The 288,358-nt window shown below is 35.0% G+C and overlaps 5 protein-coding genes and 1 long non-coding RNA gene across 14 annotated transcripts in view; 4 read left to right on the top strand and 2 right to left on the bottom strand.

The window, feature by feature from the left end:
* LOC111047102 (rap1 GTPase-activating protein 1) overlaps positions 1-84,081 on the top strand; it is a 314,361-nt gene extending 230,280 nt beyond the window's left edge. Inside the window, exons 4-10 of the mRNA XM_039433585.1 lie at positions 44,079-44,312; positions 76,747-76,920; positions 78,628-78,866; positions 79,761-79,912; positions 81,422-81,548; positions 81,931-82,096; positions 83,722-84,081. Of these exons, the coding sequence (XP_039289519.1) occupies positions 44,079-44,312; positions 76,747-76,920; positions 78,628-78,866; positions 79,761-79,912; positions 81,422-81,548; positions 81,931-82,096; positions 83,722-84,066 (1,437 nt within the window). The 3' untranslated portion in view covers positions 84,067-84,081. The remainder of the gene's footprint in view (positions 1-44,078; positions 44,313-76,746; positions 76,921-78,627; positions 78,867-79,760; positions 79,913-81,421; positions 81,549-81,930; positions 82,097-83,721) is intronic.
* Positions 84,082-86,121: 2,040 nt separating this feature from the next.
* Positions 86,122-90,841, top strand: LOC120353644. Its single transcript, XM_039438205.1, has 2 exons — positions 86,122-86,445; positions 87,619-90,841. Exons 1-2 carry the CDS (start codon positions 86,272-86,274, stop codon positions 87,760-87,762), a joined length of 318 nt encoding a protein of 105 aa, XP_039294139.1. The 5' UTR covers positions 86,122-86,271; the 3' UTR covers positions 87,763-90,841.
* Positions 90,842-92,194: 1,353 nt separating this feature from the next.
* On the top strand, positions 92,195-104,866 carry LOC111047104. Its single transcript, XM_022332772.2, has 9 exons — positions 92,195-92,331; positions 94,986-95,563; positions 97,943-98,095; positions 98,888-99,048; positions 99,583-99,691; positions 100,588-100,811; positions 102,553-102,667; positions 103,288-103,440; positions 104,519-104,866. The coding sequence occupies exons 2-9, from the start codon at positions 94,999-95,001 to the stop codon at positions 104,611-104,613; spliced, it is 1,575 nt and encodes a 524-aa protein (XP_022188464.2). The 5' UTR covers positions 92,195-92,331; positions 94,986-94,998; the 3' UTR covers positions 104,614-104,866.
* A 6,107-nt stretch (positions 104,867-110,973) lies between these two features.
* Positions 110,974-113,330, bottom strand: LOC120353639. The gene is made up of 2 exons (XR_005572506.1): positions 113,010-113,330; positions 110,974-112,213 (listed from the first exon to the last, which is right to left on the bottom strand). It is a non-coding gene; the product is annotated as an uncharacterized LOC120353639 (long non-coding RNA).
* On the top strand, positions 112,081-263,668 carry LOC111052521 (protein split ends). Of its 9 annotated transcripts, none has more exons than XM_039438144.1 (24): positions 112,081-112,437; positions 174,769-175,023; positions 216,681-216,881; positions 221,457-221,621; positions 223,941-223,964; positions 225,870-226,025; positions 227,292-227,434; positions 229,006-229,355; positions 230,201-230,381; positions 231,191-231,297; positions 234,226-234,368; positions 235,014-235,358; positions 235,712-244,143; positions 245,132-245,532; positions 245,763-246,316; positions 247,292-247,793; positions 248,234-248,419; positions 249,556-249,705; positions 250,861-251,085; positions 255,348-255,440; positions 256,621-256,750; positions 258,192-258,670; positions 260,835-260,993; positions 262,210-263,668. In XM_039438144.1, exons 1-24 carry the CDS (start codon positions 112,355-112,357, stop codon positions 262,336-262,338), a joined length of 13,593 nt encoding a protein of 4,530 aa, XP_039294078.1. In that variant the 5' UTR covers positions 112,081-112,354; the 3' UTR covers positions 262,339-263,668. The 9 variants fall into 9 exon arrangements, with proteins under 9 accessions (XP_039294078.1, XP_039294073.1, XP_039294071.1 ...); XM_039438139.1 differs by having other exon boundaries at positions 112,082-112,437; positions 228,988-229,355; XM_039438137.1 differs by having other exon boundaries at positions 112,082-112,437; positions 228,979-229,355; positions 247,295-247,793.
* An 18,846-nt stretch (positions 263,669-282,514) lies between these two features.
* LOC111052301 (glucose 1,6-bisphosphate synthase) lies at positions 282,515-287,134 on the bottom strand. Its single transcript, XM_022338938.2, has one exon. It carries the CDS (start codon positions 286,807-286,809, stop codon positions 284,989-284,991), a length of 1,821 nt encoding a protein of 606 aa, XP_022194630.2. The 5' UTR covers positions 286,810-287,134; the 3' UTR covers positions 282,515-284,988.
* Between the last annotated feature and the right edge of the window lie 1,224 nt (positions 287,135-288,358).

Here is a 288,358-nt window from a genome sequence, read left to right as displayed (position 1 = left end):
CATTTTCGCCGTTTTATACGCCATCTTGAATTGCATTGGATCGAAATTGTTCGTGTCGGTTCCTGATATTGTAAGGACCTTAATTGTAAGGACCTTATATTCTAAGGACCTTATATTGTAAGTTCCAAATTTCAAGTCATTCCATTAATTGGGAGATGAGATATCGTGTGCACAGACACACATACACTCATATATATACACACACACACACACACACACACACACACACACACACACACACACACACACACACACACACACACACACACACAATACAGACCAATACCCAAAAAACACTTTTTTGGACTCAGGGGACCTTGAAACGTATAGAAATTTAGAAATTAGGCTACCTTAAATTTTTCGTGAAGCAATACTTTCCTTACCTATGTAATAGGGCAAGGAAAGTAAAAATATTCACCTAGAGAATAGAAGAAGAATGATCGGAAGCGGATGGCAAAAGAGTCATGAATCCAAATTAAATTTCATAAGGAGCTTAAACATTCACAATAATTCAGTGCGAAGTTAAAATTGAATTTAGAAGCGAAAAGATGGATTATTTCGACGTTTGAGCAGTTCCCTCATCAACAACTATTATTAATTATCCAATTAATTGTGAAGAGCATGTACTTCTGTTAAGTGTTTTGGTCTCCTTCTAATTTGTTTCTGTTGATTGATGAGATAACCTGGTGAATGACAGAGAAGGATTTCTATAACGGTCATGTCAATGAGGAATACGATTTCTATAAGACAAACTCCTCACCTATTTCACTAGGAAGTCGACTTCCTTTTGGTATGCTTGTTTGATGGAGCCTATCATGATAATCCATTTCATATCAAACGATTTTTATGACATCCTTTATTCTTCTTGTGAGAATCGAGCATTGATTCCCTTTCTAGCATAAGCGGTAACGCTTTGTTGAATGGAGGAAATCTGTTTCTTTTGATGACACATCTGTGGGAATATTCATCTTCCAGCTAACGTGGGTAAATTCAATATGATTAAGCGGATAGCTCTGGATAGAGCGTGAAATGACCGTTTTTCAATTTCCGTGTAACAAAAAGTTTCTATACTTCCAATTAGCTGGAGGAAGTCAGTCGTATTATTTCCTGTCCATCTTCGTTTCTATAAGTTTGTTCACATTCATTTGTTTGATTCACAAAACTTGCATCTCCAAACTCGAGTTGACTTCTATCATGTTTCAAAATAGCATAAAAGTTCAGAATATTTCTTCATTTTCAAATGTCTCTATAAATTCACCTTTACCACAAGATTAAATTTTAAAGTGGATAGTAGTGATTGATATGCAAAATTATAATAATATATTATTGTTACTGATTTTATTATCACCATTATCGCATGATAATAATTGACAAACAGTTTATAATAGTTTTCACTTACAGGAAGAGTTAGTTAATCCATCGGTTCTTGAGAAATGTTCAAGGTAGATTACCAAATTTGTGTGAATGAGATATGTAGGAGTATTAATGAGCATGGAGTCTGCAAATGATATTGAACATCAAAGCATTATTCTTCATATATCCTCCAATATAATGATAATAATTAAATCAGTGAACCGAAGTAGATCTGAGTCAGTGAACCGAAATCTGTATTTGGATTCTGGATAGATCAGATAGAGTTATAGAAGTCATTTTGAAAAGGTCAAGGAATTTTCCTCAATTAATTGATTGGTTTGTTCACGAAACCACGTAGCCTTTATATGTGTTTAATAAATACTTCAACTTTAGCAAAGAATATATATTCCTGATTGAATACAATGAATGTGGTAATAAATATAATTATATCCACTAGACCATTATTTCAACTTTTGTATAAAAAAGTTAGATCGATTAGCCTTATGGAACAAAACTCTATTCAATTTAATGTTTCACTCTGATATAGTATTCACTTGATGAGAAATTCAAATAAATTCATGAAGTTGCTGAATTTCTGACAGTAGAAGTATGGAAACTATAAATTTGGAGCTGGAACACAAGCTTGATTCTCTACAAGTCTGTTAAAATCGATCTTTCACCTCTCTCTACCTTCTCGTGCTGACCTAGTAGTCAATCATTCTCAAAATGAGAAATTCTGTGGGGTGCATGGATTGCCACTTTATATGAAATTTGTGGCTACTGGTGACTGTTACACTTAACACTGTAATGGAATCAATGATGTTATTAATAAGGGATGCTGACTGTATGACGTGAATCTCTGGTATTGTCAACAGACAACAGCGAATGCTTGATGGACGGAAAATGTAATATTGTAACATTGTATGGGCAAGTCGGAGACAGCTCTGTGATATTAAAACGTTCTCCAATGTCCAACCATAGTGCTTGGTCGCTGTGGTCCCTTCCCCATCTCTTCAAATTCCTACTGAGAATGAAAGGGCCCAAGAATAGTATGTAGTTTTATCACAATTCGCACAAAGCTTTGAACTGAAACTGGCTTTCAATTCAATTGAAGCAATGTAGTTTTTGATCAATTATAACAGCTTATATGAGCAGAAGAAGATTGAAGTTTTCTAAATTCTGAAATGAACGTTTTATTCAAAATCTGAAATGAAAATTGCAAATTTGTGAATCATTCTCCATTAATGTATGCTTCCATTATATTTTACATCAATCCAGTTGGGTTTTCCAAGAATTTTCACTTCCTTTAAGGTAAAAACTCCCTTTAAGGTACCGTAACAATCCCTCCGAATTCAGAACGCTTCAAATTTCTGTAAACAATAGTGGATATGACTATTTTTCATCGCGTTTTATTGCTAGTAGCCTATCACTATATATTCCCAGATGGCATTGTGTTGCTAACGTTCAATGTTTGTCCCACTTAAATTTTCATAGCACAACATAGTCTCCATATATATCAACTGTCAGAGAACAGTATAAAATTGTCCTTGAAAATGCATTGGACAACAGCACTCAACAAAGAAAAGCAAACAGAAATCTTTTTGGAAGTACAACTATCCATTCAAAGTGACCATTATTTTCCGTTGTAGCTCAATTTATTATTGGTTTCACCATTCACATTAGTTTCCAAACACTTTCTGAGACTCATTTTGACAACTGAATTTCACAAAAATTGACACAATCTGTATAGTGTGTGATGTATCCAATATTCAAGTGCTAGAGAAATGTGAACTCATTACTCATGGAGTGATATTGAAGGATTTTTTGGCAAATTGTATACATTTCTCACCTGCAGATATTATTATGTATTCGTGACTTCACAGTTAGTTTCGTTTTTCTATTGAATAAAAGAGAAAATTTAACAAGATCCGTTTTCTCATTTTCTGGTCAATTTATTTTACAGTGAGAGTGTGTCAACAAGCAATATGATCAAAATTGTTGCGATGAAATTTCAGATGCAAGAGTGAAAGTAGAAACAATGACTCAATCTCAGATCTAAATAAACAATAACCGGGTCGATAAGTCTGTATCGGTTTTATGATCAGTTGAGGTCGCATTCAAAGAGCAAATTTTGTCCAATTATTCTGTGCATTATAATCGGAACAACCCAATTTCGTTGGCTGGCTGTTTTCGTAACGAAGAGCCATATTACGGCTATCATTTGCTGGTAACGTTCGTCCAAACAAGAGCACGCTTATGAAACAGAATACATGGAATAATAGAATGTTGGTTTTCGACGATGGTATCTAGTGGCGTTTTATCCGCATTGGAAACTGAAACTGAGGCAAACGAGAGCTAGATTGTCGATAAGTAATTTTCCCGACCACAGCCCTAGAACCGAACATCAGCTGGGCTCGCTGCTATATTAGGCACTATTAGATTTGAACCAACGATGAAATGCCCACTGATAATCCACATCCTCCGTTCTCCATCTCCTTCACTCCATGCTTTGTTACGTTGGCAATCTCACGAGATAATTTACTGTCGAACTGAGGGAACGGTAAATCATTATTTGAGCCTTGGTCACAGGGTCATCTTATTGCGTCACTGAAGCCTTGTTAGGTTTCCCATGGGACTTGTTGCCAGCGGTTTGTTATTAGGACGAAAGTAAGAGATGTGGCTACTTTGGTACTATTCAGGACAAGACTACATCGGCTATTTTCTGTTTAAATCGAAATTTTCTCCGTTGAAGGACTATGAAGAATGGTAGAGAATGTTCCAGTATGTATTCATTCAAGAAAATCAGAGTTTATAAAGAATTACTGGTAGTGCAAAATGAAAAATGGAATATTATGTCAATTGATGTTGTTCATATTGTTTGTCTGTAAGATATCACCATAGAAATCGCTGTCTATACTCTTTTAGTCGATATCGCCAAAAAAAGAATTGATATTTAATTAAAATGACAACTATTGTCGCATTCGTCTGAACTCTTCTACAAAGTTGCACATTCTACAAATTGTCCTACAAAATTCTTTAACAACTCTGCATTACAGAATCGAGTGATAATCAAGTTCATGATTTATCAATGAGATTTATATTGTATGTTGTATCCAAAGAATTCAATACAATTAATTATTCAAATAGAGATAAATGATTTTATCCAACAATCGAGTCACTTAATTCTATCTGATTCGTGTATTGTTCTTACTCAAAGTTCCTCTTCACTATCTCATCACAGTTCCATTCCCCATTATTCGTTTTAACAACGATAGAAAATAAAATACAGCTTATTTTTTAATATAAAAGACTACACTCGAACAGCTAACAATTTGAAAATTTGATTTTTATTCAAGAGTTTTATTGGTCACAGAAACTTTCACCTGTTGATATTTGAGATTTAGCTACTGGATTGAGACATGAAAAACAAGCTTTTTAAAATATGTAGAAAACGGTTTGATCAGAATCAGTTTGTTCCACTTGATTTGCATTCGAAATGGGTTTTCATGCTTGAAATTTCCATGTTTTTCGCATTATTTAACGCCTTGTTTCATCGATCTGTCATTTCGAGCTTGGTTTATTAACAATGAAGTTGAAAATTTATTGATTCTTCATAATGGTTGGAGAGATATTGGAAATGTACTGCTCATAAACTTTTGTTGTCAACTGATAATAAGAAATCCTCCTTACAAAATATGAAACTTCCTACAATAGATATCATTGTACTGAGGAATAATACCGAAATATGTTACACCGATTCACAACGTAATAATGTAATGGAGTGTAGGCAAATGGGTGAGATACACCAAACAATCCTTGTTTTCCCACTAATTCTCATGAATGTTACGAAAGAGGCACGAGAAATTAGACATTTCGAAATTACTCTCTAAGCACAATATTATGAACACTGACACAATGGGAAACACCAATAGCATTCCCATCCATGAAATCTATGTTTGCTGTGAAACATGGAGAAATGTTGGCATAATCATTGAGTCTCTAATTATTGCTCATTGCATAGGTACCGCTTGTAACAAACTCAGTTGATAGCCTTCTATAAGATAACTGCTAAAGACCATAGACTGTGGTTTACAGCAATAAATAGTTGGTCTCAGGAAAGTTGGTATTTTGAATTAACTTTTAACATTAATTATATATCTCAATTTGAATCTGGGTAAGCATATTCAAGGCCTATATTCATCGTGTAATACTAAATAGATATTCATTTTAAAAGTGGTTGATTGAGAATCATTCTTCAGTAGAATGTACAATATGTTTGTGAATCAATTCTACAATGTTTGTGAAATTTGAGTTTAATCCATATCCATCCCCGGGGTACTGGAGAATCAGTTCATTAATGGCCGATGACAACAACTATTCAAAGTTTTCACGATGTGGATTCTTAGTGCTCTACACGTTCACAATTTTATAAAAAGTTATATTTCTACGAAAAATGCAGCTGATTGGTTTCAATTCAAGGTATGTTCATGTTGTACTACAAACAGTAGTTTAAAAATAATACATTTTTTCGAATAATGTATTGTTAGTATACAGCATTATCTACATAAATAATATTGATTTCAAGTTTTTCCATTAAAATTGGTTTTATGATTTCCATTCATTCAGTTTTCCATTTCTCCATATCCACTTTTTCTATATCCACTCAATACTCTAATAACAAAAGTAGTGCAACGAAAATCCAAGAAAAATAACCAAGATGTAAACTTTTCCAGTTTTTCTACAATCTATTATCAAGTTTTCTTAAATCCATCTAAGATTACAACAACAAAAACTTTGCAACAAAAATCCTTCCAAAAGAATCAAGATTCCTAGCAGTATAGTACGGTTTCAATAGAATAAAGGAGTTGTATAGCATGACATGGAGAGGAGCGCGGAGCAGAGTAGATGTGTGTTGGTGGGGGTGAGTGCAGCGCAGTGGGGTCAGCGCTCCGCTCCACTCGATCGCTCAGTGGCTCAGTCGCGTTCAGATGTGCGGACCGTTATGTAGTGTTGCCGGCGTGTAGGGGTTTGGTAGCACGGGTTTGAGGTTAGTTCTGCCGGTCGTGGCAAATCGCAAGTTACGTTGCGTTGTGTTGCAGTGAAATTAACTTGTACTAGTGCAGTGTCTTCATGCTATGGATGTACTAAGTTTTATGAAATTCGTGATTTGATCGTCGACATGTCAGCTGTTGTTTTTGGCACGTTGGAGTCGTGCGACGAGCAATGAGGGAGTCGTCCTCACTGTCGGAGAGCGAAGGCAGCTGGGTGACCTCCGTGATGGGCGTCCTGCGCTGGAGAGAGAGAAACAACAATCGGCATTCCAGCCAGTCAGACAGAGACAAGACAATCGTCAACTTGTCCTCGTCACCCACGCTTCTCACTCAGGTACTAACTACCTCCTGCTGCTTTGTTTTCACATTGGCAACCTATTCGACTTATTGCTAGATTTATGACAAAGGTGTGGAATGAAGGAGGAGGAAGACCCTTGTCCTCACTGTCACAGATGTTGGCCAGTCTACCTGAGTCTATTCATTGGATTCTATTCAGATTTTTCAAGTGGAAATATGCAGCCTGTTTCCTTTGCTTGCATTCTGTCATCGTTGAAGTTTCAACTGTTGGCTTGAATTTTGTATTTTGTCTGACACTCGAACTGTTTCATTAAAAAATGTAATAAAGTTATATAGCAGTGATATAGTATTGGAAATAACTGTTCATCTTATATTCTAGTCCTATTTAATTTAGCAAATTTTAAATCACGCATCAAATTCAGTTAGTGAGTCAAATGACTGGGGCACTGAAGTATATTCTACGAATTCCCAATCAGAGGCTCATATGAATATTATAGTACATTTGACATTTCTATTCATTTAAGAATGTAAAGTCAAAGCTTGAATCTCTTTGACAACTGACGAGAACACGTTCAGTTCAGTTATGATGGGAATCCAAATCTTGCTACAGAAAATGATATCGACATGAGAAAATAATTCTTGTGAATTTGATGAACATTTGAATGTTATAAGCAAAGTTGATAAACATGTATTTTCATCTACCTGTGATATCTGTTTATCTTGAAATGTGAATGTTATTGGCATTATATTGGCCAAGAAGGGTTCTTGGTGAATAGTATACACCTGACCTGCACTCATTCTAGATCAACGATATGAATAGATAATAATATGTGAGCCCACATCTGGTATGAGCCTGGATATAGGCATAGAGCAAAATTTATAATTTCTGTATTCAACCTTTTCAGTTCCTATGGTATCACTTAATGTGATACCAAGCATGTACCATCAAAAGCCATTTGATCAACGCCGGTGCTTAGTTATTGTCATTTCAGATACATGACTCGGTCGGCAAACTCTGGTTTCTATTTTATTTATCTGTTCGCTTCAGCACTGACACTGAATATCAATGAATTCGATCGCATGTGCTTTGATATCTCCGCACCAGTAAATTCAATCTGATGCCTGCTTACTATTCAGCGATCGGACGCAAATTTGCATGCTACAATAAATTTCCCCGAATTGACAAGTTTCAGAGACGAGACTCGAGAATAATACACGTGATTAGCCAGATGTAATAACAATCACTGGAACACAAACTATTGTATACTTCATGAGTTGTGTTTCAGAATATCACCCATGAGGAACTCTGGTGAATGATAACGTAATTCTGATTTATGGCTTTATTTTTGGGTGAACACCCCTTTTACAGCTATAAAGGGTACGCAATCCTTGTGACCCATTTATGCATGGTATTATGCTCCTACTTTGGGGCTTCTGAGCCCACAAAAGAGCACAGATTGATATATGGATGATCATGAGGAAATAACTTTTCATCTTATATTCTTCATGCAGGCCTTTACTTAATGCTACTTAATTTAGCAAATTTTAAATCACGCATCAAATTAGCTAATAGAGAAATCCAATATTTAGTAGTTCATCTTGACCAACATTATTATATTTGAGTTCAATTGTACATCATCTTTAGGTCATACAATAGATTAATAGATTAAGCCATCAATTTATCCTATAATGAGAAAAATTTCCTTCAATATTCGCACGTGATCTCATTTAGGATTTACCTATGCTACCTTAGCAAAGATTTAGATTTCTACATAATTTTGAATTTCCGTTCCATCTAAAAGGTTTTCAGAACAGATGATGGTAACTATCCGTTTAAATGACATTCTCTGCCCTCCACTACCTTGCCCTAGAAATTATTGTAAAATTTTAATCACCGTATGGGAAGGTTGAATTGATGACCTCGAACTGGTCATGTTGGGTCGGTGGTTTCAAGTTTTGAAAGATATGATCATCATCATAATCATAATAGCACGCGTCGTGCAGAACTGGTTTGATGGTGGTTGCTGAATGCTGGTTGCTTTACTGCTGCAACTGAACCTGGAATGTGAAAGAGCCTGAAATTCATATTATAGCTAGCAGTATTTATAGCTCAATTTCTCAGCTAGTTCATTATGATCACTGTTCGACCAGTATTACGATCTGATACACGCGGTAGCTGATAGCTTTCTTCTCCAATTTAGAGGTTCATCTACCTTGAAAAAAGAACTTGTATTTCGTGCCCGCTTTTGAGTATGTCTACATATTTTAATAAGGTTTTTACTAATTTAGTAGATTCAAAAGATTTTAAAAGATAATAAGTTTTAGAAATTTTTTTGATAACTAACATCTTCTAATGCTTTTGACAATATTCATTTCGAAGATCAGATGTCAACAATATTGTTTTAGTATATTATACTATACCATAGAATAAAACAATCTCAGGTTTATTCTACTTATAAGTTTTCTCTGACCATTCTACTATAGTTGTCTTACGTTTTTATCTAATGTGGTAGAGCTGACCTGTTCAATTGAGCCCCTCCCCCTTAGCATTCTCCAACATCAGTTTTTCAAAAAACTTGATGAATTCACAAGTTGAAGCGTCTCGGAACTGAGATATAACTTTAATTGAGGATGAACCTTCATGGCAAATGATAACAATTATTTAGGATTTCAATAATTTTGGATTGTAAAAAACGTGACAATTCGTCAAACTCAACATAGAACTTCATCACGCCTCAAGATTCTTGTACAGTACTTGTGTTCTATATTCAATTGAATTTGCATTTTGCATATGAAAACTAAATCATTCTATTCGACAATCTATGAGTTACCTTCACTGGAAGACATATTACTCAACAAGAGAAAGTTTTTGTGTTTTCTTTTGAAGGGATTTCCAAATACAAAACTCTATACATAAAAATGTATTGCATGAGCTGTGATACTGAACTGTATATAGTCTACGGTTTGATTGAAAGAAGTGAGTTTAAGATCACGAAGGTAGCCTGCTCATGATATTATGGTGAAAGAACGAAGCATTTTCTTTCAGAACAGAATGTGCGGGCGCTTACGTCATCTCACGTGTGTAAAATGCTCAATCATTTTGGAAGCCTATAACGCGAGGATTGTATCCGGTAAACGCCTTCGTCTCCGGGCCCTTCACCCTGCATCACCCCCCCCCCCCGCCAAACGGTGCCTGCCATTTTTATAGCATACGTAGGATCGCTTTATCATTATTCGCCAATGCCATGCCCTGGCTGCTGGCCGTCCGTCTGCCTGTCAATCAAGCGCATACAGGAAATGGAAGCTGCACTAATCTCTTCCTGTCCTTCTTTTCATCGGCTTTCGGGATTGACCGTTTGCTCTTGCCAAATTCACATGCACATCAAATCGGAAACTATTTTGAAATCGTATCAGTTAGGGTCTTTGTGGAGAATTTGTTCATGCTGGCATACCACAGCAATACCTTGGGTATGTGTGAGGTGAGCACGAGAACAGAGCAGACTCTTCTGAGACCGTGAGTGTATTCGAATAATAGCAGAGAATAACCATGTACAGCATATAATAGCCATATAGGTTGGTTATTAAGTGATAATATGTTCAAAACCAGCGAATTAGTTCAATTGAATTGAAAGTAAGAAACCTTTCTCTAACAGCCAACGTAATCCATGTAATTAACAAACAGTATTGATAATGAATCTGGATTCGTTATTAGAATTATTTTAATCACAATGGAATTGCATTGATTCATATAGGATTAGTACTTCTATTGGCATGTTTATAATTTATAATATGATTATTGCAATTATATTGAAATTTAATATTGGTGGAATTTCATAGACAGCATTCCTTCTTGTAGTGAGAAATTGTGATCTTAATAATCACTGAAGACTTGAGAGAGAAAGGATAATGCATGCGTAATAACAGGCACTATAATTAAAAGCTTCTGGTTGTAGCTCTGATACAAGCGTGTGTATATGCAGATTACTTCTGCGGTGAAAATTGGTAAATGAATAGAGAATAAATTTAATTGGATTTAATCTAATCATGAAGGTGTAGAAGGTAAGGTTGTGATGGAGCCTGGGATTTACTAGATCACTCACCTACTCTAATTAAACAAGGATCATTATTGATGAGAAAATGCCATTATGTTTATAATGGAATGATTCGTATAGAAGGGTTGTTTGGGACCTTCTAAAATGAATTTATGCTACAGAGGATGAACAAGCTCAATATTTTCTTCAGATTTTGTGCTAGAAGCCTAGAAGGAGATATACGTTCAGGTAATAGAGATAATGCTCTGAAGTTGTCCTAATTTATGTGTGATTCTGTAGTTGGTGAACACACGACAGCCGGCGAAGCTGCCGTCCGGCGTTTTTGCCGGATCATTTAGATACATTTCAGTATAATAAATGGAGTACAACATTTCAAAATTAACTTACACATATTATGTTGTCGCGTAATTAAAATTATTCCTACCAAATCTCATGAAAATCTATCAAATCATTTGTCTGAAAATGTTGTAATAGCTTGGAACTGTGGTTTAGGCGTATTCAACCTTCTAATTTACGTTTTGCTACAATAAAAAATTGATAAGATACGAAAAAACAATCTTTTACTATTGTGATTGAATTTCCAGCTTGAATTTCACTTTAAATACTGAAATGAAGTGTATCTTACTGGTAATTCTAATAGAACATAATCTCAAGAACTTATGTCGTTGTGCAAAATATCAATGTGAGGACAATGTAGTTGGTGATGATGCTTGAAGCTGAAAATTAGGTCTTTTTCATAATACAAGGAGAATTGTTGTCAGGTGTACCTAGAATATGAGATAGATTGCTATACCTGAACATCGATGTATCGATACCCATCCCTACTTACAACCCTACCCTTGTAACCTACCCTTGTAACCTACCCTACCCATTTGTAACGTTACAAATGTTAATAAATAAAGAAGTGGCATGGGTGGGGACAGCGCCGTCCGGCGTTTTCGCCGGATCGTGTGTCCCTGCACATATAGTACAATGCCCTGCTACTGCTTTCCGGCGGCAAAACCGGACGGCGAAGTAGAGAATACCCGGCGATATCGCCGGATCAATTTCTCGCCGGACCGGCGTTTTCGCCGGACGGCGATGTCGCCGGATCGTGTGTTCTGCCCCATGCCTTCCTGTGTACTTCTTGCAACCGGACGGCGAAGCTTCGTCCGGCGAAAACGCCGGACGGCGAAGCTTCGTCCGGCGAAAACGCCGGTCGGCATCGGCCGTAATGCAGGTGTGCCCTCGTTTTTAAAAGCATCTCCTTGAAAGCAGCAGCAGCTGCTGCTACAGAAACTGTGGAAAGTACTTAGTTTCCAACAATGAAGATTGGATGGTCTGCGGCTATGCTATGTTCTGTTCTGGCTCTGGCAGGGCACTCACTGAATGCTCAGTCACGACGTTCACCTTCTGCCTTTACCTGCCTTTACTCCTCCACCTAATCCTCGTAGCCTTCTTCTTTCTCTCCTTTTTTCTTCTCGTTTGAAGCAGCGCCAGTATGGCATACTGGCATACCCTTGGCATATTCGAAGGCGATCTGATCTACTGCGCGCTCCACTCACTTTTGATGCAAAATTAGGAGTGATTGGTTCTGTATTAGAACTAGGAATCGACCGTATTGGACTGCGTGCTACTAATAGCTGGTCAATATTGTTTCTGCACTGTCTTTGTTTCTTCACAAATGTGTTGGTGATTTTATCCGAAGGAAAATTGAAAATGAGAATGAAACATCTGGACTCTAAAAATATTAGGCATTATGAGTTGATGTTAATTTCGTGTGACTGAGATAATCTGATATCAGATAGAGAACCAGATTTTTGAGCTGTATTTGAACATTTACTCTACATTATGCAACTAAGATTTTCTGATGAAATATGTGTATAATTCATTATTTGTACCAGGCTACTCTGTTCTTTAAATCGAGTGACACTTCTGTTTTCACTGTTCACAACGTTATTATTACACTAGTGCAGAGTCTCAAAGTGCATTCGTTTTTGAAAGACAAAGTTATAATCTTGATTCATTTGAGCCTTAGTTGGGGCTGCATAAATAAACCCCGTGTATTTCGTCTACTTCGAAGTAGAATTTATAAACAGTCAGTGGAACTATATTTGGGATTTTTGAGCCCTAATAGGGAATCATCATGACGACGATACGCAATCAAACTGTCTCATATGAGCCATTAAAATTTATCAAGTGATAACTGATACGAGGAGGCCCATTAACCAAGCAACGGAGAACAACGAAATCTGGCAGATGGCTCTACTACTTTCATTATTATCAAGTTTTAAAAGAAAAAGTTGTTTGAACGAAAGTCAAATGTTGACCTGGAATTGGAGAATACAGTATCGCCATTCCTGTAGCGGCAGCGGTGATTTTCCAATGTCAAAGCAAATTCATTAGGAGTGAGCGGAACTAGTTGAGTGGAACCAGTTCTGAAGCTGACCGTTGGTTCATTTGTGGATGGATCAACGATTACGCATATAAAGAGCATCCCACTTTCATCTTCTCCTGCTCCATGTCATCAATAACAAATCATTAGGTCTTTAACGAACCTGCATTCGAACCACGATGCCCACGTACTTTCTGCATAAGAGTAGTTAGTTTCTCGGGTTTCTAAACGGTTAAATTTAGAGCAACGTTAATTTTATTACATCCAACTTTCTTCTATCTGCTCAGTGAGGATTTTATTATTGCCGGACGGGTCTTTTCGCGTAAAGTTTCACTTCATTTACGATTGGCGGTTGTTGTGGATTGTAAAACTAAAACAACTAAAAAGCTATTAAATCGTCAGACCGGCACGGCGGGCTCGTCTGAAATGGAGTTTCTGCTATTCGGTTCTGTTTGTGTGTGATTAATTGTGAATTTTGCATGAATGAATTCGCTTCAACTTTTCATGCAGATAGTATGGGTGATGCAGTCTAAATTTATAGAAACAAAGAAGAATTAGTGATGGTTTGCGCTACTCAAACGGCAATAAATTAATGTCTCTCCTATTCTTACTTAAAGAAAAGTCTATTAAATTTTAACCGTGATTAAATGACGGTTGAGTGCTACGGAAACTAAATTAGAGAAGAAGAGGATGTATTTAATTAGCATTTAATCATCTTTAAATTAAATAAATAAATTAATGTATATTTCCCAAAAAACTAAAACTACATCAATTACACAAAATATTAGATAAATTACAATTAAATACAATAGTTAGTTACAAAAAATTCTTATAATGTCTCCTCCACTTGTTTAGTTTTTTCTGTGTGGAAATTGACATACTCCACTATGGCGTACCATGTTCTAGAGTAGGTTTTGTTTGTTTTTTTGTGCGTATTATTAATTAGTTAGTGTTTAGTAAGTCATTAGGTGGTTAGTTGTCAAGAATAGTGTATAGTCTATATACCATCCTTGAGTTGTTGTTTGAAATAATGCTTTCTATGTACTTTCTTCCTTTGCTCATCAACCAATTGTGTACTATTGTTTTGAACTTTCTAGGATGATTAATCTGTTTAAAGTTTGCAGGAAGTAGATTATATAATTTTGGTGCTAAATGATTGAAATGTCTCTGGTATAGTGCCTCCTTGCAACACTGGTGATGAGAAGATTCCTGTATCTGGTGTTGTGGTTTCTGGTTTGAGATGTTGTTGGGTTCTTGTGTAATCTGCAAAAAATGTGTAATTGCATAAAATGTTTGTGCAGCCGGGCATTACCTTGTTGTCTTGCATTACCTTGAAGTATGGAGCTTGTATGGTAAAAGAAACCCCTTTCTTCCATCGATCTAGATTATCGATTAATTATCGATCTGGATGGCATTTTATTGCAGCCTACATTCGATGTTTGTTCATCCACATGTGGAGCACCAACTCCTTCTTAATCAGCGCAAAGATTGTACAAAGACAGTTATTTATCATTATATTTGTATCTAGTGAATGAATGAAATAATTTGTCCCTGGAAAAACAATTACGAACACTTGTATATAAATTATTTGTAGCAAAAATCGGTCTTATATATTCAACTAGGAATGTTTCACGAGATGAAAAATACTATTTTAGTTGAAGATTTGAAGAAACATCTCGTTTCAGATAAATTAGATCATAAGTAATGATGATAGATTCATATTGAATCCAGTTGATATATGATGTGTAATAACCACACACTGTAAAAAATTACCGTCAAATTTCATGAAAATCACCTATTCCAATCAGAGAGTATAGAGTGTAATTCTGATTCCAGCCAGTTCTATTCCAACCTTTGTCATATTTTAGAATCATCTTTTACGATATTATGTGAAAAGTCGAAGATAATCAGTAATATTTCATATCTTTCTCAGTATTTTTATGGCAGTGTTTATTGTTGAAAACATAGCAATCATATGCTACAACTCAGTTACTATCGTTTAAAACGCCCGCATAATGGCATGCTATGTTAATAAAAATGTTTCAACACCTGTTTCCCGCATATGTCTGTTCGATAATCAGCTATTCATGATACACTTTGCCTAATTGCACATTCTGTATGGTCATCTCTATTCCTAACTCCATCTTAGAATACATTGCACTAACTAAACTGCTTCCAAATGAATGTTTTATTTAAATTCAATGGAATTATTGGTACCTATTCATATATTAAAATGATCCTTCCATATAGTAAAGACAAAGGTTATTGTTGAATTTAAATATCAGTTTTTTCTGAACAATGTGCTGCAATATATTCTTGATAATTCCCACCAACCTTGAATTACTGTATTCAATAATCTATGCGCAAAGACATTGAACAGTATTTTATTCCTTTTAAATCAAGACGTGAGTTCACAAAGATCAGTGTTGAACTATAAAGGAATGTTTTATAAATTGGATTGGGAATGAAAATTCTAAAAATCATACTAAAAAGTAGTTTAATCGTTTGATCTATTCTAGGTATCTCCATACTTCCATAGAGAAAATATAGCATACGCTATAACTTATGCTCATTTCTCTATGATACAGCTTACTATTTAATATCCTATTATATTGAGCGAGCAATTTCTGTTTTTTTATATCTGGTTATTTATATCTGGTTATTTATGTTCAACGGATCTCGAAAATGGCTCTAACGATTTTAACGAAATTTGGAACATAGTAGGTTTAAAAATTCGATTGCACTAGGATGAGACCTTGGGAAAACGACATTAAAAGGATAATTCATTCTTGGCTGAAACAGCTGAGACTTTCGACGTCTGCGGATAGTAAAAAAGTGAGTGATTGAGTGAGTATGTGAAAAATCAAAATATCGCATCCCCGAGATTCATAAGATTACGTATAGCCAGCTGTGAAATATAAACACGATCATTTTAGAGAATTGTGTTCTGTTTATCAATAAATAAAAATAACGAGCGAAGCTCGGTGCCCCGATATTTTTATTAACACATGATTCCCATTAGTTTTATAAGGCTGAAAATGTTTTATAAGGCTGACTCTCCGGTTATTTTCTATAAACTTTATCCTCACTGTTGCTTCTCCTTGTACTTGAAACGTGAGTTAAGCTCTGTTTGTGCTTGTGGGCCCGATAACACCTGTGCAAACGATTTCTGTTGACTTGGTATCTTCTAAATGGGTTACACATGATGAGTAATAGTCTATTTACTATTTTACTAGTATCTTTCCCTCTCCTTATCTCCTCACGTTCCACATTATCTTTCTTTGAAGCTATTTGGTTTCTTATCAGCTTCAACACATCTCTTACCTCTAGTCAGAGAAAATTTATACTCAAGATTGTTTATTTTATGCTTTAGTCATATGACGTGAAACATCAAATTCTCTGAAAAATCGAAATCCGTCAAGTACTGTTCTATTTCAAGTCAATTTCTATTCAAAATTATTATTATCACCATAGGATATTAAGTTTATCCTATATTAAGTTGATAAGATATATTAAAACTGAATATATCGTATAATATATTAAGTTTATATTTAGTTTTGGAAATATGAGGTACACTTTGATTTAAATATGTTACAAAAAGTAGATAGTTTGCATTGGACGGTAATAGTTTGTGAACGTTCTCAGTTTTGGAATAATTGTATCTCATAATAAATTAATAATGTGATAAATCTGAATGCAATATTTCTTAAAATATAGTACAAGAATTGTCATGGTTGTTGATTGCTTTTCAGGCTCAATTCATGTGGCGAATTTGAAAATTTGTAATTTCATTTACATGCAATATTTCATCATTTTCTATTAATCCTTCCTTAAATACGATTATAATGAGCACTTATTTATAACATCCAGAGCACACTCACTATTTCATTATCAAAAGAGGTGGACTTGCCACATACCCACAGCCCACAGTTGAGTGTATTCTTCACTTTAATATATTCATTGTTGTGTCAAGAGTTACCTGCTGCCCACGTACTATCACACTCACACTATAGTAAACCAACTGTAATTCGTTCAAATCTTTGTCTCCACCTTTTTAATACCCTTCACTTCATGATGAGTCATTCATTTAAGTCCATTGTTTCCTTTTGTCTGGTACATAATCTTACTTCAAAATAAGTGGGCTTTGTCATCAAATGCCCCCAGAAATTGTGTTGATGGTATATTATTTTTGAAGGTAAAGTTTTGAGGCATCCGCTTGAGGCGTTTATATTTTTTCACTAGAATATCTTAAATGTTCAATAAAAGGTACAATGCGAATAATAGATTCGAAGAATGTATATTGTTGTTGTATGGTTTCAGTTTGTATTTGTAGAATGTATATTTGTAGTAGTTTCAACTGTTGTTCCGTCGAGGATATTCCGTGGCATATCATATCAATTTTGAAACCCTTGACGTGACCCGTTCAAAATATTCTTGTTAAGCTTATGCTTTTCCATTTCCTATTGTATTTCTTGTTTGCAGTGGCTTCAGTCATTCCAATTATAATTAAGACTCAAACCACGAGCACAAATTCAATTACTTCAGATCAAACGGAACTGGAGCTTAAAACAATTTCAGGATTTTCTGTTCCGACAGACATTGCAATCTTGCTCCGAAATCGTTTCCATTCTCAATCAGCAGCACATTTAAATTGTACTTCTGGTTTAAATGGGATTAGAGTGGCTCGAGGCGGTCTTCGAATTGCGGCAATGTCGCCCGGCTCGAAAATTGCGCAAACAACTGTAGGGTGAGGGGGGTTAACGGAGGGGTGTCGGACTGCGAAGGGGCGAATGGAACGGTTCGAATTTGGACAGCTTCCAGCCGCTTTCAAAGCCGAGAAACGTTGTCGTCTTTGAGCTGCGGCAGTGCACTTTTATCGCCGGAAAATGATAATTTTGGCATTGCAGCAGCAGCAGCAGCCGTAGTTTCGCGGTTCCATTACATTTGATCATCGCGCCCTGGAATCGGGAGCCGGGAGCTCAGCCAGATATTGCCGTCACTTGGCTCACAGCATCGGAATGCAAATAGTATCATAATATTTCCAATATGCTTGGCCGTTGGACAAAGGATATCTAGTGCTCTTTATTGGCCTCTCACGACCGCATTCTGCAATTGATATTTGAACATAAAATCGGATGTGAGCTCCAATTCGCGCGGCTATTTCCAGGATGCCGATCCAAGTATGTAATAAAATATCGGAATTATTTGTCTTCATTTTCACGGTACTGGATTCTCTCGAATGAGAGGATCTACTCAGTTATATAGTTTATAGCTTCCTTTACAATAGTGGAAATACTGAATAGAATAGAAATTTATTTCTTCAAAACAATTTCAAAATACAATAGTTACATTTTTTATCAATTGAACGACAATAGAAAGCAATAAAACCATATATTCATTCATAAAAGTTCATTCTATGCGTTCTACATTCTCAACATCATCCTGAAGAAATTTTAAAATTTGATTCTCCATCAGGACTTTTATCTCGATTTCATGGAAAAGAACCTATAACTTCGTCCTCTTCAGTAACAATCAATAAAGGCATCTACCGAGCTACGGTACCCTCTTATTTCCTAGGCGTATGGAGAGGTGGTGGAGGGGGAAGACAAATCTGTAAATAACTTCTTGAAATCATGAAAGTGTTTAGAGTTTAGAGAAAGAATCTCAAAGTTTTGAGATCATTGAGAGTTCAGCATTCCAGGTTGATGTTAATTCATCTTTATCGTGAATAAAACCAAAAACCTTTTGTTTTTCAATATTATCCACCTATCTATCCTCTAATGACTTCTCCATGTTTATTAACGAATACCTGAGTGGTAATAGTTAGTTGGAGAGGTGGTTTCCTGAAGATTGAATTCTCTTGCAACGTTTGCATTCTAAGTCTCTCGAATAAATACTCTTGAAGTCATGCAATTTGGTAGTTTACAGGGAAACTTCAGACGAAAATCAGATAGTAGTTATTTACTACATATTAGTTCGTGAATTGGGTACGGAAACACGTTGAGCACCGATGTGGCTTATGGGTTATGGCAGACTCCATGATGGATGAAATCCGATTTGATCGGCAAATTTCCTCACGGAACGAAGCGCTTCCTGCATTAGATATACCATGAGCTTTGTCAATATTTCTCCTCGATTTTTGTTCAAGCAACTGCCGGAGATTTCATGTCCTATTCACATACGATGTACAAACGGAAGAGGTGCATGCTATTCATAGTTTATTGCCTCAGAAATAAGCTGTATTCTATTACAACCTGCGCGTACAGTTAGGGCGCTTTATTTATTGCACCCAGGCACACCATGATGCTGCTGCTGCTGCCGCCTTGTCTACTTGCCATCACAACTTTTCCCATTTCCAAGTTGTTGCGGATCGGCAAGTTATGGTTGGGCCGAAATTGATGTCGGCGTCGGCGTCGGCGTCGGCAGCCCCGTGTTTTCATGTTTTCCGTCTCCACTGATGGGCAAAATGACAAACGTTCATTTCATATTCATTCATAGCTCCAAGAATATGATTGCTGTTGCTATTTCAAGTTGGTAGAAACGTAGAATCGATTGTATTTTATGAAATAGGAACGGCTATGGTGAAAAGATCTGCATGATATATTATGCTTTCATGTATGTTATAAAATCATGTAGTTTGATCGGTTACAGACAAAATTCGACAATATTCACAAAGTTTAGAATTTTTTACTTTCACTCATTTTCTTCATAGTTTTAAAGATAGTTTCATTGAATCTCAGGATTGTAATCAAAACTTTGATAACTTCAAGAAGTCAAGTTATTGCTTCACTTGCTTAACTTAAGTCTCTCGATCACATCTTTCATCTAGAGCTCAAAGTAGCCTATGTTAACTCCAAGTTTTAAAAGTATTTTTCTTTTTAGAAACTATTACACTAACTGGAAAACATTTATCAAATTCTCCATTATAAACTTTAGGCCTGAGACATTATTCGCTATGAAAATTGTGTGTTACAGTTTCTATAATAGCATTTCTCTCATTTTTCCAGGTATGTAATGATTCAATCACCAAATAAGAACCATCCTCTTGAGCATATTTATAAAGAGTGAGTATACTTGAAAAAATCTTATTATCATAATTACCTATTCTAATAAACGGAGGTTGCAATGTTTCTCAAGGTATACATGTAATTTTACATGACGAAGTAGTCTAAAATGAATAAAACATTATTTTTCTCAATAGAATTACACATTATATTGTGCTGGGTAGATGTTTTGGATTGAGTATATCATATTCATCATCCATCCTGTGGAATGTTGGTATCTCGCACAATTGGGCCAAAATAATTGTTGATTCAGTATCTATGACACAGCTATCTGTGAATGGCATGGAACCACTGAACTGTATAATATACTTTGTGTTGGCCGCTCTCTGGTATCTGATGATGGGCCCCGGCACTCAGTAACGTCTTTCAAATGCGATTTTGATGAGCATCGGATCTCTCTCGATTATGCAGCAGTTATTACGCCATATTCCCCCGACACCTTTCTGCCTGCTGCTTCCCTGCCATTTGTGCCATTTCAGCCAGCAACCTTATTACTGATTCCTATTCGTCACTCATACCGCACTATATGTCAAGATACGACGGTGGCCCTTCTAAGGCCAACTGTGACTGAGATGCCTACGGATTGAGAGAAGATGACATTTAAATCCGAATACCAGTTTGGGAATAACCTACTTCTTCATCAACGTCATAACGCAGCAATATCTCACCAGTTACAAGTTGAATGAAATTATTAGATTTGGTTTTCCTTGCTTCAAATGAATGAACGGAATTAGATCGAGTTCGAGGAAAATGGTATGCTTGATTATTAAAACTGGAAATTCGCTACTATATCAAGAGAACACAAATTATTACTACGATTTATCATAGAGGGCTTCCGCTTTTGCGATAAGAAACTGGATTTTAGAATGCCTATTTTGTTCCACCTTGCTGAATTAATCTGTGTGTTGCTGTAGTATGTTTCATGTTGATAAAAATATAAGCTATTTATATAGCATGAGCACACAATCATCATATTATTCTTTAATCCATAGTCTTCGTCAGAAGATGAATTACTATACTTTCGTTTTCCCATCCTGAAACCTAATTGCATTTAGCATTTATGTGGATATAACTTTGACGGTGATCTCCATAAGAATAGATGAACCGATAACAAACATTATTCTTCTAGTTCAAGAAATGGTTTAGCCTTTCAAAATCACAAAAATCACATCCACTACATCAATTTTGTCGATTGCAAACTAAAATTCTTGAAAATATTGCTGGAGGCGCAGAATCATTTCAAATTTTGTTGAACTCTACGGAGCAACAGAAATTACTTTCTAAAGATTTTTGTGACCTTCAGTGGAGATTCCGTTCTCCCTTCATTCGAGTACAATGTAAACCTCTCCAGCGAAACGAATAGAAAATAATGGCGAAGGGTGTGAAAGCGCAGAGCACTTCAAATATAGGGATTCCATTTTGCAGCTGCATTTTTAGAATATTAAATTTTTTAGAGCTTGCTCTCACTGTGCAACGGCGTCGCTGCATTTCTTAATGAAGCGCCGTGTGCATTTTAATTTGCGTAATGCGGCGTCCGCCCATGGAATACATTAATTGCACTTCCACGCGATCTTTCACATTTTGCTCATTCTTTGCTCAGTCGACATGCAATTTTCACTTCGCCAACTCCTTCATTCAATGAACGATAAATTCGCATTCAGAATCATTATAGAAGTAAATTTTACCCAGAGACGGTAGAATTTTTCGCTGATAAAATGCTTTATTATTATTATTGTCCACTGTGAGAATATTCTCTAGAAGTTACCCCCAATAAGTCTAACCTCAACTAGAGACTAGTACAGTCATAGTACAGTCATAGTACTAGTACAGTCATTGATGCATAGCCTATAACTTCTATGAAGCTCAGTTACAACATCACATGAAATTTTGTTTTCAGATAGTATAAACTTTCATGTAACTTCATTATACAGTCACTGTACATCAATGTACAAAATTGTCTTTCTCGTTAGGGCTACTCTTGAATATAAGTGAAAATAAAAATCTAAGTTGTTTGGATAATGGCATCATAACCGAAACATGTTGTGAGTATACACTTTTTAAAAAGGGTACTTGGATTTTTATTTTTATTTATATATCAATGTATTTATGTCTTATGCTGCTAGAATCTGAGAAGTAGATTATTATTATAGTCCAATAATGTTTTGTTAAGAATTCATGGATTTTTTATAAACTGAATTATGTTATGCTTTGAATAAAGTATTCCATTCTTAGAAATTAAATGTTGTAGTTGATGATAGTAACAGGATATCCTGATAGCCTGCTAGTCTAGAGAGATATAAAAATAGCAGTTGTAATAATCTGTGTAAGCAGACTCTTACTCCAATACTTACTCCTTACTTGAATTCCAATAGAATATTCCTATACCGCGAACCGTGAATTTCCAAAAATACGAATCGAGCATTGTTGACAGACGAAAATAGCATCAAGATCGATTTTTGGATTGATGCATTCCCAGCTCTCTGTTTTGTCACAGAGCACCAAACAATGTGCCAGGCAAGCATGTAGGTCACCATCTTACAATTTCCCTACTTGTGTTTTGGCAACAAAATTCTATGCGACATTTAATAATATTCATTCTTAGAAGAGGAACATGCACAGACGAAGAATGCGTAGGGCATTCTATTATAAAGCACAGGCATATAACTCCTTGATAAAGCAACGAACCAAGAGACAACTTTTTTAGAGTGTGTCTGAAGTTATTTTCGGTTCTTCTCTCTGAGCATATTAATCTGGAAATACTTTTGGTTGAGTTCTCAGTTTGGGGATGGAAGAAGAGATGCCTCTCTATATAAGCTCTCAGCACTGCACTGGACTTTGTTCTGCTTCTATTTATTTATGCTATGTGCTGCCGTCTTGATTTCCAGCCAAATCGATGTCAAACAATTTCCAGTGCTACCATAAATCACTTGAATTGTGAATGGCTTATTACAGTCTCAGTAGAGGATCATTTTGACATTTCTCACTCGTTTCGAAAAAAGTTCACAAGTCAGGGAATTACTGAATAGGACTGACTATTTTCTCACCATCATTTTTCATATTTATTTTTCAATTCACTATTTCTTTCTGATGCTTAAATACACAAGCTATTCGATATATATTTTTCAAATTTTCAATACAGATAGATCATGATTTTATTGTGATTATCGTAAATCATTCATCAAGCTCAATAATGTTTATCCTTGAAAAGACACAGCCTTATTTTAGACAACGTAATTTGCTACAATGCAATAGCGGTTTTGGATTCGCCCATTCTATTTTGTAGTACTCAAAGTGAGCATGAGTAAAATAAGCATTATTAGTTTTTCAATTTCATTCCACATTGCCAAAAGATCTATTTTTCTTTCCGCTTTCCCAATATATATCGTTCTCTACAATTATTTCCATTCAATTCAACATATTTATCAAATATCTTTATGTTTTGATTTCCTTCATACTTTTAGTACGATCTTATCAATTTGAATCCTTTTTATCACCATATTGAAACATTATATTTAGATTGAACTAAAAATTCAGTTATCCGTAATCATGGTTTAGAGACACTGTAGTTCAGTTGCAAACTGATACACTTTCAAACTGATACTTTTTCAAACTGATACTTTTTCAAACTGATACTTTTTCAAACTGATACACTTTCAAACTGATACACTTTGAAACTGATACTTTTTCAAACTGATACTCTTTACACTTGCCCAAACTTTCTCGAAATAATTGTTGATTTTTCAAAGTTTTATCTATTCTTTCAAAACTTGGAATCCTTATCTCTTTTTATTGCTTCACCGCAGTCTGCTTAGTGTTCTCCTTAACCTTGGCTTTGAACGATGACGATGATGTAAACAATCGAATTGCACACACAGATCATCTATAGAGTGAGATCACTGCATTTGTCATCAAGAAGGAAAATAGTTATGAAGCACTTACTTCGTCATTACTTTTTTACCGACTTCGTATTCTATACCCTATAAATTATAGATCTGGAGATACTATATTATAGCATAGTATACTCTCCTTTTCTAGTCTACTACCTCTTTTGTCAAGTTCCCATAAGTTATTAAAGTTCACAAACTTCTATCTGTCTACCGTACCTTTCCATTGCTTTGTTCAAGGACCCTTGCACTGCACTTCCATGAAGTTTAATGCTCATTACATGTAGTATGTTATGCGCCAGTAATCTTTGGATAGGAGTTCTGTGACAATCTCTCCGTTTCTCGTTGTTCTATTTGCTCTGTGTTGGATGAGATGCGAATTTCAGAAACTATATTCTCTTGTTCTGCGTTGTTGGAGGTGTCGAGAGCGTCTTATTACTGCAGTACTGTCGCCTTGTTTGCTTCAGTTGGGATTCTGTTTGTTCCAAGTTTGCCTCCTTGAAATTGAACAAACAGCTCTTGAAACTTTAACTCTTGATAACTTGAACGACTTTGATGAACAAATGTGAGATCTCCGGGATTGAAATCGTTACTTTGTTCATTAATCTTATTGTCTCCATTGCAACTTATGAATTGTAACTTGAGGGGAAATGAAACTCATTTTTATCGATGAAAATGAAGAATTTTATTCAGAAATGAAATAGTAAAGATGCATTATCAATTTAACAAACCTATAACTCAATTACCGAGGTATTTAAGCAGGTTGCTAAACTGTGACAATAACAGATCCCTAGAAATAAAAAAAATGTTTACGATAATGATGGACTCTTATTATCATTTGAATAAATAATTAAGTATTCTCTCTTTACTATCAAATATTTAAACTGAAACTTATCCACTCAACAAATATTTTATCTATATCATATTCTTATCCCTCAACGTCTAATCAATACAATTAGTGCAACACAATTTATAATAAGATCAAAACTTATGGAGGAGACATTCTCAGCCGTCTACAGCTTGAAATGTGGTCTTGCTTACCTTCGTTGGTTGTATATCACTCCATAAACAGAGAGATCACTCTTGAAATTATTGCTTGACATTATCTGCTGTCATCTTGTTAACTTGTTATCTTGCAAAAGCGTCACATTACCTTATATTTCTCATCCAAGGACTTGATAATGAGGAAAAGCGAATGAAATCGTTTGATTAAAAAATATGGAAATTTAATCATTACTTGTTTCTTTGTTGAATAAGTAATGATATTGCAGCTCTATTCTCTTTTTATCACTGTTGAGTGTTATTTTTCAACGAGTAACTTAAATTAATTTGTAGAAGAACCATTGATAATCAATTATCTTTTCTCCATTCCTTAATCATTAAATGCTACTATCCATTTCAGTGTGTTTTTGAACGAATTTTACACGGTGTTTCTTCATCTACTATTAGCGAAATTGATGTAAGAGAATTAGCGTACAGTCTGGAGTTTTCCCTTTGTGAAAGACGTTTTGAAACATGAAAGATGTCCTTAAAAGCTCAGATTCCAAGACGGAACAAGACGAAATCTCGTTGCTTAGCTTAGAAAACTCTCTGACGACGAGTTAGTGTTTGAAGTCGAGCAAATCGAACTTTGGGGAAGGAATAATTCTTGGAGTGTTTTTCAAAGTTTCACGAAAGTTAACTCACTTCAGTTGGAGTGTGGGGGTCCAACTCCTTAACCCCTTCAAGCTACGGCTTCGTCTGTTGAATGAGCACTCCACTACTGAGTGGTTAAATGGTAGAACCATGAACACCTCATAGAGGGCGATCGCTCTCCTGGAAAATTCGTCTCACTGAATTCGTTCCGAAAAAGAACTCATATTAGTGAACCGTTGGATGGAAGAGAACTCAAGTGCTATCCTTAAAAATTCACCACCCTTTTTATTCTTCATAGTTGTATTCGTGTTACCATTGAAATAATATTAATGATTCATAAAAATAGAAATAATAAAATCTCATATTACAAATATTAAATTCAACTTATTAGGATATATATGCACTAATGCACTTGCAATTAAATTTGTGAAGTGAACTACTGGAATCAACTCACTTGTGAATAAATGCAAATAGAATCATTGGGGTCTAACTAATTCACACAAATTGCCACTCAAGTCACTCTTGGTTCATTCCGTAGATTAATAAAATATATACTGTATACATGGAAAGCAATCATACTGAGTTTTCAGCCCTTGGTATTGTTTTTTCATTATATTAAATAGCTAGAACCAACCAATGTTCTGATCGGATTGGATCAAGGGAGTACCGAACACCATTCATATCTGAGAACACTGAACAGACACTTAACGTACCAGTTGAGCAATATAATTATAAAATTATATATTATACTCTTGCTAATGAAATTTATTGAGCTGTTTGTTTTGTCTGTGCGTTTAGTTGCTGGTAGATACGAATACGCTCATGCGAGATAACTTGATGAGGTAAATGAATGCTTCTATCTAATACTTTATACTTCACATGTATTTCTGGCGTGGGTAGAATTGTAACCGACACTCTAGAATATCTCTGTACTGTCAATATTCTATTGACAATCTTATTAATATTCACAAGCATTAACGAATATGTGCAGTGAAATGCTTTGAATAAATTGCATTATTGGCAATCGGACGCTTAGAGCAATTCTCATAATAAATTGAGGCAGCAATAGCAAACATTATGACGTAGTGCTGGAGAACTCCAGCAATGGTGCAATACAATAAGAGGGCAGATTTGCGAGATTTCCAATCGCCATTGACAATGATTTAGTGTATTGCCTGGCAAAATCAATAAATATCGACAGCAGAATTTATGTATTAGCTGGAAGCCATTATCGAGGGAGGCCCATCAATTGCAGTTGTTTCACCTGTTGCCTGTTGCTTTGGACGGACATTCAATTAGTGCGTCGCAATCAATTAAACGTCGAACCAGTACCTTAGTTGAGATTATAATTTGTAGAGATAGAGGATTGCGATGTTCCATTATTGAGAATAGCCAAAGACCTATCACTGTGGTAATTTGAATTATGGAGCCAAGTTATGAGTCATTGTCATTATCCTCTATTGCACAATCTAGACTACCACTCCACCTATTGATGCCTATTTCAAAGTCTCTCGCATTGTTTTTAGAATTCCATTAACTTTACCTCTAGCACTCTACATTTTCGTGTACTTCTATTTGGAGCACAAACGTGAGTCATCAATGAATACTACCGAATTATCTAAATCGAAATCATGATCACGTTCTATCCCTCTCCTCTTTCAATTCCCTTCTACAAACAACTGAACTTTTGTTCTTAATTTTTTCAAAACAACTCATTCTTCGCTATTCAAATTGGGATTGTTATTTAAAATGTTTCTTGATTTAATTCATTTTCTTCTTTCATTTTATTTTTCTTTTTTCCACCTCCACCATCTCCCTCTTCCTTTGCATTGCCTTTTTATCCTGATTTCTTCTTTTCCTTTGTTTCCTTAGCTTTTTCTTTTCCTTCCTTTGCTTCTTCCCCCCTCTTTCTTCTCCTAGCTTTCTTCCCTACCTTTAACCTTCATCTCCATTGCCTATTCATTCTCCATCTCCATAACCTATATAAATATCTCTCTACACGTATTTCCGATTCCCTTGTTTGTCTTCTGTGCAGTTCCTTCTAATCTCTCCCTTCAACCCCCTCACCTATTTTTACACTTCATCTTCCTCCTCCCACTCATCTTCTTCACCTTGGCTACTACATAATGATCCTTATCCTCATTTCTTTTCCTGCATAGCACCTTCCAGCATTGTCATCCCAGCACCGGCTGCAAATTATGTCCAGAGTGTAACAACAACACCAGCATAGCAGAGCGAGCGGCTGCCTCATTTCTTCAGCTCAAACGACGAAATATTCGTTGACCAGTCGACCGTGACAATCCGTGACAAGGAATTTGCCCGGCAATTGCCAATTGCTGTTGCTGTACTCAGCGCCAGGCCAGCTCTACCTCTAATGGAGGCTGCTTTGAGTTTTTAGGAAGAAACAGCGCGGCTGGTGACAACCACAATGCACCAGGATGGCGCGTGCAAAATCGTCAAATCATTCTGCCCCAAATACGAAAGTAATACTGAGCTATATTGTCGTTTGCTAGTTCTCCAATGATGCATAGAAATATTTTGAGGAGAATCCCGTAGAGAAAATAAAAGAACTCAGTCCAATCATGAGTAGAGAATTCCGTGACATATAAAAACATAGAACAGTTACAATAGTTTGAAGGTGTCGTCTCAATTCCTACTTGTAATGTTTTTGTGGTTTCTGGCATGTAGAGAATTCAGAATAGTTACAATGCCTTAATTCTTGTGAATGATGCTCTTCGGGTCATTCTTTCTGTAATTATCTTTTACTTTGATCATTTTGATCTCATTTGTTGTTTCTTGGTGATGTCAATGTGTTTCAATCTCATCATGTAAATAGATGTACTATTCCTGAAGTTCCAGTAGAAATTGTAGATAAAATACTTTATGTACGGTATTAGAAAAATATTATGTATACTTATGCTCAGGAGCTCAGCACATCAATATTTAAATATTGTTTTACTCTATATGTTTTAGATTCTAGTTCAATGTATGGACCATTTAGACAAGAATTCCTTATTTATTTACTTGAATGAAAAAAAATTGAATCCTTATCTGTTCATTATTGCCTTATCTATTCCATAGGTATTGTGCTATGCGTGTCAAAATAGATAATTAGTTCATTATTCACCGGCAAAACGTGATACTCGCATTTTATCAAGTATCTTGAATAGCTTTTTCCATGTGATTCAACAAATGTGTTCGTGAAAGGATGAATTGCAAGTAAAGAGGAAGTAGACACTTATCTGTTTTGTGCGATCGATGGATCGGCCATGTCGGCATGCTTTAGAATCGCCTTTGTTGGGACGGAAGCCCGCATAGCATAGATCGTGCCGTCTAGCCCACACCAGGAATTTGGGCACCGTTGTTTGTCAACGCAGAATAGCTCGCTTGTTTACTTTATTTATAGAAAATTGGAAAACCTGCACAACTCAATGTCGGAAGCCATGTTTCATTTTCTGCAGGAGATCAATTCCCAAACCGAAGGACTGCTATTGTGGGGCATTTTTTCGCCAAAAATTTAGTTTTAGATTCTGTAAATCGTTTCTTGCCTTTCTGCCCATTGTTATGTTATTGAATTTCACACATGTCATTCAAACTGCTAATTTGATACACACAGAGTAGATGTAAGAAAAAAATCCTGCATTTTACTCAGTTTTCCTTTTCTATTTAGTCCCCTTATCATTCAATATTTTTTCATTTGTTTCCCTTTTCCCCTATGACATAGAATTGTAACTAATCGATTTATTGGTCTAAATTTCTATGATCAATCACTGCTAATCACTCTGTATTATATAAGAGATCATCAGTCAGAGATTCATTGATAACAACTTCAATCATGTTCTAAAAAGAGAAGCAAATGAGTGAATCAACTTGTCTCCATTTAGCTGGAATTTCTATCATGAGATAAAGTTATAGAAACTTATTCAATCATTATATTGATAAAGTTCTTTCATTCCAAGTGTCTAATTACCAATTCGTTTGTTGTTAGTGCTGAGGTAATTCATGCCCTCATTGATCTCTAAGTCATAGGAGAACGCTTATTTTATTACTTATTTTGTGATAATGATACATCATCGCATAATCAATTGTATTCAATTGATGTTGCTGGAAAAGTGTAGAATGATTTCAGGATTGTACAAGGTTATTGAACTCCATGGATGTTTCTGACACCAAAATTTTTTATCAACTTGCAATTGCAACCAATGCAATTCATTTTAGCGCCCGCATTTGATCTAACGATCAGTGTTTGTATGTAAACATGCAATCGCCCAATGATAAATAGGCAATGATCGAACTGTTTATATCCAAAACAAGTTCATTATCCATGTTACAGCTAGTTATTTACTGCTTGTAGTTCAAGCTCCCGTGCTAAGTATAAGCACAGGATACATAACAATGAACACATAACAACGGAGTAAGTGCTCTTTACTCCGTAGTATAGGTATTGAGTCAGCTCGCGTCATCACTACGTTTTCAATTCTATTTATAGAGAAGATGTATGGAAATTAAAATTATTAATTACGTGTAGCATGAAATTTGAAACAGAATAGCAATTATTAGCCTATATTGTGATTATTGGAGGAAATCAAATATGGGTTGGAATCAGTCAATTCCATTTTCCATTCATTTCATTCCCATAGGACATTTTCAAAGAATGTAACCAAAATACATTTCATTTTCTGAAAAATGGAAAAATCTATCAAACTACATAGTGTTAAATTTTTCAATGTACTTGTCGAATATTGCTTCCAATCTGGAAAGTCAAACATCACTTCTAATGTTTGACGCAAACTTTTTCTCTCTAGTGAACTTTAATTGGAAGAGAGTGAGTATCATTGCCCTCGAATCTGAAATGAGGGAAGTTTTTAATTGGAATTCTGTACTCTGTCTGGCTTGTATTCCCTTTGGAAGTTTTTGTCTAGCTGGAAAGATTTCTTCATGAGCCAAGTCCCTCACTATCTCACTCACTCACCATTACTTCCCTGTTTCTCATTTTGTCTCTTTCATCAGCTTATGCCTCGCATTTTGTTGAAGCTTCATAACTTGTCATGGTCAATGCTAGTCAGAACTAATTTCAAGCTCGAGTAAATAAATTAGAATTCAGTAAAAAGTTATTACAGTACAGATTAGTCCATCAGTTCGTGGTTCAAGTTATTTGTCCAAACTAGAGACTGCATAATATCAACTCATAATTTATTCATACTCTTCTTCTTCTTTGGTTGTTCATCTGAATATATGCACCGGATTACTCCTACTCTTCTACTCTTTCCACTTATAGTTGATTTTTATTCTGTTTATAGGATTTCTTAAGTGAGAAGATTTTGTTATGAATCTCGAACCTCCAATAATATAGTTCGCGGAATATTATTGTTTAGGTAACAAATTTGTGTAATTTTGGTAAGTGATATCAAAATTTAGAGGTAGGACGCAAGATGTTCAAATCTTTCTGAACAATTTGGTATCATTTTCATGATTATCGGTTGGAAAATAGCGTCCGAAACACGCAAGAATGAAGTGCCTTTTTCCGAACTGGAACATTGCTCTTAACATAAAGAATTCTACAGAAAGCGATGATATATACCGTAACCTTTACCTTCACCTTCACCTGTTTCTCGTAGTTCACGTTAAATATTATTAACAGACATTCTCCATAACAGCTAGAAAATCCTCCTTCAAATTATGTCCAAAAGTTGAGATCTTGATTGTTTGTATTTTTATGTATTTGTTGTTTATGTTGTTTATATAATTATTCAACCATGGACAATAAATTGTACTTTAGGAGAGGCACAATAGTGTTGTGTTCATATATTTATGTTATTTTGACTGGCAAAATCACATTACTTTGCCAATTGCATACTAAATTTTCCTCAATCTTTCCCGATTTTATGTAATGTGCAATTTTGTAATTTGTACTTTGTGAACATATTCTATTCTCTGATTCGCGCAAATGGTGGTATAGAGAAGGTGAAGAAAAAATGTCATGTCACTTTTTTTTTCCTTTTTTTAAAACAAGTTTCGTTTTAATTGTTATTCTTTTGTGCGTTTGCTTTCAAGAAATTGTCAATTTATGGCGTAACCTTGATCGTGAGCACGTCTACGTGAAACCCGCATAGCAGTTATGTACTCGTCAGAAAAAATAATACTTGCGCATTCCCAGAAACGTTCATTGCCCTCTGTAGCCAAAAAAGTAACACATCTCCAAAACAGGAATCTATATAATTCACCTCCAAATTGAATACTTTGAAGATTTTCAAAAAACTTTCGAATACGGTACTTCTTGTCTTGGCCAACACATAGTTTTCAATAGAAAATATATCTGTCATTTTTATCCATTCATTTTAATGACTTTTTTGTTATTTTTCTAAAATAAAATAGAAATAAAATAAACTCAATAAAAATAAAATATTCATTTGAAAAAGATTCATCTCAAACCTGAACTTAGTTTTAATTGTTATTTTTGGTAGTTGAATAAACTAAATAAAGACTAAATGAAATATCATGGTATGAAAAACGAAAATTCTCATATAATTTTCCTCTAAAACTGATGTTGTCTTTGTTACAGGTAAACTAACCGTTCAACAATATCCTACAAAGGCTACGGTTCTGTGAGTTGTAGAAAGATTTATAAAATTTTGGAAAATTTGTAATTTTTTCTTGACATCAATACTTTCGTAATCTAGAGTTTCTAAATATCATTTCAATTATTTACTCAGTTTTCCTCTAGGAAATTGATGCAATAACAGTATTTCAGCAGTATCTATTTTCGTCCGAGAAGAGTAAATCAGGATCTACCAATTTCACTGGAACGAAACCGATTTCTTGAGAGTAATTCGTGCGTAAAAAAGGCTTTGACAAATCCCGCGGCAAAGTATTTTCTCTCAAAGGTATTTTCCTTCAGTTTGATTATAGTGCGATCGACTGGAAGCTTTTGAAGGCAAAAAATGACTAAATCGGACACAGCCAAACCATAGACAAGTTTTTTACAAGTCAGTGACCCTTCAGTTCGAGAGTACACTTTGTAAATTCACTTATTAAAGGTATTGGAATACCTGCTGAATGGAAAAAGCTGATTAGAAAAGAGGGATGATCATCAATTCAAAATGAAATACAAGTATTCAAGTAGCATTGGGAATATTTTGATATCTCAAGTGTAATTCCCATTATATTCCGTTAAAAAACTTTCCATATTCCTTAAATAGATTAAGAAGTGTTGCCTCAGTTGCCTGTAATGCTGTCTATAAAGTATGTTGTAGAGATATGTCAGCTGCCAAAACTGGAAATAACTCTTCATTTTCCTGTTATTGGAAGTTTCAACGTTTTAATAATCATTTTTCTCTGGGCCAATATAATGTAATGAGTGCAATAATCAATAAATCCTTTTGGAATCTGTAATATGATTGAAATTTCAAATCAAATTTCATTCATATTTCTTATCTGTGCCCTATTTTATCCATCATCTTCTCCAATGTAGAATATAGATATTCTAGCTCATCCGAGCTTTCACGATAATTGGAGTAAAGGTAATATTGAAGGTGAGAAACAATTATTTAATGGCCTTTCCATGAGCTCCACCCAAATTGAGGTATATGCACTTTGGAAAATATTGAAGATGAGTAGACTGGAACTGAGCTATTAGAGAAAAGGGGAAAATAATGATGAAAGGAAAAGCGCCTAAAGTCAGGAAAAATAGATTTGAATTGAGTTGCTAAGTCTCGGAAAAGGCAGACTGTTCCCAAATAAATGGAGAGCTATCCGTAAGCTATGGTTGTTCCATTACGCTGTGAACGAAGAGCAGAGAACTCAACCATAGCTATAATTCAAATTTACTGCCAGCTCTCTCGGTCTCCATTGATCGATAGGCCTCTAATCTTTTACAAAAGTTATCTTCTCATTCCAGAAAAGTCTTCTGCTGAAACGCTTCCATATAAAAAAGGTTTCAAGAGGGTTTGGAACGTAAATCTACATTGACTGGTGGACTTTAATTCAACAAAAGGATGGAATATCAGTTTTTTATCCGACCATCGCCATTATACGTTCTCGGTTCTCTGAGGAAAAATTCTATGAAAAGGGAAAAAGGTTTTGTGATCAAAAATATCGGAATCGTAATTGTCTACCTGAATTCCTTGAGTAGGTCTTGATCAGTCTATTTAAGTTGTAGGTGTATTCATGTTCTATTTTTGAAACATTACGTCCTAATAGAACTTTATGGGCTCACTGTAGCCTATATACTGGGATTATCGGGTTTTAGTCACTTTCAAATTTGCTACCTTTTACTGCATATTTAGACAAAGAATTCTACCCACAGAATAACATCATGTTTCACTCTCCATTTTTGTATCGTTGTTAATTCCTTTGCTTCCTTTTCATATATGCATCTTGATCGGTTAAAGTCACACTTCTCCACCTGTAAGTAGGCATTAAACATCCTCCATGTGACTCATTTTACTTATAACTGCTTTCTTAAATTCCCAATCCAAACTAGGCTATTAAACTCTCAGCTTGCAAGTACAGTAGCTGGAATCTTCTACCATGAGACACAGACCACAGACAGAGCTTAACTCACCACATCCCAGGGTGAATTTATTCCAGCGAAGAATTGCATTCCTGCTATCATTCCTGAATATTCTGTGGGTAGACTTGTTTAAAGAGGTCAACAGCCAAAATGCCTTGCATAAAACGAGTAGATTAAATTAGACCCGCATGCATTGGAATTAATTGTTTACCGAGGATAACTTGAAACTTAGAAATAACTCCCCAGCTAGGAATTCCGTAAAGGTGTTGAGGATCTTTCCGAATACTTCAATATGAATACCTATAACTTAATGATATAGTGCTCTGAATGCTTATGCATCTGAACTATTAAAGCTGAACCCACAGAAAAAGAAAAGTTCACTCGGCATTATCGAATGAAATTATTAGCAGTTTTGGGTCCATGGGGGCCAAGTTGAAGAGCAACTTATCAGCTAAAGCATTTAGGGTTTAGCCTCTCATGAGATCAAGTTTCAACCTTCTCCAAGAAGTTTCAACCGGCTCTTCCCATCTGGTTGCATGAATATTTTACTTCATATTCACGATCTATCTGCTCTATCTGCTCTTTCAGTTTCGTGAATATTTCACTCTATATTCATAATCGATTCACTGTGAACAAGAATAATGAAAAATGAATAGTGAGCATTTTTCTCGTATGAAGTTGAGTAGTTTTCCTCGGCCTGATCTGTTATCTTTGCGTCATTCAGTGTGGATCAATGGAAGCAATTTGAGAGCGTTGACACCGTCTGCAGTCATTTGGCCGGGCGTTAGTGGCATTTCACCATCATTTCCACACCAATTTCCCATCCCACATTCTTGTTCGACATCGACGATTTTTTTCCATCCAACCAGCTGCACTCCGCTTAATCCTCTTGTAATGCTGGGAAATGTTGTTGGGACGCATGATATTAGTCAACGTCTGCCCAATTTATTTGCATCCTCGAATCAAACAGAAATCGAGAAAATCACTCAACCTCTTCTTGTCGTTATCGTTGGTATAAACATCGAGTTGTGCAGTTCTCTTGAGTCTTATGACTCCAACTAAACATCTGTTGGTTTTAGAACATGATCCTGATTTTAGGACTGATCTTGTTAACGAGAATTCTCATCTTCAGGGACTTTTTAATCTACCCTTCTACATATAAGTGGATAAAGAACAAACCTCCTCAAAAATAATTATAATTAAATTGTAGGAATATTCTCAAGTTGACTCAAAGAACTACAAATTCTCCAATGAATACAATTTTCCGTTCATCATGTGAAAATAACATGGAAAAATTTTTCATAGAGGTTATTAATATTCTATAATGCATTTTATTCAATTCTCTTGTTACTGTTGACGATCTTTGACAATTCTAATATGATTATTATAAGTAGATGAATAATGTATTTTAATGATTCATTCAATGTGTATTCCGGACTGATTATGCGATTTCCAAAAATAGCAATGATCCAGTGATTATCATTCCGCTTTTTTGTGTCGTATCAAGCACGATCTCACACGTTCAGCTCAAGCTCAACCCACACAATGCTCTCGATACTCACCCCTCCTCTAGAGGTGCATAGGAGAACCGGTTGAAGTTGGCAAAACATGTACTGTAGTTTAAATTGGCAATCTTTTCACTTTTTATTTTTGTTGAAACTGATTCTCCTTGACAAGAGCAGAGGTGGACCGTGGACTGTGTATCGTGTATGGTCACCGACGCCAGTAATGTTCTTCACATTTTTGAGAGTGGCTCGCCTTGACCTATATGCAATATATGGAGCAATAATTGCATTCCTTTGTTCATCCCTTGCAGTTTTAAATGCGTAGCACCGCTCTTGGCAGCCTATTCGAAAGCTGCGAGCTGAGATGAATGCTAGGAATCTTGATTTGTAGAACAATAATCATTATCTCACTAATTGTTGTCTCCCAATAACAGAATTTTTGTGATTTCATAATAAGGAAAATGACTATTCAAATTTTAACATTCTACTTATCACCTTCTATTATAGAATTAAGCTGGAGAAGGTGGCTCTATCAATAAAATGATGATTTATCATCTATAATATTAATAGTAAATTTCTTGATATACTTTTTATTATAATGAATTATTCTGTTTGTATTAAACAATCGTGAACTGGTTTATTAACATCTGAAGATTCCAAGTCCAACAAGCGAGATCAATTTCAATCCGGGATTAACACAATTTTAAGAGATTATCGAAAAATTACCCTATTGAATCTGAAGGTGCTTACAGATAGATATACGCGCCGCGAACATGAGCAATTCACTTTTAATCAGCTGACTATATCTGTATTTTTACAGAAACGGTAAGATACAGGTATAAGAAGCTTGACATCAGCTGATTAGAAGTGAATTGCTCATGTTCGTGGCGCGTGAATCTGTACGCACCTTTAAAGATACAGTTTATTATTCATTGAGAAGATAGTGCGATATGTAGGGAATCGATTTACTTTGACCATGGGAGATAGAATTAGGCTAAATGAATGAGTTGAAGGCAAAGTTGCTTGCCTCTACACTTGGCATGGATATATAGCTATACTGTATACTATCGTTGATGCCATCCATCCTCGTTTGTGTTCCGTGCGGACATAGTGAGTGGTGATAGTGATGCTGCTGCTTAAAATAATAAGTCGGGTCGACTAGGTTCGTTTTCCAAGAAGGCTTCCACCTGTTCAATAATGCATGGCAGTAGGAAGGAACACGCTTTCCGTTCACTCGGCCAACAGACAACATTTATGCGTTGCCATGGAGACGCATGTCCACAAAACTAAACAAACCTACCCTGTATGCTTGCACAGAGGCATCATCGTCTGTCTATTACAATACCCGTCGGCAATTTATCTATTCCGTTCCATATTTCATCTCCAATATTCATTGCATACCTTTGAAGGCGTTGACATGCGATTTGCATAGATCAGAAAATATTGCCAAGCTGTAGTACCAACGTCATTTGCTATCAAACAAAATATATCATTCACATTTCGTGTAGCTATTATGAGTGAAATACATCAACTGTCTATTTACAAACTGATTGATTTACCTAATTCCACTGATACTTGGAGATAATGAAAACACGAAGCTCCTCGTGTGGGACGATAGAATATTTAATAGCCATGAATTACTTACTTATATGTAACTCATATTTGCATTCTGTTGATTCAATATGAAACTATTTTGAACATATTTGTATTATTCATGATTCTCGAGTTTAATTTAATTAGGTGCAACATCGAGTTGGGCTTCCTCCAAATAGCTATTTGTCATTTTTAAGAAATGCTCTTTATTTAGAATGTTATGTAAGTCGAATTGTACAAACGTATTATGATTTCCTGTGTTTTTTAAAGCGTACATTCAACCCCCTGTCTCCCTTATTCCCTTTCAAGATTACGCATTCAAGTCAGCTTTTTCACAACAATCGCTTTTCAACTTGATTCAGTTAGCAGAGTGCAGGTAAAGTGCTACCCCAAAGCACCGGCTTTCCTCTGTTGAAACAGAATGCGGACCTTCCTTTATTGGATAGAGTACATGAGGTGACTTATTGAAGCGTGCTTCCTTGGTTTGGTGGTGATGATGAAGCACAAAACCAATGCGACCGGCCGGGCCTGCCTTGGTCCTTCTTCCGTTGAATACACGAATTAAATTCTTCGTCTCGGAAAACTACTCGTAGAGAAACAGAATCGCGTTCCAAGTCGTTAGCTTCTCTTCCGTTCTTGAAAACACACACACGTCCACACAGATAGTGACAGACACACTCACACAAACCACCTCATGGATTTTGGAGGTCGTTAACGGAAACCCCCCAAAGAATGTAAAACAGTTGGTCGTTACTGGTGAGTAGTTGGTGAACTAGCAAGTGCGCATGTTTGCTTACGGAGAGGAGGGGGGAAACACCATTACTGAGTAACAAAACGGCCGGTGCACCAAACTTGACGTGAGAAAATTCCCACAATCATTAGGGATGGAAAGCACTCAGGGTGAAAGCACCTTGCTCTAGCCATCCTTCCCAGTCATCTTTATCCTTTTGCCAGACGTTGCAATTGATATTCATTGGGATTGTTGGTTATCATAATCATCATTTAGTGAAAGGTGCAATTCACACCTGATTATGCAATACAACAAGCTACATTAGTTATCTAGCCATGCTTGTGGTGGAGTAAACACCCAATAATAACAATGTTTTCTCTCCTCAGCTAAATGATCAATCTGTCAAGCAATTTCTCATTGCCTGCACAATTCATGAACATCATTACACGATTTTCGCTTTCAACCGCATTTCACGCTTTATTTCTGAGCCATTAATTCTGCCGACAGTCTCCTGAAGACACAGTGAAGCTGTCTTCTATGGTCATTGGTCACTGCAATTCAACATCGAGTTCTCTTTCTAGAAGTGGATTCATACTCTAGTCATCCTAGCACATCCAAACCGACTGTAGAGTCGCCTGACTTTATTTCTCAACATATATCAATCAAATTTTAAGTTTGTGATTCGTGATAGAAACGATTGGGATTCAGTTTCTAAGATCAATAAACTGGGTTAGAAGTTCCAAACACTATCCATTTCCAACTGTAAAATACATGTGTAGTAAAACGTCACCAAGTAATACCATAGAGAAATATACACATATATTCACATACCTAAGCTTATTGAATGTTGTTAACTTGATACTCACTTTACTTTATTATTGTTATTAATATTAATGTTATTCCTTCAATTTACCATCCACGGATTTACTACTCTTCTATACTTTATATTTTAGTTGTTAGCAATGGAATTGGATGAAATTTCAATGTGATATCAAAATATGCAATAAAAATACTCCTAGTTCGCCCTTCACTTCACTTTCTCACTGATTACGCAATCTAAAACGTGTTCTTCAATTCCACTTCTCATCATGTAGAACGTTTTGGGGTTATAATAAGATGCGCGTCACATCTCCATGTGCTGTCGCTGTGGACATTTTCCCTTCACAACGAATTGTCTTGGAAATGGGGTGATGCCGCAATGTCATCTCAGATCCTGAAGATTGATGAGTAGGCAGGTTTGGTAGCGAGAGTTATTTTCGGGTCAGTGGACAGTGTCCACTCTAGTTATTACTCCGAGCTACATGCGACTTGCACAATCAACCTGTGAATACCAAGTGGTTTGTCCTTATAAGAATGTGTGTAGGATTGTACGTGTGAGAATGTATTGGTGCAACATGAATGCAACATGTTGGCCCCTTGTCACCGAAATGCGAGCAACGCTTTGTACTAGTAGAGGCTGACAATCCGGTAGCTTGTACGCCTGAGTTGAGCGTACAGTGACGCGGCCTCATTATCGACTGACATACTCTTGCTGGAGCTGTCCTTTGTCGAAATTCTTGGTTTCCGCAGGCACGGCTCATCCTTTGTCGGTTCTTTTCGCTCCCCACTGTCTTGTTATAATTCACTTTTATCACAACAGCAAAACCCACTTCCAGCCGACTGGAGCGTGACCCCGAAGACCTCAATCGTAACAATGTAAATTGTGCGACCCTTGCCGTGCCGTGTTGTCGTCCGTTCAGCCTAATCAAAATCTGTTAATTCCGCCTTGTAGCACAAAAAAGGCCAGCTCTACTTCCAGTGATGTCACTAGATGCCTTTCAATCCTCTCACTCGTAACCTTTTTGAACTTTGCCAAAACTTCTTTGTCTTGAGAGTATTGAGAATATCTATGGAGTGGAAAAGTAAATGGTACCTATGGAGCTGTGAATCTCAAATGATTACCGCCTGGTTTTGTTTGAGGAAAACCCCAAGTTGAAGACTTTAGATTAATGTACACGTTAAAAGATCATTAAAAGTATGATACACTCCTTCTAACTCTAAACTGATACATTAACGATTATTTGACGGGGATTTGACGGGTATAAATCACTTTAAAATTCAGATCAATAAATTTTCATATTATTTTATTCGAAGATGGAACTTTGAATAAAGTTCCCATCCAATTATTGATTACAGGATCAATCATTCCACTGAAGAAGCATTCAATTTGTCCGTCATCTTTATTACAAATCTCATTCAGTCTTTGTCAGTTTAGGCAATACCTTCATTTCACTGGCTTCTGAGGATCAAATGCTGAAGATAGGATCACCATCACAGGAAATTAATAGCAATTCAACACAAAGGATCCTAACCATTTTCAGGGGTGGTTGGAAAAGCTCAGTTGTTGTGTGAGCTCTGCAGTCACAGTGTATTGAAGGATTGAATTGGCCACATTGAGCTCAAACCTTTCTTCCAATACTGCTATCAGCTTCTATTCATACAAGTCAAGCATTGCCGCAAGCTATAACGTCCATTATTCCTTATCTTTTCATGAAATAATACATTGTTATAGAACACTATTGAAAGTGCAAATGAATCTTCTTTCACGATGGTACAATAGAAAGTGTATCGTATTGTTGCCAAAACTTCAACCTTTCTATATGTGGCACAGCCTTTTTATGCCCACAGAAAAGAGTAATAGTTTCACACTAGTACACTTACACACGCACAACTGCGCGATATATTTATTCTGCTCCCTGTACCCTCTACACTCTATCACCCTCTCACCCATCCTTCATCAAGGTGATCAATAAATTGATTTTTATTTAGTGTATATTCCATTCACCATAACACACGCCAATTTCCTACGTTTTTTCCTTCCCATTAGAAAAAAATTATTCTCATGAAATTTTACATAATTTATTGATACCCCCAATCATTTTTAGAACTCTAATGTATTTTGGTTAGTTTGTTACAGGCAGATCACATGTGTGTAAATTTACATAGAGAAACGACTCAAGCCAGAATTGCATCAAGTGAATGCAGGACTGCAGCACAGTCACTAATTACTCCATCCAATTTGGTTTCTCATGCTATTCTACTACTCTAGGAACGATCCCAGCGATAATGACAAATACCAGATGTGTTAATTCTGTTTCTTCACTGAATATTGTTTGTTTAGATAGATTTCGTGAGAAAGTGTTTCGAAATGGCTTACTATGTTGATGTTCAAATAACACTTGCTCGAGTTTTAAGTCTTCTTGTGCTCCAAATGTTATATTGTCCATGTTTCTACATGAACGAAAGAAACTCTTTGCTACGTTAGAAATACCACATATTCTCCCTCAGGTTTTACCCTGTATTAATGAATTATACTTTTTTCATAGTATCGTTTCCTAATTGAATTATACTATATACTATAATTATAGCATAGCATCTTGACGAAAAACAAGATTCTTAGTTGTGACGAAGAAATTCTTTTGTGATGAATACAACTTCTAAATTTGGTCCAACTCGACTAAATTATTTTAAATTATCAGCAATTTGAACTATATATAGTTCAAATTCGTGATAATATAATCTTATTTTAGAATACCAAACAAACAGTTGATGATTATGCCTAATTTGATCGAGTGCCTATCGGTAACTTATTGATTCTCATCTGAACACTATTCATAATGGATTAGACTCATGTAGAAAATATAAATGGATTTGTACTTTTTTTACTAATTTAATTCTAATTTTTTCACTATGCTCTAAATTTCAAATTTTTACTCCCTTTTCTTACCAAGGTCACAAGGTCATACACTGTTAGGCATGTGCTCCAATGTCAAAGAGCTCCTGTTGAATTGTTTCGAAGGATTCTTGAGTTCAGTATTTGAAAGAATACAATAACTACTTTGCATGAAAATCTGTCGATATTATACAGATCGTGAGGTTATTGTACCCTTTTCAAAGCATAGTGTTTTTCACCGTTATAATGATGATAGATTGAATGTATCTGGGTAGACTTAGATGATTTACAAACAATGGTGCGACATTATGATGAATATCAGTCGCTTTTCTGAATTCAAATTTCCTGTGACCTGAGTCTCTCTCCAGGAATCATCTCCAAATTATTTCATTCGTGGCTGCCGTTAACGTGATCGGTATGTGTTCATTACAGTTGGGCAGAAATCTGAAGCTCCTTTAGAGAGATAATTTGTATCAAAATGTTCCTGAGTCTTAAATCCTCTGTTTAATAACGTACCCTTTGAGGTTGAGTGGTAGAGAGGACTTGAAAGTCTTAACTTCGCCTGATAAAGAATTTTTCCATTTTTTTTTTACCCTCCAATCCGGTGATATCCATATAATGGATTTGTAACAAACGCTCGATTTAGAGTAACAATTTGACAATTATAGCAAGAATTCTTCATTCATAAGCATGATTATTAACCCCAAACATTCATTGTAAAAATCTGCTGTAAGTTAAAGATTGAGAACTCATACGGGTTCTATCGAGATTCACTACTTTATAGATTATTGATTGACGAGTTGTGAGTAGAGGTGTAAATGTAATGAAAAGCTGTCCAATATGATTTGACATCATGACTATCCTTCTAGGTAGTAGACCCACTTTGAATCCTCATTCAGACAATTCTCGGAGTTTTTTCGACCTTTTCAAACTGAGCCGGAGAAAACTCAACTAAATGGAATTTTGTAGACTAAAATCTAATAGTATTGTACACGCGAATGTACTATTTTGTTTTTTAATAATGGTAGGAAATAAGTCAAGTCCACATCATGATGAGTTGATTGTGACACACAAGTGAACAGTGAATATATTTTCCAATTTCGTGCACCAGCTGTTGTTTCCGTTAGATGTGGCGGCGCTCTGTTCCTTGCTCCTCTGCTGTGAGCTCTGTGGACTCCATCTGTTCCAGGCCTTTTCTCAGACGGTTTTATGTCTCCTACCTTGCTCTCCATTCTCCATTCTTCCAAACATCTCACGATTCTTATTCTCAGCAGTCTTCAGTCTTTCTACTCTCTCTTTCATTCATATATCATCTATCTTCCTCTCAGTCGCTGTCAATTTATCAATTTCAATCCCGTCTTATTCCGATCGATTTATTATTTCGTGCCGGTGCCAACTCGCTCCATCTTATTCGTGTCTAGTTTCATGGATTCCTAGATGTTGGAATCGTTATCAACATTATACGTCTTGCTCGAATTTCTGCGGCATGCTTCGCGGTAATATATCACATTGCTTTGGAAAATTGCGATGATTTATATTGAATGAAATCTCATGTTTCCTCCATGGCCAATTATATTTATAAGAGCATTCTCCTTATAATATGTTCCATTTTCATGACAAATTCCTGAAAACGTCGAATGGATTCCAATAAACTAGTTATCTCTATATGTAAATTGGCTCCCGTAATTTTTCTTAATAAGTAATGCTTATTTGTTTGAATTCATCCCATACGCGGATTGAAGCAATTTAAGTAACTAGCCTTTTTTAAATGTTCTAATAAAGTTTCAAACCAATAAATTCTCATCTAATCAGGAATAGTTTTGTCTAGCACTCTAGAATTCAGATGCCTTTCTCCAGAAAATAGAAAATTATTAGTTTCTACTTATCATATTTTATTTTGTCTTACTTGGAATCACCATCTCTACCAATACTGTCGCACACTGTGTAACCGGCTAATTAAAGATCCCTGTTTCGGTAAAGCCACGTTAGTAAGGGTTCTATTTTCATTTTAGAGAATTTTATTTAAAATATACTGTACAATTATGTTATTCAGGAAATGAAATTTTACAACAGATCATGTAGGATTCTTTACGGTATCCTCAAGTCATTCAGCTTTACCTTTTATAGTATTGATAAAAATACAAACGAATACAAATACGAGAATTAACTACAACGAAGTATATATCTATGTATCAACTGTAAAGAAGAACTTCATAAGAATGTGAACACTAATGGTCGGAAAAAACGTTTATTTTGAAAATTGTTCCACTTTACCTTGATCCGACATAAATTTAGAATATTTGTTGTGTGTTGCAGACATCGAGGGAGGAGATAAGGCCGGCGACTGGCGGCAACAACGACTCGCAAGAGCTGCTGGAAGAGACGCTGCGGGGGGCGGGGCCCTACCCCATGATCGTGCTGCCCCCGAGGGGCGGCTACTGGGTAGAAGACAACGATCCGCCCCCCACCTCCCAGCAGCCTCACCAGTGGCGAGCCAAGATCGAGACCGACGATACTGCCAAGTGCTATCGCAGGTTTTTCTTGGGCAGGGTAAGTTTACAATCCATCTTCCTATTCGATGGTATTGACCGATTCATTTCACAGGAGATATTTGTCGCCAGGGGATGTCTGATCGGTTTCCAAATTGTTGGAGTATAAGTTACGATTTCAAGATGCTGAGAAGTAGTAGATAGGCCTACTGCACATTATTGTTCACAAAATATTAAGGCAAGCACAGGGGTTAGAAAATATTGAGGCTGCACATTTCATCTGGAACGTGAGAATTTATTACTTGAATTTCATTCTACATTCCCATCTTCATCGAATTTCCAGTCGATGGCCTCTAGCGTCATCTGGGAGTCATTCTGCAGTATCTAGCAGTATCTAGCCTGCGAAAATCTAACTTCTAAATCTAAAATCTAACCAAACGAACCTAATGAACAATAATAATAATTAGGCTATTTGATAATATGCGATCAAATTATTCATTCTCAATTGATATTTTTATGTGCTTACTTACAGTTTGTTCTTAGTCTAAATCTATTCAAATTTTCTTTGATATTGTTTTCAAATTTTTTGGAAAAAATTGAAATAAATGGAATAAATTCATATCAACCACACCACCCTTGAAAGATTGCCTCTTGGTGGAGGCCATGATAAAACCATGCTCCCTTTTCAATGACTTGACTCCCGATTGCCACCCAATAACTACCCGATCCAGAAGACACCCACAAGATGACTATGAATTCATGAAGAATGAGGTCAATCGCCTCCTTACAGAAGGAATAATTGAGGAAAGCCAGTCCAGTTGGCGTGCCCAGCCTTTCATTGTAACCAATGGACAGAAGAAACGAATGGTCATAGACTATTCACAGACTATTAATAAATTCACAAATTTAGACGCATACCCTCTCCCATTGATCGAAGATCTTGTAAACACAATTGCCAAGTACAACATTTTAGTACTGTAGATTTCAAGTCAGCTTACCATCAAATACCGATTCTTGAGAATGAACGACATTACACTGCCTTTGAAGTAGGCCGAAAACTTTATCAATTCAAACGAATACCATTCGGAGTAACCAATGGAGTAGCTGCCTTCCAACGTACAATAAACGGACTTATAGAAAGAGAGAATTTGAACGACTGCTTTGCCTATTTGGATGATGTTGTCATTTGCGGTTCAGATCAAGAAGAACATGACAGAAATCTTAAGAAATTTCAACAAGTAATTGAATTGTATGGCTTGACTATAAATGAAGAAAAATGTAAATTTTCAAAAAAATCATTGAAGTTCCTTGGGTATGAGATAAAACATGGAGAAATTAAACCTGACCAGAACGCCTTGCACCACTCATGAACTTTCCACCCTCAAGAAATGCTAAAGAAATGAAACGACTCATGGGATTACTGGCTCATTACTCCCGATGGATTAAAACTTTTCTCAAAAGATTCACCCCCTTGTCCACATACAGAAATTCCCTCTATCTCAAGATCAGATGGAAACTTTGGAATTGTTGAAAAATGAAATTGCTTCCGCGGTACTGCTCTTTGTTGATGAAAATGTACCATTCATAATTGAGACAGATGCATCAGATTTTGCAATTGGTGCAACATTAACACAAAATTCTCGACCAGTAGCCTTTTTCTCACGAACTTTGTCCCAAAGTGAAACCAGGCATTCAGCTGTTGAGAAAGAAGCCTATGCCATTGTGGAGTCTATAAGAAAATGGAGACACTATTTACTACGAAAACAATTCACTTTGATCACTGACCAAAAATCAGTCACATTCATGTTTGGCACTCAACACAATAGAAAAATAAAAAATGAAAAGATACAAAGGTGGCGCCTAGAATTATCTGAATACAAATTCAACATAGTCTACAGACCTGGAAAAGAAAATGCACCAGCTGATGCACTCTCTCGTATATGTATTACAGCTGGTTGTTCAACATTGAACTCAGCTTTGGTAAAATACCATGATGAACTTTGTCACCCTGGTGTAACTCGTTTCTACCACTGGCTCAGAATGAAAAATCTCCCCTATACTGTAGATGATGTAAGGAAAATTTGCTCCAATTGTGCAATTTGCTCTGAAATAAAACCACAGTATATGAAGACAAAATGAAATCTCATGTTTCCTCCATGGCCAATTATATTTTTAAGAGCATTCTCCTTATAATATGTTCCATTTTCATGACAAATTCCTGAAAACGTCGAATGGATTCCAATAAACTAGTTATCTCTATATGTAAATTGGCTCCCGTAATTTTTCTTAATAAGTAATGCTTATTTGTTTGAATTCATCCCATACGCGGATTGAAGCAATTTAAGTAACTAGCCTTTTTTAAATGTTCTAATAAAGTTTCAAACCAATAAATTCTCATCTAATCAGGAATAGTTTTGTCTAGCACTCTAGAATTCAGATGCCTTTCTCCAGAAAATAGAAAATTATTAGTTTCTACTTATCATATTTTATTTTGTCTTACTTGGAATCACCATCTCTACCAATACTGTCGCACACTGTGTAACCGGCTAATTAAAGATCCCTGTTTCGGTAAAGCCACGTTAGTAAGGGTTCTATTTTCATTTTAGAGAATTTTATTTAAAATATACTGTACAATTATGTTATTCAGGAAATGAAATTTTACAACAGATCATGTAGGATTCTTTACGGTATCCTCAAGTCATTCAGCTTTACCTTTTATAGTATTGATAAAAATACAAACGAATATAAATACGAGAATTAACTACAACGAAGTATATATCTATGTATCAACTGTAAAGAAGAACTTCATAAGAATGTGAACACTAATGGTCGGAAAAAACGTTTATTTTGAAAATTGTTCCACTTTACCTTGATCCGACATAAATTTAGAATATTTGTTGTGTGTTGCAGACATCGAGGGAGGAGATAAGGCCGGCGACTGGCGGCAACAACGACTCGCAAGAGCTGCTGGAAGAGACGCTGCGGGGGGCGGGGCCCTACCCCATGATCGTGCTGCCCCCGAGGGGCGGCTACTGGGTAGAAGACAACGATCCGCCCCCCACCTCCCAGCAGCCTCACCAGTGGCGAGCCAAGATCGAGACCGACGATACTGCCAAGTGCTATCGCAGGTTTTTCTTGGGCAGGGTAAGTTTACAATCCATCTTCCTATTCGATGGTATTGACCGATTCATTTCACAGGAGATATTTGTCGCCAGGGGATGTCTGATCGGTTTCCAAATTGTTGGAGTATAAGTTACGATTTCAAGATGCTGAGAAGTAGTAGATAGGCCTACTGCACATTATTGTTCACAAAATATTAAGGCAAGCACAGGGGTTAGAAAATATTGAGGCTGCACATTTCATCTGGAACGTGAGAATTTATTACTTGAATTTCATTCTACATTCCCATCTTCATCGAATTTCCAGTCGATGGCCTCTAGCGTCATCTGGGAGTCATTCTGCAGTATCTAGCAGTATCTAGCCTGCGAAAATCTAACTTCTAAATCTAAAATCTAACCAAACGAACCTAATGAACAATAATAATAATTAGGCTATTTGATAATATGCGATCAAATTATTCATTCTCAATTGATATTTTTATGTGCTTACTTACAGTTTGTTCTTAGTCTAAATCTATTCAAATTTTCTTTGATATTGTTTTCAAATTTTTTGGAAAAAATTGAAATAAATGGAATAAATTCATATCAATCATACCAAGTGGAAATTAGATCAGCATCTTTCCATTCCCTTTACATAGAGCTAAGTGGCTGACATTTTACCAATTATTTTTAGAATTGAAGATTTCTTATTATTTCCAATTTGCTTGCCATGGCAGTAAACACTGAACAGAAGTAGTACTACTCCTAGAAATCGTGGTCAATGAATATGGAATCCTGCAAACATGGACATGAATAAGAAAACGTTTCATTGAATGACTGGTCAGACTTACAAGTTATGATGGCGTCTCACCATAATTGATTCAGGATCGTGAGGTTGCTAGCCAACGAAGAGTTATCACTTTTTTCAAGTAGGAATGTCAACATACTCAAGTACGCTGTCTACATTCTTAATGAACTTGGAAGGCAATAAAAGAGTAGAAAATTGTTGAGACTTATCAGCTACTAGAAAAGTTTATCTATGTTGAAATTACGCGCTTCGTGTCATTCATTAAATTTAGTAGTGAACGTGTCATTCATTATTAGTAGGCCTGGAACGGATTTAACCTACTACGTTTTCCCACAATCCAAACACATGGGGTTCGATTTTGTTTCAAATTGCTATACTACCAGCCATGATTTAAGGAAATGTTCAGTTTCAATTACAGTTGGTAGATTAATGGGTTGGGACTATGAGGGGTGGATACAACAGCACATTCATGTGAACATTTTTTCTTGTATGAGCTTTCCTCTGAATTATTATGAAAAATATATTTTAATTAGAAACTCATGATAAGGGTTGTAAAATGTTATGAAAGGAATATTAGATCTCAAAAAAAATGATACTTGAATTCGTATAACCGGGTTGTGATCTTTGATCTCTTGTAATATGAACGAATTGAATCAATTCGTCTTGCAGTATCAAAATCTCAGATGAGAAAACTCTTCAGTTGTGGCTCTCTTGTAGAAATCTTCCAAATGATGACTACTGCGGTTCTGTGTTGCTGGAAGTCTTAAAAGCTGCATTAAGTTCTGAAAGTATTCGTTATTCTTTATAGTGGTTGGAAAGTGATGAGTGGGATGCGGAATGGAGTTGAACAAGGATAAAAAGCTGAAAAAGATAGCGATGCAGGAAAAGTGGAATATTATTCAGAAGCTTTGCTCCATTTAGAAACTGGCCGCAACTTTTCTGGCTTTCCTAACTTTCCTTCTCTGTTGCGGACTAATACTTTCTGTCATAAATTGAAATTCATTATGCAAAAGTCTCCCTTCTTCTAGAAATTCAATTCTATGCTTAGCATAGGAAATACTCCTGAATTCAGCATTGAAATTCCAATTTTAGATAAAAGCTATTGTAGCTACCACCTTGATTTAAGGAAAACCTGCTGGTGTTTGAAACGGCTTCTATTCCATTTTTTAATCTCCATTCCACTGTTTTCCTTTGTAATGTTTTTAAAAGTGCTTGTTTCGAGGGAATTAGGGAATCTGAATGATAATCCAGCATCAAATTATTCTTCAAATTTTAATAAAAATACTCATAGAAAATATCAATACATCAGATGACTAACATAATAAAATATTGCAGAGATTAAGATTGAGATATATGATAATTACAATATCGTAAATACACGATATTTGTATTAACAAATGATATTATTTGAATTAACAAAAACAATGTTTTTTTTTTCCTTCATGCCATCAACCCCAAACCTAACTATTTTGCTGATTCAATGTCTCTTGAAACATTCATCTAGATTTATAATCTTGCTAACATTTCTATGATACTCTGCATCAAATGTTACTGCATTCAACCAATTATTTATATTTATTAATATTATGATAGATCGGAGGTGGAATTAATTTCTCTGGTTCAGGAGATTATTCAATCTCCTTATTTTCGAATTTACTGTATCGTTTAATAAAGACGGTAAATAGCCCATGAAGGAAGCTGCCTCAGATTTCCTTCGGCTTTATTGAACCCATCTCTTCCTTTTCCGCAAAGGTCATATTGTTATAATATCCTCCTAACCAACTTGCATATTCATCTGAGTGTTGTTTCACGCATTTTCATTGTGCAAAATTGCGCCAGCTTTTCTCTCATGCTTTCACGGATGCCATCTCACACGGCTTGTGCAATTAGCATTATTTTACAGTTTCCGGAACCTGGGAAAAGTCTTCCGTTTCCTGTGAATTTCCATTGTTTCGAAATTCCCAACCCAATTCTTGTGACGCCTCCACACTCCTCAGTGGTCGGCCTTCTAATAGCAGCTGCCAGCTGCCCAGCACCACCTTGTGGTTCATAGTGAAAAAATCCTAATTGATTCAGGAGGCCCTTTGTTTCATTCCAACTAGTGGCTGAGACTCTCGGTAATTCTTCTTTATCGCAATGCAACTACCATTCGTGAAATCATTGGAGCCTGAAATTATCACCTTCTCATGTGGTTGAATTGCAGTGCGTGACCGTCTACAATGACCTCGTGGGTATTTTCTGTGGTTATCAAGATCATGAGAAACAAAAATGAGATCAAGGGTTTTAATGAATTGGAAATCCTATGTACACCTAGACTTTTGTAAGGGTTAATTTGATACAAACAACACGATGTTAATTGGGCTAAACAACCAAATTAAAAGGCCAATATGATCAGTTGAATGCCTTTTTCGAAGAATGGCTGCTTCCCTCCTTTAAAAGTTCTTTCTCCCAACTTGGACTTGATTTCTTATTCTATGTATTCGATTTTGATGTACAATTATCAGTGGATTTATCTAGATGAATTCGTATGGCTTTTGTTGATGAGGAGTCCCTCGCCTGGTATAAAGTACATAAACTAATTTTATACTTTATAGTAAATTATTGGAATACACTTTTATATTTATCAGAAGTTTTAAGCAATAGCCTGTTTTTCTTTTCTTATTTGTTTGCTTCATTAAAAAAAATATAGACAAGTCTTGTCGAGTTGAGGATCACAATAACTTCAAGTATGGACAATAAATTTCCGAGCTATAAATGAAGTTTGAGCTACAATGATGTAGCACGGAATATATATCAAAATTATATTCCAATGCACAGAAATCAGAACTGAGTGCTTAAATTACGGAATCATTCGTTGTCTCATGGGGGATTTGGAGGGTTGCACTAGATGGGATCGTGATTGTCCCAAAAATTTATCCAAAAACCAATAATTTTTCGATTTTTCGGAGAATATAGGAAAACTGGTACGATTCAAAATAAAGAATAAGGAACCGAAAAACTACCTTTGAATAGAAAGTTCGTCATCATTAATAACGACATTCACTGCCTACCAGTAATCTTTATTTGTATTTCCAAGCAGATGTTTTCCGTTAACGTTTAGCCCTTTATCGAGTACCAGATTAAGGATATAAAAACGATGAAAGTATTGCTTTGATAATAAGCTCACCAGGTGTCTAGAAACGAGTTAGAGGGGATCTGTTTGCCACTTTATTATCGCTTTAATATGGGCCTGGGCATGTTTGTTTAACGGAGGGATTCTTTCGCAAGGGTCAAGTCATAAACGTTCTCTCACCCCTTTCAAGTGAGCAAAGTTCACTTCTTGTATCTCTCATGAGGTTTACTATACTCTATAGAAGCATGTTACTGAAATGTACAATTTAAGAGTTCATTCTTTGCTGTCAGTTGAAGAAGAGCATATAATTACAGCAACAAAGCTAATGAGAATAAAGTATCTTGCATTTGACGTTCACATAATCATTCTCAATTCTATTCCTCTATTCATATATAAAAGTACTTTGGAATAGCCAAATTTCCATGAATATTCTTAAGTTCTCTTCCCGGCAAACAATTTCACTCCACAAAGCTTTCTTACAAAGTACCTCATTATCATGAATATTCGATACTTTAATCATATTATCTAAAATTTGAGTACTATTTCTATGTCGCCGCATAAGTGACAAAGTAATAAATTACAATTTATCTCACAAAGAAAACAAGGATAGTACTGTTTATAAATTGTAGACGAAGTTGAATATTCATAGATTTAGTATCCAGGTGCATTGACATTCTCAACAATCATGTTCACTCTCCAGTAGGCTCTAGGAGGCTTTGTAAAAGGTCATAGTAAAATGATATTGCCGTAATTCACGCTCTCCTGAAAATATCCTCGTGTAGGCCTATTGCACAGCCGGTTCCTATCTTCGTTTGTACTGTGCTATTCTCGATAGAATTCATACACGTGTGTGTTGGATAGAGATGGACGAGAGTGAGGGAGCGAAGGGATATGAGGGTGTATTGTCAGAGGAATAGAGAGAGTACGCGAAAGAGTTATGTGAGTGAGTGGGAGAAAGGAGAAACAGTGCTGGCGGTCTTGGAAGAAATGGCAGTATATAACTGTGGCCGAAATACCTTGCGACATACGAATGAGCATTACCGCCACACCAAGCAACCAGCAACTGCCGGTGGAACCAGTTTGCTTGTTTCTGCCATGCTACGCCTCAACAATTCACCAACTTCGCATGAAGGAGCACTGCTCACTGAAAATGTAAACAAAATTCACCGTAGGAAAACGTAGAACAGGCTATTTTGAAAGCAAACATCACTATAATTAAATAACATTCTGATAAAAATGGGTTGTTCATTTAGGAATTAGGATGTTTTATAAAGAAGGGCATTCAGGGCAGGATCCAAATTGTTGGACCACTAGTAGGACTACTCTGATCATTTCACCATTCACGCTCCGAATTGTTCTTCAACTTTAGTGTGGTCTATGGAAAACAATGGCAAGTTCAAAAATTCATATTTCTCCAATCGCCAGTGATTCCAATAATGTAATTTTAATGAATAGTTTCAAGAGTAAATACTGTACTGTATGTACAAGGAATGAGATGAAGTGGCATTACAGAGAATATTATGAAGAAATTACAATCTATTACATAGTTCATTTTTCATCTATTTGGGAAACATGCTAAGAAGATGTTCACAAAAATATAGTCGTAAAAATCCCGCCAAACAGTTGGTGAATCAATGAATCAATGAATATACTCGTACATGAGATTGATTGATTATTATTAACTCAGAATGAATGCAGATGAATTTCTTTAATCCCGACGTTCACATAATCATTCTCAATTCTATTCCTCTATTCATATATAAAAGTACTTTGGAATAGCCAAATTTCCATGAATATTCTTAAGTTCTCTTCCCGGCAAACAATTTCACTCCACAAAGCTTTCTTACAAAGTACCTCATTATCATGAATATTCGATACTTTAATCATATTATCTAAAATTTGAGTACTATTTCTATGTCGCCGCATAAGTGACAAAGTAATAAATTACAATTTATCTCACAAAGAAAACAAGGATAGTACTGTTTATAAATTGTAGACGAAGTTGAATATTCATAGATTTAGTATCCAGGTGCATTGACATTCTCAACAATCATGTTCACTCTCCAGTAGGCTCTAGGAGGCTTTGTAAAAGGTCATAGTAAAATGATATTGCCGTAATTCACGCTCTCCTGAAAATATCCTCGTGTAGGCCTATTGCACAGCCGGTTCCTATCTTCGTTTGTACTGTGCTATTCTCGATAGAATTCATACACGTGTGTGTTGGATAGAGATGGACGAGAGTGAGGGAGCGAAGGGATATGAGGGTGTATTGTCAGAGGAATAGAGAGAGTACGCGAAAGAGTTATGTGAGTGAGTGGGAGAAAGGAGAAACAGTGCCGGCGGTCTTGGAAGAAATGGCAGTATATAACTGTGGCCGAAATACCTTGCGACATACGAATGAGCATTACCGCCACACCAAGCAACCAGCAACTGCCGGTGGAACCAGTTTGCTTGTTTCTGCCATGCTACGCCTCAACAATTCACCAACTTCGCATGAAGGAGCACTGCTCACTGAAAATGTAAACAAAATTCACCGTAGGAAAACGTAGAACAGGCTATTTTGAAAGCAAACATTACTAAAATTAAATAACGTTCTGATAAAAATGGGTTGTTCATTTAGGAATTAGGATGTTTTATAAAGAAGGGCATTCAGGGCAGGATCCAAATTGTTGGACCACTAGTAGGACTACTCTGATCATTTCACCATTCACGCTCCGAATTGTTCTTCAACTTTAGTGTGGTCTATGGAAAACAATGGCAAGTTCAAAAATTCATATTTCTCCAATCGCCAGTGATTCCAATAATGTAATTTTAATGAATAGTTTCAAGAGTAAATACTGTACTGTATGTACAAGGAATGAGATGAAGTGGCATTACAGAGAATATTATGAAGAAATTACAATCTATTACATAGTTCATTTTTCATCTATTTGGGAAACATGCTAAGAAGATGTTCACAAAAATATAGTCGTAAAAATTCCGCCAAACAGTTGGTGAATCAATGAATCAATGAATATACTCGTACATGAGATTGATTGATTATTATTAACTCAGAATGAATGCAGATGAATTTCTTTAATCCCGAGGTTCACATTTTACAAAACAAAATAAAATCATAATTCATTCATACAAATATTATTTATTATTAAAAATGGCAACCAAATCTAATGAGCACAAATCTTGAAGAGCAATACAAATGTGAAAAAATATTACTCTAGTGATTATTTTACCTTTATGATGAAATGTAATTTTAATTCTCCATATTCTCCCTCATATTATATTATGTTGTGAGATTATTACACGAACATTCTGTTGAATTGGAATAGTCTTTCTATTATAGTTAGTTAAATTCAGGAAATTATTCTACGTAGCTTGACACTTCGATCAATCTCAGAGTAGGTGTGAAGCAATGATTGGAGAGCCAGCTTTGCAAACAGGCGCAAACAAATGATGTGGAATCGACCCAAGATGCGAGGATTGATTGTGCCGAGGTGGCGCCAAGGGCCAGGGTGATTGAGTTAAGGCGTCTGAGTCAGCGTCTAGGAAACTACCCCAGCAATTTGAGGAACGTTGAACTGGTGAAGGGTCGCCCTAATAGGCTCACATCAGGCATCTAGGACCCACTGAGTGCGTCAATGAGACCGGCACCGGCCAAATATATTGCTTACGTCTCAGAAAATATTGACTCAAACACCGAGTGGAAGGAATACTGAATTTGACAACGTATTGCAATTCCAGTCAGCACTGAAAGATTAAGGGCCGTAAAGTCTATGTCTCATTGCAGAATTTATCTACCTCATTGCATCTTCATGTAAATCTCACCCACACATTGCATTCCCTTTTTCTCTCTAACATCCCTATCCCCTGCACAAACAATATCGGGAAATCCCCTCACTCCCAATCTCTCTGTTTATTTTTCCTCTAGAACGAGTATAACCTGTGAGTGTGTGCACGGTTTTACGGTTTTGCTTTGTAAGTAAGTATTACTGGCGCCTATCTGCCAGCGAAGTTTTCAAATACCCTCCGTTTGAAATTGCCTGAATTCCCTCTCATAAAAACTTTCCCCTGCAACTTGGGTGAACTCAGATTTTTGCGGAAATATTTTCGAACGTCCAAAACACGCTCTGCTGTGAGGCATCTTCCTGGTTCCTCGCTCGGTATTAGTTTTTGATCAGTGTTTCAGAAAATTGCATTGCTGTATGCTTTGGAAATTCAAGTATCAAGAATTCAAGTATCAGAATTCACAGTTAGATGCCGTATAATTTACATCTACTTCTTAATTAAAAGGTTGTCATTTTTGGTTCAAGGTCCGAATGTTGAGATTCACTGAATAAGTGTGTGCATTTTATTATTATTTTAGATAGTGGTAAAATTTTGTTAAAGGAGAAACAGTGACGGCGGTCTTGGAAGAAATGGCAGTATATAACTGTGGCCGAAATACCTTGCGACATACGAATGAGCATTACCGCCACACCAAGCAACCAGCAACTGCCGGTGGAACCAGTTTGCTTGTCTCTGCCATGCTACGCCTCAACAATTCACCAACTTCGCATGAAGGAGCACTGCTCACTGAAAATGTAAACAAAATTCACCGTAGGAAAACGTAGAACAGGCTATTTTTGAAAGCAAACATTACTAAAATTAAATAACGTTCTGATAAAAATGGGTTGTTCATTTAGGAATTAGGATGTTTTATAAAGAAGGGCATTCAGGGCAGGATCCAAATTGTTGGACCACTAGTAGGACTACTCTGATCATTTCGCCATTCACGCTCCGAATTGTTCTTCAACTTTAGTGTGGTCTATGGAAAACAATGGCAAGTTCAAAAATTCATATTTCTCCAATCGCCAGTGATTCCAATAATGTAATTTTAATGAATAGTTTCAAGAGTAAATACTGTACTGTATGTACAAGGAATGAGATGAAGTGGCATTACAGAGAATATTATGAAGAAATTACAATCTATTACATAGTTCATTTTTCATCTATTTGGGAAACAAGCTAAGAAGATGTTCACAAAAATATAGTCATAAAAATTCCGCCAATCAGTTGGTGAATCAATGAATATACTCGTAAATGAGATTGATTGATTATTATTAACTCAGAATGAATGCAGATGAATTTCTTTAATCCCGAGGTTCACATTCTACAAAATAAAATGAAATCATAATTCATTCGTATTATTAAAAATGGCAACCAACTCTAATGAGCACAAATCTTGGAGAGAAATACAAATGTGAAAAAATATTACTCTAGTGATTATTTTACCTTTATGATAAAATGTAATTTTAATTTTCCATATTCTCCCTTATATTATATATATTGTGAGATTATTACACGAACATTCTGTTGAATTGGAATAGTCTTTTTTATTATAGTTAGTTAAATTCAGGAAACTATTCTACGTAGCTTGACACACTTCGATCAATCTCAAGAGTAGGTGTGAAGCGATGATTGGAGAGCCAGCTTTGCAAACAGGCGCAAACAAATGATGTGGAATCGGCCCAAGATGCGAGGATTGATTGTGCCGAGGTGGCGCCAAGGGCCAGGGTGATTGAGTTAAGGCGTCTGAGTCAGCGTCTAGGAAACTACCCTAGCAATTTCAGGAACGTTGAACTGGTGAGGGGTCGCCCTAATAGGCTCACATCAGGCATCTAGGACGTCAATGAGACCTGCACCGGCCAAATATATTGCTTACGTCTCAGAAAATATTGACTCGAACACCGAGTGGAAGGAATACTGAATTTGACAACGTATTGCAATTCCAGTCAGCACTGAAAGATTAAGGGCCGTAAAGTCTATGTCTCATTGCAGAATTATCTACCTCATTGCATCTTCATGTAAATCTCACCCACACATTGCATTCCCTTTTTCTCTCTAACATCCCTATCCCCTGCACAAACAATATCGGGAAATCCCCTCACTCCCAATCTCTCTGTTTATTTTTCCTCTAGAACGAGTATAACCTGTGAGTGTGTGCACGGTTTTACGGTTTTGCTTTGTAAGTATTACTGGCGCCTATCTGCCAGCGAAGTTTTCAAATACCCTCCGTTTGAAATTGCCTGAATTCCCTCTCATAAAAACTTTCCCCTGCAACTTGGGTGAACTCAGATTTTTGCGGAAATATTTTCGAACGTCCAAAAAACGCTCTGCTGTGAGGCATCTTCCTCGTTCCTCGCTCGGTATTAGTTTTTGATGAGTGTTCGAGAAAATTGCATTGCTGTATGCTTTGGAAATTCAAGTATCAAGAATTCAAGTATCAGAATTCACAGTTGTTGATCACTTGTAGATGCCGTATAATTTACATCTACTTCTTAATTAAAAGGTTGTCATTTTTGGTTCAAGGTCCGAATGTTGAGATTCACTGAATAAGTGTGTGCATTTTATTATTATTTTAGATAGTGGTAAAATTTTGTTAATGGAGCATCATTCTTCAATATAAAACATCCATTATCATAGAATAACTATACATTTTATTTTAATTACTACATTGCTATGCACTACTCCACTGCATTAACTGGGAAATTGATTCAGAAAATGATGTAATCTCATTTCTCAAAAAAAAATATTTTTGGAATATGAATCTATTCCAAGAATAAATTAATATTACAACGTCTGTGATCTTGAACTTTTAACCCACGAAATAGAACGTGGGCTTTAAAGTTGTTCTGCTACAAGGTAGTAGAAAGACTGTAAAAATGAAATGTAGTTTCATTCGTAACAATAGGCATTGTGGAGCAATCGGTTCGTTGCAAATAGGCTAGTACTTTTTCATATTCGACTGTGAGCATTATGTTCTCGTATTGTATTTGGAATGTAGCCCGAAACACTATAAATTTGTTGTTGCATTCGAGATTCGATTCTTTGTCGTGTGTGGGTTGAGAATTCAGACTAACAATAGATGTCTGACAATATCGACCAGGTGTTCACAATCAGATGAAGATGCACATCATTATCATTGAAGATTCATTTTTAGTGGCAAGCTAAAGCAATCAGTTCATGATGAGAATTGAAACTAACCAAATGTGTATTGAGCTATTCAAAACAAAAAATATTGATGAATTTTGTGATCTGCTTCAACTGTGTTGGAGAATTGGATGTCAATAACAAATGTTGCACTTTCGCATGAGTTCAAACTCATACGTCCTTATCAGGCAAAACTGGAAATTGAAAATTCAAAATACAGAACTGTATTTGAGCTGATACGTTCAGGCCTACCCTTTTGTTTCTGTTAAAAACATCAAGAGGACGAATTCAATCCTTCGTTTCATGACAATGCAACGCCTGTTTCATTGTTTCAGGCTTAAATGTCACCCTCCGACCCTCGAATAAAAATTGTTCATCTGGAAGTGAAAAATATGGGTCTCGTTACATTTGATACTTCACTTTGACAACATTGCTTATTCAGCTGGTCTTTGCCAAAACTCATTAAATAGTTTTCAATAAATCCATTATTTCCCTAGTTCATAGTTGTTATGCCCACCTCATCTACAGAAGCTTATTTTCACTGTCTGTGAGTTCCTTGTCCTCATTTTTTTACAAAACTTTGTGAAAGAATTACAAGAATTTCTGATTAAATTCTCAGAATTCAGTTGGCAAAGACATTGGAATGGATGCCAAAATTCTACTCTTCTCTTTTCTAACTATTATTCCCTACATACAAAGCCAACTCAGACTGTTTGGCACCCAAAACGAAAATAAACAACAATCAAATACCTGCATTGTTTCAAATAGGTCGCCTAATATTTCTGTATTAGTCATATTGGGGAGGAATAGCACGTAGCTTTATTCAAATAGATCTAATGTATGTGGGATTATCATTCATCTCTGATGATGGATCAACATACATACTGTATTATCGAAGTGACTGAGAGAATAGTCAATAAATTAAACAAGCAACGATCACGTACAGAAATTTAATTGGAATATATATATGAATATAATTCTCCAAATATTTACAATGTTTTAATTGATAAACTCCTTGTTATTAGAGTTCTATCTTGTTTGTGACTTGTGCGTAATACTGTCAATTGTGGGATTGCTCCATAATGAATAAGAAAACTTCACGTCATTGAAGGCTCCAAATATCATAAAAAAGAATAAATCTTTAATATTAAAGAAGCAAAACCTTGAAGAAAATAGCTAATCAGAATCGTTCATTGTAACCCTTCCACATTATTGTAAAATGTTAATTTATCATTATTAGGATAGTTTATAATTTTTCATTCATTACTATCAGTATTTCTCATCATCCAGTAAAATGGTCATGATTCAATTATTCAATTTGAATTCCAGAGAAATTTTCAATTTCAATGGAGTTATGACTGAAGTTGTTGCCGTGTACAATACAATCTTGCTCGCTGGCAGTGCTCTACATGGCGCCAAGGTGTGGCCAGGTGAGGCGACGCGTTGCGTTCTTTATCGCGACAATCGTGGGTGGCTCGATTTATTTATCTCTCTTCTCTTATGCTTCTCTCTTACACACCCTCTTTATTCCTATTCCCTTGACGATACTCACTCCGCTACATAACGTCCACAGTCTAGACCTCTAGACCAACAGCCAAGCAATTAAGGTCCATTTATCACTGATTTATTTATGTGCACAAAATGTCTCCTGGAAAAGGAGACTTGACAAAGACAGACGAAGGAGACGTAAGCAGCTATGGAAAGAATTCGTATGTGGCAATATCGTGTAGGAGTTGGATAAGCTCACACACACACACTCCAAGAATTTTCTCGTTTTTCACAAGTTGCATTCAGAGAGCAGAAAGGACACACAACTGCGCTCTGCGCTGGCTGCTGAGTGCTGTTCTATTGAGTTCCACATTCCAAACATTAATCAACTTCCATTTCGCTTTCCACTGGTTTCACAATTTAATCAATTCTGCCCGTTCAAAGTTTCAATTTATTGTTGTGGCAGCTTCAGAATTCCAAATTGAGAGCCAATAACAAAAACAAAGATTCTGTTGAATTGAATTTCAAGCATCAATAAACTGGCATGGAGCTTATGTTCTATCGAATTAAGGCCTTGAGGGTCTGTGAAAAAGTGATTGTGTTCTTGAATTCTCATTTTCAAAAAATATTTGATTTAATGCATTCATTTACATAGGGAGGAAAAAACATTCAATTCGTTGAAGTTTAGAAAAATTATTCTACGTTTGGATAAAAATAATAAATTATACGTTTGGATAAAAGTTTGAAGCTCGTTCAAATCCTCACACACTCTAAATTTTTTTTACATTTTCTCTATGGTTCAGCTAACACATCATTTTGTCATTAGGACTCACGTTATTGTAGCTTTCCTTTTTTGAAAAATTACAACATCCCTCAGTCTACAAACTTGCAATCCCTTGCTTGTTTATTAATAATAATAATAATTATTATTATTATTATGAACAAATAAGTCTCCTATTATCTCCATTTATTATGTTCTCAATAAGAACATCAGCTGTTCTTAGTGAGAATTTGTGTGTATTTTTGGCTTCAAAATTCATAAAATAACTTAATTAATACAATGTGCAGTGATAATTAAGTGTAATATTTAACTATAATTTGGTGTTTTAATTTTTCTAAATTTAAAATTTGCATCTCATATTTATTTTTGGACGAAAGTTGAGCTTGAACCTCTTACTGAAGAAACATAACCTATTTTTTGGACATGTAATCAAAATTTGGGAATGGAATAGTTTTGGGCCAAGCCTGTTGTTCCTTCCCAATCATAATTTTTGATTTGTTATTCTATCCACGTATAAATAAATAAATTATAATATTCAAATGAGTAATTTATCAATGTGGCCTTGTAATTTGTGATCTAAAACATGTTCAACCTTTATTCTCTAGAGCAGTTTCTTTTTATTTCTAGAAACTTGAACAATTATGTATAAAATATAACTATTGGTTGAGATTTCCATTCTCTATTCTGTACTTGAATGATGATTTCTATTTTGTTTTACCTCTTTTACTCAAAACATTCAAACAAGACTGCAGCTATAATTCAATCATCCAGTTCTCTTTCATATCTCTCATCCAGCTATCATTCTCTTCATACCCACCTTCAATGTTAGACGCCTCCTCTTCATGCACTGTTAATGCTTTTCCAGAATGTCTGTGTGACCTAATTTCCTGTTCCTGAGTGTTTACAAGTCCTGTATTCCTGTTTATCGATCTGCGGTTCAATAGCAGAAGATAAAATTAAGTACAGTACCACTGTATTTCATTCCATTCAGTGGAGATGTCCTATTCAAGGCACTTGGTTTACTCTAAGTGCGGTTGGAAAGAATGGCTGAAAAGGTGATACGGATCTCCCCCTGAACTCTATTCATCACGTTTTTCAGGAGTTCCTAGGAGATAGTTGGCGCTGGAGGTTGCAAGGCAAACGTTATCTGTACGTGTCCTACTGTGCAGCCCGAGTACGTGTTAGCCAGATCCGAGGGGTGTAAGCAAACCTGAGCTGATTTTTATTTCGGCGGCCAAGGGTTATAAAATGTGAAGCAGGGGGAGCGATAGTGGGGGAGTAGGGTTCCCACGGAGTGAGACCACGGTCCTTTGAGTCCTCAGTGCTCAGTGCTCTCCAATGCTTTCCTTCCCATGGCAGAGGCTCTAATCTCTCTCCACCCTGCGCCGTCATCGCTGCTTCCTGTGTTCGCTTGCAAACATCCTACGCCCAGTTAAGAGTAGAGTCTTTACACAATGGGAGACTTGCGGTAGAAAACTACTCGTGTCTTATGTGGAATCTATAATTGAAGAAACAAAGCTCCTCATTTTGATGAATTTTATAATTTAAACTAGGTATCGTACAGTATCATGTATCAGTGGGTCACTCTCTAACAAATGAAAATTTTAGAAATTTAAATGGAGTATAGGAAGAATATTATTTATAGTTTTAAAAAGTATATGACGGTATTTTGTATTATCTTGCTCCACACCACTACTGCATAGGCGTTTCTTGCTTCTTGATACGGTCTGGATTGGAGTATTTGAGCCAGTAATCTGGGAACCTCCGTCATAAATGTCAACATTGGAATACTACTGTCACCCCTTCTACGTGTTCATCGCTAATCTCCCTGCCAACCCCTGTTGTATCAACACTCTGTGCTTAATGGATTTTGAGCATTTCGGGGCTCAGTATTCATCGTTTTTCAGTGCGCTTTCATTTTTCTATCCACATCTGTTCGTTTATCCTTCTCGCACTTTTCTCTCTCTTTTTTCCATCGACTGTCGATAACTGAGTTGAGCGGGCCTGAAACGTCACTGTTGACGAGCTCCAGCTTTCGCCGCCGCAAACCAAAACAGCGGTTAGAACAAAATTGAAATTGGACCGTGTTAAAACGACATTTTGTCCTGTCACATACAGTCTGTCAGCCTTCAGCCTCCATAGCACAGCTCAGTACACTGTTGCGTAGTAATGCACTACTGTCAGCGGTTTGGATAAAATTGAATTGAACGCATACTGAACAAACCACAAACGCATGAGTGAATAATTCCACTCCGATACAAGTATGGCTTCATATGATTTTTTAAAATATTTATTTAGAATATTAGAAACTGTATCCCAACATTCTGGGATTTTTTATATCTGACTAAAAATCATCCTCATTCATATTATATCCAATACTTCCAGCTCAACCTATAGCCAGTTTAGTCCAACGGCCTGATAGTCTTGTTTAAAAGTTCCTGATCGGATTGTAAAAACATTTTTTCTTTGACATAATAAAATCCGCAAATATTGTTAATGAATATATTAAATTATGATAAATATAAAATTCAAAACTTCAATAGTTCCCGTATTTATAATACTGGATAATAACAATTAGTGATAATCAGACATTGTAATGATCTCTGTTCGGTGTTTCAATTATAAAATGCATTACTTTACAAGTAAATTGAATTCTCTGATTTTATAGTGGAATATCTGCTTTTGTTCTCTATGATTGAGAAAACTCCCAGTAGCTGCTCTATTCGATATGCTACGGTATGTTTGATTAAATTTTAAATATAACCTTTCACTATAGCTGCCAAATCTATTGTAACCGAAATTGGTGAAATATAGATTTGATTCTACAATACAACTAATTAAATATAATGATTTTTTGTAGAAGGATTGATTATTATATTGCTTAACTTTGTATTATGTATTTCTATCTTTATTATATTATCTTTGTTTTTATGGCGAAATAAATGGTGAATTGTATAGAGGGGAACGTGCTCATTCTCATCCAACCGCACTCATATAGATTGCTCTCTCCTCTCAGCACCACTTGTTCACACAAGGATTCACTTTGTTACTCGGAAAAGAATGCCTATTCACCTTGAGTGTTGCCTCTCATTGATATCAATGCTACCTTCAATAGCTCTTACGAAACGGCTCTCTAGAAAATTCCATTTACATTCATGAACATTATGTTTTCCGAAACATTAAAGTGGTCGCTGAGTCCGCGCCTTTCGAATATTATTACAGTAATATTATTATTGTAGTTGAAGGTAAGCAAGCAGGCTTCTGTTACTCAACAGCTAGTGGGTTAGAATACTATCACTATTCAGATAATTACAAATTTTATTCCGTTCGAATTAACCACTGAATTGCATAATACGAGTGCATTATCAATCAAGATATTAAATGGAATAATTTAGAAAATTATTCATTTTTAATTTCACAGTTTACTACTTACTTTTTAAAAGATTGTGTGGGCATCCATACAGCTCGATGTTATTCATCACGATATGTCACTAAAAAAACTTATATTTGGTATAATATAATTCCGCATTGTCCTGCAGTGGCATAAATTGGGTATGGGAATATTCAGTAACCTTTCCAATTATCTAATTCACATTGTTGCAGTGAGTGTAAACTAAAATTCATATTTAATTTTTCTATTTGATTTTTTCATCTACTTGAGCTTATATTGTGATACAAAGTATATGTATTGTATAAAAACCTGTTATTACGATAATTGAATAATTCTGAACTATTAAACTATTAATTCTGAGAACTAGATTTCTGTATTCTATTACAAAAATCTTCAATAGTTACAGTAAAACTATTCATGTGGGAGAAACCATACGCGAGCTTATTCTAATCTGGTATGCTGCTTTCTCTACAGTGGTCTGTGTCAAGTAGCGATAATTGAGGAATCGTGAACTATTCACTACAACACGAGAGTATTCAACACTCATATTCTAGTGTTACAATTTGTGAATCAGTTTTTGAGCTGAAGTAGAGGGTTGTCAGTTGGTGTGCTGGCCCTGGCTGACATTGACTCAGTTTTCCTTTTTTGTTGATTGGGGGCGCGTGCTAGTTCCCCCTTCACCATCCTCCTCTATCAGCCGGTGCAAGCTAAGTTCTGCAGAGCGTGAATGTCGCTTCCTGACTGGGAAGGTGGGACAACAGCAGCAGCTGGCTCTGTCCTCCTGGTATGGGGCTCGAACACCTGCTCATAGCAGCAGACTACTATACCGACCGAAAAACACTCCCGGCTTCCTTCGCACTCCAACTGACTGTTTACAAAGCCTACTGCACATGTCCCGATCCCCTGAATATTTTAGTTTTGTTGTTGAGTTATTAGGTTAATTTGAATATCTATCTATCAAAGGCTATCTAATCACAGTATCTAACAACAGCCTGTAAAGGAGGTATATTGACGGTTGATTCTCACATTGCAGAGATGAAGAAAACCTGTGAGCCTTTACTCCTTGTGTTATTTTTTAATAAATCGAGCACTGTTTAGATCTTCAAGTTTCAGATCTTTAATCCATATAGTTTCAATTCTTGTGCTAAATCGGTATAGGAATGAAAAGAAATTGTAACTTGAATAAAACACTGTAAATGAAAATGTATTCACAGTACTGTATTCAAGTTACATAGTTTTACATTGAATCTATTCACAGTGATTTAAACTAAAATTCAATATCCAGTGACACACCACAATGGTTCTAGTATCGAAATTTATCTAGTATAGAATACAGTACTTGGCTAGTGATACTATTTAAACCCTCTCTTCATTTTAATACTATCCAAAATCTCTTCATTTTATCAAAGAGGATTAGAATAGGTGTGTTGATTCTTTTTGACCTTTTATAGACTGTTTAATAAAGTTGCAAACTCACCGGTACTAGATCAATAGTGGAGGAATGTTTTGGAAACTATTTTCATGCGACAGGTTTATAAATTTAAAAATAAAAATTGAATCCAAGAAGTATCCAGATTCTATAATCATAAATTATTCAACAGTCAATATAATTTCAAGTTTTATAAGAATCTCAGAGCATGAAGTGCAAAGAGGGGAAATTAATTTTCTAGTTTTTCTTGTCACTCTACAAAGTTTCTCGATTGAAAAGTTTTGTATTTACTCATCAATTCTAGCTCACTCGAAGTTAGACAACTCACTATGATGGTAAATTGATTTTGTCAACTCCTGACTCTTGACCAACATCATATTGTCAAACTTTGACATGTTATGCAGATATCCGACAGCAAAGTCAGAACACCTCCCATGTTTGTAAAGTGAGTTGCTACAAGGTGTCCTGTGGGAAATTCGTTGTCTATGTCAATCTGGTTCATTGGTCTGTCTCATCAACCTTCCAGCAACTTTGTGTTCATTCCACTATGAAGGCGTTAAGATATCATCAAATTGACGCCGAATTATTCGAAACATTGATGTCTATGAATAGGAACATTAATATGAATAGAACAAAATAATGAATGGGAACATTAAAATGTTTTGATCCATGCACAAGGGAATTCATATGGGATTTTCCTTCTGAGAAAAGTTAGATGGGTGTTGATGTAGTATGTATATATTTTTATATAAAAATACCATTGTACGATTAGTAGTGAAACTTCGATATACTGTGACAATCTAAGCATCTAAGGCCATCTATGTGAAACGTTAAACCACGATTTACTCGTCGATAAGCTCGTATTCCTCCTAATGTGTGACATTATCCTTCAATGTGTTACATTCTGGGCTTAAACAATCTGCTGATTCACCTTTGTTTAAACTGAGATAGTGCATATGGGCTTAAGAAAACGAAATTCTACCTTTCAAGCAAGCACAATCGAAAACTTGAGAAAGATAAGTGTAACCTTCTACAAAAATACTTTCATTTTTCCATCTCCAATTTCAGAATCCATTTTTCTTAGAAATGTGGCTGCGAAGGTTAGAGCCGTTAATGGAAAAGTGGCTGCTGTAGGAGGTGGACAGCAGAGCAGCAGCAGCAGCAGCAGCAGCGACTGCTTTTAGTTGAGGAGCGACTTATCCGGTAATTTATCGTAACGTTTTGAAAGCGGAAGTGCTCTCTTTTTCGTCTCCCATTTGTAATAAGTTGCAGGGAGAAGACGCATCAGCATCAGTCCAAATTGTTTTCACTGTTTCAAACCTGGATTGTCAAATCTGTGAGAAGAGTGGAAGATTGATGTGCTGCTGATTACTGACGGAGTCCAACTGGATCTGGAGTCCACTGTTTCTTTCTCTCTCTATTCTTAACCTTCGTTTTCTCCCACCAATCCTTCTTTCTTATTTTACTCTCTGTTACTCGTTAATGTGCTATTTGTTATTCTTTGTGACTTTCCCTCTCATTTTCTTTTCATTCGGAATTATCTCTCTCTTCCTCCTTCATTTCTTATTCTTTTGTACCTACTCCTTATAATAATTTTTTAGTTTTCTCTATCCTTCCATTGAAATATCCATTACTTTTCCATTTCGTCTTATCCAAATATCGTTTATTTTTTATTTTCTTTTGTCTTTGTCTTATCTCTTCTTCTCCTCCATTTCCTCCTCTTGCTTCTTCTCTTCCTCCTTCTCGTCTCCCTGCTTTTCTAACTTCTTGTCCTTCTATTTCCTTCTCCACCTCTTTCGTTTCCTTTTTCTCTTCTTTTCAATATTATACCTTTTATTCCTCTTCTGTTCCTTTAATCCTCCTCATTCTTGCCCATTCCTTTTCTCTCTTCCCCAATTCCTTGTTATTTATAATATTTAACTTCTGCTCAGTTCTCACTTTCTTCTCTATCCAATATTTTCGAGTCTCTCTCAGACTCATCAGTCTCTGTCTCTCTTCGTCTCTCTCCTTCTCTTTGGCGACCACAATGGGGTCGAACAAAGATTACCACGGCTTCGCTTCTCGGCTGGCACATTCCTTTCAGCCTCAGTTCAGAAATTTTGAATGGAATGACATTACTTTCCAAAAGATTACTCCAAGTCAATACCATTGGAAATATGGGTTTCTTTGTTACACGATGTTGAACACCTCCATTGACATTTCATATAGTACTGTTGAAAGCAATGTCACCTATAGTGAACAATTACAGTATTGCACAAACAGTTCGCATATGTAGTTTGCATTTCGTTGATAAGATTCCATCAATAGTTCAGATGACACAAATTGTAGTTGTCGTATTCCGAGTTGACGTCCAGACAATAACATAGCCGACAAATGAAGCTGTCACATCCAATGATCTCAATTCAAACGCGAAGCGCTCGTCAAACTAGAACAAGCGTCCAATCAAAATTGGTCGTGCAGCATTTCTAATCTCTTCGATTAGAATGAATCAGAAATGATTTATCGGCTCAATACTATATTTAGAACGATCCTATTCATAGATGAAGAATGTTGAGACAAGAGCGAAAAATGTTTAGGCGAATGAAAGATGAAATGCATCTGTGTCAATATTGTTTGCAGCAAGACTGTTGGGCATCCCACTTCTGAGTCGTAGCGAAATGCGTCGTGATCTTGAGCTAACAATATAAACTTCAGTATGAAACATTTGAAGTTCTGTATTAAGAGAACGAGACTTCTATTTTCAAATTAATTTATACTACTTATTTTTAACATGTGATAATGATTGATAATTTGACATTTTCTTTATTGATATTCTATCCAATAAAATCCTTTATTTATTTAAAAATGTTCATTTATTCGACATTTTATTTTCAGTTTGACTTAACAGTTATTTTGGTTTGACTTAGTTTGACATTGAATCTCTTTAGCTTTCCAATGAGAAAATGTCAACCTTCCGAAAATCCAATAGCTGAAACGTTGCTATGAGGTATGAGATACCGATTAGTTGATTCAATGCTAAATGGACCTGATTCTGATCTTATAATGTATAATATGTAGTGATTATCCGGGTTTTGCGAGAAATAACAATAATTGTAAACCTGAGGATTCCGAATTATTAAACTGATTTTATTTTTAATTGATTTTATAGAGTTTCAGATGTGAAAGTTGAAACTATTTTTCCTTTCAAAATAATTACCAAAACTCACTCAGGAATTCGAGGAATAATAAGCAGAAGTAATCACGTGAATTGGCAATTGACTAAAAATGAGAATTAAGAAATAAGATTCCAAATGGCATGATAATTTTTTGTTGTCGAAATAATTACTGTATTTTAGTGGGTTACTGTTGGAGATACTAAACACAATAATTCACAGCGATACAGCGATTCTTTTTTCAAATTTATAGGGAAGCAAAACTCATATTCAAGATTTTCTTTCAACATTTTTCACAACAGAATAATGGTGGAGATGAGTTGTTTACTTCAGGTGGAAGGCAATTTATTCTCTCACTTAACAACAGCAAGACCTCATAAATATATCATTGTTATAGCCCTACTTTTGTACTGGTTCAATTTGTTCCAACAATTCTCCCTTTCCATTGTAGCCTGCACCGTTCACCTACATGAACTCAGCTGCCAGCAGCGCTGTCAAGAGCGCTGTTTAATTTAAAAAGCGTTCTGCAGTTTGAAAATGGAAAGAAGACAGCTCTACTTTGCACGCCTTTCAAAGTTTTAGTTAAAGCATGCAATATTCTTCTCATTTTCATTGCTCAAGAAGAGATATTAGAAGTTAGTTTTGTTCCAGTATTTAAAGAAAAAAAGCTTCAAAATCTTTATTTATATTCAATTTTCTCCTATTTCCCCTTAACTTACTATTTTACACCATTCCTCTCTGTAACGTATTCTTTTTTACATGAATTGAATTTCAAACGTGATTAGATCTTTTTTCCAAGATAAAAAAACTAGATCCAGTATGGTAAACTCGTAAAACCTACTCTAGTATGATTGAGAGGTTTGCTTATCGAGTCAGCATAAATATATACATCATTCTGATCATTTTCTTGATTGAAATAAACATAATAAACTTCATTATAGATATTTTTCAGACAATATTTGGATTAATGTAATTTATTTTGCCAAGCCAAGAAGGAAAGCTAATCTAGGTGATGAGCTTAAAAGAAAAAATTGAAAATATTACGTTCTAAGCAGAAAGTGGGTATATTTACCAAACTGAGGCGTTGGTTGCATGATAGAATAAAGTTCGAGTGGAGGGAAGCCTTCCAACTGTGTGAAATTCAGTAGTTGTTACAAAGTCTGTACTTCATAAGGTCAGCATTTATCATAACAAAAACATGTGAGTTGTGATATGCTCTATTGATAGAGAACCTATCTACTACCGGTATTCTACATCATAGCATTCTTGTCTTCGTAGATGCTATGCCATAAATTAAGATAACTATCCTTCAAGACGGTCGGGTTGAGTGTTGGGGTGTCTTGAAAAGCTACACGAGTCATTACGTCACACCCCGAGTGAAGAAACACTCGGTTTCATATTTCTTTGTGTCATTTTCATCAGGTCGGCTTTCAATATTAAACCAGATTTGTCAACAGTATCAGAAGAGAAAAGGTAAGGTGTCGGTCGTGAATCGAAGAGGGTTAGTGGCAGCTTCATAGCTTATGATTGATACGCATCTGTCAAATCATTATAACCATTCAGAATTACAATGCTGACGGTCTAGTTGGGGTCTTCAGAAACCGCTTTTTACGCTGTTCTATTAGAGACCCCCATTGATAGCCTTTTTTCCTCCCCAATGATAATGTAGCCGATTACAATGTACATCTCATCGGTTTTATCGTTTTTAACGTCACAGGCAATATTAGTATCTTCTCGCCATCTATTCACACCATCAGCCTGACAATGGCTGAAGCTGTTGATGCTATGTCGGCGACTGTCAAGTCGAGATGATCGTAACATCGGTCAGGTTTTCCCACCACTCATATCCATAGTCTTCTTTCCTACCACCCTTCAGAAAACATTGGCGCAGATGGAAATTGAGAAACCTCTGCTCTCATTGCTTCAGCCTCATGAATTGTGTGTGTTTTTGCCTAATAAATAATGAGGATTCTCCACCTCGGTTGCGAAAAGGTTGCTCAATTTTTAACCCACTTTTTATTGATGGTAGTTCCGTATCCAGTTGATCAATTTTTATTCTGGAGTATTTTATTCTTAATTATATTAGAGAACCATTATATCGTTTTGTCAGTATGGTATGAATAATTTAAAATTGTTCTTGTAATTCTCTCCAACTAGTTTGATAAGATACATCAATTACAACAGAAACTCATGTATTACTTTTACCATTTTACAGCGTTTATTCTCGCTTGGAAGATGATAAGCTTAAAATTAAAAAATCATTAAATAATTCATGGATCTAAAAAATCAGTATATACTTGCCTCTTTCATGAATACATTATCACAGCATCGTTATAAATAACAATTTTTTTATCTTATTTACAAGTATATTAATAAAGTTTTACATCAAATGAATAGTATTTTCCATCTATTCCTTACACAATTCCATGTAGAATTCTAGATTTAACAAGTTGATTCATGGACATGGTTAGTAAGATTTTCACAATATTTCAGCTCGCTTGGATGTAAATGCTGGAAAATACGTTTACAAGACAAGTTAATCAGATATGAATATCACAATCTTGTTTGTGACTATTTTGAGCTTGAACTGTGTGCGGGCTATCGCTGTCATCTGTAAAACAAGCTGTATTCAGTTTTCTCCAGAGTCTAGAGAGTCATGGCTCTGATGTTTTCATGTTGTACAGAGTAGAAGGACACGAGGAAAACAGTAAAAAACACAACGTAGCAACAAATCTAATTTTTTGTAGGCCTGGAGTAGGAAAACATATAGAGAATAAGTACAGTGTTGAGAAGATTTCTGACGAAGATGCGCCAGCGTAGATGATGCAAGACAACATGATTCGCAGTCAAAGTGGACAAAGTCGGTTTTGTCTGTTCGTGGTTGACGTTTGATCTCGTCTAACGGCACAACTCTGTTTTCTCTCAAGCACTACTCGACACAGGAAACAGGTAATGTTGGATCTGTGGACAAGGAAGTCGAGTACTGTTATCATTGGTGTACATGCCAAAGTAATGTCAATGCTATACAATCGGTATCACTATGATAACTGGACTATCAAAGCCAGTTTCCACTTACCTTCCTGTACTGAATTCACAGTGATGATGAGTTGGGTCATAAAATCAAATTAACAGAACTAGATTATCAAGTCTCTTGCAGTCTCTGTTTGATTCTGGAGGAGTGAGTGAAAAACATTGAAATTACCATGATGTGAACGCTTCACTGTGATCACTGTCCTACAAATTCAGTAAATTGAATAATGATGTTAAAACATAAGTATCGTATTATATATGTGATGCAAGTACTTATAATTATTTCACAATAATTATGACCCAATTATTTTAAGTACAAACAGTTTTCGGAGGTATTAGTCCCTGTGAATCCCCGGAAGCGAGGATTTCTTATGATTAATTTGATTATTCCTTCCTCACGAAACGTTCTGTATTTATTATGAATACAAAGGTTTAAATTTCCTTCAGCTTGCAGATTTAATTTTCCAATCATCAATCATACAAATTGGAGCGGATCACTTATTATAATCACTTATCAAGCTTGTTCATCTAATGAAGAATTACAGTACTTTTAGTACCCTTGTTCATTGTAATACCATGTAACGGAATTTTCGGAAGCACTGTACACTTAATTTATCATTCATCTTGATTATAGTTTCCTGCTAGTAGTCTTCAAATTCGCTTCTCTTGTTTTTGTTAATTCATCCACTATCCCATCATCTACCCACTAACTCTATTATGATCACATTGTTTACAATCGTTTCATTCCCCCATAACGGTTGTTAATCAGGAACAAATTGAAACTCCTGTTAACTTCATTCTATTCCGTTAACTTCACCGCAAGGATGGCAGCACAGACGAAAATGTCTGATCATTTACCTATTTTTCTATCAGTTTTCTCCACTTATTTCGACTGTTCCTCTCGATTCTATCATCATTTTAGCGTATTTGAATTTCACGCCTTGCTGGAGATTGGCACAGATTGTTGGAGAGAGTAGTTTTTACAGTATTGAAAAACATAGACCTCGATTTCAAACCAATGTTCTTTCTTTCTAAACTTCTTTCCGTTCTTTAGCTTTATGACTGACAATTCATCTGCACTCAAACTGTTGTTATTTGATCAGACAGACCAGAAACATCACTGTTTTTGTAACATAGCTGATTGGTAATGGAGCTTCAAACTCGAACCTTCCTATTATTTGATACATTGTCAAGAAAAATATTTATTTTTCACAATAAGTGGCAAACATTGAAATTACCAATCCACAAGAGGACCAGAAAATACACAGTTCTGTAAAGCTAATACACACACATCGATTTTTGGACCTCCGTTTTTTCCGTCCTCATAATTTCTACCAGATTGAAAGTAACTTGACAAACACATGAGGTGTACAGAAACACATCAAGTGTTCGCCAAGTTATGTTCAATCTACAGTAATATAATTTATAAGAACGGCCGAACATCGGACGTACTAGAATCGATGTGTGTGTGTGTGCGTTGGTAACTGGAGAAATCCTTCATAAGATGAATTTGAACCACGACGTACTTGAAGTTTATCCTGTTTCGAATTTTAATCTATAGTAATTCATTCTCAATCTTAAACAGGTATTCTATGAACAATGTATCCATCATTCTTGGGCGAAAACATGAGAAATTCAACTATTCAAATATTCGCTACCCCGAATAAGTTTTTATGAATGTCTTCACCTAATACGAAAAAGACGCAAACCCCGCACAGGCTTTCATAAATGTCTTTCCCTAATACAAAAAAGTCGCAAAGAATAGAAAAGATGTTGAACGAAATTCCAGAGCAGGTCGATTCAGTTGCAATCAGTGTGATTTTGTAGCCGTGCATGTTGGAGTAATCGGTGAACAAGAACGAGCGTCGCACGGCCGTCAGCCCCCGAGGAGACGGCTGAAGTCGTCTCCAGGACAGCTAGTAATTTAAAGTTATCCTTGTGAAAGACAAGGCAACTCTACACACGAGGGATAAGAACAGATTAGTGGATTAACTGACAGGCTCACTAAACTTTGTAGCTCGCCAAAAGTGCTAATATCAGTTTGCTGTCGTTTTTCCCTTCAACGCAGGCCGTTCTTCTTTCAGTCGCCTCCGAACAGTTTTTGCCGCTGAAACGTTCAAACAAACGACAAGCTGCTCGATGGCTGTGCCACGATTATACTTTATAAGATACATTCTTCGTGAGGTTTGTTTTTGTTTTGAAAATTTGTTATCGAAGCTAATGAGAATGAGTTGATGAGAACTAAGAAGATACGGTATTCCTCATGAAATCAACGGAAAGAAAGTAACAATGTGGATGGAAAATTTGTTATAAACTGAATTTTTGTCAAATTCTCACTGTTCTTCATCTCCGTAAGTTACACTATTCTTCGACATAATATACAACTTCTTTGTTCGTGTGTTGCTTTTTTGAGAAAATAGATTTGATTAGTTGCTAGCATAGTAGTACCAATACAAGAAAAAATTGAGAAATAGGGGTACAATCCTATTGGAGAATTTTGGAACGATTATAGTTTGTTCGCTATAGTTTGTTCCCTATAGTTTGTTCGCTATTGAACAATCGAATTGATAATATAAAATTAAAGAATGTAATGGCATTTATTTCAATCTGTGATGGAAAAATAAGGAAAATGTGTTTGGTATTTATGAGCTCTTAACTTTTTTTCCCATTATATACTCAAATTCCTTTCTGCGAAAAATCAATGAGAAATTTGTTTCAGTTTAACAGGGAAATGAAAATCCAAGAGTGAAAGAGATAAAGAGATGTACTCTCTGAAGGGATAACATAGATTGGTGTTATGATCAAAAAATTCGCTTCAATATCCAATAATAGCTTCATCGTCACTCCCCTATATGTGACAATAAACTATATTCCGTCCTCTCGGTCTCGTATTTACAAGCATACGCCCAAGTGATTTTCCTCGCCTAGTTTATCTCAGGCTCTGACGTCAGAGAAACGAGTCATTTCAACCTTCGAGCGTAGAGCAAAAATACCCCATGCAGACATCATGCTCGTGGAGAAAATAGCTGGGAAAGTTTATAACCTATATTACATCACTGCATCCCTTCCTGCTTTCAATTGAGTATGAGTTACTTGTTTAGGAGTTCATAAGCAAATGCACTGGTTCAAATTTAGCTTATTGAAACGGATTTTCCGAGTATAAAAGTTTAGTTAGATGACACACAAAGTGAATGTATGATATGATTGAATAATGCCACTCATAAGATCATGCTGGTATTTTATTCCAAACAGAAGATTATCGAACAGTATTAGAAGATTATTTATTTATTTATTTTTATATTGATAGATACAATATCATTCTCAACTATGAATGATTGAGAAATGAACAACATGCTTAAAGCCCAAAACTGTTCCTTCCCCAAATTCGGATAGAAATTGTCCAAAAATAGGCTATTCACACTTCAAAAGTTTTATAATATGAATCAATGCATACTTTGGAAATGGTTTTTCTATTTATTATATAGATTATTAGGCTCATTAAATAGGAATCACAGTTCATCTGATAGTTTTCGGCTCATGAAAACAGATACAAAAATAGTGATATATCTGAATGTGAACAACGTATCTACTGAACATTCTCTTGCTAAATATAGAAGAAGATGAAACATCTACAAAAACATGGAATGTTTGTAGAACTGTAAACACAATATCAGCCTATCAAATGTATCGCCTACAATTCTCCATCTCTTCAGAATTCATCTCCAATTTCTTCAACTTAATAACTTCGAAGGCTATTGACTTACTGACATGCTCACTGTACAGTTGAAGATTCTCCTGCAGAAAGGCTACAACGAGGTGGCAAATTTCTTGGCATTGGCAAGTGCAGACTGCACCGATGCATAGGGGAGACAATGGGCTCACGTCGCTTATCTGCATAATGGCATCCGGGTGACTCGAGAAGGCCTCGGCCAATCAACGCCAACGCCGTCTGTATAGTCAGACCCTGCAGTTGCGGTCAAGTGAGCCCCCAACAACAAGCAAATGCAACTATAATGACTTGGGTGACGCGGTTATCTAGCGAGCTGGCGGACTGCAACGGAAGCGACCCTGTTCACCGGGCTGCGTTTCCCGGAAGGGATTTCACGGTGACTGCACGTCGCGGCCCTGCTCTCCCCACCCGACATGTGAGAAGTTCAAGAACGTTCTTGTCAAAAAACACTATCTCACAAACATACAGAGGACACATAAACAATGTGATAAGTGCATATTATAAACAGTGATAACTCGTAAAATTATCTAATTTCATAATCTCCACAGCTTTCACCGGATTTTCTTTGTGTAGTACGAACATGATCTTAATAAAGTATGCATTCTCCTGCTAAGCAACAATAGGTGTAAAATGGCTTTGTAAATTGTGTATTGTGAGGTAAAATTTCACCCTATAATAGTTTTTGGTGTCGAGTTACGTGATTGTCATGTTTTCATTTTTGAATCAAAAACACTTTAGACTTTCACACTATCAGAGCTCTCTTGAAGGACCTGTGTGAAGTATTACTATGTATTCTGCTAAACGATCTACCATCGTTTGATAAAAGATGGTCATGGAATTGTTGATATTCCCGTTTGCATTTACAGTACCATGACCCATTTTGTTTTATAAAATAAATCAATTATTTTAATTGAAGCTATTTGTCACAGGTTTTAGACTGAAAAAGATACCGAAGTCTACTATACATTCCAACACTATTGCTCAATCGATCCTCAATCCTCTCAGTTGTAAGAATTATGAAAGGTTGTATTTCCAGCTTTGATTTTATAACATCAAACCAGTCTTTTTTATGGGCAGAAAATTAAATAAATCTATTGTCTTCAACCTGTATGAAAGAACAATTCTCTTTCATTAAACTACCAAAGTACCAAGACAGGTACAGGTTTGTTATTTGAATATTTTATTGACTTTCAAATAACAACTCAGATGAAATTCAAGATAACGTTGTCATTTTGCATTTGCACAATATACGATTGGTTAACAGAATGCATTGTAACATGTCGGACGTCCAATGTACTATTCAATGTGTTATTTTTCAATGTAATAACATTCGTTTTGCAAGATTTTATTTTTAAAACTTGTATTTCTTTATCAATTTTAAACTATTTAAAGATTTTTTAAATATTGTTTAAAATTAAAAATTTATCTAAGAGATACAAAAAATGATCCCAATGAAAATTTGTCAAAAATTGGCAGAAAATCTAATCATTCGTTTTTTTGTATGTTGCAGGAGCATTTGAACTTCGTGGGCATTGATGAGAACCTGGGACCAGTGCTGCTGTCAGTGAAGAGCGAGAATGTCGCGAACCAGGACCACACCAGGCTGCTTCTGCGGCTCAAAACAGGAACATCACACGAACTGTTGCCATCCTATGGCACCTCTGCACCTCACACCATGGCTAAGGTGACAATCTTACAAATTTATTGAATTATTTCTTCATATTTTTTTGAAGTTATTTATTCTTATTTGTATTTTCGTACATTCTTCTTATTTTCTTCTATTTTTCATTTAATGAAGTAGGCTACAACATATTATTTGCTGGGAAGAATTTGATTGTGCAAAAACCAAAAATCAATAATAGGTTTTTCAATGCTTAGGTGAAAAATTTTGACATGACTAAGCTAGAGTTAAACTTTGATTTCAATTGCCTGCTGTCCTCCTCTACGGAAGTGAGTCGTGGGTAACAAAGAAACCACTTGAGAGTAGAATCATAGATAAAGGATAAGCATAAGCATATATTTCTTGTCTCTGGTAGAATACAGGCGGCAGTGATGCGATTTCTCCACAGAATAAGGGCTGCGATCGAAGAGATCTTTTTAGAAATGAAGATATCCGATCTGAGCTGGAAATATTCAATTTGAATGGAAAGTTGTAGAATACCGAATACAATGGAAGAATCATATAAAAAGAATGTCTGCAGAAAGGCTTCCCCTTCAAGTATTAAATTATAGACCTGAAGGTAAAGGATCAATATTGGAATGCCACGTAAGAGATGGCAATAGATGACATGTTATGTATGAATGTAAATTTTTATAACTCTTTTGAACTCAAATGGCAAGCTGTTTGTAAGTCGGAACATCCTTGCACGGAAGATGATGATGATTTCAATTGCTCCTCTGAAATGTCTGATGACGTTACAATGTATATGAGATCCTATCCTTCTTCAATGCTATTCCATTATAATTCATTTCTTATATGAAAGCATAAAAAAGTGTGAATGTGTGTTTTAGTCTGCTTTGTCTTGATAAAGGATCAGAAGAAAACTACCAAAGTAAAAGATAGATTTGGAGTTACAGTTGTTCATAAGTGAATTGTCATAAATTTAACTTTATTGCGGGTTTAGTTTTGTGATAAGTAGGTACCGTTTATGAGAGGAATTTTTCTTGATGAATTCTCAATATTTTTCTCATCAATCTCCATTCATATAATTACATTTCAATCAATTCTCTCTCATCTCTCTGTCTGTTTCTCTCTCTCTCTCTCTTCTCTCTCTCTCTCTCTCTCTCTCTCTCTCTCTCTCTCTCTCTCTCTCTCTCTCTCTCTCTCTCTCTCTCTCTCTCTCTCAAAACCAACACGTCATTGTAAGTTATTAATAATAATGATAGTAGATTATGCTTATTATCTAGTTGCGTGGGCTCCGAGTGAAGATAGCATCATGGGCATGGTTTTGATGCAAATGAATCTATTTTTAGATATGTAGCTTATTCCATTAGCGGTTGGATAATGTGGCATTGAGCCATTTTATTGTTTTTGATCACGAACCCTGTAGTTGTCAGAACATCACTCATTATCTTCAGTTATTGATGTTTGTAATTACATGTTCAATTATGGACATTTTTATTTGACATTTTCAGCACAGACAATAAAGTGATCTATTTTTCTATTCTATATTACTGGAATATCTGAATACCATAATTATACCTATACAGTATCAAACTTTGATAAATTGGATTATTCGGATTCTCCATCAGTGAATTATTGTAGATTATCAATGGTAGTGGCACTATTCAGGATTTTTTTGTAAAACTCCTATTCACGCCTATTTAGGAAAGGCCAATTAAACTATCTATAACTTACCATAGTTAACAAAAATATTATGCTTGCTTCCAGTTACTGAACGAGAGGCTAACAGTACAGTCAATGCAGCCAGTGCTTTGCCCGCGCGCCAGTCAGCTGATCGCAGCTTACGACGAACACGTGTTGGTGGCGCACTTCAAGTTCGGCGTGCTCTACCAGAGGTTCGGGCAAACCAACGAGGAGCAACTCTTCTCCAACAAGTGCTCCAGTCCCGCCTTCGACGAGTTCCTCGGTGTGCTCGGACAGAGGATACAGCTCAAGGATCACAAAGGGTAAACAGACCAATTTAACAAATATCAAGATATAACACAGTTTATTATTTCTAATACTTTTCATGTATTTATTCAATCATGTACGATTATTCGTTGATGTACAGTTGATCAAACATCAAAGAAAACTAAAAAAAGTAAAAATATAATATATAGTAGATCAAACATAAAAAATCTTTCAACTTTTGATCAGAAAACTCTTTAGATCTTTAAACTTTAGCTGAAAGTTCAAGAAATTTTTCTCAAATCTTTTGTTTTGAGTTTTTGTTTTGAAGGAATTGGAGAAACTGAATTGAGAAATTAGGGTTGCACATATCACAGAAAGTTGGATGTGTTTGGAAGAAATGGGAAGAAACGTTATGCTGATTTTAACTTGAAGATTGAATTGAAATTCTCATGTATCCACACACAAGACTACATAAAAGTGATCAACTCTCAAGCCAATGTAGAGACACTTTTTGGGATAGACACAAGTGAAAGAGCACTCAGTTCGTGTATAATTATAAACAATATAAATCAGATCAATCAGTTTTCAATTGTGTTGAATGTGAGAATTTACTCGTACTCACTAGAATAATTTTATCTTTCAAAATTGGATGAAAATTGAAATCCTGGAGGGAAAGGAAGACTGACTCTCAGAAAAGGTCTCAGAGTGTCTCCTTCCAGAAAAAAACTCTAAAATTTATAATATCCGAATAATCCAGTTTATGCTTTCCAACTATTCATATACTTATTCTAGTCGTGAGTAGTTACAGCGAGAAGCTCGTTCTCATCACATGAATATGAAGTCATTCTAAAGAGAAAATTCAAGCTACTTATTCTATTGAAACAAGTAACTAACCTCTAAAATTATTGTTCTAATGATATTTCAATTAATTTTATTTCTGTTTATTTCAGTTACCGAGGTGGCTTGGATACCCAGTTTGGTCAAACCGGAGATGAAGCCATCTACCAACTGTACAAGGAAAGAGAAATCATCTTTCATGTCTCAACACTCCTTCCATACACCGACAATGATCCTCAACAGCTTCAGAGGAAGAGGCATATAGGTACGGTAACTCATATTTTTATTTTGAAATCATAATCTTTTAAAAATCATCTTTTAAGGGTCCAGTGTAAGAGAGGGCCGGCTGCGCCCTAACTTCGCCCTCCTAGTTTTTTAATAAAGGCAGCGATTCAATCATCTCACATAATATCAGATCCATTGTATTATTATTTTTCAAGATTCAATTCTCAAAAGTCCTGGAATTTCATGTTTATTTGCTCCTGAATCGAGTATAGGCTGTCATTTTTGTACTGTATTATAACAAACTAAATTTCGATTTTAATTATGTTTGTTCAGTTGAAAGTAATATATATCGATCAAGTGAAAGACTATAGTGAGGTCCACGTTATAATGGCAGTGAAGAAAGATAGGAGAAAAACGTTGCCAAGTCTCTCCATTTTGCCACTGACTGTACACATACACAACCGTTACTCAATTTATCCAATTAAATTTATCAATCAAGTAAAAGACTATAGTGAGGTCCACGTTATAATGGCAGTGAAGAAAGATAGGAGAAAAACGTTGCCAAGTCTCTCCATTTTGCCACTGACTGTACACAACCGTTACTCAATTCATCCAATTAAATTTAATCTAATAATAATTATCATTTCCTTGATAAAATAATCAATTTAATGTCAAATTGATCGAGAAAATATAATTTTTTTTCATAATTTGATTCAAAAATTTACTTTCATGACTGAGATCAGATTTTTATTTTTCTACAAACCTGAAATGGCGGCTAATTTAAAAAGCTGTGATACAACAATCTGAATTTCAAAACAACAGAAATTTAGTTATTTGGTAGGTATTCTATTCCAATTTCCTTTAAAAATAATAGAAAAATAGAAATCATATTTAAAAATAAGTAATTTCAATGGATTAATTCTGAAATAATTTTTCAATATTATTTATACCGGTACGAGTAGATCTAACCTATACGGGTAGGCTAACTTAAGCATGGATGAAGTCTAGGATGGTTAGTTATCAACTTTTAAATTGTCATTTCAGGTATTTTAATTTGTGTTTCTCATAAGGTAATGTTTAAAAATTATTTTATTGTTTCAAAAATACATTTTAAACCAATTATACGACTTGGGTACTCAAGTATTTTGATAGAATGAAGAAAAAAATGGCGGCTGAGAATATGGTTTGTTCAGTTTTGTACAGTCACTGTCAAAAGTAAATATGAAATATTCTGGCAAATAGACAACATTGCAAAGCAAGAGAGAGATAGTGCTATCTATTTTGTTGTATGATAGAAAAGGACAGCAACAGTATTGTCAATCGTACACTGCCATTATAATGTGGACCTCACTATAGGGATGGCTATTGTTAAAATTTAACACTCATTCAATAAGCTATAGAAGAGGTGAAATTCAATGATATATTCTGCTATAGATTTTTCAAACCTGCTTATAACAATAATCTTGTATAATTGTGGATTTCTTATTAAAATTAAAATTCAGACATTTTTCAATGCACCTATTTAATAATCTTACAATTTTGTTTGCAGGAAACGACATTGTCGCAGTTGTATTCCAGGAGTCGAACACTCCATTCTCACCTGACATGATAGCATCACATTTTCTACACGCTTATATTGTTGTACAAGCTATTGAACCTAACACTCCTAACACAAGGTAAATATAAAACGTATCTACTTCTGCTCATTTTGTTCTCTTCATTTTTCTCTCAAACTTTTTGTGAATACTGTTTAGTAATATCTACTTCTCTACAGATACTCTTGTATCAGAAATACAGATATGAACCTATATGGACATTATATGATCCATACCTCATATCAAGAAGAGAAATAATATCATTTCACCTCTCAGAAATAAAAATATGAACCTATATGGACATTCTATGATTCATACCTGATATCACGAAGAGAAATAATATCATTTTTCCTCTTATGAAAAATGGCTGGAGAACTTGTGAATGCCCGCCATCATATTGAATGTGTTGTGGGAATCTTGAACCAAGAATTGTTCATTATTCTTAATTAATAAATTGTTCCAGGTACGAAATAAAAGTAACAGCAAGAGATGATGTTCCATTTTTCGGACCTACACTTCCCTCACCACCGATCTTCAAAAAGGGCCCCGAATTGAAGGAATTCCTCCTGACGAAATTGATAAATGCTGAAAATGCTTGCTACAAGGCGCACAAATTCGCCAAATTGGAGGTTTGTGCAAAAGTTTTTCTTACTTCATATACAGTACATTACTTGGAGCACTTATCATTTTCATACTCTCACTATCGGTTAAGTTTGAAACTGAAGTTTACAGTGCGATCATCCTTCCTAAATTATTGTGTTCATTAGTACTAAAAGTATCAAAGGTGAAGATACAGTGAATTGAACCAGACAAGTGATTTATTTATAAATGGGACTGCAATAATACACTTCTCCAATCATTATACAGTGCATAATTACAATTCACAGTATTGAATCACTCTTGAAGGAGTAGAAAGGCAAATGATGCACTAAATAATAAGAGCTTCATTAGACTGTGTAACCTACTTGAAGAATAAATTGTATAATGAAGAGTCTACATTGGCTCGGACTATTCTTTTCATGGATCTTACAAAAGTATCTCTAATAGAGAGTCATTGAGTTCTCATAAAATCAGTATTCTTGTGGAATTGTGAGATTGCTTGCATTCTTTTAGATCAATAGATCATACTTATCTCAAGATCAGAGACATTAATTATTATTATTATGACATTGATTAATAATGTTTGCTTATTTAGCATGCTCTCTCATCATTTTCAAAACAAATCTTTATCAATTCTTTATTCTATGCATTTTACTTTCCTTGCCCTATTACCATAGGTAAGGAAAGTATTGCTTTCCGAAAAAAATTAAGGTACCCCAATTTCTAAATTTCTATACGTTTCAAGGTCCCCTGAGTCCGAAAAAGTGGTTTTTGGGTATTGGTCTGTGTGTGTGTGTGTGTGTGTGTGTGTGTGTGTGTGTGTGTGTGTGTGTGTGTGTGTGTGTGTGTGTGTGTGTGAGTGTATGTGCGTCTGTGTACACGATATCTCATCTCCCAGTTGACGGAATGACTTGAAATTTGGAACGTAAGGTCCTTACACTATAAGGATCCGACACGAACAATTTCGATCAAATGCGATCCAAGATGGCGGCTAAAATGGCGAAAATGTTGTCAAAAACAGGGTTTTTCGCGAATTTCTCGAATACGGCTCCAACGATTTTGATCAAATTTATACATGTATAATGGAATAGTCATTGATAAGCTCTATCAACTGCAACAAGTCCTATATCTGTAAAAATTTCAGGAGCTTTGCCCCATCTATGCAAAGTTTGATTTTAGATTCTCAATTATCAGCCTTCATATAAAATTTAAACAAAAAATTTCAAGTGGAAAAGATTGAGCATGAAAATCTCTGCAATTAATGTCCAGTAACATTTCCACCTAGAATTGAAAATAAGCTTGAAATCCGAGAAAATGTGATTATTAAATATTGCAAACTGTTGGCAACTGTTGGTTCTATTAAATCATTCACTACGAAGAGATAGCAGACCTCTTGTGTTTCCAGCGTTATTGACCTATCACCAGCTGTCTCATATCTTTGAATAGTAGACTTGAGATGCGCGAGTACACTAGCGTCAGGTGATCTTTTTTCATAACGGCAAGGAAAGTTGTGTGAGTGCGCCACACCAGATTTTTTAGTGTGTTTCTCGAACCGATTTTAAATAATCTCATTCTATTTGTACTGAATTATTATCAGTGTGTATGTATTCTACTTGAATGTTGTACTAAGGTTGTTTTCTATGATTGTTTGCAGTTGAGGACACGAACGTCACTGCTGAGCTCTCTGTGTGAAGAGCTGCGAGAGAAGTCGAAGGACTTCATGGGTGGCGAGGGGGGTCTATCAGGGGGGGACCCCGCCGACACCCCCAAGTCGGAGAGTGGTCCGGGCACCAGGTTCATTGACACGGTGCGCAAGGCACTCATCGCCAGGGTGCGCAACCAGGGTGTTCCCAACGAGAACAACAACAACACTGCTAAGAAAACCTTGTCCAGTGGGGGTATCAGCAGTGAAACTCCTACTCCCACGGTAATTGGTCGTTTCATTTCTCTGTTTATATTCCATTTCTATTCATTTTTCAGTTTCTTATTTATTAAATGAAGTTTGTTTCAGAGATAATTTTTTTAAATTGTTAGTCATTGTAGCAAGAGAAGTGTGATTGAACCTTTTTACTGAGAATCTATACTTTTAATCTGTACTTGAAGAAACTGAAGAGTTGATAGACAGATGAAGTTGAGTTGTAACTAAAAAGGATTCAAAAACATGGCAATTTTTTAGTTCTCCTATACAGAAAATAGTAATATTGAATTGATTTGAAATTGTGATGAATATTTTGTTACAACACTCTATTGGACAGAATAATTAGGAAATAAATTTTCGTATTGTAGTTGGAAAATGGATACTGAAAAGTATTAAAATTAAAAATAGAGATTCTCAGTCTCTGGCAAGCATTTTTTCACTAGGTACATTCGCTAGAAACTAAAGCTAGATATTTTTATTACAACTCATTTCACAACATTTTCAGAGGTTTATGGATTTATTATTCGATAATTTTGAACAATTTTAATGGTTTGTCTCTATTTGTAATGAATTGGAGAATTGATGTGTGAGGAAACTAAAGAGTTTATGGATAGATGAAGTTGAGTTGCAAGAAGAAACGATTTTAAAGAATACATGAAGTTGAGTTGTAACTAGAATCTAGAAAAGATGTGAAAACGTGGTAATTTTACAGTTTTTTAATACATAAAATTGAAATATTTCATTGATTTGAAAAAAGTAGATACTACGGTACAATGTTCATACTCCAAAAACAAAATAAAATACATTTTCATAATTATTTATTCCGATTTTCAACTTATTCCTTCCATAGTTGAATTAGGTATTGAACTTATTAATAAGTTCTATGTTGCATTATTAAATAATTATTGAAGAAATATGTTGTAGTTCATGATATTATATTCTTATTTTGTAGACAATAAAAATTTAAACAATTTTAAAATATTTTATTCTATTCAAAATACCAGCCAACAAATATTTTTGATCTGCAATTCAAATCTGAACCGCGTGATCTGGAGTCAGCCATTTTTGGTAGCCGCTCAGCTGATATAATTGTTACAACTTTTGCCGATAGATAGCGCAATCAGGCGCGATCGGCAGTGCCAATCAGCCGACCGGTTTTTAGGTTTAAGATTTTAGGTTATGTTGTTAGGAAACATTGTCACCAATACGTAAGTTTTTAAAATAATTTCATTTGCAGTTTCTATAAAAAAATGTAGATGGAGGAAAAATGTTGTGTACATCACGAGCGAAAAATACTTTTTCTCCCTCAGGAAAATTGTTGCCCTCGGCTTTGCCTCGGGCTTCAAACTTTCTCCCACAGGGAGAAAAAGTCGTACTTTTCACTCTTGATATAAAAATAACTATTTCATGCCTTTACTGTATTTACAGTACCTAAATCTCAGGCCCGGTTGCACAAAAGCCGGTTAAATTTCAATCATAATATTTTACCAACATTAAGGAGAGATGCAGTTTTGGGTTTATCCTGTTGATTCTCTCCCAATCATAGATTTGATGTTGTGATTGTGGAATTGAATGAAATGAATAAATGATTAAATCCACGAGAACAAATCAGGCTATTTTGGAAAGAATGTTTTTTTGATTGGTTCTTGTGGCATTAATCATGGTTAAAATTTAACAGGCTTGTAAGCAACCGAGAATAAGACTTGTTCCAGAAGCTTGAAAAAATTATCAAGCACAAATCCAAATAGATGTGTTTTTTACTTTATGAAAACTCCCATGATTTTTCATTTCCATCAGTGCTGCAAGCAAGAAGAATGAAAAATATTACTAAGAACTAATGTGCTTTATGATCGTGTGTTTATAATTTCTTTGCACAGTCAGATACACTCTTTGCTAAAATAAGAAGAAGTTTGATGAATATTATCAAAATCAGCAAATGTACCGTAATTGGGCCACATCATTTCAAACATGATCATTCCACATTAATTGTAATAATACTTTACATTATACTTTTTTCAAGTCTTTTCTATATATTTTTCATAGAAAAGAGATACAGTTAGATGAAGATACCAAACATCTTTCCTCTATGACATTACTACGTAACTAATTTTAATAATCAACATTATTGCAGTAATTAACAATAATTATTAAACATTATAACAATAATTGATGATTATTGTGTGTTTATGATTTCTTTGCAGAGTATCGGAGAGCGATTCGTCGTCACTGAACAGCGTGGAGTTGGATGCGGCCGTGTACGCGGACAGTGACACGGGCCTGGAGAGCATGAGCTCGGCCGAGACGCCCAACAAGGCGTGCAGTCTGTGTCTGGACGGAGGCGGCGGCGGAGGCGGTGGGGGTGGCGGGATGGCCGGCGACGGGGGGCGGCAGACGGAGGCCCTGCGACAGGAAGTCACGCGGCTCAAGTGTGACAAACTCGATCTCTTGCGACAGAATGTGGTTAGTGCCAATTGCAATCATTCTTAAATTAATGAACCGTTTGCTGTTCCAATACAAGAGTAAAAAATAGAAGGATTGAGAAAACTGGAACAATTTAGAATGGGACTGACAATTCAATCAGTGTGTTTGTTTTCAATAGCTTCCAAGAGACTCTTATCAGAGTATAGGAATTGTCAAAATTTATAACACATAAGATAACACAAAGATGATGTTTCCTCTATCCAATACAAACGTAAAAAATAGAAAGATCGAGAACACTGGGTGAATTGACAATGAAACTGACAATGCAATCAGTATGTTCTCTACACAGTATTATGAAGGATATAAACATTATCAATATGTATTTATGAAATGTTTTGAACAAAAATATTTATTTATTTTCAATGCATAAGTTGAACCAATTCAAGTATAAAATACTCAATAGCTGCAAAATCTGAAAAAATCATAAATCATTCTTTTGTAAACAATTTCCTTCAAGTTTGTAATTTTAGTTTTTGTGTAATTGATACGTGTATAATAGTATGTTAATAGAATTCGGTGAAAGATAGATGAATGATTTTATTGTATAAAATATAAAGTGTTTCAATAAAGAAACAATGTGAGAAGTGATTGAAACCAGTATACAGATACAGTTCAGTCCTCCTGACATGTATCAGTACAAACCATACATAAAACATGTTGGTATTTATTATTTTTCTATGGTACCGTGAAGACTATATAAAATTATCATAATTATTTATTCCGCCCAATAAAATATATTTGCATTTTCACATATTTTATTTTATTATGGCCCAAACGTAATCAGAGCATCAAAGTGACTCAGCATCAGAATACAATAAATATATTACTGGCAATATTATAACAGTTACTTCTCCTTTGATAAATCAAATAGCTGATAATTCAAATACTGGTAACTTTCTTTTAATGAGACATAAATTCATATTAATTGATTTCCTACAGGTAAATCTGTAGAAATAATCAAGAGAGTACTGTATGTATATTTGAAGACCAACAAAAAACCGCATATATCTTGAAAATCAGGTTGCAAACTGTTATCACAGGGTTTGAGTTTCAAATCCTTCTCCCTAGTCTTCCATAATTAAAGTATTGTTACCTCATGCTTTTCACATAATAAATTTCATAATTCAATTCACCTTGCTTGTTATATTTCAGACTTGTCAGAGAGATATCAAGCGACTTCGAGAGAAGGAACTCCAGTTGCAATCGGATCTAGCTTCTGCCTCCAAAGAGATTCTCAGGCTAAGAGAACTGCTGAAAGACTACACAACAGCCAATGGTGAAGGTTCGCCAGTCTAGATCAGTTACAAACATTCGCTAGCCTCGACTATACTTCACTTTTTCAACGCATCTCAAAGTTCTTTGCTATTCTGTAGAAAGGCTTCAAAAAAATATTGTCTCTTTGATGTTCATATACATTCGACAGTTATTTCAATAACCTATTGATAAAAATCGACGTAAACTTCATGCCATGTCAATCAGACCAATAATGTTCATATCTCCTCATCGAAACCTTTGTTTTTGAACTAATTTAGAGATTTGTTATAGAATCGGCTGAAATACTATTCAAAATGATAACTATAATTGTGACAGATTAGTGGAGAAGTGCGGAAATTTTATTCGTTTCAGAAACCTAATATGATATAAATCTGTTCTCATACTCTTAATATCATCAGACTTGAACAAATAATAACACTTCAACCATTCCATTGTGGTTCAACTAACCAAACTTTGTGCATGCACATTTGAATGTTGTGTGTCTATTAATTATAATACGAATAATAAAATGTCGTGTAGAAAAGAACCCTTAATTAGTATTTGATGTATGGAAAGTAAATAATAGTTAGTTGATTCCAAAGTTCTTTACAATAGACGAAAAATATTGAAAATATCCCATCCGAAATTATTATGTGTATCAAAAAAGTAACATGGAATACTGTATCTCGTCAATTTGAATGTAGATTCGAGTTATATGTAATAGATGTATTAAATTGGTGCAATACCTATTGATATTGTATTACCTACATAAATCAATGCCATTCTTTTTCTCCAAGAAATGTTTCTATTGTAAATAACAAGTCAACTGAATTTAATGTATTCTATGCTGTTCTCAGAAGTACTCATAACTATTATGAAAATATCAGAACTTATTCTGCTATTGACTCAATACCTGTAAAAAGATGGTAAACATCATCTCATCTTCAAGAAGTCTTATTTTTCAATTGTTTGACCCTGATTGTATAGACATGGTGATGGGATTCAAAGAGCACCAAAGGAATGTGGGTAACACTTTTCTACATGAGTTACCATGTAATTTATATTATTTATTACTTATTTTCTAATTAACTTATTGAAGTAACGTCTATGAAAACAATCCACATTAAAGTTTGCAATCTTGCCTCTTTGATCAGTTGGTATCATTAATATTTTTTAAACAATAAGTGCATATTGTATACAGCTATCATAACTGTATACCTACCTGAATTTTCTCTATTATTATTCGATCTTTGAAAACAAATACTGAGAAAATATCTTGTTTTATTACTAAAAGTGTATATAGCTCTTGTCAGCATTATCAATGCTATTAACATTATCAGAAAACTATTTTTCTAAATCTGATGAATTTCTATCTATTTTTGTAGTCCTGATATTCAAACTATTGAAATGAAACCCTATAAAAATGCATTCTTTACACTGTTCTTTGAACCTTTCCAGTTTCAAATTTCCATTAAACAATAATGCGAATTCCAATTTTACTTCCACCGACAAAAGTATTATATTATCATATACGAAAGGTTTTGAATTTCGTAGCTTATGTGATGAAAAGTTCATCGAAACTTTACATTTATGCTTTACATAATTTGTTAACTCTTAATCGATATTTATGGACAATCTCTGAACTAGCCTCTTATCTGCATAATAGCCAGTATGTTTGTCAATGTATAATTTGTAGATTTAAAATATTGTATTTCTTGAGCAAGTACCAAAGCTAACATTCCTAGTGGTAATCACAGGAAATAATTTTCATTATTTATTAATAAAATTATTATTTCCGTTTGTTTTTGTATATAATTTATAGTTTAGTTCTTATGTTCATAGTTTGTAAAATGCACTTTGTAAGATAGTCTGTTGTAGTATAATAGTGGGGTCTAAATATGATTTTTTACTGTTTGAAAATGTGTTAACTTCAAGTTGGAATAGAAAATTGAGAAGGTTGAATTTTAAATTAGCATTTTCGTTCCATTCGACAGGAAAAAACACTTTTCTTCATAAGTGCGTTTTATTAGTATTGGAGAGCAATGACTTCCATCTCTAAACCAACAACTATTATTTTTTTTAACATTTATACATATTAACTACATTTTTATTGATCACACCTGTTTTTATGGAAAATAAACTTCTCTCGAATGAGTACAGTTTTGAAAATTGCTACTGAATTGTCGAACTTGACTATCTTCAGTTTATAAGAGCAATTCAAACTGTCTGTCCCAGTTTAATCCCAATAATATTCCAAATTATAATACTGTATTGAATATTAGAGTTTAGAAAGATACAACTTCGATGGTCGGTTTCGGATAAGTCCACTGAATCAAACGGTTTATATTACAAGTGGAAATTTTGTTATTTATGAATTTCTTGGATGAAGAACATTTTATAACTAATTATAACTTTATGAACCTTGAGAGTTTTTTGAACACTATTTGAAAATTTTTCAACTTTTATTTCAATTCATTCATTATAATAATGTTCCATTTGAGACATAGTTTATCTTCATTGCCAGTAGGCTGCAATCCCCAATATTGAGGTTTCATTTTGTTAAGTTCAATGATGATACGGAATTTAATGTTTATTTTTCTAAAACAGTTCTGAGATTTTCGGCATAAAGAACTTATATTAGAATGTCATTGATGATAATATCAATGTTCTAGTTAAAATTGTACAAATAATATAAATATAAGTGAATAGCTTGGTGTTATCCGACCTTTAAAAGGAGGATTTAGATTTGAATTAGGTTTGTTGTTGATGTTTGAGCTGGAAAACCTGCAATGTTATTGATCAGAGCTGGTAGATTGGAATTATTCAAGTTGGTTTATGATACAAATTTAGAAATCTGTGTTATCATCGTAGTGATCTCATTCTCCATAAATTAGGCACCTCTATGAAGTAGCTTTCTTACTGATTCAACATTCATTTAGTTATTAACTAAATTAGAGATCTGATAACTATGATAGTCATGATCTTCTGTAAGTGTAAACTACAGAATATGTTACATGAAAAGGTAAAATTCAATGTTGACCACCATTATATTTTATTATGTTCAATTGCACAAAATCTTGTAAATACAAATCATTTATCAATAAATTATAATTGAAAATTATATTGAATTGTATGTTTAATGTCATTGATATATCTTAGATCCAATCCCAACAGCCAACCTTTCATCCCATTATCACCTATGTGTTGTGTTCAAATAATCACAACCAAAATATTATTGTCAATTAGCCTGCATACAGTAAGCAGTCTGAATGCATACCAGCTACCGCAATATTCAGGATTGTTATTAGGCTCTAGTGAATCGGACCTCGTGGTCTCATTTTGATTTCTTTAAAATACTTGAATTGATTACTCCCAGACTTGAGTTGACTTCTCCCAAGAGAAAGATATACAGTGGCCGTTATATTTTATTATTCAAATTAAAATATGTGCATCAAGAAGCAGAATATTATTCTGGTGCTCTGAAGTACTGAAGTTCAGTAGATCTATCCTTGATTAGGATGAAGTGATGTAAGATAGAAGGACAAATATTGTTCTTAGATTGTCCATTATTAAAGAACACTGCTGTACTTGTTGTTAGAATTCTTTTGAAGCTATTTTCTCAATTGCAGGCACTATATTAATTCTAAGTACAGTAGCTTCTTGCTTCCGTAAATAAATCAACAAAAATGGAATAATTATTCAACTCTGGTTTTAATTAGGTTGTGAAGTTGAATAACAATTATTATTGATTGCTATTATTACTGCAATCAGACAATTGGTGTACATAAAAAAGAGTATTGATTAGGAGAATGAAGAATTAACTTTATTCGTGGAAAATCTCATCATACATCTCAATAAAATACAGAAATATGCTACTAAAGTACAGAATTGACATGGAATCAAGTTAAGTAGTTTTGCAAGAAAGTTCTTCCTATTTGAAAAACTCAATCTCCTCTCCAATCAGTTGAACTCATCCCAAACGTGTGCGTTTATTTTCTTCATTTTATTATTAACCTATTATTATTATCAACCATCGTCCACTGTATTCTCTTGAAAATAGAATAATGATTTGTACTATTTCCATAAAATGATGCTAGTTAATGTGAATCCATGCACAGCTATACAAGAAGATGAAATGAAACAGATTTGTTGTTGATTTCCTCAATTATATTCAATGTCCTCAATCCTCATCTTAAACAAATGTGAAGGAATTATGAAATTAGTTAGCTCATGTCCATGCAGGTAATTCTTTTATAAGTACGGTATGCATTAAATGAATTATTCTTGAACTTCAAGCATTATTTGAGAATTTCGATGAAGACGATATTCATATGGAAAGTTTGCATGTTGAACTAAGAGAGTCGTATAGAATGGAATTAAATGTGTTGTTTGCCTGATATTATCTCGATATGAGAGAGAGAGTGTGCCCAGCAGAGCAGACAATGTAGATCAGGTTCTTGTGCAGTCTGTGTCTCTAGAATGACACTCAGTTTTCAGAGTAATTTCAGTTTAGTTGCATTTTTCGTGAGACAAGAGCAGGATGTTTGACGCCTGTCACATATTTCTATGAACCGATCAACATCAGACTAGTACGGTTTGCCAATGATCAAGGTCAGCTTTTGAATTATTTTCAATATAATCTTCAATTTAATGTTGATGTATAAAAATAAGTTTTGTGAGTTTCCATAATAAAATTTAAAAATCTCAATTTAGAACTTCCTGTAATCAGTATTCAACTATTTTTTCGGGTGAAAATTAATTCCAAGTTCAGAGTGATTAAAATCTAAACATGCAACAAATGATTGGTGAAGACAAATATTTGAATTTTTTTAAACAAGGTTTTTGAATTTCTGCAAAGTTTTTGTGTTTTGAAAATTTGTTATTCGGATACAATTGCATTCATTTTTCAAGATAAATATGACTTGACAACTATAGCTGATTACAGCTATATACTGAAAATTCGAAGCGATTTGAAGCGATGTCACTCTACACTTACATCATCAGGTTGTTACTCTCATCTATATAATTATATAAAAGCGAAATGGCACTCACTCACTGACTGACTGACTGACTGACTCACTCACTCACTCGCAGAACTAAAAATCTACCGGACCAAAAACGTTCAAATTTGGTAGGTATGTTCAGTTGGCCCTTTAGAGGCGCACTAAGAAATCTTTTGGCAATATTTTAACTCTAAGGGTGGTTTTTAAGGGCTTAAAGTTCGTCTTTTAGCATGTATATTCTTCTTCTCCCAATCTCTCAATTATAATTGAAATTTCCATATCATATGTTACTATAGAACTATAATCTAGATAGAGTACCTCTTCGAAACAGTTGTTAACTGGCATCTAAATTAATAATTTTGTCAGGTTGGCATTAAGTTTAGTTGACTTTGTTAGGTGGGCACCAAGTTGAAGATTTAAATTCATTTATCGCGGAAAAATTGATTGGTCACTGCTACTTCAATCCTGGGAATATTATATTACTAGCCGTCAGGCTCGCTTCGCTCGCCATATCCGTTTAGCCAGACGTTTAGTCTGGACCCCCGACTGGATTGTCCTAACATATGATAAAAATGCTCAAATGAAAAATGCAGGCGAGCGAAGCGAGCCTGCTGATCTTATTCTTGGATGATCCAGTCGGGGGTCCAGGAGGCGGAGCCCCCTGGCTAGACGGATATGGCGAGCGAAGCGAGCCTGACGGCTAGTGGATAAATATATCTAAGCGATATTAGAAATAATAATTTGAAATAACTATATGAATATTACTAATCATCTCTTCTCTAATTTCTCTCCTCCTTATTCATCAATTATTTATTAGATCATGTAGGAGATGAGTTATGGATTAGGGATCCAAATATTAGAGGCTTGTACTTCATGCCGATGATTGGTGCTGCTGTCAGATTCACCCAAAGCTCTGCAGAGAATGATTAATAAACTCAAATCGTATTGTGAGGTATGGGGAATCAAAATAAATATGGATAAATCTAAAATAATGGTTTTTAGAGAGGGTGGAAAATTGGCTAGTCATGAAGAATGGTTTTTGGGTGGAGAGAAAATTGAAATAGTAGGAACATATAAATATCTGGGGGTTACCTTCACGGCCACCATGAGGTTCGGAACTCACATAAAAGAGAGGGTGTCAGCAGCTAAGTGTGGAGTGGATACAGTTTGGAGCAGTATAATCACTAACAACACAAATCCAGTCAAAGCTAAATGGGAGGTATCCAATGCAGCAATTAGAGCGATTGTGAGTTATAGTGGACAGGTCTGAGGTTACAAGATGTTTGAAGAGCTAGAAATTTTTCGAAGATTTTTTATCAAAAAGTTATTTTCCCAACCTAGATGTACACCCTACTACATTTTGTACTAAAGGCTAATTAGAAACAGGGAAAAATCTTCTGTTTTTTATAGGTTTAGATTGCACTATAAGTACATTCTTAAAGTATTAAAGTTGCCAACATCGCGTTTGCCTCGTTTTTTAGCGGATGTCATGATAGAAAAAAATACGGGTTGGTTCAAGAAATGGAAGAATCTAGGCAACAAATATCAATGCGAAGTAGGCGTGAGCCGAACAAGTATTGTCAATCAGGAAGCACAAGAACTACTTATGGACTGCATGGTAAAGGAATTTCGCGAAGAGTGTAGCAAGTAATAGAGCAGTTAAATGGTGAGAGCTGAGAGAAATTAATAAAATATGTGAGAATTGCATGGAGATATCGCTCGCAACTCATTGAGGAATTTAACACATGAAATGAAATAGAGATAAGATGGGAATTTAGAAAAAAGAAGGACACAATAATTATTGATCAATTGTATATCTATTGTTTTGTAATTTCTTTTTCAGGTTTTCAGATAAAATGTATGTATAATTTATGAAATAAAGAAAAATTGTATTATTTAAAAGCTAACTCCTGGCAGACGGCCGTGTGGCCAATGCTGTAAAAAATGTATTCTTTTCAACTATGAATTTTGTAAGAAAGTGAAATAAAGATTTTTCATTATCATTATTTTTATTACTTATCATCTAAACAGTAACTGAACATGAATAAACGATTTTAAAAAATTGTGTTTACTCTTAAAAATGTCTCTTCTCTAGAAAATTATTTCATACAGTTTATGTATAACTACAGGTATAACTGTAGTTTAAGAATTTTGTTGAAAATTATTACAATTTAATAGTTTTAACAATTTGGGGGAACGTTTTTATTTTATTTTTGAAAATGTAGTTATAATATATTTTATATATCTCTTCATCTCTTTCAGGGATATCTTCATTATGCACTGGTCAATTATCACTCTATTCAAATTATCGTCCAAACAAATCGAATTTATATTATTATACACGATTATCTTTGTGTGGGAATTAATTTTAGCGGAAAGGCATTACAAATTTGGAAAGAATTATGGCACAATCTCATTAAATAACAACACATTCATGAATGGTGAAGTGAATAAAAATCCTTTGAATGATAATATTGTTGACACAAATGGAGAGTTGAAAATAACAAATACAAATCATTTTTTTAGAAAAAAGTTCAAAGGAGAGCTTAGAAGAGGCTTATTTTACGTGCAAAACAGCAATAGTTCGAATCAGGAGGAAATTGCTGGAAACACTTTTATTGATGGAAAAATATTCAACACTATTAAAGAAAGTAATAACACACAATTGTGCTGGCCTTACTTTATATTCAAAAGGAGAGTACTCTTGAAAGAAGTTTGCCAGTCAAAATTAACTAGAAATAGTAAAAGTGTTGATGGAGAAATTATAAAACCTGGTAACACACGAGGAGGGGGAGGAGTTTTTACAATGCGTGAATTGAACCCAAGAAAATTCGCAAGATGTAAGTTCAACGTTCATTTTTTTTTACATTTTTCCAAATACCTAAGAAATTTTTTGTGTAAATTGTGTTATTGGCATGTGTAAATCACATATTAAAAGGGACAAAATATTATCCAAAACAGCGGCGCCGACTTCATTCAAATATTGGGGGGGGGGGGGGCAAAGTCCACCATTAAGATCTGTAGAGGGTGTCATCCAATGATGGGGGAGGGGGTGTTGGAATTACGTAAGACTACTTCTATGCATTTGATTTCGTACTGGATTCTGTAAAAGAGAGATAATCTGATATATTCAACTATTTTAATTCCCTATGGTATTATATCATTAATTTTGTTCATATTTGCAATTATAATCGTGATTCTAGCTAGTAAATAAATCAAGTTCCTCCTTAAATTTCAAACATGGAAATAAAAACAAAATAATTAGGAATAAAAAAAATTATAGTTGATTGATTGTTCCACGCCATCAGTCACATTATTATTCGTTTTTTATACTATCAACTGACTATAACATACAGTATTCACAGCTCATTCCTCTCATATCTTGTCTGTTTTTTTTCAATCACAATTCACATTCACAATGATTATGTACATTCATTCATCCGTCGTGATATCGAATAAGAAAATAATATGATCAAATCACTTGAAATAATTATTTTGAGAAAATGTTTTCTTCTGCTGGTAATTCAACGAAATGAACTGATCAGCCACCATGTTCAAATATTATTTTTCAGCACCCTCTTTGTAGAAATTCAGGAGACTCAAGGAATCGTTGGCCCATTGTAGATCGTAATAAGGAATTCAGTCTTTTGAGACCAGAAAACGATTACTTGGCGGTTGATGTTGACACCGGCATGGTTAATATAGTACGCACAAATTCGTGCAGTTCTGGTATAAGACCTCCCAACTCTAAAATAAGGATTTTTCTTGAGAACATATATTATTATGTCTTGCAGGTTCTCACATTGTCGTCTTTTGAAATTCTATGAAATATCTCTCTATGGAGGATAAGGCATTCAGAATCTACATCGCCTTCACAGAAACTATATATTTATGAGAATCTTCTCCTACTAAGAATTTTCAATATTAAGTAAAAATTCAAAAAATTCACTCTCGAGCCTGGAATTCCTTGAAGATACTGTTTGATATTTGATTCGATAGTATAATTGTCTGTATCTCTGTTCCATTGTATGCCTTCTCTGCTGTGCATGTCCCTCCCAAGTCAAAAGTAATTTTGTACGTAGTATAGCTAGGTAATGCAAATAATAAACAAACAAATCAGGAGACTGATCGTTGATTTTTATGGTTTGTGGAAGTAAACTTTAAAACTATACCTAATGCAATATTAGTATTATATCAGTTCACACTGAAATAGTCCAGTTAGCAGATGTGAATATAATTAAAATAGCTTGACAGGTCCATGTTTCTTATAATTATTGTTTTCATTTGAGATTTTTGGAATTGAAAATGGGGAAAAAATATTATTTTTATAATTATTGGTGTAATTTTCTCGCCTAACGTATGAACATTGGGGGGCAGAATACACGCATTGTCCCTCCTGAGCTCCTGAGTGATTATTGAGGGGGCAGAAAGTGCCTTGCCCCCTCCCCCCCCCATAGTTGGCGCCACTGATCCAAAATGTAAAACAGAGATAAATCGATGTACAGTATAATATCTTTCCATTATCAAGAAATATTAACTTCTAATAATATTTTATTATGATGTTCGTATAGCGTATAAAGTGATCAGCTATGTACGGTACTCTTTGAAGTGTGATGATAAATATTCTGAGTAGGCTATCTACATAGCCTTTTTATTACTGAATTAATTTTTTCTGAAATCTAACAAAGCTTATAGAGCTATTGTATCACGATAATCCTATGCTATGTGCATTCTGGAAATTTTCTAGAAAAAAAATCGTTTACCCTGTTCAAAGTATCAAATATACATAGCTAGATAACTGTAGCTACATTATAAGAAAAATTGCATCATTCATTATGACTTATAAAGTTTTCAGATTTAAAATAGAAGAGGAATTCTGATAATTTTTTTTCATAAAGTTGACCATAATTATGCAGCTAATTGAATTAATGGAATATAAAACAGGATATGCTTTAATTTTAAAAAATGAAATATCTGTTACCTAGAATAAGAACACCTTTTTATAGGTACTAGAAATATTTTTTCAGTATCTTAGTCAATTATTCATGGTCATAAATTTTTATTGTGATCATTGACGGTTCTTAAAGTGAGTAGTAAAATTTGAAATTTGAAAAACATTTGTTAGCAAATCTGTGAAACTATGTCAAAATATATTATGACAACAATAAATTGTCTGTCTTTGCCAAATCAATGTAATCACAATATCGATTCATTTTCAGTTTTGAACCTATTCACAATCGTGAACTTCCCCAATGAACTGTGCGTTGATGGAGATGAAACATTTGGAACCTGCTACCACCAATCAGAATGCGAGAGACTTGGTGGCTCTGTCAAAGGAACTTGTGCCAATGGTTATGGGGTTTGTTGTTACAGTAGGTAGCTTATAAAAAATTATTCAAGAATAACTTTAGCTATTCTATTTCATACATCTGAAATCAATTGCATTTTTTTCTTTAGGGCTACTTTTGAATATAAATCTGAGTACCCATTTCAGAATTATTTAGTCACGACATGTTTTGGATATTTAATGCCATTATCAAGTGATTCAAAAATAAATATTATAATATTTCATATTCGTTAAAATGCAAAACTTAATTGATTGTGTGTAATTGTAAAAAGGGTACCGTAATCATATTTATATTCTTATTTATATCTGAAATCAGATATTTTGATCTACTGACTTTTCTAAGAAAATAATAACTATCGAGTGAAATATAGGTAATTGATCTGTGTATGAATGGAACAATCAAATATAGGTCTTATTTTGTGGTATATTTCGAATCGAAATATTTCAACCCAGAAGTGATAGAATGAATCCATCAGATAATTATTGCGGATGAATAGCCTAGTGACTTAAGCAAAGTGTAATACTGTGCCTAAGGAATTGTGGGAGAAGCTGATCTAAAACACGATAAGAGTTTATGGGTGTGGTATAAACTCATAAATGATGATGTCCTATAGATGATGATAACTAAGATACTATTTACTCCACACTATTCAATGCTTGAATCACGAATCAAGTTACATTGGAAAGTAAGGGAGTGAAAGATTTTGGAATAGCCTACTGAGAAAAGCTTCTTCAAGTTATTTATGGAGTATGACGAACTTTTCAATAGTGAGTGATTGCATCTTATAAAATAAATGATTTCTCCCTAATATTGCAGTTCAAAACACTTGCGGCCAACGAACGAACGCAAATGGAACTTATTTTGTTGCCGGAAACTTCTTGGATACATCTGAACATGATGTGTCTGCATGCTCCCTCACAATAGAGAAATCAGACGCTTCTGTTAAACAGATTAGAGTTGATTTCATTTATTTTAAGGTGAGTTGTAACAACAATAATTTACACATTTCAATGAAACTTTTCACCCGTAAAATGATCAAGTCGAAACTACTGACTTTTCTAAGAAAATAATAATTTAGCAAGTGAAATATAGGTAGGTAATTGATCTGTGTACGAATGAAACAATCGAAATATATCTTCTGCGAGCGAAACTAATCAATACGAGCTGCTAATTGATGAGTTCGAATCACGGAATACAGTAGTACACGGATTGTGTTGAATCTAATTGCAGCTTCGAACTGGAAACTTACTCACTAAATTCATTAATAAAAGATGGAGCTTTTTTTAATCAGTTGATTCATTGATTGTAATCATTGAATATCAAAGATATTCTTCTATTTTCTGTAAATGTGAGAAATAATATCAGAAAATTAAAACTTCAAGTAGATTTAATTACAGTGCCTATTATTTTTCAAAACAATAGGTGTACTATAACTTAACCCTGTCACTGACTTTGGAGTAAACACAGTTTACATATTCGAGTTATTTTAAATAAAAGGACATTTTTTCTAGGTATCTGATCCTATCAATGGAAATTGTGGAATTGATAAATTTGTAGTAACTGGGCAAAATAGGAATAATATTGTTCCAGAAATATGTGGAGTGAATACTGGCCAACATAGTAAGTATTTTCCTCATCATCTTAGAATTGTCTTGTAATAGTGTCAGAGTAACTAGAATTAATTTAATAAACAAACAATAGCATAAAATGAAGACATTATTGTATAACTTAATAGTCCTACTGCATTCTCCTTTCGTCATCAATAGCTGTAGCATTTAGGCTATGTATCATTACTATGTCATTTTTATATGCTAAACTACATATAGTATTTGAAGTAATGGAAGCTATCTAATATCTATACTTTATAATAAAATATATTTCTCAAATCCAATTTGTTCCGCTGATTCAAATTCAAAAGGATGTATCCGAAATATTTTTATGTGTGATAATAAATACATCAGATTAATTACAATCGGACATCTGAACAACATTACTCACTTACTGACAGCAGTTGAATGATCGAGCAAGAAACCCCTCTTTAAAGAACTTGATGGTTTTTTAACTTAGTTTATGGAAAAATTTCTTCTAAATGCATAGAAAGATTTTGTTATCTGAAGCTCATATTAGTTGCAGACAAGTATTATGGAAATCCAAATATTCAGGTTATTTCTGTGAATGAGCAGCCTATAATTATCTTTTTATCTTAATTTTATTTATAAAAGTTCAAGTACCCTTTTTAATAATTTTTACCTACACCTTGTTTCAAAATTAATGTAATTTTCACTTGAAAATTTTTAAAAAAGGTTAAGTTACTTATTATTATTTATTTTTATTTTTCGGTAAATATAGCCCATTCACAAATAAAAAACTAGTTGAAAAAGTGAAATTCAAACTAGATAATAAATAATAATAATAGTATGAAATATTATTTCCATAGGCCAACGAAATAAAAAGTCTAGCTTTTAAACGTTTAGAATGATCTGACGTCATATATATTATCAATAATATTTTTGCAGTTTATCTAGATGTTGATATGAGTGAAGGTCCAGTTATGATTGCGATTCTGTCCTCAAAAATGAGAGGAGTACCTAAAAATTTTGTCATCAAAGTATTGCAGCTGAGAGATGGCGATGCTCTACTGGCACCTAACAGTTGCCTTCAGTACCATGTATCAAATACTGGCACTATTAGCAGTTTCAATTATCAACCGAATGCGACTGACTTATCAAATGGTTATATGGTGAGTTAATAGTTGATACTATAGTATTTCTGAGTATTCTATGTTTCTGTAGCTTATCTATGTTCCCAACAGAAACACCATTCTACTTTCTAGGTTGACTTTCAATCATTTACTGTATTGTTATTTTAATAATAATTATATTGTATAATGTTTCTAAACTATTAGATATCGTAATACATTTGATATAGGTCTATTATAGATTATTATATTTTTGTTAGATAATAAATATATTTATCTGTGGAATAGCATTCAAAAGAAATTGATAAAGTGAGGTTCACGTTATAATGGCAGTTGCCTATTTGATTAAATTGATGTTGCCTATTATTCGACAAAGCAGATAGTGCTATCCTTTTCTAGCTTTGCAACGTTGCCAGATCGTTTTTTAACAATGTAGAAATATATTTAATCTCAATTATTATGATAATGTATCATTCAATTGAGATATAAAAAAAACTTGACGAATAAAGAAGGATTGATCATTTATAACAATAATGAACTATTGAAATAACTATATTAGATATCGGTATTAGTTATATTCTATACAAGGCAGAGAATCGGCATCGCTGTTCTCCTATAATGGCAACTGCCATTATAAAGTGGAACTCACTATAGAAAAAATATGGGAAAAATATTTTTCAACGGCAGCTTATTATTATTATTATGATTACTATTAATATAATGATTTAACTTGCAATTGCAACACACATTTGAAAATGTAATTGAATTCATTGATTTATTGCTCTCTAGAGGAATCCATATTCCACCCAAACCAGAAAGTAGAATGAGTTTTACTGTTCTTATGGTTTCAAAAATTATGGACCAATAGCTTACTATTATAACTATATATTAATAAATGAAAACAGTGGGGATTATATGAAAATTTAGAAATAAGAGAAATATTATAAGTTGGATAAACCTGCTAAACTTTTGCTCCTGTAAACTTATACCGTGGTGGACAGGTGGCTACGCTTACACAATGTACGGTAATCAATATCACTCAATTATCCAGACTTAGTATGATTCATGTTAAATATGAAAATTTATTTTTTATTCCTAATTTTCTTCAATAGAAACGTATTTTCTAAGCTTGTTGATCACCATATCACCATATTTCATAATAATCATTATCACATATTAATTTTCATAAGGTATATTACATGAATCTCGTCATTTTCATAATAATGATCAAGCAAGTCAACATAATTAAAATGCAATTTAACATTTTATATTGTACAAAATAATTTAAATAAACTAAAATAACTCAAACCTGTCAATTTACACAAGACAAAAAAAATTATGAGGAATAGAAAACTATTACTTAAAATGACAACATGACCGTAAACTATAAATTTAAATTATTAACCATGAATCTATGATATTTTGGAATTACATCTTTGATTATTCTTCAATGATAAGGTTGCAATAGCGTGTATTGTGTACCTGGCACTGAAAATTTGAATTTTATATTATGCAGAGTATCAATAAGGTAAATACAACATTTTTAAGTTATCACTTAACAAGCTATATGTAGCAAAATTACATTTATTTAAATTGTTTGGTAGAGTATCATTCATTTCTATCAAGCAATCATCAGATAGTAATAATAACATACAAAAATTCTAGAAATGTTTAATGGAATTCAAAAATTCTAGTTTGAATACTTCAAAGATATGGAAGCTCAATTAAGAACTTCCATGTCTAGTATTTTAAATTTATACTCTGTTTTTCTTGTGATTTTCAGAACAATTTAAACTATGCGGTTTGTATAAAAAAAGAATATGGATTTTGTTCTATAACTTATTCCAATCTTATCAACAAAATCGATATGCCATTTGAGCTGAAAAACTTGGATGAAGGTAAAATTTATTATAAATGATAATTTTAATAATGATTTATTATTATAATTCTATTTCTTTGAAAAGTTCAATTGTCAATACTACAATTCATGAGATCTCTAATGCATAATAGATAATATGTTATAGATTACCCAGTAAGCTTCTTTCTCACAATACATCCATTAAAAATTAATTCGTTGTGAAAATAAATAAATACAAATGAATTGTAAAAATAGGCCTGAATAGGTTTGGAAAATTTATTCTAATAAAGTTACAATATTCAGGTGTCTGTTAATAATCAAGGCGTTAAGTTAACAAATCAACAAAATCTTTTTCCAAGTACCGAGTACCTAACTTATGAAACTAGTGATGCTTCTACATTGATTGAATTATTTATTAATAAGTATTATAGCAAGTTATCTATGAAAATAGGATATTATCAAACCGGTCAAAGAGTGGCCATATCAATTTATCGATACCTGAATATAGTATTATATTTTTACCAAACAATTTACCTACTCCTAACTCCTATTGTGTTTGCTAAATGTTACTTGAGCATTATAGACAAATTACCTACCTGAGAAAACACCTTTGAAAGAATATAACTTCAATCATTCTAAACTTTTCTTATGATTTTTCAGATGGGATGTTCACTGTTAATCCAGGTGAAGCTGGAGTTGAATCTTATAACTGTCCTGATGACTACATTGTACTGAATAAAGTCAAATTATGTGGCTATCGTCTTAATGATGCCAGTGAGAATCCTGACTTCAGATCCAATCACCTTATACGAGGTTATTTCCTTGAGATAAAATTATCTTATCCATTAGATATCTTATAAGAAGTATGAGAAAATAATACCTACATTATCAAATAAATATATTATATTCCACGATTTTCTCAAATCAAAAAAGAAATGTCATTTATAGAGAGAAAACACTTTCTGAATCATATCAATATCATTAATTTCGGTTCAATTTATAAATGATTATAATTGAACTTGAAATAAAACACTAAAACACACTGAAATAAAACACGAATTGATATTGAATCAACATTAAAAGGTAGGTACATACAACACTCCAATGGAATTTGTGTTAGCCAATTTATGTTTATCAATCATTCACTTTATCAATTATATGATTACTTTCAATGTATCAAGGCAACAAAATATTGGATTTCCATCAGGAGTATTATAGATTGCCAGCTTCATAACTCACTAATTAGTAATTATGCTGAAATTGATACCGTAGTTAGTTTTAATTTTCGTACTTGTTCACCTTTTTTCAATCTAGGTACCCACAAAATCTCCAATATGATATGGATAACAATTTTTCAAAAAAGTAAGGAATTCACATTTAAACATAAATTTTGATAGTTTGCTGTTTTTTGATTGACTATATATTTTGCCTGTTGTCAGTAAAATTCTAAAACCCTTATATAAGTTAATTTTATCCTCTACAATAATTTTAAGCCTTTCTATCTTGAATAGGGTTTCAAGTACTACAGTTAAAAGGGTACCGTACTCAGATTTATATTTTTATTTATACTACAGTTAAACTATTTCCTATCATGAAAAATAATATTTTTGCTTGAACTCTCACCACTGACTTATTCGTCCTTAATTTTACAAAACAAAAATGTCCAAATCATGAGTTCTTAGAATCACACTCCAGAATATTTATTACTCGTTTTCTATACCAAATCTCTGCATTTCTTGGTGGTGGTGGGTGGAGGATAAGGATGCATCCAAGGGTCAAAAACTAATGTTGCTTATACTTTTTGAAAATATTATTCAAATTTAGTCAAAATACGAAAATCCATCTCTGAGTAAGCTCCAACCAAGTTTTGAGTCTTCAATTTATTTTTCAGATACTGACAATGGTCCATTCGTTGTGTCGGTTCGCACAAATTCGAATATTACTGGGAAAGGATTTTCACTGCAGTATAAACAAATTCCATGTTGAAGAGTAACATCATGAATTATAAAAATATCGATAGAATTACAAATGAATCTCAAATACTCAATACTATCGAAGCAGGGTGTGTGAAAAATATATACAAATCGCACATACAATCGATTATTCGATACGTATTTTGTTTATAAATCCATGTCTGATAATACTACCATACAATTGGCAATCCGTTGATACAATTTTGCAATTGAAAAAATAATACTTTGTAAATGAATAATTTCCTTAAAAATATACAAAAATTGAATTCGATAGTATCTAACTTAATTGCTCAACCTTATAATTCTACACTTTAATGAAACAGTGATAGAATCAAAATTTAGAATGTATGACATGTTAAAATTGATAATACTGTATTTTTCGTTAATTATTAAAAAAATGGATTATTCGAGGATTCAAGAAACTAATCTTTAAAATATGAGAAAATTATGATCAAGAGAGAAGAGGCATACTAACACTTGGATTAGAAACAAGTCAGAACTGTAATTTGTTATTATTATTGAGTTCACTTTTTGTGTAGTTGAGAAGTTGATATTGTGGTAATTATTCATATTGAATGATTCATTCAATTATTGAGTTCATTATTATAGTTTAACAATGTACAATGAATAGTTTCAATTGCCATAGAGTAGTTCTTTGTAAAGTATATTCAGGTTTATCTATTTTATAATGTGTTTTATATCCTGAGAGGGGGGTTATAAACAATTAAATATCACCCGAATAATTATATAGATTCATTCATTTATCATCCAAAATATTTTCAAACCACCTCTATGATCAAAATTTATTTAAAAGGCTTTTTATTATTTTATTACACTTGTTGGCATATATAATATTTGTTTAATATTTGTTTAATAATAATACCCTATTACTTTAATCTGTAATGAGTTGAAATATATCCAAATAATTTTTCATTGGAAATAACTTGTCACCTAGAACCTCTTCTTCTAAAATTTCTTTTCAAGCAGTGCTATATTATAGCAACTTGTCACAACTAGGTTTTAGGTCTATGAATTTTTCCTGCAATTAATACATTTCAACTCTAATGAAAAGTAAGAAACAAGATAAACTTGTTTAGGACAAAAAGCAACTACAATTACCGTGATGAATAACTGCTGGAACGAGATGCACCTTAGTTAGAATTAATAATTTATTCATTTTAGTAATTTTTAATCAAAATTCCGGAATTTAGAAAAGACTAGCTAAAGTCCGTTTTTCATTCCCAATATTTTTATGATTATGTGATTGAGGAATTAATAAATAAATTTCTTTGTAGTTATTCTGTGCGGTAGGCCCATGTCTAGATAATATAATCTGCTAATTGATAAAAAAACTAAAAATCCAAATAAATTTAACTGCTTTGATAGGTACTTTTACTACTATATACCATTATAAATCAGTATCAAATTGTATGATATGAAGTGGAGCACGAAAAAGGGAGGAATATGAAGAATCGACGGCTTTTAATAGTACAAAAATGTGGTACGGTGACATTTTTTTTTTAAAGCAAGTTCTACTGGATGCACACTTGTGGTCAGTGATTAGAAGGCTCTACTAATAAATATATTCCAGTCACAATATACATTAGTGCTTGCAATTTATATTGTAGTTCTGATTTTTAATAATTATTTAGATTCATGAAAGAAGTCCAGAACCAATTTTTCATGCAAAATTTCCTTGTGCTAGTTACAAAGTGGCCCAAATTCAGTAATCCGACAGAAAAATTTGCTGTTGCCCTTTTCTTAAAAATTATTATAAAATCTGAATAAATGATATCATTTGGAACTCTCTATCCCCAATGAGTACTGAGGTATGATTTTTCAAAAATGAGTAAAATAGAAAACATACATTTTGGTGAGTTTCAGTTTTTGATCAACAATATCTTTCGATTGTTACCATTGAGATGTATAATTCAAAATCCCTCTGGGTGTATTTTTGTGCTCTACAATATGAGATCAGGTAGACCACTCGAAAGTTATAAGTGTCTGAAATTTTGATCCTTGAGGTGTCCTTATGCGCGCCTCTCCACTAGGAAATACTGAAATGAAGTGCATCTAACAGGTGATTCTCTTAGAACATAATCTCATGAACTTATATCTCATATAGATTTCCAGCTACACCTGACAACAATGCTCCTTGTATTGTCAAAAACACCTAATTTTCAGCTTCAAACATCATCACCAACTGCATTGTCCTCACATTGATAATTCGCACAGTTTATGAGATTATGTTCTATGAGAATCACGTGTTAGATGCACTTCATTTCAGTATTTCCTAGTGGAGAGGCGAGGCGAGCTTATAAGGACACCTCAAGGATCTAAATTTCAAATACTTATAACTTTTCAATGTTGTTTTCCATCACGAACTGCTTATTATTAAATCACTGTTTTGCTATTAAATAACGACTAGCAGTCAGATTTTTCAATAAATGAATTTATTCACTTACTATGACAACGAGTACTTTCGGCAGGTCCGTCATCTTCCTGGTTGATTGGACAACCAATCGCAGTAAGTCACTGTAAGTCGTTGTCACAGTAAGTGAATAAAGAATAAACTCATTGACTGCTGGTCGTTCTTTTTAATAGCAAAAAAGTACTTTTAACTTTTGACACAATGCTCGGATATCATTGTACTACACTTTATTCTTCTCGGCTCGTCAAGGCGGTTCAAGACATGCATCATAAAGTCAAATTCGGTCCATTCGAAAAATGGAAAATTGATTGTTGAGTGTATTAAGCCCAGTATGAGGGGTTTCTGCAAAATATCAATGTGAGGACAATCTAGATAGTTTATGGTTGAAGCTAAAAATTAAGGTGTTTTTCAAAATACAAGGAGCATTGTTGTCAGGTGTACCTGGAAATCTATATGATCTGATCTCTATTTTAATAAAAGTTAAATAGAATGTATTCTTATGTAGTACATTACAGCAACATTATAGAATACATTCTATTTAACTTTTATTAAAATTTAGTTTACACAGCTTACATAATTCTTTTCAGAATTAAATTCTCTACAATTTTTATTGCGAAAAAGTATTTGCTTACTGGTCATTAAAGAAAGTTATTGGGCATCAAACGTAGAAGTCTTTGTTTTTCTACTTAGATTTTTTGCATATTTTAACTTTTTCTCAAAAACTACTCACACTACAGCGTCCAGATTAGTTTTATTCAATTTTTCAGATATTTTTCCATATGAATCCACTATCCACCATACATTTTTTAAAAACTAGTCCCCAAACAATTCAGCATCGGTGTATTTCACCAGAGGAACTGAATTGCGGTCGAAATCTTTCACTCTGTACAGCTCGCTAATGAAGCGTTTATGGATATATGTTTATAAGGACTTTTTTCTTATTTTTACCTCTACTATCACGTATTGAATTATTTTACCATAATTAAGAATCACTCTGTATATTGACTGGACTAAATATAGACTTCTAGCATTCACAGTTGTAGTAAGTGCAATATGATACTGATAAGTAGGCTACAATTTCACACTTGTAAGAAATTATCATACAAATAATACAGTGTGCTCATTCACTTATTGCATTCACCTTAATTCATTTATCGTTCGCAGATGTGGCTTGTGCAGTTATCACATGTGTTATTAGTAGTATACTAGCAGGTAACCCGTGCTCCACAAGGGCCAATTAAAAACTTGACAAACTGAGATATTGAATAATTCAAAATAGGCCTATAACCATCCTTGGTAAATTGAGAATCTATATCATGCAAAATTTCAAGTTAATCAGTCCAGTAGTTCAGATGTGATGATGCATCATTCGTAAATTTCCTATCCTGTACGTGTATAAGCCACTTCTTCATATTACTATCTACAAGATAGTAGTCCAGGCAATGAATGTCGGTGACATGAAATAATATACAACTATTTTTACTTCGGCGATCGTACGTAGTTGGGAGGTGAAAATTAGTCCCTTATCCTGTGGGGGTGATTGACTTTTTAGTCAGAGCCGCCACTGAATCGACTTGATTAAAAATCGGCTTGAAATTTCGTTCATAAACGACGTACGGTAGGTATAGCACGGGATATCTTCTTATGCTATCTCTCCTCTATGAAAATGCATAATTCACATAAATTTAATGGTGGACAATTTGAAGTACCGAGACTATCCTCTATCCTCAACATTTACTTAGAAACTGATATACATAATATAGTCATTTCAACCCTGGAACTTGAGATATACTTCAGTACCCAAAGTACCTTCACAGCTCGCAGCATAGGCCTACTATGTTTAGGTAGAAGGTAAGTACTTTCCTACTTTGGTATTGATAAGTTATTCTGAAGTGCAGAGTTTCATAGTGTTTGTAGTGTAGTGTTTCTGAACTTTGCCAGGTGTTTGGAAATATTCTGGTAGCAGAAAGTTTTGTTGGATGGTTTGAGAGGAGGGAGAAAATTTGGAGGGGCCTAGGCTATTGATTCATGAGCCCCTCCCTGCAGTATGTGCTGCTCCTACCGGCCGAACTTTACAACTAATTGACTCGCATAGCGCTGCCTAGTGACGACCGCTCTAAAAAACAATCTATTAAAAGTTCCAACTCTGAACACTCAACTCTTGTTTATTTTTAGTTGGAACAACTATCGATTGAACGAACAATTTCAGCCTATGCCTTAATTGGAATTAGAGTGCATATTGTATTCTAAATAATACAGAAGTAGTTGTATACTATAGTCTACGTAGAGTATTAGTATAGCAACGTTAGTAGACTGTCTACCAACTTTGTATAATACATCAGTACCGTACTTGAATCGTGTAGGTATAGCTATTATAGGCCTACTACAATCATACTACTGTACTATTGTATATACCCACCTATTACTGTATATACCTACCAATGACCTAATATCTCAATACTGCACTGATGTAGGGTCTACATCTAGATCTCAATAAACTGATAACAGAACATTCTTAAGTTGGTGAAATGACATTTCATTTTTTATGAGTGTCATTGCTGTGTCAGATTATACTGACTGGAAAAATAAATCAAACCTAGATACCGATTGAATTATCACGAAAGTTCTGTTGATTTGTTATACCTGAATGAGAGTAATGAGAGTAAATGTAGAGTGATGTTTATCTGGTACGTAATCTATACTATTTTTCAACCTATCAAGTATAGTGTGGATATGTGGGCCTATAGTGTGATCCACGTTAAAATGGCAGTGGATAAAGATGGAAGAATAGCGATGCCGATTCTCTGCATCAATTAATTATATTTCTACACTGTCAAAAACATAGGATATTACCACCGGCTTTGTCGAATGATAGACAAGGATAGCAAAACCAAAGTTGATCAAATACTGTCATTATAACGTGGACCTCACTATATAAAAAATTGTGAATTTCAATTCAGTTTTTTATTTCTTGATACAGTATTTGAAGGTAACTTTCCCCGCGTTCCGTTTTCTGTTACTTGCCAAACATTTTATGTTCTGATCTTCTGATAAGGATCTTTACTACTGTATCTCAAAATAATTTGGGCTAGAGTAACTTATTTACAATACTTCTATTAATGTAGGCTATTGTTATCGATATTGTGAAGAATTTACAAACTACTCACTTTTGAAATACAAACCCGGATATCTAGGCTGAATAGAAGCATCGATTTTAATGATAATTTATTATAGTACGATTCAAGTTAATTCATTTAAGTCTTTTGATGTGATAAAATACAAATAATAGGCATATTTATATTTTCACATAATTAGCTCATGTGGTAAAATTTATGAAAGCGTGTATACTGTATATTATAGGATTTTAGAAGAGAGAGATATACAAGGCTTACTCCATTTCTAATCTTCATTTTTTTTAGCTCTAGTAGATAGAGGTTCAGTGAAAAAGCCTTTTGTTTGTTTGAGAAAAAAATCATTTTTTGTCAAACAAGCAATAACTATTCAAAAAAATATTAAAAAATGAATAGTTGAAACCAAAAAAGCTTAAGAATAATCAAAACTAAATTTTATCGGTAACTTAACGATTAATAATTTGAAATGGAAAAATTCTACATAGTTATCTATGTAAACTCAATGAATGTTAAGGTCATTATTACACACCTAGCTACGTATTTAGCTGGAAATACGTCTTCGGAAGATGTAGCCGTCCTATCTTTTAATCCAAAGCTATGAATCTGTCTCGCTCACACCAGCATAGCGTATAGCTGTAGCTTCCAATACTGGGAGATAGGACGGCAGACGTCTTCTGAAGACATATTTCTAGCTAAAAGGTAAAAGTAGATGGGTTTGTGATGACCATTAGAAAAGTTTTTTTAATCAGGTATTTAAAAATCAAACAATCAATTTTAGAGGTATGTACCAAACATTTACAAACACTTTACATTTACAAAGAAGAAAGAACACATTCTATATTATTCGCAATTATATCAATTAAATAATATAATTAATTCAATAATTTATAAGTGCATAATTTCACACATTAGGTGCTTATCTATATCAGAAGAATGTAGGTATGTTTTCGTTATAATCCTCAATGAATGAATGCCAACAACTGCCATTCGATAATGATTCAATTAGCTCATCTAGCAGCAAACTTTTATCACACAGGGGTTTGTGAATGATTATTTTCTTAGTTAATTTTAGAGTTTTATTTTTCATTTGTAACGTGATATTTAGATTTTTTCAATTGTTTATTCACTTATTTCGAAAAAAAACAATACAACTTTGGAAATAACATACATAATAGTCCAAAAATGTTTCCTGTACAAAAACATTACACTGTAAAATAATATACTAAATACTATTAAGACTGATAACAGAAAATATCAGATAGCAGAATGGATTAGTGTTTTCAATCAATAGAATTATTTAATGTGATGCATACTATTCATTGTAGAAGTCACACGTAGTTTGGGAAGTGCGAAAAGCCGCCATTGAAATGTCAATAACGTACTAATCAACTAGCAACAAAGTAGATTCATCTGTTATTATACGTAATTAGTATATGAAATTATTATGTTTCTGATCTAATACTTTATACTGTTGTATGCAGTGAGTATAGAATGTTACATTTCATACTCACAAACTTACATTCCATACTCACTGGTTGTATGTTGTTTGAAGTGTTTTTATACTGTTGTTTGTTGATTTAGAGGATTAGAGCCCAATTAAGTAGCGTAGTGTAATATGTGTTATTGTGTATTGATACAGTTTATCCTCTCTATGCAACTATGACTGGAAGCTCAACTAAAATGTTGAAAGTGCCTTAGTTCTGCCAGGAATCAATTTAGAAATGCAAGTGAACTGATGAAAAATATGAAATTCGGTGGTTGTTGTGGTGAGTAGAGTAGAGGGGGGGAACAGTGGTAGAGGAGGCGCCCCTCCCACAGCACTGGCAGTCGGCCTCCCCTCCACGCGGCGCGCAAATGGACTCGCCCGTGGTAATACTCGCATCCTGCTCTGCTCTGCTCTGGCAGCTCGCCCTTCCCCACAGCCAACAGCCACAGAGCCAGCCAGCCATCGCAGCGAGCCGAGCCTATCTACTGCGTACTGCTCCCGCCAGCGTGAGAAGTGACGTCACTTGTTGTAGAATAGTGCTTTAGCAGAGGTGTTATGTGCAGTGCTGAAATCAAGGAATTTGTTGTTACGTGATTTTCAATTGTATTATATTATTATTATTATTAATATGTGTTTGTGAGTGCAGTTCAATTTTTGTGTGATGCAACGTGAAAACTTATGTCCCAAATGAAGAGGCTAGGACAAGATGGTTAGAGAGACTCGTCACCTTTGGGTAGGAAATTTGCCGGAGAACATCCGAGAAGATCGGATTCGAGATCACTTTAAACGGTAAGAGTCCTTATCTCATCTAGTTCACCTTGAATTCTCACAGAAAACACAAGTTTTCTGTCAGAAAGTGACTGTCAACTGAACTACATGCATGTGTGTTTCTTACCAAATTTCTGACAAAAAAATAATCTCAATCTTATCAAATTCATTTTTATCATGAAGTTACATGTTCAATCAACAATATTCAAACTGAATTCACGATGAAAAACCGAGTTCTCTGTCAGAAAGTCAATGTGAACTGAACTTCTACACGCATGTGTTTTTAGGAAATTTCTGACAGAAAAATTATCTCTATCTTATCAAATTCATTTTTTATTTGAAGTTACATGTTCAATATACAATTTAAACTGAATTCACGATAAAAATTTAAATGTTTTCATACAAGTATTCCCCTTGGAATATGACTTCTCATAGTATTAGGTTGTAAACAAACAATATTTCTATACGGTCCGTATAGGCCTACTATCAGTCTAATTTTAACTTTTTCAACTTGGTTTTTATAAAAATTCTGTTTATCTCACTGTGCCTATTCCTTATTTACATCTAGAACTGACAGATATGGTGCTACTTACCCTCCCACCACCCTCATAAATATAGTACACTGTATTTATCACTTTTTTCCTAGCTCTTGCTTTATTGATTATTTCCTTTTCCAGCGCACTTCAGGTACTGTCGTATCACTGTTCATTATTGTGGAAGAAGATCAAAAATATTACCTACTGTATTTTGAAACGTTGCTTGTGGACTGATACGACGATGAACCCAGGTCTAATGTAGGGGCCTAGTGATTGAATGAATCAGAATTTGCTTGAAAATACTGGAAGATAATGCTGTTTGGATGTCCTGTATTGCTAAATCTATATCAATCTGACTGAAAGTTACGAAAACATCTACTAATTGCTGTGTTGCCAGATTGTGCTGTTCTCTATTTTGAAGTGATATGTTGCGTGGAAGTTACAAAGCTTCTCTACAAATTAGTAAATAACACTGGTGAAAGTTTTCCTGGAAGCAATTGACTACATAGTGTACATTTTTTCAATGCAAAAATTTGTTTTTCTATAGAGCTTGATTACTATTAAGTCAACACAACAATAATATATTCTGGAATTTCAAATTCAAATTGGAAATTTTGTAGATTTGAATACTGTATTCAATGTAAGTTAGAAGTCTATTGGTTTTGATGACCTGAGTGTTTGAAAATATTTGATTTGATGGTCTTGGATAAATTATTTTGGATTGAGACCTTATAAAAATAGGTAACCGATGTAGAGTATGTAGCCTACACTAAATTCGTAAGATTTACAATAAGTTACCGTGCTTTATAGAGCCTATACTGCGTATATTCTTTTCAGAGCCGACAATATTTATTTTTGTTGAAACACCGATTTATGTTGTTATATCACAATATATTATATTATCGTTATTCAAATCGCATTCAATCTTTATTCTTATTAATTAATTTTTAATACTTTGAAATTTTAAATCGGTACTGTGAAATTCGTTGATTACTTAGCAATAATGTAGGCCTACTGTCATTTAATGTATAAGCCAGTAGTACCTATTTATATTGAAAAATACATGAATAAAGAAAGAACTGTTATCCAATCTCTGTCCCCATCAATTTTGTTCTACAATAGGATTGCCTAAATATTTTACACTTTATGCAGTTCTAAACTATGGTACCGTACTTAAAATATTGGTAGCTGTATTTATATAACAAAAAACTTGAATATCCAATCACAGTTCTTTATTATGCATTGAATGAAATAACTTATAGGTATGAATTATCCCTCATAATTGCAATAAACAAAATATATTCGTACCTTTTTAAGACATTATTTGAAAGGATAAATAGGCTACTTGTCATAGACAATAATTGAATTAGCCTAATTTGCATTCAGTTATTTGTCAATTAGTAAATTTTATTTTGATATTGCTTAATAGATAGGATATGAATTACTGCTTGAATAAAAATATTCATAATATGATGTATTTGTAATCAGTCTTGAGTTATGAATTATATTAATTTGAGATACCTGACGTCAATATTGTGACTAATGAGATTGTTTGTATATTATTTGAGTTCATCAACTGGAAGTAATTTGCATTGAGTAGGAGGGGTGGGAGAATAGACCCCAATGTAGTTTTGGAAGTATCTTTGTAATAGTTGAGCAAGTGCCTAACAAAGGACTACTCTACTTTGCGGTCGGTTTTCTGGCAGTTCCTGGTATTCTCTTGCCTATTCACTTCCCCACACACCTACTCATTTCTTTTTGTGTCCGAAACTAAAGCCTCCTTTGTTGTATGTCTCTTCCGGAATCTTTCCCTATTCTCATTCATTGTTTTGCTATTCTGGCCACCCTTGTGATCCTTTAGAATTCCTGTGGACAACTTTTGAATAATCTTCCTTTTGTTCCAGTGCTATGTTCATCGGTTTGTTTACTGTTGTCACTCTTCTTTCAGTGTTTACAACGTAACGTGGGAACTCATTGGAAAGCGGTATTATTTAAATCTAAAAAATTTCTGTACGGTACTACTAGAGTACAACTTCATTTATTCATGTTCATGAGCTATTTTTGATAGAATTATTCAGCTAATGTAGGAAATAGAATTATTTTTTGATTAATTTCAATAAAGATTTATGTAAGATTCCAACATTCCAAAAGCTATGATGCACCTGAATATTTGTCTATATAAATACTGATTGTAGGCTATCTATGTAATTTAATGAATTTTCAGCTTAAACATAGAATTTATTGGCTTCAGGGGAAATCGGCAATATATTATTAGTTTGTCTTGACTATGTAGACTTCACTGATTCATTTATTTATTCTAAAGAATAAATTTAATTATCTATGAAGTTGTATAAATCGAGCATTTATTACCGGTAATTAATTTTGAAAATTAATTAATTTGTGGAATAATTGTGGTGGAATAATTTTTATTCCGATTGCCTCAAACCCTTGTTTCTAAGATTCATTGAAATTCATGAGAAATTCATGCTATTAAATTACAGTAATGAAAAACTAACACTATTTTGAAAGAAAACTACTTTTAAAATATTTATAAATAATGATAAATATTAATAGGCTTAATACCGTAGTGACATGCTGAACTTAATCAAGTTATTTCAGTGTCCTGAAATCAGGATTTCACCAAAACCTTGATAGAGATTGCTATAGACTATATTATTAGATATACTGAGTTAAATTCTTTAGTGAAGCTTATTTTGTTAGATCAGTACGTAAGGTCACCTTCGTTCCGAGTCGGTCACACAGCTGTGAAAAGCAAGATTCTATAGAAGTAGAGTCTACTAAACCTAAACAGGTACCTATTAATCACTCTTTTGAAATTAAAATGATAAATTCACAAGTTGGTTCAAAATCCCCTTCATAACACTGTGATTAAAGCTATAATAATTTGAATCTGATTTCTTTTTCAAAGTACAAATTTTATCAAGACGTTAAAAATAAGGTTTTATTGCAAGTCTAAAACTACCTACCTATTTTCTAGTAAATGGTCAATTTTTCAGTTGAACGGAAAACCTATTGAAATTCATTCAACTAATAACAAAAGGTTTCTTAACTTGTTTTCAAGAACCGGTAAGTGTTGATTAAAATTCCTTTTCCAATGAATATGTTTCACATAATAATGTTTTATTATGATCTGACTATGAATACCACAAGTGCAGGCTATTAGATAGTCATGTTATAGTAAAGTACCTTTTCCAATGATCACCGATTTTGTAAATCGAATCCTGCATTTTTCTGTTTCGTTGTAAAAAATGAATTACTTCTGAAATAGGCTTTTCCCGCTGACAGGAGGGTGCTGGGTGCTGGCTGTCCAATTCCATTACACGCTTCCTACCTTTTCATCTTCTCTTCTCCTTCGTTGTCTATCATCTTGTTTTCGCTGTTATTATTTTTTCTTCATGGTTGCTGAAAGAAATTGTTGTGTTGTTATGTCTGTATGTGTGGTGGGTGTCGGAGGGGTAGGTGGAGAGGAGGGAGGAGGCTACGTGTTTTCCACGGTTGGAAGATTTTCTGCTTGGAAACGATGGTCAGAATCCTAGCAAACTGGCAGCGTTGGTTGAATATGAAGCCGTTGGTGTAATTCATTAGGAATGTTGTCAGTTTGTAATGAATCTCACGTAGGAAAAGAGGCAGATAGTGTGAGAACCGAATAACTCGGTCGTTCCGTCCTCTGGTCATTTTCGTCTGAACACTGTTCGTTCGTTCGTTCACGCTTCCTCTTCGAAAACGTCACTGCCATTGCAATGTAATTCCGCGCGTCTTGCGATGCTCTTGTCTGCCTTCTTTGTCAGTTGTGTGCGAAAGAACAGGACAAACTTATCATCCTGGTTGGTCTTAGTTACCGGTCAAAAACCTTTTCGACCGAATCGACTTTCACTTGCCTTAAAACAGCGATCGTGACGCGCGCAGGACTGACTGACGGACCGACATGGACATGCGAGACTGCCTTGCCTCATGCATGTTCCAGCTTGGCAGGTGGAAAGCCACTCCAATTCTCAGCCAGTTTAATGCATACAACCACAGGCCTATGTCTACTTGGCCACCTCACTTATATAGAAGTGACTGGTGAATCGAAATCAACTATTTGTCAATCCATACTCGCCAAAACATCCATTTTCCAAATCATGGTCAGTCACTCAAATAATCTTGTTAGTCATAAGGTGGCTGTCAGAAGGCTAATTTCTTTGACATGGAGGTCTGGCTGTCGGATCGTTAATCTATTTGACTTGAATATTTAGTTCCCATGTTATCTTGTCTCGGATTTTGTTGGAGGTTGGAAGAAGTAAGCAATGAGATGAAATAGATGGATGGAGAATACTGGACATCTCTCAAATTGCAAAAAGGTTTTCTGGTCCTAATAGTATTCAAAAGTAATGTTGGAGAGACTAATGAAATTTATGTAGAAATGATAGAAATGCAGGTGAGAAGTTTAAACGACTCATGAGGAAAGGACACTCGTACTTTACTTTCAGAATTGAATGTGTTTGAAGAGATTCCTGTTGAATTATGCTCAAATATATTCCACTATAATGATATATTCGAAAAATGATCTAGACCAATGTGTTACACATGTCTCATGTTAGGCAAATTCGCAAATATAATAGAAAATATCTCAGATATAATCTAATGGGGTACAGATAACCAGTTTACAGTACAAAGTACAGATACGGAAAATATTACAGAGGGATATGATACAATAATTGGACTTATTCGAAAGAGAGGATTGTTGTTATCGATACAGAAGTATATGAATGAGATTTATAATTAAGACGATCAAGTGAAATATAATGCTTCTTAACCCACTTCAATTTAGTTATACAGTATAAGAAATCAAATATTTACTATATTAATCAGATATTTTCTATTCGTTTAGGATGCGAATTTATGAAGTAAGTAGACGTATTTGAATTGGTTTGCCCATACCTAACCATTGATCAGTAGTACATTCTTGATAATAATAATAAAAGAGAAAGTATTAGAACAGAATGTGTTCAAATTACATCATATCAACGTGGAATCAAAATGAGGTAGTTAATAATAGTTTTCCTCTGAAGTAAGCTGCTACTACTAGACTGCTGTAAGCTGTTTGCATATGAATAATAGATATCTAGATCTCTAGATGTGACACTTTGATTGAAGATAGTACGGCTTTCTGTACAGAGTAGCCCACTTGTGTAGCCCACCATGTATTTCTAGTTCAATTGAATTTTGAATCAAGTTGAGAGGGATCATTTACATCAACACTTATCGTAGAATTATTCTCAATTGAGATTCTCTGATAGCTTGAAGCGATCGATTCAATTTTAATGGCGTTGAATTCTTTTTCTCTGGATGATATTCTATAACTGCAATATCGGAAAATCTATTCAAACTTTTCAACTACAGTTTTGAGCTTCTAGCAATAGAAACTGCACACTGCACTCCAGGCCCGAGGGCTTGAGTTGCCTTGCTGCCTCTTGCTTCCTGTACGGTGTCTGATGCTTTCAATTGCCGGGCTTCCATTGCTCTCTCTATATCGCGTTGCAGTGCCGCTACCGCTACGTGACCTGACGCCTCTCACAATCTCACAACTCAGCTTCCTCTTACAAATTCCACAGAGCAGTTCACTTCACTAAAACTTTATTCCAATTTGTACTAAGATTCACATTTTAGTGCATTCAGGGCCAGGTTGAAAGGCATTTAAGTTGAAAGTTCATACAGGCATTCAGAAATGAAATGATTTAGATTAGATAATGCATTTTTGTTTTATTGAAAATAAAAATTAAACAAATCTTAATTAAAATTTGTTTTATGCCAGCAATATTCAGGGGTCCATATCACATAAAATGAGATTAAGAGAGAAAAAATATATATATATGATGATAAGATCATAGTTATGTGTCCTTATCATTGAATGAGGAGAGGAGAAAAGAAAATAAGTTTCTATTAAAGAGGAAGAAGGTTGATTTCGTTTGTTGTATTCATTATTCCTGCGACCTGTATTGAAAGTATATTTTAGATGGTTATCACGCACGTTTTCATACTAACATATGGTTGTTTGATTTATAGCTAGAAAAGCTGCGTTGCCTGAATCATGTCTTAGTGAGTTATTTTTGGGAATAATGTGAATTATTTATTTACATTGATGTGCATCTGTTAATAAAATGTGAGTACCATATTTTTTTCCTGTCCTCCTATCACAAGATATACAGAATCTATTATACAAGGACGTTTGGATGAGACAATAAATTGATGTAAATACCGCAATCTTCTTTGTTTTATTATACAAATGTAAATAAAACGTTTTGTTAGATGTCAGGTCTGAATTTTCTAAATATAATTCAATATAGATCTCATTGTAACATCCATCTCCAATTCTATTCATTTGGATCTCTCTTTTCTTTTATTCATTGCATTTTTCAATTCATTCACTCAAGTCTCCACAATATTTTAACTGGAAAAATTACTCTAACAAAATCTGTTTTAGAAAACAACAATAAATAAAATGAAGCTATAAAGTTTAAGTTGTAAGTTGAATACTTTCTTTTTACTGTTGTGGACTGTGCCAAATATTAACCAATCTCATTTCAATAATTTGCATTGTGATTCTCTCGACATATTTTAGCTCATATCCATAATATAGCCTACCGTATGCATAATCCACTCATAGCCATAGTTTCATGCTGAAACTGAACACCTTAAATCCGCCATTCATTTTATAAATGTTTAATAGAAGGGTTCGAAGCCTGTGGGGGGCTGACGTTGAATTTGAGAAGCCAATCTATTTCGGTGCATTTTTTGCGAGTTTGGCATCGAGTTACGGGCTGTTTGTTGGGTGCAGGAAGTGGCAGCATCAGGTTTCTTCCCAGCGGTTTGAGTTTACTGGATGACAGATCAGATGCCCAGCACCAGGCACCAGCTAGTTTGGTGAGCTCTGCTCTGATCCTCTGATGTGTTGCAAACTGGCAAGAATGGGTAGCAGAGGCTTATGCCGATGGTTATAGAGGCAACAGCTGACGTTACGTAACGCTGCTGCTGCTGCTGCTCCAGGCTGTTACGTCACCTCTTGGATCGCTTACAAAGCGTTTGTCGTGCCTGTACAGGTCTGCTCTGGCTGGCTTATGCTGATTATGTTGCCTGTGCACAGATTGGATCCTCATTTCGTCAGTTGTTGAATTGTAGGCGTGATAGGGCGAACAGGATTGAGTTATGGGCTACCACAGCTCAGGTTTTATCTGATAACAATGAGGAATATCGAGTATCGGCTGCCAAGAAATTCCAAAATATATTGAGTAATATGTCAGAAACATAGTTGCACACAATCATTGACAGTACTGTAGATAAGCTGTTGAAACATTGGATTATTATTTAAATACTGTATTGGCATATAGAATCACCTGACATGAATGCGCATTGTAGATCACTTACGCGGTTCTAGTTCTTTCGTATTTCTAATATGTCATCCATTTTTCCTCTTGTCTATTCTTTTCTATCTGAAATTTCTTATCTTTCGATCGACAAGAAACTTTGAAAATTTGTTTTTCAAGTTGCCTGACATTCACCTATTTCCAACGTGTGACTAATTCATCTTTGTTCACAGCTTGTAATTAATGAATTATTGCATAATTCAGAAAATCGATGCTTGGATAATTTCATCATGTTTAATCTAGTTTTATGAAGTGAATCACAATACGATGATGCTTCACAGATGATAATTTTTGTGAATGGATGATGAGTGCGCTCATCGAATTGTTCTACGATTCACTGATTGAGTGGTTCAACAGTTGCACACTTGTGTAATTATTAGACAACAGTTTGCAAGTACAGTATTGAAGATGGGAGTTCAGATTTATGTTGTGGCCGTAAAATATCGGAATGAATTTGTACTACTGTTGAAAAGGGAGAATAAAGCTCTGACTTATAACTGGATGCTTTGAAAACTTCTACTGCTCAGTATCAAGGAGAATCAAACTGTAATAAGTGAATTTCTGACTTGTAGTTAACTGGGAGTTTTGAAAACTCCTACTGCTCAGTCTTTTAGTAATTATCTCTATTATGAATACTCATGATACGACACAAATGCATCAATGATTCATGCACCTGAAGTGTAATATAACCTAGCAAATTTAGTGTCAAGCTAAACTTAATCTTTTCCTTACTTGGAAACTAGTCATATTCTCTTCAAATAGTTGTGTATGAATTAACTCTAACGTAATTAGATGGCTCTACTATGAAATAATTATAATAATTCTCAAAATCTCATGACTGTAGAGGGTGTAGAAGTAAAAGCCAAGGATAACATCTTTTGCAATCCCCTTGCTTCAAAATCATGAAATAACCCGTTAGATTGACAATTGAAACTGCTAATTATTGAGTCCTCTGTTTACATGGTTGTAATTCCAGAATGGAATGTGTAGATAGTTATGGAATGCGTTTTTTGCATCGCAATATTATTTATTGCTTATGTCTAATCACCTGAGTGCTTTTTCAGCCCTAGCCATTTCAGAATGCCTTTCACTATCAAGTATTAGATCAACTGTCTCGAATTGACAACATAAATATTCATGAATAGTGCTATATTGAGAAAAACTTTAGACTTTCAGCATTAGATGAATGGGAAGCATCGATGTTAGTCATAAACAATGCTGTCACTTTAAAGTGAATCCCACTGCACTCCTCATTATGCTGTGCAATGTCTGTTGAACACCTGGCCCTTACTTCAATGCACAAATAATACCTAATTATGCTCACACTTGTGGAATACATTAGTTTCAAGTCCGGTCTATTTGTTTGTAAATTTATTGTGTATTCACAGTTGTTGTATTTAATCAATCTTGTAGATAGTTCGTGTCATAGAAACAGTTTGGAGGATAAATAATCCCTTTTGTTTAATCAACATGAACATTTGAATTCAGATTCTTGCATGGACGCTTCAAATAATTGATAATTACAACTAGACACGAATGATCTTTCAAATATCACTTTACTTCTCTGAGAATTTTGTCTGCGACGATAACTATTATCGTGAAATTCTCATGAATTTTCTATTGAGTGAATCAGCGAATAAGATTATAGAAACCCTGGTTTTTTACGTATTTCTTTCCAATACCTTAAAAGATAAAATATTCAATTTTAATTTGAATCAGGGTAGAGAGAGGAAGCCAGCGCTATTAGTAACATCTTTTCAACCATGTTTGAAGTTACATTACCATGCATAAGAATATTGAAATATTTAACATTATAATTTCAATCATACCTGTATAAGTGTCAGTATTTTATTTTTAATTGCAAGAACAGTTTTAGCAAGCTGTTTTCACAACCTGTATACTAGAAACTTGTAGTCCTTGCATTTGCAGTCACGTGGTATCATCAGTTGGTGTGAAGGTGTTTGAGCTCCTGTCCACTTGGCTCGAAATACTCTCACCTGACAAAGTTTCATATAATTATCATCTTGTGCGCGCGCGTTCTGAGTTGGGAAGGTTACAAGAATTTTGTTTCTCCTCACACTGACTGCTGACTTTTGCCTCTCACCAAACTCCCTCTTTGTTCTTTGCAGTATTAGCAAACTACAATATTTAGTGCAACGTACATTCAAAAGTATGACCTTCTATTCAGTTCCGTTGTCCTTAACCAACATTCCAGGAAATACTTGATTATAGGTGTTGAATGCGAACATGGTTTAAGTTTAATTACAGTATTGTTGAACGTTTTCAAGGAATTGATGATTCAGTATTTGAAATTGCAAAAGGGTGACACATTACAGGTCACTAAGACCTTACTTAATAGTGCATTAAACTATTTATTTACATTGTAAATAATGGAATTATACGTTTACCTATGAAAACATCCAAAGGCTGTATAATTCTCAATGTCGGGAACCTATAATGATTTGCTCTCGTTACTTTAGTGGTTTCAATTTACACAGCTTCAGGTCTAAGCTGCTTGGTCTATTCGAATGAACCGTTTCTTCAAGCTAAAACCGTTCTCAAAGTGATAGAATTTGAAAATAGATTCAAACTTTTATCACAGAATAGGTACAGAATGGAAACTTGTAATCAATCGCCTATCTAACCAATGCTTATTACATGACGCCAATACTAAACACGTCACGTGACCTTGGGAAGTTCCAATCCTGGTCTTCTGATTGGCTCGTGGCAGTGAATGAGATCAATTGATCCGGATCATTAAAGTGATCCGAACCTACCATTAATACTATTACAATGCGGCGCTTCCTAACAAGATGGCGGATTTTAGCGTCAGGGTACTAGCCAAGTTTCCATACTGTATGTATACTGTGCTTTTATGAGCTCAAATTGATAGAAGTCGAAAATTAATCTTTGAGCTAGTAATGACTATTACTGGTACTGTAGAATTAGTAGTGCCATTATTGTGGTGGAAGAATTCAGTGAATAAAGTAAAATTTATTAAACTGTCATTTTTCATTTCCCTTCTCGTGAAAGGTGTTTTCAAATAATTTCAGCGAATAAAATTATGCTTGATTTCTCATCCCGTTACTATTGGCAGACAGGAAAATCAGATACAGTAATACAACACTTTAAAGCTTTATTGATTGAATTATGTGTTTATATCAGTCAGGACTTGACAAGCCAGTCAGTCAGGTCCAGCACTCACTCTCTCAACCATTTACATCTCGTTTCAACAGCTATTGTGGCTGGCATCACCTAAAATTCACAGTTATGTTGAACCATCGATCAATCCGATGCATGCATGTGGAATAGAAAGGATTGTCGTAGTTTCTTCTTGTGGCTTGAAGTTATTATTTTGATGACTGAGGCACGATTCGGGACACAATGGGAAATGAGGGAGGTGGTATGAGGTGGAGGAGGAGGGGGAGGAGTCCCCAGGTGCCTGGAGGAGCAGGACCAGGACCAGGAACCACGGAGCACTTTGAAGAAGTGGAGTAAGCAGCGGCAGCAGCAAGAAGGCGCCTACCGTTATATCCATCCATTCGCCGTTCCAGTGCGACGTGGCTTTCCCGTTAGGAAATTGATGTTAACAGCGGCCTGTGGCCCTTCTTGCCAACAATTACTGTGCAGCTCTTTGATTTTCCGCTTGATTTTTCGGTATGTAGATCAGGTCGCCTCCAATTCGCTTGCCGCTGCTTCCCGTCACCACATACCTGGTTCTAATTAATTACATAAATTGGTAAACCTTGATTAGAGAGAACATAAATTGAAAACCTCATTTTGGAAGTTTAAATGTGTAATAATTATATTATACATATTTCACCACAATTAACGGGTGTACTTTAAATGAAATGAAATAAGTTTTCAATTCAAGTAGGAAAATTGTTTCTGTTGAATACATAACTATACACTTATCACATGAATTAGTAATTGGTAAATGTTGATAAAATGAAAAATCAGATAGATTAGTTTCAGTTGTGATTAAAATTTGTTCAAGTTTAAAAAAAAATGTATAAGAGATGAAAATTATCCATTTATTCATTGACGCAAGTTATTCTACAAGAATCCTATGACAGGTCTCTCCCATCTGCAATTCAAATTATATTTGAAAGAACTGAATAACTATTCTGTATGATGCTATTTTTTATGTTTTATTCATAACATTTGAAGAGTGATTCATTCTTGAAACTCATACCTGCAATACAAGATTCATAAGGTTTGAAACGGATTTTTTCAATACTTGAAGTATTCAAAGTAGGTTCTTAGCTTTGCAAATGTATATTTTAGCAGATACTCCTTAATATATAATCCTCAATGTAATGTATTTTCATTCATCACCTTGATGGATTTGATTTATTGTGACTTTGATGTATTGGTTCTGATAACGAAGTAGATGAAGTTGATATTTTGCTATAGTAATCATCCTTGATCTTTGTCAAATCCCGGGATAGATTTCATTAACTGGTTACATTCTTTTATCTAATCTCTTCAAAATATTATTGTTACTCTGAACACATGTCTATGAAACAGAAAACGTGTTGGTCGTGCAGCTACAATAATAGATTATACATTATCATTCGTATTGATGGCCCCGACTTCACAATCCAATAAGTAGCGTAATTTGATGGCGATAGTAAATGTGACTGACATCACTATCATATGGAAAAGGATTAGAGCGTGGAATCAAGTGTCCAAATTGGGAATTTATCGTTGTAATAGCTTTAATAGCCCATAGCTTCGAAACGGTCATGCCATTCGTGGCTCATGATCGGTCAGTAATAATTAACCAAGAAATTAGCCCATTAATGAGACATAATTTTCCAAGGAATTGTGCCACAGTTCAGTCACCTTTCGTAACTGTTGGGCCTTGTGAGTGTGTTGTGGACGTAAACCAGGTTCACTTCACAGACAGGTGTGCTGTGTTGACTGGTTGCCAAACCAGGTTCTGTATTAGGTTCAATTGCAGTTTATGTCCTTTCTGAAATCGATATTTGTGGTCTGCAGCTTTGTCCTTCCATCTTCTTCCTTAATGCCCAAAGATAACTCAACCGAAGCTCATCCGGTCTCAGTTCTTATGCGTTAACGTTCACCTCAGCTTCATTCGTTCAACGTTAGCATACCTGTTTGAAAGTTTTGTTTCCATATTAGAACACTGACCATCATTATTTCCGACGTTATTGATTTTTGGTGAATCCATTCCTATTTCCGATTAGCTGTAACACTCTTCTGCACTTGCTCCAAATGTTACAAATTTATGATCAATAAGCAACTTCCAAATTTTCAATATTACACCCGTTCTTGCAACAAGCTTGCTTCATATAGTGGATCTTTACTCTTTTAGTAAATTCAATCTACGTTTTCTGGGAGTCAATTTAGCGCGAGTAAAAAACTGATGTAATTTTTCTTGTATGCAATAAAAATCATTCATTCACCAATAACTAAATTGTACCAATTTCATTGTGCTTGCTCGATGTTATCTATTTATTCCTGGAAGATTCCAAAAGATATTATCTTTGTCTACTATTTTGATTTCATTGATAATAATAATGAATGTAGTTATGTGTAGGAGGACTTGCACATAGATACTGGTCCACAGGTACGTTCTGGATGTGAGAAAGTAGGTTTGATATTGTAAATCAGGTTGTTGATTGAAGATCTCATGTATGGGTTATTATGTTGTTGGTGTCAGAGCCTAGTATCATAATTTTCTCACATGTGTGTTATGATTGTAACTGCGCAATAGTAGAATGTATAATTTACTTGACGTTTGAAGCAGAAATGACCAACTAGAATATTAATATACGTTTGGCACCAGAACTGGTCTGCTCGTTCAATAAAGGCTCTGTGTGTGAGTATTTTGGAAAGAGCGGTTGCCGGTTGCCGCGAAGTGGAATCTTAAAAATAGCGACTCCACTGGTGTGAGTTGCGCACTCGCGCCCCTGTGCGTACGGGAAGCCGGGGATTCGCTTCAACTGAATACGACGCTGGCTCAGAAATACAATCAGTGTTGACCGTGAACTCTGACCTATGTGAGGTCATCAAAAGACACCGACCATTGCAATAATTGATCCACATACATATAACACACAGCGCACTGTGGTCTGCAATGTTGATTTTGACAGATATTTGTGTTTGTCCTCTATGAACGTCATCAAAGAACCTTGCACAAAGTGTTTGACTTTCATTCAGAACTCACTTTATTATGTAAATCGCGATTCCTCTCTGATAGATGGCTTGCAGAGTAATTTGGTAATTTTGAAAATCAAAAATGGTTCGCGATTTGTAAAGAGCAATTTGTTGTTGGTATAGAAGAGGCTAAAATAATTATTGATTTTACTAGAGCCCTCATTCACCATATTCTCATATTGCTCACGTGATTCACCATACTCTAATATAGTGTTCTTCGTATGAACATCTTAAGACATTCATGAAAGGGTTTGATTTTACTTCAATTGGTTACTTCCTTTTTGGTTTATTATTGAAACTATTATAATAACTGTTTTAGTTTATTATAATAACTATAATAAATAAAATAAGTTTTGATTCACAATTAATAAATTACGCAGTTTAATTCTGAAACTTTTGATTTATCAGACACTATTAAATTTTATTATTATTCAGTAACAAAGTACACCGGTATTCAATACTAATTTGATGAAATAATTGATTCTAACTTTCACTTTTTATAAATTGATCCATATACATCTAATTTTATGGGTGTAATATAACTTTTGTCATTTTATTCATGATGGAGGATCAAAATCGACAAGTTTATGGAATATTGGGTTAGTGAAATCTCTTCGTGAAATAGGATTAAATGAAACTGTTTATTGTTCATGAGCACGTGATTCCTCCACATTCACTCTGGTAAACATTAACGTTCATTCAATCTTGTGGCATTGTGATCAAATTCACGGATACCTTTTACATTTTGTATGAAATCAAGGATGGATTAGAACCTCCATTAGTTGAAACCTACATCAGTTCACAATTCCAATAGCCTTACATAAATTTTAATAGGCAATTCTAACTAGTATTTTTGGAACTTCCTGGAATATTAGAATAGAATATAATTCTTTATTGTCATTAAACACATGGTGCAATAGCCATATTCATCAAGAAAAATTATAATCGATACTTTTCTTATTCTTATGAAGAGTAGTTCGAATAATAACTATTTGAAACAAGGTTGTATTTCGTGACCACTTACTCTGCCCTAATCTAGCAATAACTCCGAAATCCCTGGCTTGATTGTGTCGAGCATCCTTCAATCCAGCATGATTGAAAGATTAGGAGGATGCATTACAGTGCAATTTTCAGCAGTCTTCCTGTTGATCGGTTACAGAGGGGACTTGGATCGTTCTTGAAGCATGATGATATCCATTACTTTGATGGGATGACCATCTAAATAAATTGCGTTGTAACATGAGAGATAGGATGTGTAGAAAGAAATTTGTCATTGTTGTTTAGAATAATAGTAATAAATGAATAGAATGATTAATTTTATTATTCTCCATAATACCCTATTCGCTATTCGTGTTTTGCATTTTCGCAATTGAAGATCCTCCAACTATTGTAATTTTCTATAGGCTGATTCAGCTGAAGTTTATTTCCCTTCATTTGATTTCTCCTATCAATCCTCTCATTTGAAAAAAAATACTTTTCAAAATTTTTCTACAATGATCTTTTAAAACTATTGACACTATGGATTTTCTTTTATTTATTCACTCAATAATACACAAATAATATAGATGATTGAAAAAGGAACATCAGGCACATAAAAAAGTAGTTTCTTAGCCAAATTGTGATAACCAATTCTCCTTAAAGTTGGTTATGTTCAATGTCATCGATTCGAGTTTCTGTCAAAAATATAAAAATAGAAATTTTCAATTTGAATGGATTAGAAACCGTTACAAATACATAAATATCGCCCTCAATATTCTCTGAAGAGCATACTCTTTGTTCTCTATATCAGGATTTTCATAGTACAAAATATATTTTACATTAGAAACCTACACCAATTCGTAGCAGAGTAGATGCACATCTGGTTGAAAGCGGTTGATGGCGCCAAGCAGAGTTTCGCGAATTCGCGTTGATTTTAGCAACAATTGAGGCCGTCCCGACCAATCGAAGCAAAGAGAAAGCAAGGCATCGCTACGCTGAACAGAGAGCGTTCTCTGGTGTCAGCTCGGAGCTGCTTCAACGCAGGATGATGGTGAAAGCTGCTGCAGCTGAGCTCAGCAACCCAGCCAGCACCCAGCACTGCGACATGCATTCTCATTTGCATACGTTTAGCAGATCTGCTCTCTCTCAGCTAGCTGATTTCAGCCCTCATCCTCTCACCCACAATCAGCTCACTTTATGTGGTCCAAAAGCTGTACCTACGGGTCGCTGAGTGTTCCGTGGCCTGCGTGAAAGAGAACCGATTGTATTTGGGTCATGGCATCCATTCTATCGACCGATATAGTTGTACAGCTGGTTTGGTTTTGTATCTATGGTGTTGTCAGGTGTGGGTTTAGGTGTACGAGCTACTAGACTCTAATGGTTCTGCATACTGTTATGCACTTTTACCTGGATTCTATAAATTTACAGCGACTAATATCATATTCACTAGAGTTTATTAGAGTTAATTCAGGACTTGAAACACGAATCTAGTTTCTCATTATTTAAATGAGTGAGCTAGGTTGTTGAGACAATTTCAAATATTCTCATTCCGTAGGATTGACAACTCTTGGGCCTGAAAACATATATGTATAACTTAGCGATCTGCGGGCAGTCTTAGGAGAATGTGGATATAGATTTCTAAGATGTAGGTATATACACCTAAGAGACCACGGCCCACAGATCTGTGCATCAGACCCTTTGTGTGTCCCAGGCCCTTGAATAGAGTGAGAACCGTTTTATATTATCATTCCATTTCTAAGTTCACTTATGTACAAGTCAACACGCGGTCATGTCATGTATAATTGTACATCCCAATACTGATTGGAAAGTTGAAAATACATAATTAATTAGGCTACATTATTGCTCCTGGTGCATTCATACCTGATTTTACTATGATCTATACATTTTTATGTAATTAGTAACAATGCAATGTGAGTTTGTGAATTTATGAAGCAAGGAATCCGGTCAATAATGATTGAGATTTTATATTGCAGTAACTTGGCCATAGCAAGTCTCTCCTTCGTACTTCCTTGATCGCTTCTGTATCCTTTATGCTTGATTTATTATACTGGTCCGTCGGTACTCTGATGATTCAGCAGCATGCAATAGTTGTGGACCGCCCAGGAAACGCAGTTCTCTTCCTCATTTTTCATTGATGAGCATTCAGGACTCAGTCATTCAGATACTGTTCAGTTCAGTTCAGCATCCCCTCTCACAGCCGGCATTGTCGGCAACCCTTCATGCTACCCTCACAAGGGTGCTTCCCAATTAGATCTGCCCCTACAGCCATTATGTTTACATTGCATTCAGTATTCCAAGCTGCTGTTCAGAAGTCCATCGGCATAAATATTTTTACGTAATGCTGGAGGCTATTATGCGTCAATGGATGTAAACGAACAAGTCATTTCTGAGGACTATAGTTCTATCATTGGGCATGTATTACATTTTAGTTTATAAATTCCTGTCTTTTCAAATTCAGAGCTATGATAGATTAGCATGGGGAATGATATTCATTGGTGTGGTGAAAGGTGGATTGAGCTCTATGAACATTCTCATCAAGAGGAAAGGGATATGACGGATTGGAGGAGACGAAAATAATAATAAGTGCAAAACTATGGACTAATAAAAAAATGTTACATTGATTTGAATGTCTGAACTTTGTATACAAAACAGTTGGTTCTCCAGGTACCTAACTAGTGTAGAAGTATATATTATGGAAATTTAACTCATATTACCCATTTCAGTCCTTTTTAGATTATATTTTTATTCTATTACAAAACAAATAGGTAATCAAATACTTTAGGCTAGATATTTATTTATTCATTTATTTATTACTATAACTGAGAGGTTTAGCTGTATCACTGTTTAGATCAGCAAATAATCAACAAATTGTATTAATACTTTGTAAATAATTGTAGCTCATATGCTTTTTGTAATCATGTCTATAATTTGAATAAAGTCCTGGTCGTGTTGTACCCTCGACCAGAGACATTTTTATTATTATTATTTTTATTATTACTGTCATTGTTAGAACAAATTATTTATGTTTCCCCTTTTATATATATTTCATATAATTGAGTGAAACAAATGCTTTAGATGGAACGGAAACTACAGTGGTACTAAAAGTTTAAATTAATTCTCGTCACTTGCCATAAGTGGTGATTTAACATTTCATTTAGTTTATTTGATTGGCGGGTTATTCAATTGTTTCTTAGAAACGATTATGATAATAAAACTTCTTCAGGCGCTTAACGAAACCGAGAAATGTTTTGCAACGCTATTATTATGAAAACTTGAGCGATTCCAATTCCAAATATAATGAGAGTTGAATGAAACCTTTGCGACGCTTCTCTGTAATTTCATGAAATTGCAGTGCATGTGCAAGCCAGCAGCAGCAGCAACCCTTTGTGTTGTTCTGCATGAATTAATCCAGTGTTAAAATTGCGTTTCCTTTCGCTGATCGTTTTATTGAAACGTGAGTCCAGAATCCTTGATATTAACTTTGGCGCGCCTCTCAACAATAAAAAGTCGCGCTTCGTGAACGGAACGTCGCTCATTAGCACCAGTGTCCCATCACGATGGTCTCGCTTACATCTATTGCGTTATTAGGCCATTAAAATGTAATTTGAATATGCCACTGATTTATTTCACTTCAGACAGACTCCACCAAAGAAAAGCATCATGCATTCGCCTAATCTCGTGAAACTATGTTCACTACAAAAACCAGATACCTTGTGCCTGAAGGTCTCAGCGCTCAGCCTACTCACGCATTCATGAGCTGCAAAGATAGATTTAATTATTATGGATCAATAAAAAAGCAGCTTGAAGATACCCGATATCATAAATCTCTTCGATCTTTTGAAATTTTAATGAAGGCTTCGTTACTGCAATTTACATTTTTCCTCAGCATTCAAACCACTGGAAGTATGAACCTATCAGACAGGTTGATTTTTGGTTATAGCTAATAGTATTAATATTGTTTCAGTTTAGTATCTTAGTTTGTGTAAAATGTTGAGCTCCACTCATCTTTTGGCTTCATCGGTTCATGAAGTCTTGTTATTTTATGCTTATCCATCCTACACCCAATTCTTCAATTGAGAAGTCTACTGTCACTATCAGTGTAGCATAATGGGCAATGCTCAATCTGTGAATTTGTTTGCAATCAGTTCTAGACTAGAGTAAGGGGTGATTCATCATCCATAGAGATAATGTTGGTTAAAAAATACACAAAATAATTTATTCATACACATTAGCTGTTTCTTATCCAGTATGCCTGGTCTATCATTGGGCCCCTTTTTGAAGAGTTCATGAATCACAATAGCTGCTATCGTGACCCATGTCAGGACTGTAATAAATTACACATATTGTTGCCACAGCCTTATTTGAATGTATAATTTGCACATTCAAGCAGAATTTGATTACATTAAAATAATTGACAATTGTACAAGTGAAGAGGAAGGGATAATTTCATAGCTGATGAGAGTATAAGAACAACACTGATGACTAACATCCTTAATTTTAAAGGTAATTTGATGTCTTCTGCATGAGCGATTCTAATTTGTATCCTGAGTTACATTAGCGAGCATTGCATGACTCTGCTGTCATCATGGCTGTCAAATAGTATTGTGGTAATTACATTTACTCTACTGATTGAACGATTGTATTGTCCGAACAATCACAATTCAAACAATTCAACTTTATTCATTTGTATACAAGCTATTCTCCATAGTAAATAACTCGATTTGGATATCAGAAAATCAAAATTTCAGAATTTTGGTCTCCGTAGAATAAATAGAAACTATTCCTTTCAATATTGATTATTATTTAAAAGTGACGGAGGGCAATACTGTTATTTTGCCGTAATCTAGTAGCAGTGACTTGAAATCAATTTAAGAGAATTTCAATAATTTTCAACTGTGTTACATCGCTTCAATTGACTGAAAGTATTTTAACAAACATTGACTGTTTGCACATGTATATTGAAGATTTTTGGAATATTTCTCATGGTCTTTCAATTTACATTTGTTGAGGAGAGAATTTTTCCCAGTTACTTTTATTCCGCACCTTGAAACCGTGACAGTACTTATAATCATTTTGGTCTTGAAGAGATTCTATGGAGTGGAGGAGAGTATTTTCATAGTATAATAGTTTCTTCTACTCCATGATTGATCCATGGAAAAACAAGTATGTATTGAATGGAATGTGAGCGGGTTGTTCTAGGATGAGGACGGTAGCATGTAGCCTATACCTGTGCCATGGTGGAACCGTAGACCGCTTTGGTTACGTGGTTGGTGTTGGAAGAGAAGCCAAAGACAAAGGAGGATTTTGGGTAAGACGGTTGATGATGATGATGCCTCCTCTGTTTTTGTTTCTCACACAGGGAATTCGTCGGTCTTTGTTTGTTTCTTTCTTTATTTCGTACGGTAACCCAAAGAAAGGCGACCGCGTTAATGAGACCTGGCCGAGAGTGTTCTGTTGTGCCTTCGCCTTGTGCCCTCTTTGGCTCTCTTTGTCCTCCCGATCAGACAAAGGATGAACTAGCAGTTCGCCTCTGGAAATAGAGAGCGTTTAAATAGCTGGCACAGACTCCTTTCCACCCCCCCTCCTCTCCTTCCCCACTATTTTTCCAAACATTTTTCCTTTTTGTCCCAGAATAAAAATGCCAACGATAGGCGCTCGGCTGTCTAGGAACGCTAGTGAAGGCCTGACTCAACAGAGGTGCATTAAATAAATGGAACTCGGCTTATTTTACAAGCTCGTACTGAAGGAAATCCCCAAGCTTTTTCTCATTATTTAGAAACCTTATTACAATATAATTAAGAAGATCTCATTTTATTTTTTTCTTTAGTTTCCTCAGTTGGTTTACCTCAAGAAATTTGAGAGTTTCCACCATACAGTAATAATAATAATTGAAAGAAAAAAACTTACAGATAAGCTGATCTAATTTGAATGTAGATTTGAAGTTTTCTTGACAGAGAAGAAAAATATTGGAATGATTTTTGAAATACAAATTTGTTATTAATACATCAAGTACTTCAATCTATTTTAGCAATTTAATTAATTTTTTCAATAGAAACAAATCAATCAATGATGTGGAAGAGTCTCTGCTGTATAATGATTATTGTTCTGGAATCTAATCAAGGAATATTGAATTATGTGGATGAATATTCTGTATAAATATTCTGATGAATATTCTAGAACCTATTATTGCTTCATCCATGGAATCAACCATGACCAAAACTTATCAATTCTTTTTTATACCTCGTTCTGATGAATATTTCTTATTATATTGGCCCATTCTGGTGTACTCCCCTATGTCTCATCGATCAACCACACGTCTACATATCCCTTATGTTGGATTGAATCCATCATGAAAAGATTTGACACGTTTCTGACAGTAAGCAAGTAGGGTGGGCCAACTACTATCGAACGGGTCTCAAGATTAGGGTAAGAACTGGCAAGCCAGTTACTTAGCAGCAAGCAGCTGTCGTCACCCAGCCTCTTCTCATCAGCCAGTCATTGTGCATTGTGTGTCGTGTTTTTGCAAGCAGATTACCGATTCTTGTGTCACAACTCACTCTTCAAGAATAACATTATTATGGTTAACACAAGCCTCCTCAGTTTGCTATACTTTACTCTGCTCCAATTCACTTTACTTGCAAACTTTATTGTATTTTTCTAGATATTTGTCAAAAGGGTTACAAATATTTTATTTCCTTTATCTTAGAATGTATAATTAAAATAATAAGTATTCAGTTATGTGGTATACTTTAATTTCAATAAGTGTATAATGTATGTGGTATACGTGTAGGAGGTATGACCTTTCTTCTAACGGACGTGATGTGTCTGTTCATAATACGTGTTTCTGTGTACCCATTTACGTGAATTTTGCACAGTGTAACCAATTTATATTTCAATTAGGCATTAGCATTTTCTTTCTTTGTTTAAGATATTCAGATTTTGCTTTTCCTCATTTTACATGTATTTTTCACACTTGTTAAATCTGGTAATGCTATCACTGTGACACTTTTATCATTCCCAACATATCAACACGATGATCGAACGATTTGTCCGAAGTGATTTGAAAATTTACTGGAATTTGAATGAAAAAATATATATACCATGCACCTATAATAATAGTTATAACTATATAGTTACTTATAATTGTTTGGGTTTTCCAATTGCACTGTACTTTGCAGGGTTCGATTTGATATTTTAGTGATGTATTGTTAATAATATTGAAAGCTTTAGGGGTGTTATTCAGATAAATCAATCCAAAATATATGCACATATCATGTCCATCTGACGATATGTCTCATTATTTTATTTCAAAGTAGGCCTATAGCAGGATAAGCTGAATAAAGTAAGGAATAATGAATAATAGTATATTCAGTATTCAGAATATCATTTACGTTACTGAATCCATTGCTTTTATCATGATCAGTTTCCAATGTGAGTCACATTGTATATACCAGTAGTGTAGAGGAGTTCCTTAAAGCGTCAAACATTGTAAACACTTGATGTAGATGTAATGAATTTGAAGAGCAAGTAGCGCGTGTACAGTACAGGTACACTAATGAGATGGTAGAGGTTAATAATTACACATGTGATGTTTCTTGAGCTTTGTGTTGTGTTGTGTTGTGATTGCTCATCCTTGAGTTGATTATGGAAATGAGTTTCACCGGCTGCTGGGATCATCTTCTAAACAATTCAGACATCATCTGAACTTTCTACTCTACACAGTGACATTAATCACTATGCGACTGCATACACCATACTAACAAACACGACCCTTATTGGATTAACTCTCTTCAGCGACAAGGTTAATCATGTGTGGAATCTGGAATTTAATGAGATGATGAACATTTAGTCCATTCAAGGAAAGATTATAGAGGGAAAAGTTGGGAAGACAATTTTTGACCTCGCAGTTCTGTTTAGGGTAGTTAGGAGGTAAATATATCAAAAGTCCCCACCCCTACCCCCTGTGCTAAGGGGGTAGGGGTGGTTTAAAGGTACCATTTTTTGGTTTCTCGCATAAAACTCAAAAACTATGTATCCCAAGGACTTGACTGTCATATAACAAATTAAAGCTTACATAATTTCCCACAATATTCAATTCAAAACTTTGTTTTATATCTCCACTAGCTCTCGAGATATCCGCTCTTGAAGGTGTGACATTTTTGGAAAATACACGTTTGCCACCAATTTTTTTCTATTTTTGCTCTTATTACTTTTCAAAAATCGACGGAAAAAATCCATGCTGATTATGAGCTTAAAAGGCATTAAATTCTTTTCAATTTTATGTATAATTCCACGCTTTTACGAATTTCCCTACACCTTTTGTAGCATCTTTAGTGTTGAGAGTGAAATCTCAATTTTTGCAACAATAGACCAATTGACAAATGAATTTGAAGAGAATCTTTTAAACAAAATTTTTGACTTTGCAGCTTCGTTGAGACTAGTTGGGAGGAGAACATATCGAAAGTCCCCATGTCCAACTCATGTGCTAAGGGGATGAGGATGGTTTAAAAGTTGCATTTTGCAGCGTTTTGCTTCCACGCTCATATCTAGAGAACAATGCGTTCAACCGACTGAAATAACTATTCAAAAATGAAGCTTGATAAATTCTCTACACTTTTTGATCAGTGGAATTTTGTGAAATTCCCAACAGTTCCCGAGTTATTGTAGGTTCAAGTGGTCTTCTTGTAATGTCTCAAAGATTGTGGCATTCCGTTACGTTGGCTGTTTCTTATGATAATCAATTTGACAAAGTAATGGTAGCCTACCATCAACCAGATTTACGACTGCAATTTCCATCTATCATCAACCCTTGATTTACGTGAAATCGCTGAGCAAATCGCAGAGTTTCTACTCCTGGATGCTATTTCCTGGAAGTGTTTTAGTTCCTGTGGTCTATAGGAAGTAGTTGAGGAGTTGTGCAGTTGAAGTAGTGTACTCGCTAAGTGTGCTTGGGGGGGTTTGCTGTAAGTTGGAGTGACACTGTACAGTAGTGCCTATGGGAGTGATTTGTGGCCAGGCATTGTGTTGAAGCCAGGCAGGTGAGCAGACCGAAGTTTGTAGTCGATTATTAGGCAAGATTCTGACGATAAGAATGCCGCAGGTTTGTTTCTTTTGTTTTAAAACCTGCCTGCAATGAGAAAAAGTTCCACAATCGTCCGATTTCCCATAGAAATAAACCTGTTATTATCCGACTGACAGCAGCATTCAGGCGTTCTCTGTCAGGCTGAGAAGAAGTGAAGACAATGGAGATGGCGAGCACTAGGCTCTCTGCCCTGCCTGTACCAGCCTCCATTTGCCCACATATTATCTTCTGCTTCTTACCAATATATTTTACTTTTGCACCGGAACAGGAACGGATTAGGTAGTTCTCTTTGAATTCAATTATGAAAGAATTCCAAGACAAGTGGATGATAGGTCTGGAATTTTTGTTCTTGGAAATGTGATGAAGATAGAGCGATAGATACCCCATTCACGAAACACAAAAGAACTGTATGGTTGGATAGAGCTTTGAAAACTCGAGATTTCTCGAAGAATAATCTGTGATTTGTAAGTGATAACCTGTTAGTGTGGTATTTGAATCAAATTATTATTTAGTAAAGCTATTTTTAATCGAACATCTGTGTGGATCCTAATTCCAGCTTCTTCTTTCCAAGTCAAATCCATGTTTTTCTGAAATCCATGAAGAAATTCATTTTACTTATTCTCTCATGAGTGTCCTTGATTGCAAGATAGTTGTTTATCTGTTGTTCGCGTTCCTTTAATTGAACAAAATTAGAGCAACGATAAAATAAATGAACAATCAGTCGTGTCGAACATTTCAATCCTTCCAGAATCCCACCGTCCAACCTCATGTCATATGATCAGTCAATCAAGTTTCGTTCAATTGGTACAATTACTTCTCTTCCATGAAGTGGTGCTTGTACTCAACAGTCCCAATTGTTACGTACGAGTACAAGAATCATGAAATTAAAGCTCAATGGTAATTATTTCTGTGACTTTCTTCAATAATATGATTCTTCCAACTTCCAAAAAACATTAAATTTATTAAATGAGTTTTACTAGAATAATTCAAAGTATTCTTGGTTTTGCTTAATTTTGTTGTAGCTTACTGAATTGAAATTAGAATCTTGAGTTCCAGTGTTCATTACGTACACAATCTTATGCTTTGCAATCAATTATTGATGCCACTTTATAACACTAAAGTTATTTTCTTCAATTCAATTAATCTATCTCTACCTCAACTTAATATCAAATGTCAACTTTGCAGCACTGAGCCATTAACACTCAATTTATTTTATTTATTAATAAAATGTATCTTCTATCAAAGAATATGTTCCATTAAAGACTATCTCCTATTATAAAATTCATTTCCTATCAATTACATAGATAGGAAAAAATCTCTATCTCAGTTTTAAATTCATCTCAGTTAGCTGAGATTCTGATGTGATTATTGAACAGTTAAGCTGATTTCTTTCACTTCACCTATCTCTCTAATTTTTCAGGGTCTCTCTTCTCATTATTTGAATTTACCCTAATCACTGGAGATTCTGATGTTGTTACTGAACACTAAAGTTGTTTTTTCCACTTCATTGGGCTCTCCACTTATTTTTAGGGTCTACCTTGTCGTTATTGGATGACTGCTTTGGTCCTGAGGGTAGCAGTTATAAAACCAAATAAAAATTGAAGGGCTGTTGGGTCAGGTTGGTTGTTAAGAGAAGCAATAAAAGCCTGAATAAAGAGTAGGTCTATATTACACGAGTAGGTCTAGTGTGGCTGTTAACGGCCGGATTGAAAAAATAACTAACAGCCACCGCAACTGTTTATAATGTGGATGGCCTTGTGGAGCTCGATTCGAGCCAGTCTCTCGACGGCTGCTCCAAGCTCCAAGGCCTCCTCCAGCTCTCGCGTCCTCGTCGGCGTCGGCTATCTCTCACAACTCAGAGCGGCAACAATGTTTGCCCTGGTTCGCTCTACTTACAACGTCGCTCGCTCTTTTGCTCCTGCTGTTCAATCTAAAATCGACTCACTTTGTATTTCTCTGTACTCTCCGGCTCTATTTTGGTGGAGACTGTACTTTGTGTTTGACTTCAGATACACTGGTTACTGAGCTATGTTTCCAGATTTAATCAGTCTAGATATCCTTGATTTTATCGAGAACCAGATTAATGAGTCTTGCTAGTGATGGGTTAGTTGACACTGGTGGAGTAATAGTTGATTGTGAGGAACTGTGAAGAGGAATCCTGAGGTCCACGACTACCTCTATTTGTTGATAGAGGGAGTCGATCTTAATAAACGGAAGCACAAAACATGTTCATAGTCATTGACAAATATAGAGAAGCGTCAGAGCTGATTTTATACCGAGGACCTCATAGATTCCTGGCTCTAGATTCGTGGACCTCATAGCTTCTTCATTCTAGATTCTCACCCAGAAGTCACATCAAATAGTAATTTTTCCATAAATTCAATCAATATATCGATTTCCAAAAATTCCAGGGTAGAAGTTATTTGGTCCAGATTATATCAGAACTGGTAGACAGCAGCAGTTGAAGCAGGAAAATGTATAACATCACCACACTAGTATGAGGCTCTGTACATTTGAAAAAATGCCCTGATTGAAATCAAACTAATTTTTTAAAGATTCGTATTTGGAGCAACCATCTTTAACGATCTATGAACCGCTAACTTGATCCGAACAACAGACCAGTTTTCCCCCTGTATTTTTAGTGCCCAATGATTCGACTGTGCATCTCTTTGAACCTGTTTCATTTAATGCTACATGTACTGGTTCCCAGAGTTTGATTGATACGTGAGTTGTTTGATAGAGGGGTTTTTCATTTTTTAGGTTATCTTTTTCCCAAGAGTGTCAAACGATTAGTTTGGAATCATTTGCTGAACATTAGTTGTTCCTAGAAATGAAGATGAAATTTGGTGGTGGTGTTCGACAGCTTTGTATAAACTATTATTTATTTATCAATTCACTGACTAAATAATAATTCTCATTGACACTTCCAATGAGTAATATCTATAACTGATGAATGAAATTGTTTCTCATTGAATTGCTTTTATTTTGAATAATTCTGATCAATTATGCAAAAACTGCTGCTAAGAACTGGATTATTTCAAGTGGAAGACATCATATAGAAAACATAATCTCAAACAATATGTGAGCTCACTTAACTTACCCACCGTATTTGCGGTTTGCACTCCCACCCAGAAACTATTACTACTACTAACACCTACTCTAGTACATGGGTTTCCCATAGTTGAGTAGGTTAATTTCCAATAGAATTAAATTCCATATTTTTTCATAAGCCTAGTGTATTGTAGATATTTTGCACTTTTTATGTTTTAATTGCTTGATTGTATTTTTAAAGGAAATAAATTTATATATCATATTATTATTATCAATTGATAATCTAAACTCAATTCATTATTATTTGTTTCAGGTATGTTGAAAGTCGTCCTCTCTCCATATTGGATAATCAAACCTTGAGAGTGAGTATTGTAGTCTGCACATGATAAGAGAATGTAGATTTCTTGGAGAGAATGCTTACAAACACTTGACATTATACACTCATTTTTTGTAGTATCCACTATGCTGATAATAATAATGTTAGATAGCAATATTTATATAGCATCCAATTGTTAGAATATTATTTTGACACACTACCACTACCATGCCATACTACAAAGATTTATACATTGTGAATCTAATATTCTGAACTATGAAGAGTTCTCTTAAGCTGCGCGTGCACTAGGTCGGTGGGGCGGCGCGACGCGACGTGACGCCGTTCCGACCCCGAAAAGTCCAGAAACTTTTCGAGCTGCGCGCCGCGCTCCTAGTGCACGGAGGTACACTTGATCACATGTATTTAATTCCAGGTCGGAAATTCTCTGCGTCGCACCGCTCCACCGACCTGGTGCACGCTCTACTTTATATTCCTGTTTACTTACTTTCAGAGGATCTAACATCTAAATCATTTTTCAAGGTAGAAAATGACAATTTCAGCCCCCTAAGCTATTTTATGTAAGCTCTGAAAAATGTAAGAAATCTTTTTTAATCGAAGATTGAACTCAAGTCATCTAGTGTGTGATTTCGTTCACTGTGGGATTACTGTTTACTACCTGGACATCGTCACCGTCACTCATTCAACCATAACTGTTGTTCACAGCATAATGCAATAATACTTCATGCTGAAGGGTGCCACTTCAAAACTTGGTACTGAGGCCTGTCACAGTAGCACGGGACCCGATTATTGTTAATAATGAAATGGACATGGAAGATGAACCGTCTCACCTATATTTCAACACCACTGCCTATTTCACACAATACCCTCCCTATGATATAATATTTAAGACGGATCAAGTTTCGGTGTTGGGAGGCCCTTCTTTGGGCTGAGCACTCTCACTTGAGGCACGCACTCGCACACTCCTGCTTCATCCGTGTTCCAATTCCATCCCTTCCCCGCTTTTCAAAAGCCTGCCCGCCCGAAATCGATCGTGCTCCCCTGGCGGGCTAAACCTCCCCCACCCCTGCCCACTTCCAACCGCTACATGCGGCGGCAGAGGCTTGCTTCCATCTTGCCCCAACCCTTAGACCAGGACCAGAGCTGGAGCCCTCTAACGGCAACGCAAAGATCTCCTATGTTTCAAATGTTGGATATTTTTTGAAATTAGAGGTTCCATATTGAAGTTGAACATAGAACATTTGGAAAATCCCTAGTTTTATAGATATTGAGTGTGGGTGGTTCAACAAACTACGAAATTATCTTCAATTAGAGGCTGTATCAAACGAACATATTTGTTCTTAAAATGTAAATTTATAATCAAAAACAGTTTGCTAGTCGGAACAGGCAATAGCCTAATCCTTTAACGTAAGATGATGACAATACAGTACACTGTATTGAATTTGATACTTGATACCGGGTTCTCTTATGACAATCCTTTACTCTCAGATTGTGATAATAATCATTGATTTTATGGCTGTAGAATGAGGATCAACAAAGAAGTAACTGATTGTAATAAATCCAATTCTGAGAATCTCGTCATACATAACAATAAAATATGGAACACCTGAATAGGTTATGTAGCATTGATATGATAAGCATTCATATTCACATTCATATATTTTGAATGAGCACCGTGTACGGGGAATAATATCCCTTCATTCATCGATTTTTATTACTGAAGTACAATTCACAATCCTCCATTTCTGCTTGTATCTCTTGAAAAGGAAAATCAAAGTTATTATCCCATGTGAATGGAAATTCACTCAGCTGACCTGGAAAAATATAGCAGTGTTGTCTCCAACTTCCTGTTTGTGAGATTTATAGCTGTGTTTCCAAAAAAGCTCTTGGTAAAATCTGATACACCAAATTCAAAACCTGACAATTTTAGGCCCAATTTAGAGGTTGATTATTCGTTGCGCGTGACTGAAGTTGTTGTCTAGGAATTGAGCGCAACATGCAAAGTGGAGGCAAATCCTGGTGCAAGTGGAACCGAGTTCCGTGCAATCCTCTGAAGAGCGTTGCTCGATAGTACTATAGTGAACGAGAAAAAGTTTCCATCTGAGAGGGGTGGAGGTGGCTGAGAGTAAATTCTGGAAGAAAAACGTGAAGAAAATCATTTCGCACGAATAGGTTCTGTGGTTTGGCGTTGATGGTTGGTGGGGGGGGGTGGTTAGATGAGGGAATTTCGAAGAAGGGGATCAGAGTCAGTTTCGTGCCATGAAATCGTTTGTGCGAGAAAATGTAACGTAATTGGGAACGCATTCCCCTACTTCACTCACCTTGAACGCAAAACAATCGCACGCCTGCGCATGCGCTACAGACACTTTTCCCTTGCATGCATCGAACAATCTAAATACTGTACAGTCCCTCTCAAAGGACCAAACAATAAGCGGTACAGTCATCATCGTTGTTTTCCCTTTTTTCAAAGTATTTTCCCTATCTTCGGTTGTACAACTGTTGCTCCAATTCTGTTCTGGGAACTGAGGGGTGGTTTTGTAGCGTAGAATTTATATTTAGAACCTATATGAGTGTGTCTGCATTCATCTCGATTGGAATTAATCTGCCCTGTGTCAAAGATAGCTTGCCAATAGGTGCTTTGATGGAAATTTGAGGCCATTGACTGATCAATGCATCATATCTTTCCTGGAAATACGAATGCAAAATCGAATCGCCCTTCTCTTGAATGCATTCTGTCCGTAAACATTCCTTGCAGGTTCCTTAATATTCGTGTTTTATGACAAACTTGGCATTAGTCGTCTCAAATCTATTCCGCTACATCTTAATCCATATTATTCTACATCTGTATTAATCAATAAATATTCCATCATTGCTAATAATTCCTCAATCATAATAAAAGCAGCTAATCTCCATCAAAAATATGAAGCTAGAGTTCCATGGAAAAACACTTTTATAAATCTTTTGAACGGAATCATCTTGCAATTATGCCTTTATAATATACAGTATTTATACCTTGGAATTATGTTGAATTAGGTGGGGATGAGAATAATTTGTGGATGAACAAGATAACTCATAGATTTGTAGCCACTCTTTCACTACTACTTATTGTCTGTATCATCCTAGTATCTAGTTCATTTTTACGGTACTTATGAAATGCAAGCTATCATCTCAAATACAGGTGGATTTATTTCTTCATATCGAATATAAAACTTCGAATTGAAATCAACGAATACAAATTCCAATAATTAATATTGGTATTTCAAAATCAACTTCGATAACAAAGTTAAGTGCTGCGTGCTGTTTCCCCAGTAGCAACATATCGCCAGAATGTAGTAGCTCTTATACGCAGTGTCATTGGTGGCTTGTACCAGTGTACTTTGCTATGGAAATTTCATTCGCCGCTAATTAATTTTCTACGCCAAAACAGTTTCTTATTACCATATATGTGATAGCGACAGGTTGCGTCAGGCCTTATTTTTATGTTGTCGTCGTAAAAAGTAGTTTGCCATGAGACACTGTGTTCATTTTTTCTTTATAATATTGTCTCCACCTCCCTCCATGTACATTCTCTCTGATGTTGTCTTTAGCTTCTATTTTTTCCGGCTAGACGTTGAGTGGGTGTGTTACTGTGTTAGTGCATAGACAGGAGATCATGAATGTGTGGTGCGTCAGGGTAATGTGGGCTGCATATGTGGCGTTACCCAGTGGAAGGTATTGGGAGCACTAAACACTGCACACATTCATGAGTAACTTGACTATAACTCTAGCATACATGGCCACCGCCTCTTTATTCTGTTGGTTGTCTAACCCGTGGGAGCCGCTTTGTAGGCTGAGAAGGCTGCAGCTCACTGAATGCAAGTGAAAAATAAAAACTCTGGGCGTGGAGCTCGTACTACTCCACAGTCCACACACACCTCGAGCTGTGGCGTCTAAAGCCTAACAACCTATTCTGGAACACCGCCTATGACATTTCCAACTCTGTCCTTCGTCATCTGTCTGCATCAAATTATTGTCGGCTTTCCTTCATTAATATTTATGAACGCTGCCAAATCTCATTGTTTTCACCCATTCGATAGTGAATTATTGTCATGACGTGACGTTAATTATTCACAATGAAAAGTTATTATTGTTTGGTTGGATTTTGGTATATACCGGTATCTAATCCTATCACACTATCATGATACAATGGGAAGTATCGGGTTATACTTCCGTCTACGTCTACATTATTTGCCAGACATGCTGATTCATAATAAACAATAGCTTATCATAAAATTTCTTTGGAAACTGTCGAATAAACAATATTTTGAATCTGATTGAATTTTCATGCTCTGCTGTATTTTCTATTGAAGGATTTTTCCTTTGATGTTTATTCCTGAGCATTTTAGAAGTGTGGTGAATGACAAGAATTTAATGAATAAAAGTTGTTCATGATTAACATTAAGTTATCATGTTCCACCTTCAACCTATAGTATCACTAGTAACCGATTGCATAGTTCTAGTAACATCATAGTTCCTGCACAGTTACTAACCATCTAACTTCTAATTACTAGCTTATTTAGAATCCATCAAAAACTAAAAACCTACATTTTATCCCGGAAATCGATGAGAATAGAATGGAGGACCATTTTAACTGTATATAAATCTGCGACGTATAAACTGCATAACCTTTCACACTGTATAAAAAGAACCAACTAAACCCAACTATGTAAAATCTACCCCATCCTGGAAGTGTCAATTGGTGTTAATCATTAAATTTGAATGGATTAACAGATAAAATGTGAAAGATCAATCTAAAACATGAAAATATTTGTTTCCATTATTTGAATACTGTCTTATCAAGCGAAATTCACACGAGTTGAGGAATTTATTTGTTTGTTATCAGTAGTGTTGTGTAACAAGCGACGGGTGGCGTCATGTGGAGAGATTGACCTGGCCAACAGCATTGCTTTTGGTTAGTTTCGTTTCACATTATTTAGTATTGGAATTCCAAAGGGCTGGGTGGAGTTGTTGTACTGTATCGAAGGGTTGTATTTCCTCCCACATCGATGTTTATGTCCGATTCCGAAAGGATTTCCCTGGACCGGAAGACTGGCAGAAAACACAAATACTCACACACACACACACACACACGTACGTCATGTTAATTATAGTCGGAGAAGAGCGCGCTTGTTTATTGTGGGTGGGTGGTGTTTCCCAGTTCGCCCCTTTTTCCACATTTCCACCCGCATCGTACTCGTACTCCGGACCCGGCGCATCGATCGCCCGCCGCCCTGCCACGTTGCCAAATCGTGCACCACCCAACCCCACCGTCCAACTTTGCTCGTTTCGTATCCAAACAAGTCCCCCTTCATCCGACCCCCATCACTTTTATTACACTTTCTCGTACTCTCGCGCACCCACGCACACAGCAAACCCCTCCCTACCCCCCCCCCGCATTACATATCGTCATACTCTCTTTTCACTAGTAATAACCCCCAACTTTCCATTGCTAGGAATTCGAACGCTTCCCGGGAATTTATCCCAAGAACGTTCACTTCCACAAAAGTTATTTTCTCCTCATCGTTTCCTACTTTTCATTTTACTCATCGATCGACATCCAACTGCCCTACAAATATTGTTCCGCCTACCCTATAAATAACTTCAAATATTTGCGTAAATAAATAATCTTCCACTCACTTAGAACAGTAACTTTGATGGAATCGGAGGGTAAATCGACTGGACGTTGAAAAAGTCGGGTTTTGAAAATATGTAAAATAATTTCTCATCATGATCTTCGTACCGGGAATTGGGTTATCGAATAACCTCAGATTTCCTTCAATAGGACATGGATGTTGAGCTTCCAGAGTATCCAGAGGTTTTCTTCAAAGAGTCGTTCTATAAGAAAGGGAATACACAGAATTATTCATGTTAGCATGTGAATATTTAATAAATTGGTTACATTTTATAGTGATGCTTGTTGTGTATTTTAGTGTGCAATAAATCATTTTACCCTCATGAAAAATGTACCTTAGTTGAAAATCGTCAAGATTCTCGGGCAGAAGTATTGTATTATAAGTTTTGTAACCACCTTTTTCTCATTTAGTACCCGCGGTGTTTTTACTTGTTCGAGCAGAGGAATGCATTCCTGCATTTCAGTTCTCGATTCAGTGACAACTTTCATTGATTCATTCACACGTGAGTATGAGTGCATTGATTCTGTGAATCTGGACATTGTAGCATTGCGTACATATTTTTCTTGTGGGATTCAATTTAGATTTTTAGTTGTTTTGTTGAATTGAAGCTAAGAGAAAGATGAGGGTGTTGGGTGCTGTGTCTGAAGTGCGTCATTCACTGAAGACCGGTTTCAGATTTGATGATGATAATTTGGTAGTTCTCCTTGAAAAGCATTGTTTTGTTTGGCGAGTTCCTTCCCCAGATTTCCTCCTATTCGTCTGATAATCCTCTATTTTCATGATGCGAACGCGTCTGCTGAATTATTTTTGGAGAATTGCTTCGCAATTACTGTTTAATTTTTGCGGTTGATATACACAACCGGTCATAATTACATTTAATAATAACGACAATTTTCTTCTTTCTTAATAATTACTAATTTCCATTTAATGTGCAGTCTTCTTTGGAACTTACTACTGTATGGAGAGGGGCAAACTTCTGGCAAACAATCTGCCAAGTGTAGTCAGGATTGTCTTAGTGTCTCCAGTTATCGCAATATAATGTGATGCAATAGATTAGACTGCAGAAACTATATAACCATTATGATCTATACTGTAGAATAGACCAATACATATAATAATCAGCTGCAAGTGTTCAAGATATAATAGGGTTCATCAGGGTGATAGATGATGACTAGACTTGTGAATGGTGATGAAGTAATGGGGATAATGTACGTGTTCAGATGGGCTCCAATTAATCTATTAAGGTAATTGTTGTTGGAAAAATAACACAGAGGCTGTGGCACCTGTTACCATATTAAATGGGGTTTGTTGCGTGATATCTTGTTCATGTTTGATGTTTCAATATAAAAATACAACAATATGAATAATATGTTTACTATCTTGTGATCCTATTTATCTATATAATTGATCTATAAAACAAACATATTCAACAAAATACCATAATATGACCTAAGGACATATTGTTTTAATGTTCTCATGAAATATATGTCTATATGTTCATATAGACAAGGATTAACGACATGTTCTTCACCCTTTCTTCTCTGAAAGGGAACTAAGAAATGGCTATTTGGAATAAACGGCACTTGGCTTTCGGGAAATAAGATAGAATAGTAATAGGTATGTATTTCTGTTTTATTGCTTTTATTTCCAATTTGATTGTGTTGCGCTGCAGGCAGAGTTTTGATGTTATGAAACAGTTTTGCCGTCTACAGTCGAACTATTTTGTGTTTATTTGAATAAATAGCTCAATTACACTCTGACCACGCTTACTTGATGACAGTTAATTTTCGAAAAATGTTAGTGAAATTTAAATTGTTTTTGCTCTGGTAGAAATATGATTAATTCTTCATAATATAACTATAACAGAGAAACAGTTATAATGGGAGCAAATTTGTAATTTTTTAATGGAGAACCGAATAATAATGTATTTAGAAGCATAACTAATACAATTAATTTGGTAATATTTTTGTCAATTATCTTTTCCAAGATCAATTGGGCACTTCACAAAACTTCATACTTCATGAATACTATTCACTCAGAAACAATATAAGGATATTATTATTCTCTCAACATTTCCACACCATTATCTGAGCTCATTCTGAATATTATTGAAACTTCAAACCACCACCTGCCAACCATGTTTATTGTTGTTGCAAACTGTTGGCTGCTCCTGCATTGCAGTCAGAGCACAATTTGGCTGCTAGCAGGATGGAGTTGGTGGTGGAGTGTGGTGGTGTATGAGTGTGACCCTTGCACTGCATAACGGTGTGCATGGCTAAGGTTATTATGTCCATTGCGGGTAACTTGTTCACGAAGTGAAGTGAAAGACATTTCACGTTTGCCGGGTGCAGCGTGATGTGATGTCTACAACCGCAATTAATGCAACAAGTCGAAGCATGTATGTTTTGTTAGCATTAAACAGTATCGTTAGGTCCCGACGTTTTGACGCTCCATCCCTATCGCAATGACCCCGTCACCTGAACACTCGACTCAGGCTTCTCCATAACCTGATCCTAAACGACCTGTTTGCCAATTCACCTTTCTCATTACTCAGATACCATCGCTGTATGTTCGACTTGGTTTTTGTACATAATCCTTGATAACTGTCTACTCCTTTACTGCGTTCGAAACTAATAGTTAGCTTCATTTATAGTATATTTTCCTTTTATGTCAGGTAAGGGTTCAAGTATTCACGATATAGCCTTCAGGAGAGTTGAAGCTTCAGCTAGTGGAACAGTGGGAGAAACTAATAGAGTTATAAAGCATGAGGTGTTTTCCTTTACAGTTTTAAATAAATTTATGCAATTGAAATTAAAAGTTCCAGCATGAAACCTCTAATTAGTAGATTATCTTGTTTACAAGTAAATATAAAACACAATTTTTATTAAAATGTGTGAAAATCCTTCTCCAAATTCCTCATTTATTTGCCTTTCATTTTCTGCATTACTCGGATTCAGGACTAATTTTATTGTTGTGTTGCTTGGAATTGCATACTGCATACAATCCATTAGCAACTGAAAATGGAATAGAAATTTTTTTATTTCTCTCTTTAGTAATATTTATTGATTTTGAATGCAAATAATTAATGGTACGCTTATTATAATTTTGTTTTAGACACGACTAGGTTCGGCTGAACTTTTCATAATCAAGAGTGTCTTATTTAGCCAGAACTAGTCGTGTCTAAAATAAAATTAGAATCAGGGTACTAGTAATTTTTAATTGAACTTTTATGTAGCCCTATCAAAATACTTGAATGTTTTTTTTTTAAATCTGAACAATGATTTTTGAGATTCAGCACAGGTTTGTGAGGCATATTTATATATTTTACTATTTTGTTTGAGTATAATTTTTCCTAGTAAATTGCCAATGTGATCATTTTATATGTAATGTGTGAAGCATGTATATTATACAGAGTATGTAAAGGGTTCCAGTAGTCCTATAGTAGATCAGATGGAATGATTTCTCATCACATACTATGACACACGCAGAAAAAAATAAAATTGATTTTCTGTTCATGTATTGATAAATTTGGATGTTCAAGCATATTAAGTAGTAAAATAACCTAATTTTTCTCAAAGCAGAAGTTTTTCACACATTCAGCTTTCAAATTACTGGCAGAGTAGTAATACTCAAGGTGTAGAGGCCCTGCACGTTGATAACAACGGTAACTTATTAGTAATAATCTTATCTTTACCGTAACTACTACTCTAGTATGATAGCTATGCCAATTAAAAAGTTGAGCATGCCTTAATAGGCATATGTGCACTATTATGTAAGAAAGTGCTTCAGTAAAAAGTGAAGAGTATAGTACAGTATTGCTAGTTGATTAAAACTTCTCGTAACATTTTCAAGAGCAACTATTGTCGTTTTTGGCCTAGCCTTATCATTTTATTTGTGCAGCTCTTGAAACTTCTATTTTCTACAAATCTACATAAACCAGCAATGTAAGATAATAGGTTTTACTTAACTCGCCATGATTGTTTCTGCAATTGATGACAATATCGTGGTATCTTTTAATAGAAGCAATGTTCACTTTTACAGATCAAGTATAGTTTATGAATTTAGGACTAATTTATGAAGTATAATTTATAAAAGTATCTTGTGAAGCCAAATGAGATAATTCGATGATTCTCTTATTGGATTTTCTTTTTTGGCATGATACTGTGGTAATTGGTCAGTCGCAATTTGGAACGCAACTGACGTGTGAGGCACGACACAGCGCCAATGTTTGTATCATACATTAAGATTTCGGAATATTGTTGTTTTAATAGTATCTCTATTGTTGTTTGAAAATGTTCTCTATTAATCTTCTATTTCAAGTAACATATCCCTGTGAGAAGAATCTTGTAAAAATAACTTATTTACCAGAAGATGAATTTGCTCCTTTTTATTGAGAATATGTAATGTTTCTCATAGGATATCAATAGCAATCTATCATTTTCTGTATTTGAACTCACCCCAAAGCTGTTACTTTTTTCTACCCTAACACTATTCAGACCATCCATTATTACCCTTTTCCTCTATCAATCTGTCTGATCATACTGGTACAGTATGCAATTTGTAGTAACCCCTGCAGTATTTCTCCACCTCGGCCTCCTCAAGGATACTAGCTATGGTAATCTGAAAAGTATAATGATTCAAATAACTGTCAATAAGTGTTCTGAATTCTGAGGAAATCTATTATTCCTATTTCATGCTCCTGAATTACTTTACTACATAACGGAAAATGAAATTGCCATCACCTGCTGCTTTTGCTCGTCAAAAGCTGTTTTGACTTTGGTTCAAAGCAATTTATGTTTCCGTTGCGTGTTCTACTTGATTTATCTGCCAACGAATCACAATTTTCCCAACAAATAATGTTTTAGCTATTAAAGTATTCTAGGATTATGTGGACGTTCTATTTCCAGCTCAATTTTTCTTATTTCACTACGAAGAAGATAGTCTGTTGTTTCGGGATTGATACGGTTTCATCAATTCATTTTGCAGCAGGATGTTTCTTGAAAATTTATTCCAGATAGGCTACGGTTCAATGTGTCTTCCCTGCGTTGTCTTCGAGATTTGAGATGTTATTTACAAGTTATGGTGATAACTGCATGATTATTGTAAGAATAGAAAAATTCACCCGAAAGACTACTTATCTCAGGTTATATTCAAGATTTTTACGAAAGAGCAACACCACGATGATTTTGTAGACCATATTTTCATCTATTTTTGAACTTTATTGAAGTAAAAGTATATCTTTGTAATCTTTAAAGGTTAGGATATAGGATTCGAACAAATTTTAGCTTCCAAATTCAATTCTCATTTGCACTCTCGATAATTCTTGATTGTTTTCTTCATGATGTCTTCTTAACGAGTGATTGGAAAAGCACAATTAGAAAATATGTCAGATTTGTTTCATTCAAATAGTATGCATTACGTGATGAAGAAAGTTTTAAATGTTAGGAAAACGTAAATACTAAGAAGAATTATTTTCTGCATTTATTCATTCATTCCCGGATCCGTGCGAACGAGCCTATACTAGCCTATATTACAGTTTTCCACAATTAAGCTGCCAGTCGAGCATTCTTTGGACGATCGAAAATTTAAAGCCTCCCACTCTTCTCCTGTTACTGCAAATCAGAAAAATATTGCTGCTATTTTTGTATTGTTGGGAGAGTTGTCAGTTGGAAAATAGGTGAATAGTTTTGTTGCACTATGTGCATTGCAAGAGGGCATCAGGTGTGTTTAGCAACATCCTTAGCCGAAAGGTGCGTAATCTTGCACATTTGTTGCGTCACAGATTTGTTCCTATCTGATCTACGTGTTGTGAAAGCCATGGATGGGAAATGCTTGTTACATGTACACTCCTACACAGTACACAATCGGCCAAACCTCTCAGAAGATGTGATAGAGTCATTCACTCAACTTGGTCTGTCCGTCTAATCCTTGCTGTTATCTTCCATGGCTATTTATTTAAGTAGCACACAAACAGCGTGAATGTTTTCTCAGGTCATCAAGCTTGAACACAGATTCTGCTTTATGATAATAGACACAGGAGTATTAGGTGCCTCAACATTACTCCTACTAAAACTCACAATGGAATACTATTTACAGTCTTATTAAGAAAATATAGATAATAATGAAAAATGGGTTGTAATATCATGTACCTACCATACGATAAATATTTGCTGTTGACAGTAATATCTAGAAGCGACCAAGAATTTTTGAAAACTTCAAAGTATTCTCAAGTATTACTTCTTGAAGAGGTTCAAATGTATGATAGACACATTCATTTTTATATAATGTTTTTTACTGCTACGGTAAGATTTCAATAGGTGATTTATTCTTCAAGAGCATTTCTTTTTTAAATTCAATGTTTATAAATGTGATGTGAGAAGGTTGCCAATTACTGTACAATAAGTGTAATTTTATATTGTGATATCTGCTCCACTGGATGCATAATCATAATGCAGTATATAATGTAATGATAAAATATTTATGTTGATAGTAGACAATTTCTCAGATCAGGAAATAACCAGAAAACTATAAGGGAAGTAAAGTCCCTTAAGTTTATTATAGAAAACTTATTTATATAATCAACTTATTTTTATAAATGAATAGGGTGTTTCAGTGAAACGGTAAGATTCAATAGGTAACTAATTTTTGAGAAAATTTATTTTTCCAATTCAATGGTCATAAATGTGAAATGAGAAGGTTAGTATTCACTGTACAATTGGTTAAAAAAAAATTCTTTAAATATAGCATCTGTTAAATATCCTCCGCTGGAATATTTATACAATTCTCAAGGTTTCAGCTCTCCACTCAGAACTATTCAACACCAAAATCAAGAAGTTCAGCATGAAGTTGATGACATTTAGCAGATGCTATAATTATTATTAGAAAATAGTTTTTTCACCTATTGTTCAGTAAATACTCCATATTTATTACATGTTCCATATTTTTGACCATTGAATTGAAAATATTAATTTTCTTGAAGAAATAGTGACCCATTGGAAATCTCACCGTTACACTGAAAGACCTCATATTTAATTTATTCATAAAAATAAAAATATACTGATTACATAAACCAGGTGTTGATTGTTATCCTCTAGATTTTTACATAATAATTTTTGTGAATTCGGGTTTTTTGACACGTGGCCCATAGATACGAATTCAACTATTATGCTGATTTTTTTTTGAAACGCCTCGTAATGAACAATGGATAGTTGGTTTGTGTGTGTGTGGAGAGAGGGAACAAAAGGGTTCAATAAACAATAGAGAGAATGAAATGGTAAAAATGCATAATGGTGTGGCATGGCATGGCCAACAAGGGATGTCCTGCTAATAGGAAATTGCGCATGAAAAAGTGACGTTTCCGGTTTGTCGAGTTGGAAAGACCGGAAGAACGATCGACGGCTTCTGGACCCATAGCTCGGTGCCAGAGCTAGAGCCAGAGAGAACCCACAGCCACAGTACACACAGCCCACAGCCCAGAGGTCACGGCTAAATAACGTCCGTCGTTATTGGCAACGCTTCCTCTTTTACTAGTCTACCTTTTTGTGGCAGCCTTATCATTCTCCATTATCTGCTGGCTATCAGCCGTCACCTCACCCACACCACCGTCACTCTCCACACAACTTCCGACTGATCTAACTTTATCTACGTTTGCAGTTGAGTGCTCAGTTAACCGGGCTCATGCACCTTCTATTTTTCTCAAATCCAGTGGATGTTCTATTTATTTTGACCTGATTGATCAAACTGTGGATAGTGTATGAAATGAAAACTCGGGCGTTGTAGATTATGATCTCGACTCTCAAAGTACCTGGCTTCTTGGGTCTTGGACAAATTCATAGCAGTTATATTATAGCAGTTATTATCTCTTAGGTGGAAAAGCGTGAAATAAATGAAATCTTATGACCCATAGAGTGGGTGACCCTCAAATGAGAATATGTAAAAAGATCCAATATTCTAATATTGACAAATTTTATCAATTATATAACCAAGTAACCAGATACTTGAAACATCTGAGTACTCACTTGTGATAGGGTGTAATTGAATGGAGACAAATACAGAGTTGAATGGATAGATGTTTTATAATTGAAGTAACATCCAATGATGTTCCAATATAAATTCAACAAATTCTAATAGAATAAGTGTGGAAATTTACATCTACATTCCAATGGTACAATTTATTCATTGATTTTTTTTATTTATTCATAGACAATAAATACAGTCTAGGTGAATACAACCGCCCAAAACTGCTTTTAACCTTAATTTAAAATAAACAGTCCAGAGGTTATGTAGAGTTCATGATTTGATTTACACACACTATCAAGTCCAAAAAAATTGTTAGTGTTCGTTCATTGCATTATCATTGTACTACTCACTCAATCAGAACTCTCTTCAAGAATTGAAGTCTGTGGTTCTTGGTTCTTGACCCTAAACTCACTGCTCACATCTCTAGCTTGGAATTCCTTTGAAATAACTAGTGTTTGTGGCAAATTGAGATTGCCTCGAAAACTTCGTTGGATAATGAGCCCGTATGTCGGCTCATTTAGCTTTGTTGTCTTCAGATCAGAATGACACATAGAGGCGTTTCAACAGCTGTTTGTGAGCATTGCTGTTCAGAATCAACCCTTGGTTGATGAACTGGCATTAGCTGCTCACTGCTCTCCTCACATCCAAAGCCGTCATCGTAAAAGTTTTATGAAGGTAGCAAGGAGGAAGGAGGAAGGAAATAGGAGCAGTGCGCTGTGCTGTGCTGGGTGGTGGTGGTTGAAAAAGATGCTCTACTACTGATCATCAACACATGTAGGTTAACATTTTATTGTTTCCTGTTCGGTTTCTTAGAAAAAGACACTTTTATATGGTAGTAAAACTTCTGGAGTCTATTTACTTCGTTCCTTCAAATGAAGGGGCTGGTTTTTTTTTAATTTCCCAGTGAACATTCTGGTGGCTTATTATAACTGTTTCACATAAAAGAAATCAACCCCGTGAGTAGCAGTTATTCTCAGATGATAATTTGGCTTCAACAGAGAATTGAGCCATTGTGAGAACTCAACTATATTTTTGGGAGATATACTTTATACTTTATTGCCAAAAAGAAAACAGACAATCACTCATACACATACATACACGAGCAATATAAAACTATATTGAATTTTTAGTAATCGTTGATAAAACTTTTTGTTTCTATAGATTTTTACAATAAGTTGGATAAGAAACCATTTGATGATGAGTGATCGAAAACCGATTGAAGTAACATTGATAACGTCATATTAAATTCAAATAGGAGGGACTGCAATGCTGGTACATAACTCAGTTTGAGTTATGTTATATGTTAGATTACTTGTCATTTACTTTCTTCTAATAACAATGTTGTTAGTGATGTTAACATGTATATGTTAATAGTACAATGGCATTCACAATAAATTCCACTAACAGAAAAACTGTCATAAGGTGTATTTAAAGTGAGTTATTCGACCTATTTTCCGAAGATAGAATGCTTCTGATATGATATGTATATTATTCAAAAACAGATTGTTTCTGATACAATCAGTGAATCATTCGACTATTTCTAATATAATCAGTGAATTATTCGACCAAGTCTTGATAAAATCTTGAATCAATGGAGCACTGGGTTAAACTTTTGTTTGCATATTTAAAACGAGGATAGTTAGTTGTCATCACCCGCCTCTGTACCGGCTATTCCTTATGGTGTCCAGCCTCTAGCCTCCCTCATACCCTCTCTCAGTGGTTTATGGGCCAAGATTCATTTTGTCGATGTTTCAATTGCGGCAACGGAGTCTGACGTTTTTACGAGCAGCCGTTAACAGCCGGTGTAAATTTTCATTGAGGTTCTTGTCCATCCACAACATCAACAACGGCACCAGTAGCCACGTGAACTAGTCAGCAAAAATCACCCGCCACTTTTATTATTTTCCCGCGTTTTTCCGCCGCTGCTATCACGGAATAATAAAAACGCTGTATAAAGCCGACTCACTGACACCTTGCGATAAAGCTCTGACTGGCAGACATGTTCAGGACACCTGTGACAAGATTCAAATGTAGGAGGAAAACTTTCTGGAATACTATTTCATATTTGAACAGTTCTTTCAATACATCACTACAATACAAATACATGTTCCACTTTAAATTACAGAGTTGCCAAGTTCTTAGATAATCCTCACCATTTTTGACATGTTTTTCACGTATAATTCATTATAATATTATTGTTTTTCAGTTATTTCTGCATAGTTATATCAAGCTTATGTTCTATTGACTTACTCTACTCTCAAGGAAATTTATACCATCGACCACCATTCTATAGAAATAAGATTGATTTCATTGCTGCTTCACAAGAATTATTTCTTCTTTTCAAGTGCAATGGGATTAGAATTGATGATTATTATATTGTTGAAATTTTTCAAGTCAATATCACTTTTCGTTCACTATCCCAATCTTTATCACTTTCCATTCCATTTTATTTATTCAATTTCATGCCAATCTTCTGATAGTCGATCTAACGTTGAAAGATGTCGCCAATGTTCCTCTTTGGTAGATTGCAGCCAGTCTACAATTTGAATACTTTCTGTTCTCTCTTGTTTTGCACTATGTATACATATATATTCTCTCTTCCATCTTGATATAACATATAACCTCAGAAAAATATAATTATTTCACTGCCATAACAACAACTGGACATGTTATTTATATATCCTAATACATTAAGCGAGCAATTTCTGTATATATTGGTTATATGGTTATATAGGTATATGTTTTTATGTTCAACGGATCTCGAAAACGGCTCTAACGATTCTCACGAAATTTGGAACAAAGTAGGTTTATGATATGAAGATTCGATTGCACTAGGTCTCAACCCTTGATTAACTCGCTGAAGGACATTAAAAGGATAAATACTTTCTTGGAAAAACAGCTGAAAATTTTGTCGTCTGTCGATACCGTAATGGAAGAGAGTGAACGAGTGCATGTGTGTGGGATCATCCAGCTGATCTCACGAGAAGGAAAATTCAGCAAGAGAAACTTATTTTCATTTATTTCTCTTTTTTTTAGAAAGCATGTTCACTTCAGAAAGTCCAAAATAGTAACTAGATGCTGTTAGTGTAGAATAGTACATAGTATATTAACAAATATTGTAGCAAACATAGTAAATCGAATTCATAGTATATCTATTTGTAGTTGATGATGTGTTTGTTTTTTTAAGTGTGAATAAATTATTTTGATGAGTGATAGTAGCTTAACCTAGATTTTGATTTGGACTGTAGTATAAATTTGAAAAGGGACAGTTTTGGGCGTAAGCCTGTTGTGCCCCCTCATATAACTGTAAAAATAATAGTTCGACTGAGAAAATGAATATAAATAAATATAAACTATAAATTCAATCTTTCGTTACAAATTTTCAATGCTTTTATACTTCAGAGCAAAGCTCGGTCCCCCGATATTTTATATTATTTTTGCTCTAACATTCTTGATGGAACCTAGACTTCCAATATACAAACCGGTATATAGGAGGTCCTGATGGAACTAATGTAGAGCTAATCGATAACATTGGAAAAAATAGTCTATTCTTTGACGTGTCAAATGCATTTTTCATTGCAGAACTCAGAAACTAGTCTATACATTCTACCAGTTTCATGTGCAGTAATAACATGGAGCAGAAAGCAAGGCTAATACCATTCATGACTAATGCATGAACATTGTTGTCTAGTTTTTAGCATGCAGTCGAGTGCTGGATTGGCGGGCTGCGAATTAAGCAACAACCCTTTGCAAGCAGTCGGCTGACTCTTATTGGCACAATCTTTCACTCGACTAGCCTGAGCTCTTCTGTCAATAACAGTAATTGACCTCAACTGGCTGCAGCAGTAGTGAACTGCATTCGATGCTCGACCTCCACTAAATTCATATGCTCCGTTTAGTGTCCTTTGTTTAGCTTCAATTGAAAACTGGCAATTCATTAGTCCCGCGCGGCTGCTAGACCTCCTATTACTATCGATAATATCCCATACTCACTCAATGCAATCGACATGCTGCTAACTGAGTAGTTGCTTAGTTGGATAGTCAGTGCCTTGACAATCTCTCAAATCAGTTCGCTAGCTTCAGCCTGGTGCTGAATGTTACTTTCACAATGGTACACATTGTCATTGAGCTTTTTCAGTTGTCGATTTCATAAATTTATTAGGCCATTAGTTATTTTGCCAAGTATGGTATGGTTGTATGTTTCATTTATCTGCTCAGCATGCTTATAGAGAAGAGGAACCTGTTGTTCTCAAATGCTTAACATTGATTGTCTCTATTGAGAGCTGTTGGAAAGTTCGAGATAAATCCTCGTAAATAGCAATGATTAAGAACTTTCATACTCACTACTATGAAATTCACTACAATGAGACAACTTAAATCGGTACCCTTTGGAAGAAGTTCATTACTGTAGATCCACACGAAAACCGAGCTGAAAAACATACCATTTGTTTGAAGATTGATCATTTTACGTTTTTGTCGGATATTTTTATCTTTTTGTACAATGATTCACCTACTTTAATTCTATGAACATCTATACAAAAATTACTTCAGGTTATGAGCGTAAGCTTTATTTTCCCTCATTACTTGGAAATGTACATCTCTTTAGGAAATGTTTTTTATCTAGAATAAAACTTCTCGAATCAAGAGTGTTACTCGTTGGAACCCGGTTGAATACTCATTGAAACCCGGTTGGATTTTCTTAATTAACCGACTATTCAAAATAATTCTAGTACTATCGTAATTGCTGTCTGATTACTGTTTTCTTTATACATCTTTCTTCATTTCAGGTTCAATTTTTCAATTTCATAAGTAAGCATTCCTGTTTCTCAGCCTTCATCTGTTGCTGTTCAACTGTAAAATGATGTAATTTTTGGCATTATTTTGATAGAGATTTCTATTTGTTTCAGGTAATGGCGACCTCCAACTGTGAGAGATGTTCGAAGAACAAAAACTAAACTAAGGTCCCATTGGTGAGGGTTGGTATAAGGCTGAACTAATTCTTCCTTTTCTCAATTTTCTACACAACTCTAGTTTTTCTTAATTTTCATTTTGGTGGTTCTTGGTTTATGTCATTGTTTTTTTCGTAGGTTTGAACTCGAAGAACCAGTACCTACTTTAATAACCTTCTTCCTTTCTCATAATAGTAAACTTCTTATTCGAATAGAGAAGGATTGTCTGCCGTTTTATGAGTTACTGTTTTCCTCTTTTTCAAAGATCTACCAGTTTGAAAACGAAATTACCCTCTGAAAATAACTGCACAACCGTTTCAGCTTGGTTTTCTTCTGAATTGGCCAAAAACGAAGTAGGACGACGACTGGGACCGTAAATTTCCGAAACGAGGTTTTGTTTTGCGAGCCTTAAATCTCTTTTGACGTTGTGCTCGTTTCAACAGAATCTATTTTCATTAGAATACGGCAGTAAATTTCCCTATAGAAACATTGTAGCGGCGAGACAACATTGCACTGACTCGCTCAACGATTCCTATAAATTATTCAATCTTTAGTAGGGAAATTTATGACGTGCTCTGGTGATGCCCCGTTATGATATCAGTTCGTGTGTGCTTTTTTTTCATAAAGAATGTCGAAGAGTAAGCTTGTATGTTCATAACTCTTCCAATCTCTATTGAAATTCAGCTGGGCAGAATATCTCTAACTGATGGGTGGGTTTGGAAAATGAGCCAAATGATATTTTTTGTGATAGATCGCTGAGGGCGGACAGAATGCTTCAAAGTTCAATTATTATCGGTGATTCAGGTGTTAATCTCTATCGGTGTAGTAATGTGGTATTCATGAGTACGCCTCTTGTAGAGCACCATGGAATAAATAAAGGAATTTTCTCATAAAATGAATATTTTTTAAATTAAACTTGCAAAGCTGAATGGATACTTGACATTTCTTCGTTCTCATGATATTAATTATCGATTTGTATATTTATTAAGAATACGTTGGAATGAAGAAACTTTTTTTACATGAATCTATGAGTAATATCCGATAAGATGTTGTGATGTGCATGTATTTATCTAGAATAAGACAGTATGGTACACCACCGTGTAGAAGAAGCCTGGAGTTTACAATTATTTCTTTTTCAGAGTTGATAATCGGTTCCTCTTTCCAAATTCAAATTTCCAGCCTGATTTCTCTCTATTTTAGTAATAATTCTCATTTTAGATGATTTATTATAGTACTGTAGTTTTTTTAAGATGAAGTTTCACATTGCACATTTCATCAAATGTCAGAGCATTGTTGGACCATTTTTTCCATAATTGTGTCTCAACTGACTTTGTCTATTAACATTCTATTATCAGAGTTTACAAGGTCGTGTGTTACATAATAGGTCGGATAAGATGAGTTTTTATTGTCATTTGATCAAGAGCCAACCAGTTTCAGAACTTGTAAGAACTTGAAAAACGCAAGTGCTGCTCTTTATTATTTGAAATAAATGAATTCTTGAAGACATATTATTTTAAAACACAAGATACACTTTTGGTTGCTTGAAGACTTTAGGGAAATTCATATGGCATAGTACTAAGCTTATTTAAACTGCAGTTCTTTAAATTCAAGTAGTACTTATGTATATTGGAAACAACTATTTTCGTTTTGACAGCATTGTGAATTCATACGGATTGAATTGATACCTATTCAGCTTTGTTATTGTTATTGATAGAAAAAAATCTCCTACCTCCTGTTTTTGAATTTCCTTCACAAACTGACCAATTATTCAAGAATAGGGTGTTGATGGATGGATGACAGTATTTTGTTCAGCTGTAGAAAACGTTCTTCGGCAATTTTGTGTCTGTCAGCATTTGAGCATCGAGAACTGTTTGTTGTTTGGTGTATTGGTCACGTTGGCTCGAAAAACGTGTTCACATTTCTGGCCGATCATTTTGTTTCTGGTTTTTTGTTGTTGTCATGCATCAAATTCTGCAATACGCGGCTGCCACCGCGGCCAGGCGTCAATAATAACGCGGAAGAACACAATACAAGACTAGACGAGCGGCCGATAAAATGGAGTGCCGAGGCGTGAACTCCCACCCCCTTGTCATCACTGTTTCACTCTGTTTAGCTCTCGGTCTCACTTGCTCTTGCTTCGATGATAACATCATGTACTACAGCCGCCATCTTGAGGTGTGCTTGAAATGGCGAAAAAGTCATCGACCTCTTTTTTGGTTTCTCATTAGCAGCAGCAGCAGCGCCCTATTGGACTCAGCTGATTGCGGAACGCTGACGTACCAGTCAAAAGTTGAACGTTGTTTGCATTGTTGAATATCGACAGCAGCGGCTTATCGAAATGCACTGTGCCAAATAATAATAATGCTTAGAATCAGCATGCTCACTGTTGCTCAGCACAATGCTACCTGTGGTATTAGCAAGTTTCCAATTTAGTTCACCGTATTGACTCGCTACGACAATGCTACGCTAGAAAATCCATTACAATAAACTCTCTGTCATTGTGTTTTCAAACCTACATTTGCCCCTTGTGAGTCGCGTTTTGTAAAAGGCACGTCCTGGTACCGCTCAGGCGGTTTTCATCGACGTCCAATTTCCAATATCAACACTATTCGAGCACAGTATTAATCGAATATTCATTCATTACGCTACTCCATTTTAACTTTTTGTGCAAATAGCACTCACTGCTTACTGATAATCATGAATACCGGTACTGTTATTTATTTTTGTCATTTCCATTGATTATTACATCTGCCCTATTCCATTCCGAATAGAGATTGTTCTTCAGCAAAGACTTGGTTAATTCTGATTCTGTTGTACAGAGCAATCATAAATTCAAATAATAGACTCGTTAAATAACAGAACTAATAGCTACCGTAAGGCTACTGTTGTCTCAGTCTTCTATGATCATAGCACTTTTTCATCAATCCATCCTCAATCCTGTACTAATATCTTTATAATCATGAACTAGCCCAAATTTGGCTAATCAGCAATGCATTTTTGATGCCAACTGTCAAGTCCATCCTCAATAACATTCTATAAAATCAAAGCACTGATCTATTAGTTACAAATTGCGAGCTGAAGTTTTTCTAATGTTGTTGGTACCGAACTTTCCGATTCAAATACCACCAAAAAATGAATCCATTTCTATAATTTAATTTCCATCCGAGAAGACTACACAGTTCGAATCTATAGCTGGTAATACGTCTTTCCTTGTATAGTAAGACCCTCTTTGAACTGTCCGCATTTCATATAAAATAACACCAACGATCCTCATTTAACCAATGGTGACAGTTTGAAATGAATCTCGGTATAGTTTGGTCTCTCATCTGAATTTCAATACTGATATACATGGAAGATATAACTGATGAACTTCAGACGGATCTCACCCTCCACCCTCCACCTAGTTCTCTGTCCTTCTTCCTTCGTCCTTCCTTCTTTCTTAGTCCTCTTGCTTCACTTGTCCAGCACAGGTGCACAACAGCGTCCACTTCACGTACTCCATTTTTTTAACTATTTTCTCGGTTTGTTATGAGAAGAACCTTGCTTGCTGGCAAGCGGATGTCCAATTGATTCGGCTTTTGTTTTGTTTGTCGAATCGGACGTTCTTTTTCTGGCAAGTCGTGACGGGCCCGGACTGCTTGAGAAGAAAAAAGAAGAAGAAGGTAATAGAGAAGAAGAAGAGGGGAGGAACGAATTATTGTTGCGGCATGGGAAGTAGACGGAGGCCGTATTACCCATTGCAGCCGTCACTCAAATAATTCTTGGCTGTCTTTTTTGTGTCGCTCAACCGTCGTGCGCGAGTTGAACCGTCGCGTTTTCGATGCGTTTTGTTTTATCGCTGCTATCATCCTCCCAACTCTGAACTGAATTCTTCGTAGGACAACAGCTGGAAGAGAAGGGCGAGTGCGCTCGGCTGTGCGTGCGTGCAGCCTGTGAAAGTGTCGTTGCAACGTCCACGACGACACTTCATTGTATTGCAGCCGCAACCACCGCCTAAAAAGGTGTCCATGTTCCGTGGCCGATTTCTTCGATCACTTCTTTCTGGTTTCTTCATTATTTCCTCTCTTCTTCCAATCACTCTGTATCTCTTTTCCTTTGACTGCCATTTTAGATTTTGGTGGGCATATGCATTGTCTCCAAGTCGTCTCTGCTTAGGCTACACTGTTGGATTCCCAAAACTTGTATATTCTACTTATCAAAGGGATTCAAAAGATTCATTGAGTTTTCCATTGAGAAAAACGTATTGAGATTGGGCATTGAAACTCTATGTTCAATTCAAGAAGTTGTATTCTAAATGCTTTAATTCTTGAACAATTAAATTAATTGGTGTCAACTGTACTCGGTGGAAAAGCAATGAAGAGATTTCAATTTTAAAGTAGGATATTATAGTGCTGTCAAGGTAAATAGGTTAAGGGTAAATGTTTCAAGCCTTCTGCCAATCTATCAACTGTCATTGATTCCTTTTCTCAAGATTCAGGAAACCATATATTAAACCATGATACAGGAGGGGCTAATTGTGATTCATTCTACTGTCCCAATTGTTATGACTACATTGACAGCTGGATTACAACTCCAATTCCTCAAGATAGTTCATAGCGAAGATAGAAAGGTTGAACTGTTACTAGTAATTTATCAGCAACATAATATATTGATGGGATATTAAAAGCATTCGAGAAAATTAGCAAGAAAATTGAAAGGTTCCAAATATTATTTATTCTTATACAACCAAAAATGTGCAAAAGGCTTGTATTGACTTGTATAAACGAATGACAGGTACGACTCCAAATGTAACTGCTTGTCAAATAATTATCTGTTGATAAAGTCTGCATAATTTGATTTGCTTTATTTGCATGTTGGTGTGATGCGGGTAAGCCACAACCAGCATTTCCATGTTGAGCCAAGGTGTAGGCTACAGTCTTTTTTGGCATGTCTGTCCATCGGAGCAGAAGTTGTTGCTTGGTTTGTGTTGTTGTTTTTGATGATCCAGCAGCAGCCCACTGCAACCTGCCGAAAGAACGTGTCTAGCCTTGAGGCAGCCGAATCCCACGGCCTTCTGATTGGCCGGCCACTCGGCGGAACGGATGCAAGCAAATCTTCGTTGGTCTCACTCTATCTCTGCTCAAATTTATATCTCGGTCTCACTCCCCCGTACCCGATCACTTTGGCCGATGTCCATCGAAAACTTGTGGGTGGGCAGTGCTCCTCTCACGTCCTTGATCGCTCAAACAACACATCTCTCCAAACTGCGCAGTTGCCTTCTGGCCAGATGGTTAAAGTCCCCAAACTTCTTGCTTTATTCAATATTCCAGTTCTATGTTGCAATGTGATGTCTATCTTACGTCCTATGGTTGAAGGTCTTCAAACTTTTTGCTTTATTTAATATTGCAATATTATGTTGCTACGAGATGTCTTGTCTTACGTTCCATTTCAGGTTGCAAGTTTGAAATAACATGTTTCAATTCCCTTCACCTGTTGTAATTCGGTGAACACTGAACAAGAAACAATTATCTATCAGGATAGAATTGTAATGTAATGAAAATGGGAGTTGGGTCTGGTCACTTGTTTATAATAGATAACATAGAAGTAGATTTCTTGCTTCTTCTTTCATCAACGGGTTCTAAAGCCTTTAATTATTATTTCACTTCTATAAAAGTCTTTAGTATTTATCTTTCCACTTCATTGATCGTAAGATGTATTATATAGAAAATATAGTGTAGAACTAGACGATTGAGTTTTCTCATATTTCTAACTCTTTTGTCTCACAAGAAAATATCATCCATTTCTATTTATCGATACAATAATTTCTATGATGTGAAAAATACAGTATAAAATCATGCGATCTTTATTGTAGTGTTTATTCGTTCTACGCGATAAAATAGCAATAAACTCATTTTTACTTCCAATAGTAAAGTTTGATGTAATGTGCTAGTTGTCTGTGTTCTTTCAATTGTTATCATCTCAACTATTGTAAGTACATGACATCTAGAATACAGTCTTTAGACACAGTGATGTGCGTGAACTTAATTCTTGTACCGGTACTGAATTGCAAAAATAACATTGATAGCAAGATTAGAGAATTCCTTACCCAAAATTTATCTTTCATAAATTCACTTTACTCGTTGAAACACTGAATATGAGACGTGAAGTTTATTAGTTGTTTTTATATAAATTATTGACTCTAAGATGGAATTTACGTTTGAAAAGTCGACACCATGAATGCATAGTAGTACGGTCTCTGTCAACTGCGCGCCGTATATTCTCCAGTTATGCAAACAGCAACACAGCCACAGACCATTCGCTCATCCTGCTTAGTCACAACTTTTTCTCCCATCCACTGAAATTCTCAAGTACGGTCTTCTTCACTCTTCATGCATTCAAAGAACTTTTGGCTTTTATGCATCTCTATTTAATAATTGGCCTGTGATGATTATAATAATTTACGTAAGCATCAGAATAATATTTATGATATATTGTTTATAGTTTATACTTTACCAAAATTGCAAGACTTTAATATAAAAGTCAGGTGTTAGAAGAGAAATATGACTCACTTATTTATGAAGTGTTTATCCATCTTATGTGATGGATCTCATGAATATCCACTCATTTTCTCAATCGTAATTTATTGTATGTTGCCTTTTTCAATTACTGTAGTTAACTCAATTATTACATTGTTGAGTAACCTATGTTGGCTTCTTTTAGAAATCCATGAGCATGAGTGATCCAAGAATATTACTTGATAGTGAATAAATACGATGTTTTGGGCTTACCTAATTAAAATATAACATATTAAGAGACAGAAAACACAATACGTCATTTGTCTATTTTAAAATTGAGAATTGATTTCTTTACTGTACTGTAATGATGATATACGATGATAAGAAGATCAATCAATCATCTTGTTGCATACTTTGGTTTTTTCTACTTATTGATCATGAGTTATAAAATATTGAAGAATCCCTTCACCATTTCAATCGCAAATAACCTTGATGGATAATGCCAATAAAGGCTTTTCTCTCGAAAATTTCGCAATTTTGAGTTGAAACTTTGCTGCATGGTTCACACTAGATTGTGATGGGTTTTTTTACGAGTACGTTACATTCTTGCAGTTTGAAAATGTTCAACCAATTGAGAATAGACCACAGGTAAAAACTTCATTCATCCAATTTCAGAGCCCAATTATGCTGTTAGCATAGGTGTTGGTGTTGGGTGCCTCCAACGAGGTTGTGATATAAATGAAGCTTTGCATGTTTTGCTGGCGAGGAGCCAGAGGAGAAGTTAGTCTCGAGTACTAATGGGGCTTGCCTCCGTGCCAGTGCCAGGTGCCCCTTCTATTTCTGTCCTAAGGTGTTATTTCTACTGAAATAGACATTCCCTCTCCCTTGTTCGATTTTTCTCAGCGGGGATTTTCTCGTCCAGTCATTGGTGGATTCCGCGTAGGCCTACTTTGGCTCATCCTCGTCCATCACTCACAGCTATCGTGTGAAATTTGAACGGCTGACAGAATAGATGCACTGCACTTCATAACAGATTAAAACTGCAGTGAGTTTTGCTATAGTTTGGAGACATGCACGAATTAGGTTATTTCATGCTATGCCCCTGCTATGTGATCTGTCAATAAATTGAACAATAAAAAGCGAAATTACTGACTAGCAGTTTAGCAAAACTAAAAATACTAATAATAGCAATAAGTGTGTTTAGATTTCAAGTTGTAAGTTGTAACTAATTACAGAATAGATTGAAGACCTTTTGATCACCAGTGAGTTTAATCATGATTCTATGGTTCCTAGACTATACCATACAGAATTATTATGGTTGATAAATTTCAGATGATATGAGTCATCCTCTATTCGTAACCAATCACTATGACAACTACTATAGTAATATTATTAATTAAATACTCAATAACAATTGCACATGTAATGGTAATGTAATGAAAAAGTACTCAATGTGAACTCATTGGGAGAGAATTTTCAAATTGGTTATGTTTAATATGTTTAAATTAATTATGTTTTCTTGGGGTTTCAGCTGATTTTTATAGAAATACATTTCAACTTTTGCTCATTGACCTCTCTCTACTTCATAGCTAACACTAGGAATTGATAAAGTTTTTCATTGAGAAAAGTTTTTGTTGAATTTGTTAGTATTTCGTTATTCGAGAGAATATTCACATAGAAGCCAAAGTTTTCGTTCTTGAACGGGTTGAGTTATTGATTGGCTAATGCCTGCCTGATTCGTACGGTTCAACCTCTAGAGTACATTCCAACGATGTGAAGAGAAGCCTTTCTCTGCCCTACACTTGATTTGTCCTCTCTGTAATCTTCTGTGCAATGTATAAATAGAAATAACGTATAACGAGAACCGGCAACACTGCAGCTAAAACGCTGTATGTAGTAAGATAACGTGCTATCGTGTTATCAAAAAGTCGTCACAGGTCACAGTGTCTTACATAAAAAACGTTTCGACTAAAGTGCGAGTACGCTCTAGAATGAGCCTACTCATCATTTTCAATGACGGTTAAAATGTGTAATAAAATAATGTTGATGAATTAATATAATAACACGTTCTCGTGTTTGAATTTATCATGATAAAAAGTGACATCCCAAATGATTCTTCTCAATTGAAGGAAGTCAATGGGAAGGAAGTCACAACATCCCAATTATAATTCAATATAAATTATATTGAATCTAGTATTATATTTGAATCTCATTCAAATCAATATGTAATTGAATGTGTCATCTGTAAGTGAATTTGTGATTGCAATAATAATCTCACTAAGGACTTCTATGATCAGATAAGTAATATTTAAAATAATTCTATCACTAATGTAATTTGCCAAAACAATGCTCATAGTCTTTCAGAAATACTGGAAATGTGTTATAAAATGTTTTGCTCAAAAATGCTTTAATTGGCAATATTTTCGTTTCTGAAAAAGGTTGCATGGTTTTCATAAAAACCTGTAATGGGAGAATTTCCCTGAATTACTAAAGAAATGATAGAATGCATTTTGATAATTGGTGAGAAGTTTGTTGAAAATGTGTTTTGTTGATTAAAAACAGTGGGAGAAACCTGAGACAGGTGGGAAAAGAGATTGAAGAGCGTAGAACCGTAGGTAATTGTTGTGATGGAAGAGAGCCGGATAAGATGTAAAAGCTAGGCGTGAGACAATAGCAGTAGATGAGAAAAGCTCTTTGAATTCAAACGACAAAACTAAAAGAAATATTGTTTTACGTGGGCCAAGGAGGTTTTGTGAGTGGTGAGTGCTGGCGCAACTCGTGGTAACGTGGCAACAGAGCTGCTTGCCGTGGCAGGTGAGTGAGTCACACCAGAATCGGCAACACTGCTCGAGGAAAACGGCAGCAGGATGATCCTCGCCCCCTCGCCACCTCTTCCTCGGAGTGACGTGACCCGAGAGCAGAACTCCTCCATCCTCCAGCCGAGAGCTGCAACTTGGAAACGTGAAAGCAGAGAGACTATCACGCCACTGGCCACGCAATCACAAAACCAGCACCTATTGCTGACAGAAGATACGAGTACCCAGCTTAGACACTCAACTGAATTACGTACTTTTCTGAGATGGCATGCCACAATGGCTGCCAGGCCACTAGTTCTTCAACCAGCCGAGCAGGTGGTGCTTAGGAAAAAATTGCTCGGCCGGTGTTTCAGAAAAATGCCGGAAGACATCAACATCATTGAAGAGAACCTGATCTACTTGAACCATTATCGAGTTGAAACTAACTTGTAGCTGGTCTCTTTGCATTTGGAAAAGATTCACAATAATTTGCAAATTTCAGATAGTATTTTAAAACTAGAATCAAACAGTACGAATTTAAAGAAATTCTAAATAAATAAATTCTACAGGTATTGATGGTTCTGTCACGACAAAACGCTTGATATTGCAGCAGCCTTATGGGGACAGAGCTTTTTTCTCGTGATTGACCTCACTCGAACCAATTGAAAAATATATTATTGGAGTATTCTATTATTATTCGCTGTTTATTTCATATTTCCTTATTAAAAACACTTTTTTGGAAGTGAGTAACCTACCAAAGAGTAGTTCCTGATAATATTGACTGAAAGTTGCAAATCAACTCAATTCCCAGTATCAATAATACGTATTATTATTTTTGATTCATGAAGGTCCTGTCAACGTCAGTAGTATGATTTCAAAGTCAGAAACATTTTCAAAATGAATTACTGATGTTACTAAATTTATTTCCACTATTGATACTTGAAGCATTGGCATTTGGAAGCTTTAAATTCTTTCAACTCAATCGTACCTCTGGAAGATATCATTTCCACTCACTCATAAACCCAACAAAATACCATGGTAGAATTCCATGTGTTGTCTTATTTGTCATTTATTGTCTGTGCTAATAGTAGTAATGATAAATAGAAACAATGTCCTTAGGGAGTATAATGCCAGTCATCATCATCCGAGAAGAATAATGCCAGTTTGAATTCTCCTTTTTTATCTCCTCTACATACTTGACAGTTTATCTGAGCGATTTTCAATGTGATAATCTCATTCAGATTCTTGGGGTCTAGAAGCTATAGTGAGATCCACGTTATAATGGCAGTTATTTGATTAGAAATGATGTTGCTATCATTGTCTATCATATGATAAAGCAGATAGCGCTATCCTTTTCTAGTTCTGTTTTTAAAATGTAGAAATATAATCAATTAGCAAAATATGTATGAACAAATAGATATACCGGCAATCTTCAATAGAAGGCAGCGGCAAGGAAAAGAATCGGCAACGCTGTACTCCTCTCTTTCTCCACTTCCATTACTTATTTATTTATTCATCATTTGCAATCAACTTAAGGACATAGAAACAGACTAAAGTCTTTCAGTCCAAAACTTCTTTTCATCCCAATTTCATGAAATAAATTGTCCAAATAAAGGTTATGTGCGACTTTTCAATTCTCACTAACTTCCACATTGAAAAGAAAAACACAAACACTAGAAACAATTAATTTTGAATTTAGAAAGATTAAGATCCGAAATGATAACAAAATTCATTCTACTTAGCATTCAAAACTGTAAAATAAATATTAATTTTAAATAAATAACTGAAATAATATAATAAATAAATTTATAACGTGGACCTCACTATATTCAAGTTCTCATTAGTTCTCTATTGTTGAACAACTTAATAAATTTAATGCGTGTTGTTCAGATGTCCTTAAGGTGCGTACAGATATATGCGCCGCGAATATGAGCAATTCACTTTTAATCAGCTGATTATATCTGTATTTTTACAGAAACGGTAAGATGCAAATATAAAAAGCTTGGCATCAGCTGATTAAAAGTGAATTGCTCATGTTCGCGGCGCGTAAATCTGTACGTACCTCTATACATGCATTTAGTCATTGAAATTTCAGTTTTTTTATTACCTTGAGTTTGGTTCGTTCACTTTTCTAAGGATTTTTTAAAAATAAATACTATCTGGAAGATGAAGAAGAAGATAAATATTATCAATTAGCATTATATTCTGAAAGAAGATAAATATTATCCTAGAATATTCTGAAAGAAGGAGTAGATAAATAATAACAAGATTATCATTAGCATTAATTACCCGACGTCTGAATCAGTAGACACCTATATATACATTGAAAGCATGAGAGTAGACAGTAGGCCTACATGAACCTAAATAGATTATTTTTATGCTGACACCTGATATGTTTCATAGTAGTATTGAATATTATTGAATCCTTCAATGAAGATTCGTTATTGATATACGTGAAGTGAAATGTTATAATTGTATCAAGTAATTGTTATTCAACAACAGTTAATCATAGAGTTTATATCCATACAGATATACTGTGCTTTCAAACAATGTCAATTTGTGAATATAATTATATTATTATTATTATTGTAAACATTTGCTTTCTCATGATGAATGAACAATGTGATATAATATCACAGAATACAATAACAAAGCACTGAAATGTTTCATCAAGCATGAACATCAAGGGCTACCGTGAAAGATAATATTCCATATTTATTTACCATATTCATCATTTTCCATGGAGCTAGCCTTCGAAATTCATTTTCGACCCGATTAGATACGCATACCACATTATTTCACCAGTAATAGAGAATTTGAATTGTTTGTCCGTAAATTTTATTTTAGCTGTTCAAATAACAGCGGAGATCTTGAGCACGAACATTGTATCTATAGAAAGCCGGCTTCCCTACGAAAAGAACGAGCCCAGTCATTGTGAAAGCTGAACAAGAAATCTGGCAACGCAGCCTGCCAGCGTGGGTTGGATGCTCGTGAATTCTGCTGAGCGCCGACCGAAGGATGCTCGGCGGGCGATTGTGCCGACCGAGCTCCGGCCTTGTTTTCTCTATTATTCCTTGCTTTTTCACAATTTTCTCCGGTTTTCTTCTAGATTTTTTCTACTCCATCCATCTCTAAAAATACATTAACGTTCACTATTCTATATTTTCGGAAAATATTCAGCATTTTATTTCATATTTACCTTTTAAAACACTTCATACATAGAATGTTCAGAAAAACAAAACAGATTCTCATCACAAAAGTTACCATTTTTAAATCATAAACCATCAATAAATAAAATAGAATAATAACAGCAATAGATTGGAACAAGGGCATTGATAACGCCGCAATAAGCATGATATTTCTTGAAATTCAATGAATTACCTGCTATGAACTATATGTCTAACTAACTACCAATACTATGATTTTTGGTATTCCAGTGGAATTCACCATTACAGTACTATTTTTATAACAACTCTGCAATATCCATTTCATTCAGCTCCATAATGTACTGTGTTCCATACTTTATGAAACAAGTTGTTTTTCTCCTTTTTTTATCTATTCATGCTCGTTCTTCAAACATTACTCTACATGGAAGATTGATTTCTCTAGGCTTTACCATTGATGAGTGAACTCATATAATTTTTTATTAGTTTCTTCCAACATCAATAATCAATTTTGAAGAAATCTTCGATTTCTTATTGAAATTTTGGATGATATAATAGCCAGTTGCTGTCATTGATTCATACTGTACATCTGATCATACAGAAGCTGTGGATTTATCAAGAAGCCTTCAGGAATAATTTACACTTCTGAATGTTGGATTCATTACTCATCCAATAATGCTTGTTCTAATCAAATGTGTCTTTGCACAAGAAACCGTAAGTAGACCTCAAAATTGTATTTCATGAGCCCCATATCTGAAAAATCTTAATTAGCCAATATAGCTTCATAATCCACAGCTTTTTCAGCCATGGGGCTTCTAGCATCGTGCCAGGTAGAAAATAGAATACGATGTCAATCATCATTCACTATTCTGCATAATTTTCCAAAATAGATTTTGCAGCAGCTCCGATGCATTCTTTCCCACACTTATGACGTTTCAAACAATCAAGTTTAAAAGTGTTTCAATAAATAATCAATAATCAATATTCAATAATGACGCTTTTATTCAATCTGAAGCTTCTCTGAATATTGAATAAAATTCCAATGTTGAGATGTTATATTATGCAACGTCAAATATGGAAAGTCAATCATGGCTAGCACGTTGATGATAATACATGGTTTTGATAACTGAATAAGATACAATACTAATACAATAATTTTCCCTTAATAATTTTAATAAGATACAATAATTTTCCCTTGAAAATTCTAGAACGGATGTACAGTAATATTAATTAAATTTCTAGACTAACATCTGAGCATCCTAGATTGTCAGTGTTTCTGAATACAGAATAAGTAGTGACCTATAACATTTGAATATTATTCAAAATTATGTGGCCTGACGGTAGAGAATGTCTGCAGTTGTCCTCGGTTCTCCAAAAAGTTCGCATGATTTTTGGAAGGTTGATGGTCGGTTTTCAAGTCTTGTACAAAGTAGACTAGACACGACGCCACCGATCTGTACTCTGTACTCTGTTATTGAGAGCTGCTCGACTCGACTGCAGGCTATGCTGGGCTGCAGGTCGACCTGATGTTGACCGAGCTCTACTGCGCATGCTCTGTGACAGCCAATACGAATCGAGAGGCCGGATTGGAACAGTGATGGCCGCCAGCTTCTACTGCGTTTTATTTTACAAAACTCGGGCCTGTTTTATAGCTTCGTGTTGCGCTCTCTCCGACCGAAAAAACCGTCCATTTTTTACAACACCAGGTCTCTCGGCTTCCACTGCGGTGTTGCCGGCTTGAGCGTATTCTTTGCTATAATCATAACGAGGAGTCCCCATAATTTTCAGGTGTACCCGGTCGAGAGAGCTACAATTTCGGTCGTTACATGTTGCAGGAAGGGAACCACCATTACTCCTCCAAGCCTCAGCCTGACCTCATATAAAACCAGACTATCTCTCTCACTGTTTTCGTTAGTGCTCGTTACTCCGAAGCTGAAATAATAGGCTTCTTATTGAAGCTTTGTGGGAATGATGCTCTTATTCATTCGATGGAGAAATCCTCCTGATAAAAGCTTCTAGTATAATATAACAAACTTTCATGAATGATGGTCATTCTTCAAAGTGAATTGAAATTGAGTATTTTTGAAGAAAATTATGAAAATTGATATTCTAAACCCAGCTTTCAACGTTGATGTATTTTTAAATAATTCGGGTAGAATGAAATCTAATGAATATACGTTACCATCTATGTACATTACCACCATGTTATATTCTATTTATGCTGTCCTAAAAAAATAAATACAAATATATTTAACATCTGTCCAAAACAACAAACAAACATCTGGCTGCTAAACAACACTGACAAATAGTGGTCAAGTGATATTAGATATAACATATCAATAAGTAAATCAGATGACGATTTATTTATGTTCAAAATACATGGCTTGCGGATTATGTTGTAAAACAGTTGAAACCTTGAAATACGTATTTCTTTTTACATATTGACTTCAAAAATCATGTACATTAAATGAATTTGGTACTATCTTTTTTAAATTTGTTTGCTTTTCATGATTGTTTTGACATGCTTTGCCATGTCACAATCTCACACAATGTGAGAATTTGTGTTTAGAGGGTTGCATAACTGACTCCTGCAAACGATAATCTAATCTCAAATCACAATACAAATGACTAATCCACCTCCTACTGAAAAAAGGTGTGGAATTATATTTTAATGTTAGTTGAGCCCTTACTGGCTGAAATACGTAATTGCTTAGCACTTCTATCTCACAATAATTCTGTCGTATAATAATACTATCACTACCGAAAGATCGTCTGTGAGTTCAAAAAAACTATAAAAATGTTGAGTACAATAATCTTATATCAGGAAAGTGCACCGTAATCTTGATACTATACTAGCTTGATATTATGGCAATCCAAATGATAATTTTATGTATTTATTGGAGACTTTCACAGGACTAAGATACTATTAAATTGAACCCAGGAAGAAGTATTGATTTTGTGAAGTTTGATTAAATTTTTACAAATGAACTGTAACTTGAAATGAAGTCAATACTTCGCTCACACTAATTTGATTGGCAATTTTCTGTCTATTTTTCACACCTGGAAAGTTTTCCTTTCTCTTTTCTATAACTCTACCGCTCTACCCTTGAATGACAATTGTTTGTTTCCTTTTCTACTATGTTGAAAGATAATTTCTCACTCCTGGATGACTTTCACCTCTCCCATTACTACCCCTAACAATGAATACCAATTACTCAACTACTACGGTCTACAGGTCCGAACTAAGGTTATGTCTTCACTTTTACAAAATTTGAGACTCAACTGTGTGTAACTTTAGCCTCTTCTTGTTATCACCCAACTAATTCCTTCATTGTTTTTTTTCAATGTTTTGCCTTTTTTATATGATTTCATCTCTCAACTGTGTGTAACTTTAGCCTCTTCTATCATATCTCGTTGCATATTTTCCAATTAGTCTCCTCTTTTATATCACCTAACCAATGATTTATCTGTCTATTTTCAAACTGTATCTGATATCATATTTTCACACTTTATCTGTCTAATTTTTAACTGAACAACCTATGGTCATAGAATAGAACAATCTAACATTCACAGAATGAAACAGTCGTATAAGTTTTCTCTGTTTTGGTTAGTAAGCTGACTGACGTTGTTTGTGTTGTGTGTTGCAGTTATGGTCGTGTACAGAGTGTCAAGTTATTGCCGCGCGTCAAAGATGACGAAGGTTCGGGAGTGTGTGCCACGGTGTCGTTCATGGACATTAAGTCAGCGTCGAAGGCGCACAACAACGAACAGAAGTTGGAGGATCGCGCGCTGAGCACCGAGTATCACGAGCCGGCCGCCATTCCTGGGTCGTCTGCCGCAGCCGCAGCCGCAGCTCTGCCACCCCTGCCCCTCTACACCTCCACCCCCAGGTTCTCGCACGGGTCAGTCTTATAACCACTGCATGCTACACTATAAGTAGACTGTAGACACTCATTTGCTAGGCAATAGGTAGACTCTGGAGTTACATAGGACACATATTTGCAAGGCAACAAGACGACTCAAGAAGTTTCTTTGGACAGATTTGCAAGGCAATAGGTAGACTCTAGAGTTACTTTGGAAACCGCTTTGCAATAGTTTACTGCTGGACAGAAAAAAATGCCATTGGTTCCAATGAGGGGTATCTCATATAAAATTTTATTGCACTACAAGAAATTTGAATACAGGTTACACATGTAATTACTTGGTTTACAATCATTTAGTTTCAATATTTTAGTGATACATATATATTCCATTATAAATTTTTACATATATAAAGCCAGTCACACACACATCGATTTTTGGACGATTTTTTTTACCATCCTTATAAATTCTATTAGATTAAACAGATGATGTCAAACAGATGGTGTTTATCATGTTCCGTTTAATCTGGTAGAATTCATAAGGACGGCACAAATCGATGTGAAAGTGTGTAACTGGCCAGTTTGGTGCTTACATACTTCTCTGCCAGGAACATGTACATTTCACTTTTCATCAGCTGATGCTATGTATCTTACTGATCCTGTGAAGCATAGCATCAGCTGATGAAAAGTGAAATGCGCGTGTTCGTGGCGAAGAAGTCTGTACGCACTTGAGATTGCCATTGGTGACTTCTGACACAGTGTATGGTGAGAAGTAGTGATGCTTCTTCATAATGAAAACACAAATATGTAGTCAACTATAACGAATATATGTGGAGAAAAAGACAAACATGTGTCTGCAAAAACACATCATTGTCTTCTTCTTCTTCTTTCAAACAGGGATTAGGCTATTGCCTGTTCCGACTCACATTCTTTTTCATTAATATCATTGAGAGTGTTCATACATTGTCAGATGAACCTCTGTGAACGCTCTTACAAGAACCAGTAATATTTTTCGCTATCCATTTATATCCATATTTTTCGCGAATGAAGACACCATTGGTACTCTTCACAATCTCCACTAATACTAGTGTGGGTGAAAAAAGAACACCATTGTTTCTTATGACAGTGTTCATTCATACTAGTGTAGTTAGAAAATGAACACTATAGTTTCTTATGGAAGTGTTCACACAGGCAGAATCAACATATGTAAATACTCCCTCAAGAACCAGTTATATTATTTTCCTGTCCAGCAGAGCAGAATTGATTGGAAAGCAGAACTTCACGCCTTGAAAAATATAGTAGAGTACCAAAATTTTCAATATTTTCTTACATTGCTAGGATATCCATAAGAATAACATCTAAAGCACTTAGTAAAAAGACAGTACTTATATTCACAAAAATTCTTATATCTTACAAGCTACTATTCGAAATGCAAGAAATACTAGAGAACAAAGAATTTGCATTTGTCAAAACTATTGCAATATTCCCAAACTTGTAGGTAGAAAACTCTCTGGCATAATATAGTGAGCACTAAGTAACATCTATAAAGGATGAGAGAGAACTCATATATTATACAATATGATGCTAGGATTCTCCTATGACCACCAAGTCACATCACCTCAGTTGAAGAAGAGATAACTATTCACATTCAAAATTCATTGCTAGAATTCTTTCAGTAAACGCATTCGGAGCACTAAGCTCCTATAACATCTGAGAGGAGTAAAATCACATTTGAGATATTTTACTACGAAATGTTATTTTTGTATCTCATCCAGAGTAAAAAGTTCCTGTAAAATCTTAAGTGTGCCCAGTTTCGTTTCATCAACCGGAATTATTAATCTGAATTAGCTGTACTTACATATCTCACATAGTGTTAATCGTCGTTAAAATGTATCTCAATTAGTGCTTCCCATCGTATGTATCACTAATATTGGATCTCGTCTATAATGATCTCAACAACTTTATAGTTGAGACTATATAGACTTTATAGTTGAGAGTTGTTCTTCTAGTTGAGTTATATATCTCACTGCTGGGATATCTATTTGAATCAAACCAAGAGCTCTCAATTCAATTTAAATTACGATCAGAATAGTTTCTTGTACACATTACACGTTTTCTGTATAATCATCAGGATCTCACTCTAAGAATTCAGTTTTTGTATGATTAAATATCACTTCTACTTGGAATAGAATAGATTAAAATCTAAAGGTATGAGCTCTGCTACTCATCAGGGCTAGTACCATTTAAATTAGCTTCTATTTCGAACAGAGGCTAACTTCTTGCTAGGATGCTCATTAGATTTACATCTGGAGCATTTCTTTCTAGGATAACCATCAGACACATATTAAGATGCGATTTTCTACATAGGATATCCATTAGATTAAAGCAGAGATCATTTTTATCTTCCTTCATCAGATTCACATTTGGAGCATATCAAATTTCAGTTACCCACTGTGAAGTCTTATTTCAGATTAACCTCTGTAATATATAATCGATCAACTGAATATCTCAAGAATTTAACACTTCAACCACTTTATAATTCTTGATCACTTACTCGTCTTAAGTTTATGTTTCTCGTATTTGTATTTGAATAACCTACTAATACTATACATCAACGTTTTCACTTACGGATTTGGCCATTTCTTATAAGATTTCATTGAGGATATTTTCTTGAAAAAACAATCCCTTACATTAGAAACGTATGTAAAGATTTGATTCTCATAACAGCATTATTTAATAGATCATTTTTAAGATAGACCATCTCTTTTCGCGTATGGGAAAACTTAAATGTTATTAAAAATACAATAACTCATCTTTCAATTAAATTGAAATTGCACTCCTTCTAAAATTATAGTTATAATCAACTTTATACCTTCTCTTTATATGTCCAACCATAGACAATTGATCATCCTATTCAAAGAAATATTATTTAAAATTTATTTGAAAAAAATCAAAGTATGGTATACATATTCATATAATTTGAAGTATCCATTATGTTATTTGATATCATGATAGTCATAATTGCCAAGAGTTTTTTTTTTTATTATGAAATGCGTTATGAGTTTGTTTTCTACATTAAAATTCACCCACACAACTTTTGATTTTTATGAAATATATTTTTTTGTTTAGAGATTTCACCCATTGCCATTGACAAACTTTTCTTTCGTTTCTGTCCTCAAGTAGGCCTACTATCATCGTGTTCTGTGTGGTGTTCAGTAGTGCATGTTTAGATTTAGTTTGGGAAAAGATGCGTCATTAGTGTTGAAACTACCACTAACTACTGAATTGTCTCAAAATGTGCTCACCTTCATACCTTACCATCTCAAGCCTTTCCTTTCTTCCCATCTCATCAGTGTTGATCAGTGCACCCAGGCAATTAGGCACATTGGATTATGATTCTGGATTAATCTCTCACAAATGTGGATACAATGTTGGATACTTCGCGATTGCTATCAGCGGATAAAGCTGATGCCGTACTCAATTTTGGATGCAGTGATGGATTACGCGTGCAAAGTGTGTGCAGGGAATACGTTGTTCAAAATATGTGCTATTAATGAGTGGTGGTGTGCTTTTAGTGTGAGGGTTTTTTGAAAAAAGTTTTGAAAGTGACAAATCAGTGCTCAACCTTGGATTTTACCCCATTTATCACTTACTGTGTACTGTATCAACTGATGATCCATATTCTTTGTCACAAACTGGTAAGTAATTCTCCACACCGGTTCATGGTTATGCTCCGGCACCATAAACCTTATCTTGGTTCCAATATCCTCCCGTATCCTTTAACCTCTTTCTTTACCCTCAGTACTCATAACCGAGGCACTTGAGACAATTTAGTATTGTCTTTATTCCATTACCATTTTAACATACAAATTTGAAAGTTTCATACTTGTTCAATTATTGAATTTCCAATTGAAAAAATGTTAAATAAAATAATATATTGATATTGGCCAAAAGTCAAAGTTTTCAGTTGAAAATGGTTTCAACATTAATAGCGCTCTTTATGTTTTTGTGTGGTTATTGTGATGTGGGAAAATTATTCTTTTTTGTTTGTGGAAATGTGTTGTTATTCGTCCATCGTCAATCTTTTGTTTTTGTTAAATAATTTGTGTTATAATATAAAATGCCTTCATGTACAAAAAATGGAAATTACCTAGGCCTAATATTCAACTTCCTTTAATTACTTCATGATTTATACCAGGAACGATATCCGTAACATAAGTTAAGCTACGTTTACACCAAAGTTGATAACAAAATGTTAATAACTTAATCCTTATAGATTCTATTAAATTGAACATAACTTATCATACACTTGATGAACATATTATGTGTTTGTCAATTTCCGTTCAATCTAATAGAATCTATAAGGATTAAGTTATTAACATTTTGTTAATAACTTTGGTGTAAACCCAGCTTTTTTTTAAAACCCTAGTGTTTTTTCCAATTAGAAAATAATACATCTCTTGCAGAACTTAGAGGTTAGTGAAAAAATAGAACAAGCTAATTAAATCCAACTAAATTAATATTCAATTAGGATAAAAAATATTTCTCTTTTTGAAACAATTTTAAGATATCAATTTAAAATTAGGTGTTGAAAGGGCTTATAAGAGTTAGGACAACCTTATGATTACTGACATTACACTTCTCATATAATAAAAAATGTTTATGATTGAACGGTAGAGTACCGGTACATAATCATATAAAACAGTACAGTTATCTCTATTATACAGTACAGTGTAGTCAAATGTATATCTTCAATTACCAAAATTAGTGTCACATCCATCCACATTCTTGATTCTCAGGAATGATCTGATTCTTCCAAGTAATGAGAATGCTGACAATCTACTGTTGAAATACTGACAATTGCTGTTGAAAGTCTACTACTGCTGTTAAATGTGCCTTGATTATTCATGAACAATCTATTCTGCAGAACAACTGGTTGATTGAAGTTCTTACATCAATAATTAGTAAATCCTACTAATTATAACATTCCTTCTAAAGTTGTCTTCTCTGAGCTTTCATTTACTCGTGTACTACGTTAGATCACAAATGGTTTCTACTAATGAATGTACTCAAAATGCACCAGACATTTGTTTCTGTTCAACAACTATTGATTAAAAAAGAGCAACAGCAATGTTTAGAATGTTGGATTCTGAAATGGTGGCATGTTGTGTACTGAGTAGACAGCAGTGAGTATGAGTACCGAGTGCACAGCCAACTGACCTAGCTTGAACCAGTTGTTTGCAACCTGTTGGGGTGTGTATTCCCGCCCGTTGTTGTTGTTGTTTGGGTTTGGCGGGAAAATGATGTTTAGTGGTCACTGAAGCGCGGCTAATAGTGATGAGGAGGGTGGCGGGTGGGGGTTTTCAACTCACAGATCGCAGGGCTCTGTGATGGTGATCTCACATCCTCTGACCTTTTCTCGTTGCTGGTTTTCTTTGTTCACAAGTACACGAATTTCGTAACTTATCGAGAAGCGTCTCTACTCCACCCTGGTAGTATAGTATATTATACTATACTATACTATTTATAATAAAGCGCCTTGGCCAGAGAAGTTGGCTGGAGTCGTGCAGAGCAGGCTTCTTTACTTGTTGCTTGGCTGGAGAAGTAGAAGAGCCTGGAGGCCACTGGAGTCGAAGCCAAGGCGACGGTGTTCCGTGTGCTGTGAGGTCAGGCTGGAGCTGGACTGGAGATGGAGCTACATTCAGGTTAAGTCGATCCACTTCCGTAACCTGATAGGGACTTGTGTCACCATGGTGAAGCCACACAATTTTGTTGCTCCACAACACCTATAATGAAAGAAGATGTTTCCAGTAAATTGAAAATCATCCAGCTAATGAATTCGTGTGGAACGGAATTGGACGGGCTTGTAGAGTATATTGGGAGTAACTGTTAACAAAAGTTACAAAAAGTTATTACTTTCACATTGCACAGCAGTTTATGCTCAAAGTAGCCCAATTAGGTGTACTTCAGTTTTTAATTCAATAATTAAATTTATTAACTTATTTTATTTACTTGTTGATACAATTACAAATTGAAACATATCATTCATATAAATTGATAAAACTTTCTATTTAAATTAGAGAATAGACCTACTTGGTGTTTCAATGTACGGTGTGAGTGTCCAAAATGTAGATTATACCTCTGATCCCTCCACCACCCATTTCAAAGTCAGCTCATTACATTTCTTAATGTTGAAATTGTTTAAATGAATTAAAGCTGTACGAGTGCTCTTTTCGTGCAGCAGAGACTGTTATTTCACTAGTCAACAGAAAAGAGGTAACATAATCATTCTATAACCATTGAAATCTCTGATATCAGATGGATTAGAATTTTGCCAATTATCCATTCATGAGGTTTTCAATTCAATTTCGTGCTCTAAATAAATATGTTTTTCAAAATCTATGAATGACAAATCTTGTTGGATATTATGTAACGCGAAAAAATGTAGATCATAGATTCATACTGTAAAGCCATGAATATTAGTAGTCTAGCTTGATTGTCTGACGCAGGTCTGTTTACTGTTTTGTGAATAAATCTAGGTACAGTACACAACACACATCCTGGAGAGAAATTTACATGCATAATTCCACAATGTAATCTGTGACTGATCATAACATCAATTTTCCTTGTTTATTCTTACTTTTGACCAAACTTGGCAACAGTGTATTTGAGAGGTCGTGTCAGATGAAACAGCAAAAGCAGAGAGAGAGAGAGGGAGTGAGTGAGTGGTATGGCAACGTTGCAAGCCTGAATTTGTTATAGGTACTGCGTCATCGTCATCAGTCATTGTGGTCTTCTCTATCTTTGTCTGTTATTTGGTTGGTGTCTCTGTCTCACTCGCTCTGGTGCGGCGCCATGGCTGTGGCTGGCCTTGAGTTAGCACACCTACCGGCAGACAGCGCTGAGCGCTCACTGCTCACGTCGTCCATCAACCAAGTTTCCGAGTTGCAGTTGTTTAGGTCTCGACGTTGCCAAGTTTCTACTATGCTGGGCCACTCTTCCTGTTTTCTGTATATTATTCAAGAATCTGGCTCTTTTTTGCACCAGAACGTTGGTGGGTAGCGCAGGTGTCTTTTCGCAAATAGTTGATGTTGATGCAGTTGATAGTCTGCAAGTAATTTCTGATCTGTTGTATTTTGTACTGCACATTAATAATTATTGTTCCCAAGTCAAAATCTGAAAATACTCACACTTATTACAATGTAAAAAGCTCCAGGGTCCTACTTCATGAAAAATGTCATACCTTGCGCCCTCAAAAACGGCTACCACACACAAGAAGTAAATAGTAAGCCAAAAATTGTTTTCAAATTTTTAGTGTATGCTCCTTCTCCTAAATTCTCATGGAACATTTCGCGCGCCTCAGTTGAAAACAATCTCTATCTTAAAAACTCAATTCAGTCATACAATTTCCTTCAATAAATGTTTGTATATTTTACTATTGATATGTTTGTAAATTAGAAGTGATTCTCCATTAATTATTACTAGAATTCTCATGAATTTCCAATTCAGATCCTTTCAACCACAAATGCAGGCAATTACCTATTGATTAAGTTATTAGTTGTTTTGGATTAATCCTATGTCTTATTCTTAGATGTTTGATTGGTAGGGACAGATCAGAATGGCTGAAAATTTGTGATAGTAAAGAGAGCTTGCATATTTTTTATAATTATACTATAGTGATTTAGTCTCTTGTGAGACTTATTTCAAACTGTCTTAGTTAAGGAATTGATATATTTTTTTAAAAGAATTTTTCAGTGACTTTCCAGAGTATAGTATACCTACTAAAATAGTCCAATTTTATGATGAATTTGAAAAGAAATCCAACAGTTAGAAATTGTTTCTTACGTTTGTATTAATTTCATCAATTAGTTTTGGCAGTTCCTTTTCATTTGACGCTATCAACTGATACTTTAGTTGGATGGATATTTCACCACTCATTTAATTTAAATATCAAGGGAAAATACGACCTATAATTTCTCTTTGATTTTAGTATTCATTTTTTTTATTAATAGGTAATTTTCTTTTTTCTAGTACCTTGAACTATAATAAATAAGACATCTTGAGTAGATTTTGACAAATTCGATAAAAAGTGTTTAAAAGATTCTAACTTCAGTAGCTATCAACATATTAAAAAAATATTCTTAATAATAAATTCTAAATAACCTATTTTTAATCTATACAGACGGCTACAATAATTATCATACTCTGATTTTTCTAATTGAGCTATTGAAGACAAATTATACTTATTTCAAGAATTTTTCCTTGCTCCTGATAACAATAATGAGAGAGAAGAAATTAGAGATGATGAACCCCCTATCATCTTCTGCACAGAGAGCATAGAATGTAATTATTGTGTGTTACATGGTACTCTCTGCTTTTACATCATGTTTATTTTTGAGCCCTTAATGCGCACAATTTTCTCAAGATAGAAACACTATCTCGGCTATTATCATCCAGGTTCGGCTTTATCTTATGCCAACCATTATTAGATAATTTTGGTTTTGTTTTCGTTGACTGGTTCGTCGTTATTATTATTCGAAGCAGTGAGGAGGTGTGAGGTTCAGTCAAACAGTTTACAAGTTTGAATATTACATTCCATTTTTCTATGGTTCAGTGGATGACAATTTATTTGTTACTGATCTATGGTCTATTACGATTGTGATTTATTCGGATCAATTCGTTGGGATTCACCCCAATTCATTGAAGATATTTTATTCTCTTCTTATGTAACGTTTAGTGATATTTGACTCCACAAGTTACTAAAATTAACTTTTATTACATAAAAGTTTTTTAATATAATTTACTTTTTTACCCCAATTCATTGAACATATTTTATTCTCTTCTTATTTTACGTTTAGTGATATTTTACTAAAATTTAAATCCTGCATTCCAAGTGAAGCCATCAATCGCATCTTGTAAGTTTTTACATTTTTATTCTAATTTCTTATTGATAAACCGAAAATTAGGAATTTGAAAACTTTCAATAAGCCTATAATTTCAAGTAAAAGCACTGTAGCACTGTAGTCTCAATTTAGCTGTTCTGTAAATATTAACAATACTGAGGGTGATAACCAAAATAGTAGTCGTCATCTCTCATCATCATCATCCTTCTCACTCATTACCCGTGCACAAGCCCAAGAGCTTATTTGGGCATCACACTCAGTATTATTATTATTATAATTTACTACCTTCAAAACCTTCGTCCACAAAATATTTCCAAGAAATATTCTTCTAAATATTAAATTTTCCTTGCTCTCTTGTGTTGGAAGTTTCCTATATTCCAATTTCAAGTACTGTATCATTTTAATATATTTTTGATGAATCAAGTCATATTCAACAGGTTTGAATTTAAGTAAATTTTAATTTCGTACTAATAATTAATCACGATAATCTGACTCAATTGTGATCTGAGGGTGGTAATTATTGTTGGTATGTTGAAAAACGAATATAAACCTTCAGAAAGAAACTAATTGCTTTATGATTGAAGAATTCTTTGAAAACTTTGATTAAATACTTTGAAATACTAGTGGCGTACTTCAGTAAAACTTATCATCTTTTCTAAATGTACCGTATTCAATCCAAATGTTTGAATATGAAATATGATGCTTATGAACTGGAAAAGTGTTTTTGAATAAGATCGTGAAATTGAGATCCAATCATTATAGAAAGAAGGAATATTTTTAAATTTATGACAATATATTTATTTTAACAAGTCTCGCGCTTTAACATCTTGTAAATTCTCTCATTCACGTATCATGGCAAAGGATTGCTGGCTTTATTTAAAGGATATCATGGCTTTTATTTCCTCTTCAACCATGTGAGTAAACTAGTTGAATTATATTTTTTAAATATTCAATTGACATCTCAGTCTACAACCTGTTCGTTATAGTCTATTCCAATCCTTGAAACACAGATGTTTCAGATCCGATGAAATTTTGATTTATCACGTCGATTGAATATTGATTATGAAGTTTATTCACATCTGCATGTGTGCTTCTGAATATATATGTGATACCGATTCGGAAGCGCACAGAAAATGATAAACAGTGAAATAATTATCATATTACAGTAGGCTACCAAACAAGTCCTTTCAGAAGTGAATGACACCTACATCTGTATGAAAGCAATAGAACACTATGTCCTCAGTCTCAATTATATTCATACATTTTAAGCAATCTATTCATTATTAATCTCTTCATTGGGAAAGTAACTTCACGTTCCCTTCCTTTGTGATCACTTTCTATTTATAGGGAGCCCACCAACCCCCCTCCAATATTCACAAGTTGTTTATATAATATGATATAATCCATTATTGTTAATCAAAATATTCCTGACAGTCCATATAGTTTTGAAAAAAATGTTGAGAATTCAAATGGAATGTTCTGAGGGTAAAAAAGAATTAGTAAATTTCAATAAATGATCAACAGTTTACACGTTTGAAAAATATTCTATTTCTATTCACTGCAAAACTCAGGGGTTTTAATACTATTGGAAAGTTTATTCAATCAAAAAGCATGTAGTATTATGTTAATGGAATTCACAAGCCATATTGTCACTAATCTTGATCACGTCGTATTGTCTTTTTCTTCTTATGAAGCATGTAGTATTATGATAATGGAATTCACAAGCCATATTGTCACTTGATCACGTCGTATTGTCTTTTTACTTTTTTATATTGGTGGAGATTCCTTATGCGCCCTTATGAAGCCAAGTATTCTTCTTATTACTGGTCAACATGGATTTTTTCAATTCAGAAAAATTGGGTGGAATTTAATATGTTCATATTCATGTAAAACTTGAATATAATAATATATAATATTACCCTACATAATATTTCAGCAGATATCAAATTTATGTCAATGATTGAAATTTGGTGGATTATCAACTCAATTCTATTCGGCGAATTCATAGGGCGTTATAGAAACTCAGCAGACAGTCAGTCATAACATAATTATTCTCTCTTTGATATTTCAGTAAATCATCTGAAATATTATTCTGGTAACTCGATTCTTCAGATACACAACAATGCTTATAATTTTGTTCCATCAAAAGACGACTACTGTATCCCCCTCTCCATAAAAATATTTTTTACGCTTTTGACTTTTTTTTCATTGATAATATTCTCACTTAATTTACAAGTTATTCAGAGCTATAGAGGTAGACGAAGTAGTAAGAGTTTAGTTTCTATACCACAGTGCAGGGTATTTCTTTCCTAAAACAATATCAAAAAGTGTTTTTTTATTCGAATTGCCAATCAATTTATAGTTGGTTTCATCGAAATTTTCTCTTCTTAGAAAATTTTTCTCTGAAAATTGTCATACATGAGATATATTTATTGTCATTTGACAAATGCTTTCTTGGAGTCTGCTATAAATACTTTTTTATTATCAATTCAGACCCTTCCTACATTTAACAAATCTCTGAAAAGCAGGATATACTTCTTGAATTGTACCAATGAAAATATTCGAGAAATTTGAGGCATCAGGAGTCATTATTTTCTCATGCCTCTTGAGTGTATGTTTTGCAATAAGTTGACGTAAAAGCTTTTACCTCTATGCTAAGTTCTTTCTGATACAATTGCAATTTGCATATTATATTTCCCCCATTCATGTAGATGCTTACATAAATATCAATGTGGGCCTGGTAAATGCAAAATTTAGCACAGTTTCTGCACATTAACATTTGACTGACAGCTCATTGAAGCAGAGAAGTGGCCTGGATGCCAGGAGCAGGCAGCTGACTCTCGGGCATGGAATCTGTTTAAATCGCCACTTTCCATTAAGATAAGTTGATAAAAGAAATTGAGCACTATAGGTAATATTTCAACAGTACTGTACTGTACAGCATTATCTTTGACGAAGGCCATTTAGTTAGTCTACGTGTTTTGGCCTACTTGAGATGTTGAGAGTGCACATGTCTCACTCTTTCTTTGTTTCTCGGCTGTGTTCCATCTTTCTCGTCAAGACAGGATGCAGGCAAACACACTGCATAGATAACGAAACTGAATAATAATGGGCAAGGAAAACGTACAGAAATAGGTGCCATGTGATGTGTGGCTAGCATATAGTGGCACGTGGTTGGTGGTGGGGGGGGGTTTGGTTGGTCCTCACATAACAACGTTTGTGTCGTCTCTGATGCACGCCAGTCCAGTCGTCGCGCGTTTCAGACTACGCTGTCACATTATTTTCTATTATTTAGTTGGTTTATTGTTCTTGAAATTGGCCAGGTGTTATATTATTGTGATTCGCGTGCGATATGCTAGCTGGTAGCCATTTAAATTTGAACGTTGTCAACGCGTTGTGAAGTGAGTGGTTGTCGTAGTAACGTGCACTGTGCTGAGCTGTGCTGTATTCTCTACTCCTACATTAACTCCGTATTCGTACGCAGCAGCGCTGTACTGTTCTCTCCTCTCCTCACTCACTGCCTGAATTCAGTCGTAGCTGAGATAAGCAGCAAGTAGCTCTGTACGATTTCTTCCTACATTTTTGTTTGTTTTCGGTATCAGTGTCGCACCCATATGTCTATCAGTCTCGTGATTCGAACTGTGAATGTGAAACTTTGGAAATAGAGTAGTAGTTAGTGTTTATCAGTTATTCCAATGAGAGAACTCTTTGAATCAAGTGCTTTCGAAAAAAATTGTGAATCCACCAATGTAAATAAGGAATATTTTGCAGGTAAATTATGCTCTTATATCATTAATGCACCTTAGGATAACTACTATCGATCATTTTTAAATGAATTGAACTAGTTTTCATCAGTGATTGCATTATGATTGTCCAATTAGTGAGTGGTTGTACATCCCACAGATTGTAGTCTCCATCTGTTATTCTGTTATTCTGTTCATGTTTATTGTAAAGAAGGTTGTGCCAGAGACTGTTGAGTTCCCATTCATTTTAATATATTATTACATATAAGTTGAGTTTTTGTGAAATAGCTATTTTTAAATGAAGTTTTTTGTGTGAAATAATTAAATAAATATTTTATTTTTAGAGCAAAACATGGATAGGCGGCTATATGTGACAGTTTTATTCCGTACGTAGTTTATTTTTTTCATATCCAAGCAAGAGGTAGACTCGAGTTTGTTGTAGCAGTTGTGTCTTCATTTAGCCTCTATTGTTGGCTGTTATTTGTTTCATGTAAATTTTATGTGAAGTCTGAGGTTCATGCAACAGAATTAATGGAGTTACTGGCTCATTTATCTGTATTCTAGATGGCAATACATTTATGGAAGCTGTATATATAGTCGAGACAGATGTGGTAGTTAGGTACTTATAAGTTCACTATTTTGTAGATCAAAGTGTGTCCCCCCATAAATCCAATGACGCACTTTCCCCTAGAAATCCAAAATGTTATTACCAGCCCCATCCAAAATAATAAACAACCTCGCAAAAAGCTTGTCAGTCGTCATTCCAGTGTGGGCACCAATGCAAAATACTATAAACCCACTGTTGTTCATGTGAAGGTAATAGTATAACGATGTACTGGTAAGTTAAATTTCCATTATTTTAGGGTTGTATGGAAGAGAGGACCTGGAGTCCTAACTCCGCCCTTAATAAAGGCAATCAATCAATTTTCACTGCTGGTGCCTTCTGCTAGAACATCAAGACTGATTTTTATGTTGTAAAATACAGTAGCTTATTGAGAAAAACTCGTTTTTCAATATTCAATCGTTGCTCAAAAATGTCCTGTACCGTAAATGTACTCTTGCTCGCTTGAAATAGATTGACTACTTATTTCATATTCATGGTGCTCTGAATCCAAGTTGCAAAATCATCAAATTTGTTGACAACGGATAATATTTAAAGGATTCAATTAGCATATGAATTGAAAAATCTTTTTTCTGTGTTTTTCTATTGATTGGAATCATAACTTTATGATATATTCAGTACGTATCAAACTAACTTAGTAATCGGAAAGAAACAATTACTTGATTTGATTTGAACCATCTAAAGAACTGTATTTTTTTAGTCACAGTAAAATCCTCATTTTAAATCATACAGTAAAACTGAGCAATAAATAATGACATTGGAAATCAGGGCTTCAAATGAAGAGTTAGAGATGATGATGATACAAATCTAACGTCTAAAAATCAATACCCTACTGATAGTTCACCTCTCACTCCATTTGGACTTTAAAGACTTGATTTTTGTGAATTAAACTTTCTTTTGATTATTGTATCTAAATTTGAAAGGCAATTATTGTAAAATTGAAAATGTCTAGTTTTTAGTTGGCAACAAAAGTAGTATTTCTCGTTAAATAACCACCAATTTGTCCAATTTGTTAAATAAATGTTATAGTAACTCCAGTAGATTCAAAAAAGAATTACTGTACTCAACGAATCCATAAAACTGCTGATTTAATTTCTTCTGAAAATTATGTCTTTGACTTTGGTTTTTCGGTAGAAATAATAAAATTTCCTGGTGTCATCGAAATAAATCATTTTACATAGACTATCGAGTACCAAGTACCTAGAGGCTTCAGTAGGATGATCTTTTGATTATTCATTTAAATAATTTGTTTGATCTCTTGAACTTGATCGTTGCTTGAATAATACAGAATCTCTAAATGAATTTGTTGATATCACAAACTTTATGCTAATCTTGAAAAATTTAAATCTCATTGGGAAATTAATTGTATGATGCTTTGTAGCTTTGCACTGCACATTAGTGGATAAAAATCCAATATATGATTTTACCATTTTACACTCATGCCATATGAGAAGTTGAATGTTTTTTTCTTATTTCAATATTATTCGCTCGGACACCTGCACTTCACGTTTGCTTCAAAATTGTAGAATGTGTGAATCATTATTTTTATCAATAATTGTTGATATCCACAAACTTTGTGCTAAACTTCTGAATAGTTCATTTCCATGGGAAACTGATTTCAGGCTATTTTGGAGCTTTTCATTCCTCATAATGTGAATAAATAATTCAACATATCCAAATTATGTATTATACAATATATTCGTATAACTTGAATACCTTATGTATTGAATACTATATACATATAGTGTGTATAGTGTTATGCTATATATTGTATAACTTGAATACCTTAGTATAATGGAAATTACCCAATATTCGTTATATTTTCATTAGATTCGTTATATTTTCGTTATTATTTTCATATAATTTATTCGTGATCGTTGAAAGTAAACGATCTGAATTATCAGTCTGTGTTAGTATCCTATTGAATTGACACTATTTCTTGAGTACAAATTACCACAATCTTATCCAAGATGTGACTATTTGTATTAATAAAGCTCTAAAAATCATCTACAAATCCATTATTTTCATTGTTAGTGTTGTACTATTGTCATTGAACGTGGCTTATCAGCCGATATCTGGACAATTTGTTTATCGGTTATGTGAGCTTTTCGGTTCATAGCAATGCAGTTACAATAATATTACAATATTATTATTCGTCTGGTGAATTGAATATTATGAGTGGTTGGCGCGTGCGTGTGTGGCTAGGGCGTTTCACCTCGCATCGCAATGACTCAGCACGTGTTCAGTTTACAGCTTGCAACGCCAGTGCTCATCTCGCACAATTATAGGGCGTTTGGGCGTGTCCAGCTGCCCCCTGGTGCCCCTGGGCCCTGTCTCACTAATTTAATGCGTGTTATGTAAAAAAGAACACACATGAAGAAAATTTCGTACTGAACGTCTTTACTAGAGAATCAATTAGGAAAACGACACTGAATACGTTTCAAATAAGTTCATACAGTACACTCGATTTTCGAGACATTGTTTCTGTTTAATAGACCTGAACTGAAGTTCAGTTTTGATTAGTATTTGTGGAATGTGTTTTTTATTTGTGGAGAAATGCGAATTTTTAATCAACACTTCAAATTCAAATTCATAATCTTTCGTAATTCATTATCAGCAAAATAATTCCTTGTTTCCTTTTATTCAATCATTCAGAATTATACAACTTACAGAAGAGCTCCACAGGCTAACTTACGCCCAAAACCGTTCCAATTCTAATTTTTTCAATAGTCCAATGTAAAAACATTCTTTGAAACATTCTTTTCTTAATTAAAAATATGATGGTGCCCCAAACAGGACTTTGTCCTCGGGGTACTTGAAATTTTTTATTCTTCTTTTGATGTAGATGATTTATTGTGATTTCTTTGTACAACGTATAAATTCATTGTATTATGTTTTATTTTTATAAATTGCAATATTGTTGTGATATACTCTTCTCTTCATACTTTCTTATTATGTGTAATGTATATGAAGAATAAATGAATTTATTATTATAATCTATTCTTCAAATATGGACGGTTTACTGACATCAGCTCAGTAAAATAGACCAGCATAATATTGATATTGACTTTGATTAGTACATTTAAGATATTGCATTAATTTGTGGGAGATATCAGAATCTCTAATCAGTTCTTATTGAATTGCAGATGAAATTTGGTAATTTGGTCTACGTACATCCGTACATGGATTTCGAATCATCAGCTCGGTCAGACTTGACATTGGCGTTGACTCTAGTAGGCCTACTTTAGAATGAATTATAATCTATAATAAATGAAGAAAAGAGTTGGCTTATACACGTACGGGATAGGAAATTCACGAATGACGCATCATCATGTCTGAACTACTGTTCTGATTAACTTTAAATTTTGCATATAGATTCTTAATTTACCGAGGATGGTTATAGGCCTATTTTGAATTTTTGAAGATCTCAGTACCGGTAGGTCAAGTTTTCAGTCAACTTCTCAATTGCGAAGCACGGGTTACATGCTAGTCTTCAATAAATATTCCTGTTTTGAAATTAATTGAATTTTAAGCTCACACTCAATCCCTAATCACCATGTGAGCTAACTTACTGACATAATAGACGTGTCTTAATTACATAACATATTTGATTGAACATGTTTGTAAGTTGATTGTTTCCCACTGAGAACATAAAATATATTTCCAGACAAATGATTTACTGTAAAAATTCGACTGAGTCACTGTCGATGATTTACAATAATTGAAATAATCTATTCCTAAAAGATGTAATCACATCTCTCCTTACAAGCTGATTAGATTGATTCATTTTCTAGCTTACTTTATGTAAAATGAGGTAGCCTATTCATGAAAGATTGTGCATTGTAGAATATTCGTATCATTTTAATAAGCTTCTTAACAGCGACCACATAATACAAATATGACGTATACTATGTGGTCGTTGGTTCTAAACATGTCAAATCATTATTTTATACTTGTATGAAAACTTTACCGAAATTTAGAAATATAATTCGTACTTTGTAAATGTTATTCATTTACAGATGAGGCAACTTACAATTTTAAAATGAATCACATTTAAGAAAAAATAAATCATTGTTTGTGAGACAAAAAAAGTGAATGTGCTTCATGATGAAGCAAGCACAGTATTGTTTATTCCTTTCTGAATGGAAAACAGAATTGATAAAATTGTGTAATGGAGATGACAAGGTTGTCTAATCCATTCCTATTATCATAATACAATTTTTTGAATGCACGTAACTGAATCATCAATGCATTGTTCATTGGATGTGTTGATAAAAACTTGCCAACTGTATGTCAACATTCCTATTATGATACTGAATAGAAGCTTCATGCTGTCAGTTCCAGAAAGAGGATTCATTATTAGGATCAGTAGTAGAGAAACAGCATTGTGGTATACTCATAATCAAACTTTCCTGATTTCTGTGATCAAAAAACGAATAAAATTAGAAAAAAACAACAAAATCATGTAGATCGAAAACTATAATTTGAAATTGAACTTCAACTCAAAATGACATTTTTACTTCCCATCTCTTGATTTCAATTCGTCATGAGCTCAAAAGGTGCGTACAGATGTACGCGCCGCGAACATGAGCAATTCACTTTTAATCAGCTGACTATATCTGTATTTTTACAGTAACGGTATAAGATATCGATATAAAAAGCTTGGCATCAACTGATTTAAAATGAATTGCTAATGTTTGCGGTGCGGTGCGTATATCTGTGCGCACCTAAATAATGTGTTGTCATATAGAATGGCATCAGCTCATTGATCACCTCATTATTTTCGAATGTAATTTTTGTACTGCTCACTGAAGTGTTGGCATTCATAGGTCCGATATGGCCTTTTCTTCATTATTTTTATAAAGCTCTAACTAACTAATCATCTTATGATTTTTAACGTGATTATATGAACAAATCCAACTGGCTTTATAATGATTGTGATATTATTCAGAAAAATCTTAGTGAACGAAATCACTAAAATTACTTCTTTTGAACATTACTCAATTCTTTGGCCACTTGCCTGAAACCTCTCAGAAAATAACATAGAAGACGTCATCACACCCGAAAAGTGTATTTAATAAAGCTCAAGGCCTCCGCATCAATACAAACATGCAAACAGAAACGAGTAACAGAGGAGAGGAACTAGTATTGATGCCCAGAACATGTCGATTGTACATTCGGTTATAGTTTCAAGCAATAAACTTCAAATAGCATTTAGAATGGAGTGAAGCCTGAGAATGAAAGCAAATTAAAGCATTCAAGTAAGTCTTGACTTCTCGACTGAGTTTTATTTTGCTTTGGTTTGAGAAATTCACAGACTTGTGAAGACCTGTTCTATTATTTGATTTCTTTAAAACTCTTTGAAGGTAAATGACGAGTTTTTCCATGCCAAAGAATTTCCGGTTTTGTAATGTTTTGAAGAAGTAGGCAATTTTCGTTGAAATCTCTGGTCTTGGTTGCGTTCATTCAACTTTTATCAAAATAATAAATGAAGATTCATCTGCCTTATTTCATCAAATACTGTACTATCACTTTGAACGTCATTGTTGATGAAATCAAGCCATTTCTCTATATTTATTGAATAAAAATTCCATGAAGCCATTGCGTCAAAGTAATGATATCGTCTATCCTGTTCGCTATAGTTTAAAGCTTGCCTAAAGGAACAAACTAGATATTCATATGTTTTGGTTTCGGTTGTGAGTAAACATTGTTTTATCATAACTGGATTTCAGCGGATATCCTCACTATGATCATACTTTCCTCAACCTCAAAACCACGAATCGATGACCCAATCTTGCCCTAAGAGGAAAGTTTCCTTGTTGAGGCTTTCAAATCAAGTCACATTTTAGCGATAGAGTTCCATTTGTCAAACAATATGTTTTCTACTCAAAATAATTTTTCAGCATAGCGAGAAGTTTATTTTCAAATTGATGTAATTATGCAGACGTACGTGACTCATATTGGATGATTTTTTCCGTACATATTGATTGATTTACCGAAACAATAGAGTACTAATTTTTAATCAATAGAGTACTGCTGTATATAAATTTTGATAGAAGTGACTATTGATAGTGAGATTGGTGATTGTGATTGCTAGATTGGCAGAAATTGTTCATATATCGAATAACTTCCTATTGAGTTCGCTTACTTTAATAGAGATTCAACCTCATGATTACTTGAAAAATATGTGTCAACTATTTTCGGTCGAAACTGAATACTCTGCCTATATTCTCAGGAGTCTGCTGATTTCTGTAATTTTTACAAGCAATTATATTTTACATTTGGAGCCTAGATAGTATTTTCAGAATTTATTTGTTTCACATTGTTGATTGCTTATTGATGAAAGTGGCTTGGAGTTCTATAACTTTTGAGAAACCCTCCTTCAGGAGGTCTGCTGAGCAGTCAATAAATAAATACACTCATAAGTATTAATACTTGAAAGCTATATAGTTATTTGACGTTTAGATAATCAAAACATCATTAATGCACACTGTGATGTGTACAGTGTGAGCCTTCATCATTATCCATCTAATCACTCACTTATTACTAGCACATGTGTTCATCACCCTCAGCAGAAGTTGTTAGTGTCATTATGTTGTCATTATGTTAATTGGATTATTTCTTCATAATATCAATGGAATATCAATTGGAATTGGAAATTAGCCCTTAGTGAATTGCTTGTACAATTCACACTTTACTAAATTCTCATCATTACTATCCTTATTCGTCCTGCCTGAACTTCAAGTACGATCCAAGAACAAACTATACCATTCTTAACAAAAGGGCCCTACACCCCTTCGGAATTGGCTCGCGGATTTGGCCTGTCTTGGCCTGTGTCCTTCAATGACTCGGAGCAAAATCACTACACACTGTTAGCACAGAGTACAAATAATGCTGTATTTGTATTCTGTGCTATAGTGAGGTCCACTTTATAATGGCAGTGGATAAAGATAGGAGAGTAGCAATGCCGATTCTCTGCATTAATTGATTATATTTCTACACTGTCAAAAACATAATTGGCATCGTTGTGCACCTAGAAAAGGATAGTACCACCGGCTTTGTCGAATGATAGACAAGGATAGCAAAACCAAAGTTGAACAAATACTGTCATTATAACGTGGACCTCACTATAGTAGTAAGCAATGCAAGCCCGGCCTGCCCTACTAACAAAACGCTATCATCTCCATCAAAATCTAAATCGTCCAATAATGGAGATAGAGGAATTTTGATTTCAGATTTGAATTCAGCGACCCCAAATTCTTCTTAGCTTAAGTCCCATTTTTGAAAATAGCCGAAAACAAGGGAGTTATGGCTGTTTTCAATATAGCTTTTTATTATCATTGTAAAAACGTCTTAGGTTATATAATAAGATAATAATTTTTTGCTCACAAAGGGACAGGCAAAGGTTTCTAGAAGTGTTTGAACACTAAAAGTTAAGGTCTAAACATGAACATTTTTTTAAATTTTAAACTTTAAAAAGATGAATCCAAATATGAAATCAGAAAATCAACTATGAATATGAAAAGAGTTGAATATGAATTCAACTCTGACTATTTTCACTTCCATTTCCTCCTTATTGTTATGTTATCTGTCTCTCCCTCCTGGACAGAGCTTTCTGATATCTTATATAACTCTAACAATTAATCTGTCATTTTCCAATTATCTACTTATTTTTCTTTCTCTTAATTATTGCATTATACTATTTTGTTCATGATACTATCGTTTATTTTGTTGAATTATCTTGATATATATTTTGTAATGCTGTATTAGTGCAATGGGTCTGTCGAGACCTAGCACACTATCAATAAAATCAATCAATCAATCAATCTCTCTCTCTCTCTCTCTCTCTCACACACACACACAGACACACACCAACTCTTAATTGACACAGCGTAGCAGTAGATATAGAATTGAACCTTTATACTTAATACTGTAAAGCCTCAACCAGCTCCCAATAAGTACGGTATAGAACTTTTTACATCTTGTGTAATATAGTATTTAAAATACTATGACAATTCATTGATTGAAAAAGGTTGTCATACTCGATATTATCCTGTAAAAATAGAGACAAAGAAAATTGTAATTCAATTTCAGCTTCCTCAATACAATTTCACACAAGTAGATAAAAATAATATAAAAATGAGTTAATTTTTATTGAATAAAAAATTGAAATATGTTTATTCTACAGCTAATAAAAATTTTGGGGAAACGCTGGTATTATTATTGTACGGTACTAGTACTTTCTTGCTATAGGTTCAACCAAATTCTTCATAGAAATAGAATTCTTCATTAATAACATTAATGTGCTCACAGAGTTTTTATTTTCGACTATTTTAGAGTTCCCGCGAACTATTTTACTAATTCGAGGGCGCTGAATCCGAATCTAAAATCAAAATTTTTCTATCTCGATTTTTAGGCGGTTTCGATTTTTGATAACTACACGCGCCCGGTCGGGAGAGCCTACACACTCACGGATTTCGCCCGAGCCGAGCCGAGCCGCGTCAGCAGCTCTGGACGGCTCGGCTCGCAATAATATCGCCTACAAACTCACGGATTTCTCCCGAGCCGAGCCAAGACAGACCAAATAAATATGCTAGCCAAATCCGTAGGTGTGTTGGGCCCTTTAACAAACTAACTCATAGCTTCGATGACAATATGTACAATGTAGTGTATTTGCATTTCTAAATTCCAGAAGTTGGAGAAATTTCCAACTCCAACGTGTAGAAGCTGTGCTGTTCTTACATGATTAACCGTATGCATTCCAGGAAAGGTGAATCCGATACGATCATTTTTCAAGGCTGATTATTGATGGCTATAAATTAAATTCAGTAGCTACTGTAGCTCCAGACTCTAAAAGCAAGTAACTTAATGGGCCTGTTCTGCATTCTTGATTGGTCTAATTTTGTGTTTGTGTATCTTGCTAGATGACTTATTGATCGGTCCATTAGCCTAGACTCTACTGCTTCAACTGGCTGTGAAAAGTCATGCTCATGTAAGATTCATGTGAGAGCAGGCCTGTGGCTTCGGATGGAATTGACCTTTGTGCCTTGAATGACCTTTGGCCACCTGGACAAGGCACGAGCTGCTCCTCTACATTCTGTAAAGCACGTGTCGTTGCTCCTATTTCTATGTTGTTGCATAATGTTCTCTCACATTTGAAATTGAGATGAATGTGTTATGCGTATACCTCGCATGCTTGAGATCCGTGCTTGAATGGGCGCATTGGTGCTCGTTATGTAATCTTGTCCACTGTCAACTGGACAATGGACAAGATTAAAAAAAAAATTAATTTTGTAGATGAGGTGCTACTCCAACTCCTACTCCATAGGTGCTAATCCAATAGCATTTGATTAGGCATAACCTAAATCAGGGGCGTGATAGGTTAGCTAGCTCCTCGGGTTAACTGTGTTCAATATCGCTCACCCCCCTCTCACGAGTTGAAAGTCTTATAAGAAGTTATCAATAGAAGTGAAACATAATATTAACGTTTACTCTTGAGAATAGTTCTAATTGAAACTTGATCATAAAGAAATACCCACAAGAAGAAAGTAAAACTGGTGACATGAAGCCTGCATAAATTGTCTTATTAATTGAGAACATACATGTTGAGGAAAATATGAAGCAGTTTTCATACTATTAACCTTCAGTCTTGAGTTTAATTAGAAGATTTCATTTTTTATGGCGAATGAAGAATAAAGAAGTAGGAGTGTTGAATGCATTTGCACCATTAGCTTTACAACTATTATGAAATTTACTATTTAATGAAAGCTACAGAATAGCTAATAACCAGTTCAATGGCAAGTTAGTTTTTTGCTTTTCAAATTCTATCCCAGCATATCTAGATGTGCTTTTAGAAAAGTCATGTAAGTTTTTCAATTCATGAGTGGAAATTTAATATACTTATTAGGAGATAGTTCATCCCAGAGGTGAATGGACCTCTCCAGAGGCATAGAGGTCACATTTTTACATGTTCATGGTATAAACCTTGATAGAAAATAGGGACATTCAGATGCGTACTGTGCTATTATGTTGTTTTTACAGAGCTATTATGATAGCTGAATATTAAATAATGTACTACGTGCTATACTCTTCAGTACTTGTTATACGCTTAGTTGAGCGCTGGCTTGTTATCCAAAATTTCGTTTACTGATGTACATAAAAAGTTTTAATATTACAGAATTTCATTCATCCCATATTTTAAAAATGAAATATGCTGAAACATCTTATTGTGCGTAAAATGTCATGGAAAATCAACGAAAAATGAACATTTCTTCAAATTTTGAATTAAGTGGGGACCAATCTTTCAAAGAGATTGTAGAGGAGCTTAATTTCTTATAAATCGAATAATTACAACTTATTGAAACTTACTCATTTATGATACTGAATATCTTGTTTAGTTCAGGATAGGATTTACTTACTAGTTTTAGTCATTAAAGCATGAATTGTTTCCAATATTGAACCCTTTTTGAATTGAGAGTACAGGTTGTCTTGAAATGGACAGGGTCACTTCAAGACCAGATACATTCACAACGAGCATTCCAAGACTGGACACATTCATTAAATTCGGACATCTTAGTTCATGACGTCACTTCTCAGTTCTTCACAACATTCTGACTCAACACAAAAAACGTCGAATAATCTGATTATCAGCAATGGATCTTAATGCAGTTTAAATCTGATTAAACACGTCATTAAAACGTCAACATTTGGAGCTCCTTATTTTCCTCAACATGTATGTTATCAATATTAATAATATAAGACTATTCATGCAGGCTTCATGTCACCAATTTTACCTTCTTATGGGTATTTCTTCATGTTCAAGTTTTAATTATAACCATCCTCCTACAGAGGAGGATTAAAGATAGAGATAACATTGATTACTTCTCCTTTTCTGACGAAATATAGTAAATTATTGTTTATTCAATAATATATAAATCAATTTATATATTGTATATTTATCTGCAACAAGTTTTCGGCAGTCTAGTGCAGAGTTTGAAGACTCGTCGCCTCTGCATGACTGTCTGTGTTGTCTCCAAGCCCAAATCACAGCATACATACAGTATGGAAACTTGGCTAGTACCCTGGTGTAAAAATCCGCCATCTTTTTAGGAAGCTCCGCATTGTAATAGTATTGTTGGGCGGTTCGGATCACTTTACCGGATCAATTGGATCCGGATCCGGATCAATTGATCTCATTCACTGCCGCGAGCCAATCAGTAGACCAGGATTGGAACTTCCTAAGGTCACTCGACGTGTCTAGTATTTGCGCCATGTAAAAAGCATTCTTGGTTAGATAGGCGTTTTATTGACAGTTTCCATTCTGTACTTATTCCGTGCCCAAATCTATGTGTAGTTGGAATTCAAGTACAGAGTTGTGCAGCTAATTTGTCCCATTAACCTCGCTCTTTGTCACCATTAACTTCTTGCGGTCGGCGTCTCTCTTCTTTGATCATTGATTGAGTCATTATGGTTGATACTTGCCAGACAAAATACTACAAATGCTGTCTCAGTAATTACTGTACTTACTGGGTGTGAAAATCTATCTGTATAGTTTGAGATCGTGGCAAGTGCATACTGGCTTTATCATCAGATGCAATACTATGGTATGAAACAAGACGTGCAATCTCTACTATTTTGGATCATACTAGTTCATTCACCAGTCCTATCAAACACTGCATATCCTTGAACTAATAGAATCGGTTTCAAACAGAGAATACACTTGAACTGAATATTATAGAAAGGAATTGCTGAAATGGATGTTTCCACTATTGAATTATATTGTCATTCAAGATCTTTAATGTATTAATTACGTGGCTTGCACGACACAAGTCTTGACTCATGTTGATGATGTTACGTGCTCGTCCTTCAATTATTGTTGAATCATTTGCTGCTTATTGAAAAGAAGCTATATTTTGAACGTGTGACTCATCTGCTTACATTGTCTTGATCATTGAAATTAATTGTGGAACGTTTATACAACACAACGTTTATAGTGTTGAAAATATTAAATTATCTTTCCAAATGATTATAAATCCGATGAATTTCTATTTGCTAGACACTATAACGAGTAAATTGAGTTCAGATGAAGCCGAAATACACAAGCATGAACTTTGAAATGTTCCAGTGATTGGACAAGCGGCTCACTAGTTCTTTTAAAGCAGAATAATCTGTTTTATTCATTGTTTGAATCGTTTACTGTATACATAGATGTAGAGTAATAAATACTGATGCAATTGTCCCCAAAAATATTGACCCCAGTATCTGCAAGATATTCTACAAAGACAAAAATAGTTCTTGTAATAAATGTGAGTTACCCCTAAATTTTCCCGTGATCGTTATTTTTTTCTACGAAGTCATATCTGTTAAATCTATCAACAATTTTCCGTAAAATTGTAAATTTTCTACCTTTTGAAAAAATAAATAAAAATAAGAAGATGAATTCAATTGAACACGTTGAACTTTTGTAACTGCTGTGGTTATTGAAATAGAAATAGAGTATTGACGAAATTCATGTTGGTAGTTTTGCTTCCTTGTTAAAAATTATAAATGATTCTTTCCTGAATGTGAAATTTTTGATTGATGAAATCATTACATATAATCTTCTAAAAAATTGGAATAAGTCAACCCCAATAAATTCAATAATTTGTAAAATCAGTGTGATCAGATTGATTAGGGAGCAGATTCTATGTTTATATTTTTATGACTCTTGATTGAATGAGTTATTCAATAAGAACTTAATAAGTTATTATCACAATTGATGAATTATTACTAATTTCAGAATTACAAAATCACTTTTTAATCATTCAAATTCCTGGGAATTTGAATCTGGAAAATAACGTTTTGCAACAACATTTATCAAATATCATGATAAATACTGTAATTAAAAACTGCAGTTTTATTGGATCGATTTTACATCAAATCTAATCGGCCTAATCACGAGGGAAATTGTTGACCCATTCAAGATGATATATCAAAAGAAAACCTCAATCACCAGAAAACTATAGGAATCTCTTCTAAGCTCTAAGGACAATTACATATAATTATGTTACAGCTTGGAGGAAACAGACCCTAAGAATCTATTCAACAACATATATAATATTCACTATTCTGATATTTTGTAGAATTTAATTTTTGTCTTTGGTTTTTTCTCCATCCATTCACGAGAAGATTCTTGTTGAATACTCAATTTCAGCGAACAGTAGTGTTGAAGATTCATTTTTGAAGTTACCTGAAACGACTTGAAGTAAATTATTAAGCTCCCAAGTTATATAGAAGGGTGTGGCTCAGCCAGGTTGAATACCAAATTAATTTCAGTGCCTCTATTTGCGTTGAAACTTCGGTCGAGTGATTTTGTTATCAATGCTATTACTGTATTGGTATCAAGTGGCATGTTATGTTTAGTCTGACTGATAAGGTCTGTTTGAAGCCTTTCTGATAGTGATGTCTCATTCACATGGTCTAGTTTTTAATTAGCAGTTTGTTTGGGGAGTTTTCATTAATTTCCATTCTTGGATAAATTGACTCATCGATTTTTTAACCCATGAAAGTTTAACTTGCACATCATGAAAGTCAAGTCTTATAATGATGTACTAAATGAAAAACCTACGGTTTAAATTTCTATACTAAGCGAGAATGGGAAGTAAACTCATGATGAAATACTGTAGCTCAAAATTCAAATGAGAACAATTTTTTCGAAAGCAGTTAAATTTGCATTAGCACAATTTCTGCTTATTTATAGCATTTGAAAGGTTATTGCACCCTGGTAATTGCTGAAATTAAATTGCCATTAGACGTTTGTCGCCTGCTTCTCTCGGCGTGATTCGCATCGTTAAATAACGTAAGTTTGCCAAGACGTGTATTATATTCTAGAATCTAGATCCACTATAAGTTGTAGTGAAATACTAAAGGTTTTTGAATGGTAAACAGCAAATCAGTTCAGTTTCCTGCACTAGACTCATTCATAAATCTTTATCTAATGAAGCTTTCTGCTGTGATCTTACTCATGGACGTCTGAGAAGTGAGTTTCAATTAGATATTCACTGGCTTAGGTCGAGAGTCACTGTTTGTCATAATAAATTCCTCATGTTGGTGGCAATTGTGACTAATATCACCTAAAATCATTCATAACCTTTAACCAAAGATAATGTAATTACATTGTAAACTCTGCCTGCAGCCTTGCTCGATATTTCAATTATTAATTTAGATTTTTCAGACCTACTCACTGCATCAAATGACTAGGAGGCTATTCCTCCTTGTTCGAGAATCACTAATAGAGTATGCAAGTAGTTCTTTGTCGAGGACGAGCAGAATTGCTCTTTAAGGTTGGAATTATCGTTCAAAAATTGGAAATTGAATATTCACAATCTAGGGAAGCTTTCATTAACTCGTCTGAAATGTCTAAATGATTGATAAGTTGGAACTTTTCTGAGCTACTGAAGTTGACATTGCTGACGTCATGACAATTTTCCTGTTGAAGCAATCAATATATTGTTATTGACTGACTAAATATGAAGGACATGCGAGTCACCTATCCATAGATAGCTTCCACATTGTCTACTCTGCCAACACTCACTGTATTCAACTGGCTTTCAACAATGTTAATATATTTCATCTTTGTCATGAATTTTTGGTATTTTATTTGCTCTACCCCATCATCATTTCACTGATAAACCCCATCCATATTCTTGAAAATTATGCATAGCTTTCCTATCAATCCCTTGTAAAATGAATGTTCTATTTTCAATTCAAGCTTACTTTCCAACATTGGTTTACTTACTACTGTGGAGTTGTATATTATTCCTGTAAGTTATATTGCTTGGTCTGAATGACTTCCGTTTGTATAATGACGTCTAGTATCCAAGTTTCTATTATCTGTTTCAAGTATGCCGAAGGTTTCAAGTTTTGGGAGTTTGAAGAGTAAATAATTGAATTGCTAACTGCAGAAGGGACACTTGTCCAAAGTTTTCATTTTTATTTTTATTAGCTGAATGAAGTTGATATGGATAGATGTAACGTTTACTGTAGAGGTGGAACTTCTACAAAGTCAAATAACAACATGTGATATTGACCACTTACCGCAGATAGGGAACATGTCCTGGACATGTTACCTTTCTGCTGTAAATAGAAAAATTCTCCTGTAGGTAGTGCTAGCGGTGCTAGCATAAATAATGTTTAAATATCGGACAGCTGATCTGTTTTATCCGAACCACTTGATGCGCATTTAGGGGTCGCGACTGAGCCAAGTAATGGCTGATTCAAAATAGCGGATCCAGCGTTCATTAAAACGGCCATAGAATGGTTACCATTCATGATAGAGACCTTTCGTAAACGCGAATCGAATCACAATAAGCTATCCTACAAAGTTTCTTTCAATACATTTCCACCTAAAACTTGATTTTAACCGACAAAAATACACTTTTCAAAAACATTTCATTTTTCAAGAGTATGTTTTCTGAATAACTACTTTAAATGATGATTTTTAGATATAAAGTGTTAAACAAAAGTTCTTTGGAATGGAATTTATAATCTATTCCCGTTTGTTTTAAGTCTTAATCATCTCTTGTTTTGGAGTTATGATTTTTTTCATGATTTCATTCTAGCCGCTTAACCAAGTAACTATCATTTAAACTGAACTATAAGTATGCGTGCTGATAAATTTCGTTTAAGAAATACCCAGTGGAATCTACAACTTCCGAAGGAACACAAGGACAAGCTACCCATAATTTTTCTAGGAATGAAAGACATAAAAAATGTCTAACGTACGTTCCGGATAAGATGGAATTTTGGAATGAAATTTTAAAGTTTCCAACAGAAAAAGGGAATGAAACTGAAGAACATGTTCTAGTTCCATACAAATAAATTCAGTTCTCATCTAATCACGAATATGTATCCACTCACATATAATTGTTAAAAATAAACTTGTTTTTTCCAAGAAAAAAACTTTTATTTTCAGTTATGACTGTTTACTGCAAAAAGGTAACATGTCCAATTGAAAAAATATTTTTTTAAAACTTCTGTAGAATGAAATTTAAGTCAGTAATTACATAATATCATGTACAATATAACTATACATATTCACATAAAATACTAAATAATTCTACTTGTTAGTTTTCCTATAAAGTAGTTTTTTGCTTCTCCTGTAAAATTAGGAAAACTGGACATGTTCCCCTTCTGCGGTTAGTGATTCAATTGTAGTTCCATGAATTGTTCAATTCATCCAATGTGATTTCTTTTGTAAGGTTGCTCCCATCTAAAACTGAATTTGAATGCAGTACTTCTGCTATACTGGTGGTAGTAATGCCGTGGGTCATTTGCGATTCGACAGTACAGAATATTTCGAGTGATTTTGTTTACTTTTATTCATCATTAATAAATTCAATTTTTTTCTAGTTCTTATTCAATATATAATTATTAGTCAAGACGTTTTTTGGGCTTTTGAAGATTTCCAATTTCCACTTGAAATCACAATGTAATCGTGGAACGATCAATCAATTCTCTTTCTCAATTCATTAGGTCATTAATGAAATCAATTTCTCATGTTATGTATTGTGAACTTCTTGATCATATTTCTCCTCCAGATTATATGACATTAAAAATTGAAATTGAATTAAAAATTTCCGGCACAATACTGTGTTATTAGAATGCTGGAAAGTAGAAGCAGCTCAACAATCATACTATCATAATCTCGTTCGTGTAGAAATTACACGTTTATTATTACTAGAGAGATTGGAATGTAAGGACTTACATTCTATATTATCTGATTATTACATGCAACAATCACTAGGCTACTAAAAAAAGGCTTGTAACAATTTCTTATTTTAATCTTATTCATCTGAAATACTTTTCTTGATGTTGCTTTTCGATAATGGACATGTAGTTGGGAGAATATGTAATGAAAATCTAGTGAAATTAATATAAATTCTATTCAACTAATCTATCCAATTTATTTTTTTCATTTTTTAACATGTTATAGAAATATAATTCAATTGAATAGCTTTCATTCATAGAATAAAGAATCCACTTCGGGCAAAAATATGTAAAATCTTACTGTTAGATACGTTGAAACTGGGAACAAGGTCATTATATCTTTTATATTCTTCAACAAATTTTCCCATCAATTAATGTTTTTTCATTGTTTGATTGGTCAAGGCTTTTCACGCCACTTGACCATTGCTTGTTCAGTTGAGCTGTTTACTGCTCGTCTTGTTTAGGATGCTTTTCCACTTCTTAGATATTATTTATTTGGGAATGGTTCTTCCTTCCTCTTTGTTCACAAGTATTTACACCAATCTATGATTAATAATATTACTTTGTTCAAACAATTACTATTTTATCAGTAGAACAGATATTTATACAGTGTTTAAAGGTATGTGAATAAATTTATTACTTTATCATTTCAAGTTTATGGCTGATCTTTATCCTGATCTTCATGTATTTCACACTTTTCTCCTTATCTTATTTGTTGAACATACGGTACAAAACTCGATTGTTCATAAGTACTTTGTAACATAAAATGAAATAAAAGATGAAAGTAAATGTTTATGAATGACTGAGCGATCTTTGAACACAGCTGGTCATTGTTTGAATAGGTGGTATCGTACAACATGATGATTATTATTAGTGACTTGTATGCCTTCAATGACTCAAACTTCACTTTTTATCAATGATTTAGCAGGAAAACAATAATATATAAATATAGTTTATCAATTGAACTAATTCAATATTTTCCAACAGCACTCACATAAAGGCTTTCACGCCACCTTGAAGCAACTTGTTATCATTCTTTAGGATATTGAAAGAGTAGTACAGTATAAAAAAGCTCATCTTGGGATATTGCTGAACTTGAATTATTGTTCAACTTCTAAAACTAGCCTTTGTCCTTATTAGATCGAATCATTTCTCTACAGTTACGTAATGAATAGGTACATTTCCAAAATCAGTGGTAAATTAGAGAGAAGCTGAATTTAGAGGGTATCGGTTTTGAATTTGTCATATCTTTCGTTAAAACGTCGTCATTAGATTTTATTATTCATAATATCTTGTGAGTAATTCAGCTCACTACAATTTCAGACAAACTTGTACTTTAGATTTTTGATAATTCATTCTTAATATAAATTTCTTTAATATTTTTTATACATTTCTAAATAAATAACCTAAATAGCTGTGTTGTCTACCCACGTATATGTTGTATGGTACCTACCTATAGCTGTCTACCTATCTGCGAACCATGTATTCTGTAAATCTTATTTTTCAAACCAAATCTAATTTTTGTAGCGGTAAAAAATCGTGAATTACAATTTATTATTCAATCAAATCAGGTAGAAATGTCTTGATACCTTCTTTCTACATCGATAAAAAAGCTGACTATCTATTATCTGTATATTACCGTATCTATTTAATCTGACTATTTTTTAAACTTTTCCAATTCTGAAGCTTACAATGATAGAGAACTTTACTTGATCTCCCACAAACAAATCGTCAATAATTCAATAGATCATTCCTCTTTCCTTAGAACGCCAACTTAAGACGCACGCTAACACTTGCACTTCTAGAAGGAAAATTTGTTTAAAATTAATTCTCTTGATTCCGAAGTTGATGAACTCACACTAAAATTATAAAATTAAATTGAGATTATTAAATTGAGTATCTCATGTTTGAGTGTAATTTCACTTACTGCTTTAAAAACACGAATTTTCTTTTTACTAATGAATTTGACATAAGATTATTATTAGATTCAGTTATTCCGTTTTTATTCCAATTGTCAACTGAAAAAATGTAATGGCAAGGAAACAAAAATTGATTCAGTATAATTGACGGTAGTGTGAATATAAAGTCAGTAGTTGATAATATAGTTATGGATGAAATGTCCTTTTGTGATGCCTACATAACAATAGAACATCCCCCTAAACGATGATACAGTATTATCATCCCTAATCTGAGGTTGATCTAGCTCATAACATGCACAAAATTCATTGTTCATTTTTGAAAATATAACTTATTATTGTATTGAGATGATCTCTACTTCGGTGAATGCTGTTGTCCACAATCTATGTGTTCATGGTTATTTAACAAAATACTAACTACAAGATAGTAAATTTCTCAGGTTTCATTTGAAGGAACTCCTCAGTATTTTGTGATATCTGTTGGCCAGCATCCATTTGTAGGAAGGTAACCGAGTTCGTTCAGGAAGGGTGCGGCTAGGAAGATTCCCTTGTCACTGCCCTCTGTCCAAGTGTTTGTTCTTCTTCAGACAATCTATCTCTGTCTCTGTCTGCTTCGGCAATGCCACACTCACACTCACACATCATGCATCTTGCCGGGATCCAGGCGGGCCTGGCAGGCAGGCAGGCTGTAGGCTAGTGCTGTTGGTTTCAGTCGCCTTTTCGTTTGGGACCACGTGTTTTTGTCCTCATAGGCCCCACCATCAACCCCCCCCTCTCCCACCCTACCTCCTGTGCCAATTGTGATTGTATTGGGAAAGACCCTTCTCAGAACCCTCTTCTGTTCACAGTTCACAGCGTTGGTCTTTCTGGCGTCAGGCCTTCAGCTTTCAGCCTTCAGTATTCAGTTATGCTCGCGTATCGTAGCAGCATTGTCAGTGCAGCTGAACACCAAAGTTCTCAGATATTTTTCATCTGCAGTAGTGTGCCCGTCGTTTGTGTTGTGTCATGTGATTGAGTGCTATTTATGGAAGTGATTGTACTTTATTCTTTGGATTCTGCAATTATGGGATTTTCGAATTCGCTAGTAAGTAGAAGCACAGATCCAAGCCTTCATTGTCTGTAATAGAAGTAGATTGAACTGATTCATGATAATTTTCACTCATCCTATTGCTCTATTCACATATTTTGAGGTAGGGCTATACTTGTCTGAACCAAACGCTATCAACAGTTTGAGTTGTAATATTGTATTTAGATGTACTAATTACTTTTTAACGGGAACTTGAGTCTCTATTGGTATTGAGACTATTTTCAGATACAGTAATATGAATACTGACAGGTGACACCTACTGTATTGTCAATTGTTAAAATGTCTTCACAATCGTACAACATTTTCTCCATTACTAACTCTGTTTGCTTGTCCAATTCTATTTTCAAGTGAAAAAATAGCTGATGAACGGTATGAGATCATGTAACAAGCTAGAAGTAGATCATAGAATTATCCACGAAAATGATTTTCAGTTAATTTAACTTCCATACAACGATTGAGAGTAAAATTTACCTAATATTTTTATCGTAAATCTACTGATGAGGTGCATTGCATTGCCGATTATATATTATACTTGACCTGTTGATTCATAGGCTACGAACAGAACGGTCAGGTCGATATGTAGATTTCAGCTCAAGGTCGAACTTCTATATAATATTTTTTATAATATATCTATATCAATGACTCCAAATGATTTTTATCATTGCTAGCTGTTTATCAGCTTCAATCGCAACTTTCTGTTCGCTCCTATAGATGTAAATCATGTAGACATAGGGCATACATAAATATACAAACATTCATGCATGTTATCATTGTTTTTATATATCTAGGCTATTAAGTATAATTTTTTCTTGATATTGATGAATCAGTTTGTTAAATTTCTATCGAATTCCAGTACCTACTCTTATGGAAGTGCATTTCTTATGGAATCTAAATCAGAAGCTATCAAAATCTATTTAGAGCTCACATTATGGTTTGGAATAGGGACCAAGCTGAAAATAGAAACGCATGTACCGCTAACCCGTAAGAATTTTAAAAGTAGTAGGCCTAAAGGAACAGAACTCATTCCTTCATTGAAGTAATCCAGCCATTCCTATTCACGAGAGCTGTTGAATATGAACACTTCAGTTGTAAATGTGGAATAATCGAAATTTTCAACTAGAAAAGAAAACTAAAACATTTCAGTTGAACAAGTTCTGTCTTGTTCTCTTGTACCTCATGCTCATACTACCACAACCATTTCTCTTGTTCGTTTTCAACTGTTTTTTTTTGTGGATTCCCTCCTCTTTTGAGTTAAATGAATTGTGAGTAGGCATTGAAGAAGAGACAAAGCAAGTTGTGCAGCAGGTGTGTTCCCTTTATTTCCAAAGCCATTCAAGTGCTAGGAACCTTGGATAGAGAGCAGACCTGCTAACAATATACAAATACTTTTCTAAAAGTATTGTTGCAGCAGGTTGCTAGAACTGGCAACGTCGAACTATGCAGTCCATTTCACATTACCTATGCACTTTGACAGCGTTTCTTGGCTTTATTACAGGTCCTTGCCCTTTCGTTGGTGTGAGACTCTTGGTCAGTGATATTTTAGTCCGTCCTCTGCCATTTGAATATAGTGTACTGCATTCTAGAAGGGTATCACTTCCTAACTGATTGAGCTGGTTGCTGGATATTTTTAAATCGTGCTGGCCTGAAAGTTCATCGAACTATATGGTAATACTTCTCAAAACTTACGTATGCCTGAATACTATACTTCTAATCTAAATATACTAGGATTTTAATCACATTTATTTAAGTCTGTAAACTATTTATGACTGAAATTCATTTCATTCTAGTACAGGAGAAACTTGGTTCATTACTTTGGATCTATGTGCCATCCGTTCAAAATCAGTGCCAGTCAGTAATTCAGAATGTTGCTGAATCACCGTACTAACTCCCAGCTCCATAGTTATCTCAATTGATCTTAGATTGAATGAGAAAATTTATAAATCTTTTCAACTCGGTTGAATACTGAATATACACTTGCAAGCTTGCAACCCACATTATTATTATGAAGTACTGCCTTGATGTTTTTAGAAGTACTATTTAGCTAAGAGTAATAGATTGTGAGTTCAGCATATACTTATTTGTACTATACTTAATATCGGGGCACCGAGCTTCGCTCGTTATTTTTATTTATTGATAAACAGAACACAATTATTCTCTATAATAATCGTATTTATATTCCACAGCTGGCTATACGTCATCTTATGAATTTCGGGGATGCGATATTTTGATTTTTCACATACTCACTTTTTTACTATCCACAGCTGTTTCAGCCAAGGATGAATTATCCTTTTAATGTCGTTCAGCGAGTTTTCCCAAGGATGAGACCTAGAGCAATCGAATCTTTATATCATAAACCTACTATCACTATGTTCCAAATTTCGTGAAAATCTTTAGAGCCGTTTTCGAGATCCGTTAAACATAAATAACCAGATATAAGAATAACCAGATATATAAATACTGGTGTACTACAAAGTATTGTGTACTTTTTCAATGCCTGAAATTATTCCGAAATATTTCCCCTTAGCCTAAATTATGTTCATAATCGTTCCCTGCTTGCAGATATTCCCCATTTTGCCCATGATTTAGCAAATATGAAAATATTCTTGGCAATTTCCCTTCAAAAACCAATTTGAGAGTCCAGCACGAGGAAAAATTGGAAACATGTTCAAACTATTAATTGGAAATACCAATTCACAAGTTTTAGTCAGACGAAATATTCGATTTCTTTATAAAGTTAATTATGCTGTTTGGTTGTATTTTTTTTCAAGAATGTACTATCTTTTTCCTTCAATGGATTTCATTTTTCTCTTTTTCCTTCTGAACCAAAAATAGAAATTATCCACTACAAATACTGGTGTACAAATATTGTTGATTCTACATCTTATTTACAAACTACACAAATATTATTAATTCTTGTTGCTCATCCAATGTAAAAACATTAAACGTTTTTGGTGGGGTAGGATAATGTCATGTTGGGTCTATCATGCTTGAGTCACGATGTCACGAACTTACAAAGTCCATACATTGGCACTTGACGAGGCAGGTACGATCATTATTTTTTAACGATCATGAGCCTGGTGTAAAAAGACAGGTACTTTCATTTATTTATCTTCTTTCTCTATTTGAACAGAATTAGCAGTCTACGAAATTGGCCGGATTTTATAGTCTGCACCATGACCTGTCCAGTGTGTTGGACTCAGAGCCGCCCGCCTTGCTATTAACGATTTCCTGTTCAACTGTTTGCTTCTCATTATTATTTGAAACTGCAGTCTGCTAGTGCAAATGTGAAAGTGTTGCCTGCTTTATTTATTGACGAGGCTGCTGCTGCAGAGAAGTGAGAAGGGCTGTGGTGCAGGGGCCAGGGATGGGCTGGGTTGCCCAACTTGGGGAAAGCGAAGCGAGCTGGTTTGTACTTTCAGTGAGCGCCACCCTTCACCCTTCATCCCTTCAGCCCTTCAACCCTTGCACTGTTTCCTGGCCCTGGCCCTGGCCGGTACGTGAATGAAATTTCCCCTGGCGTGATTGCGCATGCTCTTGATAACCTCCCTTTCGAGTCACTCACAAACTGCAATCATCAATTCCAAAAGTTATTTTACTACACCATGTTTGTTTCCTAGTGTAGAGTGTTGTCTTTCTCCCCTTTCATACTCGATTAATGAAACTTCGTATTGAAACAGCTGAAGGTTTAGTTTACTATGCTGTTGAATAAAGAAGCTTTCGAGTGTGATCAAGGTGAGTTGAGTTGGTGATATGAAACTTCAAACTTTTGAATAATCTACAATCATTTTGAATAATCTACATTATGTTTCATCCAATGAATGCATCGCCGAGTTTATTATCTCAGAAAGAGTAGGCCTGGCCTATATGTTTTTGAGAAAGAGTAGATGAATACAGGAAAAGGTATATTATTCCCATTTGGCATCAACTTGACAATGTTTTCAATTTTTCTAACGAATATATAGATTTGAAACATCTGCCTAGACTCCAATTCTGCCTGGTATAATTCTGTTTCATTCTCTAACTCATCGTCCTTTTCAAATAAGAGCCTCATGTTGGCAGAATCGGAGAATGTATAGTGATGTTTTAATTTTAACTTCAGAGAAGCTGTGTGTAGTTTGAAAATAGACTATTATCTCCATTGTAGGTCCTTTTTAGTGAAGTACAAGAACACTATAATCCAATTATTGTTTATGACATGATTACAATCGGTACTTTGAATTACAGTAGTAGCAATCGCTTTCTCCAATGTATGGGTGTAATGGGTGTAGGCCTAATCCTCCCATGGTTTTGACGACTAGAAATTCTATAAAAATAAAGCATACATTGGTGTAAAATGAGAAGCTCAATTTATCTGTAATTTCATGTTTTCTGGTCTTCTAATTCTAATCATAATTTGAAAATTAAGTCCAAATATTTTCCTGATATCAACTTTGGAAAAACCAATTGAATGATTTTTCAATACTCTCACATTTTTTAGTATTCTCCATTTCGAACTATGAATGGAATTAATTATACCACTGTATTATTGCTGTGTCATTCTATGTTGTTCAAAATCCAGTCTTGAGTCTACTGCTCTTGTCTTATATCTACTTATGTTGTTCTACTTCTACCGTATCTTTGTTTCTTCCTACTTACCGTATCTTTAATTGCCCAACTGATATGAGATCTTGTTTTGAATCTATTACAAGCTTACTCTGTAAAGTGTAAAGATTTCTGCTGGGGAATCTGCAATTGAGACATCTTGTAGGGCTCTGTATCATTCCTGAAATTGTTGTCTAGAGGTTTTATAAAATGTATTCATTTACTCCTTCATTGTTTAAATAGATAGAGACTGCTCTCAAAAATGTGAACTTCAGTTATTTTTTTTTCAGCTAGTTATTTTTGATAAACTGGATGTAGTAGTAGGCTACTTGAATTTTTGTCAAGGTCATGTCTGATATTCTCATACCGAACAATTTTTAGGGTTTGAACTGGAATTTCATCTTAAACTCTTTCTTACCTATCAGCGTTTGGAAGTTTGCCCACCAATAAATGCTTGTAGCTCATACTGGTGAGATGGTTGTACAAATATAGAGAATTCCCACATCTTTATTATAAAGTGAATTCTTTATTTATAGTGATCAATGGCGCAATCTTTATAACAGGTTCTGTCATGAACAAAATCAATGAAGGGAAAAACTTGCTCATAACACTCAGTGTTGAACTTGGGATGTTGACAATGATAATTATTACTGCATAGTCTGACATCGTCTAATCCCACTCCCAAGGCTCTGAATCCCAATACACCACATTGATTGGATATTTATTCAGTTGGAAGTATTCGCTTTGTTATTGTCACCAACGAAGTATATATCTTAGAGTTAGATTTATCTTCCATACTCGTGTTGTGATATAAATCTAGATAAAGAATGTTGTATTTGTAAATGATTGAATTTGTCTAGTTCTTAATATAAGTCGATCTCGTAACAATTGATTTGACGTCCTGAAAATCGAAAGCTGGAAAATCGTTGATTTCTTTAGATTTTCGAGATTTAGGAAATGAGTAAATGAAACAAAATACTATCAAATGAGTTTATTGCAAGTAAATGTATTCATTGCTTTCACCGCTGTTATCACCATCTTATCAATTTGATTATAAACATAGATTTGTACATGATTATATCAATTAATAAAGTGAAATGTTTCTTATCATTAATAATCATGCCTGAGAAATAACGAGAAAAAAAACTTGATCAATTAAAAATTAATGTTTCAATTGGTAAATGGTGAAATTGATAGGTTTAGCATTGCAATACTTTTTAGTGTTTAGCAATACAATATGGCCTCCTTTGAGTGATACCATGAATAAATACTAATATCGGGGGACCGAGCTTTGCTCTGGAGTGTAAAAGCATAGACAATTTGTAACGAAAGATTGAATTTATAGTTTATATTTATTTATTAATTTTCTCAGTCGTACAATTATTTTTACAGTTATATGAAGAGGCACAACAGGCTTATGCCCAAAACTGTCCATTTTCAAATTTATACTACAGTCCAAATCAAAATCTAGGTTAAGCTACTATCACTCATCAAAATAATTTATTCACACTTCAAAAAACAAACACATCATCAATTACAAATATAAATATACTATGAATTCGATTTGGAATGATATACTATGTTTGCTACAATATTATTTGTTAATATACTATGTACTATTCTACACTAACAGCATCTAGTTACTATTTTGGACTTTCTGCAGTGAACATGTTTTCTAAAAAAAAGAGAAATAAACAAAAATAAGTTTTGCTGAATTTTTCTTCTCGTGAGATCAGCTGGATGATCTCACACATGTACTCGTTCACTCTCTTCCATTACCGTATCGACAGACGACAAAATTTCCATCTGTTTTACCAAGGACGTATTTATCCTTTTAAGTCCTTCAGCGAGTTATCCAAGGGTTGAGACCTAGTGCAATCAAATTTTCATATCATAAACCTAGTTTGTTCCAAATTTCGTGAGAATCGTTAGAGCCGTTTTCGAGATCCGGTCACATACAGATATATAAACATAATATTATTATAAACATCTAAACATGAAAACAGAAATTGCTCGCTTAATAAAATAGTATAGGATATTGGCATTATTCCGTGCTGAGCACTCATTCCCCCTTTGTGTTGTGGCTAAAAAATTATTTATAACTAGCAGGTAACCAGTGCTCCGCAAGTGTCTAATTAAAAACTTGACAAACTGAAAACTTCACCTACTAAATCTTGAAGAATTCAAAATAGGCCTATAACCATCCTCAGTGAATTAAGAATCAATATGCAGAATTTCAGGTTAATCAGTCCTGTATTTCAAACGTGATGATGCGTGATTCGTGAATTTCCTATCCCGTACGTGTATAAGCCAATTCTTCTATTACTGTATTGTTATAGATTGTCATACTATCCTCGATATTGGTCCTCTTCTTATAGACTTCAATAAGCTTATATTGATAGTAGTACTGCAATTGAAACTTATTACTGGCAATGTTACAGAACTTTTCAAATGTAATGGAAATAAATTGGAAATAGCATTTATTCAAATGCTAACTAAGCAATAATTATTATATTAAACAAGAATGATAGTTTACCTTTTGTCAATATTTGCAGTAGCAGAAGTCTTCGGGGTGATTTACAGCATTTAATTGGGATTTTCGTTCAATAATAACTTTTATATTTTATCTCGTCAAAACATTCCGATTAATGAGATATTAAATTGATTGCTCACTGGACTATGAGCTATATGTATGAACTATCATGTATACAATGGTTTCATCATAAAATACATCAAACTATTTTTCAGAAGGAACAGTAATAAAAATCCAATTACAATGAAACAGTGAATTCAATTATTGTTCATCACTTAAAATTGTTAGTCAGATGCAAAAAATCAGAACTATGTTTTAATTGAAACTATGTTCATCCAAATATGCTAGGTTTTAGAAGATTAAGTAGTTAAAAATTCAATTTCAGTAAATCATTAATTTTGATTGTCGACCGTGCTATCAGATCGATAAGCTACTTTTTATGCTTCCATTGTGGTTCTACCAAGTTTTTAATAACAATAAAGTATTGATTATTCACTGAATCGCTGGAATATCAGACTATCATTATCATAAACTTCCCATAGTCGAGTTGATCAGATGCTGGCTTTGAACCTCAGAGGTTCAAATCCCGGCCCAGGCAAGATAAATCTCGGGCCACTCCCGTGTTTCGGATGGATACGTTAAGTCATCGGTCCCGGCTGCCTAAAAAGGAGTCGTTAGGTCATGTCAGAGGCCCACAATTGATCAGTTGCGACCAGAAAACTGACACCAGACCTGAGCCAGCCAGGTCTCTTGATATTATTATTATCATAAACTTCATACATTATAATGGTTTCATCAAAACTACTGTTTGAGGTTTTAGACGGTACTCTAGTTGAAAATTCATTCATAATGAAGTAATTAATTTGATATCTTCCTGATCAGGTAGTTGTATATGAACTACTGTACAGTATCCACTAGTGTTCCAACAAAATTATGCATACGTTACATTACTTTTTTAGGGGTACACCCACTTTAACAAGATCTCAGTTGATCAAGAACCAGCCCGGGTAGCCAATTTCAGTACGTCCAGTTTTCAGTCCATCAAATTTATGTTGTTTTCAGAGTCCAGTGGGTATAGTATTTATTAAATACTATAATTATCGAATAATTCTTTTTATACCAACATTAAAAACCAATAACCTGTGAATAACTTCTTCCTAACCACCATTCTCACTGATCCCTATCCAGTGTTCAACAGTGTAGTTGACTGTCTATCAGTCTGAAACGAAAACCTGACGTAATGAATTACTCAAATTCCCATTACAGTACGGTATTATCACAAGGACTGCTCAAAATAGATACTTCACGAATTGAAAACTTCTTAAATTCTACTTATTCTAGGTATTAGAAAGTTACGGTGGTTTAAAATTCAATGGATTAATGCATATTTTTGCTCAGTGAATGTACCACTAATGTATCAGATCTATGAACTAGGAATCACTGTAGTAGTCTAATATCGGAGCTGCTATAACTATCATTCAACTATTGGGTTTCATCAGAAGAGTCTTGAGCGATCATGTAGTTTGATGAAGACTATAGAGAATAAAGGAATAATTTGAATGTTTCAGGCCCCCGGACGAGATCACTGGGTTCGAACGGTCTAGTCACTTTTACGAGAGAGGGCGAGGTGAGGGTGAAGCGGCGGCCGCCTACCTGAGGAGGCCCGCGTCCACCTATCACGTGACCCCGCAGGAACCTCCGCTGCCGCACCGGGGTCGCACCCGCGACCGCATCTACCGCAACGGCCCCTACACGCCCATCATTGAGAGGCAAGTACACTTTATTAAAAAAAAAAAAAAAAATGCTCAACTACTGGTATTCTATTTTGAAACCGATATGCACCATAAACGTCGCTGATGTAGGTTTAGTTGAAGATAGAACATCTCGTTCATTTAAATTTTGAGGAGTGCGGTCTCACAAGATGCTAAACTATCACATGATAAACTGAAAACGTAAATTAAGCGTTCAAACCACCAGCTGATTATTACCGTTTAAACTGAGCCTGGTGCATACCACCCTTGATGTCTGCCATGGACTGTATGCTCAATAAATGAAATTGAATAACACTTAAAATTGTCACAACTATTAATTTGTTAGAAAATTGGGATGCTACTTCTGATAATGATGTAGCAACCGAAATAAACATATCAATTTTTAATAAAATAATTAGTTTTGACTATTACTGTTTTGTCTCATTCAAGTCTCTATTCTTCTCTCATTATCATCCGCCTCATTACTCACGCACAAGCCTTGAGCTCATGTGGGCATAACCCTCAGCAAAAAAACATCTCCTCAGTCGAATCATTTAATAATAAATATCTAACAGAGCATCACTTCCAATACAAGACGAGAAACTCAATCTTTGATGGTGAAACTAATCTTCGATTGAGTTCCTTGCGTTGTACTCAATCTTTGATTGTTTAATTTCATTCCAATTTCTATGTATGTGGCAGGTGACTAGGTGACACATTGTTGTTTAACGATAATATGCTATCACTGTTCGACCATAGTTGAACTCTATATTTTTCCTATGCTAGAGATTGCCATTCAATGAATCTCAACTCTTATAGAAATCATAGATAATGTCTTCACCATGATAATGTAGTAGTTATAGTAGGTAGCCTATACAGCTTCTAGAAGCTAGTAGTTGTAGTATGTATACTTTCCAAATCTTTTGTTCAATAAGTTTGAACTATCTTTGGTTCAACGTGTACGATGTATTGAATACATATACAGTATATTGGGCATCTCTCGATAAAGATAGTGAGAGTTTTTCTTTGAAGTCTTGTTATGTGTTGGCGAAAATGCGGTTCCAGGTATGTCTGAAGGAAAGAGACGTCGATAGTGAATAATTGCATGGCGTATCTCAACAAGGAAAGTTGAAATAATTCTACCACTTCATGAAATGTTTGAGGAAAAGACATTTCCCTTCCCATAATGGAAATCTAGGAGTAAAATTATAATTTCTAAACCAACCCCCCCCCCCTAATAAACTAGATTAGTGTTCATGTCCAATGTCAAATAATGTCGTCAAAAGTTTTTATTTGTATCTAAACTTTCGTTGAAAGTTTTTAGCTAGTATCTTTATTCATACCTTTGACGAGTTGGGAGGTTAACAAGCTTCTCCACATTTCAAAATTTTATTTTCTGAGTTTTTCACCTTAAAAGTTTGGAGAAAATTTCGCCCTGAAGGCAGATTTTTTGCGCGTTGAGATGGATGGGAATGTTGTAATTTGAACGGTGAGGGAAATGTGTTTGTGTGATGGTGGGGGGTGAAGGCGGCTGGCTGCGACACGAACAGGTGTCGGAAACAAGGTTAGTGAGGGGTGGCCAAGTACGGCAACGTCGCACTGGTGTAGTGCTCTCGTACGGTTCTTTGGAGGAGAATCTTCAGCGAGCTGGCAACACTGCTTCATCGCTATTGATTTCTCTGCGTTCTTTGCACCCCTTCGCAGCTCCCCCCTCCCACCGGTAAGGGGCCTCTCGGCTTAGAGCGATCCAATGTGGTCGTTGACGGGGGTGCCCTATGCAACCGAAACCTATTATGTCGCTTCGTCAATAAACAGGTTACATTTGTTGCCGAGGAATGTCTCCGCAATGTGTGGGCAATTGTAGCGACGGGCGAACCGTTGGACGTGGCCGTGCGTCTGAGGCATGCGGCGTGCATGCGGCACGGTTTGCCAGCGCCCGTGAGTCTGGCCGCATTTGCGCAGTGTGCGCCCGCGCATGTGAACCGTTCTGTGCTGTCCGATCGTCAGTCTCTCTCCGCCGAACAAATTATTCCTGCTAGAGTCTGAACGACGGCAAAAATCGGCCACCGCGTCGAGCCCCGTCCGCAAACCTTGTGCCTTCTTACCGACTCTCTTCTCCGCCGACATTTTATTCGCGATATCACATTTTTGCAGTCAACTAATATTTTAATTACCGTTACTCCCGTGTAAAATATACTATCTATTCTGTTAGTAATACGTGAAAATTAACCGACTTTAATGATTAACCCTCTCCAAGATGCTATCATAATCAGTGTATTTATGCAGTATCTTCATTAAAAGTTATGTGAGTGAATAAACTGCGTTCAACCATATCCATACTCATTGAACTCGCTGTTAGTGGTGAACCTTTCCACGTCTGTAACAGCATTCTGGCTCTAGATTGTCAATTGAAATGCGATCGATTTAAATAGCGGTTGTAGGGTGTGTGAGTGTGAGTGTTGATGTGCTACAAGTGCATTGCATACCGTTGGTGTGGTGTTGGTGTGTTGAGTGCTCATTGCTGTGGCTGTACTATGTCGCCGTCGCCGTCTTCAAATCGATTAAAGTAGTGTGTGATGTGCCATTGCGGTTGCTTGCTCAACGCCATGACCTAGGATGACCTAACTATTGCTTCAAGTGAGTGATTGCAGGCCCACAACATGTTTATTTAAATTCAGTTGCCATCTAGCTCATATTCGACTGTCTTGTCCACTTTTATTGGGCTAAATGATTTTTAAATGTACAGTACAATAATTTATTGACATGGGCATGGGATGCTGTAATTTCAATGATTGTGCAATTAGCTATTTGTTTCCATTTCCTGTATACAAGCCAGGCCTTGCACAGTTCAAGTAATTCAGTTATGAATGGTAAACGAGGAAGCAAGCAGTGATAGAATGTGTGGGGCTTCAGCATTTGCTGATATAATCTCTTGATGGGTTACTTGATGTATTCAGAATTATCTATACGTTTACTTGATGTATGAGAATGTTATATCTTACTAAAACGGCATCTCATTATTGGGATCCACTCTGTTATTATTTTTGCTACTGAATTCAATAAGTTTCTCTAAAGTTCTAAACACAGATATCATGGGTGTATTCGATCTGTGCTTGTTTAGCAAACTTACTCATAACCATTATCTTATTACATTATTTCAAAAAATAATTTTGAGTATTCCAATCCAAATTGTTTATGATTATTTGAAATGTTCATTTTTTCATCATCTCACCAAATTTCATCCCACATTAGTCATGAACTGTCATCTCTATGTATACTAATTAACAATCGGTCAAGAAATGAATCAGTTTGAATTAGTTATGGAACATGGAAGTCAAGTTTAGATTTGTTATCGCGTAGGTACAAAATGCATTCAACAGTGATTCAACTCAATCTCAATGTCTAATCTCTAGTATAACAATTAATTGATATTATTTTATGTGAGTTCATGAGTATCATTGTTCAATGGTCTTTCATCAAAATTAGACCAGATGAAATATTTTTCCAGTAATTTATGTTCCAGTATAAACTAGTTTTTTAATTATTACCGTAGTGTATTGAATTATTGGAAGTAAAGGATTGCTTTCATTAAGATTACTGTAATATCACAGGAAAATAAATGAATAAGTTTACAATGACTCGAGACTTTTGTATAATTGATCCCTGCAAATTATTGATAAATATTCGTTTTAGCAAGGTTGATACCTGAAAAAATGCTTAATAATTTCAGCTTCAACACATATAATGATATAAGCTAAAAATACTATAACAGTTATACAGTAATAGGTGTTCAAGAAATTTTATGTTCTATCGTAGATGAAATTATTTATTGTATCAATTAGACTTGATTATAATATTAATTAGCTTTCGCTTGAGTTGGAACTTGAATTTTCAAGGATTTTCCCATGTATGAAGTTACATGTACGGTACATTTAATTTAAACTGATGAATCATTTAAGAAATTGTTGTTATTGAGTCATGTTTCTACGACAAATAAAACAATACATAATGATTAATTTATAGATAGTTGCTTGTGGGAAAATTTCAGCTTTTGATGTGTCATCTGAATGCTCCACAATAATAGTAGCTCAGTATTTCATCCATGAAATCACAAACAAAATCCTCCAATGGGTATGATAGAGCATCATCAATATTTTATTCCCTTTTACTACTCATTTGGATGTCTCAATTTGTTTCAAACGAACCCCTATCCAGATTTTTCTACTTTCCACAGTAAATTAGTAAACTAATAGTCTAGTTTTCCATGTCTCATGAAGCAAATGAGAATATTGAGAAAGTTATGAGGTGTCATGAAATGGCATGCTGAGGATTGATGAGGCTCGTGACATGTATATCAATGTAACTTATATGTCATACAGAGAATGATGATATATCAAAACAATATTTATGATAAAAAGAATGATAATATGTCAGAACAACATTTATGATGAATGAATAAATTTTTCTGATCTATCTTACCCAACTTATCCATCTCAATAATCCCAATTATTTTTAATCCACCTTAGTATGAAAATTGTGTATTCTGTTTTATTAGTGGATAAATGTTTGATAGTTTTGTTGTGTTGTGTGCAGTGTGGTGAGTAGGAATCCAACAACACACCACAGATCCAGCTGGAGTTACGAGAGTGCCTCCCGCTACCCTCCACCCACCACAACACCTGAGGTCAGCTACCCGGAGGACAGGCGAGAGCCCACCCCTGTAGTGCATCTGCACAAGAAACACTCAAAGTCATCTAGGTGAGAAGCAATTCATTATTATTACTCACAAGTCCGTTTAGTGCCGAAGATAACAATTAAATCAGTCCGGATAGTTTCTCATAAGTTGTAGTAGTAAAAGTGGGTCAAGGTTCTTGCTGCATTTTGGGATTGAATCCTAAGTAAAATATGTTTTGTTGCAAATTGACATAATGTTAATTTCTCATCCTTCAATTCCATCACAAGTATAAGGACAGAGTCCAAGTGTTTCAGGCTCGCCAACTCAATAACAATACATTACAGCCACATAATACATATTTCTGTATTCTGTGATTACAGCTCTGGATTGCTCCATTAAGTTCATATGAAAGAATCATCCACCAAATTACTATTATTAAAATTAAAATTAATTTCAATTTTCAGGAAAATACCCAGTTTGTAGTATGTTTGTAATACTCAACAACTGTCAACCAACTTTGGAACCATGCGCTTCTGTAGTCTGCGAAAATTGAATTTGTGTTGTTAATCAATAATACAGCAGTAGAAATGAAATAATATATTGCTCGCACTCATGATTGGAATCTTGATCAATTCATTCATAAAAAATGAGCAGTGAAATCAACCCTATAGAAACCAATTCAAAAACCAAATAAATTATGATACAATGATGATGAATATAATATTATGCTATAATATTAATAATTAGTGTTATGATGAATATGACGTGTTATGATGTTATTAGCTAGTGTTATAATGACAATTAATACATAATAGAAAAATTATAACCACATTACTGCTATAAGATTATCATCATTTATATACCGTATTTATAATGCATTCCTTGAGAATAATAAATTTCAAAGCAATAATAATAGAGCTCACAAATAGTATAAATCAATAAGTTTAAAAACTAATTTCGTACATTGACTTGGAATTTGTGTCGTTATCTGAATTAATTTATTCGTGAATTTTGGAAGAATATTGTAACTGTTGTCAGTTGATCAGAACAATGGTTGTTGGGAAAATTGACAAAATTGGTTGCTACTGCAAGTTGCACACACCGATTCTCCACTTTCCATGAACAAGTAGAAAAGTGAAATTGGAAAATACTGTGGGGGGGGGGAAGTGGTGATTGCGGCAAGCCTGATTGCGACACAAAATCAATACTGAGGCGTCCTTGAAAAGTGCAAATGAATGTCCAGAAGGCAATTGTAACTGACTCAAATGAAAAATGTGCACTTCCTTTTAAAACTTCACATCTCCATGGTTTCAAAATCGATTGTAACAGAACTATCGAGAAGCCTCTTCTGTATTTTTTATTCTGACTATTTTGTGGAATGGCTTCTTTTCGTGTTTCAACCTCTCCCCATGTCATTTTATTATTCAACTGACGTAGTTGATAAACACTGTTATTATTTTCCACCTAGCCCCAGTTGAATTGTAATAGAAAGGTACTTTTAAACTTTCTGTTATGAAATACACCAAGGTCTGTGGCCAGTTCCTGTTGCGTTAAAATGAATGCAATTAAAACATCAAATATTCCGTCCGTCCTTCTTCAATCTATTTTCAATCAAACTTTGTGTTCCAAGGATAATGCATATTGAATGAAATGCATTGCTATAGTAGAAATGAATGTGAACAAATTCTAATCAAGGAGCTTCAAGTTCACCATATAGTCTACTCTGATCTTGTTATAACTATCATTCTCATAAAAAATGCAGACGAAATGAAATAAGAGATTGCATTTGATTTTTATACATACTAATGAATATATTATAATAATAAGGAACCGAATGAAACTTTTTAATTAAAAAGATTATTGACAGCATCTAACTTAATTTGTACTCCTGTCTAATAATTATTACTAATCCAAATTATTCAGTTCTCATGCAGTTTCTGTCTTACTAATTCATTATACATCTCACCGTTAATAATTGTGCCAAAGCCTTTCACTGGTTGATTAAGTTCTTCCCTGAATGACTTCTCAGCAGGCTTCACATGTTCAACAACTTGCCAAATAGTATTACTACTCTTGTTATGTGTGGTCGATCACTGCCAACTCTAAAAATAAACCAAAAGAAGAATGAGAACTGATTCCCTCGCAACATGGGGTCAGTTCCATAGCAATCAAACTCGTTTAGGACAAATTAATGCACAGTTACAATTATTTTTTATACATGAGATGGAGGAAACCACAAATCCTCTTGAAATACCCTGGATTTGTCGTGGATATTGTCAATAGTTGGATGGATTCTTTTTAGTGCAGTTTAGATTTCCCTTTTATGCTGATGAAAACATTTTTATTTCATATATTTTATTATTTCCACGATAATAATATTTCATGTTTTTTATTTGTTTCAGGTTACAATGTCGAACGTACTGTAGGTGAGTGCATCATTCAAAAATGTATTTTATCCACTTCTTGTGATGCTCATTATATTCCATTCTTGGTCTATTTTTTAACTAAATTTTTGAAAAACATAATTCTTATGAAAAACGAAAAAGATATATTGAATCAATAAAAAAAATTCTGTTTCAAGATATGAAACAAATCAATTTGGTTCAATTAACTTGTAACAAATAATGTAATGGAACAATTTACTACAATTGAATGCAGAATATTTCATGGATTTTCTCATAAATTAATATATGGGTGACACTACCCATTTCATGGATTCTCTCATACGGGTGACATTCGGTGGAAATACTTTACAAGAAAGGTCATGTTAATTTTCATCTTTTTCATGTCAATTCATCTTTTTATAAGATACAATTTATACTTTGTAATAGTTTTAAAATTATTAAATATCTGCTATGATTGATCATTCGCAAACGTGATAATCTACATATTTATCCCTTATTCTTAAGAGGGACTAATCGTGAAATCCATGAAGTGTGTACTTAATCCTCCAGACTACAGCCCTGAGTGATATTTGACTCAAAATTCAATATACTCTAAATAATTATTTATCTTTTTCATAATCGATCTATACGCTACTTCATAAATTTTCCTTCGTTAATAGTCTATATATTTTTTATTAATCCAATATAGTTATTGTCCATTTCAACCTCTATTTAGTAAAACGTAAGAATTCAATAACATCACACTACTGTGTCTTCCAGTGGTTTATAATTATAATTTTAACAATTAGATAACTTACAAATATGAATATCAGTTATATTTTACATTTTGCACTTTATTAAATCTTTAATTAGTATACTTTTGTGATAAATTATTCAGGGAATTGAATACTACTTTACTGTGTACATATTATATATATATATATATATATATATATATATATATATATATATATAATAACTCATGTACTTCCTCTATTTCTCTCAAAGTGTTGTCACTTTCAACTTTTGATCCATACAATTTTCTCTCAAAATATCAAGGCGCGTGATAAGACGATTCTCCCTATCATGAACTTTTGTATATAAAACCATAAATATAATACAGTATATCAAAAGTAGTTGTCTCCAAACTATGATATTATAAACTCTGCTATTACGATAACTTGAATATTATGATTAATCTGCGAATACGGATTCTTAGCCTTATACATTCCAGAAATCCTTAGTATTTCTCAAATGATATTGCCAAAACCTTCTCCCTCTTTCCTTGGCACTAATTTATCCTTTTTCGATGGAAATAAAAAATGTATAGAACCATGGTCAAGTTGTGTCCCAGTATTTTCATTAAGATCAAACTAATCTCGTATTTTACAGTATTTTGCTATTTATGATGAGTAACTTTAATATAATTTAGGCCACACTATGAACACAAATGTTGTGGAATTTCTCCATTATAAGTTGAAATAAATAAATTATGTGGAACTCACAATATTTCTTTTATTCCATCTCAACTTGAATATTCTCATAAATAGCTGTAGTATGTAATCCAGCATGACTTCATACATATCTGTATACTCATTCTTCCTTTTACGAGCTAGGCCCGTTCCGAACCTCTGTGCCTCTAAAATCAACCCATCTCTTCCTTGGATGTCCGCGATCTCTCCTTTCAAATGGCTCATATTCCAGATAGTTTTTTCTAAACCATTTTTTCGGTCTCATATTCGAGGTTATTTGAGGTTTGAATATAAATGTAATTTAAATGTAATTAAATTAATAATTTAATATTTTAAGTAATTATTTTAATTTTATTAAATGTAATTTAACTTTATGTTACATCTAATTTCTAGATCAGTACCACGACCACCATAAATGTACTTTGTATTTTTCCAGTGTTATGTGAGGTTCTTGAACCCTTCTTGTGTTTTGCAGGTCTGGTTCGAACGGCAGCGAGAGTGGTTCAAACTCTGGTTCGAATTCGTCAAGGTCACGGTCAAGGTCGAGTTCGAGCTCCAGCCAATCTGGCAGCAGCACCTGCAGTTCGGGCTCCTCATCACCCAACTCTGAAAAGTCCTGCTCCACGCACAGGCAAGTCACATTAAAACTTCTAGCATTGCTCATTGATCTACATCTATTCCATCTCATCAGACGTTCAAGTGTACCGATTTTACGTTTAAGAGTTGGGGAGAGTATCCTCAGATACCCTTTCTAAGAATGGCCAACTAAAGGTCCAAACTTCACAGTTTCATTTGAAAACATCACAGTAATACCACAACCGCATATTTAATCATATTTCTTAGCTCAATATTATTGTAAAACTCATCAGTCTATAGGTTAATGAGTCATCATGGTATCTTGCTCCTGCTGGTAATTATTTTTAACGCTAGAACTCGAGTGTGTGATCACATTGAATGCGTATAAGTGCAAGTGCACGCTTGGTTATCCATTACCAAACTCGCATTTGAGAAACAAAATCTGGAAAAAGAAATATGAACTTTCACACTAAATGCTTGTACATGCTGGTCACAACGTGTTTCAATGACACTTATTGAAATTTTGTTTTTCGGCTCATGCATGATTCGACTTGCACTTTCACATATATGCATTCAATGTAATTACACCCTTAGTTGAATCTTGTTTTGTTGAATACATAAATAAAGGAATCTAAATCTGACTCAGATTATTTTAGTCAGTCACATTGAATTGTCAAGTATGACAGTATGTGTGATTTTTCCTCTTTGTCTTAAGACAGTTGTATTCTCTTAAATGAATAGTGACTGAGACTACTTGTTCGATAAAAAAATATCAAGAAATCATCCAGTTGAAATCACCCAGAAAATTTGAACAAATCGACTCAAATCCATTGTAATTATTTTATAAATTCTGTTCTAGTGATCCAGTTAATGCATCCGATATCTCGAGAACTAATAATATTGACTATTGGAACTAAGTGTCAACCAATAGACTTATGAATCTGCTCATGATGAAGAGCGAATCTATCTCAAGTTCATTCCTTACCAAAGTCTCTCACGTCTACAAATGTTTATGCTCACTTAGGGGGGAGGCATTGATCTTACAAGTTGATTACAAGTTGTAAGCATTTTCATATTATGATAGTTGCTTACCTCTTTGGAAGCGAGATTTCGTTGTTTTTTAATTATCTAATTGAAGAACTTATTCCATACAATACCGTACATGTAACGTATGAAAGTAATTTTTACAGGAAATCCATTACATGTAATTTTGTTTCATCTTCTATCAATAATTAATGTTTAATTTGCTTTAATTTTTAATTCAATGATAGCCTATTTATCGCTCAATTATGAAAAAGACATGTGTTTGTAATGATTGCAGTCACCACGGGAGTCTGCGGAGTGGGGTGACTTTGCAATCAGCCGTGTCAACGCCCCACACCAACACGTCCAGTCCAGCTGTGCACGGTGAGGATCGGAGGCCGTTAGCCATTTGTGTTCGCAACCTTCCTGCTCGATCGAGTGGTAAGTTCTCCTTTAATCAACTCCAAACTACAATTATAGCAATAAAGCTGCGTTTACACCAAGGTTATTAACTAAATTTATATTTTTCCCTCCTTATAGATTCTATTAGATTAAACGGAGCTTGACAAGTTAAGTTATAGAATATATAACGACGGAAAAATAACCATTTTGTTAATAACTTTGGTGGAAACGCAGCTTGTCTACTAATTCGAACTTCAAAGACTATAAATACAGTGATTTTATAGTCTCTGTAATTCCAATAACCCTCCCTTCTTCTGTTAATTGATCAATTGAATAATATCAATAGAAACTATCAAAGTATTAGCTTTATTCCTGATTTCTATTGTGTTGACTGTTGCTATCTTTTACTTCATTAAATTGACTTTTTTGATGATCATTATTGCTTTTTATTTTCCATGAATATTGTTTATCATATAATTAGTCTATATTCTTATAAACTTGAACGTATTTATTTTCATTCATTTCAATTGAAAACAACAGAGTTTCACGTATCAATAAATGTATGTTTTACGTGCATTCCAAAACATTTCTTTCAATAAAACATCTTTTTAAATCATTCATCGAATGGTAATAAAACTCCAACCTACAATTATACTAATTGGCCAATTCGAACAACCACCTTTGATCAATTGAATAATATCACTGTAATGAAAACTATAATATAACTAGCATTATTATATTCCTCATTCCTTTTGTGTTGATCTCTTACTCGATTAATTTACTTTTTTGATGAATTATTAATTTATTTGTTCTTTAATCGTTTTACCATTATCAAATTTCTCTCTCTCTCTCTCGTTCATGCACGTTTTCCATGTTCCCTCCCATATCATACAATCCTCCCCATTATTTGCAGTTATTTTACTTTTTGTTTAGTATTATCATTTTGTTCCATTGATTAATTTGATGAGTGTTTTTTCCATGTCACTTCCCATCTAATCCTATCCTCCTTACTATTCACAGTTATTATTCTATTCTTGTTAAATAATTATTATTATTCTTGACTGATTAATTTGATGAGTGCAATTTTCTCATTCATGCACTTCTCCCATGCTCCTTCCCATCTCATCCAATCCTCTCCATTATTTACAGTTATGTTTTTATCCATGTTGAAGTATTATTATTTTGTTTTATTGATTAATTCGATGAGTGCAATTTGCTCATTATTCATACTCATTTGCTCTTCTAATCGTTTTACTATTATCATTCATTTCCTCGTTTTTTCTCTCATTCATGCACCTTTTTTCTATGTTCCTTCCCATCTCATCCACCTTACCCTTTATTCACAGTCATTTTTTTATTTTTGTTTTGTATTATTATTTTATTTGACTGATTGATCTTTAATGTTCATTATCAATGTTCGGTCTCATTCATGCACTTTTTTCCAAGTCCTTTCCCATCTCATCCAATCCTTACCTTTATTTTGAGTTATGTTTTTTGCTTGTTGAAGTATTATTATTATTTTGTTTGATTTGATAAGTGATGAGTGATCAGTGTGCTTATAATGATGTGTGATGGGTGCGATGGCTGCGCTGGTGTTGGTTGGTTTGCAGACACGAGCCTGAAGGACGGCCTGTTCCACGAGTACAAGAAGCACGGCAAGGTGACGTGGGTGAAGGTGGTCGGCCAGGGCGCCGATCGCTACGCGCTGGTCTGCTTCAAGAAGGCCGACGACGTGGACAAGGCACTGCACGTGTCACATGACAAGCTGTTCTTCGGCTGCAAGATCGAGGTGGCGCCCTACCAGGGCTACGATGTCGACGACAACGAGTTCCGGCCCTACGAGACCGAGCAGGACGAGTTCCATCCCAAGGCCACGCGCACCCTCTTCATCGGCAACCTTGAGAAGGACGTCACCGCCCCCGAGCTGCGCAAACACTTCGACCAGTTCGGCGAGATCATTGTGAGTCCACACCCACTATAATCTTCAGCTTGTGCTGCACATAGCATCAGCCGCGCGAATGCGCTATTGCAAATTTACATCACATTTCCAATTTCGCTTTTCCGTAGTTCCATTGAGAAAAAATTGCATTAAAAGATATCCCTTGGTATAGGGCGCTTATGTTCTAAATTTCATTTCTAACTCGTAGCCTGAAGCAAATTTGAAATATTAGTAACGGTAATACAATAAATCAACCGATACATGCTTTCACATTCCTATCAATCACTAATTTATCAATCCTATAATAGTCCTAGTTGTTATTTTTCGTGAGGTTATGTGAATTCTCATACTGTGCCGTTCAATCACTAATTGGTTTGTTCAATCACTCGTTCAATTGTTCGTTCAATCATTCTCACCGGGCCAAAAAAGTAATAATTGACATTAGTTGACAGTAATCGGCTTGAGATAACAAAAATCGGTCTGAAATTTGGAAATGAGCGACCTATACTCATGCTTTCTTTTCTCTATGGTGGTAGAAGTAGCCTACTATAAAATGAATTGTTCGGCTAGAATCAAGTTCAATAAATCTTCCACTTGGGCTTGAATTATTGTCAACTAGCATTTGTTCTAGAACTGAATGATCTTCAAATCAACTGAATTGCATTAAATTGATAAAGGAATATCTGAAGCAAAAATTTCATCATGGTAGTAGTATAATAGCCTATTATATACGATTATTAGAATTAAATTTTCTATATAGGTAGCTAAAATTATTAGTGGTACTAATTTGGGTGTTATTTTGTTACTATAAGTTCCTTTACTTATAATGATTAAGGGATCATAATGGATTGCTTTTGTTTGTGCAGGAAATCGATATAAAGAAGCAGGGCACGAGTTCGTCGTATGCGTTTTGCCAGTACTGTGACATCGGCAGCGTGGTGCGAGCAATGAGAACACTGGACGGCGAACATCTCGGCAACAACAGGATTAAGCTCGGCTTCGGCAAGTCGATGCACACCAACTGTGTCTGGGTTGATGGTGTAGCGGGTAAGCGACTTACTGCTCTACAATTCACCTTATTTACATCCCCATTATTCCCATTCAGCTAAAAAATACGTTAAAAGATCCGATATATCAATTCTAAATCTCTACATCCTTGATCGTTACAATTTATTTACATAATTTGATTCCCCACTTGAAATTAGCACTGAACTAGCTATTTTTGTAGATTATTTGATCCACAATCTTGATCTTTATTCACATCCCTTCGTCCTCCAATTGATCTTGAAATTTGTACCAAGCTAGGCTATTTGTAACGAATTCTGGAATTGTGGAATCATAGTCTGGAGACACGAAGATTATCAATATTGGAAGAAATCACTCTAGATTGAAGTATTGGATAAGCATACAGACTTTCTCTGTACTCCAAATTCGATCTAGAATTAATTGAATAGATGATTCTGTCTGGAACTATAACTGACTGATGATTTATCATAAAATACATTATTTTACCGTATCAATTATCTAATTTAGATACATATCATGGCTCCCAAACAATTCTTTGTACAGTGTTATTGACATAATTAAACCAAGCACTTATCAAAATCTATGATAGTTAATGTAAATGTTGGAAGACTTGATTCCATTATTCCATCTATAATGTCACCTTCACTACTACAACAAAAGATAGATATTTCTATAAATGATGTTTTGAGATTGGATACCGATGATGAATCCTTACTTTTCAATAGTTTGAACTCTGATTAGTGGATTGTACTTGAAATGCTTGCAAAAATCTTCTACATCCAGTCATATCATATAGATTTCGCTTACACGTAAATGTTTGGTTTTTTCAGAAACTGTCAACGATAAATATCTGATGATGCACTTCACCCAGTACGGACATGTTTCTCAAGTGGCAATAGATCGGTCACGGGGTCATGCGCTTGTATTTTATGACCAGGTTAGTAAACATGAATTGCTCTACATTCCCACTCACAGATTTCTTTCAACATTTATTTTTTTTAGAAAATTCTCAATAGTTCAAATGAATGTTGAATTGTTGACGGAGAATTGAACTTGTCTAAGTCATTCAGCTTAAGGCTGTGCAAAGGCTAAAAATAAACTTTCTACTGGTAATATTTTTCAAATTTTATCGATTTGTATATCATCAAGCTATCAAAATGAAAAAGTTTTCTCAGGAAAACATTAGGTATTTTTTCTGTTCATTACTTTTAGAGATATGAGCGTCTGAAGTTTACATTTTTGGGACAGAACATTTCAAATTCGGTAAGAGATTAATCCATGAGATTTAGAGGATAGATTCTTCATGGTATTGATGATTGAATAAAACAACAAAATTTCAAAAATATAAATTTTTGAGAAAGTTATTCAATTCACTAGAAATGACCAAAAATAACTTTTAGTGAGTTATTTCTGGTAATTTTTGGTAAATTGAAAAAGTTTCTCAAAAATTGATATTTTCAAATTTTTTGTTTTATTCAATCAACAATACCATAGAGAATTCATCCACTTAATCTCATTGATTAATAATCTCTTACCGAATTTGAAATGTTTTGTCCCAAAAATTTAAACTTTAGACGCTTATATCTCAAAAAGTAATGATGGGGAAAAATGTTTTCCTAAGAAAACTTTTTCATTTTGATAGCTTGATGATAATTATTCAAATCGAAAAACTTTGAAAAATATCACTAGTAGAAAGTTTATTTTTAGCCTTTGCACAGCCTAAAGCACTGAACGATCCTCATACAAATTTCTAGTGTGATAAGATATTGTATTCAAATATAAAATAATAATTGCTACACAATTGCACACTTACTTCGACTTGAGTGGAAAATTGTAGAGATAAAACTATTTTATTTGCAGTTTTTATAAAAATTTAGGTGGAGGAAAAATGTTGTGTATATCACGAGTGAAAAATGTTTTTTCTCCCTCAGGAAAATTGTTGCCCTCGGCTTCGCCTCGGGCTTCAAACTTTTCCCTCAGGGAGAAAAAACAGCACTTTTCACTCTAGATATACAAATAACTATTTTCCCTCAGTTACCCGAAAAAGTGCTCATTCCCGCATCAATTATAGTACGCAAAATACCTTATTCCCACACCCAGTGCGGGAATGTAGATTTGAGTGCGGCAAAGACTTTCTCGCACTCCAAATTTGCAACATAACAACACAAAATAGTTACCACGCTTTATGACTGTAGAGTGCGGCAAAGTAAAAGAAATGTTGGTAAACCTAAATTTATGTTGCTGGCTGGAAATTTTTGTAAAACAGCTGATTATTACCGCGAGATATTGAATAACAAACAGTAAATAAACAAGAAGTTTTGATAGTATTCAATATCAGTATTTTATTTCTTTTCAAGTTATCATGAACGATTTTTTATGTGTGAAATGCCTATATTTTTAACTGGAAGACATTGGAACATTCATCGAACATTTTTATGATCAGTATTTATAAAAATCAAGTATATTTATTTACTTTTGTGGTTAGGTTACTCTTGTTACTGATACTAAGGTTGTGATTGTTATATTTTCAAAACAATAATGTATCCATTAGGTTTGAAACATAAATATTTACAAAAAAAGTTATTCAGTTCTTCAACTCCCCGAAACATCTCTACTCACATTTTCGTAGAACAACTTCAATGAATGCCGTTGATGAATTAGAAACAGAATACAGAATAGATGTTATTGAATACCGTAATCATAAACACTGGATTTACAAGATCCTGTTTACTCAACAGTGATTTGAATGATTGAAGTTCAGCATTTCAAGTGGCCTAAATGTAATGTCTATATAATATAATTTAATCACGTTTTAAATAATGCAGTATAACCTTAATTATACGTTTCATGCGGCTACTGGGCGCTTGGCCAGAAAATCAGAAAGACCAAATTGACACGTTTACTAATGTATTTACAAGAAAAAACAAGCTGATACTATATTTTTACACTAATTGTGTGTAATATATCATTCAGACTCAAACCTGAGGATATTTGGAACTGGAATAAATAGTACACATGAAAATTTCATAGAATGGTCAGGTTAGACTTAAGTCTGTCCTGAGGGCTGATCACTAGCCTAATCCTTGATCATTCCTGGGCCTATTAACTTATTTATCTATTTACATGAATAGAAAAATTAAAACATAAGCTTACAGCTTTGATCGCATAGACAAATTAATCAATAAAACAAATTAATGGGCACCGTATAAGTATGAGCAAAGTTTTGCTGCATAACTTTTGTGTTTTCGGATAGGAGAATATCAAACTGTTGGTCAAGGGTGAAGTATAACGTTTGTGAGGCTCATTGATGGCTCAAAATACATATCCAGACAAGTGATATGACCATTTCTACACTTGCTGATGACTTCTTGTAGATGAAGTATTATTATAATTGAATCTCATATAACTTTATAATATTCATTCTATTGTCATTTAGACTGAATTTAAAATAATTCTGTTGTGGAATGGTTGCAATATTTTTATTATCAGCATTAAAAATACTAAAGATATTCACAAACAAACATTTTATTTTGTATAGGACATGTTCACCGTCTATTACTGACTTTACACATTCTATGGTAACTATAGAAAAAATTTAATGTGCAATACGTGCGCAAAGTTTCTTTGCTGCACTCAAGAAACCATTATTCTGCACTCGCCTACGGCTCGTGCGTAAACGTTTCTTTCGGTGCAGCAAAGTGGCACTTTGCGCACTAGTTGCAGAAATAACTATTGTTAGTCTTATACACAATTTTATAGTTTGTTAGCTAGTAGAAAATGTTCTGAATTCATGAAAGTATTCGATTTTTTTTGTAGAATAAATAGTTTTTTTTTTTAGTTTTATAGTTGAAATTGCAATTTTCAGATCTCATCAGCCCAGGCAGCTGTGAAAGAAATGAGAGGAGTCTGCCTGAGAGGTCGAAAACTGCAAGTGGACTTTGCTTCAAGGGAATGCCAAGAGGCTTTCTATGACCATCTCGAGAAACAAACCAACTCATTTGAAAACAGGTATTTCAAAAACTCCAATCTTTTAATACAGTATAAGAATCTGTAGGCCTATTCGATGTAATCAAACAAGTCTTCTGATCTTGATTAAACCTTTTTGATCTGCAAATTACCAGTTCAACTCTAATTAAATTAATTGTTAATTTCCAATTAAATCGTAGAACAAGAAGCAATCCGAGTTTACCAATAATATTAAGGCTATATTCACCCTCTCCTCTGTTTATCTTGTCATTTTCCCCATTCACAAATGAAACCTTGGAAAATCGTCATAAATTGCTGCCAACGATCATTACTTGTAAAACTGAAATCAGTAAGACCTAAATTGCTTTAGGACACCAGACACCCGTCATGGGGCACTAGTTCTTTTGCGTTTTTTTCATTTGGGACACCAGGCTTTAGTGTACAGCTCGTATCTCACTCGGGTCATTTGGCATCTTACTGGTGTCCCGCTGATAACCCAGCATACCACACACACGAACATCGGTGGTAGCCGAGTCGAGTATCCTAATATGATACGGGCCCCATTCTTTATATTTTTTCAAATGTTTAATCAATTAAGAACAATTTTACGGGAACATTTTTTAAGTGGTTTCTTTGTAATATTTTTCTTGCAAAATGAATTTAGCCTAATTGAATATGTATTTGCAGCACGAATGTGCAGTCGCCTCAGGGTGTGGTGAACAATGCGGTGAGAGGCTTCGAGACGCCATCGTCGTCGACGTCCAGCACTGGTGGTGGCGCAGGGGTGGCGGGGGCGGCAGCAGGTGCGGCAACGGGGGCGGGAGGTCGGTACCCGGCCGTGCGCTACCCGGGGGCGGCAACCCAGCCGGGGGCAGCGACAGCAGTGAGGTCATCATCGGTGCTGTACTCGTCACCCACCCCCTCCCCTTCCACCCCCGTCAGGACGACCACCCCTCGTTCCGCTGGCCACCCCATATCGTCAGCGAGGTTCGACTTCAACTCCGACTATCCTTCTGAAAGGAGGTCATACAGGTTGGTCATTTTCCCCATGTCACTTGTGTCCAGTTTTATTAAAAAAATAACGAATTTTAGATATAGAGCTAATTAGTGAACCAATGAATAGAATTATCGCCAAAATTAATAAATGTAATTGGAGAATTTCTTATGACTGACAGAACTTGAAAACCCATCTGTGTCGTCCGATTATTCAAAGAAATATACTAAACCTCTATTGTGAACTGTACCTGATTGATTATTATTTATTTATTCATTTGATTCGAACACATAAACATAATTACAATATATTATAAATTTACAATTTACAATTACAATATAAACAATGGCAATTTATTATAAATAAGATTTAATAAATAATTTTGTTTCAGGGGCTATGACGAATTGGCGAACGATGACAACTCGGTGGTGGTGGGGGGGCCACCAGACATCAGGCACCTGCAGAAGGAGCGGGTGGCACTTCTCGAACAACTGGAGGACTGCCCCAGCTCGGGCGAGGAAGGCGGCGGTGGCGGCGGGGGTGGACCCGAGAACCAACTGCTGCTGCCGGCCGAGCCGAGACGTACGCCTCGCGACCGCCCCTCCACCGACCTCCCCCTCTCTCTGCCACTGCCACGATTCGCCTCGCAGGTCCTATCGCCCCGCCCCGCACCACCATCGCCCCCCGCCTCACCCACCCGCCATCGCTCCTCCTCTGACGACGACTCTGAGCCGTCGCCACCTTCACCCGAGTGGGAGGAGCGGCTGCGATCGCTCGACGAAAAGTACGAAAAGTGGTCCGGCTCCCGGACAGCTCCAGCAAAAGTTGACGCCACTTCGCTCAGGATAAGGCACAAACTGCTCGACCTGGATCTGAACGAGTTGCAGCCGTCCGACATAGTCAAGTCGGTGCTGGCCAAGCGGTCGGTCTTCGACGAAGACAGCAAACGCCTCGAGAACTTTGGCGAGAAGTACGAGCCGAGGGAGTTCGTGCCATCGCGACCAGGCCTGGCTGGCCTGCGCTCGCGACTAGACTCGCCACTGCACTCGCCGGCCACCACCACCTCGCCCTCGCCCCTCTCGTCGTCCTGCTCGAGTGGGGCGGCAGCCAAGGGCCTGCAGTACCCCTTCCCCAGCCACCCCCCCGTCCAGCCCACCACCAGTGTTGCCACAACCACAGCGGCCTCCTGCGTCAGTGTCCTCACCTCGCCCTCAGCTCAGTCTCAACTAGCCAACACCTCTTCTGCTGCCACTACCGTCTCCTCTTCAAGGCAGTATGCACACATGTCGTCTGTAAATTATCCGTTACCAAAGATCCACTCACCCGCCTCACCTTCCGAGCGGCGATTGGAACCCCCCAGTGAAGTTAGCAATCCACGATTGCCTACGCCTCTTACCGCTACTTCTAGTTCCACGTTTTTAGATAAAAGTAAATCTGTCCAAAAGTTGACGTGTACAAAAAACGATAAATGTGATATTACCAGTGCAAAGGAAATGTATCCCAGCCTGTGTAGATCGGTGAACGTTTGCAACAGGCGAGACAGTGTAGAGGACAAGGAGTCGGAGGGCAGGCGGAGGTCGAGGGACGAGGTTTGTGAAGTGAAACAGAACGCTGACAGTGTTGAAAAGAAGGACATTCTAGGGGAAGGTGATAAAACAAAGGACACTGAAATGTGTGATAGGAGAAAACGCAGGCCTAGTATAGATGTAAAAGATAGTGTTAGAAAAGACATTAGTGAAGGCAGCACTTGTGATAAGTTTCCCAAGGACAGGCGAAGGGATAGTGTAGACATTAGTAGCAGTGTACATAAAGACGATGTTAGTGTCGATATTAGTTGTAGTAAATTAAAATTAAATGAAACTAAAAAAGACTGCAATAGTGACAATTCAGAAATAAGTAGCTCCACATGTGAAAGTTCCAAAATATTTAATGACTTGGAAAATATTTCAAATAAAAAACACGATTCTATGGAGAGGAGGAAAGACTCGGAAGAAAATGTTAAACATTCTCTAATAGACTCACTAGACAAGAAGAAAGATATTTTTGGTGTTGGTTCTGAAAAGGACAGAAGAAGAACACGAGAAAACACTGACAGTTCCAATGAAAATGCTAGACTCAAAAAAGTACCTGATAACATAGAAAGAAACCGAGATGTGGAAGCTGAATCGAGGCACAGGGATGGTGCGACAGTGTTGGAAGATTGTGCAACAAAGAAGACTGCATTGGAACCGGTAGAGAAGAGGAAGGAAAGTCATTCTGAACATCCCAGAAATCATGAGAATCCTGACAAGAGGAAGGAGATTTCCAGTGATACTCAGCATGAAAACACAAGGCATAAAGAGAAGAAAGAACATTCCTCAGACAAGGAAAGAAGGCGAGAAAGAGATTCTTCAGAACACCTTGAAAATTCACGACATAAGTCATCCTCACGGAAAAGTCCGGAAGTGAATGAAATTCACAAACATCCTAGAGACTCGGAACGAAAACGAACTGATTCAGGAGATTCCACAAAAAACTGTTCATCTCGAAAGGAATCAAATTCCTCTGACGATACTGTCTTCAAACACTCGGAAAGCAAAAAGGAAACTGAAAACCAAACAACTAGACAGAAAGATGCCGATAAGAGAAAAGAGATAGACGTTTCGTTTGATGTTGCAAAAATTATTCAAAAGAAAGAATCAGATGCATTGGAACATCGATCAAAAGAGTCTAGAAAAGAGACAGAAAATTCATCGTCATGCCATAGAGATAATGACAGGCGAAGGGAGGAGCACCAAGATCACAGGCTCAAAGATATGGATAAGAGAAGACACAGTGTTACATCGGATTCGTCCAGGCATAAAGACTACGATTCTGCAGAAACGTCTAAAAGTCGAGAATCTGAGAAAAGGAGGGATGGAGATTTTCAAGATTATTCCAAGCATAAAGATACGGACAAGAAGAAGGAATCTGACTGTTACGATCACATCAAAGTCAAAGATGCTGACAAGAAAAAAGAATCGGATTCTGCTGACTCAAGACATCGAGAAGAAGTGAAAGAAAGCCATGAAAATATCAAGCACAGAGATCATAAGAAAATCGATGAAAATCATGATGATAGCAGGCATCAATCCCCTTTAGAAAACGATTTGCTAGGGGAGTCCATTGCTTTTGACTCACAGAAAAACAAGGAGAATGATAAAAGAAAAATTAATGATTATGATTACAGTCGGCATAAGCATTCAGATACTAAAAAAGATCAGGAAATAATAGAAAACTGTAAAATAAGAGATTTCGAGAAGAGGAAGGACTACGAAATAAGTGGGGAATACTCGGCTCACAAAGACGTCATCAGCAGAAAAGAGAATGAACAGCTTGAAGTGTACAAACATAAGGAATTCGAAAGGAGAAATGATATCTTTGAAAGCATCAAACTCAGAGAATCGGAACGAAAAAACTCAGAATCTTCAGAAAGCCATCGAAGAAAAGAAGACAAGAGAAGAGATTCTGAGAATGATAATAACAAGTACAAAGATCACTCTGAGAAAAAGAGAGATTTCGATTCAGACAAATATAAACACCGAGACTTGGATAGGAAGAGAGAAGAAAAGGAGAAGCGTCGAGAAAGAGAAAACTCAGAAACGTATGAAGTATCTAAGAGAGATGAAGAACGAAGAAAGGATAGAGAAACTGATAGAATTGAAAAAATGAGAAAAAATAGGGATAATGATATTCATGATCGGCACAAAGAAATGAACCATGATAGTTTTGAGAAACGTAAAGAAGAAATGAATGACAAGAGAGTTACAGAACATCATGAGAAACGGAAAGATATTGCAAGTAGTAATTGTGATGATAGTGAGAGGAAGGGCGAGAGTATAAAGAAGGAGAAGCGCAAGGAGAGGACGAGCAGCAGCAACAGCAGCAGCAGTTGGCCAGCGGCGATTGGCTGCAAGCGACGGCTGAGCTCGCAGGACAGCCTCGACAGCAGTGTAGAGGAGGCCAAGCGAGTCAAGCCCGAGCGACGCGACTCCAAGGACAGCGGCAAGAGCTCCTCCAGCAGCAAGAAGAGCACCAGCGACAAACACAACAACTTCACCAAAATGCTCGAGGACAAAATCAAAGAAGACAAGGAAAAAGAGATACACCGGAAAAAGAAAGAAGAGGAGAGCCCCAGCGAAAGCAAGATCATCAAGCCGGGTAGTCGCAAAGAGAAGAGAAATAGTGGCGAGAAACGAAAAGAGGATAGAAAAGCAAAGCCGAGGAGAGACACTGCCAACACTTGTAGTGATACGGACGGCAGTGGTGATGACGAATCCAAATCATCCAAGAAGCATTCAATATTCGACATTGTCGATGATGAGCCTGCTTACATCTCAATGTACGATAAAGTGAAAGCGAGGTCAACGAAGAATATGCAGAAGCTCGAAGAAGAGAAACGCCAAGAACGACTGAAAGAAAAGTTCAATCAGCTGAAACAATGCAGGGCGAAACGAGAGGAGAAGAAACGTTCCACGTCCTACGATGAGGATTCTGATTCTGAGAGAGGCATAAGCAGAAGAAGTAAATTGTTGATTACCAGCTCAGAAGAGGATGGAGGTTCCGAGGGCGATGTGCGATTGAAAGGCAGGAAGATCATGTCAGATACCTCAGAAGATGATAATCACAAACATAATTCTCATAGGATTAGCAAACCAATGCGAATTTTGTCGGAGGACTTGGAACCAAAGCCACGTAAAATAATGTCTGACACTTCTGAAGATGATTCATTGAGAATGAATATGCTGAGAGTGAAAAATTCAAGGATCCATTCGTATGAAAATGATTTGAAGAGTAGGAAAATAACGTCTGATACATCTGAGGATGACTCAGTGAGAATGAATATGAAGCCCAAAATTACAAGGATCAACTCTGATGAAAGTGAAACTGATGTAGGATTTGTAGACAGTCATAAGACCGACGATGAAACACATCAGCTAAAATCCAGTTTGCTTGAAAGTTCAGATATTTTCTCAAATATTTCTGAAGATCATGACAACTTTGGTGAGAACGAAATAGATTCTGATTCGAGAAGACCACCATCTGGAGCTTCGTTTCGAAGAAACTCTGTCGATAGTAATCCACCTAGCACCAATGAATTACCAAGGAAAAAATCACATAAGAAGAAACAAAAACGACAAAAGAATTCCGACTACAACGATGGAAGCATGTCTAACAAGCGGCATTCATCAAAGAAAGATCGTAGAAAGTCGGCTCATAGCAGAGATGGCGATGATGAATCTAAATCTTCAGACAAGAACAAGATACGAAAAAAGAAAAGTGATCGCGAAACTACAAAACGTGATGAAAAAATGGAAGACATCTTCGGCCCATTATCGGATGATTCTGATAAGATAATGGGCAAATGGCAAGTATCTCAAGTGTATGGCTCTGATTCTGATTCGGACCGAGAAGTGCAAAGAAAACGAGAGAAGAAAAGACGCGAAAGAAAAGCGAGGGAATTGGATGAAGCAGGTAGAGCACTTGAAGCAAAGCTTTTGGATGTTACTGATAACTACATCAATGAAGAGCCAATCAAAACTAAGAAGAAGAAGCGTAAGAAGTCTCGAGATGAAAAGATTAAACACCATCATAAGTTGGATGATGAGCCGCCAGTTCTTCCTCCAATGATAGAACAAGACCAACAAACTATTGTCGATTTGGAAACTGAGCCGGAGAAAGAACCAGAACGTGAAGAATTGAAGCCATCTAAATGCAGTATTTTGACTCAGTCTCTTCCAAGTCTAATTGACAGTCCTCCGCATTTGTCAACTCACAACAAGAAGCCACACATTCCAGGGTTCGGCGCTCAAGTTGATGAGAATATCCACGAGACTGCTGTCAAGAGCATTTCCGAATCATCGTCTACTAAACGAATTGAACCTATGAAAGAACCCGAACAACCACCAACCACAAATCCATCAGACGAAAAATCAACAGCTATCTCGCAAGAAGAAACTGAAGATGCAGTTGCTGCACTACTAATGGAGGATGCTTTTGGCGGAGGATTTGAGTCGTCTGAAATGTTTCCCGCTGAGGAAGAAACAACAAAGCCTGATACTCCAGTTTCCGAACCAGACCTGCAAATTGATACTGACACCGAAGATACGTTTGATCCTATCGAGTTCTCCAGATCAGCGGAAGCTCCAAGAACACCGGAAATGCATTCTGATTACTACAGGCAACAAGAAAGTGGAAGAGAAGGCCTTGAAGAAAGAATTCTGGCCATGGCATGTCCAGATAACAGTGAAGAAAGTCAAATGCCAACAGCCAAGTCCGTCATTGAGTCTCCATCTCTGGCAAATATCGATGATAAAGGTGAAAAGAAGAGAGACCATCTTCCAATTGACATTTCTGAGCCGAAGACTGCTCCCAAAGTCAAGTCACCTGACGTTGAACACACCAAAGCAACTATTCCATCAGTTAGCAACGATCCTCCGAAGCAAACATCAGTCATAGAAATCAGTAAACGCCATGAACTTCCGCCCATAGTGAAACAGGTTGATCTCCTTCATCCTGTAAAAATTGCACAAACCAATCAAATAAAGCCACATCAGACGTTAACTGAACAATATAAGCATACAATGAGCTTATCAGAAAATGCTTTCAAATCACATATTCAAACACTTCCATCAAAGCCAATCGCAGCTCACATACCAACACTTCAGCCTGTTGTCATCAAACCAATGAAACCAGACGATCTAATACAAGAGAGGAAACAATTTCCATTGCAGGCAAATCCAGCAATCTTTCATAATCAACATCATCCCAATTCAAAAATTCAAAATCAAATTGTGCAGTCAAGCAATACAGCAATGATGATTGGACAAAAAGTGCAGCCAATTCATCCTTCGAAACTGGTCACTCCAGTTTCTCAACACCAGCCACTGAACAAGATGCTCACTGTGCATATTGATAAGCCCAGCTGCCAGCCGCTCCTAAATTCGAATGTCAGTCCACGTCCGTCGGGGCAACAGCTCACTCCTCAACCTGCTACTCAAAATAAGCACCTCTTATCTCCGACACCACCTACTCTGCTACAAATTCATACTACTAAGGAGCCAGTTTCACCACTGTTGAATCAACACCAACCAAATCAAATTTTACAGAAACAATCCCAAATGCAACAACAGCCGCAGCACATAATTTTGGTCCAACAAAAGCAGGAAGCCAAACTGCAGCATCACGATCATCTCGTGAAAGCTCAACAGCAATTCCATCACGAAAAGAAAGAACATCACATTCCACAGCAAAAGCTAACATCACAGAAACCGCATATTAATGACACACAAGGTAATCTACCGAAAGATAAAATCTCAGTTGTGAGTGAAGAACTGAAACAAAAAGACCACACCATTGAGCAAAGGAAGATTACAGACATTCCCAATCAATTACATTTGCATATTCATACTCAAAATCAAGCTATAAATCAGCAGCAACCGAAAATGGGTACACAACCATCACCGACTGTCATATCGACCACATCAGCAGTGACGTCATCGACGGTCACCAAACTGCGAACTCCATCTCCATCTCCGCAGCTGCTGCATCCGGTTGTCGGCTCACAACTTCCTGCTTCCGGTCCATGTGCTAAAGAGGCATTATCACCTCGCCAACAAGATGGCTTGGTCAAAACACCACGACAAGGACTGCTATCACCAAATGCCCAACACTTCCATTCACAGCCGTCTCCCAATCAAATTGTACACCGGCCACCCGTCAATCAAACACTCCATAAACAACCCGTGTTTCCGGTATCTAACAGCAGTGACGTAACTAAAGATACCAAGCCAATCGCTGTGTATTCAAACACACATAAGACTCATAATACTATAAAAGATGAAAAGCATATTGATCCCTTTGACAAGATTATTGAAATGTCTCAGTGCAAAAAAGAGCCAGCATCCCTGCATTCAAAATTATCTCCGACCATTCCATCTGTAAAACAAGCTGTTCAAGAAAAGCATCATGAAGTGGAACTACTCAATTCTAAAGATCTCGACTTTTCTTCGTGCAATAATTTCAAACCTATACCCACTGTTGGAAACCACATAGACTATCATAAACATGTACCTCAAGATCTCAAACAATCAAAAGAGGTTGTTTCGGAAGTTAAGCCATTGAATTCAGTCATTCAGGATCTCACCGAGAAAATCTCAAAAGAAAAACAAGTACAACTGAACTCAATTGGCGATGAAAAAGAGAAGCCTTTAGATTCCATGGTCCAAGAAATACACCAGAGGAAGATAAATGCTTTGAGTTCAACGGATACCGATTCGTCCAAAAATCTTGTCAAAGAAGAATTGGAGGTGAAAGAAGTTAAAACCGAGCCCCCTGAAGATGAAAAACCTCTCTCCTGTATAATTCAGTCGGCTCAGCTTGAGACGAAGCAAACCCACATAGAAAAAGTTGACAAAGCTTCTGAATTGAAACCAGTTGACCCTACGGTTTCTGTCGACGCTAAGAAAGAGATATCTCCGCCTGAAAATGTGAAGACTGAAGATTTGTTTTCTAAGACAAGTCCAATGGAAATAGACGAAAGTAAACCAGAAGCAGAATCAGACCTAAAAGAACAGCAAGGAACAGTTAAAGAAGAACAAAAAGTCAACATGTTGCGGATAAAGAAAGAAGACATCGTTGATCGGCCATTTTCTCCCGACCTGGCTGTTGCACCATCCACTCCAAAGATGGAGGAAATCGAGAGCTCAGTTTTTGTGAAGCCGGGTGAGAGCAGCACTGAACCTTGCGATGATGAAACAGCCAAACAGGATCAACATGTGCCCGATAACACTAAAAACTTGAAAGGTCAGACACTTTTATTATTCTGCTCTATTAGGTTACCTATTTAATTGTCATAGCTAGATCCTCTATTTTACTAATCAAAATTAAAATAGATAATGAGATATAAATAAAATTTGCATTGTTATTTCAATCCCGTTCAAATGTTTTTATTATCAAATTGTTTTCAAAGCAAATTATTATCAAAATGTATTCATTTCGCTCACAAAAACAGTTTGACCATTAATTTTATTTACATAATTCAAATCAAATCAATATAAAATTCATTGCATTACAAAATATATTTACAATTAAATACAGATTACAAAAATATTTTAGAATAAGAAATGTAATTTTTTAACATAATTTATACTAATTCGGCGACACCAGAAAAACCATAGTTTTGATTGATTCTAATTCTAAAATTGAATTTCAAAATAGTTGTTTCATTTCCCATAAAACATAAATTGAGTTCATAATAAACATTTAGTTCTTAATCAATAATTAAGGATTGATATTCAAATCATCTACATTTCTAACATGAAATAAAAAATATTAGATTTTCTATTTTAAAAAGTACTGTTTTGTAAGCTTTCTGACAACTGTTTTCGAAGCTTTTAATAATTGTGATTAGTTTAGATTTTCAGGTAATTTAATACAATCTGAACGTCCAAACCCCTTTTTGTAAATTCAAGGATAGTTTATGGGTAATACATAAGCATTTGAGCACAATATTACTTACATACAAATCTCAGGCTCATACGTCATGTATATCGTACCTGTAAATCGTAAATATAACATTAAATACATACTGGTTGATTGTCTGAATAAAGCTAATATTCATAATATTGAATATATTTCTCATTCTTATCACAAATTATTAGTTTCAATATTAATTCAATACAACAAATTAAACTGTACACGAACATTATCTTGAAAGCGGATTTGAATATTGTATTTTAATTTTGTAATATTTAGTTGGCAAATAAAAATGATGTCTTTTATTATTTGACAGACGACAAAGACGAAGAGCCGCTGGCGACATTGTTGAACGCACAGAGCGGCGGTCGGACGAATGCTGGAGGCGGCAGAGGTGGCAGACGGCGGAAGGCAGCCGGCGGTGGTAGAGGAGGCGGCGTCGCGACGCGGAGAACGCGATTGAACAACCGGTCAGCCGCTTCCACACCAACCGCAGACGTCTACGAGTTCAGGGACGACTCTGAGGAGGAGACTGGTCGGCCTCGACTCATTCTCACCATCAAGAGTCCGGCCCCCGAACCACCGCCCCCGCAGCAACCGCCGCCTCCACCGCAGCAACCGCCCCCACCACCGGCAACCACCCCTGCTACAACTGCGCCTCCAGCCACCGCACCAACCGCCACTGGATGCTCCACCAGGAAGTCTCGTAGACTGCAGGTCCGTTTCCAACATTTCCTGTTAAATTATATTTTTTGTGATACAGGCAATGATTTATTTATAACATGAATTTTCGACTTCGAATTAATGATGTTCTTTGAATTTAGTTGTTCGTAGAGTCCATTTCATGGTTTTCCTTCATTCAATCATATTCTTTGAGTTCACTAGTTCATAGAATCTATACCATAAATCTAAAACTCAACTGACTGAATCTCATTTGTTACCACCAGGAAAAGGATGTGAACAGAACAACGATAGACGACACAATCGAGGACGTGATCCGCGGCACCAGAAGCAGCACTCGGCGTGGAGCAAGGGCGGCCGGCCTGGCCGCAGCCGCAGCCCCAACTCTGCCAACACCGGCCACCGCACTGGAGACGCGCAAGTCACCCAGACGCAAGCAGCCGCAGGCGCCGACCACCAAGGACACAGACGCACCACAAAGTCCGCCGGCCAAACAGAGTCGGCCCTCGACTCCGACGCCTGCCAGCGTCGCCGCCCCCGCCCCTGCTCCACCCCCAGTCGTGACACCTCAGCCGTCGACTCCTTCGGCCGCCGCTCAGCCGCAGCAGTCGTCTCCGCCGCCGCCCAAGGAGCAGCTAGCTGACTTGCCACCACCTGCTGCCGCCCCCGCCGCACCGCCTCCTCCGGACGAGCCGCAGCCGCCTCCCGCCAGCAAGGAGCCCATGACCCTCATCGACCCAGTCACCGGCCTACTCATCCCCATGCAGGAGTCAGAGGAGGGCCAGTATGTGCCTGTCAACAGCAACGGCGAGCCAGTCAAGTAAGTATTCAGTACATTAATAGTACACTAATAGCTTCAAATAATATATTATTAGTGTATCTTATTTTTCTTCTAACTTTCAAATTTATTTATTTGCCATACATAGAAATTAACTACAAATTAATAAAAAAATATATTATCAATTATTACAATATGACATCATCTTATTAATTTATCTAATAATGAGTAAAGCCATTGATCAAATCATATTAAATATATATTTTAAATATAAACATTTTATTGTGTTTTATTTGTTTCGTAATTCTTTGTAATTTTGTTTTGTCTTGTTTTGTGTGTTTTTAATAAATTGGAAATTAAAATTGAATTGAAATAGAAAAAAAACACTGGAATGTGTAACACTGAAGGTGATACCATAGGTTTTGAAATATGTCTTCAGTGAATTCTTGATATTTCTAGACAACATACCAGTGTTTCAAGATGAAGAGGAAAGTGAATGCCCTTCCAACTACACATTAAATTTACAGATTCATTGATCCTACATTCACATTTCATTGATGAATGATCAAGTTGTTTGAGAAAAATATGTCTCAGTTCTGAATGGGCGGTCGATGGTTGGATAAAGGAATGAATAAATTTATTTATTTGCCAAAAACAAAGTACAAAAAAAACTTTACAATAAATAAAAATAAGCCACTGCACTAATCTAAAGCACATACATAAAAATAAAAATAAAGGAATAGCTAAGTTATTTCTCTAGAAATAATGACATTGAACTTGATATCATTTGAAAATAATATCCCTATTTATAACATCGGAGATAATAATTATAAAACAAGGATTGAATTATCCTACTAACAATAACTACGGTCTAAAATTATTGTGCTCCTATGAGTACAGTAGGTGAGGCAAAAACACCTATGAATAAATGATGTCAACACAGATGAATGTATGATGTCACATATGAATTAGTAATGTGAAATTCTTCATTTTTTCTAATTACTATTTTTCTTGCAGCAGAGTGACCGCGATAGCAACAACGGTAGCGGTGACAACAGTAACAACCTGTTCGGATGCGGAGGACAGTGGAGAGCCGTGCGAGAAGCGTATGAGAAGAACGGTGGTGAGTCTGCCGGCGGACACGAGCATCACATCGGTGACGGTGTCCGTGCCGCCCCCAGTGACAGTGTCCGTTCCGCCCCCAGTGACAGTGACCGTGCCGCCCCCGGCTCCGCGGCCACTGTCCGGTGCGCCGGTGCGGCCCGGAGTCGGAGTCGCTGTTGTCAAGCCAGTTCCACCGAAACCGGCGCCACCACCTCCGCCGGCCGCCCCCGCCAAGCCACCCATTGTAGCCATGCCGCCTCCCATCAAGGCCTCGCCTCGACCCCCCAAGCCGCTGCTGCCCCCGCCCACCTCGGCCACTCCCACCGGCATCGTCAAGCCTTCCAACCTCATTATGAGTCCCAAGTCTGCCGCCGTTGCTGCCACACTCCATCAGCCGCCTCTCACACTCAATCGGGTAACTTCAACTCACTTAATCACCTAATTCAACCATCATTTTAAATCGTTTGTAGTTGGAGACTCAACGTTTCTTGTCAATGGTATGGTAACACAATTCATTGTCACAATAGAATGATTCTGCAACTTATCTGACAACATTATTCAGTGTTGAACCTGCTCTGAATTATTATAGTAAGAAGAATTGAACTACTCTGTAGCTAAATTGATAGAATTGACAGGATATTAGTGGCTTTTGTGAGTTAGAACAGCCATTATAGCCTAGACCTTGAATGTAAGAAGAAGAAGTTTCGAAATGGTAGAGTTGATTAGAAGGATGCCGTTACTACGTTCAGAAGACATAACTGTAGGGCCAATTTTATCAAAGCAAATACTGTAGATTGTATTGGTGTTTTGTTGGAAAAATTGTGCTCAATTATTATGATTAACTGTTGAATGTAGGTTGTGGTGGCTCCGAATCTGTCATCAGCTACTAAATCGGGCATTCCGCCGAATAGCAACATGGGCTCAGTGGGCGTGGCGACCACACCCATCAACCACAAGGCACACCTACTGCAGGCCGTCAACCGCGCCAAAGTGCCCACGCCTATGACACCCAAGGCGCACATACTTCAATCCATCGGAAATGTACGTTTGTCGACAGTATTGTGTTATATTATCCAATTTTATTATTTGTCACAGGCTATACAACAGTAGCCTAACAATTTGACAATAGTCATGAACATTTGGTATATTACTCAATTTATTTTATTATTTTTCACACGCTTTACAACAGTAAGCATAGTCATGTTCATTAAAAAACTAAATATTTTGACATTCATATAAAATCTTTGACCTATTAACTTTTTAACATTGTCAAAAGTCAATTAGCATTTCAAAATAGTCAAAATATCAAAAATACTACCTAATATTAGTATTAGTACTAGTATAGTTTAAATTCTAATAAATAAGTCAGTTACAACTTAATTCTTTATAAAAGCAGTAATCAATATGGGATCAAACATGTAGCCTACTGAAGAGAAATTGGGTAGGCTACCTACGTTCGTTCAATTGAACCAAATGAGAGTGATTGTTATAGTCGCTGTTAAAATGAGTTGTTTAAAATCGATTTGTGTTTTTTCTGGCCTGGTGAATTAGGACTACAAAAATAATTAAATGAATTAAATATAAAAATATAACTTCTATTTGTTCACTAGTACTGTAATACTGTATTAATTCCGAAGATGGAAGTTATTATGAGATTTTGCAATTGCACAATCGGTATTAAATACCTAAGTAATAATGATATATCTCTTTGAAAATTGGTGGCGACCAATTGACTATTCAATTGCATTTCAATAACCATCATAATAAATAATGGACAAAATTTAAAATGAATATACTTTACTACTGAAAAGTAGGATTAATCTGTCCTTCAAATTTACGATTTTCTATTCACTATTGAATACATAACCAATTGAATAACATTCCAAATGAAATATTCTACTAGATATGTTGAAATGTTTGTAATGCAAATCTGGGAAGGAGAATTTATGAACGCTACTACACAAAAAATCGTCCGCGCGGAAATCGAAACCTGCTTATGTGAACAATAATTATCTTTTTTATCCGTAGGGATTGTTTATTTTATATTCGAATTATTTGGACATTATAGATAGGTCAATTTTGAGTTAATTTTTTCCATTGTAATTACAGTGGTAATTACAATGATGGTTAGACATTTGTAGACATGTGTAAAAATGTATTTTGTTGTTTCTTTTCAGACGGTGAATTGCAACACAAGAGAAGGCATAGTTGGGCCAGGAACCCCTCCACCGCCGCATCATGGTTCCCTCCTCACCGGTTCCGTGGCGAGTCCCCCACTCAGAGCGCACAGTCAGCAGCCCATCGTCACCGGGGCTAGCAGCTCAAGGGTCAGTCATCAAATTTTATTTCATCAATTGATAAGCTTCTTTCATTGTTTATTCCTGATAGTTTTACAATGATGATGGTGATGATGATGATGATGATGAGATCTTGATTTTGTATTGTGCTATTTTTAGTATTTATTTTGAATCCGACTTTTTTGCGACTCCCACCAGCGGTCAAAGACTTTTCTTTTGCTGGTGGTGCCCGAAACAATTTTTAGTTTTTCAGTTCTGGGTAGTTAATTTTATTTCATTTTCTTGTGATGTTTGATTTATTAACTTTTGATTTGTTACGTTGTTAAATTTTGGCAATAAATAATTGAATTAAAAAAAATCGTGATGATATAACTTTATATTGTTTAGATTAGATTAATTCTTTATTTATAGAGATTACAATACATACTTGCTTATTCACTTGTATAAAATTATAACTTACTATAAAGCACTGGCCACACCAACGTCTGCTAGAGGTAGCGAGCTCGCTCCCGCGGTGGTAGTTCAGGCCACACCAAAAAACGTCCGCTAGCGGTACTCACACGTCTAGAGAACCACACTCATCAAAACAAAAACAAAACCGAAGGCGAACTTTTAAAACTCGCTTTCTATGTTATTGAATTGTGCAGGCCAGACCGAGCTCGCTACCTCGGCGGTAGTACCACCAGCAGACGTTTCAAAAGTTCGCCTGGCACGGCCAAGTGAAACTACCGCCGAGGTACTCCCTCTGCGGGAGCGAGCTCGGTGTGGCCTGCTCAATTCCATAACATGGAAAGCGAGTTTTTAACTTTGCTACCACCGCGGGAGCGAGTTTGGTGTGGCCTGGGCTTAAAGCAATGTTTTCAAAGTATAATACAGTGTTTTATCCGAGTTATAATAATGCTTTATAAGTTTAATTATATTTGAAAAAGTGCAATTTCAAATTACCATAGAATAATATTGTGTTGCATTTACATCTACATCCATATGAATTGGCGGAGGTTTGAACAGATAACTTTCCTTTCTTGTGAAAAGATTCCTATTAACTCTCTACCAAAGTATATAATAAGAGATATGTAACCGAGATATGAAAGAGAGATCGAAAACATCCTGAAATTCAGTCGAAATATCAAAAATATTTGAAAAATAAACTTGTGAAACTCAATTTGTGTACTGTTGATGTTACAGGCGATTTGTAAACCGATGGTGGACTCGATCAAGATGGAGCCGCTGAAGATGGAAGCAGGTGCTACGGCTGGCATTAACTTGTCGGCCAGCAGTGGGGGCGGTGGCGGAGGCGGCGGTGGAGGCGGCGGCTGCATTGTTGTGCCAACCGCCAGTCCACAGCCGCCCCGCGGACAGGCTCAGGTCATGCAGGCCGGTCTGCCTGTGCCTGCCTACGAGGCTTCTCTGGTAGGTATCTCACTTCAATCTCAAATCCCTCTCTCTTCTCTTCCCTCTTATGATAATATTGCTTTCGAACTAATCTGCTTAAAGTAATCAAGCACATCTTATGCTATCTTTTCTCTATGGTAATATTTTGTTGTACCAATTTAATTGTGCGTAGTTTGCAGTGGTTATTGATCTACTAAACATGAAAATAACATGTGCGTGTTATAGGCTACTATTGATTCTCTCAGTGCTCGATCCTTGCTGGTACTCGATCTAAACTGCTTCACATAACATTAAGGCTCTGCAAAGGCTAAAAATAAACTTTCTACTGGTGATATTTTTCAAAGTTTTTCGATTAGTATACTATCAGGCTATCAAAATGAAGAAGTTTTCTCAGGAAAACATTTTTTCTGATCATTACTTTTTGAGATATGAGCACCTTATGTTTACATTTTTGGTACAGAACATTTCAAATTCGGTAAGAGATAAATTCATGAGATTCCGAGGATAGATTTAGTATTGTTAATCTAGTAAAATAAAAATTTTCTGAAAATAATTTTCTCAAAAATTGATAGTTTCAGAAAATTTTTATTTTAATATATCAACAATACCATGAAGAATCTAACCTGGATTTATCTCTTACCGAATTTGAAATGTTCTATCCCAAAAATTTAAACTTTAGGTGCTTATATCTCAAAAAGTAATGATCAGATAAAAATGTTTTCCTGAGAAAACTTCTTCATTTTGATAGCTTGATAGTATACTAATCGAAAAACTTTGAAAAATATCACCAGTAAAAAGTTTATTTTTAGGCTTTACTCAGCCTTAACTTCAGTCGTACCATTCTACCAGCATAATGATGTAGATAATGAAACGTGCAGTGATGACTTGAATGAGATTTTCAGCTTCTCTGTTCTTCAGATTTAATCTTACCATTTTCTTATTCGTACAGGAATAAATAAATCGAGTCAAACTCATTCAAATAAAAATTTGTTTATGGGTTTTCTCTACTTGAATTAATAAGCTGTGGATGAAGAATATTAAATAAATAAGCTTTATTTGTCATAAGGGCCATGCCCCATACAAAGAGTTGCACACTAACAATACATAAATTACAATTACAACATCAACACAATTGATCAACTCCTCTTCGAATTCTGGATAACACTATTGAAATGAAATAGTTTGATGTAGACTCTTTAAAAATAACAAGAACACAGATTTAAAGCTACTAAAATATCATTGATTGTATATGGGGGAGTAATTCTACATGTCACCGTGACATAAAAAGCTGTACTAGTAAAGCAATACACGATCTTTCAGATATTGAATATTGACTAGACATTACAACAACAAAAGATAAAAACAATAGCCTGCTCCTCAAACTAACAACTTTGACTACAACCATAGAGGAACAATAGCATAAGTAGATATCCCATGGCATAGGGCGTTTATGTCGCAACTTTTACTGTTATCTCAAGCCGATAGCCCACGTAGTTATTTCCCGTGAAGCTTTATGACGCTAGTAGTCTCTCATATTGTGCCGTTCATACACTCTTACCCGGTCAAATCAGTAAAAATCAACAATAATTGACAGTAATCGTCTTGAGATAACAGTAAAAGTTGCGACATAAACGCCCTATACCATGGGATATCTACTTACGCTATTGTTTGTCTATGCTACAACTTTATAAACAACCTGTAAAACAACCCTTCAGTTCCAACAATATTTGTGATTATTAATGAACAATTACAATGATTTAAAAAAAAATAAATGAAAGATCATCCCGTAGTCTCTAAAGATGTAATTTCGCACGTTAATCGCATTAGTAATATATTAGTAGATATCTTATTTTATCTGGTGTTACATTTGAAAGGAGAACTAGAGCTTTATCTTCATAATTAACTATGTTTGCTACATATTTATTCAGAAACTGTTGTCTTATTTCTACATACGTCGGGCAGCGTACAAGAACATGAGTGGGTGTTTCGTCCTCCCGCATGTTACAAAGCGGGCAGTACTCAGTACTATCTATGTAAATTCCACGGTACTCTAGATAAAGGTAAAAACCAAACTTCGAAGCCGTTCGTAGCTGTGTAAAACATCTTATATATTTAAATGGTGTCCTCATTCTAAGCTGGTCGCCAAGAACAAAATTGGGATTTATAACCTTGTAAAATGGGTAAGAAATTGAATTAAATGCTTCCTGTTTGTCTGCTTCGTACAATGCTAAACCATGCCTACTTACAATATCCCATTTCATCCTACTAAGTGATGCTACCAAATTTCCTTGTTGGTTCAAAGTATTGAAAGAGGCTAAATCTAATTGATTCTTTACCAAATTCACCCAGTTGAGACTATTTCTGTTTTAATAGAACTGACATCCCAACAAAATTATAAGTTTTCTAATGCAAATATTTGGTCTTCTGGCATGTTTAATATTTTTATCAACCATGTTAAAATTTTGAAGATGATTAAATGAACTATTTTTACTCTTCCTGTCTCCAAACGTAATACCCAGCTCGGTGTATGTGAGCCTAAAAAAATAGTCTTTTGAAAAACCAGAGTTGAACTTTCTCTACTTGCTCAGCACAGGCCAAGCCCCATACTTCCGCCCCATACACCGCCGTCGGAAGAACTACTGCTTCAAACAATTTTATCTTGCTATCCCAAGAATCCGAACGAGCGTTTCTCAAAACCTGTAGCATTACTTCGCTGACACCTTTGGATTTGGTTATTATAGATTAGCAGTGTCATAGCCACCTCTAATACAAGGCCCCGGCCTACGATATTGCAACGCCGCAGTGTAGGCCTAGAATCTAATACATGATTGTTGAAAAAGATCAGCTGGTATTTAAAAAAATATTTTCCACCAATCATGTATTAAATTCTAGGCCTACACTGCGACGTTGCAATATCGTAGGCCGCGGCCTTGTATTAGAGGTGGCTATGGCAGTGTACATTGAAACGACCTGAAGAGCTAAACTCCACGCCCAAGTATTTATATGTATTGCAGACCTCTATTTCATCGCCCTTATAATAGAAAGGTCTGTTTTTTCTCAACCTTCCTTTATGAAGTGGAATATTCTTGGTCTTGGAAATGTTGACCCTCAATTTCAGACTTTCACAGTAATCCTCCAAGCATTTTATTTTGTTTCTCATGTCGGAAGGACTGTCTGCAAGGATGACAATGTCATCCGCGTACAAGAGAATTAGAATATCAGTGGAATCATCTATAGGTATGCCAGATAAACCTTTCTCTCTAAAGTAATGTTCTATGTCTGAAATATAGAAAGAGAAGAGAAGTGGGCTGATAGAATCCCCCTGTAAAACGCCTCCACCTACTGGGATAGATACATTCATATGGACCAGCTCTGCCTTTCTGTAAAGCTGACTAAGGAATCTTATAATCTTACCACTCACTCCCACCCTTCCCAACTTGTAACAGAGATCATAATGAGGTACTCCATCGAATGCGGCTTCATAGTCCACAAATAATGCATAGATAGTCTTATGTCGGAATTCTACATTTTGAAATAGTATTGAGTGTAAGACGAAGATGTTATCAATGCAGCCTCGATCTTTTCTAAACCCACTTTGTCTCCTGAAGAGCACCGCTATTTTCCGCCCACAACGACAAACGGATCTCAACTATTCTTGTAAGAATTTTCACAATTGTATTAATTAGGGCAATAATCCTATAGTTGCTAGGCTCATTGGAATCTCTTTTCTTGTGTAGTACAAACATTAGTATCTTGCACCACTCATGTGGTATTGTTGATGAGTTTTCTTTACTTGAATTAATAAGCTGTGGATGAAGAATATTATCAAACTCAAATACGTCAATAACAGCATGCAAACAGGTACACATAAGCTAGTAAACTATAGCACACACTGCTTATTTCATTTGCCCGAAAAACTATCTAATACATCAGTTTTACTAGTATTTTACTTTTCCTGATTATATATTGTTGCCATTTTCTAATGTTTTATATTTATAGGATTTCTCACTTTTTACTCTGTCAAGCTATTGATTCATCTTGAATAATTAAATTTGATCATTTCGTGAATTGGATTCAAATTGTACAACGTGTATTATCTATGAAAATGTTGAAGTTCATTTATGAATTAATTTAGTTTATGAAAAATTATTTTACTCAACAATAACGTATTTGATGCATATTTGATGATGTGGGTGTGGATGATTGCTAACATGGGTTGTTTGGTTTGGCTTGTGTCTGCTTGCTTACTAACTGTGCTGTGCTGTGGTGTCGTCGCGAAGCACGGGGTGGTGGCTGAACTACTTCCGAATCCTCAGTGGCCTCGCCAGAGTCAGAGTCCCCCTCCCGCGCATCAGCACCCTGCGCCTGCTCAGGTTAGCCACAACTATCTTCAATTAACACTTAATTTCCCTTTACCCATCGAAAACATGTAGTCACATTTCTTGCATTGATACTCTTGGATTGTTGGGTTCATTTTTATCTTATTCTTTGTAAATAGAATTCGAATAAAATTTGAATTCACGAACTGTACAGTAGTCACCTTTCTTTTACACGAAAAAGTATTTAGACTTGAATTATTAAGCCGTGTCCACACTGAACTAATGTTCGATATACATGTTCGGCAAACATGTTTGTCAGGAGCTCATTTAAAAATGTTTGGACAATCTTTGTTTGTCAAACAAAAAAAAATTCTGTTTTTCGAAACATTTTCAGTGCTGACAGCTGTAAAACATAATACCTGTTCTCCCCACTTACAAATATTTTGATTGGTGAGGCGTCCACACTGGCCACGGGCAAACATTGTTTGTCAAACATAATAAAATTTACCCAAACTGTTTCAACAAACATGTTTGTCGTACATTTGTTCAGTGTGGACACGGCTTTATATGTGAATAGAATTCAAGTAAATAATGGGGAATTATTGGTAATATTGTAACAATTGTCGGTTCTTGTGAACATTTTCCAAAGCTTTCAAACAACTTTGGAGTTGGAACAGAGAAATTACTCTTTAAGATGGGTTGCTCAAACATACAAATAAAATCTTGATTCTCAATCAGTACCTAGTCAATAAAGTGGCATGCTTGCATTGAAGCACCATCGGCAAAGTGTTAACTGGCTGACTATATCACACTGAACAATGATTAGCCTAAATATAATAATAATAATTATTAACTCAAGTTGATCATATTTAATAATTACATTATTGTATGTATGACTATTATTGTATTATTATGAATACTATTGTATTATTGTATGTTGACTCCGTCTCACACCAAAGAATGATTAAATATAATAATAATATTTACCTCGAGATGGACATATTCAGTTGCATTTTATGCTGTATTCTGCTTTAGTGTTTTGGTTTTTTTTTCAAATAAAAATCATTATTATTGAAAATATGTCGAAATTGGGGTAAACCAGTTGTCACTCTTGTTCAATTTCTATTATTTGTCCATAGGCTGTTCTTTCTGTCTGTCGATATGAAAGCCTACTCCAAAAATGTTGTACAATATTGAAAGTAGAGTCTAATTAGTGTGTTTTGTTTGTGTTTAGGGTGAGGTGGTGCAGCACGTGAATTACATCCAGCCAGCTCACTACGTTCACTCACAGCTTATGTACCAGCAATACCTCAGGGAAGCAGCCATGGCTCTGCCAGCGGCTGCAGCTTACCAATTCACGCCAGGTGAGTCCAGTTCATGTTGGCTTAGTCGTCTCTCATTCACAAATACGATCCTACTACTTTTTCTGTCTTCTAAACAATCAAAAATTGATTCTAATAATCAATTATCCTACTACTTTTCTAGCTTATTCTAATAATCAGAGTTCCATTCAATAAAGGGTAGAGCGGAAATAAAGACATGATTTTGTGCTGTAAATTATGTACGGTAGTTTAAATATTTATGGTTTTCAGAGAATGATTCTTGTTTACTTTTAAGGTAATTCATGAAATCTAATGGATGGATGCAGACCAATTTTTGAATGTATTATACAATGTTACATACAGTACTGAAAGATTTATTATCTCTTAAACATGAATCTTTCACGTATTACATCTCTGAGGATTTAAATGAATAAGAATATGAATTAGGTACTTTACAAAAATGATCTATTTACATTTTGTGCTTTGATGTATGGACCCTCTTATTGAAAAACATGAGCATATCCTGTCTCATTGTCTTATTTATTGCCAGGTCTTCAGAAAATCACAAATATTTACTTTTTAAACGGATCTATTAAATCAATGATTTAAAATCAATTATGTTAAGTATGTTAGTTGGAAGGCACAATAGGATTCCATTCGATTCTGCTCCTATAATACCGTAATGAACGTAATTGTCTGAATGTAGTCTATGCTTTATATTTCATCCAATTTTCTAATTGAATAGTTAATTATTAAAATAAATTGTAATAAAAAGTTTAAATTTTACTTTCTAGGCAGGTTTATAAAATTGGTTTGGAGTAAATGGAGAAAATCTACTCGCCCGATTAAAATAATCAATAATAGTTATAAGGCACAACAGGCTTTCATTCAAGTCTGCTTCTCTACTGATACATTTTTTTGAATCAATTCTATAGTCTTATTTCATCCAATTTTCTAATATAATACTTATTGAATCTATGAACAAAATTGTTTCTGTTGAGAGATCTCCTTATTGTATTCAATACAGTCAGGTATTGTATTCAGTACAGTGGTTTTTATTTCACACATTTTTTAATATTATAGCTTTTTGAATTCACGAAGAAAATTATTTCTGTTGAAAGATCTCCTTATCGGATTCAAATTTTATTTTAAAATCTCATTCTCTTGAGAGGATAACATTTCTTTTGTATATGAAATTCATTTATTGAATACTACTGAATACTAGCAGGTAACCCGTACTTCGCAAGGGTCTCATTAAAAACTTGACCTACTGAAATCTTGAAGAATTCAAAATAGGCCTATAACCATCCCCGGTAAATCAAGAATCTATATGCTACATTTCAAGCTAAACAGTCCAGTAGTTCGTCATTCGTGAATTTTCTATCCCGTAGTAAATCCCGTGAATAAGCCAATTCTTTCCTTTATTATAAAGTATTATAGATACAAACATAGTAAGTAAAATGGCGTTGGTTGTGTGTTTTAGGAGTGAAGGCGGAGTGCGAGGACGCAGCACGGGTGACAGGAGGCAGTCCCCCGGGGGCGGGGCCTCTGGAGTTGCGGCGAGGCTCGCCACACGACCGCACCACCGACTCGCCACAAGTGGCAACACTGTACGTGCACGGGCCGCGCCACCTCTACTACGAGCAGCCGCCCCCGGCGCACCGCCCCTCGCAGCCGCCCCACGGCCACCGACCACCGGCTACGCCGCCCCACGCCAGCCAAGTGCCGCCCCAGGCCGACTCGCTGCTCATGCTGCTGCAGCGCTACCCCGTCATGTGGCAGGGACTGCTCGCCCTCAAGAACGACCAGGCCGCCGTGCAGATGCACTTTGTGTTTGGCAACCCGCACGTGGCCCGCGACTCCCTGCCCTGCAACTCGGATGGCTCCACTCCGCCGCTCAGGATCGCCCAGCGAATGCGGCTCGAACAGACTCAGGTCGAGGGCGTAGCACGAAAAATGCAGGTACGTTATCAAATGCTCTCATATTTATCCATGACCATGTTATAACATATCACAATTGCTTCTTAAACCAGATGTCATTTCTATGTTCAGTAATTTTCAAATCCGTTGCATACAGTTGCTTTCACAATGCAACTTCAATCGGGTAACATTCGTGAGATATCTCAAATGTGCGAGTATTCCAACTTTTTGTTTCTTGACTTTCTTATAAAAAATTATGAACTCATTTCAAATAAGATTAACATATTATTGCCATTTAAAAGCCAAAACCCTAATCTTCTTTTATATTTAAAACCTAATTAAACAGGACCTTTCCGGTTATGTTCATACACTAGACAAATTGAAATATCGAATATCTGAGACACTCCCCTTTTATAATAAAAAATATTGGCCCAAATGAAAAAAAAAGAGCAAATGCTCATGAGCAAAAGCATGGAGCATAAGGTTTTGCTCATGAGCAAAAGGTAGAAGCAAAAGCATTTGCTAATTTTTATATGAATAAGCTTTACCTTATACTTTTACCTTATGCTCCTGAACTCTGGAGCAAATGCTCACATATTTTAAATATTTTTCATCAGCTGATTCGCTTTTGTAACCTTAATTTGTTTTAATAGCTCACGGAAGCGCTAAATATGCAAGTAGGGTGCACTGCTTGTGTTTGCGTCGTCTGCTCTGTTTTCTATATTTATGAATAGAGTTTTAGGTTAGTTGAGTTTAGAATTTTGAAATAATAGCGTGAGAAAATGTCATCTCTATAATAATCTTCAGCATTGTCTTATATCAATAGCCTTCTTATAATCGTCTACACTCTCATTTTCTTAAGTGCCTATTTCCTATTTTATGATGGCTATCTTTAAAACAGGTACAGCTATCTTTTGTATTTATTCTTTTGTAGGGATAATGGTGATATATATCATGGTTGAATCTAAAAAGAGTTTTATAGTTCTCAACTACGGTATTGGTTGTGATCGTATCTGGTATAGTTTCCTCTTCCTCATACGAATTAGTTGAGCCATTTTACTATGAGCAAAAGGTGATAAGCTGCTCTAGACTAGACTTACCTTTTTTGAAGTATTTGCTTCTAATGTTGAGCAAATGCTCTAGTTTATTCATACAATTTTGAGCAAAAGCTTTTACTTTTGAGCAAATGCTCAAATTATTTTTTTGATGAGCATGAGCAAAAGGTTTTGCTCACGTTTATTCATAGAAAATTAAGCAAATGCTCAATATTTTAGAAGTATAAGCAAATGCTCAACTTTATTCTTATGGCCCACTGTCTTGGCTTTCACGTAACTCGTGCTCTAAAGACTCTAAATGTAAAAATTGGATAAAGTACTATTATTTCACCACGCACAATTGTTTTACTTGAAGAAAGGACACAAAGAGGTTTGCTTGTGCTCCGAACTTTCTTTCCTATGTCCATTTAGTTCCATGGTCCAAATCATAATGTATGTTTTAAGCTTATATCAGTTTTGGAAAGTTAATTGTATGAATTATTAATCTTGTTTTTTTTTGGCTTTTATAATCGGAATTCAAAATCTTCAAAGAATCCAAAATTACTACTAATTTGAATAACCCTACAAACTTAAAATTGAATTGAATAATTGCCTTTTTTAAAGGCAGAGTTAGGACTCTATGTCCTCTCTACCACAAAACCCTCAATTTGGTGAGAATATATTTTTACCAAGGTACATTTCCTTATGTGTTGATTTCATGAATAATTCAATTAAATATTATCATAGAGAAAACAAAGCATATAGAGATATATCATGATATAGGGCGTTTATGCTGCAAATTTTACTTTTAGCAAGCCGATAGTTCTAGTTGCTACTTTTTTCGTGAAGCTATGTGACGTTGGTAGCCTCTCATTCTGTGCCGTTCTTAATCTCGCCCGGCCAAAACATTAATAATAGACAGTAATCGGATTGAGTTGCAAAACATCGGCTTGAAAATTGGAACATGAACGACCTTTACCATAGGATATCTACTTATGCTATCTTTTCTCTATGATATTATTTAGTATGCTGTAGTGATAACCTGATCTCAATATGCAAAAAGTATTTCTTTTTGGTGAAATACATTGCAATCTTATTGAATCTAGGTTTTTCCTTGTTGATAGATTATAGCTTATAATTTCAATAATACTAAATGATGTGAATAATTTCAGATGGACAACGAGCACTGTATGCTGCTGGCGCTGCCGTGCGGCCGAGACCACATGGATGTGCTGCAGCAGTCCAACAATCTGCAGAGTGGATTCATCACCTACCTGCAGCAGAAGCAGGCAGCTGGCATTGTCAACATTGCCGTGCCCGGCTCGCAACAGGTAACTTCATAACTTGAACATTTCATCAATCCGAACTCTGTTATTCTCATTACTTCTATCTACTATTACACTAGTAGAATCTTACACTAGTATTGAAAACATAGCGGAGCGGCGAAGGTTAAAAATAATGTATGTATTTAGATGGTGGCACACTCAGTCAGAGATGCAGTATGTTCTGAGCTTCTGGCCCATTCTAATACAAGAATTATAAAACTCAAGCTTCAAGCTACCTTCTCCGCTCCACTATGTTATTGCGGATAATGGTAGCCTACCACGATGAGAATCTAGGATAGATCGGTGAGAAACAAGGATAGGAATTATGTGTAGAATGTTAAACCGTATTATGGTATCTCCGCCTCCTCCACAATCTATACCAGTGGGATAAGTGATAATCATGATATGGTCTTGTTAATGAAGAATCACTTGATAGTGGAATAATATTTCATTCAATTTATCCGAGTTTTTACAGTAGTTTTACTGTCATTTCGATAATTTCTAGAATTTCAACTTCTTATTGTTTGAAAATCTGATTCAACTTTTGATTCCATTTTACCTAATATGAAATAATGTTTATCTGATATAATTTTTATAAGTAAAATCACTTCACTTATGTGGGCTACTTTATTCAAATTAATAAAAACAAAATAAAAACTTATAGTACCCTTCTATTAAAAACTTCAAAATATTTTTAAGTTTTTAATAAAAGGGTACTATAAGTTTTTATATTGTTTTTATTAATTTGTATATAGGTTACAGAAAGAACCAATTTCAACAAAACAATTGAATTAGTTAATCATTTTTTAACTATAAGCACTAGTCTAATTTGATGAAATTGAAACACAATTGGCTGCTCCTTATACTTTCGTAGGCTTACATTACAGAAATGAGGTACGCGAGTTTCATAGTTCGTGGCTTACAGTCAGTTTTTGTAAGTTGAGTCATAGTAGGTTGAGTCTACTGAAGTAGAAAATTATGTTTCTAATCTCCCGTAAACAGTGGTGTATGCTCTCTCCTTATGTGGTGAACTTTTTCCATTTATATAGATATGGAAATTTTAATAAAGGTAATATAATGAATTAGAATAGAGTGGAAACTTGAGTGTGTTGTTATACAGGCAAATCATTTCCATTCGCTTACTCTATTGAGATCAGTAAATAATCATTAGCCCATGTTTGAGAGTGGATTGTTGAAGAAGTATTGTTTGTATTGTTTGCAGGCAGCGTACGTTGTCCACATCTTCCCGGCTTGCGACTTTGCCAACGAGAGTCTGGCGAGGATAGCTCCAGACCTGCTACACAGAGTGGCTGACATCGCCCATCTTCTCATCGTCATCGCCACTGTGTAGCTGCATCTCAAACCAAACCATGATTATGACACTTTACCGGACGAGACTCAACATCAACTAATTTCACACTATCAGACTCCCGCTGATGTCACGTTTATAGGAATAGCATTACAAGTATAGCCAAGATTATCAGCGTGTGAACTAAAGACATTCCTCAATCTTCAAGTGAGCCAAAGCACTTTTATAATATTGCTCACAATGAACACTTGACGATTCAAACAAAATGATTATCGCTATCTCCTCCTCTCCACAAGTAATTTGAATTCGAGCTAGTATTTATGAATTGTCACTATTGTAATTAGGTTTTAATGACTATCACTAAGTGTTTTCGGATAAGTACAATGAAATAAAATTAATGAGCATCTACTATCTCCAATAAGAGCAATAAAACAAAATCAAATACCCATTCCTATTTAGGATTCATGTTTTTCTATACTGTAGTCCAATTTATAGAATCTGAAAATACTACATCGAAGCTGCTAATATATTAACGTCTTACCTAATATTATATATGCGAATATAAAATCTACAAAATATATTTTACTGAATAAAATCCGGTATTCCGGCGCATAAAAGAAAACAAAAATTGTACAAGAAATAGATTGTATTGCAATATTTTAAAAAAACTTCCATGTAAGAAGTACAAAAGCTTAAAAATTAATATTTTATTTTATAGTTGTTGAATTGTTTGACAAAGATATTGGAATAATGATTAATTTTATTAGAAGTAATTATTGATTTTATTTTGAACTGATTATGTACACCATTTGACCAAAAAAGCAACTCATCCCCCTTTTATTGTGTATATTGAGTAAGGTTAATATATTATGATAGTAAGGATATTTGGTTATATAAATAGCTAGCATAGGGACATTTCATTTATTTCTATATATGTAATATTTGTAAATTTTGGAGCCAATGTAAATATATTTCAATAAGTTAATGTCAGTTTGCTCAAATAAATATAGATTATATTATATATTATACAAATATATAAATAAATGAAAATATTATAGCTTCATATTATTGAGGCGCATATGTACATATTATAAATATATATGATAATATATAGAATGATAAAAGTACCTATAACAGTAGATGTTTTTGTGTGACGTTATAGTCGAGGATGAAACCCATACTTCTATTTTCTTTTTTATCTGGTTGAAAAACTTTGTAAATAGTTCAGAGAGTTTCTTGGGCTGTGATCTCTGCATTAAGTTGTATCGTTATTTTTCAATTGATAAAAATATATTTAAAAATCATCCAGTGATTTAAGTTATTAAATGATTAAAGATGTTAGTGAAAATAAATTATTGTTTTAATAACTAAATTTGTAAAATTATTCACCATCCCTTTTGAAATACTCTAGAATGATAGAATGGCATTATTGTTAGATAGTGTTGAAGAGTTTCACTAATGAATTATTATTGGAGTAGTGATCAACTAAAGAAAGTTGTCATTGTTTGATTGTGAAGAACATGACATGTCTTTCGGAGACTTGTAAAAGACATCTCAACACAACATTAATCTATCATAAAAAATATTCCCGTAATAAGTTTGAGTGAAAAAACAATGAAATGATCTGAGCATTTCGAACCAGGCTGCATTATCTGACCAAATGGAAAACTCATGCTAACTTCTTAATACGTTCTCAGGCAACATAGCAGCTGTATTCAGATCCAGTTGTAGTAAATATTTGACTTGACATTGATAATAATACATTTTTACTGATCTGACAGAATACAATATATTTTATAATGTGAAACATCTCGCAAATGAATAGTATTTTGTACATAGGTATTTCAAAACTCATTGCAAAGCAGGGCTTAATCAATCAATCACTGCTTTACATTGCACTCATACTTTTGAGAGGATTCCAGTTCCTCGATATCAGTTCATGTAGTGCCTATTTTAAGCATTTCGTGAGAAACTTTAACAAGTAAGAAGTTGAAAATACAGTTCTTTGAATTATCACGACAATACATTACTTTAAAGGTTATGTTTTAATTTAATGTTTCAAGGTAAAAGGGTAGGGTCGAGGGGTAGAAATGGTTCTGGTTTTAAATGGCAATATGTTGGTATTATGAGAAATATACGGTACCTATTAAAAATATTATTCGAATATATTGTATTGTGTCCACTATATACAACAGGAACTAGACAAATTGAAATTCCTTTTTTTGCATTTTTGTATGATTTATTGGTAGTAGCTTTCAATGAGAATATCTTTGGAACGGTTTGAGATGTGCGGGATTCGGGAACTATATAACCACGTGATCGAGCTAGCCAATCAAAAGCGTTTGGCTATATACAGTAGTTATTCAGGACCTCCTAAATACCAGACCTGCGCCTGTATGAAAATCTAGGTAAAATGGCGCCGATAGTTGGTGGACTCAGCTGACACTGATATTCTGTCATCAGTTTTTAGTATTTAGTTGTAGTTAAGAAAAGTTTGTTTACAATTGTCACGGGCTTTATAATATTTGCGAGTTTTATGATTGATCAATTATCTTTCTATACGGTAATTGATTATTTAAGATGTAATGGAGATTCAAATTAGTTTTTTTAGTACGGTATTCAAAGTGTTAAAGTGTTGAATGAATTCAAATTGTGAACAGTAAAGTTTTAAGAAATCAAAATGAATAGTGAGTGTTGAGTTTTCGAAGTGTATTCAGTGTTCAAAAGTGTTTTAATCAACAATAATTTTATAATATTCAACCGTAGATTACTTTTTGTTTAATATCAGCAACTCAACATTTAGCTTTATAATACAACATGCTACAATGAGTATGAAAGAGTATATGAGTATTGAACATGCTTAGAAATTGTGTTGTCCCTGGGTGTAAATCAAACTATTATAGAAAAACCCTCTGAGTTACAATATTTACTTTTCCCCAAAGATAAAGAGTTGAGGAAAACGTGGACAAGGCGTATCCGTAGGGAAGACTATAAAAGTCACTAACAATTTGGATGTGTGTATGAATCATTTTAGAGCATCAGACATTATTAGAGAAGACAAGTTTTTGTGTGATGATGGTTCTTGTGTGACTGCTCTAAGAAAAAAAGTAAAACTACCTATGTGATGGTGCCTTCCCTACAATTTTTCCAAATCAGCCTTCTTACAACACAATTAAATCATGTGTGTGAAGGTATTGGGCAATATTTTTCTAAACAGTTAGGTACTGCAACATAAAGAATAATAATTAGTTGCCCAAGCAAGCAAAGTTGCGAAAATTGAGAACATTGAATTTTTAGACTAGAATAAAATACAGTAACGATAAATATAAGCTATGTGCATGTAAATTTACATGCAAGAGAATGCACTTTAATGCTATGTGAATGAGAATAAATAAAGTCTAGTTACCTTATCAAATAATTACTTCTTTAATAAGAAGCTTATTTAAATTCTAAGAAATAATTTTGAACAGTAATAAGTTATTAGAGAGAGCTGAAACCTATAGTGAGGTCCACGTTATAATGGCAGTGGATAAAGATAGAAGAATAGCGATACCGATTCTCTGCATTAATTAATTATATTTCTAAACTGTCAAAACATAATTGGCATCGGTGTGGATCTAGAAAAGGATAGTACCACCGGCTTTGTCGAATGATAAACTAGTATAGCAAAACCAAAGTTGATCAAATACTGTCATTATAACGTGGACCGCACTATAGCTGATGGCAGTAAGTTAGTCAACCAACTACGGCGGCCATCTTGTTTGTATGCTCAGGTCCGGTATTTAGGAGGTCCTGAGTTACTGTACATGAAGCCTACTGTCAAATTATCCTCATTAACTTAGTAAGTTTAACACACTGGATTCCACCTATAAAATATGATTCAACCCATTCTAGTTCTACTTCAGTTTTTAGAATTTCTAATAATGTTTATGTTTCACACAATCAAAAGCTTTGGATAAATCGGGAAATATTGCAGCAGCCTTATCACCCGAATCTTTACATGCAAAGGCCTAATAGTTACCGTATTGTTTATTTTCATTTCTGGAACCCATGCTGTTCACATATAGATTTAATTTCTTCGAGGTGCTACAATAAGAAGAGTAGTCCTAACTACTTGAAAAAAATTTAAAACTACTTTTTAAACATTTCAACGAACTTATCACATTTAATGTGAGCCTATAATTAATATTTATTGAAATCCCAATTATTAAAATCAACAAAAATCCCAATTAAATGCCGTGTATCGAATTTCCATCCAGCTGTTTACCATGTTGCCAACATTTGCAGTAGCAGAAGGCTTTGAGGTGATTTACAGCATTTAATTGGGATTTTCGTTTATTAATAATATATTATCGATTAATTAGCATTTGAACAAATCTAATGCAACTTCCAATTTATTTCCATCTGTAGAGCCTATAATTTTCTACTCATTCAGAATCACCGCTCTTGAAAATTGGTAAAATATTTTCTTCTTTCAGATCATCAGGGAAAATTCCCTGTTCTAATGAATTATTAATGAGATGGGTCCATCTTTACATTCTTTTAAAATCTTATTTGAGAACCCATTTAATCCTACTGCTTTTTATTATTCAAATTGTTGATTAATTTGAAAACTCATCTTTTGATACTAGCTCTCCTATTTTTATTGATTACATCCCATAAGGTAGGCCTACTGTAGAGTTGATATTGGTACCGTAGGTACTGAACTAGTTTTTAGCATTTTAGCTGTTTTCTTATATTTAGCTTTCTTCACATCTTTTGTGTCGATTTTCTTTCGAAATTTGAAATTATTTTCACTTTGAAAATCCTCAACCAATCATAAGCTTCCCAATTGGCCAGTCAATAAAGACATTGATGCATAACAAATTAGGGGAAAGCTGAATTTTTTCAGGGTTGCGTCACACCGCTTGTTTCTCCCCCCCCCACCCCGGACAACCCCACGAAGTTCAAACTGCAATGGTTTCCTGAAACAAGTATATCTCGGCTCCAAATCAAGATTTCGATCTGACTTTCATTTAATCCATTAGGATGCATAGATCTACAATTGTAAAGAAACTGTACACAACACATTACTGTAAGATCTACAATTATTAGTGTCATATAGCATTCAATCGTATATCTATTGTTCAGGAATCTATTCCCTTACAAAGCCAGAGAATTAGGAAATTTTCACTTCATCATTTTATATTTTGTATAATAAAAGTTTACGCTTCCGTTTTTCGAGAAAAATGTTTCGTATAAAAGTTTAGCTCGTTTTAAGACCTTTTAAATGATGTACACGGTATCATGAGTCTTATAACTTAATTGATGTCCTATAATCTTAATTGTCCAGTTAATCTGCACAATGTACGTTTTTTTCGCGCTAGATGCCCATTTGAGTACTACTACCACCAACAGGTGTTTTCCAGGAAAACTATTATTAAATGTGCTTCTTTTCTTTCTCAATGCAATCCACATCCGAAGCCCTTTATAAAAGAATTGAGTTTGGTCTCAAATTGTGGACCAGGATTTCCACATTGTTGAATTTCTTTCAGAATTCTATTTATTTTAATTTCGATTTTGACTCTGCAACTTTACATATGAAATTTTATAGTTATGATCCGATAGATCTGAGCTACGGTACCTAATCTGACATCACAACCTTCTATATTATTAAGATGTTATAAATTATTGTATGTGAAGTGTTACTGTGAAATTATTGTATATTCGTGGACCTTAATAGGAGTAACTAGAGGAATACAATTATATATATATATATATATATATATATATACACATATATATATATATATATATATATATAATATATATATATATTTGAATGTTCAAATCTCACCACTTCACTTCCTGGTTGATTGACAAAGAGGGGCCCAGCTCCCCGAAAATTCTCGTTTAAATGTAAGTTTTTAAGTGTTTTTAATCTATCCGTGGCGTGTGTATCCTGTCTATATATATATATAGTTTTTCTATGGTTCTGTATCATTAGTATTATCTGACTCCGGCGGTGTATTTTACATAGAGCCGTATTTATGACGGATTCTTGAGAACGTTCTTAACTAAGCAATCACCAAGATTTGGCTGCCTAGGAACCAATCAGAGCAGTTCTAGTGGCTGGTTGCTAGGCAACCAAAACATGTTTAGCCAAGAATGTACTTGAAAATCGTTTTAAGGGATGATTGATGATTATTGATTGAACTAGGCTACATTTACATACCAGGAGTTATCTCAAAATTTAATCACTCAAATCATGAAAATTAATTTCTCCACTAAAAATGTTAGATCTCTGCATGAGTAGTAGATGGGTTCTAGCACTGGAGCCTTTTACAGAGTGCCTAAAAGCCTCGAATTTCTGATCCGTAGTTGTCGCAATTCCGTCAAACTAGGCAACGGACAAAAAAATACGGGTTTTCTTTCCTTGCCCTATTACCATAGGTAAGGAAAGTAATGCTTCCCGAAAAAAATTGAGGTACCCCAATTTCTATACGTTTCAAGGTCCCCCGACTCCAAAAAAGTGGTTTTTGGGTATTGGTTTGTGTGTGTGTGTATATGAGTATATGTGCGTCTGTGTACACGATATCTCATCTCCCAATTAACCGAATGACTTGAAATTTGGAACTTAAGGTCCTTTCACTATAAGGATCCGACACGAACAAATTCGATTAAATGCAATTCAAGATGGCGGCTGAAATGGCGAAAATGTTGTCAAAAACAGGGTTTTTCGCGATTTTCTCGAAAATGGCTCCAACGATTTTGATCAAATTTATACCTAAAATAGTCATTGATAAGCTCTATCAACTGCCACAAGTCCCATATCTGTAAAAATTTCAGGAGCTCCACCCCATCTATGCAAAGTTTGATTTTAGATTTCCAATTATCAGGTCTCAGATATAATTTAAACGAAAAATTTTGAGTGGAAAAGATTGAGCATGAAAATCTCTACAATTAATGTCCAGTAACATTTTCACCTAAAATTGAAAATAAGCTTGAAATTTGAGAAAATGTGATTATTCAATTGCAAACCGTTGGCAACTGTTGATTCTATTAAATCATTCACTATGAAGAGATAGCAGATCTCGTGTATCTCCAGCGTTATTGTCCTGTCACCAGTTGGCTCAGATCTTTGAATAGTAGACATGAGATGCGCGTGAACACTAGCTTCAGTTGATCAAATTTCATAACGGCAAGGAAAGTTGCGTGAGTGCGCCACACCTGATTTTTTTTAGATAAATTAAGAACAGTTACAAAACAGCTGGTTCCTGCATGCCGTGCAAACGTTTTGCCAAAACTGGATAGATAGCCGAACAGCTATTACAAGATAGTACCAATGTATATAGTCACTAGACTTTAAATGTTAATGAATAATATAGGTTGACAGCAGTCATTACATTGGTTTCCACTGGTTGGCAGTGGAAAAATGCTGGTCATTCACATTTTATATTGTCAATATAATGTGGAGCGAATGCTCATAACTCAAATTGAGGGCATATTACAAGTAGGTAGGGTACATGGAAGAAAACTCTGCTTTTCAATGAATTTCTGCTCTGCTGGGCAGATAGAGAATAACATCAGTCACTTTTTCAGTTCACCCATTGACTGACTACAAATTAATGTGTGAACGCCCTGATGATAACAAATGCAGACCCTCTTTCAGTAGAATAGAACAGAATATCATTCGAAAGCTGGACTTGACGAAGATGAGTTTAATTAAGGCATAAGATTATTTCCAATGAGTATTGAGAAAATCCAAACAAGTGATTTAGAGGGTTTCAAAGGTAGCCTACCCGACATTTTGTCAATTACAAAGAATTGAAAAAGCTAGAAACTCTAACTTCAATATTAAGTCAATTACTTTCTCAAACATTTTCTTAGCAGCTTCAATTAGTAGGATGAATAGAATATTCACAGTAAATATTTGAAAGAAACTCAATAAGACCAGCTTGCAATTTTATTAATAAGTCATTCCACAACATGGGGAAAATAAATGTTATTTATTCTTTGGCGATAATATTAAAAAAAATTGAACTTTCCCCAACTGTCAGTCATTTCTAAGTCAATCCTCTATCAAGGTTATGAGTAGAAGTTAAATCCCATATATTCAGGCTTTTTTTAGTAAATAATATTGAACCAGTTTAGTATAGGATGATATACAGAGTGTTCCCGAACTCCCTACTAATAGTCCAATCAAATGGTCGTTTTTTCAGGAAACAGCGCCGAAAGAATTTTTCTTGACGGTTCTATATGTATTTTGGAGCGCTGAATTTGAATCTGAAATTTGCTGACACATCAGAGGGCGGCTTTACCCCCAAAATTTCGGACTTTTTTAAATTTTCTCATTTAATCTCGTAAACCTTAAGTTTCTCAAAAAAAATCATTTTTGATAAAATTAAAGAGAATAAAATTTCCAAAAAATTAAGTGGTCGCGCATGATTCTACCATTTTTGTTTCCGAGGCTACAAATTTTCAGAAAAGGGGTATTTTTTAAGGGGTTTTCAAAATTATACAAACCTACCACTCATACCGTACCCTATAAAACTTGGATATTTTCCTAGAATAGATGAAAAACCACACATCACGTGAAAGAACAATTCATTATGAACAGGATTCCTAAGGAATTTTCAAATTTATAATGAATTGTTCTTTCACGTGATGTGTGTGGTTTTTCATCTATTCTAGGAAAATATCCGAGTTGTATAGGGTAGGAGTGGTAGGTTTGCATAATTTTGAAAACCCCTTAAAAAATACCCCTTTTAAATATACTCCTATTCGTAGTTCCGGAACCAAAAATGGTAAAATTATGCGCGACCACTCAATCTATTGGGAATTTTATTCTCTTTAATTTTGTCAAGAATGATTTTTCTTGAAAAACTCAAGGTTTATGAGATTAAATGGGAAAATTGAAAAAAGGCCTACATTTTGGGTTTTTTTTAGATTAGATTTCTTTATTTTTGTGTGTTACAATATTTACTGGCTTATACACTAATTTACATTAAATGACGATAATGCTAGTTATTCAACGAATTTTACAAAGTATAAATAATAATTAATCAATGAGAATAAAGTTTGGATGCAATTGGAATAACGATAATATAATAATGTGATGTAACTTCATAAATCGGCGGTGTTTCAACAAATAATTGTAGATTCTTTTAGAAGAATATAAAATATATCCTTCCCATTAACACACCGGTTTTGGGAGTGAAGCCGCCCTCTGGCGTGTCAGCAAATTTCAGATTCGAATTCAGCGCCGCAAAATACATATAGAACCGTCCAGAAAAATTCTTTCGGGAATGTTTCCTGAAAAACGACCATTTGACTGGACTATAATATTTCAAGGCATTTTTCCTGGGTAAGGAACATACCAGAGATATAATTCACAAACTGTCCGGAGATCCTCGGTTATTTACACAGCTGTCAAAAGACTTGTTATAGTATATTTAATTGCAAATTGATAGACACCTAATTCTTTTAAGATTGAAAAAATAGCTAGTATCTATGTGAGAAATGGCAGCTTTAGAGATAGGTTACCCCTTAATGACAAAACCAAGAGGGACATTCTATTGCACCTGGGGCTGGTGAGTGATTCTGGAGCTGGGCAGCCCCGATACTGGACCAATCACATATCGTACTATCAGGGCAGACCGACTGCCTCTCTTCAAGGCTGCTGTTGATGGTGTTGACTGGAGCAATGTTCTGAACTGTTATCAGCCAGAGAACGCATTTGGTGTTTTCTTTGAGTCTTTTATGGATGTGTTCAACAGTCATTTTCCTTTAAAAGCCAGAACTTCCAGGAAATTTGCAAGGAATCATGGAAAGTCTGTAAAGATTCTCAATGACAAATCCTGGTACACACCAAGGCTGGCACAAATCAGAAATTTGATTGTTGCTCTCCATGCAAGGATGGGGCTCATTGATGATGAGGGGGGCAGACTTCATCTCCGCAACCAGTACCTGAGAGCAAAGAGCATTTATCGAGCTGAGGTTGATGCTGCTAAAAGGGCGGCCAACATGTCAAAAATTGAATCTGCAGGAAACCCATGTAAAGCTGCCTGGGACCTCATAAACCAGATCTCCAAAGATTGTTCGAGACCTAAATGTAAAGCTACACCGGATGAATTCAACAGCTTTTTTATTGGTGAGGTGGAAAAGATAGTTGCTTCCATGAATGATGTGAGATACAATGCTCCTGGTTACAATAACAACCGAGTGAAGTTAGAACGGTGGAAGGAGGTCAGACCTGCGGATGTTGTTCGTGTTATTCGCGGCTTCAAGAACTCCCACAGTCCTGACGTCCATGGAGTTACAGTTGGTGTGCTGAAGTGTGTTGCGGATGGGATTGCTCTTCCCCTGTCTCATGTGCTCAATGTCTGTATGCGACATGGCTGTTTTCCTGATGTCCTGAAGTTATCCCGCACGATTCCAGTCTTCAAAAAGGGTGACCCTGAGTCTATGAACAACTATAGACCTATATCAATCATTCCTGTATTGGGTGAGGTGTTTGAGGTCCTAATGAAGGAGCAACTTGTGTTCCACTTCGAGAGGAATAATCTTTTTTCTGACGCACAGCATGGCTTTAGAAGTGGAAGGTCTACGTTTACAGCTGTCTCAGAGATGATTGATTTTATTGTTAAAGCCTTTGAGGAGAGAGATCTTGTTCACCTGGTCCTTGCTGATCTGAGTAAGGCATTTGATTGCGTGCCTCATGGAATTCTTCTTGAGAAGCTTGCTGGGTATGGACTGGGTGGTGAGGTGCTTGTGACCCTCAGATCCTACTTGACTGGAAGGAAGCAGATCATATCCATTGGAGGTGCTCTCTCACAGCCTATGCAGGTGGATCATGGTGTGCCACAGGGATCGGTGATGGGCCCACTACTCTTCCTGGTCATGATCAATGATCTTGGGCTTCTTGGACCGGTGCTGATGTTTGCGGATGACACCACAATTTACTCTAGGGGGCGGACGGTTGAACAAGCTGGCTTGCAGGCTCAGCAAGTTTTTGACGATGCCAAGCAGTGGTTTGAGAGAAACAGACTCTGCTTGAATGAGGGGAAGACTCAGCAACTGGTTTGTGGACTTCGCAGCCTTGCTGACTCTGCCCATAAATCAGTGGTGAAACTCCTGGGATTTGTCATTGACTCAAAATTGACATGGGCTGGCCATATTGATGGAGTTTGCACCAGGCTGGCACGAGTAATCTACTTTCTGCGTAGACTCAGAGCCCTTCTCAGCAGGAAAGATATGGTGATGGTATACTTTGCCCTTTTCCATTCCCATCTGCTGTATGGACTTCTGCTGTGGGGGCATGCAGCGGGCTGCAAGAGTGTGCTGATGCTCCAGAAGAAAGCACTTCGAGTGATCACCTCAGGAGGGCATCGTGAGCACTGTAGGCCTATCTTCATTGACCTGGGCATCCTTACGGTCTTCAACCAGTACATACTGTTGAGTCTGTTGCATGTTAAGGACACCGAGGGCAGTCATGTGCTGAGGGCTGATCGTCATGTGCACGCTACAAGGAGGAGACTTGACATTGACATACCTCGCTGCAGAACCAACAAGAGAAAAGACTCCTTCCCAATATTTGGACTGCGCCTATACAATGACCTGCCTGCTGGTGTGAAGAACCTGCAGGGTATTGCTTTTAAAAACCGAGTTGAGATCTGGCTGAAGAGGAACCCATTCTACTCAGTCAATGAGTATTTTAATGCTCACAAGGACAATATAGTTTGACCTGTCATCTTACCATTTGACGCCATCTATCCAGTTCCCTGGTCATGGATGTAGAAGGAGGAATTAAGGAATATTATTGTTTGAAGTAATCTAAAATCGTTCACAAACAACATGCAAAGCAGATGTAGATTGTTACCTAGATTATTGTGGCTTTGTGAGTAACTAAGATTTATCTTAGGTATATAATTATACATCATTATATTTAGGTATTTTTCTTATCCAGAATGAAATAGAATAGGCCTATTTGTAGGGAGTTTAGAAACACTGTGTATAAAATCTTAATAATATTTCGTTTGGCACAAACAAAAATCGACAATTAAGTAAGAAAACTTGGCAAACATCCATGGATTTGTTGCAATAAAATTCTTATAAGTTAAAACTCTTAGTCCTTGTAATGTATAATGTTTGAATTGGATCATGGTAATAGACAAATGAAATCCAAAGATTTTAACAACATATTATTGACATACAATATTTATTACATCACATTTACCTTTTTTTATTGGTTTCTTTCACTTTATCCAAATTTGATTCATATATATATTCTAAAAGACATGATAGAGTCAAAAAAACTACTAAGATGCCCATAAGAGAAATATCTATTTTCCTGTTTGCTTTGGCATCTATTTCGCTTCGTTTCAGGTTATTGACTCGTGCCTTTTCAGACTGATCCTGTCGAAATGTCCTTCCATAATGCGCCTTTGTCCAACTGTCAAAATCATAGTAAGGAGTCCTCCCATACTGAGGCACAGAGCTTCGATTTTTAAAATTGTCTTTTGTTTTGCAGGTGTCAGTACTAGAAGTAGAAGGGTTATGGAGACCCTTATCGTATAATTTCTTGCGATTGATGTTGCTCAAGATATCGTAGGCTTCAGTGATAGATCTAAACTTTTCAGCGGCTTCAGCGCTTCCATCATTCTTATCCGGATGATAAATCATTGAAAGATTATAATAAGCAGATTTTATCTCACCTACTGTTGCTCCAGGAGACAAACCTAATACACTATAGTAACATTTTCTTTTAGTAACTAAATTTCTAGAACAAAATTTTGGTATGGCTAAATTGCAATCTAACCTACATTTTAAAAACTTGAAATACATAACGGAACTTCTTTTTAAATTTACACATTTTCGATTATCACTAGAGACAAAATATAACTTAATGAATTGAAACCTGAAAGATGAAAGTAACAATTCATAGTTTGAGAATCCGATCAAAATTCAGTGCTTGTCTATTTCTAACCTAGTAACCTTGTTGTTGATGAAAACTTGGACTGATCCAGCTTGATTATAAAACAGCTGTAGCTGTAGTTATATGAACAAAACCACATCTGTACCCTTAGACCAGTTATAGAATAGACACAGCCCATTGTATATCCATAGTGAAAGTCGATGTAGCCAAAGTCTACTGCCATATCACGATATCGTGACGTCAGCATCGGATAGAAAACTTCTGTAGAGTCTGTTTACATTGTTTTCTTTTTCAGCGGAGTTTACCATTTTCATAGATAATAATATACTTTCATCTGAAATAGACACAATCAGCTATGGAAAACAATGTAAACAAACTGCAGTAAAGTTTTCTATCCGATGCTGACGTCGCGAGGTGCAGTCTTCAGAAAAAAGTTTCTATCAAACATAATTTATTAATAGTCTACTCACTAATGCATGGATTATTATTAGATGTGAAAATTACCAATACCAGAGTAGGCCAGTAAATTATTCGTATCAGTCCGATTTTGGATGAGAAAAACATATGGGCCTATAGTGAGGTCCACTTTATAATGGCAGTGGATAAAGATAGAAGAATAGCGATGCCGATTCTCTCCATTAATTAATTATATTTCTACACTGTCAAAAACATAATTGGCATCGTTGTGGACCTAGATAAGGGTAGTACCACCGGGTTTGTCGAATGATAGACAAGTATAGCAAAACCAAAGTTGAAAAAATACTGTCATTATAACGTGGACCTCACTACAGGCTATACTACTGTGGCTTGCACAAGCTTAGAAGACTCACTGTTACTAGTGTATTGTAATACACTATAGCACATACTTACAGCAAACATACTTACAGCATGTTTTACTGTTATCATATGGTCATAATTATAATACAATTAATATAAATGTCTCTTCATAGATTTCTTTGCATCATTTCTGAAATTCCCACACTTACATGATTTGAAATGTTATCAGAATACCTAGTGCATTGCTATTATTATATATTTAATAATCCTGTGTTAATAATCATCATGAGTCAACATAATTCATTTTAAATATAAAGAAAATAAAAATCTCAGTACCCTTTTTCTAAAATATTTTATCACAACATGTTTTTTAAAAATATTTAAAAAAAAGGGTACTGAGATTTTTATTTTCTTATATTTATATTACAAGTAGCCCTATACAGGAAAGAGATAAATAATTCATTTTATTTACCTACTTTTATTGTGAAAAATATGAGATTGTTATCAGCTGAATTGTGATTAATTTTTGAAACCTTTCAATTTCAAATTGTTCATTTTTCTCTGGTAATTATGTAGCATATTTTACTGTTTGCTTATCATAGTCATATAATATAATAAAATGTTTCTTCGTTATTTGCTTCATTTCTGAAACTCCCACTCTTACATTATTTGAAATTACACTAATGCACACCTACATAATTCTACATTTATAGCCTGCTGTAAGTAGGCCTATATTATTAAATTAAGATATTTCCTTAAACAATAAATCATAAATCTTTCCTTTAACAATAACAATAAATCATATAATCTAAAAAACAATAGTATATCCTATCAAAATGAACATAAGACTGTGTTTAATAGTTTCGATTAAACACAGCCCTCCTTTGGACTGTGTACGAACAAAATTCGGGATTGGAATAATAAGGACTATGAGCCTGTTTTTTCATTCCCAATCATTTCATGACAGTTTATATTTGTCCTTGTTAAATAAATAAAAATAAATAGATGATACGCTTCTCTGAAATCTGGCCCAAAGTCCCTTGCTTGTGAAAAGTTGACAATACTGAAACTACTGTAGTCACAAATGAAAAAAATCTTTTCTTTATTCATATTCAACCTATTTTATTATTTTTGCTCTCAAAAAGTTAACAATGAACTGTTCAATAAAGTAAAAATAACGCTTCCATGGAATAAGACATACAATATAGAAATAAAATAGAAATTGAAACTGTGCAATGTATTTTTCCATAAGAGCCAATGTGTTACAAAATGACGAATCCAACAGCAATGCGGGTTGCCTATCTTTACCAGGTGCCTCACTTTCTTTGTGTTGCTAGTCCATTCCAGTTAGTATACAGTTAAAAGTTTGGGAAAAGTTTGGAAGAAAATTTTTGACCCCGCAGTCCTGTTTAGGGTAGTGAGGAGGTAAACATATCAAAAGTCATCACCCCTAACCCCTGTGCTAAAGGGGTGGGGGTGGTTCAAAGGTACCATTTTTTGGTTTCTCGCATATAACTCGAAAATTATGCATTTTAAAGACATGACTATTCTTTAAGAAATTGAAGCTTACATTATTTCCTACAATATTGATCTTACAACTTTTTCTATATCTCTTTCACTTTTCGAGATATCCGCTCTAAAAGATGTGTAAAAAAACACATTTTCCTTCGATTTTTGCTCTTTTAACTTTTTTAATATCGATGGGAAAAATCCATGCTGATCATAAGCTTATAGAGCATCAAATTCTCTTCAATTCTATGTATAATTTCACAAGTTTACGCACATCCCCACGACTGTTGCAACAGCTTCATTGTTGAGTGTGAGATATTCAGTTATGCAAAAATAGGTAGCCAATTGACAAAGGAATTTGGAGATAATGCTTTGAACACAATTTTTGACTTCGTAGCTTTGTTGGGACCAGTTAGGGGGTGAACAAATCAAAAGTCCCCATCTCTACGCCTTGTGCTAAAGGTATGAGCGTGGTTTAAAAGTTGCATTTTTGAATGTTCTGCTTACACGCTCATATCTTGAGGAAAATGCGTTCAACCGACATGACTAACTGTTCAGAAATAGAGCATGATGAATTCTCTAAAATATTTGTTCTGTGGTGATTTGTGGAATCTCCAACAGTTTCCGAGATATACGCTCTTAAATGTGTGAATTTTTTAAAATAACAGCTTTTAATCTTATTTTTTGATGTTTCAGGGCCTACAACTCTCCAACAATGCATCGTAAAAATGAATTCTCACCGTAGATTTGTAGAGCTTTGTTTTCTCTTTAATTTGATGTATTATTTCACTACTTAATGTTTTCATTCTATTGTTATTTCCTATAATATTCATCTTCAACTTTTTCTCTAGTTTTAGAGATATCCGCTCTTGAAGGTGTGACATTTTTGTAAAAACACGTTTGCCTCCATTTTTTTCAATTTTTGTTCTTATAACTTTTTAAAAATAGACGGGAAAAATCCATGCTGATTATGAGCTTATAGAGCATTAAATTCTCTTCAATTTTATGTATAATTTTACACACTATTGCGAATTTCCCTGCACCTTTTGCAGCAGCAACACTAAACACTAAATTGAGTGTGAAATCTCCATTTCTGCAACAATATACCAATTGACAAAGGAATTAGAAGGGAATGTTTTAAACACAATTTTTGACTTTGCAGCTTTGTTGAGACTAGTTGAGAGGAGAACATATGAAAAGTCCCCATTCCTAACTCATGTGCTAAGGGGATGAGGGTGGTTTTAAAGTTGGATTTTTCAGCTTTTTGCTCCCTCGCTCATATCTTGAGAACAATGCATTAAACACAAATTTATTAAACTTGAATTTTAAAAAAACACTTTTGAAGTGAAAATACACTTACTTTTGTAGTGACGATCGTTTCGACCTGTTGTCTGAAACTCAGACAGTCTGATGATGTCCAACAACAGGTCGAAACGATCGTCACTACAAAAGTAAGTGTATTTTCACTTCAAAAGTGCTTTTTAAAATTCTAGTTTAATTTTAACAGTGAAAAAGTATGGATACACAACAGAGTAAAAATTTATTATTATTGCTGCCGTCGAACGGCAGTTGCATTGTGTTCTGGTATTCAACCGGCGCCGGATCCGGTGAAAAAGCCGGTACGGCAGTTTTGCCGTGTCGTATGTCCCTAAGCTCATAAAAATTATATTATAATAATTTTCTGAGTCACTTTCGACACACCGTACATGTGGCCCCCAACCTAACTTGTTATTTAAGTACTTGTAATTATCAATACGGTAGCCTAAAGCTGCGTTTACACCAAAGTTAATTACAAAATGTTGATAACTTAGTCCTTATAGATTCTATTACATTGAACATAACTTATCATACAAAAAAATTAACATATATGTGTTTGTCAGGTTTCGTTCAATCTAATAGAATCTACACAGGTATTAAGTTATTAACAAAATGTTTATTTTTCCGTCCTTATACATTTTATTAGATCAAACGGAGCTTGACAAACACATTATTTATGCACATCATGTGTATGATACGGAAAGTTATGTGCAATCTAATAGAATCTATAAGGACGGAAAAACATTTTGTTAATAACTTTGGTGTAAACGCAGCTTTAATGATGCCGCATTTACAATGAATGATAAGTGTTTGTGCAAGGTAGGACTGTAGTTTGTAAAGTTATCGCGTATATTCAAGGCAACTTCCTGTGTTGTATTTGATTACAAAATATAATCCCTGGACCGTTTTATCCCTTCCACAGCAACGAAACGTTATTTTAAATAGCAATAAAATTCCAAGTCAATCAGATGAGCTGCTTTCAGCTATTTAGTCGTTTAGTAAGCATGTCGTGATTTTATTTGAAAAATAGGAATATAGCGGTCAGGCATGCGCACTTGGCTTCCACCTTCACTCACATAAAAAAAATTAGGAATCAACTTATAAGACCACATCTCTATAGATCTTATTCAGATGGAAAATCTAAATAATCTGCATTACATCTTCTGCATTATATGCAGACTCTTTCAGACTATAAAGGTAAAGTGCATTAGGGTTGTTTCACACTTATAAGGAGCCAGCCAGGTCATTTGATATGATTATTCTATATTACATTATATTCATTAAATATTACATAAAAATGAACAATGGCTTTCTTAAATTTCAAATAATTTTTCATTCATATACAGTGAATGAACTTGTGTGAGAATGTGTGCAATAATCATTATAAATATTAACATATTGATTTATTTCAATATCATATTCAATTATTATGTTCTTCATTATAAAATATTTACATATATTTATATTACCATATTCAAGTGTCCCCACACAGGGTAGCCTATATTAAAATCACATAATAGAAATCAGTACACAATATTGCATTTGCTTTTTGTTATGTATTTGATTGTTTATTTATTTTTTGAATAAAGAATTTAAATTTGTTTTTTTTTGAATATTTTAGTAAATTATTTTTTGTTTTCTATAAAATATTACATTTTTGTGAGAAATATGTACAGTAATTTTTAATTATATTTTTAAATGTAATTTTTTATCTATCAAATTGATAAATAATTCCAGTTATTATAATATAGGCCTACATATATTATAAGACCACATCAATAAACATTTATTGAAATTCTATTGTTACAAATTTATTTTTCTATGGATATTCTGAATATTGTCAACAGTGTTATAGTGATTTAAGATTTTCCACATTCTGGGGAACAGAAGCCTTGAACAATAATTATATTAATTTGAATATTATTCGCAAATTGAATTAATAACAATAGCAATTTATGCAATATTCTGAACATGATCAAACTTCAAAGATGACTGAATATAATTATTATTACTGTTAACCAATTTTAATAAATTCAAGGTCAAAATCACAAGTTTAATAGCAAATATCGTTCTTGAACTGTAGGTCAGTTGACAAAAAACCAATAATCGTTTCCAAGATATAATGGTACTTGAGAAGTATTTAGTAACTAATTAGTTGTGAAATGCCTAAATAGTGGTGAGCAATGGAGCAACCATCCCTTCAAATAAGAGTAAACCTGGATTTTTTGAATTGACACACTAACAACTCTCTTTGCAGAGAGGATTTGTTTGTAGGGATGTCAATCCCGGGACTGATTTCCAATCCCGGTATTTCGGAATTATCCAATATCAATCCCGGGACTAATCTCGGTATTGGCAAAAATAAGTTTCATGCATTTTTAACCAATTGTTCCTCCTCAATTACATGTTCAGTAACAGTGTGTGGAGATGATAAAGGGCTCATTATAGAGGAAGAGGATATTATTATAATGGAAAAAATACTTAGGAATAATATTAAAATTATACATTCTATTTCTATAAAAATGTTTCCAAGATTAGAAGTTACTTTCTTTAACAGCTGAACTACTAATAAATGGAATTTCGTAGAGCCAACTATATTTATTTCAACTAGATATTCTACTTATAGAATAGAATGACCGCCTTTATTTTTTACTTATGATTGAGAAAGAGAAGAGAAGAGGAATAATTAGACAGAGAATGAATAGTTGGTGCTTGTTCATTTCTGATTTCTGAAGTCTTTTCAAAGTTCTGAGTGCATTTCAAGGGAATGATATCAACACTATTGGAAATTAAATGGAAAAGACTAAGAAATAATTGTCAACTATTGCAAATATTGCGCCGTCTAGACTGGTAATTTTGTGGTGCTGTATAAACAGAAACAAACGTAGAGGCATAACAACCGATCAACAACCATTCTGCGAATGATGCGAACCGATAATGCGAATTATATTTAGCCACTAGCCTACATAGTACAGTATATTATGTATATGCAACTGTAGGCTGTGTCTGTAGAATAAATTAGTCAACACTTGGAACAATAAATTTACTTATGCAAAACTCACATCCATCACCATAAATGAATTCAATATTAAATTGTTTTTGGAAAAATACGATTCACAATCTCAGGGTTTCTAATCCCGAAAATCCCGTGATTGACGCTGGAAAATCCCGGGATTTTTAGGTATCGAAAATGAATCCTGGGTTCGGGATCGACATCCCTATATTTGTTTGGCATGAGTTTTTCTGCTACTGTATGAGCTAGGAACAGTTTTCATAATTCGAATACACAACTGGAACAAACAGCATAGCCTACTTGAGACACCAGTAACAGGACATCATCCCTAAAAAATAATCAAAAAGTGAAGCTGGTTCGTCGATTTATGAAAATTGCTGAGAGCGGTTAGGCTAATATTCATACTTTGATGGCAACTTATGCAGTGGTCCTCTCGTCAAATGACTTGAGATCCAAAAAAATAAATTGAATTTCATCCAATAGCGAATAGCCTGCTATGTTAAAAAATCCAACATAAGAGTAATTCATAAAGAATATTACTGATGAGAATTAAAAATGGTTTCTCATGAATAGAATACTAGGAAGAATGTTTTTCATGAATTAATTGGTAAAATATTTTAAACTAATTTAGCTTATTCTAACTATTCTTGTAAGCAGGAGCTTAATAATAAATAGAATCGTTGCTTATCATTCAATAAGTTTTATTGTTATAAAATAAGAGGCAGACATAATATATTATCAGTACATTGACGTAAACTATTTATCAACTACTTTTTGTTTAGTTACAGTACTAGATAAATATTCGCATCCTACTTTAGTTCTCTCTAATCATTATCATTACGTAACTACTGATAGCACGAAAACTTGACATTACTTCAAAGGTCTAATTCCTTTTACTGTAATGTATTACAAATATTATATACATAAACGTTCTAGATATGTGTAGCAAATTTATTAATAGTATATCAATAAATAAAGTTCAAGTTCACATAGTTTCTTGGGTTTCAGTTACAGTTATTCTAAGAGCACATTTTTTAAATTTTATAACACTAGACCTATCTTAATTTTTTAACCTGAGGCACTTACTATAAACAGGAACAATATTTATTTCAAATACAGTATAGGCTTCGAATTACAGAGTTAAATTTCAATAAGGTATTTAAATAAATAATATACACAACATTGAAAATACTGATATTCTCTGCACATAACAAGAATTTCAAAAATAAAATCTGACAGAAAAAGTTTTACATTAGGCTATGGTATTGTATTGTAAAAGTTATGTTAGATTATTTTTGAAAAAAAAATGAAATTCAAATATGTAAGAGCTTAAAAAATTATTTCTTTCAGTAAGAGAAATACAGTGGTTTGGTTAGGCCTAGCTGGTAATTTGTGATCAGTAAAAATCTATAACTCAACTTTCACTCATTGATACACCAGAAACATCTGCAGGTTGTTTAGATAATAATCATCATCATAATTATTGATTATTTATTAATCTATAATGTTGTATTCAAATAGAAATACAATGGACAATAAAAGTCCATTAAGTTAAGCATGGTGAAGAAGTCATGAATATTTGGTGTGAATTGATACAACAGAGTATAATATACCTAATAAATATTTCCTGATATAATAAATACAGAAATAATGTAATAATGAAATACAAATTTAAAAACAACTTCTTTTCCACCTTCACAATAGAGAATAAAATATGAAACATTGTTCGGCAAGTAATTGGGAATAAGTTACGGTACTTTACCTAATAACTAGCAAAATTTTCAAGAGATCAGAATTGATTAAGCAAATTCAGATAATAAGCAATACAACTAATGCTAAATATATATTTTCAGGTTTGTGAAAAAGTAAAATGGTAGAGCCTACAGTCCTGAAATTATAAAGCAGGAGTTCCTATAATTACGGTAACAAGGGTAGATGGGGAAAATTGCTATGAGGAATCTTAATCTGTATGAACTCTGATATAAAATTGATCTCGTAAATTGAAAGAATCTAAGTCAAATTAGAATAATATATTAGACACATATATAATTTGTATTTACAAACATATAAATTCTAGTTTGTGCTAGAACTAAGTTTTGTGCTTGGATATGGGATAAGTTAGGTCAATAACACTATACCTAGCTAGGAAAAGAACCTTGAATTATCTTGATATCATATTAGCAAGAAAATATATGCCATCAAGTATACTAATGTAGCACAAATTATAATATTGATTGATTGATTATTTGTATTTATTAGGGCGGAGATAGGACTCCAGGTCCTCTCTGCCACACAACCCTTTACAAAATAAAAACAAATTTAGGTATTGGGTGATAAATAAATTAAACCTAACAATTAGTAGGATAGGAACAACAATGCTTAAGACTTATTCGTGTCCGTCCAACGGCACAATTATTATAGAGAAACAGTACAAACACTAGATAGTCTGCATAGAAGTGGTTTGGTGTACAATTTGAAAACTGGAATTCGTCTGTCTGTACTAGCATTCTCACAATCACACTCGATTATTGGATTTTGCTCATCACATCCTTAGTGAATTTAAAGCTATTTGGTGACTGGTCTACATGATAACATAGCTGTGGGTATTTTTAATTAGCTTATATTAATATTAAGGCACTATATGCCGTTTCTACACCATGCTGGGAGATAGTCTAGTTTATCAGCAAAAGTTGAATGAGGCTTACTCTTACACACTTTGCTTTATCAAGTCATACTACTTAGTTTTGTAAACTATTTTACAACCAAGTGGTGATAAAAGACAGGACTAAAAACATAGCGAGAGTTCATGCTATGAACATTCAATGCAAGTAGTTTTTTAGTAGTACGGTAGGAAAAAGGACTGGTATGAAATTTACTTCTCATGATGTTAATCTATATTAGATTTTGCAGTAGACTGATAAGTCAAATTACTGTAGTGTACCTAGTGTTTCCTGACTTCTGACACTAGCACTGTTTAAAAGCGTTTCAAAGATGCTCGATAGTTATAATTGTCATAGATTGTTGTGTTGTTCTATATTATACAAACTGTTCTTAATAATTGTATTTTTAGGTGTTTGATCTATTTGTGTTGATTCAACTATTCACTCGGACGTCTAAGCTATTCTACTATGACCTAGTGCATGGTTTACATAATAGTAGTCTAGCAGTTTCTATATTTCAGACCATTTTGCTCTGGCTGGAGAAATTCATTGATGATGGCCTCTATCATTTCGGTCTGAGTATTCAGCAGAGCAGCCACATCCTTTTCATCAGGATGAGCACATAGTTCAGTGTAATACTTGAGTTTGGGTTCTGTTCCACTAGCTCGTAGAGTAGCTACCAAACCATTGGTAAATGTGAATGTAATCATTGGACTGCTTGAAGATATTGGCAGGTTGGGCTTATAATCATGTTGTTCTCTTGTTGTGTCGTACCCTAGAACAAGGTCGCGTACATTTTTTACTGTATATTTTCCATTAAGAATAGACTCTGGATAAGTTTTAGGGGAGCCGGTGAAATGGTTTAGCCTGTGAAAAATGGTTTTATATACAGCAGGATCTTCACAAATCAGGTATGAGTTGTTGGTTAAATGTTTACCATAGGTGTCATAAATAATATTCAGTTGATCTTGGAGAGTCAAGCCTTGTTTATTGAGCCATGTTGCTAACTTTGCGACACAGACCGCGGCTGATATTCCATCCTTGTCTAGAACCACATTACCGCACATGAATCCAATCGCCTCTTCAAAAGCAAACAGAACTGTATTTCCTTCATTTTCCATAGACAACTCTAAGGAACGCTTGCCTAGCCATTTGAATCCAGTTAATGTTTCTTCAAAATTGAACCCTTCAGCCTGGGACATTGTCTTCAAAATTTTGGAAGATACAGCACTACTTAGGAAATACAATTTGGTTGGGTCAAAATCTCTTTCGAGTCGTAGTTTTTCAACCATGAAGCACCACCAACCGAGAAGGGCACCTATTTCATTGCCATTAAATATTTTCCAATGACCATCAACACTTTTTTCAGCAACAGCAAGTCTATCTGCATCTGGGTCATTAGCTAGAATAATGCTACTTCCATGTCTATTAGCAGTTTCGATAGATAGATTAAGGCAGCTCTTACCTTCCTCTGGGTTTGGAAACTTGACAGTAGGGAATTCAGGGTCTGGAAGAATTTGCTCTTCTACTGGTATGACTGGCTTTAGTTTGGCATGTTCAAATGCTTCTACAATGTAAGGGTATCCTACACCATGCATAGCTGTATATGTTATTTCAATACTACTGTCTGGATCAAATGGTCCCTCCCACAGTTTTGAATGATAGGCTACTGTAACTTCATTCAAAGGATCGAGAAGACTTTCGTTGTAACTTTCAGTACTTGATAAATCCCAGGACGTATCCAACGGTAGAAGACATTCTTGAATGCATTTTTCAATCTCCTTATCAAATGGACTATTTATTTGAACTCCATGCTTCCAATAAACTTTGTATCCATTGTCCTCTTTTGGGTTGTGCGAGGCAGTGATCATGATTCCAAGATCACCAAGAAGAGCAGTACCAAAAGAAACGAACGGTGTTGGGACGATTTTTGAAAACAACCACACCTTGCAACCACCATTAAGAAATACATTAGAAACCAACTGTGCAAACCTATAGCTATTGTGTCGACCATCATAGCCAATTATCACTTTGGGTTGAGAGCCAATAGCTGTTTTCCCCTGAATCCATTTTAGAAGACCTTGAGAGGTTTGGATAATAACTAAATCATTCATTTGAGCATAACCAGGTCCCATTCTACCTCTGATACCTGCAGTACCAAAGCTTAGTCGCTTTAAAAATAGTTTTTCAAGAATTTTCACATTACCTTCTTTTATTAAGAACGTAGCTTCACTTCTGAATTTTTCGTTGCGATTCCAATACATCCATTCCTTAATTTTACCATCTAGTTCTTGATTTCCGGTGTTCACTTTTATTTCCATTTTTATAAATAAAATAAAAATGTGGTAGGCCTACGAGTAATGTTTAACAGTTTTGCAACTCAACACTGAGAGAATAATGTTAGTTGATTACTTAACAACGTAAATAACAGATCACTTTTAACGATAATCACAAAATTCTATTCTAGTAATAATAGGAACTTGAACTGAACCATTATTGTATGATATCAAAATCAAATCTGATAGACATTTGACATTATTTCCTTTGTGTGATTTTATTTTTAAGTTGTTGTCAGTAGCGTCGTCTGCACTGTAATAATGCGCCCGTTCTGGGGATATAAAATGTCTTCATGTGTACGTTCTGGGAACAGTAAATTGTTCTAGTTCCAATCTATCGTCCAATCTATCACGTGACTGGTTGTTTTTGGCGCACACTTTTGAAATAATTAATTTCAGTACAGAAACTGTTATTATAAATATCGCCTATAATATTTGAACATTTTGAAACTAAATTAGGAAATTGAAGAAGTTTTGGGCAATAGCCTGTTTTTTTTCTTTTTTGATCGTTGTATTGTTTTTGCTAACCTAATAAATACATAGATGAATATATATATAAATTAAACAGGAGACACAAGATATAAATAGATTGAAAACACTTGAAAACTTACATTAGAAATGGGGGAAATTTTCAGAGACTGAGTCTCCTTCCTCAACCGAGCAGACTGCAGTTTGTAAGTGTAAGCAGTCTAATGTAAGTTTTTAAGTGTTTTCAATCTATTTATATCTTGTGTCTCCTGTTTTAATTTATATTACAAACTTTAAAGTGTCTATATATATATATATGAATGAATAAATTATTACGTCAGAGGTTCCCAAACTTTTTTGACCCACAGCTCCCTTTGAATACAGACATGGCTTGGTGGCGCACCTAGTATAATTTATTTGCATTGCATTATTTATTATTATCAAAGTTTCAGTTTATATTCTTAAACGTTATTTGCTAATATACTTTACATAACATTGTAAATAAGAATGTTACTCTTTTTTTAACACATGCATCAGGATTTAATAAACAAAATTAAACACACAAGTTGTATCATATTTATTGCAAAAAAATTAAACTTGAATCATAATAATAAATAAATAATAATAATAGCTTTATTGACATTCTTTTAGAACAAAAGCCTCTCTATTTGAGGTATTTGAGTTGACAACAGTTTATATACAGTTTATATTAAGTTCCTTTCATAATTTCGACACTATTTTGCACCACATTTCTCTGTCTCTGGCTGTAGTGGTCCATGCATAGCCGACTCTCTGGTTCATTTCGTCCCTCCATCTTGTGGTTGGTCGTCCTCCTCTTCTCTTCTTATCCCTCGGAATCAGTCGGTGCAGATCTTGGTCTATCGGTCCTCCTGCATTCTGGCCACATGCCCTGCCCACTTCCATTTCGCGATGTGAGCCTCCTTTTGCATGTACTTCACTCTCACTCTGCTCAATACATCGCTGTTCCTCACCCTTTGACTCAGCTTGATTCCCAGGATACTGCGTAGCATTCTTGTTTGTGTCGTCTCTAGTCTCTTATCCAACC

The sequence above is a fragment of the Nilaparvata lugens genome, chromosome 1, assembly GCF_014356525.2.
Source record: "Nilaparvata lugens isolate BPH chromosome 1, ASM1435652v1, whole genome shotgun sequence".
Classification (NCBI taxonomy): domain Eukaryota; kingdom Metazoa; phylum Arthropoda; class Insecta; order Hemiptera; family Delphacidae; genus Nilaparvata; species Nilaparvata lugens.
This window is presented reverse-complemented; position numbering and strand designations above follow the sequence as displayed.

Coding starts and splice junctions, on each gene's coding strand:
- LOC120353644 (XM_039438205.1), top strand. CDS start 86,272: ATGAGCTCGGCCGAGACGCCCAACAAGGCGTGCAGTCTGTGTCTGGAC. Junction 86,446..87,618: donor ATCTCTTGCGACAGAATGTG/GTTAGTGCCAAT, acceptor GTTATATTTCAG/ACTTGTCAGAGAGATATCAA.
- LOC111047104 (XM_022332772.2), top strand. CDS start 94,999: ATGCACTGGTCAATTATCACTCTATTCAAATTATCGTCCAAACAAATC. Junction 102,668..103,287: donor GCTGAAAAACTTGGATGAAG/GTAAAATTTATT, acceptor ATGATTTTTCAG/ATGGGATGTTCACTGTTAAT. Junction 103,441..104,518: donor ATCCAATCACCTTATACGAG/GTTATTTCCTTG, acceptor TTTATTTTTCAG/ATACTGACAATGGTCCATTC.
- LOC111052521 (XM_039438130.1), top strand. CDS start 112,355: ATGGTTAGAGAGACTCGTCACCTTTGGGTAGGAAATTTGCCGGAGAAC. Junction 234,369..235,013: donor ACCAACTCATTTGAAAACAG/GTATTTCAAAAA, acceptor ATGTATTTGCAG/CACGAATGTGCAGTCGCCTC. Junction 246,317..247,291: donor AGCAACGGCGAGCCAGTCAA/GTAAGTATTCAG, acceptor TTTTTCTTGCAG/CAGAGTGACCGCGATAGCAA.
- LOC111052301 (XM_022338938.2), bottom strand. CDS start 286,809: ATGGAAATAAAAGTGAACACCGGAAATCAAGAACTAGATGGTAAAATT.